This window comes from Sabethes cyaneus, chromosome 2 (genome assembly GCF_943734655.1).
Source record: "Sabethes cyaneus chromosome 2, idSabCyanKW18_F2, whole genome shotgun sequence".
Taxonomy (NCBI): Eukaryota; Metazoa; Arthropoda; class Insecta; order Diptera; family Culicidae; genus Sabethes; species Sabethes cyaneus.
Genome location: NC_071354.1, coordinates 108,189,081 through 108,477,438, shown reverse-complemented (window position 1 = coordinate 108,477,438; position 288,358 = coordinate 108,189,081). Strand labels below are relative to the sequence as shown.

General features: G+C 38.6%; 3 protein-coding genes across 5 annotated transcripts; 1 reads left to right on the top strand and 2 right to left on the bottom strand.

Moving 5' to 3' along the window:
- Window positions 1-20,226: 20,226 nt before the first annotated feature.
- Window positions 20,227-32,278, bottom strand: LOC128738195 (ionotropic receptor 25a). The gene is made up of 7 exons (XM_053833138.1): window positions 32,098-32,278; window positions 29,359-29,596; window positions 28,942-29,299; window positions 26,068-26,660; window positions 23,988-24,173; window positions 20,756-21,085; window positions 20,227-20,635 (listed from the first exon to the last, which is right to left on the bottom strand). Exons 1-7 carry the CDS (start codon window positions 32,261-32,263, stop codon window positions 20,227-20,229), a joined length of 2,280 nt encoding a protein of 759 aa, XP_053689113.1. The 5' UTR covers window positions 32,264-32,278.
- Window positions 32,279-50,659: 18,381 nt separating this feature from the next.
- LOC128738096 (WD repeat and FYVE domain-containing protein 3) lies at window positions 50,660-227,867 on the bottom strand. 3 transcript variants are annotated; one of them, XM_053832940.1, is made up of 31 exons: window positions 227,331-227,867; window positions 194,840-194,981; window positions 161,756-161,908; window positions 158,691-158,883; window positions 158,446-158,632; window positions 157,739-158,388; window positions 156,668-156,820; window positions 141,366-141,535; window positions 141,135-141,308; window positions 123,845-123,999; window positions 123,614-123,770; window positions 122,713-123,550; window positions 122,334-122,656; window positions 121,613-122,272; window positions 118,470-118,604; window positions 109,894-110,046; window positions 101,077-101,770; window positions 89,514-91,228; window positions 83,618-83,763; window positions 83,451-83,553; window positions 82,612-82,802; window positions 82,247-82,550; window positions 81,554-82,183; window positions 72,265-72,368; window positions 71,969-72,198; window positions 71,428-71,915; window positions 64,154-64,345; window positions 63,887-64,013; window positions 61,397-61,741; window positions 61,224-61,338; window positions 50,660-51,204 (listed from the first exon to the last, which is right to left on the bottom strand). In XM_053832940.1, exons 1-31 carry the CDS (start codon window positions 227,615-227,617, stop codon window positions 51,042-51,044), a joined length of 10,077 nt encoding a protein of 3,358 aa, XP_053688915.1. In that variant the 5' UTR covers window positions 227,618-227,867; the 3' UTR covers window positions 50,660-51,041. The 3 variants fall into 3 exon arrangements, with proteins under 3 accessions (XP_053688915.1, XP_053688917.1, XP_053688918.1); XM_053832942.1 differs by having other exon boundaries at window positions 61,397-61,738; XM_053832943.1 differs by lacking the exon at window positions 109,894-110,046.
- Window positions 227,868-237,885: 10,018 nt separating this feature from the next.
- LOC128733443 (phosphatidylinositol 3-kinase catalytic subunit type 3) lies at window positions 237,886-287,352 on the top strand. The gene is made up of 14 exons (XM_053827023.1): window positions 237,886-237,960; window positions 238,020-238,087; window positions 255,047-255,235; window positions 255,300-255,459; window positions 261,806-261,955; window positions 262,010-262,132; window positions 262,215-262,310; window positions 266,299-266,384; window positions 267,582-267,948; window positions 268,079-268,172; window positions 279,370-279,651; window positions 285,912-286,185; window positions 286,459-286,817; window positions 286,873-287,352. The coding sequence occupies exons 2-14, from the start codon at window positions 238,026-238,028 to the stop codon at window positions 287,316-287,318; spliced, it is 2,688 nt and encodes an 895-aa protein (XP_053682998.1). The 5' UTR covers window positions 237,886-237,960; window positions 238,020-238,025; the 3' UTR covers window positions 287,319-287,352.
- Window positions 287,353-288,358: the final 1,006 nt, after the last annotated feature.

The following is a 288,358-nucleotide window of genomic DNA, read 5'->3' as shown; positions in this document are numbered from 1 at the left end:
ATTGCCAGTTACTGCAGCTGTTTCGGTTCTATCGACGGATTGAACCACACCGAAGCCGTCATCTCGCCGTCCACGAGTTTCTACGTTGCGAAACCAGGTTCGCTTAGCCGTTTTTTGGCTCAGAATTGGGCTTCCGTCAACATAAGTCCATTCCGGCTGCACCGGAAGTACGTTTTTTCGCCGCTATCGCTATTTTTCGGCCTCTGAACGAAACCATCGCCATCGCTCGGTGTTTCGGGGTACGCCGTCGCCATCTTCAGTAGTCAGCCGACGACGCTATCGTCACGCCGCAGCGTAGCCGCCAGCCAATTCTTCGATTCGGTCAGTGAGTACTCAAACCTTTTGTATGACATGCGCATGATCATTTAAACAGTTTTGCGAAATGAAGCACACAGTGATATCACGTTAACAATCGATAGAAGCAAAGCTAGAAGATAACCGCACACGATAGGTAGAGCAGAATAGGGGAATGAAAACCAATTGAGTGGCCAGTCGATGTAACAAACCGTAGAAATATAGCACTATGCGCAACATGTATTTTTTTGGAAATTGAAAAAGTGTTTTTCCCCGTAAATAGTGCTGACTTCCCTTGCCTGAATGATTAATTAGGTCCGAAGGATTCTTCACGTTCCCGTTCGTCCAGTTACCGGTTAATTTATCTTTTTTTACTCCGAGTTAGGATTGCTCGGGAATCTCAATCCCCTCCACCCACTTACGAAGCAAATCACGATTTTGATCTAGGAGTTGTGCCCGTGATGATACACGTGAGTGGTGGTTTTGTTAACTGGCCGAACGACGGATTGTGATAGAAAACTTTTTGGCGTTCTTTTGGTTTAGCGGAAATTTCTTACAGGTTGTTTAAAAATATTTTGTTGGCCCTGTTGTCCGTACGTTGTCCAGAATCCGCCCTGAAGCCGAACTCTTGCCGGGCAAAACACGATAATCGGCCCTCTACGGAGGTGGCGCTTAAGCCGATTGTTTGAGTTCCTTCGCAGAGCGGAAAAACCGTTCGCGCGGAATCGCACGCGCCACAAGATTTCCAAGATATTTACACCAATTGATCCCCAACATAGCGTATGCCTTAGCCGTGACAGCGGAAATGTGTTCTACGAACCTTAGTTTGCTGTCAATCAGAATTCCCAAATCCTTCACAGTCGTCTTACGTTCCAAGCTAGTTGCTGCCATGAGGTAGTCAAACACAATTGGTGCACGTAACCTGGTGAATGATATTATGCAGCATTTGTTCACGTTTGCTTACATTCCGTTCAGACTGCACCAATCCATGAGCGTATTGATATCCGATTGAAGTGCGCAACAATCTGTCAGCGTCGTAATTACTCGGTAGAATTTGAGGTCGTCAGCGTATAATAATTTTGGCGACTTTAATTTCCAACATAAATCGTTAATAAATAAAACAAATAGCAATGGCCCCAGGACGCTGCCCTGAGGTACACCGAACTGAATTTGGAATGGGGTAGAGCACACACCGCAAACCTTCACTGTTGAGCTCCGATCCGTAAGATAAGACAGGATCCATTGTGTTATCCATTCGGGTAACCCTATTCTTTTGAACTTCTCAACCGCCAGAATATGTGGAACCTTGTCAAAAGCTTTGGCGAAATCGACATGCACTGCGTCGATCTGTTGTCCTTTTTCCATTTTGTCCACAAGAGTCGAAACGTAACTTAGCAAGTTTGTTGTGGTCGAGCGTTTTTTCATAAAACCATGTTGATCCGTAGCAATTATGGATTTAACAGATTGGTACAGTTCATCGTGCACCATACTTTCAAACACTTTAGGTAAACAGCTAAGAATGGAAATCCCACGATAGTTCTCCACCTCGTTAAGAGAACCAGATTTGTGAATCGGTGTGATTGAGGCAGATTTCCAAATTATGAAACAAAGTGTTTTTTGGCAAGCAACCGATTCTTACTAACACTGATTAATAGGTCAGGCGTAAATAGAGGTAAAATCGAGTTATATGAGCATTTTTCCTTAACTGTTTGAAAAATAGCAAAACCTGTTGTTTTGTCACAGCTGTAATTATGTTACATGTAACATCTGACCTTTGAGCAAAAGCAGGTCGATTAGATTTTTTCCAATCTTTCTTTGTTTCTCAGGGTCCAAGTTGATATCTTAATCAGAGCCTTCTCTAGAATCGAATGAAAGTGCGTTGCGTTTTGCAACGCTGGGAGGAAATGGGTTAACACGGTTTCGATTAACGCGGTCCCTATTAGCGTCCTTATTGGGGGGATTACTGTACATGCGATTTGTTGCTACTGCTGTTGGATTTTGCATGACGCTGTTATAGGGGTTTTCAAACTGCGGGAAAACAAAACCACTAACACTACCGCAACTTAGCAAGCTCCATAATAGGGCTTTTTCATATTAATACGGTTTTGTACTCAACACTTGAGCGCTGCGGTGTGGCCATCTTGCGAAATACGAGTTCTAGTGTTTTCGAAAATACGCTATTTTGAAAGCTGAGTTTCGGCAGTATGTATGTGATGCCTTCTTTTTCCATACCTCTCTATACTATACCTCATTGGTGTTGCCACCCGGTAGAACGATTGTGACGACTTTATCTAAAGCTAGCAGTACATTTTCTTTTTCGCTCAATTTTTCATGGAAAATGACGTCCAAAGTTACCAAAGTTATGTTTTACCTTTGTTATACTATATAACAAAGGTTTAGAAATTGGTCGAAAAACACGAAATTGATCCAAGGCCCGGAGGGCCGATAGGGTTCGACGAACCAATCGATAGGGTTCGGTACCAATCGATAGGGTTCGACGAACTGAGCAATGTCTGTGTGTGTGTGTGTGTGTGTGTGTGTGTGTGTGTGTGTGTGTGTGTGTGTGTATGTGTGTGTGTGTGTATGTGTGTGTGTGTGTATGTGTGTGTGTGTGTATGTGTGTGTGTATGTGTGTGTGTGTGTGTGTGTGTGTGTGTGTGTGTGTGTGTGTGTGTGTGTGTGTGTGTGTGTGTGTGTGTGTGTGTGTGTGTGCGTGTATGTATGTGTGTATGTGTGTTCGCTCCGAATTTTCTATCGCCTGTTACTCGGAGATGGCTGAACCGATTCGACCGCTATTACTTTTGTTTGAAAGGTATTATTGCCTAGTATATCACTATTGAATGGTTTCGTGGTCTGACTTTTCGTTTGAAAGTTATAAGCAAAAATGTGAAAACTACGTGACACGGTTTTCTCCGGAACCACGCAACCAATTTTAACGATATTAGTACCAAACGGAAGCTCTTACTATTACTAAACATTTTGCCAAGTTTTATCGAAAACAGACAAGCAGTTTAAAAGTTAGCCTTGAAAAACTTGTTTTGACTAGGTACAAATGAACGCCTGTTTCTCAGAGATGGCCAGACCGATTTACACGCTATTAGTTTCATTTGGCAGGTAATATAGCCGGATAGATCACTATTGAATGGTTTTCTGATTGGACGTTTAGTTTGAAAGTTATGAGCAATCGAATACATCACACCAAAATTAACAATTATTTATAATGATTTTAACCAAGATAATTTACCTAATTTCAATTATTTTAATATCAAACGAGAGGTTTTCACAGTACGAATATATATGCAAAATTACATAAGAATTGGTTTTACCGGTCAAAAGATATTAACCCTCGAACACTCGCGCCAACTTTTATAACACGGTTACTTACGCGCACAATAGCCCAAACCAAAGACCAAAAAATTCTGAAGGGATGAGCGTGAATAACGAGTGAAGTAATACGTCTCGCTTTTAATTGAAAATTAACCTGCATCAACCCGCTTTATTGCTTCCTATCAGTTATTGATCCATTCGTTTGATCATACAGCAGTGCTATCGTATAAAGTTTGGAAGCCGTGAAGTGTTTCGTCAAAGATTTAGCCAAATCTATTTTGGTGAATTTGCTGCAAAACAGTCGTTTGTATTCGCTATTGTGTGCCCTGCTTTGAGAGCCAGTTCATTTGCTGTCAGTCATGTCAACCCCAACAATGTTCACTCGGTCGGCTAATAGTAAACAACAGTCACTCACTGGTCTAGCTGCTAGCAAATCTAAAGCATCATCGCTTACATCGGTAACGAGTGACGGCGAAAATCGAGTTGAATCGTTGGACGATTTACTATCTCGACTGCAACCAATGTTCGATAAAACTAATGAAAACATTGAAGAAAGCAAAAGTGATCTACGAAATGAAATCTCGTCGCTTCGAGAGGATGTCCAAAAATTCAAGGCGGACTGTTCTACTGAGATGAAGCAACTTTCGAAATCGATCTTCGACGTTCGTTGTGATGTGGCTATCAATCGAGAACGAATCTTATGTGCAGAAAAAGCCAATGATCTTTTACTCTCTGGAGTGCCTTTCGTTCCATCAGAAAACGTGCAAAATATTGTTTATAAAACCGCTGTTGCCTTGGGATACGAAGATCAAAATTCTATTGCTGATTCTCTTTGGTTGTGGGGGTTTACAATGTCACGTTACTGTCTGTTTTTCACGCTTCTTTATGATGTTGGATAACCGTAATTACACAGGTGGCAGAGTTCTATCAAATTCTAGTGCTACTGCGTGTATTCCACGCGTTGTAATGAACTGTGCGTTGTTGTCAGATAAATTAAACATATGCCATTTAAATGAATCGTTTGTTTGAGAAACCCCACAAACGCCATTTTTATGAAAATTGACTTTTTAATAGTTTTCGAATCCTTGAGGATATCTACACCTTTCCTCAAAATTCCAGACAAAGTTAGTTCCACGAACCCCTTTTAATTGGGGTTGCAAATATCCGTTTGTTTTAGAAACCCCAAATATCCATGTTTCCGATAATCACCTAGAGCGGCGCTGCGATAGGTACAAAATTATCATTCAATATTTACGTGCCATGTTGTAAGCAGTATTCGCAACACAAATCAATAGTATAAAAATGTCTTTGGAATCGAAAAATTACGAGTTGGACACAGTCAAAAAGAAGAAACATAGTGTTCGGCGGATTACAGAATACAAGGCGAAAGTTATTAAAAGTATAAGAACGGCGTATAAAATCGAAAAGAAAAGGATGTTTTAACTGAAAAAGTTAGAGCTGATTGCAAATGCAGATAAGCTTGGATTAGTTGGTTGACAAGATGAACGTAAATAAACCGTACTTGTAATCTAGATACAGTAAAAACTGTAGCAATCTCATTCCAGAAATCGACAGACTAAACTATCCATGCGTTTCTCACAAAAGCAGTAACCCACCATTTACTATACAATGTTAATAATAGCACAATATATTAATAAAAGTTTTAATCTTCTAATTATCCTTTTTGTTAACTCGTTGCTTTTCCTAATGTGAGTAATCCGTCGAGCACTCCCGAGTAACTGTAAAATCAATAGTTTATCCGTTCGAAGTATTTAAGGTGCTGTTCACGTATCTCCATTTCCTTTTGGCATAACGAAATTTGAGAACAGACCCTTGTTCTCAGATTCTGTTCCATAATCATAGTACGGTTGTTATCCAAGATTTAAAATGTTTATTTTTTGGTTATAATATCTTTAATTACTACTAGTAAAGTATCAAGGTATTCTATTCGATGTGAATTCGTGTTACTCTGGTCCATTTATGCAATTCAAAAACCGCCGTAATTCCATTTACCTTTTATTTTTTATTAGGTAAATGCAAACCTTGTTAAAAATTTCGATTAAAAAAGTACAAAACTTTTTCTAAAACTTATATTATTCTACTTCAAAATTTTTAGTAAACAATATTTAGCGCCCCTCCCCTCCTCTTCTTCTTCTTCTTCTTCTTAGCGGTACGTCCTTTTTTAACATCCTCAGAGATATATGGTAACAAATTACATACTATGAGCATGAAAAGATCACAAGTTTGAATAGAAACGGTTTAAAACTACTTAAGTGCACCATCAATTTCTCGTTTGTTTGAGAAACCCCAAATATCCATCAACTTTAAAGCCTTGTAATTTCAGCTAGAATCATTATTTTGATCAAAAGATAAGTCTACATAATGTATTTTAGATACTATCATAGAACCTCATACCAAAAAATATAAGGATTGGTTCAAAATTTTGAGAAAATCAGTTTTTTGTTGTTTTCCAACAATAGTGTCGAGTGGACTTGTGGGGTTTCTCAAACAAACGATTCAAATATTCAAAGCATATGTGCGCGTCAAATGAGCAAATTTAACGAATTAAAGTTTTGTGTGACCGATAGTAAACTTGATATTATTTGCATTTCAGAGACTTGGTTAAATGACTCCATATCAGATGATTCAATTGCTATTGAAGGGTACAATCTCATTAGAAACGATCATTCATACAGTCAAGGAGGAGGAATATGTGTGTATCTAAAAAAAGACCTTAAGTATAGTACGTTAAGTCAATCAGAGTTTTATATTGGTATGGATAACCTTACCCTTACTGAATATTTGTTTATTGAAGTTTCTGCCATTAATGAGAAGTTTTTACTTGGAGTAGTTTACAACCCTCCAAGAAGTGATTGCTCCAAATTACTCTATGATAAATGGATCGCTTTAGGACTGAATTATCCACAAACGATTATTTTAGGAGATTTCAACACTGATATTAGTAAAACTAATGCTAGAGCATTAAAGCTCAACAGTGTGATTGATGTTTTAGGTCTAAATTGTGTTAGCCTTGAACCAACTCATTATTATTCCGGAGGATGTTCTCTGATCGATTTAATGCTCGCTAGCAGTAATGATTTTGTTCTGAAATTTAACCAAGTTTCAGCGCCTGGGTTTTCCAGACATGATATGATATTTGCATCCCTCAACGTTACGCGTAATTCTGGTTCGGCAGCCGGTCGCTGCTACAGAGATTATAACAGAATTGATATGGTATTACTTCAGAACGCTATAGAACCCATCGACTCGTCTTTTTTGTATAGTATGTCTGACCCTGACGTGGCACTGGACTTTTTGAATCAAATTTTGGTAGAACTCCACGACATTTCAGTTCCAATTCGAGCGTACACCCCAAAAAATAATTCGTGGTTCAATGAAATTATTTTACGCGCTATAGTCCAAAGAGATGTAGCGTATCGATTATGGAAAAATAATAAATCAGCGCAAGACTTAGCCCAATATAGAAGACTTAGGAATAGAGTTACCAACTTGATCCATATTGCTAAAAAGAATTATCTCTCTGAAAGCATGTCTTCTCCAAATAATAGCAAAGTTCTATGGAATAAACTGAAAAATATTAATGTCCATAAACGTACTCAACATAATTATCAGTTCGATCACACCTCTGACGAAATAAATGAATATTTCAGCTCTAATTTTACTCACGATAGTTCCCCTTTACCTGTATCTCCTTTTAATGAAAACGGTTTTAATTTTGCGGCTATATCTGAACACGAAATTTTTACAGCCTTGAATTCAATTCAGTCTGACTCAGTAGGTATGGATGATATTCCTCTTCGGTTTCTTAAAGTTGTTTTTCCATTCTTGGCACCTCATTTCTGTTATATTTTCAACTTATGCTTAAGCTGTTGCAAATTTCCGAAGTCATGGAAGTTTGTGAAAGTTATTCCAATTCGGAAAAAATCACGTAGCTCTAATTTGTCAAACCTGCGACCTTTCAGTATTTTAAGTGTGCTCTCCAAAGTTTTCGAAAAAATCTTGAAGCAGCAAATCATTTACTTTATCCAATCTAATAGTTTGCTAAATGATTTTCAATCTGGATTTAGATCAGGTCATAATACTACAACAGCTTTTTTAAAAATCCATGACGACATCCATAAAGTGATCGACAGAAGAGGCATGGCGCTTCTTTTGCTAATAGACTTCTCTAAGGCTTTCGATCGTGTCTCGCATAACAAACTACTCACCAAACTCTCACATCAATTTCATTTTTCCAACAAAGCCGTAAAACTTATACAATCCTACTTATCAAACAGAACTCAAGTTGTCTCTGTGGATGGTGACTTATCTCAAAGTATTGATATTGTGAGCGGAGTCCCCCAAGGATCTGTTCTTGGGCCTATATTGTTCTCAATGTATATTAACGATCTACCATCTATCCTGCATTACTGTCATATACATATGTTCGCTGATGATGTTCAGATTTACATTTACTCATCTGAGCTTGAAATAAATGAAATTACAAGTCATTTAAACGCTGATCTAGAAAAAGTGTTTGAATGGTCCCAGCGTAACTTATTACCAATTAATATTGAAAAAACTAAAGCTATGTACATTTCAAGATCGCGAATAGTTGAAGACAAGCCCGCTGTGTGGCTCGGAAACGATCGAATAGAGTTTGTTCAAAAAGCTATCAATCTGGGATTTGTTCTGACAGATGATCTCGAATGGGATCAACAAGTTAACCTAATTTGTGGTAAAGTATACGGAAGTCTACGTAAACTAAGAAGATCTTCTTGTATGCTGAGACATGATGTAAAACTCAAATTGTTTAAGTCACTGATATTACCTCATTTTATCTATGGGACTGAGTTCTTATTGAATGCATCTGCTAGAGCTAAAGATAGATTGAGGGTTGCTTTGAATAGTTGCGTAAGATACGTTTACAACTTATCACGTTTCTCAAGAGTTTCACATCTTCAAAAGCATTTGCTAGGTTGTTCATTTTACGATTTTTTGAAACTGCGTGTCTGTTTATGTTTATTCAAAATAGCTAAGTTTTCTTCGCCTATATATTTACACGAAAAACTACAGCCATGCCGTAGTTTAAGAACCAGAAATTATGTAATACCGCGACATAACACAGCTCATTATGGAAACACTATCTTTGTAAGGGGCATTGCCATCTGGAACTTGCTGCCGTCAGAAATCAAAAACAATCTTACGATATTTGGATTTCGGCGTGATTGTGTTGCCTACTTCAACGGGGAGAATCAGCAAAATGAATAATAGTAGTAGTTAAAGTAGTTTTAGGATATTGGAAGATAATCTGGGTTCAACTATATTGTAGTAATTTATAAGGAATGTGCCTTACGCTACAAATTTGTGAAATAAACTAAACTAAACTAAGCTTATAAACTAAACAAAGAAAACGTGCGCAATAGACTTTTGATTAGGAAAACTTCGTTTTAAGTTTATCAAACCTTTGGAAGAGTTTCTTAAAATTGAAAGCTCTATCGTCTGGTAGAATTTGTATTTTGATTAATCCCCCTAAAAGTGAAATAAAAAAATTATTTTCCTTCAGTTTCAATACAACACATTGATGTGTTTTGCAAACTTTTAGAGCATATTATTACAAGAAATTTTACTGAGCACAGTAAGCTTCTATCTCTTCAGTGAAGGTAGAAAAATCTTATTTATTGTATATGAATTTGCAAAATCAGTTTTTCTATTCTAACTCTTCTTGTAATTGTTGTATGACTTTTTCATGTATTACAAAGTTGTACAAATAATAAAAATACACAACTTTGCTGAATTTAGTATACCTCTATGTTTGCTTGTTTAGGAACTGTAGAACTTTAATTGTAAAAAACAGCCTGATTTTGACCCCGAATTACTCGATTACCAACTGACGGATACATCTTAAACATTTTACATTTGCTGGTAGTTTTGCTGCATACAGACATCATTTTTCCATGTGAAGAAACGAGAGAAAATTCCAGTTGGGGTCAATTGCGGTACACCTCACATGCTACTTGCTTCGTTTCTGTGATGTCGGTTTATGCTAATCTTGTATCCTAACAATTTAAAGTATTAATGCATTCAATAATTCGGACATTTTGCTCATAACAAGTTTACTGAAGAATATACGTTAGTATATACGTAATATACGATTTGTAATGGCATTCAAAAACCTACACATGTTGTACAAAATACAACAGCGTGAGTAACCGAAAGTTAATAAAAATTGATGAAATTTATTCAAGAAAACTTTATTGTTGTGAATCAAATAGAATGGCATTACAGGAAATTATGCATAGTTCAAAAACTTATAAACTAGAACTTTACTACGCAATGTATATGTTAAAGAATAATATTTCATCTTACACCTTACTTTTACTTGGACTTACCCTCATTAGTAACAACTTACTCAGCAATTTCATGAGAAAAGGAACTATCAAAATTTATAAGTGCTTCTATTTGGTTCAAATTTTGTAAACTTATTCAATTTCCAAAAATTTCATGTAAGCCAAACGTGTCGATTTCTATCTCAAATAGCAAGTAAGATCGTATAACAAAGGTTCCTTTCACCACTAGGTGGATTAAATCAGGTTTTTCCTGGAGCATTAAGTGAGCATTAAATGATGGTCGTACTTGGGTAGCTCTATCTGCACCGGAAGTGTCATTTCCGAACTTTGTCCTGCTAACTTTATCTAAAGCTAGCAGTGCATTGTTTTTTCCTATGAAACAATGGAGCATTAAATTCGTCGTTAGGAGCATTAATTAGCATTAATTGAGTATCAATTAACTGAATGGTGCTACTAATGTTCTGCTAACTTTGTACTGCCAGCTTTAGGGACATCTATTATTTAACGTAGATGATAGAATGAAGGACCATGAAAAATAGGTGTGACCGATTCTTGTCGCTTGCTCTGGTACATAACACGTGGTAAGCCGGCGAACAGCATTATTCAAACGCTAGTTGAGCTACTGCCAACATCATTCGCCAGGGCAAACGAAAGTCACGCTCGACTCGTGCACGTTTGCAGTGTGTGTGCAGTGCAGTGTGTTGGAGCTGGAGCACTCGTTTCGCTGCCGTGATGAAATATCTGGCTGCTGAAGTTCTGGAATTGGCAGGAAATATGCTGCACGCGACAACAAAACGACCAGAAGCCTCCCACGTCACTTGCAGCTGGCCACTTGGAGTGGTATTTCATTGTGATTCAGGACCATACACCAACGGCTTCGTTGATCGCATAGCTGCTGAAGCTTTCCCGCTGGTCCGTTGCAATAAGCCGTGCCTGGTTAGCAGTTATCGGTACTCTAATTTACCGAACAGAGAATTACGTGAGGTGCGTTAGTGCAAGTTTATTGCAAGCAGGAGTTATGATAATCAAACAATCGGTCCTTTTAAGGGCCACACACCGATTGAAAAGTTTGTTATATTTTCTTGCCCAGTAAAATCATAATAACACAGGCAACGAGGGAAAAGTTGAATTTTTCGCCATTGCGGACGACCAACAAATGACGGAAATCAGTTTTCTGGTCACGGGCGACATTTTCTGCGACTTCCAAAACGTCTGCAGGTTGTAAATGCTTTATCAGTGTTCTTTTGTAAGCCGCAGAAAAGATGCGAAAAATTTTCTTTTGAAAACTCGCGCGTACCGTATACCGATTATCAGAGGAAAAGTACTATTCAACGTAGAAACATATCATAAAAATTTATTTACTGTTTGGTTTAGTTACTGACTTGGTTTTGTTTTAATAAAATAGATTCAATCAATTCATGGATATAACTCCAAAATCGGTTGAGGATTGAATGTATACAATGTTTCTACTTTGATAAACGTTACGTATCTAGCTTGTATGCATGAAGAATCGTATTATTACATGTGTATCCATATCCTACTATCGCTACAAAGAAACTTACATGGTCCTACGTCACCTAAGCGGTCGTGTCTTGTGCACACCCCCTCTGATTTTTGGATTGAATCTTGTTTTTTTTTATTTTTACAACCGCCTACACGGCAGGATTTACAGCTCCCATCAACGACGGCATGATAAAGCTGCTTCTACCTTCTAGTTTCAATCGCTTGAATTTCCCGCTTTGTTGGCAATTTCTTCGGGGGCACGGATTAGATGTTTCATCGTCCAGTTCGCCCTCACTTGTACTTCCGTACTGTTTTAAATAGTTTAAAACCATTTTGAAGACTCACCAACATAAAATAATTGACAACATATGCACGTTAGCAAATATTTCCCTGGATTGTCAACTCGCCTTGTGTATATAAATGAAAAAATGGCTACTGTGTTAAAAATGTTCCCCGGAGGGAATTTGGCCACAGGTATCGTTGTCTCAATTCAACGGCATGACTCCAGCATGTATGACGGGTAATATTCACATTAACCGTTATGTGTGCGACAAAAAAAACACCTTTAGCAGGGCGACAAGGGTACCCGGGTACCCAAAATTGATATTGTTATAACATCAACAATTTTAAACCGATTTTGATGAAATAGGTGTCATTTGATTCGTTAATTTATCTAGTTTTGAATTATGTGGCCATTTGGCCTTTAAAAGATTTACGGGGCCCGAAAATCCGGAATTCCGACAGAATGTCCGCTGTGAGGTAGGGAACTGTTTGTATTGCAGGAAAATCAGTCATGCGGATATAAAAACTCTAAAAATTCATACAATGAACTATTTCATATAATGAGATGAATCAGGTTGGCCATTCCAGAGTAGGTTCCTGTGGGGTCATGGGTGGCCAGTCTAGGATTGGAGGTAAAACCTAGCAATATGGGTATCAAAGTTCTTGGAATTAGTTCGGGAGGTAATATTTTTTACATTTTGATGTATTTTGATTGGTTATTTCGAAAACGGTTTCTACGGGGTCACAGATCATACCGCAGGATTCAAGATAATGCTTAGCATTATCAGAACAGTTCAAAACGTAGAACAATCCGTTATACATTTGGAACCAGTTCCGAAATTATTAATGAGTACTAAACTGGCCATATCAGTTCAAAACATCTAAAAGATCCGCTAAACCAATCCTAATAATGGATTAGGCACCCAACTGGCCATCTGTAACCCTACAGGAACCCAATTCTGGAATGGCCAATGCGATCTAAAGTCACCAATTTATATAATAAGATGAAAAAAGGATCCATAATGTCAAGTTCAAAGCTAATAGCTTTGCTGAAAGCTGATATTCTTTCAAAACAAGCGGCTTCCCACGCTTTACCGGACGTTGCTCCGGAATTATTGATTCCCGGGAACTACATGTCATTTGATGGCCAAATGCTTTGTCTAATCAAAACTGGATAAATGTACGAATCAAATGCCACTGGTTTCATCCAAATCGGTTCAAGATAGCCAAAGTTATAAACATAGCAAATCATGGGTACCCGGGTACCCTTGTCGCCCTCCTACGTAATAAAAACATTCAAGTGCCTCTCATTGGTAATCCCCTTTATGGATATGCACCAAAAAAACCTCAATTACTTAAGATCAACGAGTTTTACGATGTCGCAAAATTTCAATGACGTATGTTTTAAATTGAATGAGTTATAACTATTTTAAAACTGAAAAGGTACCCGGGTACCCTGTTGCACACATAACGGTTAAACAGGTTACCATTACCGCGTAAAACTTCTTTGACACACAAAAGTAATAAAATTGCATTTTTCTCATTTTCATGTTCGTAGCATATTAGGCATTTTTCCATTTATGAGCAGTTGATGCATTCACATGTGCCGTTGGTGTGTTTTTATTTTTTCGTTTCGGTCACACATAGTTAGTGAATGACATTCTGCCAAATCTGTTCTCTAGTTTTGTAATGAGTATAGAATCATTACATAAGTGGCGTTAGTAAATAGGAACATTAGCCTTTGAGTATGCAACCAGTGCTCGAACCAAAAGAAATAACTATCAACTGACGATTGAGGGTTATGGGTGGAGATTCTTTCGTATACGGGACAGTCACCTATGGATGACAGAAAATTTGAAATAAGAATCGGGTTTCAAGAAACCGGAAACACAATCTAGGATAAGAAATAAAAATAAGAACATTATCAAGAATAAGAAAACTTACAGGCTAGATGAGTCTGGGTAACATCAAGGCGGGCTTCGTTGAGTTTAGTTTATTAAATATAAAGTCGTGAGTCAAGTGCTTAAATAAAATAGTAGCGAGTCATATAGATAAAGCTAAGTCGTGAGTCGGAACAATACTGGGCTTTATAAGTCAAGGCAAAAGTTCGCAGCGACCACGTGAGCAGTCCCGTGCATTGGAAATTCGTCAGGAGAAACGCGATTCGTCGGTGGACGAATCTGGTTCGATCGGTGGACTCGGCGGATCCCCTGGGTGCATCTATCGCTTTGAGGTTGCGTACCTCTATAGGTGCATTCAGAGAGCGGTTGTCATCGGTTGTGGAAAATATCTCGCCATTAAGGTGGTTGCCAGGATTACGAGTGATCTACGTGGGGAAAGACTCCAACCGCCAGTGCGATCCGCTCGACTCACGCGAAATTGCAGTCCCGATCTTGAACGTATGAAGAAGCCAACCCGTTGCTGTTGTACCACGCGATTGCTCTCGCTGCACGATTTGTGTCGCTACCATTTGCCGTGGCCCCCAGCAGAGCCGAGGTTACGCCACCATCTCGCAGTCTCGTGTCGCACACTGGCGCCCCCTGGAAAATAACCGTTCATCGGAAAACCCTGGATTAAGGGGACATCCCTGATAACACAAAATCGTAATAGAAAGTTCACATTAAATCGTTTTCATGTCAATTTCACATTGGAATTGTATAATGATTAGAGTATGTCAAATCGAAGTGAACAATAAGTTGTTTTGCAGTCGTGCGTGTCTTCATCATTGGCGTAACTAGGGGGGGCTAAGCCCCCCTAGAAGACATATAGCCCCCCCTAGAAAATTTAAGCTGGATTTTTAAATTTAAGAAAAAACTATAGTTAGATAACTTAACATACTAAAAACCTAAGAGTAATTTTTATATGCATCACAACTTAAAGTTCCTATGCATCAATGTACATTTAATCTTAATATGCCAAAAAAATAAAATGGTCGAAAAAATGCCGGGGGCTATAGCCCCCCCTAGAAGTGAGCGCTAGTTCCGCCAATGGTCTTCATATACAATTCATGACTGTGAATTATAAAGTAGTATAGACGATTGCATTATTTGATTATATCTTAATTATATATTCAGGAGTATTGAGTTGCGTGTTATAAAAACTACGCAAAATAGAATTACAAATAATTGTCGAAATTTTCGCTCGTATATCGCCTCCACTTTGGTACATATATGTTCTTATATGGCGTGAAATATAACTTTTTCGTTCAGATATGATTTCGTATATCTCAGTAGCAATCGAGATATACAAACCAAATGGTTTACTGGGATAAACCACTTAAACTTTTGAAAACTCCATTATTTTTGTACTTCAGATTTCGATTCTGCAATCTTTTCCGCTTATTTTGATAGTAATTATGTAATGATCCGACCACGGGAAGTGGCCGAAAAACGATCATACACATAAGCATTCCAGTGCGGTGTGGAACAACCTCGACGGAATAAAACACCGCTCGTGAAAAACCACGATTTTCAAACTTTATGTACCTTTTTCTCAGAAACTACACAACGTATTGGAACAAACTTTTTTTTTGTTTTGTTGGTAGGAGCTTGGCAAAGACTTCTATAACTTTTGAGGTTTGTAAACGAAATACTGTTAAAAAAAAAAGAAAAAGAAGCCAAAATTTTAATTTTTTAGCCATCTTTTCTTCTTATTTTTCGTTTTTTTTTTCAAGATGTATTTCGTTTACCAAACTCTAAATATAAAAGTTTTTTCCAAGCACAAGTTTTTCAAGGAAAATGTATGGGATGTCATGTCGGTTCTGCGGGGCTAATGGAACCAAATTTAGCCTGTGGGGTTTTTGGAGGCATGAACATCGGCACCAACTTTTCAAAAGGGCCAATCTGTAAAATGTAAACAAACCGAGTGAGGGCTTCTTTCCTTATGCTACTCCAGCAAAAAATAACCCCCACTCGGTTTGTTTACATTTTGCAGATTGGCCCTTTTGAAAAGTCGGTGCTGATATTTTATGATGGTTTGTGACCCCTCACCCCTGTGGCAGGAGGATAAGGACTCTCATAGAAATAAAATTGAAGTTTTAGCTTATGTGTCATATTTTCTGCTATGTAACAAGCGGTAAGCTGTGAAAGTAAACTAGTAAAATCTTCTTGGAGCAAGAGACAGTGAATCGACGCCGCTAACTTACATGGCTGTTGCCATTCATGTCAAAAGAGAACATACGAATGGCACATCATATTTGCAATGAACGTTCTTTGACTTTAATGTTATTTGTAACCAATGGTCCTTTTAAAGGCCACAAGCGAGTTAAAGTAAGATTATTGAAACATGTCAAGCTACGCATAATCATATTTCATACAATAATCTGTGGGCTGTCCATTCATTACTATTTCAACCTTTATGATGCACACAAGTGATTTTTAAAAGAAATCTCTATGTGTAAATGGTTGCAGGCGTTGTACTTATGAACCCCCGACCACGTATTTTCAAAGTCACCATTGCATTCAATAAAGAATTGAATGTGCATATTTCGCTCTTCTCTTTTAAACATTCACTTAAACAATATCACTCACAGATTCTTAGAAACATACGTATGCCAGAAATGCAGTTTACATTAGTCTTTGATCTAATGATCTGATAAAGTCCTACGTCACCCTCTCGCACAACCCGTAGGGCTGCATGACTTGTAGTTTTTTACATGTAGGCAGGGCTGTCATTCGCTCACACTATGCGCCCAATGTTCCAATATTATGCCTTGTCGCACAGAGCGATTCGGCAACACACCTCTTCAGCTAATATGCACACAGCGTACGAGCGAAAGCGGAGTGGGAGCGAACGACAGCACTCGGTGAAAATCGCCCAGTGAGTGACAAACAGCACTTGGTGCTGCCCTTTGCCACACTCCATACGGAATTGCGCAAAAAAATTGTTTTGTATTTACAAATTTTCTGCCCTTTTAAAAGTGAAAATACACGCTGCACTGAACAACTAATATGGTCTATGTTAAGTTAGTACGGATCAGGCACCGCAACAGTAAAAATGTTTTTCTCAATCACACCACTTCAACTGACCCAGCGCAGGGTGTACAATCCAGCCGCGCAGAGTGCGGCTCTTGGTGTGGTAAAGCACGCAGCAAATTTATCACTCTGCGTTTGCGACTGCCTTTTTTTGGTGCGCGTAAAACACGAAAGAGCGTGTTTAGCAAAAGAGACACTGAAGGGAATTTGTGGGCGAACACACGCCGCATGGCGAGTGTTGTGTTGTTTAAGAATGTGTGTCTTTTGATCTGCGCTGCGGTTTATGCCACCTCTGCATGTAGGTAATAGATCAATTGTTCATTTAAAGCAGATAAATTAAAAATTAAGCAATAACTTTTTTTACACAGGTGGTTTTGCTCAGGGGCGGTCTTGCCCCGCCTACCCTTACGCATAAACGTAAAACGTTCAAGCAATAAGAAATAACTAATGTCTGATGACTGATCCTATACCCTACATTACATCTTTTCGGTCTCTAGAGGACTCACCTGTTACTGTAGACGACACGCTGGCCTCTACGTGCGCCGGAGCGGTCACCTCACGCAACACTTCAACGTTGGAGGGACCAGCTATTTCATGCGATGGACCAACTAACGATGTATTTGCCACTGCAGGATGCACTGAATCACTACGATTCCCTTTTTTTCAAACGGTAGAGAAATGAAATGACTACTTGTCAAGCGTAGCTACCAATATCCCCCCCCTCCTTTCCTTTCCGCTCTTCCCCTCCTTCACCAAAAAATTTTCATTTCTTTCCGCTACCTCCCCTTCATCAATTGTAGAACCATCGATTCCACAAATATTAATATAATTATTTGCAAACCAAATGTAAACCATTGAGATATATACAGGTGAGGCAATGATAGTACATTGGTGTTAGTCCAATGTAGAAATTTCATCATGGTGTGGTTGGGACCGAAAAATGACCAAGCCTGGAATTAAATTCCAAAACCAAGTTCAAGTTCAAGTGAAAGATTAACAAAATTTAAATGCGAACCTCGATACAAAACTTAAAACAAATGTTATGAATGCACATTGTAAAAACACCGCTATTTAAAAAAAGTTTTATACCTATTCGTCATCTAAAAAACTATCAACCTTACCATCAGGTTGCCTTCAAATAAATTTGTTATAACTACACAACCAAATTTTAGTTCTTTTTTATTTGCCATCCAATATACCTCGCATTCTTCTATAGAAATAATCTGGTCACATCAATGAAACAATGAAATGATTTTTTTTGTATGCTTTATTGTGTGAGGCACTAGTAAAAGTTACAACACTAGTAATATATTAATACTAACCAATAATGAATCTAGCACTTATAACCTCATCGAAAACAAGTTTAATGTAAACTTTTTTAGGATGATTTTGTGTTTAGATGATTTTGTTTAGTTTTGTGATATTTTATTTTTTACTTCTAGTTACAACTCTCACCTATCTCTTACATATGTTCTGACAATTGTTAGGTTGCTGTTAGTATTGTATTCAAAACATTTTTAAATGATTTTTTTAATTCTATAGGGTAATTTGCCAATGGTCGTACAGATGTTCTATAACCAAAAAGTGGCATGATATTGTTACAGATAATGATCTAAAAATGAATAAAGCGTGTAATTTGTACGCTTTAATAGGATTTAAGCATGAGTTATCACGGTAATTTGCGCTTAGCTGAATACTAACCAATTATTGGAAGTGTCCATTAGCAAATGTCCCTGGTATCATCAACAGTGTTTACATTTTATAAATAAATTCTAAATCTCAATATCATCAACAGTGTTTACATAATAAAAACTTTAGTCAATCTTTTACCCGCAAAATCATTTTGAAGGATTATTGGAATACAAATATGTTTGTGAATAGTGAAATAATAATCGACAGTTATTTTTGAGCGCCCTAGTAAAATTTCAAACATTAGCAAAGAATAGATTTTTCTATATAATGCATAGAATTAAATAGAATTTAAATGCAAAAATCTTTTCTTTGCTCATATATATCACCAGAGTTTATAGCATTATGTTTTTTTAATGAATAAATGAATCGTCTGTTTGAGAAACCCCACATGTGCTTTTGAGACAATTGTAGACAAACAACAAAAACTTGATTTTCGCGAAATATGTTCAACCCCAACTAAAATGAGTTTGTGGAACTAACATTTTCCAGAGAAGATGTAGGAATCCCCGAGGATTCAAAACTGTCAAAAACTCATGAAAATGAACTCATATCAAATGACGTTTGTTTTGTTTCTCAAACAAACGATTCAAATGTAATGAAGTTCACCAACAGCAAAAAAAAATTGACTTTATAGCTCGAACGTTATAGAGAATACGAAAAGAAAACTGCCGAGATTCAAATCGAGGTGTGAGTTTTATGAAAATTAATATAAAATTCAAGTTCAGGACGGGATCAAATTTAACATAATACCGTGGACCCCCGTTCGTTTGACCATTTTTAATTTAACACTTTTTAATTTGAACCCCGTTGGTTTGCACGACGTGCAAATTAAAAATGGTTCAAATGTCATTCTCAACATGACATCATTTGTTCGATTCGTTTGTACTGACCTAGCGTGTTTAATCGGTTTCACATTTCGTTTTCCTAACGATTAAAAGAGAAATCCGATCGGAAAATGCAATATTCGCACTTGCAACTGTCAACTAAAACAAACCACCAAAACAATAACAAAGATCAGGGCGGCCAGTTCACACAGGTTTCAGCATATTTCGGGTTACCAGTTGTTCAAATTAAAAAGTAACCCCGTTAGTTTGCATAAGGAATCGTTCAAACGAACGGGGGTCCACTGTATAAAAATTGGGGTTCGGATCGGGTTTTGGTTTGACCGAAAAAAAATTCGGGTTCGGGTCGGGTCGGGTTCGGGCTTAGCGAAAAAAATAAATCCGGGCTCGGGTCGGGTTAGGGTTTGATTGAAAATAAAATTTCGGGTTCGGGTCGGGCTCGGGTTTGAAAAAAAATAAAAATTCGGGTTCGGGTCGGGTCCGGGTTCGACAGCAAAAAAATTTTCGGACCCGGGTCGGGTTCGGGCTTGGAAAATATGAAACCCGACCATCTCTAGCCTTACAAGTAGTAATGTCAATGAATCTGAATCTGATCGCTCCTCTGATCTTGATCACTAGAAGTGATTTTTTTTCCATCTCTGCTTACAATAGAACAGTGGAAATTGTAATATATTCTAATGTTTGAAATATCAATATCAATGAAAAATCTCAATTAGTTTTGCAAGAACATGTCACTCTCCTTGTGTGCCCTCAAGTTGTTGTCAACTCCATACATTCTCTCTAGATTCTAGGCTTCCTAAAAATAACTGTAGGTTGGCGAATATTACAAAAACTTTTCGTAGTTTTATTTACTACTTATATCCAGTCGTTTTTCTGTAAGATGTATCATCAACGGTGTTTATAGAATCAAACTTACATCATATCATAAATGCAGAAACTACATTAAAATATAAAACCAACAACTCAAAATCTAGACTTAAAGTTATTTGCGTCCAGAGTTTGAGTCCTTGTCCGCAGTGCTTGTGGCTTTTCGGCAAAGTCATCGTTTACGTGACCCATCGTTCCAAATTCATGTTTCATGTTTGCTATTCTCGTACTACTTACTCCTTGAGACTTCATTTCGTCTGTTGCTTCAACAACATCGATGATTTTCACATTCTTTCGATATTTGTAATACCAAAATTCGAAGATCAAAGTAATGCACGCCATTCCAATACCCACAAATATAACGATAAAAACTCCTCCGATATTTTGTATGGATATGCCATCCGATTGGTCATCTGGTTTTTCACATTTACTTTGTATCTCGTCGTTCTTCCACCATTGTTCTTTTAATTTTTCCAGTTGGCGCTTGTTTAGTAGCATGAGAATTCTGCAAATTGAGTATTAATGAGAAGGGTATTTTAACTTTACACAAAATATTTTGTCACTTTCTTGATAGTAAAAATATAAATAAAACATAATGTAAAAGAAAACTGAAATGACTACTTACGCATTATTGAATTGATCTTTCAAAGGTGACCCTTGTTGCACTGCGATCGCGTATGGTTTTCTTGAAAATTCTTCTCCAACCATTTGCAAGTCACAGTTGGTTAGGACTTTGTATCTAATATCAGTGGCATCGCCCAGAAAAGCAAACCCGGACGCTGACGTCGAATTTCTTATCCGTTCAACTGCTTCGTCCAGACTGTTTGGCAGTCCTGCTTCTTGCATTGCTTGCCACATTTTAGTATACTTGTCACTCACCGGGTAGTCCCAAACTGCTAATTTTGATCGTTCAACAGGAGTCAATGAATCATTTAGAGACATTTCCTTCCATATTCTGGGGAACAAATAGGATAAATTAAATTTGAAATATGATAGAATGACATTCTTGCACACATTGCTACATGCTAAAATATCTAACTGATATGGTAGCATAGCGTAAACAGTTGCACGACTTCATCATTGATGCCAATAACCTCCTTTTATAACCTCCTTAAGAATCAAGTTACAAGGTCAAGCAGCCGTATCACGCTCTGCTGGAAGCAACAAAAAAACCAATAAAGTTTTCGCTGCTGGACAGTCGCCGCCATAATTTAACAAAACCGTTCGCTCTGGCAAAAGCCAAATCAGCCCGCCAGCCTTATTAACTTGAAAATACATACTTGAATGTTTTACTGTATGCCATCCTTATCGATTTGGTTTAGCGACCATACTAAAATATCCCATAGAATATTTAATAAATTTTGCGCAATCTCCGTTGGTTTGCAGGATACGCGCATTAAATTTTATCGTGATAAGTGACTAAAATCAACCTGCCATTAAAATGTTATAATTAATTTTTGGAAACTGGTCGTCTCAACAAAATAAATATATTCAGTTAGTCAATCTCAATTTCTATCAAAATCATTTTAATTGCTTCCTGTGACTGGAAAACCGATTGGTATTAACTTTTATTCTGCAAAACACTTTAATTTGATGAACTTTTGTTTGCGAGCTAAAATAAAATATTAAAATATGGCCTATCATAAAAAAATGATTTTGGTGATGAACTCTAATATTCTTCAGAATAGCAGTAATAGATCTGTTCAGGGTCAGGGCGCTAACGTTTTAATCTATACCTATAAAAATGGATTTCTGTCTGTCTGTCTGTCGGTATGTTCCTTAAAGAATCGAAAACTACTAAACCGATCGGCGAGAAAATTTGCATGTAGGGGTTTTGGGGCCATGGAAGGTTATTGTGATAGTTAGAGACCTCTCCCCCTAAGAGGGGGGGCTTCCATACAAATAAAATATAAATAAACGGAATGGAGGTAAATGCATCAAAATGTTCCGTCATAATTTTCTCCCGCCTTCGTAACCCTCAACATTTCGAATATCTAATGAACGCACGCGAAACGAAACGTTGTAGCTCTGTCAAAGATCTGGGAGTCATACTTGACTGCAAGCTAAAGTTCGACGAGCACATTAGCATAATATCGTCAAAACCGTATGGCTTCATTCGACGAACCGCTTCGGATTTTAATGATATCTACGCTTTAAAAACGCTTTACTGCACCTTAGTTCGAAGTATTTTGGAATACGCAGCACCGGTGTGCGCAGCGTATCACACAGGGAAAATTCATAAAATTGAAAGAGTGCAACGTTGTTTCATACGTTTTGCCCTGCGTCGTTTGCCTTGGCGGGACCCTATACGCCTTCCGGCTTACGAAAATCGTTGTCAGTTGATAAAACTTAGTACGCTTGCCCAAAGAAGACGAACGTCACAGAGATTGCTTGTTTACGATCTGCTAATGGGAATAATCGATAATAGTTATCTTTTAGAAGAAATAAATCTGCACGTGCCTCGTCGAATTCTTCGGAATCGAACGTTTCTCTGGACTCCAGCTCATCGAACCCAATATGGCCAGAAAAATCCTTTACATTATTGCTGTAGATTAGTTAACAAGGTAAATCATGTGTTCGATTTTAATGTTAGCAAAACTAGATTTAAAAGCTTGATTGAATATGTAAATTAGTTTTAAGAGAAAATTAGACTGTACTGTCTTGTGCCGAAGACTATAGAACAATAAATTAAATTAAATTTCCTTTTATCTCAAGAACAAATCAAGCAAATGAAACCTAATTTGGCATGTGGGGCTTTTAGAGGGCAGAATTTTTTTCTATGGTGAATTATGACCCCCCCCCCTTAAGAGGGGGAGGGGGGCTCACATACAAATGAAATACAAATTTTCTCATAACTCGAGAACTAATCAAGCAAATGGAACCAAATTTGGCATGTGGGGATTTTCGGAGGCAAGAATTTTTCTATGATAAATTAGGGCCCCTCCCCTGTTTAGTAGGGGGCTCCCATATAAATGAGATAGTGGGAAATCCACCAGCGCCGCGGACAGCTTTCAATTCCGGACACTTCTGATTTTCATGGTTCAAATGGTGCCCCTTAGCAGCTAATATGATAAAATCAACGAAAAAGAACACAAATTAGCATGCGTGATTTTGAATGAAATCCGAAATACCGAAATATTTCCGTTATACACTGACCACTACGAATCTCGGAATATTTTGAATAAAAAAAAACTAAAAAAATTTCCCCGTCGTATGCAATTTGATATCAATTGCCTTATCATGACAAAGGGAGTTGTACAAACTTAAGGTGAAATTAGTCGTCATCGATTCTGCCAATTTCAAAAGCAGTTTTTTTGTTTGAAACAAAAATTCTGTTTATGAGAATATATTCGCTGTGTTCAGATTGGCAAGAAGAATGCAGTATTTACATTTTTATAAACAGAATCCCGCTTTTGTGCCGAAAAACTGCTTCCGAAATTGGGCTTTCCGACGAAAAGTTAATGACTGCTAGTTTCCCGTTAATTTGTCATGTTTACCAACTCCTGTATGAAGGACCAAAAACGAATTGGTCTGTTACACTTACCAATAACCCTGCTTACACCACAGCACATTACCTAAAGTTTTTTTTAAACCCTTTTAGTAGAATACGAAAGTTGAATGAAAGAAAAGTTGAAACTACTTCTACAAGTTCATCAACAGACACAAGTCGTAAGCGCATCTGTCGGAATAAAATTAAGTAATAGTGGAACTTAATTTTGAAAACGGTTTTGATTTTTCTTTCATTTAACTACTGCACATATTTAAGTGATGATAATATCGAAAAGAAATTCTCGTCGGCGAAATTGCGACATGAGTATTGAGGCAACACCTCAAAGTGAGGTAAATAGGTCACTTACTCGTAGAATCGTGCTTCTATATCCGCCATACGTTGAAAATATGTCATTGCAGATGATCCATTCAATGGTGCGTATAAAATTTTATACTGTTTTGATAAATCATCTAAAGACTCTACAGGTGTATCCAACCTAGACACTGTGAGAAAGGCTGCTAAATTGGCTGTGTAGGATGCGATAATTATGAATCTGAAAATAAAAAAAAATCCAAAATAGCTTATATATAAAATTTACATCAAAATTAGTTATAGATACTAAATGGCACCGTAGAACTACAATTCATTATTATATGTGCCGTAAACGCACCTAATTCTGCGCATGAATGCTAATTCTGCGCGCCGAAATTTTTTTTTTGCGCGCCGAAATTTTTTTTGTAAAGCATTTGATGATAAACGATAAAATTTACTTTCTTACTCTAAGAGGTTTAGGCACTGACGAACTGACATCTAAGCTAGGTGCTCAACCTGTGTGAATTGTAACGGCCGTTCGTCATTCACGTTCAAATAGGGGGACTCGGGGCATAAAGGACACCTTAACTGTTTTCAATTAATTATGTGCAAAAAGAACCAATTGAATTCAACCTGAAAAGGCCTAATACTAGATGAGGGTATAATCTAAATAGTTTCAGTGAGTTCAATATCAAAATAATATAAATATATAAAAAAAAAACGTTTTCGTTTCAGATGTTTTTTCGCTCGATATTAATAGGTACGGGGCAAAAGTGTCACTATGGCGGGGAAAATGACCACAAGTAGAGAAATGTTGAATTTTAACTTCTATCTATAGGAATTAGGTCTAGTTAATGTGTTAGACCAAAAATAATACTCATAAAGATAAATAAGATTTCAGTATGCTTGTTTTCGGCATAGTCATGATAATGTACAATTGTACAATTTTCAAACAGTTAAATTTCAAAATCATTTTAATGTCTGAAATTAAATATTTTATCGATGAATTTTCCTATGGTATATTGTAAGACACTTTAGAAACCATAAAAAATAACCATATTAAAATTCTTCGTCGCTTTAATGGAAAACTGAAGAGTGGCACTTTTGCCCCGGGTGGTCGCCATGCCCCTTGTTCCCCTAACTGCTCGATTTCGATAGTTTCGGCGATTCGATAGTCAGTGGCGCCACTAGCATTCACATTTGTCGACTAACATTTGAAAGGGGCGTATAAGCCAACTGTCAAACAGAACGAGTGAGAGTTCATTTTCCTATGCTGCTCCAGCAAAAAATAACTCTCACTCGTTCTGTTTGACAGTTGGCTTATCCGCCCCTTTCAAATGTTGGTCGACATTTGTGTTGATGGGTGTAAAAAAAGATTTCCAAGTCTTCTCAGCCGCCCAGTTAGCTTCGAGGTACGACGCTGGTCTAACAAGCCAGTCGTCTTATGTTCGAATCTCGGCTAGGCGGTGCTTGCTAGTTAGAGTCAGTAGGATTGTTGCACTGGCCCCGTAATTTTCCTGTACTGTAACAGCCGGCTGCGAAGTCTGTCGATAAAGAAGGGTAATGTCTAAAGACGGTATAAACCCATGGCTTTGCTTTGCTTTGCCAAGTCTTCTCGCACTCACAGGAAATCCCATTATGACATCAAAATACGGGTAAAACACAACCGAAAATACTGCTCTCACTCTTTTCTAGCACAAAGCCGACGTACACTCAAAAAAATCAGCACGTCAAGTTTACGTGAAAACATATTTAATTCTCATCCATCACAGTTTCCATGTAACATTCACGTGAATTGTTGGTAACTCGCACTCATACTAACCAGTTTACGTACGATCCCGGTAAATTTTATCAATTTTCCCGTTAACTAATACATGAAGTTCACGTAAGTTGCTGTACAGAAGTTTACATGATGTTTCACGTGGATGCGACATGTCGATTTTTTTGAGTGTATAAGTATCAGCAGCAACGTCAACGAGAATACGCGATTGCCAGTTTATCCATTTTAGTGCTCGAATTTTCACGCAAAACAAAAATATACACACAAAAAATAGACAAATTTACACAGAAAATCGCGATAAATTTGTTCTAGCCTGGGTGTCTGTTCTCTGTGGTTTAGGTAAACATATACTTACCCGAAAAGCCACCATGTCGCAGCTACCAATCTTCCTGAGAGATTTTTAGGAGCCTCCCCTCCTCCTTGTGGCGTTAGAGAAGTCATGCAAAACCAGAGACATTCCTTGATATTGAATTCGCGTTTTTCGTCGTCATTCTTATATTTTTCGCGATTGTTTTGGTAGCTATACGGGCTATAACGATCAAATATCCACATGAGGAAGCTGGTGAAAAAATAGGCTGCCAATATACACAACCATACATTTGTTTCTAACACTGTAAGAAACTTAAATAACGAACTAGGTGTGCTTGGTAACTGCATCATAATAGAAATTCCTACTAAATCGTAGTATGGTACAGTAAAATCTATAACTGTTTCGCGTTCGGCCATAACAGACATTGAACCTAAGCCAATGTCAGCCTGCTTGTCGATTAGTTTACGCACTATTCCATTCCATTCTCCTTTTTCATTCATATTGCCAAATTTTCCATCTTCAACTTCTCTTATCTCGTAGTCAAACTTTACAATTTTGGCGATTTCATCCAGTAAATCTATACAATACCCTTTAAATCCTTTGGGAGCTGACGAATCTCTAATAATGAACGGTTCTTGCTGAAAAAGATCATAGTTACGTTTGATGCATGAGCCTTATGTGTGCGTCAAGAAAAGAAAGCCACTTTTAGCAAGATGACTCGAGTATACATAAATTGATATAGTCATAACTTTAACAATTTTGATTTTATCTAGTTTTAGCACACTGAATTATTTGCCCTTCAAGAGTTAAACGGATTCCGCAAATTTCAAATTCCGAAGGGACGTCTGGTATGAGATGGAGAACTGGTTGTATTGCAAGAATGTCACTCACTTAGATATCAAAACTCCAGAAATGTAAAAATTCGTAAAATTGACTTTTTTCACATAATGAGAAGAAACCTGTTGGCCATTCCGGAGTAGATTTATGACGTTTCTTTTAGTTTGATATTTCGAGCTGTTTTAATTAGTTGTTTCGTCAGCGGTTCCTGCAGTATCCAGTAATAATTCATGATTCAAAAATAATTTTTGGGACCGCCATCCGAGATTGTGCCACGGAGGTGAGATTGTACCAAAAACCAAAAATGTTTATTTGTGAAAATTTATTATATCTATAGAAACTGGGGACCTAAATTCAAAATGATCATGAACATAACATATTTATTCAGGATTTAGAATGGAACACAGATAATATTAGCAAACTATTTAGCCTAAACAGGGTTTCAAAGTTCGCGATCAAAAGTACTAGGAAATAACGCTTGCAAAAAATGTCCCGCATAAACCAACCCAAGCAAGAAAACGCATCAACTTGCTATTTTGAAGGTACATAAACTAATCATTTATAATGTATTTATTATGTAAAGTTTATTATGCGTTGGATAAGTTTTGGTTATGAAAATATTTTTCGATATTCTGTACTTTTCGAGCTTCACGGGGGTGAGATTGTGCCAAGCCATAATGATTGATCCAATTTGTGGATTTCACATACACAACTAAAATACGTCAGTATACACCAGTACACTCACATTCTTTACTATTGAACACAATATTTTGACAGATTAGATTGCATAATCTAATTTAAAGCAAACAGCACCATAGGTCTGCTAAATAATTTTAACTAATTTTTAGTTTTCTCTGGAAATTTCTGATGCTTTGAATAAACACTCTAATATAAGATGAATCTATTATACCGAGTATAAACTGCCAGTTTTAAGGAGGGGAGAGGGGGAGCGGGGTGGGATGGGCCGTTCTGCGGCCGCTGGTTCTCGTACGAAGTAATAGTTACTTTTGTTAAATGAACAAATAGGTATGTCCCCTTAGGATACACGCCCTCCATATATCTCCCCCTTGTTAACCCTAGAAACGCTACTGGCGATATAAAAGCTGTCCATTGACTACGAACACATTTTTAGTTATTTCAGACCTCACCGGGTTATTTTCGTTCACACTTTTTGTATGATGCGTTGTTTTTGTCCGACCCCCTGCCCCTAATAATCCACTTAGTTCATGGACGGCCCCATATGAACTACTTTATACTGATATTTATGTGTATTGTTATTAAACATGCTAATGTTCACTGTTTAGGTATTTACCTTAACTTAGTGTCAGAGTAACCAAACTAGATAAGTTTACAAATCATATACCACCAGTCTCATCCAAATCGGTTCAAAATTGTCAATTTCAAATAATAAGTTCCCTTGGCGCCTTTCACTGCTGTTGTATAAGTTTATGTTGTATAAACGAATCTCTTAATGTTTATGCACAAAATTACCCCAGTCGTTTGAAATCTAATAGTTTTACGAAGTCACAAAGCTTCAGTAACATATCATTCAAATTGAACAAGTTAAAACAATTTTAAAACTGGAAAGGTACCCGGGTATCCTGTCGCACACATAAAAGCACAGACTAACAGACGTAACACCTCGAACAAATTTTCTAACAAAACATCGTTTCAATTACACCCCTAAAACTTTGAAAAAAAAAAACACTAGCTTCACCTGGTGCAGTCTTCGCGCTACCCAGAGCAGGTTGCTATAAATTTAGCAAAGCTATGAATTTACTTGTATATTATCTGACAACAGCGCCAGCGCAGGTTAGCGAGGTTCTCGTGCAGCGACTGTTGTTTTAGTCTTGGCTTGAGTGAAAATTTGAAATGATCGTTTTTATTGACGATGGAATGAGGCTCCAGTGTTACGTCTGATAGTCAGTTCATAAAAGTTAAAGTATATATTGTTAAAAGTTCTCCACGCTATCTTTAAATAAAAATGCTAGGTATCCAATCAGTGAGATCATTTAGCAATAATAAATTAAAATAACTCTAGAAAAATGACATCTTATTAAGCGTTCTTAAAAAGTTACTTACAACAACAGTATAAACTCTATAAACGGTATCCGCCGTCAGGTTTCTCATTTCCTCTTCACTTACAACATGTATCAGATTATCGAGACTAGCTTCCCATTTTCCTAGATTTCTGGTGCTAACTGAGGCTCCTCCACGAATGGTCACGGCACTTATATCCATATCGAACTTCATGAAGCTATGGCCATTGAACGCGGACTTTCCTTTTGGAAACTCAAATGCACCGTAAGTTGTGGGCTCTGTAACTTCTATAAATGCCGATTTCAGATCGATAGTGTGATTTGGTGTATTAGTCCCATCGTATTCATCACAAGTCAAATATTTCATATTTGGTGGCCAAGCTCCAACTTGAAGGATATTCCTAAAACCAGAAATTACCTTATTCTAAACCTGGACGAAATATTCTTGACATTATATTACTTAATGGCCAAAAACGTACGTAGCGCAAGATCGAAATAAAACACTGTAGTAATTTGCGGTTCTTGTTTCATATTATACGTTGTTCTAATAACGCCCAAGCGATCCTTACTTTTACTATCCGATACCGGTTTTAGTAACATGATGGTAGCGTTTTCAATATTGCTGGAAAGTTCTCCTTGATATTGTGTAATTGCATGCCATGCAAAATTCCTTTCGAAAAATTCTCGTTTAGCAGATTCTGCAATTTGGTAAAGCATAGGTCAATAAGTAAATAACTTCATTATCCTGCAATAGTTTGTTTATGTCTAACATCAAAGGTAAATACTTGAGAAAGAGAAAGATGGCATCTAACTTCGTTTGTGGCCACCAAATTGTCTTGTGAGAATCTACGAGGAAACACGAGCTCTAAATGATTATACAAAACAAGACCCAGGTAACCAATAAGCATTTCCAATGCAATTTAAATGCAAGCCAATAAGCATTTAAATTGCCTTAAATGCTACTTAAATGCTATTTTGGCAAAATATGCGGCTACTTTACTACAAGCCCTCTTATAGTGCTGACAATGCTTATTTGCAGCTAGTTACCGACAAGAAGAATTTAAATAGAATTGGGGATGCCAATTTACAACAGGTTATGCAGTCAAAAGTCTGCAGTATAAAATACCAGGGATGCTAAAAACGATTGATTTACTGCTTATACCACTGCTATTGGTTACCTGGTGAGTAATCATAGAACCTTGTGTTTCTGCCACACATTTGTGGACCCCTAATGAAAGTTTATGGAAGTTTATTTAGACAGTCGCAAACTTGAAATCAAATGATCAGGCAGCTGTGGATTGTTGTCACTGTGAACTAGACTCCGTGATTTTACGAAATATGGTATCCTGCGAACAGGGTTGCCACATGCACAGATTATTCTGTGTTTAACAGATATTTGAAAGAAATCACCTGTACAGAATCTGTAAGCACAGAATACAGATTTTCGCCAAATTACACAGATTAAACAGATTTTTGAGCTTTTAGATGAGAGTGAAAGAGACGGAAATAATCAGTAATATGACTCTCTATCTCTTTCACTCTCGTTATTTTGCATTGGACAGGTTTTTGCACAGATATTTATCCTTGCCGTACAGATTGTCAGATTTTTCCAACAAAAAACACAGAATTATATGTGGCATCCCTGCCTGCGAAGCTGCTAAGGACCAAGAGCCGTCGATAGAGAACAGCTACCGGAAGAGCTCTACAAACACGGCAGAAAAAGGCTAGCAATGGCTCATAAGCCTCTAACAGGCAACAACGTAAAACCGATGCGATTAAGCTACTGATTGTTTTTCAGAAGTGAGATACATTTAAAAGAAGCTTTTTTGAATTTCATGCAAAATTAATTATCTGGAGAAGCGCCAGTTCAAAAAAAAGTCTAATTTGTCTTTTTCTTTTCTAATGTCTTACGCTCTAACTAGATATTTTTTGAATTCAGATATATTACAAAATTGAAATAAAGCATGCAAATTACACATACAAAATTTTTGAGGTCAATTATTTTTTTCTAGATGTCCTTTTTCTTCAAAAGTAAAGATATTGCCTTTTCGCGCAATAATTGTTTTCGGAATTTTCCTGAATTTTTGTTTTTAATATATGATAACTTTTGAATGTGTGGTCAAAATGTTGTGATATTAATATCAAAATGTCAAGAAATCTGTTCTGAACATATTTTTCATATTGTCAATTCAAAACATATTACATGTGTGCAATTTAAAATTGATATTTTTCGGTGAATACGATAAAAACTTTCCCTTTTCTTTACGTTTCGGCTTACTGATTTCCTATTCAGCCATCTTCAGAATATCAGCCTAATTATTTCATTTTAACTATAATCGGCTTTTCGTGCGCCAACCGCAAACGAGCTGCGTCGTCAATGGTGTTTGGTGGAAAAAGAGACAAACACCATTGACGACGCAGCTCGTTTGCGGTTGGCGCACGGATTATAGTTAAAATGAAATAAGTAGGCTGATATCCTGAAGATGGCTGAATAGGAAATCAGTAAGCCGAAACGTAAAGAAAAGGGAAAGTTTTTATCGTATTCACCGAAAAATATCAATTTTAAATTGCACACATAATTGACCGGTGACTCAAAAATTCAAATAATAAACATATTACATATATGGCTCTGGAGCTCTAAAAGCGAAGGCCGTCTACAGAGGGTTAAACAGACTTGAGGCAAGAAGGGACCATTGGCGGAACTAGCGCTCATTTCTAGGGGGGCTATTGCCCCTGGCATTTTTTTTCGACCATTTCATTTGGTTGGCCTGCTCCATTTTTCTTAGGGGGAGAGGGGGGCTTAGCTCCCCCCTAGCCCCCGCTAGTTTCGCCAATGGAAGAAACTAGCGGAGAAGTAAATGGAAGAAGTACATAATCGCGTTGACGAAAGTAAAAAAGATTTCCAAGCTTGTTCGCTCTTACCCGAAATACTATTTTGAGTTGTCAAAGAAAGGGTGAAAACAAAACCAAAAATACTTCTCTCCTTCTTTTTCTCAAACCACAGAAAAATATCAGCAACACCATTAACGCTGATGACGATTAATGCTAAAGTTCAAGGTATCCTTCCATGCATTCCATCTTTCTTTATTCCTCGTTGACTAGATATTACACGTAAATCCCAAGCAACAATGTGAGTTTTATTGTACTCTTATGGCGGTTTTTATAAAAATAATTGCAATGCGTAATACTATTTACTTACCTAAAACTTTCTTTATCGAGGAGAATGATCCAAGAATGAAAAAATTATTTATATCAAGATTCCGAAGCTTCTCGATTTGTTCTGCCCGATCTCTATCATTTCCAATAGAAGTGATAACGTGTCTTGTAGGTATATTCTGTAACAAAGCTTTATACTTGTGATCCATTACAAATGACTCATCATATAAGATGGCCGCGTTGGTTATATTCATATATATAATTATAGATCTGATCACTTCAGGAATAATATCTGTTGGTGGCATAATCTTAATAATGAAAAACATTAGTATTCAGCTCTTTGTATCAGAATACAAAGTACCTGGAGAAGATAATTGCTTTTTATTGCCGGTAAAGATCGCCATTGTCTTAAATCTCCCTCTTGACCAAATGATGCTGAAACCGTCGGGATTCCAAGGGCTGCACTAATGGACTTCACTGTCTCCGACGATACTCCTGTAAGAGTTGTATCGAATATAACGTGAGGTGGTCTATTGGTGGTTAAGGCTTCCGCGTATTTCGAACAAACTGTAGAGAGAAAATAAGAAAGAAAAATGTGGAATATACTGTTGAAAGCAGACATTTGAATTATTTCTTGCAGTTTTGATAAGTTGGATGATATATCTATTTTGAACGCGTACTTTATTTCACGGCATAATCAAGTGGAAATGTCCAAAATAGAGCACGAATAAAGCCTGTTCAAAATACATAAATCCCCCTTTAGACTTACGTGATTCCAATAGACCTTTACTATCAGTGCGATTTCCTTCGACTGAGAGCAGTTCCACCGAAAGCCCAAGGCTTGGATTTTTTCTTATGTAGCTCAATGCTACATCTACAGCAACCTGGGCTAGGTCATTTCCAACTTCATTTACAAATACTGAAAATAAATAAAAAAAATGTTACTACAACATTTATATCATGCGCAGTTGTGATGTATTGGACTGATATACAGACAACCCAATAGGCATTAGGTGACAAATGACGAAAATATATTGAAAACCTCGATTTGATCCACCTAATGTTTAAATAAATCTGTTATACAGCAGTCTACAATCATGGGTCATACACAATTATGGGTCAAATTCAATTTAACTGCCGATTAATGTAAGAATTTTATACTAATTAATTGACAAAATTGTTACTCATAAGTAGCACTAATAGTTTGACTAATTACTAGGTGATATTTAAACGGAAATTAGCAGCTAGGGCTAAAATGACCCACAATTGTGTGTGACCCATGATTGTGGACTGACTGTCATGCAGGGTAACCTACCTATACAACTAACAGTGCATAATTTGGACATTTACATTAGTATAAGGGGTTCAAAATAGGTTGATTACCATATTTGGAATGCTTGATGAACACAGGTGATGAAGCGATGGGATGTAATATTTCTAAATTAAATCATTTGCGTTGTGTGAGGATTAACATAACCAATACTCCATATTTCACTAATTAAATTTTATTAGCACACCGAAATTATGAAAGATCTGGTCGAAGGCTAGATTGGAAGAGAACTGTCTAACCTTTCTGTTAGCTGATAATAGACTGTAGCGGAAGCTAGCAAAAGGTGCGATTCTATCGCAATAATTTGCGTATTTACTCCGTAAATTGTTGCGAATGGGAGCCTCAAGCAGATTGGCATCGTGAATTTCATCCTATCTAACTGGAAGAACGCTTCATGTCAAACACGGCCTATGCATCTCTTCATTGTTTATTAATATATCGGGCGTCCCGCAAGGGAGCAATTTGGGACCGCTATTGTTCGTCATTTTCTTCTTTTCAAGAAGGGAAGGGAAAAGCCCGCGGAAGTGGAACTTTGTTCGACGCTCCTTCTTCCGTAGGCACAAAACCTTCATTTTTGCACCAACAGTTTACACCAAATGATACAATTATAAGCAGTTACATAATGAGGACTTAAATTATAACACAAAGTTCCTTATTATCTATAAGTTGATGACTAACACTATACATTTTGCACGTGATTTACTTCAAAGCATGCAGAAAATTATTTTTAAGGACAGAACGGGACAAATGGAAATCAAACACATTAAAACAACGGTTGAAGACGCGAGACATACTCGAGAGAGGCTCGTTTTGGCCATAATTGGTGCGTGAAGCAGGAAGATTGAGAAAGGGGTGAGATCGTAGGGATCGCCGACGGGTATTGATGTTTAGTTGTTGGAGTATATCTGGGCTGTCAATTTGAGAGTTTAGAATATCAGAGATGAACAGAGCCCTAGCAATATCTCGTCGTATAGCTAAAGAGTCAAGCCCGATCAGATTACAGCGGTGTTCATAACTAGGAAGATTTGAAGGGTCGTTCCAAGGGAGAAGGCGTAAGGCGTATCGAACAAATTTTCGCTGGATAGACTCGATCCGTTGGATGCTGTTATGGTAGTACGGTGCCCATACAACTGCAGCGTATTCTACTATTGACCGCACTAAGGAACAATATAGTGTTTTTAAACATTGAATATTGTTAAAGCTCTTAGTAAATCTAAATAAAAAGCCTAGATTCTTCGAGGCTTTGGTAGAAATATAGGCCACATGTTCTTTAAAAGATAATTTTGAATCGAGCAGAATTCCCAAGTCTTTTACACATGTTTCCCTTTTCAAGGATGTTCCAGAGACTTTGTAATCATAGCACACAATTGATTTCTTGCGTGTAAAAGAAATGCACGAACACTTAGAGGCATTCAGTACCATTCTATTCGTTGTGCACCAGTCGGCGAAATTATCCAGCTGCGCTTGCAGAAAATCAGTGTCTGTGTTATTTCTGATAACGGCAAAGAGTTTAAAATCATCGGCATACGATGATTTCATGCATTTCAAAGCAAAATTGATATCGTTCAAGTAGAGGAGGAATATATACGGGCCTAGATGACTGCCTTGGGGCACACCAGACGTGACGGGGAATGGCGAAGAGATGATGCTACCTACTTTGACAGACATGAAACGTTCAGTGAGGTAAGACTTAAACCAACAAAGCATATTACCGCTTACTCCCAGTTGCTGAAGTTTGGCGACTGCAATCTGATGATTTATTTTATCAAAAGCTGCTGAAAAATCGGTGTAGACTGCGTCAACTTGAAGATGTTTTTGCAACGAGTGGGCTATAAAGGATGTGTAAGACACCAAATTGGTACAGGTTGATCGCTTGGGCATAAAACCGTGTTGAGTATTATCGATGTAGCCGGAAAAATTAAACGATAGGAACTCGAGAACTATAAGCTCGAAAAGCTTCCCACCTGCACAAAGCGAAGCAATCCCTCGGTAATTGGCTACGTTCTGCTTTGAACCTTTTTTGTGAATCGGAAATACGTACGACGACTTCCAGATGGTAGGGAAAACACCCGAAAGCATGGACGTATTGAAAATTTTTGCCAACGGGCTGCATAAAGTAGAGCAACATTTTTTTAAAATTATTGATGGAATGCCGTCGGGGCCAGGGTTCGATGAGCTCTTCAAGGTAGAGCAAGCATTCAGGATAATCTGGGTTGAGAAGGCAGGGTAGGATCCAATAGCTGCCTTGTCTGGAACATTTGAGATGGCACGAGAAACTTGCTGACTGCTAAGTGTCTCATGAGAGAAAACTGCGCTAAACTGAGTACGAAATAATTCGCATATGTCCGAAGCAGTGGACGCTTCCGCATCACCAAGCATCATGGTAGTGGGTAAACCTGATTCATTTCTTTGCTCGTTAACATAATGCCAGAACTTTTTGGGGTTACTACGTAGACATTGTTGCATACGGTTTTGATACGAGTGGAACAGTTTCTTGTTCAGTCGTTTATAACGAGTGTTGAGGGAAATATAACGACATTTGAATTGATAAGTACCATGTTTCGAGAATCTCCTTAGAGCCATCCGTTTAGCAGATTTATAACTTTTTAAAGTGCAGGTAGACCATGGGGGATGTGAGGGTTTGCAGAAAAGTCTCTTTGGAGTAAACTGATCGATAGCATATAGAAGAACGTTTGTGAAATTTTGGACCGCTAAGTTAGTATCCATATTCTCTAGTATTGAGCACCAGTTCACGTCTAACAAAAATTGGTTCATTTTTATAAAATCGGTCTTGCGAAAATCATACGAAAGAGGTTCGTTAGGTTCATCGAATGAGCAAGGAATACCATTGCAGAGAAATACGTGAAGCGCTGGATGGTGACGAGTTATCTTGACAAGAGTGCTGGGAGCGCGGTAAACCGAAATCCTGTCACTGCCGAATTCTGTACTAACGAAACACAGATCCAATATACGTCCATTTTCATTGAAAACACCATTTGTCTGAACCAGTCCAGCTGTGCTATACCCGTCCAAGAGCTGAGTTGCGCAGGAGTTTATTGATGAATGAGAGGGATCAGGATATAGAGCATGATGGTCATCAGCAAACGTCCAGCTAATGCCACTAAAATTGAAGTCGCCCAATACTATGATTTTGTCTTTGGTTCCCATCCGCGAAGTTATCCATGAGAGCGAACTGAGATGCTGATCAATGAGGGTAGAATCATTCACGCGATTTGGCGGGATGTATAGTGCGCAGATGTATAGTGAATATATATTCATTCCTACTGTGATCCATTGTTGCTCAACGCCTGAGCAACCAGGGGGCGAGAGTGACCGAGATTTGTATTGCGAGCGAACGGCCAAGAGGACACCGCCGCCAGATTTTTTATTGCTATTATCAGCAGTGCGATCTTGGCGAAAAACTGTATATTGTTCACCAAAAATCTGTTTGGAAAGCGTGTTGCTGTTGAGCCAAGTTTCAGTGAAAATTAACATATCATATGAGGCATCGGAAACAGCAAGCGCATAATCTGTAATACTCATGTTGATACCGCCTAAATTCTGATAGTAGAGTGTAAGGCCATTGCTTAAACTAGAGTTGTTTTCATGAACCTGAGAGCTGGTGACGGCGCCTTGACGTGCTGCTGCTTGGTTGTAATGCAGAGTTTGCTGATAAGTTGCTAATGTTACATCTGGGGGCGAATGAAGACCGCAGAGCTGTCGTTTTTTGGTTGAAAAGGACGGACTACTACCCCTTCCGGCCAGTAAAAACAATCTCCTACGGAAGCTTCCAGATCAGCCGACACTGACACTTTGAAGGATACGAATGACAGCTCGTTGAGTTGCTTGCCTTTTGGTACAAGCTTTATACATTTCACCGTAGAATTCTCGATGTTGATAGCTTCCCGTAGGTACCCGATGACATCATTCTCCGATTGTTCAACGTGAAAAGGGGTGACGTAGAATGATTTCAGATCCTCAGAAACCTGCTGGCGACGTTCGGTTCGATTGACAACTCGTAGAGGATTTACTCGTTCTCCATTATTCGTTTCCGTACCGAGAGACGTTATGTTTCTAGTAGAAGTGGATGGAACGGGCAGTGCATTGGAAGGTTTTGTCGTAGCAGCAGTTGTAACAGTTGTAGCAGCAGCAGTGGCGGTGGTGGTAATGGTTGTGGCAGGTGCGACGCTGGGAGCAGTGGAAGATAGAACGACGTTGGCGTAGGTGGCAGTAGTGGTAGTGATAGCGTCTGAAATAGTGGAGACCATCACAGTGCCTGATCGTGCAGCATCAGAATTGGTTGTTGTGCTTCTATAGGTAGGAACACTAACAGTGTCCGAGATTGGAGGTGCATCATGCTCAGCGAAAGCATTTCCGTAGTTGGAGTGGATTCTTTAACGATGTTTAACGATGCAAACTTATATACGCCGATGATTTGAAAATCTACGTGGTGATGCGTTCTATCGGGGACTACCTCCATTTGCAAATGTGTGTTTGTCAATTGGTGCCAAAAATTAAATAAAAAGAAAAAACTTATCCAATTTAATTCTACTATGTATATTTTATTCACGACAGATACGTATTTCGCCTACGACTTGCAGGCTTCCTCAGTGTCAGTTTTCGACCTTCGAAGTGGGTTGCTGCATTGTTCGCTCGGAGACGAACAATTCAGCAACCCACTTTCGCTGTTACACTGCTCGCTGGCGACATCGATTGCCCACATCTTTTATCCCAGCTTGGCTTCTGCGCATCAGGAAGAGTTTATTATATCAGAATTTTATCATACATGCTATGGTTACAATCAGCCTATCGCTTGTATTCATTTTCAGAAAATTTTAAACCTGAATTTTTTCGTTTGGCGTTTGGGTGCTTCTTTCTGAGACAGGATGTCCACGAAAATCTCCGTTTTTTTAAAATAATAACTTTTGAACGACTGATTCGATTTTTATAGGTAAAAGGTTCCTTTCACCACCAGGTGGATTAAATCAGGTTTTTTCATCGTCTTCCATTCTACCTGTTTCGAGCGAGTAGCAGCAGAAGCGAAGAAGAAGAAGATTCTATGCTATATAAGCAGTGTGCACAGTGCGCAATTCATTCAGTATTCATTCAGTATTACAGTATTTTCCACGTGTTGTAACTACTGCGTCCTTCACATCCTCTGTAGACGTTCTAGGAATTGAGCGCTTTCCAAAACAGTCATTTTACGGATAAGAATGAAGAGATAAACTGTTATCCTCAAGGTCCTGAACAGAACACTCGTTCTTCAGATGGCTGGTAGCTTTAGTGGCACCGTTCCTGTTCCAAATCCTGTTCCGTTCCGGCAAATCGCATAACTAATCCATATTAAATTTACTACATGGCATCTCATAGGAATGAGATAAAAATAAAACATATAAGACCATCGAATTGTTTGCTAACACCACTATTTCACTATTTCTTATAAAACATTCCTATTGGGAACAGTAAGACAAACAGATGAGGGTAATTTTCAAAAAAAATTTTTTTTTGTTGAATTGTAAATCAATCCATATAAATTGATTGTAAATGAGTTCTGAAGTGTAAGTTGAAGGTCAGATAACCAGGATTGGACCTTTATCTATACCTATAAAGAAGGATTTCTGTCTGTCTGTCTGTCTGTCTGTCCTGTGTTCCTTATAGAATCAAAAACTACTGAACCAATCGGCGTGAAAATTTGCATGTAGAGGTTTTTGGGGCCAGGAAAGGTTTTAGTGATGGTTAGAGACCCCTCCCCCCACTAAGAGGGGGGGCTCCCATACAAATGAAACACAAATTTCTGCATAACTCGAGAACTAATCAAGCAAATAGAACCAAATTTGGCATGTGGGTGTTTTCGGTGACAAGAATTTATTCTAGGGTAATTTGAGACCCCTCCCCTCTTTATAAGGGGAATTATAACTCCTCTCCCCTTTAAGAGGGGGGGTTTCCATACAAATTTCCTCATAACTCGAGAACTAATCAAGCAAATGGAACCAAATTTGGCATGTGAAAGTTTTCGAGGGCAAGAAAATTTTCTATGGTGAATTAGGACCCCTCCCCACTTTAAGAGGAGGGGCTCCTGTACAAATGAAATACAAATTTCCTCATAACTCGAGAACTAATCAAGCGAATTGAACCAAATTTGGCATGTGTGTTTTTGGAGACAATTTTTTTTCAATGATGAATTGGGACCCCTCCCCACTTTAAGAGGGGGGTCCTATACAAACGAAATACAAATTTCCTCAACTCGAGAACTAATCCAGCAAATGGAACCAAATTTGGCGTGTAGGTGTTTTTGGAGGCAAGAATTTTTTCTGTGATGAATTAGGACCTCTTCCCATATTAGGAGGGGGGCTCTAATACAAATGAAATACAAATTTCCCCATAACTCGAGAACTAATCAAGCAAATAGAACCAAATTCGGCATGTGGAGGTTTTTGGAGGCAAAAATATTTTCTACGGTGAATTAGGATCCTTCCACACTTCAAGAGGGGGGGCTTCTACACAAATGAAATACAAATTTGCTCATAATTCGAGAACTAATCAAGCAAATGGAACCATATTTGGCATGTGGGTGTTTTTGGAGGCAACCATTTTTCCCATTATGAATTAGGACTTCTTACCTTTTTAGGAGGGGGGGGGGGGGGGGCTCCCATTCAAACGAAATACAAATTTGCTCATAACTTTAGAACTAATCAAGCAAATGGAACCAAATTTGGCATGTGAGAGTTTTAGATGGCAGAATTTTTTTTCTGTGGTGTATTACGACCCCTTTCCCTTTTAAGAGGGTGGGCTCCCATACAAATGAAATACAAATTTCCTTATAATTTGAGTACTAATCAAGCAAATGGAACCAAATTTAGCATATAGGAGATTTTTGAGTCTTGAATTTATTTTATGATAGTTAGAGACCTCTCACCCCTGTGGTAGGGGGATATGGACTCTCATACAAATAAAACAGAAATTTTTGCAAAACTCAAAAACTAATCCAACTCGAGAAATTCGAGACTCTTCCATAAAACATTAATCAATAACAAGACCACAAAAACTATCTATAGTAACACTAGATCATTCAGAACGAGCCGGTCGCGAGTGTTGCCGGTGACCCGCCGTCGGAAGCACCGCCCACTGGGGGGCTTGCAAAACTCGAGATAGTGACAAAGATCATCCGAGATTCATGATTTATGTACAACACAGGTTAATTTGTGGCAATACGAAGTTTGTCGGGTCAGCTAGTATGAATATAAATGTAGATGTGAGAAAAATCGGAATTTTCAATAATGCACAACAATAATGTATCCTTCATGCACAAAATAAACAGTACGACCTCTAAACTATTCTTTGTAACCAAAAAATAAGGTTTAAGTTTAATTCTAATATGTATCTCAGTATTCAATACTCGTTGTCTCACTCTTCCCACCTACTGGGGAACAGTGAGCCAAAAAGACACCTTCACATTTGCGTTTGTAACTATTTTATCTTTTAACCAAACGGGCTGAAACTTTTTTTCAGACAACTAGAAGGATATACCTTTCAAACGGATTGAAGACCTCGTTGGTAACTATCAACAAAAATTTTTTTAAATTTTTGGAAAAAAGTGTCTCACTGTAGACGTCTCTCCCCTACATTAACTGAATCTAGTCTGAACAGCATTAAGCTGAAGACAGTACACAAATAAATAAATAAATAAAACGAGACAAACCTTTTTTGTGGTTTTTGAACCATACCTCCCCCTGTTTACGGCCACCCTATTACCCCTTTCAGAAATCTCCTCTTGTCGTCCAGCCACATGAACAACTGAGCAACAGAAAGAAAAATTTCACTATATTTATTCTGTACTAGCTGGTCCGACAAACTTCGCATTGCCACAAATTAACCTGTGTTGTACATAAATCATGAATCTCGGATGATCTTTGTCACAATTTCAAATTGGTTTCTGAGGAGCTCAACCTTAGATGATTCATTTTGGTAGTTACGTAAAACTATGAAAGCATGGGTAGTTTAATATACAAATTTGCAATTTTTCCTCACAGTAAAATAGAAAACAACTCCCCCATTGCTTAGCCAGAAAGCGGATAGCATTATTCGCTCCCAGTTGGCTCCGAGTTGAATGTTTCATATCCATATCCAATTATGTGGTCTTGTACAAACTTTTAATGGGGCCATAAATAATTTGTATGTGCCTCACACAGTAATTTCACACATAAATAGTATACGGAAATTTGCCTCAGTGAGATAATTTTCGGTGGTCTTATTAGACCATTGCAAATTATTTTTAAAGTTTTTGAAATTGGCTTGAAAATTGGAGAGCAAAAAATAATTTGTGGGATGCAAGTCGATTTTTTTTAATAAAATCAAATGTCTGTGGGCTCTACAGCCCAAAGAACTCAAAAAATGAATGTACGGTGTGTTAACGCGTCTAAGACTTCTGCGGGGTTGGGATTTGAACCCGGATCCTAGGCGTGAAAGGCGTTAATGCTAACCACTACGCCGGGATTGACCCCAATTACATATACAGGTCGGACTCGATTATCAGGGCGAAAAAAAAAAATTTATAATCTTAAACACGTTTTGAACGTAAGCACATTTCAAAAAACCTACTAAAAAAAATTTTCACCCGGATAATCGTGTCCGACTTGTATATGAAAAGCAAGAATAGATTTGGTTTTCACGTTTAAACTTTAGATAAAAATGCATTATTTTTGCTCGATAAAAAAATTCTCTTTCCCTCCAGTTGCCCAACACTGGGAGGACAAAAACTTTATAAAATATTTCTAATAGCCTTATTGATTAATGTTTTATGGAAGATTTAAAAATTTCCTGAGTTCGATTCGTTTTTGAGTTACGCAAAAAAATTTGTTTTATTTGTATGACAGTCCTTATCCCACTACCACAGGGGTGAGGGGTCTCAAACCATCATAAAATAAATTCTTGTCTCATAAAACCCCCACATGCCAAATTTGGTTCCATTTGGTTGATCAGTTCTCTAGTTATGAGGAAATTTGTATTTCATTTGTATGGGCGCCCCCTTTCTTAAAGGGGAGAGGGGTCATAATTCACCATAGAAAAAAATCTTCGAGATCTCGAGATAAAAGGAAACTTGTATTTTATTTGCATGGGAGCCCCCCTCTTAAAGAGGATAGGGGTAATAATTCCCCTCCTAAAGTGGGGAGGGGTGTCAATTCACCATAGAAAACATTCTTGCCTCCAAAAACACCCACATACCAAAGTTGGTTCCATTTGCTTGATTAGTTCTCTAGTTATGCAGAAATTTGTGTTTCATTTGTATAGGAGCCCCGCCTCTTAGTAGGGGGAGGGGTCTCTAACCATCATAACAACCTTATGTGGCCCCAAAAATCCCTACGTGCAACTTTTCACGGTTCAGTAGTTTTCGATTCTATAAGAAACATACAGACAGACAGAAATCCATTTTTATAGGTATAGATAATGCCTTCACAATATGGCAAAGTATTTTTACATTGCATAGAGAATTACTTTTCCAAGAAAAAGTAATTTTACTTCTGGTTTTACATAAAAAAGTAGGGTTGCTTGCTTTAAAACACTGTATCTCGGTCGGGATCGGCAAAGAACACCTCGTGGTGATGAGTGATTCTTATATGGAAAAATCTCGCAAACACGATGAAGCTGAAATATTTTAGATCAAATTGTACTCTTTGAGAGCTGAATTAAAAGGAAAGAAGAAAACTTTTACCAGATTAAATTCCACTACTAATTAATAAATTATTTAATTAACCAATTAATAAATAAATTTATTAATTATTAGTGGAATTTAATTTGGAAAAAGTTTTCTTCTTTTCTTTAATTTCAGGTTTCGTATTCTACTGCTCAGCTCATTGAGTGAAAAAGGTTAAATCAGATTTCAAACCGAGCTTGAAAATATTTGGCAGTACCGGTGTTCAAAAATAATATCTCTTTTGTATTTCTTGGGTAAATTCCTTGGAAAATGTGAAAATATTGTCTTTCTAAACCTAATATAAGCAAAAGAAAATACGGAGACGCAAGCAAAAGAAAATACGGAGGCGTAAGCAAAAGAAAATAAGTGGGTTTAACAAAAACGGGCATTTCCTTAAAAATGGTGGTGCTCCCATTAAACGAGGACAAATCCAGCCGACACCAAATTTTGAATTTTTACTTTCTGACGTAAAACGAACAATCTGGCAAATTCGGCTCAAATCCATGAAGGTCAATTCCACGGGTCTCAGACACTTCGCGTGGAATGACCCATATATATTCAAAGAACAAATCCAGGTCATCAATCTAATTTGGATTGAATATGCATTAGATTGCAAAAAAATGATCTCAGAAATGGTTCGTTCACTTTGACACAATTTTGATTCATTTGACAGTACTGTCTCAGCCAAGCAAAGTTTGACAAAGTTATATATGAAACATTTGTAGAACTGAATATTATTTATAATTTTGCTGAATAAAGTTTTGTTGTATCTTTTATAGTTACGGTGATACGATGCTAATAACTCATTAGTGACTAAGTGAGCGTTGACAGCCTAGTTCATCCAATTTGATTTATTGTTTTACTTTTTAGAAACATAATATTCGTAGACATCTCGCGAAACTTTCCAAAAGGACCTAAGTAACATTATGAGACTCTCTTTGGTTTCCATCTCTTCCGATTATCGCGGCGGCATGTTGTTATTAATGGATATCAACAACAACCCGGTGATCGGTGAAATAGAGATGTCCAAAAAATTACGATTCGATCAAATTGATGAGTTAGCCGTAAATTTCGAAATTACTGAAATCGCGTGGGATCAAATTTTGGACGCGGATAGCATGGAAGTACGCGAGAAAAATTTAATGACCGAATTTTTAAAATCAATTGACCTGTCTCATATCTCAAAAACATTTGATTCCCCAGGAGAGCGTCGTATAGATTATATGGTATTAAGGTTTTACTATCGGTAAGTATCCAGAATGGTTTGATACAGCTTTGATACGTCTGCAAAAAGCAAAAACGAAAGTGTATAACCGATACAAAAGAGACCATCTTGATTGCGACCAAAACGAATATAAGCGACTACACACGATTTTTAAACAAGAACACCGCCGATTATATACTGCGTACGTATCAAAGATTCAAAATAATATAAAAAGTGATCCGAAGAGCTTTTGGAAATTTGTCAACGGTAAAAGAAAGAGCAGGAGCAAACCGATTCGGATCAGCCATGCAGGGACAACTTCGTCGAGCCCACAAAGCGCAGCACAAATTTTTGCCAACTTTTTCAGGTCAATATACCCGGCAGAGAGTAGTAATGAGAGTTGTCCCAACCAGCAAAATCCGACGATGGAATCTATAACGTTCTCCGAAGCGGAAATCGCGCGTGGCTTGTATACACTTTATGCAACTAAGGCACCTGGGCCGGATGAAATTCCAAACAAGTTATTAAAGACCTGCTGTAGCTAATCCGTTGACCAAAATTTTCAATGCTTCTTTCGGGATTGGATAATTTCCTAACTCGTGGAAAATCTCACGGCTAAAACCAATTCATAAAAAGGGGTCCAAAATAAAAGCAGAAAATTATAGAGGAGTAGCTATATTATCCGCAATCCCGAAGCTGTTTGAAGCGCTAGTTTATAACAAGTTATATTCAGCAGTTGAAAACTGGATATCAGCAGCACAGCATGAATTCTTCAAGCGCCGGTCAGTGGTAACAAACTTGTGTGAGTTCACAACGCGTATCATAGAATGGGTGAAAATGGGGTATCAAGTTGATTGTGTGTACACAGATATGACGAAAGCCTTCGACGTTGTTGGAATCCAAGCGGTGTTGCGTGCCGCGGCACGTGCTGGCATTGGTGGCTCGTTGATAACATGGATTCATGGATACTTGACCGGAAGAAAGCAATACGTTACTGTAGATGGCGCAAACTCAGAACTTTACGATGAAACATCAGGAGTACCGCAAGGCAGTCATTTGGGACCACTTCTATTCATCCTACTGATGAAAGAACTGCCTACCGCAATTGACAATGCCCTCGTATTAATTTACACTGATGATGTGAAGCTCTTTTATCCAGTGAGAAAGCAGGAAGATTGCTTAAAGCTTCAAAGAGATGTGCAAACTTTTAGGCGTTTCTGTTCAGCATGCAAGTTACAAATCAACAACGAAAAATGTGCTACCATAACGTTTACACGCTGCTCAAATCCGTTAATATTCGACTACAGCTTGGATGGAAAAAGCATCAAACGAGTAAGCAGGATTAAGGACTTAGGAGTCAATCTAAACGCAGGGTTGACTTTCAACGATCACGTGAAAGTCACGCTGGTTTCCGAGTGTCTTGCACTATTTGCTGTAGTAAGACGATTCGCAACAGAACTGGATGACCCGTATTCAATCAAATCTATATATGTGAGGTACGACCGAAATTAGAATTCGCAATTGTGGTGTGGAGGCCAATGTACGCAACATACATGAACAAATTGGAAACGATACAGAAAAAATTCGTTAAGTTTGCCGTGAGAAATTTGGGATGGAGAGGAAATCTTCCGGAATATAAAGATATGTGCTATCTGCTGGGTATGGATACTCTGGAAAATAGGTACCAGATTTTGGACGTTAGCTTTTTTCTCAATTTGCAGAGAGGACGATACGACAGCGATTATTTGAAATCCAGGATAACTGCTAACCAGAGTACAGTAGTTCTGAGGAGACCAAGGCCAATCACTCTAGACCACCGTCGAGCTAACTACGCGCGTAATAAACCAGCCTATCGCTTTATGCAGCTAATGAACAATTTTAGAAATGTACTAAATTTAAATATGTCGACTGATACTATTAACGAAAAACTTAGGCTATTTCTGAGTGGTCAATTACATGTACACTAAAACCTTTGCATTTTATATTATTTTGTATTTGGCATCATATTTTATATTTATATCCTATATTAGATGACGGGCAAAGCCCACAAATCTTGACAATAAAATAAATAAACATAAAAGCATTTCAACCAAAGATTTCTTAACGAATAGGTAATCTCTTTTTAAAAAAGAGCACGCTTATGTTTAGTATACAATTTTTTAATGATTTTTTATAAGATTAATTTCGAAAGAAGCTTTTGATTTTCTAGTATAAAAAGTAATACATAATTTTTTAAAGATTTTATCAAATACTTACACACATTGATGTTTTGTGTTGTTTGTCCATGAACATTATTATTATACACACAGTAGAGTAAAACTAAAAACTGGAAAAATAAACGTAAACTCGGTATTCGAAACCACAAACCGCACATTGCACGACTTCTAAGCTTCGAAGATACATTCCAAATGAAAAGCTATTTTTCGATGTACTACTTGAGAAGTATGTTTTTAAAAGAGCATAACATTCATACCTTAGCAACCATACATGTACAATTCCACATACGTGTACTCATTCATCCTTTTGACTTCATAATCGAATACCACATGAAACTGGATCGCTGTTTTGGTTTATTCCACGTGCATAGGACATATTACTAAAGGATAAAATTGATTAGGGCGACAGAAATAACACTGGTCAGCACAGTTTCTCAAACCAAACTTAAGGATATGTAAGCAATTTATTATGAGCCTTACTTCGCCTCCGCTTATTTAGAAGTATTTTTAAGAACCGAAATTAAAGGGTCTATAATAAAACGAAAAAAAGACGTGTTTTTGGTGACATGTTAGAGACATTTATTTACTGTTTTTGAAACTAATAAAAAAAAACCTGTAGCAACTTTTCAGAATCAAAGTTACTTACAAGGTACAAATAATGCCAAAATTGTTCTTGAAAACCAATATATATCTATTTTTGAAATTTCAATAATATCGTAAAAGTAAAATTTCACGAACTAGTGTAATAAACAAACATTTTGTTCCTAGAAAATTGGATTGAATTTTTTGTTTTCAAATATAGACTGGTATGATAATTCACAATTACCCCGAAGCACGTTTTTTGAATAAACATGAAAGTTATTGGTCGCTTGCAAATAAATGACCTGCAAATCACTTCTTTATACAGATACTAAACACAAAAATAAATACATAGTTTATCTCTTATATGAGTGAAAATATCTGACTTTTGGAATTGCGTCCAGTTTTTCAATTTGATGTTTTGCATAAGCAACGGTGCCAGATATTACAATATTTTTTTAATAACTTTTCATAATTTTTTGGTTATTATTACTGATGGCATAGACATAGAAGACTTTGCTGACATACTTTATCCTTCCAGCATTAGAGAACGACAACTTGTTAAGCGTAGCTACCTGTTACACCCCCCCCCCCCCCTTTCCAAAAAAAAATCATTTTTTCCCCTACCGTCCCTCCATCAATTGTAAAACCATCATTGTGTTTTGGTTATTGTTAAAATTATAGTTAAAGATGAACTTTGTATTTTTTGGTTACAAAAACAATGATTATTTTGCTGATGGCAGCTGGGCGCGGGTGCTCTCTAGGAAACAGTTTCTTGCCGGCGATACGTGCCGGCAAAATAAGGAAATTTGGTTCCGATACTTTGTTAAATTCAGCGAGCTGAATCGTTTCATTGTAATTTATGTGAATCCGACTACGGTACACCATATCACGTAATTTGCAACTGTCCTGCAGTAGCACAATTGCGTCATAAGATCTTTGGATCCTACGTCTTAAATGAATCGGATTTTAGGAAACTAAAATTACGAGACATTTTGATGTTCCTTACCGAAAGCGGAATTGAGCTATAAGCTCTTATTTATCATGAGTATACCCCCCAGGGGGTGTACTTTTGATAAGTTAACTACCAAGGATTGCAGTATCCCCTCGGGGGTACAAAAATCTCTCGGTATATATATGTTTGTGTTTGTCCATATTCCTCATCCACCCCTTCCTATTCCTCCTGTTTTCCTTCCCGTCCTCATCAGGTAAATGATGACACGGGCAAGATGGGCAAAGCACAAATCTTCCACATGATTGTGAGGAACGTGCTGCTCGAGCCAAAGATGCTGATACCTGATACCTGATAAATTCGTCGAGAAAAACGTATATAAAATTTGGGAAAAGATTAATTTACAGAAAAAACATATTATATAATACCGCGTATCTCCGCTGGTATAACCTTCTTTAATCTGATTCCCGTTGATATGAATGTGTTCACATTAAAAACTGATCAAAAATTAACAAAAAATATACGTTTTCTCTTGCTCAGTAGCTTTGGCAATACAGTGGGATTTCGAATTTGGCATGGCTCGATTTTGGCATGGTTCGATTTTGGCATGCTCCGATTTTGGCAACAAAAGTAGGTATCCGTTTTTGGCATCAAAAAATATTTCACTTCCAAAAATATGCTTAAATATCTGTCAGTTTTCACATGCTTTAAATGACGAAAAAAGGATGCCCTCAATGTGTTCATGGAAAAAAGTTTGCGGTTATAGAAGGTTTCGAGCAATAGTATGTTTATTGCCGTAGGACTACGTCTTACCGCAGGTTGCCAAACACTTACTTGTACCGCACGGATAGCTCTGGGCAAATTTTTTAAACATAAAATGGTTGCAATTGTTGATTAATAATATTTAGTCAATTTCTAACGCATTTACATTCAATTTTTTCATATCGAAAAAGGATCTCGATTTTGGCACGGTTTCGATTTTGGCAACATAGGCGACACGCATTTGTTGCCAAATTCGAAATCCTACTGTATACCTCATATGCAACGTACCTCTCTCAACGTGGTCCAACTTGACAGCTTCATGCTGAAATATCTGGCAAACTGTGATTCGTGGTACAACGAAATCGAAATGTTTTCCAGTTTTTCGAATTATTTTGAGTGATCATTATTGAATTTTGAGACATTTATTTTTTGGCGGACGATAAATAATTTAGCAAGAACATAACATGTTTGCAGAGAACTGCCATACATAGGTCGTTTCATAGTTTATAGTATGAATGGTTCTTGCAAATCAAAATCTATGTGCGCTCGCAGCGATGCTATGTGGCTGCAGGAGACAGTCATCTTGTCAGCCCCTTGACTTCTCTCCAGCACCAGAAATAGACCGATCTAGATAGAATTAACAAAACGGCGAATGTTGCAAATGTAAACAAAACGGGTGAGAGGTATTTTTTGCTGGAACATCATTTAGGAATATCAACCATCACCGGTAGGTTTTTTAAGGTTGCGACATTCGCCCTTTGCCAATTCTGTCTACATTTGATGTTTTCAAAACGTTTGTTTTTGTCAAATTTTCACGGTGCACCCTTTGCGCGTATGAGACGTTGGTCTATCCCATGGGAACGGAGCCTTTAACCCGAAGATCCTCGTGGAGAATCGCGACTAACACGCTAACGGACAAACAACGTCACCTGCAGTAAAACAAGTTAGATTAAAACTTCTCAATTCGGTCGTTCGTTTATAATAGATCGAGGAAGATTTGTGTCTAGAAATAACCCACCCAACCCACCAGATGGTGGAATTTGAAGATACGTCACGCGCTTAATAAGGGGGTTGTGTAGTCTCCTTTTGTCCAGCTCCTCTATGGTTTAAAGGTACATTAGTACCTGCGAGCCACATGCCCTGGCGGGTGTTGTGGGTTTGAGGGGAGGGAGGGTTTACGTGATTTCGGACGTCCAACCACCAAAAATCAAAAACAATTCAAAAATCCACCAAATTCAGCTGTCATTCAGCCGCAGCTCGGTATGAGGATGTCAATAGAGTGGTAAGGACTGATAAAACAAATGTGTAATGTACGATAAAACGCTTATTTTTTTAATATTTGGTACTGGACATCTGCTCTAGTAGGGTTTGGAGGGTTAAGTTAGTGTGGACAAAACTGGACGATGGGGGGCAGGGTGGTTTCAAACGCCGAAAAATACCGGACATCTTTGTGAACGACGATCCTGAAGAATCGAAATAAAAAAATTGATCCAGGAAATTTTTTTCGAAGATCAACTCCCTCGCACCCACTTTTATACTCCAACTCCTACCTCCACGTGGTGCCGGCTGGGGTACGCAACCTCGGTTGTCGTACGCTAACAGAAAAGGGGGCACAGTGGCTCCCGCCCACATTAAGACGGGAGCCCCATCAGCGGGATAAGGATCTTCCGTTAACAGCCTACTGTACCGGAATACAAAAAGTTAATGAAAATGAAAGACCTAGTTTTATTGACGGAAACTTCGGTACGGTTTCAAGCTTTTGCACCCAGCTCACAACCGTATTGCAAATTCTTCAAAACTTTATAAACAATAAAATATAACTATTTATTTCAGTGTACATTAACTTGTCATAATATATTTGACATATTTGCAATTACACTCAAGTACTTTTTTACACGGTTTGTTTTTTCGATTATTAAGAATGGGCCAACTTATGAACGTTCACTTTTTACTTAATGAATTTGTGAGAGGCTCGACATTCGTCACGTATTTTGTAAATGGTGCCTAAGTTCTACGGTTCTTGAGTAGACGAAAAAACAAACCTTGTAAAAAAAGATTTCAGTGCAATGATACTTTACATTCCTAATACAGGGATCACGTAATAGTGTTCAAACACAACAGATTATTTGGTATTCTTTTATATAAATACAATATATAGATATAGATTTGTAAGAGCTACACAAAACACTAGTGATTACTTAGGTATAATCTTTTCGTCCTATTATACATATTTGTGCTAACTTACTTTACTATCTACACATCACATGTTTCCTTTAACTGGGAGTAACACACATTACAAATACGAGCTGGAATACGAATTCTCAGGTTAAATAAACCAGGCTCGACATGACAACATTTACTGCAAAACTGCTGTCCGCAGTTTTTACAATATATTTTTCGTTCCTGTCGATTGAATCTGGAAAAAATGTACATATTATTATTATGGTGTCAAAATTCAGGTTGCAACAATTTCGCGCATCATAAAACTAGTGTTGATTGGCATTAACTCAATTATGCAAAGTGTATGATTTTGTCTTTATTTCACGAAATATATGAGGGGTTACAGTCTTTTACAGAATTATCATACAAAATGGGCCGCACGGTCTCAGATTTTTATTAACTTATACATAACTACGAGCAGAGGCGAACCAGCCACAGGGTGAAAACCTCTCTAATATAGAATAAAAAAATACGAGCATATTTTATAAACTATTTAATGAAAGCAATACATTTAAAAAATGTTAGCTCTCCTATGCTTTTAGGTTACTACGATTATAAAGGGGGCATCCATAAAGTACGTCACGCATATAGGGGGGAGGGGGGGTTGACCTAATCGTGACGATTTGTGACGTAGGGGGGAGGGGGGGTATGAAGTTATGTGACGTCACATGAAAAAAAAATCAAATGGAAAATTTATTCGGGAAATTATAATTTAGCCTTCATTTGAAGATACAACTATTGAAGGCTTCTATAAAATTAACGTACTGATAGATTTTAAAACAAATAGTTAAATTTTTTGAATGAACACTTTTTTGAACATATATGTGTGAACAGGACTCATTTATTCTATGTAGTATGAACTCTCCATTAAGGCTTTACAGAATATGTAGTACACCGCTGAAGAGCTGCTTGAGTACCGTCCTGCCTAAAAGATTTTTGCAACCGCAAATAGCAGTCGCACAAACTCCTGAAGGGTTACGGGATGCTACCAGAGACCCACGGCAATGTTTTCCCTTGATATTCGTGCTAAACTCAATCGATGAACAAAAACTCATACCGAAGTTCCACGGCTGCTTTTAAGGTTTTTCGGTATAATTTATACTGCCCCTCACTCAAAAGCTCTCTGAAGGATAGGGTTTAAGCCACTTGCGGATTAAATTTCGCATCTAAGGTAGTGTTGAATGATTACACGATTGAAGAAATACACAAAATGACAAAGTCCCTCAGAAAAATTATTGCAAGGCGTGTTGCTGCAAGACGTCAGCTGGAAGTCCTGATTCTTTCAACTAGATCAGACGAATTTGAGTGGATGAATGTAAAGGGCGTAGATACGCGCTAAACATTAATCGACGGCACATCAGCGACTTCTGAGGCATATCCGATTGCAGCAATTGAAGATCATCTTCAAAATCCGTGAATCGATGACTTATAAGCTCGAAAATTTTCCTTTTTTTATTTGCTGAAATTCATTTGATAGCTTTAAATAAAAAGGTTGGAATGAATATTTAATTTTTTTGTTGTGAAGGGGGGGGGGGGATTGCCGTGACGTGACGTACTTTCTCAGGGGGGGTCACGAATGTGTGACGAAATGTGACAAGGGGGGGAGGGGGGGTTGATTTTGGTCAAAATTTGCGTGACGTACTAAATGGATGTCGCCAAAGCAGCCGACATTACATTCAATATCAATGAGCGTCGTTGTCATAAATGAAGGCGTCTTTGAAATCGTTCTATGTAGCAATGAGAAATAGGATCATGCTATCAACCATTTTTGTTTATAAAATATAACGTTCGATATTGTAATGAATCATATATAAATAATATATATGCCTGTCAAGAAAACTGCAGGTACAGTTTTTCCCCGTGTTGGGGACTTACCACCGCGACCATTATTTTGATCTATTGTGGTGTGTCCTCTTTTAATTTATGCCATGTGTATCAGTGAGCTATCAAAGTTTGATGAGCCACCTCAACTACTGTCGGCATTTATCCCAATCAGGTGATGCATTTCGTATGAAATTATCAGCTGATTAGGAGCAGCATTCCAAATATCGCAGGGCTGAGTCAGCCCCTTATCAAGATATATACGTCGTTTATGATATAGTGCAACACAGTCGCACAACAAATGTTCGGAGCTTCCAATCTCATGATTACAAAAGCGACAGTTAGCTTCATTAAGTTTACCGATGAGTTTCAGGTGGTGCTTACAAGGACAATGTCCTGTTATCAAACCGGTGTATGTGCTCAAGTCGGATTTTGAAAGGTTTAATAGTCTTTGTGATTGAAGAGCATTTGGCTCTATAAAACGTTTCGATTGCCGCAGGTACAGTTACTTCACAGTTATGGATCAACTAAGGCGTATTTCACGCTGAATTATAGAATAAAAAAAATAACTTAAATGTTACCTTAGCTTCGATAGCAAAAATATGAAGCTAATTGTATAAGCTTTCAAGATAATCTAATTGTTTGAATAATAATCGTAAAGCCACAATTTAAGCAGTTATTCTACCTTAGTCTAACCCACAATTATCGATCAGTACGATATATGGACACAGTTATGGATAAAAGTGTTACATATTATGAATCAACGGAAGCAAGTTCGAAAGATTTTTGCTGTTAATAGCAATAAATGCAATAAAGCAATATCAGTTACTTTGCTGCACTGCCCATGAATTCATAGTTGACGTAACGACCAATACCGTGATTGTTGATAAAACGCATTTTTATCGAGAGAAGCATTTAAAGCCATATAATCTTTACTGTAAACTTTTCAATCAAATAATCTGTCGATTTAGTTTATCAATCAAAAGAGGGCTGATGGATTTTTATGATTCATTTCCCGTGTATGGTGTTTAAAAAATGCATACGCCAGTTTATGCGAATAAACATACTGTTAGTTGAATGTTGTTTGACGGTCTGCTGGTTGATTATGCGGAGAGTTACGTCAGCTATGAAACCATTAGCAGAGTAGTTCAATTTTCCTAAACATCTCTAATATTTTCGAACAAACATATGTTGTTTGAGTGTTGGGCATGTATATGATATAGTTAGGAATGCACAGGACTGAAAAGCACGTTTTGACCATTTTGGCTTTTACATCAACTATGCATCCATGGGCAGTGCAGTTACAAGACATGATGTGCGCCATCCGGATCCGGGGGGATACCGGAAATCCGGAACCGGTTACCATAGAGGGGCATTTCAGCATCAGTAAAATATGTCATGTCGCATATCAAAAAACATCAGCACTTCACAAAATAGCGATTGGGAACCGTCTCAGGTCTCTCAGAGGTCCTCATATGGCCGCCTCCGGGCCGTAGGGAAATTTTGTTCTCTGATCCAAGCACGGTATGGATTTCGAAAAAAAAATTCCAGGACATAAAATGGGCCAAATGGCCTCTGAGAGACATGAAATGGTCAACAATCGCTATATTATGAAGTGCTGATGATTTTTGATATGCGACATAACATATTTTACTGATGCTGAAATATTCCTTCTAGCGCTATGCGCACAACACCAACTGCAGCCATGGAGACAATGTTGATTGCTGCCTTTACATCTTCATGTAAAGAAGGAAGTCGAACTCGGTGCACTAAGGTTGCGAAGGTGTCGTAACATACTTGAGGACCTTCGCGTACTAAGGGAGTTCAAACTATCACTCCTAGTAACGACATTCTCTGACTGGATGGAGGCACGGCCTAACATGGATGTTCCGTACAGTATAATTGATACTGATCGCAATGTATGGAGCAATAGAGGGCCTGTTCTTCCATCCGGTACCATCTGCTTTTTTACAGATGGATCAAAAATTGTATTGCCTCTCAAGTTCACCAGATGTGCATCCAAATAAGTTTGGGAATGCAGCACAACCTTAAGGCAGCTCTCCCGCCAGAACAAAGTTTCACTATTCTGGCTGCCTGAACACTGCGGAATCAAGGGCAATGAGCTAGCCGACAGCCTAGCGAGATCAGGATCTGCTCATCAGTTCATTGGTCGTGAACCGAACCGGGAACCTCCATATCCGCTATCAAAAGCGAATTACTGACCTGGGAAAAGCTAGAAATAACATCCAGTTGGTACCAAGCGCAAGGCTGTAGACAAGCTAAACAGTATATCTACCCAGACCCTGCAGTAGTTAAAAAACTACTTACCTTAAGGCGTAGTGGGACATTGTCCCACTCTTTACCATTTAAAGAGAATTGGCAAGGTCTTAATCGACATCTGCAACGATCTGCAAGACCGTTCCAAAAATCTGGAATTTGCAGACAAATCTGCAAGTCTGGTATCCCTGGAACCCAGTACCCTTCTGTCACATAAAAAAGTACAGTCGAGTAATTGTTTATTGTTGTTGTTTATTTAAAAATTTTCCATCTGACAATGATGTCTTAATGAATAAAATTGGCTAATATCTACGGTTAATTACTAATGACCTAATTCTATTCATAAAATTCCTAGCCGGTTCGTTAAACTCAAAGTGTTCTTCAACTGCCGTGAAAGCGCGAATGCATGCAGAAACCGGTTCATTGTATCCAAACAACGTTCGATGGAAATTTGGTTGCAGTAGCGTCGTATTTCGAAGAGATCTGCTTGGTATGCGAAAGTTCAAAATTGAGAGTAGTTCAGGGGCATCGATTTCACTATTAAGTAACTTGGCTATAAACAGCGCTTACTGAATTTTCCGTCGTTGTTCCAGAGTATCAAGGCCCAAAAGCCGGCATCTATCAGGATACGGTGGCAAGTTATCGGGATCACGCCAAGGCAAGTTTCTCAGCGCCAGACGTATAAACCGTTTCTGAACTCGCTCAATCCTAAGGCACCATGTGAGTTGGTAAGGATGCCATACGATAGACGCATTTTCCAAAATTGGACGAACGAGTGCACAATACAATGACTTCCAGCAATACGGGTCCAAAAAATCCCTTGCTACCTTGGCAACAAACCCCAACTGTCGGGAAGCCTTGGATATGATTGTCGAACAATGCAGATCGAATGACATTTTTGCATCTAGGAGAATTCCTAAATCAGTTACTTTAGTAACTCTTGCCAAAGTAACACCGTCGATGTGGTAGTCGAATAATATTGGCTGGACCGTACGATGAAACGTGATCACTTGGCATTTTCCAACACTGATAATCAGTTTGTTTGTGTGGCACCAATTCGCAAATACTATTAGCGTTAGTTACGTATAACTTTAAATCGTCTGCATAAACGAGCTGGAAGCTCTCGTCCAATGTGAAAGTAGCGTCATTGAAAAATAAAATGAACAGAAGTGGCCCAAGATTGCTGCCTTGTGGAACTCCGGAGCTGTTCGAGAAAGGTTGCGACACATAACCATCAGCCTTGACCCTTAGTTCGCGTTCCGTAAGGTAGGATTCTAACCAAACTGTCAGTTGCGTAGAAATACCAAGACGGGATAGTTTGTATAGCAGTATTTTGTGGTCTATTTTGTCGAAAGCTGCCTTCAAGTCTGTATAAATGACATCCACTTGCGCTTTTTCCTCCATGCTATGTATTACCTTCGTCGCAAACGTCACTAAATTTGTAGTGACAGATCGTTTGGGCATAAAACCGTGTTGAATCGTGGATATAGAATGTTTTGCGGCATTGTGCAGTTGTTTATGCACTATAATTTCAAACAATTTTGAAACGGCTGAAAGACTCGTAATCCCTCGATAATTTTCGACGTTATGGCGGTCACCACGTTTGAAAACCGGTGTCATGAACGACTGCTTCCAGACACGAGGGAATCTGGCTTGTTGGAATGAGCGGTTAAATATATCGCACAAAGGCTGAGCTAAAAAATCAACACAACGACATATTAAAATTGCGGGTAGACCGTCAGGACCGGGAGCAAACGATCGCTTTAGTTGTTTGGCAGCTAATGAGACCATGTCGGGATTTACGGTGAATATTCCAGCATTGATTAAATCAATAGGAACATCGCGAATGGCTTCATCAATTTCTATCCTTGAGGCCGCATCTGGTGCGAAAACAGATGCAAAAAGCTCAGCAAATAACTGGCATGAGTCTATGGTAGATTCTGCAATTACGTCATTTTTACGGATATTCTTTGGGATTGTAGTACTTTTCCGTTTTGAATTTACGAAACGCCAAAACCCTCGCGGATTGGATTTCAAATTTGTTTGCACACGTAATACATATGACTTGTACAAAGAAGCGTTCAAAAGTCTGTATGCATTACTAGCTTGCTTAAACCTCTGCTTATTGCTTATCGTTCGCTGACGTCGCAGTTTCCGTTGACAAGCATTCCGTACGCGTTTTAATGAATGTAAATGCGAATTACTCCATACGGGCGTAAGTGGGGGCTGGACTCGTGGGACATTCAAAACCAGCCGAATGGAGCAGTTGAATCAAACTGTCCAGTCGAGCTATCAAGTCAAGCAGTTAAATCGAGCAGTTGACTCGAGCAATCGGGTCGAGTAGCTAAGTCGAACAGTTGAACAGAGCAGTTGAGTCGAATAGTCTAGTCGAGCAGTTTAATCGTCAAAAAGTTGAATCGAGCAGTAAGGTAGAGCAGTCGAGTCGAGTAGTCAAATCAAGCAGTTGAGTCGAGCTGTCAAGTCAAGCAGTCGAATCGAACAATGCAGTTGGGCAGTTCAATCGGGCAGTCGGGTCGAGTAGTAAGTGGATCAGTTGTATCGAGCAGTCGGGTTGAGTAGTAAGTAGAGCAGTCGAATCGAAAAGTTGAGTCGAGCAGTTAAATCGAGCTGTTTAGTCAAGTAGTCAAGTCGATCTGTCCAATCGAGCCGTCGAATGGAACAGTCCGGTCGATCAGTTCAGTTGAGCAGTCTGATCGACCAGTCCAGTCGAGCAGTCTAGTCGACCAGTTGAGCAATCGAGCAGTCAACTAGTCGACCAGTGAGGTGACTAAGAATAGAACCCATTGCTACGAAAGCATGATGTCCTATCAGGGGCTTGTTTTTAGTTACTGAGAAGCCTCTTATGACGTTCTGTCAGAGACCTGGTTTTGGCCACAGACAAGCCTCTTTTATATATAGATAGAAGATAGATATGTTACAATAACTCATCCAAAATCCCAACAGCTCTTAGCTCAAAACTTCTGTGATAAAATTGTTTCACTTTATTTATCAGATTAAAAAAACAAACTAAAACAATCTGGTACCTTTTTACGTCAGATGCGCATCAGACGCATTGCCTCCCAGTTGGCTCCGAGGTATGACGCTGGCCTAATAAGCCCGTCGTCGTATGTTCGAATCTCGACTGGGAGAGGCTGTTAGAATCAATAGGATCGTAGCAACTGGCCCTGCAATTTTCCTGTACTCTAGCTGGCTGCGAGGTCTGTCATATAAATAAAACAGAAGGTAAAGTTTCGATAACGGAATGTAGCACCTAGACTTTGCTTTGCTTTGCGCATCAGAAGATCCAATGCATGTTTAAAACTGGTTTGAGCACTGGTATTGACTGATTAAATTGGCAGTGACCGTCAAATGAAGAATGTATTTTATGTATTAAATAGTATGATTGAATTGTGGTTAAAATGAATATTTATTAGCTGGGATAAATTAGCAGTAGAACCATGCAATTAGTAGGGGAATGTCACTGTGGTTGGGCCACCTTTTGTCATTCGCACATAGCTTCTGTTTCAAAAAGAATTTTAGAAATCTAAATTGCTTGTTGCAAAGGTCCTAAGAATAAGATATATTTCTAGAAAATCTTAAACTGACTGCTTGAATTAAAATTAAGTGCCTATAGCATTTACGTGAAGACAAAAAATGTTGTAATGTCATAGTCAGGCCATGTTGTACAGCTTTACATCTTTGCGAATTTTGGCGGTTATAATTGTAAAATCAATCTTATTGCAATCGCCTTTTCCGTAGTATACTACTACAATCTACAATGAAAAAAATAACAATCTAGGTTTTTATCGTATAAATTTTGCCTTATTTCATCACATTTCATGTGACTGACGTTTTCTAGCGAATATTACGCTTCTGCACAAAACTCAATAAATACGTAAGCAATTAATTCATCAAACTTTGATGATATTTGTACTAATTTGCTCTTGATATGTCTACGTAATGCAGAAAGTTTTTATCCGGCTGCGCTGCATTGTAGTTAATAGCAACCGCCTAGGCAACCATGTTTCATTTGACTGATAACCGCTTTTTAGTTGCATTGTCGTGCAACTAGCGGACGTACAACTAAAACACGGGACAACTAAAGGACGTGCAATAAGTGCACAAGTGCTGTATTGTAGCAGGCCCCTGTGTATTGTAATCCACACCATGATTGGTTTATTTACTTCCACTTGTTGATTAATGGCATTCAACACATAAATTCAGACAAAATTAGCCTCGAGCAGAGATATGACGTAGACTCTACGTCGCAGAGTGACTATATAGAGTGGCGACACGTCATCCTAACATACAATGCGGATTCTCTTTCTCTTTTTTGCACATGAGTTTGATATGCCGCCTGCTCGATTGGAATGTCACTGACAGATTATTGTCATTCCAATTTTGACACTGTCGCCCGTGTCGCCACTCTAATAGCGAATTCATAAATTAACCTGGGTTCGTGCTAACTCGAACCCGAAATTTATGAACGATACGGGCAGTTTGACAGATCGACCCGTAAACCGTAATGCTAGACAGTTTTAACCTGCGCTTCAAACTGAATGCTGTCAGTTTAACCGAAATGCAATCTCGGTTAATTTATGAACGCTTTGACAGCACTTCGATTAAAACTGAGTGCTAATCGACCTGAGCCAGGTTAATTTATGAATTCGCTATAATAGAGCATTACACGGGAGCTCCTAACCTAGGCTGACCAGACGTCCCGGATTATGCGGGACTGTCCCGGATTTGGATGGCTTGTCCCGGATTACTAAGTGTCGCGGAAAATGTCCCGCATTGATTAATTTTTCAATCGAAAAAGTTACTAAAGATGAAACATAGAAAATTATTATACATTGTATGAAAAAATCCCTGGGTTTTGGCTGAAATCGGCCTTCTCTGAAGCTTATTCATCATCGAGTCAGATACATGTAACGCGTTTCGGCACCACCCGGCCGCACGGCCCACGTGACCGAATTCTAGCCTTTATTTGATGTTTGAGGTTTTTGTTCGGATCCCCACTTGCTCGGTAACACTTGTAGCCATTCCGAGATGGATTCGCCGTACAGTACAGCGGTCGGTATTCAGTTTTTTCGCCAAAGCACAAGCCGTGATGCTGAGATCAGCCTTGACTTTCCGAATGACCCTCAACCGCAGTTGACGATCAAGAGTTCAACTCTAACGACTGGCCTGCGCCTTGCGGATACCCCTGAGAGTTTCCTTGCACCCTTCAATTACTCATATCACAGCTCTGGGATAATCCGTCAGTCCCGCCAGCTCCCGAGACAACGCTGCTGGATTCTGCAGATGCCCTGACATAATTACTTTCATTTCTCGTCCTACATGATATGAAACCATGTTACCTTAAAACTGCGAAAAAAATATACCGAGCATAACTGTCTACAAGTAACACAACGCTACCAAAAGCTGGCATTCACGGCAACTGGGAGCGCCGCTATCGCCAAAATGAAGTGCCCAATTTCTAAATGATCCCATCTTTACTACCGAACCGATTTCACAAATAAGTCATTCTATATGTCCCGCATTCATCCAAAAAAAATCTGGTCACTTTACCTAAGCACACTTTTTTGGCAGCACCTGGTGGTTTGTTTACATGGTGTTGAAGTTAGAATTGAGTTTTCTATCTTTGCCCGGCAGATAATAATAAAAATGTTTAGTTATTATTTAAGAGAAAGTTCCTTACATGCATTTTAAAGCAATTGATACAGTAAACCTTCTCGAAATTTCAAATCGAAATCGTTGGATATGACAAAAAACATGTAAACAAACCACCAAGTGGTGTCATTTCACGGCATGACTTCATCACAAAATGATCTATATGACGAACTATCATGAAAACACAATTTTTTTCGTCTAAAGTGTGACGTTCAAAATGCAAAACAAACGAATTTGAAATGAATTTGAAACAAACATGAAAACAAAACCCCTGCTGGATTGCGAGTACAATACATTACATTACTATGTTGGTAGTTGCGAAATCAAAGGAAAAGTTTATAAATTGAGACGCAGTGAAAATTCCGTTGTTAAAATGGCGAGAATTATAAATTGAGGCTACAAGTGAAATAAATAACTGAAAGTGATTATTAATGATACACATACCCAGTGTTGCATCCAACACACGTTTCGGCTCGTCCGTCTTTTAACCAACCAGCACCTGTATTGCGACCGACCTGATCAGTTACACTCCATGAAAATATTCTTCCTCTAGCATCACCTGAAATTGTCTCGAAGTTTAAATTTAGATCATTTATCTATAATTAAGATTACATTACCAACAAAAATTGTACGATGATCATTCGATATAGCCAATGAAGTTATACTTGCGGGTTCAATGTTATCTTTGCGATCATATGCTGTATGCATTGTTAGTTTTGTTCGAAATATCAATTGCCGTATCCAACGAAAGACGCTTCTAGAATTGTTAGTCTCATCTTTATGTATTCGTTGTCTATCATCTATCGATTTGAGTTTATTTAGTTGGCGATCAATTGACACTGCTTTAATGTTCGAAACAATATTCAAAGTATCCAAATTGCAATTATCCATATCCTTTGGGTTTTCATCTGTATTATGTCCAACTATGGTACTTATTGATGATGATTTCACAACAGATCCTGCTGGAAATAGACAAACATGAGATGTAGGTCATGACATAAAATAAAACAGCTTTCATTTGTCAAGACGTTTATTTTGGACTGTTACAAATGGCAGCGACAAAATTGCCAATACTGCTGATAATTGTATCAATACCGGGTATTTCTTCCCTAATTGCAGCTATAGATTGGAATGAACTGTGATGGAACTGAAGAGACATTGAATCATCCATTATTATTATTTATTATTATTATTATTTTATTATTATTTTACAAGCTTGCGAGCATGACGTCAGCGTAGACGTCAAACGGCAATTTTGTAACATTTATCATGCAGTTTCTAGATTACGTAGTTTAGTTTATTATCTTCTGCCCATAGCCGACTAATTCGAGACGACGGAAAATACGGTATTTTGACGTTAGACTACGCTATTGATTTCTATATCGGGGTGCACTTTAGAAAAGCAAAAAGGGAACATGTAACGAAAAGTGGTTATAGTTTGTATGCTTATAACTCAGTTATCCATCAATAAATTCTAGGGATATTGGTAACAATCGATCGGAAATTTTTCTAAGAATCCATTACAATACAGTTGATTACATGTTTCCCTAACAAACTTTTAAATAACTGAAAAATGTTGGGCATTGTCTAATTAAAAATCCACGCTCTGTGATTGGTCGGAATCAGTAGTGCTGATTTGCCGTAGCGATAATGATGTTTCCATATCATAAGCAGTACGGTTGTATACCACCGTGATTCAATTTACACTCATTCCAGTTTGAACTACCAATAGTTGTAGCTAATGATGAAGAAAGTTTTTTTACACTTGCATTTAATGGTTATCGTTACATTTTTCCTTTGGAGAAAAATCCGAAAATACGTTTAAAGCGTTTAATTTGCTGCTAGCTAAATGAAACTCTTAATGGAAATACAAACTCCAAGAAACGGATAAAACTGATATACAGAGCATGCGCATTTAGGAAATTTAAACTTGCCTTCTTGAATCAAATTTATATGAATCAGGGACGGAAAATCAGTGATTTTGATCAAATCTGTGAGTTATCGCCACACACACAGATCACGATCCGTACATATCATGACACAGTGAATCTTTAGCATTGACCACAAGATTTTGTTCTCTAAACAGTCTAAACAGTCGATCACAGTGTTAAATTTAACCTAACTGCGAGAAAATATGATAGGGAAATGTGGGGCAAGATGACCACCTTAAGCGGTAGGGTGTGTGTGCCAACCAAATTCATCAGAATATCGTCAATTTATCCTTAAGTCTATTATATCAAGTCTTTTTTATGAAGTTATAACGGAGAACTCTTGAGAATTAAACATTAAATAACAAAAAAGTGTATTTAAATAAAAAATGATAGTTACTTAGGGTACTGCTTTCATACGTGGGGCAAGATGGCCGTGGGTTAACTCAATAGAAATGCATTAGAACAATTCATTTTGAATGTTTTTGTTTAACTTTACCAAGCTTAAGGCTATTACAAAATATTCATACAGAATTGTTCCGAATTTAATGACAAAAAACCATTCTTTGGATTCGGATTTTGAGTTACATTCAACTAGCTTATTGCGACAACGAACTATTTATGGAAAATCAGTCATAGCATAGCATGATGGACATCGGTTTCCGAAGTACTGATGAAACCAAGAAATGCATAGAAAGCATTTCGACCAGCCTTCCACACATCCAGAGAAACTGAAGCAGAGACCACATGCAACGCAAAGTGAATCTATATCTATAAAAATGGATTTCTGTATGTCTATCTGCCCGTATGTTCCTTATAGCCTCGGAAACTACTGAACCGATCGGCATGCAGGGTTTTTTGGGGCCAGGTTAGATAGTTAGAGTGTCCTCCCCGAACCAATCAAGTAAATGGAACCAAATTTGGCATGTGGGTGTTTTCGGAGACAAGAATTTTTCTATGATGAATTGGGACCCCTCCTCTCTTTAGGGGGAGGGATCCCATACAAAAGAAATACAAATTTCCTAATAACTCGAGAACTAATCAAGTAAATGGAACCAAATTGGGTATGTGGGTGTTTTTGGAGATAAAATTTTTTTCTATGGTGAATTGAGACCCCTTCCCTTTTTAGAAGAATTATGACCCCTCCCCCTATAAGAGGGCAAACATTATAATACTCACCAATATCAAAAGCAGAACCTCCTGCCTCTTCGACTTCCTCATATAATAATGGATCTTCTGAACACAAATGAGCATCACTGCAACTTTGACGTTCACATGGTATCTGTACATGATCCAAAGACCATATCTGTAAACCACAAAGAAGTTATTGTCGGAGTTTAAAAGACTAAATGCTACCTTTTTAATTTTCTACAGAATCACTACAGAAAATTCTACAGAATTTTCTACAAGAATCTACATATACACTAAACAAAAACAAAAACTTACCCTTACTACCCCATCTGTTGAACCGGTTATTATAACATTATCTTTGTCCCATTCGTTCTTGCATGAAAATATCACGCACAATATTTGTTGCATGCGATCTGCAGATCCGATACTGGTATTAACCTTTGCTAGGCAGTCACCATTAATAGACCATACGTATAACCATGTAGCAGAGCACGTTGCAATATCACCCTGTAGAAGGGAAAAATAAACGGTAGAAATAACAATACATTTTAAAATAACTGTAATTGATAAAGTTTTGAACTAGCACACCCAATGAACACATAAAGAGATTATATATTTTTTTTGTGCGAGTTGATGGGCTGCAGCGCATTGCGAATTGGTTCTCGGCCCGACTCGCGAGTTAACCATGCAAAATAAGCCGGCCGGACTAACCTGAGTGGGTCAATTGAACGCCGTTCCTCGGACCAAGAGGACTTAAGTTGCCTGAATTAAGCTCGAGATTTATGTCGGTGAATTGTCATGTCATAGTCATCGTATTTAGTCGTCTCCTTTTTTGTTTGTGTCTAACTTCTGGCCCTTGCTTTCTTGATTTTTTATGTGCGCATTACTATTTTAACCTTTCTACCGCGCATCACTCATTTCCATCTCTTCACTCTTGTCCTATAATATTTAAAAAAAACGCGGTATTTCGAAAAATATTGAAAAACAAATTGCGGTAATTAAAAATCGCCATTTTTTCCTCTTCTGTTGGGTACTCTCACCACTGCGTCCATTATTTTGAACTATTGTGGTATGCCCCATTGTTTCTTTTGCTGTACGCTTCAGGCTTACCTGTTACTTATTGAGGAAGTGGAAGGCTGGTAGCTGGAGCGAGACAGGTGCCAGTCAGGGATGACTTGGTTTATAAACCTTATAATCCTGATCGGCGACGCAAACCAGATCTCCCTAGGCTCTAGCAGGGCCTTTTTGAGATACTGCAGTCTGCGTCCTATTAGTGCTCCACAATTGCAGAGTAAGTGTTCCGAGGTTTCGCTCTTACACAGGCGACAGATATCATCTTGCACGAAACCGAGATTCCGAAGATGATATTTACTCGGGCAAAAAATCGTCATAGAATAGACCGTGTCAATTCAAAAATCGACGACTGAAAACCAAGTTAAATCAAAGCCATCGAAGACCAAGCAGCAGCACGTCAAGGCGCCGTCACCAGCTCTCAGGTTCATGAAAACACTCTAGTTTGAGCAATGGCCTTACACTCTACTATCAGAATTTAGGCGGTATCAACATGAGTATTACAGATTATGCGCTTGCTGTTTCCGATGCCTCACATGATATGTTAATTTTCACTGAAACTTGGCTCAACAGCAACACGCTTTCCAAACAGATTTTTGGTGAACAATATACAGTTTTTCGCCAAGATCGCACTGCTGATAATAACAATAAAAAATCTGGCGGCGGTGTGCTCTTGGCCGTTCGCTCGCAATACAAATCTCGGTCACTCTCGCCCCCTGGTTGCTCAGGCGTTGAGCAACAATGGATCACAGTAGGAATGAATATGTATTCACTATACATCTGCGCACTATACATCCCGCCAAATCGCGTGAATGATTCTACCCTCATTGATCAGCACCTCAGTTCGCTCTCATGGATAACTTCGCGGATGGGAACCAAAGACAAAATCATATTATTGGGCGGCTTCAATTTTAGTGGCATTAGCTGGACGTTTGCTGATGACCATCATGCTCTATATCCTGATCCCTCTCATTCATCAATAAACTCCTGCGCAACTCAGCTCTTGGACGGGTATAGCACAGCTGGACTGGTTCAGACAAATGGTGTTTTCAATGAAAATGGACGTATATTGGATGTGTGTTTCGTTAGCACAGAATTCGGCAGTGACAGGATTTCGGTTTACCGCGCACCCAGCACTCTTGTCAAGATAACTCGTCACCATCCAGCGCTTCACGTATTTCTCTGCAATGGTATTCCTTGCTCATTCGAAGAACCTAACGAACCTCTTTCGTATGATTTCCGCAAGACCGATTTTATAAAAATGAACCAATTTTTGTTAGACGTGAACTGGTGCTCAATACTAGAGAATACGGATACTAACTTAGCGGTCCAAAATTTCACAAACGTTCTTCTATATGCTATCGATCAGTTTACTCCAAAGAGACTTTTCTGCAAACCCTCACATCCCCCATGGTCTACCTGCACTTTAAAAAGTTATAAATCTGCTAAACGGATGGCTCTAAGGAGATTCTCGAAACATGGTACTTATCAATTCAAATGTCGTTATATTTCCCTCAACACTCGTTATAAACGACTGAACAAGAAACTGTTCCACTCGTATCAAAACCGTATGCAACAATGTCTACGTAGTAACCCCAAAAAGTTCTGGCATTATGTTAACGAGCAAAGAAATGAATCAGGTTTACCCACTACCATGATGCTCGGTGATGCGGAAGCGTCCACTGCTTCGGACATATGTGAATTATTTCGTACTCAGTTTAGTGCAGTTTTCTCTCATGAGACATTTAGCAGTCAGCAAGTTTCGCGTGCCATCCGATTATCCTGAATGCTTGCTCTACCTTGAAGAGCTCATCGAATCCTGGCCCTGACGGCATTCCATCAATAATTTTAGAAAAATGTTGCTCTACTTTATGCAGCCCATTGGCAAAAATTTTCAATACGTCCATGCTTTCGGGTGATTTCCCTACCATCTGGAAGTCGTCGTACGTATTTCCGATTCACAAAAAAGGTTCAAAGCAGAACGTAGCCAATTACCGAGGGATTGCTTCGCTTTGTGCAGGTGGGAAGCTTTTCGAGCTTATAGTTCTCGAGTTCCTACCCGAGCAAGGATTGACAACAAAAGTATATCAAAATTATTACATATTCTGCTGTTGATATCAACTAGAAAACATGTTTTGTTACCAACTCAAAATGGCACTTATGATGTATCAGACTGTGCTATCATTTTGCTTTCATTTTTATTGAAAGAAAATGTGTTGGCAGATTCTATATATGATGTAAATAAACCTTCAATATTTAAATTAATCTATTTTCACTTGCATTTTTTTCTTGTAAAATGGTTGGTTCAAATTAGATATGATAGCAAAATGATGATGATATGATAGTAAAATGATAACTAATTCTGCTTTCCTATTAATAATGTGTAACAGCAAGATTAGTATTCCGTTTGATATTTTTGATAGCAAAAGTAGTATTCAATTTAATTTCACGGAGTGGAATTTTTGCAATCAATTTTGATATTTTAACCGCTAAGTCGACCAAAATGAAATCACACCGAGTATTCAAAATCCGTTAGATCAAGATATCAAATTTTGTTTTCAATTTGCTTTAAAACCCTGCTCGGGTACCGTTTAATTTTTCCGGCTACATCGATAATACTCAACACGGTTTTATGCCCAAGCGATCAACCTGTACCAATTTGGTGTCTTACACATCCTTTATAGCCCACTCGTTGCAGAAACATCTTCAAGTTGACGCAGTCTACACCGATTTTTCAGCAGCTTTTGATAAAATAAATCATCAGATTGCAGTCGCCAAACTTCAGCAACTGGGAGTAAGCGGTAATATGCTTTGTTGGTTTAAGTCTTATCTCACTGAACGTTTCATGTCTGTCAAAGTAGGTAGCATCATCTCTTCGCCATTCCCCGTCACGTCTGGTGTGCCCCAAGGCAGTCATCTAGGCCCGTATATATTCCTCCTCTACTTGAACGATATCAATTTTGCTTTGAAATGCATGAAATCATCGTATGCCGATGATTTTAAACTCTTTGCCGTTATCAGAAATAACACAGACACTGATTTTCTGCAAGCGCAGCTGGATAATTTCGCCGACTGGTGCACAACGAATAGAATGGTACTGAATGCCTCTAAGTGTTCGTGTATTTCGTGTAAAAGACTTGGGAATTCTGCTCGATTCAAAATTATCTTTTAAAGAACATGTGGCCTATGTTTCAACCAAAGCCTCGAAAAATCTAGGCTTTTTATTTAGATTTACTAAGAGCTTTAACAATATCCAATGTTTAAAAACACTATATTGTTCTTTAGTGCGGTCAATAGTAGAATACGCTGCAGTTGTATGGGCACCGTACTACCATAACAGCATCCAACGGATTGAGTCTATCCAACGAAAATTTGTTGATGATGATGATGATGATGATGATGGTCCCACCTCATACCCCTACAACGGTTTGAGCAGGACGGTTTATCTACTTAAGATATTTATAATATAACAATGTAGCCAGGTGGTAAATGCAAATAACGAGCTGGCTTCTAATACAGACATATCAAACTTTCAAACGAATATCAAAATTTCAGTAACTGTCCAAGGCTCGTCCAAAACGTTTCCAACCCGAAAATTATCTGGACTTGATTAGGAATTGAACCTAATATTTAGGAGCACAAGCTGGTCAGAGTTAGTTCTAGATAACGATCTAGAAGCACGATCCTGCAGAACTTTGGTGCTCGATATACAACTCCGCAACAAAGCGATGGTATACGAGTTCCAAAGTTCACAAGCAAAGCCTGTCCAGCTTCCGCTCCAAACCCTTTGTTCAGGACTTTAACCTGATCATTCAATTTCCAGATTGTGTATGTCTGTTCTCGCGCGCGTGGCTCAAACATGTGTAGCCTTCTCTAAACTTTTTTAATTAAGGTGAAACGGTACTGAATCCAACATGGTCGAATCGATGGCACACATATCCTCACATAGACGCCATTTTTCCGGCCATGTTGGGATTCAGTACCGTATCACCTTAATAATAATAACAATTTCAAATCCATCATCATCAGTGAACATGATAACTTACTATATCCACTAAATATACAAAAAATAAATAAATATACAATCTTCTTAAAAAATACAGAAAAATCGAATTGTGACTATAAAGTAGATTTTATGTGTGAAATACAAAGCCTTTTGAATTCCGCCATTGTTGCTGCACGTTTTATTTGTCTAGGCATCGAATTGAAATAGTTCATTTCTTTGTACAACGGAGAGTTCTGTGATCTTCCAAACAAAAAATTTGGTGTTCTTGCATCATTCGCGTTTCTAGTGTTGTACGAATGCAAATCACTTCCTCTTTCAATTCGATCACACAAATATCGAGGCAGCATCCCATTAAGAATTTTATATCGAAACACCATTGTGAAAAAATAAACTCTTTGCTTCACAGAAAGCCATTGCAATGCGTCCAGCATAATATATGAGGAAGTGTATCTATTACATCTTAAAATCAATCGCATAACTTTATTTTGCAAGCGCTGCAACTTCAATATTTGTGTATCGTTTGCGAGGAACAGGATGGATGAACAAAAATCTATATGTGGTGAAATGATTGACTTATATAAAAGAATTTTACTACTAATCGTCAATTCATTTCTTAAACGGCACAAGACACCGTACTTTTTCGCCATTTTTTTGATGACATTGTCAATGTGAGGCTTAAAGGTTAACTTGTCATTCGATACGCCTTACGCCTTCTCCCTTAGAACGACCCTTCAAATCTTCCTAGTTATGAACACCGCTGTAATCTGATCGGGCTTGACTCTTAAGCTATATGACGAGATATTGCTAGGGCTTTGTTCATCTCTGATATTCTAAACTCTCAAATTGACAGCCCAGATATACTCCAACAACTAAACATCAATACCCGTCGGCGATCCCTCCGATCTCACCCCTTTCTCAATCTTCCTGCTTCACGCACCAATTATGGCCAAAACGAGCCTCTCTCGAGTATGTCTCGCGTCTTCAACCGTTGTTTTAATGGGTTTGATTTCCATTTGTCCCGTTCTGTCCTCAAAAAAAAATTTCTGCATGCTTTGAAGTAAACCACGTGCAAAATGTATAGTGTTAGTCATCAACTTATAGATAATAAGGAACTTTGTGTTATAATTTAAGTCCTCATTATGTAACTGCTTATAATTGTATCATTTGGTGTAAACTGTTGGTGCAAAAATTAAGGTTTTGTGCCTACGGAAGAAGGAGCGTCGAACAAAGTTCCACTTCCGCGGGCTTTTCCCTTCTTGAAAAGAAATAAATAAATAAATAAATAATACGAATAAAAGTCATCGAAGAAACCGTGTCAATTCAAAAATCATAAAAAACGTGTAAAACGAGACTTGAGTGTATGCAAGCACCAGTTGTATGAAATTAACCTGGATATTCGAAAATTTTCTTGTAAAACCAGTGATTACAAAAATGAAGATTGAAAATGCACCTTTTTATAAATTTAATGTAATGGTAATGATACTAACCAACCATAATTTGTTAATTTCTATCTAAAAATATTATGAATATGCGAGATTTATGGTGGCTCGAAAACCTTTTCCACGATTACGATAAATTCCTTGAATTTATTATACCTGAACAAATTCGGGCATAACGAAACGAGTCAATATGTAGCTCCTAAGTTGATAAGCATTTCTTCCTATCCACGCTAATATGCAGAGTTATACCGCCCTACACGCTTAATGAACACATAACGAGATTATCCTGCATTTAACCTGTTAGAAACAAGAAGTATTTAACTTTATTATTATTTTTTACTCACTATTACTCTCACCAGAAAAACGCTAGTGGATAAACTGTGCAATTAAGGTACACAGACGAAAAAAAATTTATAATTATATTGAAAAACATAAATTTAAGACGTTGTCAGTGTTGTACACAGGTGCTTGTAAAGCCCTACAATATAAAATATGACAACGTAGGAAGACTCCATGGCCGCAAGGTTACAGAGTCTGCTTTGACAAGCGAATGGTCGTGTGCTTGAATCTTAATAGAATTGAAGCCATTTAATGTCAAGCGTGGGTTTATTCTAAGGGCCCTCACTACCCTTCCTTTATGGGGAGTTCTACATTATCCCTATAATACCTTTTATAGTTTATGCACTGGAAGGAAGACCCATCTAGGAGGGCTTGGTCAAACCTGATAAGACCATACTAGGCATATATAACGAGGCGAAACTGATTAGTAGGGGAGCAAGCTTCGAAGGAAGAGTTTAAATAAATGCAGTGCAAAATATAACAAACACCCCGGGTAATATCACAATAGGTATAAGTGCTGTTCGCGGTGATACAGGATATAATTGGCAATGTTGCAGACTATGCACAACAGTCTAAATATTGGTACTGAGGAAGATCGCACGTCGTGATCAAAATACGCACACTAATGGGCAAAATAAAGTGTCCACTTCATATTTTTTTGAATTTATTAATGAACAATGTTACACACCACTGGTTCTACCAATACCCCTGATGCAACAAAAATGATATCTTACCGTAAGTTCATTTATACTGACAGCTGCAACCACACCGACATGATTGGATAGTTGACGCACATATTTATACCTTGACATGTCCCAAATGATTGCTGATCGATCCTTCGAACCAGACACAATTATGTTGAAGGCTGTGCTTGCAGTTAGACAGGTGACCGCGTCCGTATGTCCATGTAAAGTATGCTTAACAAATAATTGTTTTTGCTTAAAATCTATATCACAGACAGTTAAAATGGAGTTAGTGCCAGCCATAATTATTGTTTTAGCATTTGGACAAGCACAGGCAAGGATTTCTCCAGAGTCCGGTGCAACATTTTCACAAACGAATAATGCACGATCTGAATCATATATGCCAACTCGTATTGAATGATCAGCATAACCCCAAGCTATATACCGATTGAAGTTAGGAGGCATTAGAATTTTGTTCTGTTCAACAGCTAAAATAAACTTTTCCATTTGAATTATATGTCCAACTGGGCCCTTGAGTTCTGCAAGAAAAAAGAAATGATTTTTATCACATATATTCAATGTAATTACAAACCTTTAACTGCTTGAGAACTTGATTTCAATGATTCTAAGTTGTGAAAAAATAATCTAATGTTCATCGAGCCTGAATGTCCTAATAGTGATAGCGAGTTTGATTCTAATGCTGAATGTTTCATTAAATTAACTCTTTTTGCTGGGTGGGCCTTACGGAATAGCTGTTTTGGAATTTGACCGAAATTATTTATAAATCCAATTGTAGCGTTTTTCTTAAGAGGATCATCGATGCTAGAAATAGGATTATAAATATTAAATTTTTTTGTATATTACAAAAGTAGTACATGCAAGACTTACTTGTAAATATCAACGTTTCCTTCATAGAAAAGATGATGAAACACATTTACTGATTCTACAGCTGCTTGACCCCGTTGCTTATATCCAAATATGAGATCGATCCACTGCAAGGAATATTGTGTAGTATCTAGGATTAAAACGTACAATACACCTACTGCGCATAGTCAAATATAAAACAGTCTAATTTAATCCTCTGGTTCTGATTCATTACATTGATTTTCTTTTTTTTTTAAATGACATCATGACCGCCAGAGTAAAATGTAAAAACGTTTCTGCTAAAAGGGCCGTTTCCTTCCCAGAAATATACTTTTTCTGACAGGTGAAAGAAAACTTCTATTTCTAAGCATAACCTATAGCTTTAAAAAATTATAAATCTCTGAAATTTTGACATGTTATGTTACAATCTATCAACTATCTAGAAAAACTAAAAAATCTGGATCTCTTTGGTCCTCAAACCATGATAACGCGAATATTAAAATATCTTTTATTTGATATTTGATTTTTCATAATTATTCAATTTTTATAAGTTTTGTAAAAAAAGGTCTAAGTAGGACGCTGGCATCTCTACACTCAAAATAATTTACACGTCACGACGGATTACAGGAAATTACACAATTTTCAGTTGATTGTTATTGGAAAAACACCTTGTTATTGGTTGATAACAGTTATCCGTTTTGTGGATACATTAATAGGGGTGGTAGGGACAATAAAGGCCACCTAAGCAAAACGCGTCATAAAACATGTAGCGCGTAATCAAAATTCTGATAATTGCCATAAACATACGATTTGACATGTCTTTGATAAATTAACAATGTTGTAACAATTAAAATATTGATTGACTATCAACAGCCATCAATTTTGCATGTTTAAAAAATGATACTTGTTGCTTCGATCAAAAACCATACGGGGCAATATGGGCACTGTAGTTAACGTTACCATTTTAGCCAGTTTTTACTAGAATAATATAAAAGATTATATCATAGAGAAGACAAGAGAAATGGTGACTATTTTCATTTCATTATGCGATTATTTTATGTTTTTTTTTCTATTTACCGATTTTTTTTTCAGTTGAACAACATATGGAACATGGCGGTTCAAGGGCCAGGTTGATGAAAGGCACAATTCTTGCTCTGTAACCGCTACTTTCGGGTTGATTATTGCTTACAATCACGCAAAATTACACTCGACTGTGTCATTTTAATGTTTATATTACTTTCCAGCCTTTATTGGTTATGTACAAATATATTGCCATGTATGCTCATTATGCCCCTTGCAGCTATGCTAATTAAAAATAATTATAATCATGCCATAAAACAAAAGATTATCTCAATTATACAAAGTGATTGTTCATATATGGTAATAATCACATATATGGAGTGGAGAAGTCCACAGCACGTAACAAATGGCATACAGTGGTAACCCGATTTTGTCACTCCCCGATTTTGTCACTCCCCGATTTTGTCACCCCCGATTTTGTCACGTTTTTGACCCGATTTTGTCACCCCCGATTTTGTCACGTTTTTTACCCGATTTTGTTACGCTTTTGATTTATCAAAAGCTTAGTTTGAAAATCATTTTCAAACATGTCAAATGTGTTAAAACACTGTGAAAAGAACTGTGCTGATTATCGTGGAGTTTCCACAAAAGTTGTTTCATATCTCCACAACTATAATAGCTAGAAGGTCATTTTCTTTGACAAAGTTCTTTATAATAATCTTCTCAACAATTTTGTAGAACATTGTTTTGCTCTATCTCTTACTACTTGAAAAATAAATTTTGTATCTTACTTTTAGGGGGGTTAATCAAAGAATCGTTCATACCATAAGAAAGAGCTTTTTACGCTGTGAAATTTCTCAGAACATAGTTAACCAGTATAATCAACCATTTCGGCGCAATTAAAAAACGCGTGTTTTCATACCTGTGGGCTGTGCTGTGAACAGGTGACAAATGTCCACAGAGAGGTAGAAGGTAGAGGTAGTCAACGAATTTGAATACGGTTTTTGTTGAGAAGCTTATTAAGAACATTATCAACAAGTTTATTAAATAAATTAGCGAAATTGATTGTCCAATATGCTCAAACGAACGGTGGCAGATTTTGCCCCGTATGCTCATTATGCCCCTATTACCCCTATGTGTGCGAACTACCTTGAATTCACGTAAATAGCACAGGAAAGTCGGATAGAAAATATTCATATAACTTTTCATATAATTTCGACGAGAAAAATATTTCGAGTGTATATTAATGCGCAGGATTTGTTTGTAACACAAAATTTTTTGAGCCCGTCTCGTTTCGAAACCACAACAGTGTGGGGAGCGAGCCGTAATTCTAGTTACAAAAACATGGCTTTTTGTCGTAGGCTTGGCCTAAAAGCAAAAATGGACAACAATGATTATTTTTGGGACAACTACAATACCTTAGCATATAAAAGTCCTATAAAGGTAAAGACTAGACAACTGTCAGCCAGGTCAGAGCCAGAGCAATTTGCTTCTCACAACAAACAAGTGCTTTCGTTTTCTGTTTAACCGTTTCCTCTCGCTCCGAACGATGCCTGAATACTGTTTTCTCTTACGACCATTAATCTTACGCAAAAGGAGCACAAAGACAAGCAGAGTTAATATTTTCTTCGCACACTAGAAACACGAGACTATTCGCTCCGTATCCACTCCCAAAGAGAATATGCGATAGGCAATTATATTGAGAGCATGCATTCGGTAGCGCTCCGACAGAAAAAGAAAGATGAAACCAAACTGATGCATCCGACTGAGAAAAAGCAAATCGATTCGTCTTCTGCGCTTTGCCTGTAAAACGCCAAGAATTGAGATTTTTTGCACATCACGACAGAAGCCTGGTTCCAGTTAACCTTGGCCCGGCTAACAACACATTGTGGATAATGAGGAGCCCTTCTCCCCACCTATAGGGGTTATTATGCATTGGAAGGGCTTACTTAACGATTGACTCAAGTGATCTAGTTTCTGGAAGGAGATTCTTAATCACCCTTGGTACGTGCAAGTGATGTTGCTTGCCGACCGATTCCCTTTTGGCCCTTCATACAGGAGCTGGTAAACGCAACTAATCGTACAATTTCCCTAGTTAAGATAGGTCCATTGCTATGAACAGCTGCTCTGCTAAGATAGGTGGTAGTCCCCATGTATGTATACATACAGCACGGCAGAAGTCTGTTTCTAATCGAACTGTCAAAAGTCGTTCCAATCGAAGTTTAATGTTCCTAATTAGCCTTCCCAACGAAAAGTAGTGTTACTTAATTTAAGTAACTTAAAAACTTGCAGCAGGTCTCACAGACAATGTAGCTAAAACTAAGTCTATGGTAGTGAACACTAAGAATCCCACCAACTTCACAGAAGCGTATCTAGCTTGAGCAGCTAGATGCCTTTCAATATCTTGGTAGCCAGACAACGCCCCATGGTGGTATCAAGACTGATATAGCCACACGCATCAGGAAGCCAAGAGTGCCTTTGCAGTTCTGCGAATCATACGAAACCCCGAATTTTCATTTCTAACGTTAAATCCGTATACGATACGTATCCGCATCCGTAATACGAAACATGGCGCGTCTCAGCGGATACATCGCAACGGTTCCTGCGATTCGCGATGACAGCATTGAAAAGCATTTCGTAGGCTGTTCGCACTTACTTTCCTTCTTTTCTTTCACGCAAAACCCTGAACAATATCAGCAACGCCGTCATAGCGAATATATATTCGTGCCTGGTGGCCTGACAACTGGATATCCAATGAGGAACTCCATCGTCGGTGTCATCAACGGCCGATAGCAAAAGAAATTGGTGAGCGTAGGTGGAAGTGGATCGGACACACCTTGAAAAGAGGACCGAACGAAATCTGCAGAGAAGCACTCGACTGGAATCCGACTGGAAGTCAGTGTCAGAGGCAAACCCAGAGGTATTTGGGAATCCGTAAAAGCTTATGTTTGTAGAACTCGTTTTGATTCAACTTGAGCACAATGATAAATAATACTGTGCCTTTGCACTACTCCTTTAACCCAATGTGGGGATGACGACCAACTTTACGTCCATCCCTGCAGGGCCGTTCGGGCTTTCAGCGGCCTGTGTGTATGTGTGTGTGTGTGTGTGTGTGTGTGTGTGTGTGTGTGTGTGTGTGTGTGTGTGTGTGTGTGTGTGTGTGTGTGTGTGTATGTGTATGTGTGTGTATGTATGTGTGTATGTATGTGTGTATGTATGTGTGTGTGTGTGTGTGTGTGTGTGTGTGTGTGTGTGTGTGTGTGTGTGTGTGTGTGTGTGTGTGTGTGTGTGTGTGTGTGTGTGTGTGTGGGTGTGTGTGTGGGTGTGCGATTCAATGATTTGTCAGTCCAGATTCCGAGCAATTTAACTACACTGGCATGGATGGATGACTGCTTTGGTAACTTGAATCTATCGTAAACATTTGTTGTTTTCGGATCATGGTTGCTTAGTTATGCGTAAATGTTATTCTAGAGTGGTTTTGATGTAATATTTCGTTATACGGCAAATACGATATGAACAGGAGAATATTACTTGTTGAAAAATTGTAGCAGTGTTACATCACTCACATATCTCTTTTGAAAATGCGGCGAGAAGAATTTACAAAATATATTTTGCTTTTTCGTAATTTGATCAAACCCCGTTAAGCGCCTAAATGCGATTCATGGACGAAGCAAAAATGCATAGGTAATTATATACAGTTTTAGGCACTACATTACATATACTCAAAATGGAAGATCTACAGAAAGCTATGTGCTCTACAGATGCTGTACTAATTTCATGGATTCAAGCTTCGCACTTGAGCTTCGGAAATTTTCTTGACTTCACTGGGTGGGGATGCCCTTATAAGTCTCATACTAAGTTGAAGGTTGGACTTTGCTTTGCTTGCTGATTACAGCGGGAATGGCCTCGTCGGGACTGCGTCGACTTAGTAGGGTAGCACGGGGCAAGATGCCCACCTTAAGCTCAGTATCAATATATCCGAAGAAATCAACAGCAAAGGGCTCAAAACCCTCGCTACGTTATCTTTTACAGTCTTTTCTATAACCTGTATGCATATTGGGTGCTAAAAGTTATAACGCGTATCAAATATTCACGAGCAAAAATTCATCGATTTTTGGGAATTTTTCCAACCTGCGGGGCAAGATGACCACCCTTGCGGGGCAAGATGACCATCCTTTCCAAAAGCTATTAAACCTTCATTGTATTTCACGTATAATCTAAATAATAAAGATTATGGATTCAAGCTGGTCATAAACTATTTTAAACATTATTTGAATAATTTGGAGTGTTTAGTTAACCATAAAAAAGTTGTTCATTGAATGTACATATTCCTCTGTGGTCATTATTAGACAGAAATATGTTAAACAATGTATTTTTATCGAAAACAAATAAATATGCATGTTTATTCCATTACAAATATTTGATGCAGCGATTGTTGCTGATTTAAGGTTATGGTCATGCAATTCAGGGTAGCAATCTTGGTCTATAAAGCGGTGCGCATTTTGCCCCGCAAGTAGATGTATTTTTTAAAAGCAATTTGTGGTAAATACATTATCTGCATAATTGCGGCAATATGAAGGGTAACTGGTGGTAAAATGCCCAGTCGGGGCAAAATGCGCTGCTGTAATATTTCACGAATTACTCACTTTTAAACTGTAATTAAGATGCCAATCGCTTCTATTTTACATTACAAACTTGTGTTGAGCATATAAGCTTTCTAAATAACATAAATCCTATGAAAAAACAAAAAACTTATTTGCAGGCTTATTTCTTGCAATTTTCGCAACTTTTTTCGTAAGACATTACGCCACCAACAAACAATATTACGTATCTGTAAATGGCTCTTGTTTCGAACAATGGTCTCGGTATCCAGCAGCCAACGTAAAATTGCTTAATTGAATTATTATTTATGTGATTTAAACGATTTTTTTAAACAAGTTCTAGCGGGGCAAAATGCGCCGTGAGAAGTATGAATTTACTTGCAGTGCAACCAAACGTAAATCGATCTAGTAGCCCATACACTTTTAGGCAAACGTCAAAACGTTGGTAAAAGCAAAAGGCAAAGTGTTGTTTTAATTCTGATCTGCTCCGAAAAACGCGGTTAAGATGTCGCGAAGCTACATAAGAAAACCCACCGTCGGTCTTGGCCGGAGCCTGCCACTTGCGGCATTAGTGAAAACCAGTAAAAAACAGTGAAAGACGCGTTGCCGGCAAGGTACCAAGAAAAACTCTTGTGTGATATGTTAGCATCGACCGCTCCAGCGAAGATGAACCTGGCGATTGCAAAACCGCGATCCGGAATAACAGATTTAACAAGTAGGTAGGTCCTCACGCTGTTCTGAGTCGTGCTGGGTTTGCATTAAAATAAAACAGACAGCGCATTTTGCCAATTTGTTGTGGTTCGTTTTGTACACACCTATGCGCATTTTACCCCTAACGTATCTGAAAACAAATTTTCAAATGCCTTATATAATTTCACGATTTCGACGTGTTTTATTGATTCTTATGCTTCAGGACGAGCATGTCAGGTAAAAAACTGTTCTAGTTTAAAGTTTATAGTCTAGTTTCTGGAAATGCATTCCGCATTGATGAATAATATGATATTCTTCTTAACGTGGGCATTATACCCCTAGTCCCCCAACATCTGATTCATTACTAAAATCAATGCCACGATAACTCTTTCGTTAAATGACATTTTTTTTAAATTATGATTAAAACCTTATTTTATGGCTGCGCAATCTTATAATAAATGCAGTATTTTTAATCATCGATCTATTTGTTATGTTATCAAAGAGTTCAATGATTTTATTTTTGTAATTGTTTGAATAATTGTTAGATGTAGTGTTTATTTACGCGTACTGTTACTAATTATATACCTTAATAGCGTATATAACGATTTTTGGAAGGATGGTCATCTTGCCCCGGGTGGGCATCTTGCCCCTTCCTACCCTAGCGGGCTAAACTGGGTATCGGCTTGACCAAAATGATATGAACATCTTGGTAACTGGCAGAAGGTTGCAAATTGATACTGGAGATTCTTGGTTTGGCAATAACTTGAAAAATCATATATTTTTAATAGTTGTAACGTGTATTTGAATACTATCGCAGGAATTTATATCTGTGTCAAAAACCAGATCGTTTTGTTTGCTTACCTGGTTCAAATGTATATTCACTAATTATCTATTAGATAAATCGACTACCTCAAACCTTTGTAGGGGAATGAGGTGGGCTCCATCATCATCATTTAAAAAAAAGATAATTGAGAAATTTATTTTGCATAACACTATTACTCCAAATGGTTTATACAGGGATACCTCGATATAAGTCAACCTCGTTATAAAACAACCTCGATATGCTTACCTCGATATAAGACAAATCCCTTTGACATTGCTGGTAACGATACCAGAGCTAATTTTCCGGCGCCAAGAAGATGTTCATTATTTCAAAATAACTTTAAAAATTGTATAAAACTAATAGCTCAAATAATAATAAATAGTTTAAAAAACATAAACACACAACACAGAGCAAAATTGGCGATCGTCAAAGTAAATTTTCTTGAAAAAATATAAGATAATTTCGATAAAAGACAACTTTTTGAAATTATAAATTGTCTTATATCGAGGTATTCCTGTAGTTGAATGTGAAGATATCGAGTGATGCAATACAATATAAAATACATTTTATTGTTGTGCTTCTTTATATCTCATGAAAATTGATGACAACTTCAAACATTGCAGTTATGCCCCGCCTTACTTTATAAGTTTCTAATATCCAAAATTCAAGAGTTATTGTAGATTATGAGATCCGACGAGCGGTAGGGGGTCGGACAGTAAGTTCTTCAACCCATATCACAGTGCGCAGAATCGACCAAAAATCTTTTGTTACCGCTGTTTTTAAGGCGTAAAATGTAACTTTTCTGATCCACAAATTCACGACCAATCGATGGGCGATACTTTCAACGCGCGGAAATGACGAGAAGCAGCCCATTTTACCCCATCCATCCCTATTTCCAAACGGTTTTGAAAGAATTATGTGCAAAGTCTCTCTAATTTGATATTCTATGTAAGGAAAATAGAAGAATTTTAGGCAAAAGATGTATGAACAATTTTATTTTAATCAATGAAATCTAGAAGTCTGATTTTCCCCAAATTTTAAACCCGCATTTTTTTATTGAGCGAAAAATTGGAGGTCCATCTTTTTTATTGAGCGCTTAAGATGCCTCTTTCTGAGTTAAGGTGGTCACAAAAATCGTGATGCTTTCCAATTTTACTTCATTCAAAACTTTAGAACCAATTTTAATGATTTTAGTTCCAAATAAAAGGTTTTTCAATATATATTCGACTCCGAACTGCAAAAACATTGAAACTTTGAAGAAAGAAAAAATGGAAAACACGATGATTTTTGTAGCCACCTTAACTCAGAAAGAGGCACCCTAAGCTTCAAATAAAAAAATATGGGTCTTTTCTGCCTAGGAACAAATACACCAAATTTGAACAGAATCGGAGCACTTTTGCAGTTGTTCCTTTTCTTATCAATACGTTCTCAGATTTCAGTGCAAATTGCAGGGTAAAACAAGGCAAAACATTACCTAGACGACATTTTAGTGAAAAGCTTGATCAACGACAACGGTTAATCTTCTGACTTGGTTGAAAGCACAACAGACATACCTATTTGAAAATCTCTGGTAAAAGTATCAAATCGGCATTTGACTGTAGTAAAAAATCATATATGTACCTCTTTTCTAAAATTCTTCTACTTTCTCCTTACAATAAAATCTCAAATTAGAGACAGTTTGTACACGATTCTTTCAAAACTATTAGAAAAGGGTGAATGAGGCAAAATGGGCTAATCTCGTCATTTCCGCGCGTTGAGATCATCACCAATCGATTTATTGTTATTTTTTATATAAGAAAAGTCCATTTTTACCCCTTAAAAATATCGACAACAAAAAGTTTTTTCGGTCGATTCTGCTCCCAGTGCATAGGTTGACCCATCGGAAAAATGTTTGCCATTCCAGGCTGAGAACGAAAAAGTGAAGGTTATTCCGGCGAAGGCGGTTTGAGAATTCAATAAACCAGTATTTGTTTTTGGATTGGAATATGTGCAGGAAAAAAATTCGAACGAACCGGAAAACCTCGGTTGCTTCACGAGCATTCGGCAAATACTCTGCGCTACGCTAAAACTGCCACTAAACCTGTTTAAGATCAATTTATTTAAAAACCAGGACCAAGCGTTGATTATTTGCGCAGTAGTGAATAACGGAAATGTAAATATAGGCTAATGTGTTCCTTACCAAGTGTAAATGCTGACTCACATAATCGCTTTCCAGAGCCTCCCGATGTAACCTAATAAATTCTCTTGGGTCTCCTTTTGACCAAGGTGGTAATACTACATGGTTTAGAATCTCTCCATTTTGCTTCATACCAAAATCGAAACTGTTTGCATTCAGTAAAAATTCCGGTAAATAGAAGAATTCAGGAATAAGTTCTTTTACGTCAGCCATATTGTGTTTAGATGCGGAATGCCATGCTTCTTTTATACTGTGGAACATTCGGTCTGCAAGATCAAAATGGCCACCTTGTAAACGTAAAAAATGCTGCGTAAATGGTTCCATACGAACAAGATATGAACAGACAATCATTGCAGAGCTATAATGCGTCCCATAGAAATAGGGAGGTGTTTCTCCGTGGGGATCATCCCACTCATGGTAACGTTTTTCAAACTGTTGAAGCCGATCTTTAGATTGCGCTCCCATAGGCTTGGAAAAGTCACGAAAAGATTTTGGATCGGACAAATCAAGGCGTTCTGATTCGTAATCAGCTAGAATCCATGGGAATACTGGATATTGCATCAAATCATTGTACGACCTTCCAGCTAATGTATTCAAATGCATCAAATACTGAAAATTCGATATTTCTCCACGCTGAAAATATATGTATAAACAGTATACCTAGTAGCTTATACCTCATATTCGGTTTATGCATACCACCCATCGCTGAGTCACAGATGTTTCCCCAATCAGGCTGCTTAGCAAACTTGATGATTGTTCTACGTTGGCTGTACGACTTTGGCCCGCTACTGACTGTTGAGCATTATCAGCAATTGAGGTAGCCATGGACATTATCCGCTGATAAACTTTATTTCGCACTTTCCTGGGAAAACTGAGCAAAAAGTTTCGTCCGTCGCCAGAGAATATTTCCAAGGCGATAGGCTGCAGTAGATACCTACGCTTATGGACCTCACGTATTTCCTCATAGGCAAATTTGGAGCTTTGTCTCATTTGATGAGATCTAGAAAAATAATAAAAATGTTTCCGTCACCGTCTGTAAAATACGTACCCTATAAACATACATTCTTGCGTTTCCTGGATTTGGTAAAATAGGTTCGTAACTTCCACAAGATAGTGAATCAATATCTCTAATTTCACGATTTTTTAGTAGCGTAAAACCATCAATTACGTAACAATGCTCCTTTCCAAACAATATTAAACCTTCATAGGTGTCTAGACCCTGTATCCTTGCGCATCGAAATATGTGTGATATCTGTGAATAGATTTTGTCGATCAAAAATAATAAATATAAAAAGACAAATCCAATAGGTATACTAATATGTATATAGATAACGATAATTTCAAAAAAGGAAGAAGCATTGGTTTTATCTTGCGATCCTCTTGCGCTAAAACCTAGGTAATTTTTTGTATAATTTTGTGATGAAAACCTACAACTCTCTAGTAAACTGAGTAAAGTTTATAGAGCATGAGTTTTAGCGGCTCAAAAGTGTAGGACGGCATTTGTTGGCCTGACTTTAACTGCAATTATAAATCACAACTATGACTCTGAACGAATCTTAAGCAACTAAAATATCTGCTTTGTCAATTAATTGCATACGGTCAAAACCAGCCAAATGAAATATTCTAAAACTGCTACAGAGTACCACCAGACCAAAGTGCAAACGGCCGGCGACGCGACGTGACTTTTCTTACTGCAGTTATGCTTTTTTTTCACCCAATTTAGCGAAATGTAAACGAACGTGCGTAGAAATTGCGTGCACTTTGTAGGCGCCCTAATTACCGCTGCTATCTGGCATATCTCTTCTTATTCATTACATAAAAAACCAAAGCAGTTTAAGCTATTTACTATCAATTTTTGAAGCCTAAGTCGGTATCTCCAATTGAAAGAACTAATTCCTACCTTTTCTTTTTCTTCCAACAAACGTAGTAAAGTTTGATTATCCAACGTAGACGATAGTTCATCGTCATCTTCCATATCATACCCCTGTTCGTTGTCGTGCAAGCTGTATAGAAAATATATCAATTCATTATTATATCAACAAATTAACAAAAAAGATAACAACATACCTCTTTCCTATTTTATCGCTTCTATTCAAGGGTTCTGTTCCTAATTCTTGCTCTGTTTGTAGTGATAAAACGTTGGGTACATTCTTTTTACTAAGATAGTACTTCCTGCTATCGAGACTAGTAGCCACTTTGTATTTCATTTGTCGCTGTGAAAATGACATAATTTGTAAAACCTATAGCGTAGAATAAAAATTGCTTAAGAAATTTTTCGTTGAACAAAAATGTTCTGACTAGGGTGGTCTAACCGGTAATAGCGAAACCGGCAATATCGACCAATTTTGAAAACCTTAATGACGTATTTCGCGTCAACTCGTCTATGGGGTTAGCACTCCCCTCTCAAAATCTAATGAAACAAAAAAAATCAGTTCACGCACGGGAGATATATCGCTGAGCATTTGGGCCTGTTAAAATTCTGCATTATTAAGCAGTAATTATGAAATTAATATTTGAAGAAAAAAAATGGAGACTGCGAAACTGCTTTATTTTTTTCAAATTCCGAAAAATTAATCAATACCGGTATAACCATTTTCTGCTCCAACACGGTAATACCACTTTTCATTAAAAGTATTCAATAAATTACCACCCTAATCCCGACGCATACATGTGCTTTTAGTAAAAATGATGAATTAGGAATAGTTATATTCTAAAAATTAGAAGCTTGCAATTTTTTGTTCAACGAAAAACTTCAAATATTACTGTAATCTTAGTTATCTCAACATTTTCCTAGAAAGTTTAACTAAATCGGGGAATATTTAGCAATCGCTTATTTGCTTATCAATCTTAATACCAGTATAAGAAAAACATACCAGTATGTATGAGAAAAAGTGCATGTCTTATTATTTGCTCATCATTAAACTTATCGCCCATTATCACCCGGGCCGGGACCAATTGAAAACACATAGGTTATCAGCCACCCATGATGTGTACGGTTGTCTATGCTATGTTATTATGGCCCGGGCCGGGACCAATTGAAAACACATAGGTATTAAATTTCATATGCTAGGACATACTGGGTTAATCAAGCGCGAAGTTTCCTTTTCTATAAAAAAAATGTAATGACTGACATTTTTCAACTTCGTTTAAGAAACTGATTTTTAAAATATTTTAACACTCATTTCAACAAAATTGTGAATTATTAAGAACTACCTGATTACCCGATCTTACTCGGGGCCCCTTTGCCTCTCAGTCACTTGTACATCTGTTGTTGTAACGAAAATTCTCATAGTGCAAAAAACCGAACCCTTTTTTCATTTTAATGTGTCTACTATCTTTGTCAGTTTCCCTCATGTTGTTCAAGAGCCACTTGTAAATTTGAGTTCTCGGTAATCCTTATAAATTGACAGAAAACCGTTTTTGAACCATCTCTTTGTTAATGGCCACTCTATCCTCCCTTTCAGAAAACCGGCAACTTGTATAACTGCTATCGTTCCATTTGCAAGAGAAACGCACCCCCCATTTGAACCTTTCTTTCCCTTGTAAGAGACCATCTACCTCTTTTGTCATCCCCCCTGCACTGATTCTTTTATGCCAAAATACATGTGTTTGATGAACGACGTTTAATGAAGAACAGTCCAGAAGTCCCGGAGCTATGGCGAAACATACATTCATACTCACGTTCTTCGTCCCCCTATTTGTCGATACTTTCCAAGTCAGCTCTCTCTTCTGTCACGTAGCTAATTAGGCATTGTTTTGCTTTATGAAAATCACTATAATGGAAACTAAACAAAGGTCTTTTTTACCATATATTCCTCTTCGGTGGAACTCCCTCTTTTCTCAAAGTTATTTGCACAACTGCAATCGGTTCAAATGCAAGAGAAACGCATCCCCTTTTACTTAGCCCCTTGTTAGGTCCCCCTCTTTTGGCAATCCCCCTTATGTCAAGTATGCCAAGTTTGATGAAGAACCATCCAGGCGTTTCGGAGTTGGGGCCTCTCCCCCTGTTATGACCCCCCCCTTTTTGTCAACCTCTTTAGTACTGATTCCCTTACGCCAAGGAACATGTATGCCAAGTTTGGTGAAGAACCGTCCAGGCATTTCGGAGTTATGGTCTACCCCCTCCTATCAACCCCCTAGTGCTGATTCCCTTATATCAAGAAATATGTGTGCCAAGTTTGATGGAGATCGGTCAAGGCGTTCTAGAGTTATGGTGGAACATACATACAAACTCACTTTTATATATTACTGACCCGACAAACTTCGTATTGCCCCAAATTAAACTGTGTTGTACATAAATCCTGAATCTCGGATGACCTTTATCACAATCTCGAGTTTTGCAGTTTCTGAGGATTTCATGGGTGTTTTAATATGCAAATTTCCCTCACAGTAAAATAGAAAACAACTCCCCCCATTGCTTACCCTGATAAAATAAAGCGGATAGCATTTAAATATTCACCATCATTACAAACCATTTTGCCGAATACCATTTTGCGGAACACGAATTCTCGGTTGACCATAACGCGAAATATAGAGTTTCGCAGGATACCATTTCGCGAAAAACCTTACGCGGGCTGTACCATTTCACGGAAAATCTTCTCGTAGAAAGTACCGTTTCGCAGGGGTGACCCAACTGAAGGAAAGTAACAGAGGTCAGTAGATCTATGAAAATAAATAAATCTAGTTAGAGATGATCTCTACGGGGGGCTGTCCCCCCGCTTCCGACGGCAGGTCACCGGCAACACTCGCGGCCAGTGTCTGTCTCGCCCTGAATCATCTAATGTTACTATTGATAGCGTCTGGTGGTCTAGTTATTGACTAATGTTCTATGAAAGAGTCTAAAATTTATCGAGTTCGATTAGTTTTTGAGTTACGCAAAAATTTCTGTTTTATTTGTATGAGAGTCCCATCCCCCTACCACAGGTGTGAGGGGTCTCAAACCATCATAAAAAAAATCCTGCCTCTAAAACCCCCCATATGCCAAATTTGGTTCCATTTGCTTGATTAGTTCTCTAGTTATGAGGATATTTGTATTTCATTTGTATAGGAGCCCCCCCCCCCGCTATTGAAGGAGGAAGGGTCATAATTTCCCTCTTAAAGAGGGGAGGGGTCTCAATTCACCATAGAAAAAAGATTTGCCTACAAAAACACCCATATACCCAATTTGGTTCCATTTGCTTGATTCGTTCATGTGTTATGAGGAAATTTGTATTGCATTTGTATGAGACCGCCTCCTAAAAAGGTGAGTGGTTCTAATTCATCATAGAAAAAATTCTTGTCTCCAAAAACACCCACATGCCAAATATGGTTCCATTTGATTGATTATTTCTCGAGTTACGAAGAAATTTGTAATTCATTTGTATAGGAGCCCTCGCCCCCTTCTAAAGTGGGGGTCCTAATTCACCATAGACAAAATTCTTGCCTCCAAAAACCTTCACATGCCAAATTTGGTTCCATTTGCTTGATTAGTTCTCGAGGTATGAGGAAATTTTCATTTCATTTGTATGGAAGCCCCCCCCCCCCTCTTAAAGGGAAGAGGAGTCATAATTCCCCTTCTAAAGAGGGGAGGGGTCTCAATTCACCATAGGTAAAATTCTTATCTCCAAAAACACCCATATGGCAAATTTTGTTCCATTTGCTTGATTAGTTCTCGAGTTATGCAGAAATTTGTGTTTCATTTGTATGGAAGCCCCCCTCTTAGTGGGGGCAGAGGTCACTAATCATCATAAGAAACTTCCCTGGCCCCAAAAACCCTACATGCAAATTTTCACGCCGATTGGTTAAGTAGTTTTCGATTCTATAAGGAACACCCCGACAGACAGACAGACAGAAATCCATTTTTTATAGGTATAGATAGATAGAATATTACCACAGAACAGAAGTGGAAATAGAAATCCAAACACGTACATGCTACTTTCTACAGATACTAGCGAACCTGGCGGTAGCGAGTCACTTTTTTCCAAAAAACACACGAACGCATACGAATGCACACGAAAGCACGTGAAAGCTGCTATGCGATTGGCAGCGAGCGTTCTGCTTATATTGCTGATATTTGCTTCTATGCGAAAACCTTTCCAAAGAAAAATAAAATCAAAAATGACTTTGTTACCAGTTTTGATCGCGAAATCGTTCGGATTTCCACCTCTGTTCTGTGATATTACTACAGGTAGATAGAGTGTGAGTGAGTGAGTGAGAGAGAGAGAGAGAGAGAAATTTCTGATGATTAAGGTGCTTCAACCCTTGAAGATGATTGGGACAGAATACGCACGATTGGTTTGATGGGGAATGCCAACAAGCAATGCAAAGGAAAAATGGCCTGGAAAAATTATTTGAGCATTCCCACTTGGAAAATCGTGCTGCTAAAGACCATCTAAGCCGCTGGTAAGGTAAGAAACGCTTTGCGATGCGGAGAAGCTACCGGAGGAATGTATGGAAGGAGGGGTTTGTCTTATCTACCGAAGGGTGATCAGCTCGACTGCAGTAACTATCGCGGCAAACGCCACCTATAGATACTCTACCATAACCTGTTACGCCGGCTGTCACCGATAGCACAAGGTTTCGTAGAGAATTATCGGACAGGCTTTCGTAGAGAATTATCGGTCATTGGGGCTCGCGCAACTACGCAACTAATTTTTAGCATCCGACAGATCTTGCAGAAATGTCGGGGATACAACATGCCCACGCATGACATATTCATTGACTTTTCTGGATAAACTTAGCGACTGACCAAAGCTACACTAGATCGAGTGATGTGTTGCGCGCCTCAGGGCACACTCAATTGCCTTTAGAACGCGGCGAGGGTTGACACAAGATGACGGCTCATCCTGTATGCTGTTCAACATCGCTCTTGATGGGGTGATCCAACGATCGGACATCGAAACGAGAAGCCCGATTTTTACCATACGTAGACAACTCCAAGGCTTCGCAGATAAATATGAATTTTTTGCCAGGTACTTTGCAACTTCAGAGGCAATCTAGGAAGGTGGTCCGGATGATATTTGGCGGAAGTGCAAACTGAAAGCGGAGTAGCGGAGGCTTATGAATCACGATCTACAGGCATTGCTTGGAGATTCCATTCGTATATGTTGGGGCGAAGACGATTGGCCCAAGATAGAGTTGAATGGAGACGACTGCTTGAAACAACATGAGCTACCAGGCTTTATGCTGCTGATGACGACAAAGCTAACTCGGCGGACAGAACTGGCGGTGGGAGATTCTCCTTAGGGCCTATTGTATTACCTGACCTATTATGAATATACGTGTTATTGCCATAAAACGTAATCCCCCGTTTTATTCGTTTACAACATATATATGCAGCTAATATCGATATTCAACGATTTTTTGTAAGTTATGCTTTTGTAAAAAATGGCACAAATATCAATTCAGTTTTACAACAAAATTATTGTGTACTGCTGGCATTTGGAATATGACGTTTAAGTATGTTATTTTCAGTGATCAAAATTAACGGTATTTCCGATACAAGGGCGATATTTTTCGAAACCTTTCGAACTAACACGATCCCGCTAACACAACGTAGATACGCAGTGAGTCAGGTAAAACAGTAGTACATACGTAATGTGCTCTCTAACGTTCAAGTCGTGAACACCACATAAAGTGTGACGTGTCTATCGAAAGTAAACATCTAACAATCCGTCGTGATATATTCGAACCTCGGGTCGAAGCAACCGAAATCGTCTTGTACTCTAACTGTACCTAAGTACCAAAAAACTTATCATTTTTTTCTGACGCTCGTATTTTTCAATTTTTTGGAATGATACTCTACTCCAAACCCTGCCGTAAAACGTAATCCTACATCATAAAATAAACATTCTTGTTTGGTTGATTTATTTTAAAACAAATGCACTTTTCCCCATATATGCAGGTATTATTTCTATTATATTTTCTAGGACATAGTAACTTGCATGGAACAGAATATAAATGTAATTAAAAAGTCTATATTTACACAAGCTTGATCAGAAGTCTCCATTTCCGGCCGATATGGGTAATGAGTGTAGAACAAGTCATTTTTAATCATCTTCTTACGCATTCTATATGGTCCTTCCGTTGTATCAAGCATCCATTTCGTGAAATCGTTAGACTCTTTTGCACCCCAGAGACCACGCTCTCTGAACAATTCCGACTCAGACTGTAACCATTCCTGGTATACATACCTTTGAGTGTGTTGCGCGGTCTGCAAGTGTTGGGTGGAACGCATTTCCCAGAATTCTTTAACTAAATATAAGTTGACTAAATTGAGTTGATAGATAGTTTCCATATCTGGATCAGATTTTTCTTTTGATTGATCGTCCTTTTTAACTTTTGTGCGACTAGCCAATCTAGTTAAATTACCCGTCACTTTTTGTATTTTCGATTGTATATTATTATGTAAATCCCACGGAACTTTATACAGTGCCTTCTTTTCGCCATCCAAATAACTCAACCACAGTTTTGAAGCGCCATCTAATATCTGTTCTCGTGTAATTATCATGTCAGGTGCTTTGGCATTGTTTGGTGGCATGGTTAACGTGATCTTAAACACTTCTTCTATTGCCGGTTTTTTGCACACGTACAACTCCTCCCACACACGGGACGCCGCGTTTGCAATTAAATTTATTCCTTGCTGTCGGTTAAGTGAGTCCTCATCGTTAATGCTAATAATGTTATTGATCGGGTTAACATGCCATGTCGTCGTGCGAACATTTTCCGAACAATCTTTAACGTTATAGGCTATTTTTTCGTTAGCAGTTAATTGCATCAGACAATACGCCAAACATCCAATAAATTCCAATTCGTGATTGCCAGCACCAAAAATTATAAGCCGATTTGTCGTAAGCTTGTGCAACGCTTCCATAACCATCATTTGATCTGATACACTGTCCGTACTTCGAGAAATTAGATACAAGATGCAACGATTCAAAGAATGATACAACTGGTCAAGCGACAGAGCAGTAGAGCGACGTTTTGCTTGACTTATCAATTTAATTATAAACTCAAAAACTTCATGTGGATCTCTACTGAGACTGCCCTGCCATAATTTGTCGACAATTCGAGCTGATAAGTAGAAAACATTAGGAGCAATATTTTGTACGTGACTTTGCAGCAGCGGAACAATAGGAAGTGCTGCCTGCTCTCCAACCAATATATCAGCTGCTAATAAATGATCCATTAAAGTAGTTATTATTTCCGTTATGAACGTACACCTAGCAGTAAAGGAATCGTTATCTGGTTGATCGTCTAAAATGCAGTCAATAATTGGAAGATTTTTTCCACTGCATGCTAAACTAAAGGAATCAACAGCAACAACTCTCAGAAAATCGATAACAAATTTTCGAACTGGGTGGCTTGTTAGATCTTGCTTATCCTGATTTGATGAACATTTCTGGAGCACATGATATGACAATTCTTCTGAGGTCGATGATATGCTGCTTGCTTCGGATTCTGTAGAAGTGATGGGATATGGAAATATTACTCCGATCAAAGAATGGATTACATCTGGTGACATGACAATGGCCATAAAATCTGGTAGGTTATGATACAGCGAAAATAAAACTTGTATAAGTGTAATAGGGTGACTGTTGAGCCATTCTGCGTTATCTGGAGTATGGACTATTTTTCTTATGATACTGAGCATGATGCATACAGCCTCTGGACATAAGGTCATCTTAGGTAAAATAGAACCTGAAAAAAATTAATACATATATCCTATTAGCATTAAATATTATCCATTAAGATTGTTTAGCCCCTCGCCTGTTAATATAAAAAAAATCGAATTAAAATAAAAACAAAATAGATATTATAAAATTATGCCTCCCAGTTGACTTCGAAGTATCATCGATTCGGGCGAAATTGATCAGTCGGGTGAAATTGATCACCTTGGACCAACGAGTAAAAAACTCATTATACTACGTTTATACTGATTCATAAAGCTGAATATGCACCCATCCATATAAACATTGAGTTACAGGTCAAAGTCACTTGGATTTCAGCAATATTGATCTTGTAAATGGCTTATTTTTTAAAATTTACTATTTTGATCGAATCGCAATTTTCAACATGCCCGATAAAACTCCTTGTCGTTAACACAAATTTCGTTGAAGAAGAAAGTTTGTATAGAACTAATTCGGTTCTCTAATCTGGCTGTGCTTTGATAGTTTCCATGAATAAAATAATGCGATAGAAATTGTTTAATTTGACCTTTTAGAAAATAAAACGATTGATAACATCATGAACTGAGACAACATTGATTTCTAGATCGCAATGGGTGCGAAATGGATATGCCACCTGCGAAAGTTTGTTCTTTCTATGAAGCACAATGGAGATTTATAAAAGAGTGCAAAAGATAGACAATACTTCTCACAAATTTTACAAAGGTTCCATATGGCAGTTGCATGAAAGTGCAAGGGATCGATTTGTGCTTACATAGCGAAATACAACTACACATTCAAAGAGACAGTCAAGCTCCCGTATATGAGGAGTATTGCAGCGACTGGAACCGAGCTAGGAACACGGTCTCGATCAACCGTGTGCCTTTGCTCTTATGCTGGGCTCGATCATGACAGCGGGGCTGTCATCGTACCGGATACCACGTCAGCACATATTAGATCTATTATTCAGTTGTCGTATAGAATCACTCGAGATATATTTGAACACGTTGTCATCGTTATTTTAATAAATAGTTAGTTGCATTATGGCGCGTTCATTATTGTTATTTCCCACGATAACCACGGCCACCACAGTCCACTAACGCGTCGTAACAAGGAGAATTAAATTATTTGTTTCACTAGATAGGTGAAGATTTTACACGTAAATCGTACATTTACACATATATACAGTTATGTTTAAACAAAAAAAAACGCGAATACAATGCTAAAATTTGCTTAATATCTTTTTTATCGTTCATATTTATTTAACAGACGCATCAACCATGCTAATGTAGAGCTGACTGTCTGATTTTTGTGCTAGTTACTATACGTGACATTGTTGCCTACATGCAGGATGTTATGTTGCCTATCTCGATTACACTAGATTTTATACTGCACGCTAGCTTATTACTGTCAGAGCATATGGTTTATGGTTGGTAATCTTCCCAAGCAAGCTCATTTGGTCAGAATTAAATCAGACCAGACCAAATCGCAAAGTTTAAAAGAATGAGTTAATGACAGCAAACGATCAAGAATTTTCTAAGCTACATTTTACTCTAAATGTTGCAAACAGCCAGTGTTATGAGATGATTTCGAACAACTGATAGCTACAAACCATACAGAGCAGCAAACTTTGAACGCGTTTTTGTCGAAATAAGAATTTTTCACTTGATTCGGTCTGACTTAACAGCGACCATTTGAGCCTTAATAATTCATATGTATTCATTGTCTTCGAAGCGTTGATTTTAAGCACAATCATGCTAGGCTCCGCCTCCAGTCTAGCACAGATGGCCTTCGTCGTGGCAAAGTTTCTGTCGCCTGCTTAGCCACCTGGAAAAGTCATCTGGTTAGCCAAGAAGTTTGCTACATTTATTGAGAATCAAACCTCTCTTGTTGAAATCTGATCGTCGGATCACCTTAAGAGCGATGTTGAAAATCATACAAGATAAGTTGTTCTTCAGCACCCTCGCTGCGTCTCGAAGAGACTCAGTTCTATGGACTTTAATAGGCTCTCCCAGCCGAGATTCGAACATACAACGTACCTCAATGCCGGCTGGGAGGCCATAACTTTAACCCTCAATTGATCAACCGGGTACACGATCGATCCAATATTTTTCACAGAAAGCTCATTTAGGCTACAATTTTTCTGAAAAGCTTATCATAATATCTTTCATTTGCTATCAAAATTATTAAAATCGGTTGAGTGAATCAAAAGTTATGAATTTTTTAAGAAAAGGTCTCATGACAAGGGTGTTGATTTTTGGAACCACCCTAACTCAGAAGGGAGATCCCTAAGCGTCAAATAAAAAATATTGGTCATAAATTTTCAAAAATGAACAAACATGCAAAATTTGAACAAAATTGGAGCACTTTTTGTCATGGAGTTACTAAGTGGGTACACCTGTGCCCGGTTGATCAGATTGCGTTGATGTTTTGGTTGATCAATCAAGGGTTGACTCTATTATTTCAATTTGATTTTTTGTCTGATGAGCAAAGCAAAACCGTGGGATTAAACGTCCTTTCTAAGACTTGACCCTTCTTTATCGACAGACTCCGCAACCGGCTATTAGAGTACAGGACAGTTACGGGGCTAGTGCAAGAATGCTATTGACTCTATCTAGCAGCACCGCCTAGCCGAGATTCGAACATACGACGACTGGCTTGTTAGACCAACATCGTACTTCGAAACCAACTCAATTTCAACCAAAATAGTTTTTAACTGAAAATCATTCTTCATTTCCTGAACAAGCTGCTTACGGTTAAGCTATGTCAGATTTATTCTTGTGACCCCCCCCCCCCCCCAAAGAAATTTTCTGGCTACGCCCATGGTTTTTATTCAAAGATATTTAAAAATACTCGAAAAAGTGATCAATTTCACCCGAATTCACGGTACCCGAATTTGGCACTAAAAGATTATTTGAGCCGAAATCGCAATTTTCCGACTACAGTGCCCCGTCGCAGTTCCAGTTCCAGTCTATGATATCAAAGATCATCTGCAAAACCTATACTCCCACTACTCGCATAACAGTCCCATTTATATAGGAAACTCCATATAAAATGGGACTATTATGCGAGTAGCGACAGTATAGGAGTTGGATAAGCCGTCACTTAATCTACGCCATCGCCACATTTTAAAAAGACTCGATCCTATTGACTCTAACAGCCCCTCCCAACCTCCTCGAATATTTAACGTACCTACTTCGGGTATAAATATTTGCTTGATAAAAAAAATTGTTATCTCACTCGAGATGATTCTGTCATTCTCCCATTGTAACTCTCACTAGGTACTAAGTAAGCTTAGTAGCATGTACAATGAAATTTGTGGAAAAAGTATTTAAAATATTGAAATAACGCTAAAAATATAACGATTTTGAAATGAGAGGTTTTCAAAAAACATCAATTTTTAGCCAACTTTTTAATGGTAATTTGAAACATCACACTTAGAACTTTCAGGTACACCATATAAGAAACTGAACATTATAATTTTTTATTATAATTGGAAATTGGCCAATAGCGGATTCTATTAATTTTAAGTTTATTTTTATAACAGTTTTATGAGGTTGACTCGTCAGCAGATATGCAATACTAATACATACATAAGTGATCATTTGTTTTGCCTGTTTTAAAACGACTTCCTTTTCTAATTTCTAAAACGGGCAACTGTAATGAAACAAAAAATTTTATCTACTAAAATTTCATTCAAAAATTATGAAAATATGGATAATAAACTAGTGCCTCAAGTGGCAAACGAATTGCTCAAAATCGAGTTAAGTGGAGACGACGCACAGAGGAGTATTTTGTTCAAAAAGCTGGTCAAAAAGGGAAATATCGAAACGCTTCTTTATTCATCATATTGTACGTATCTGTGTTCCTAGATATCTGGCGCATTAGTTGGGAGCCATTTTGAATTCTTTCGTTTTGTTTTCGGATTGCACCAGCTGTCGAAATATTGATGTTTTTGGAGCGTTGAAATTTCTTTTAAAAATTACCAAAATTTATTTCCATTTTTCTTGAAGTTGGAGTTAACTATCAACGTAAATCAAAATGATTCTTCAATAAGAAGATATGTGTCATGTTTTAGTCTCGAATAAAGTATTTTTATAGCTTAAACATAGTTTAAAGGAACGCTAAAAACATTTACTATTATGATAAAAAAAATTGTTTCAAAATAGATTTTGTTTATCTTCCGGGTCCGTCCGGGCTGGAAATTCGATGCCGTCTGATAGAGTAAGGTTCAGACTAACTGTCCATGGAAGTACATTTTGCGAAAATTTGCGAATTCGCGATTCATCTACTTTTTAGTCACGCTGGGTTTTTGCATTTTTTCGTATTATTTATTTTTCTTTGTCTTTTTACTAAACAGAATCCACCCAAACAGTCAACAAAATAGTATTTAAACAGTTGTTTGCAGTTGCTGGAATACATATGTGTCGTTGAAGAGAAAATTTAAGATCTTAAAAGAAAAATACACTATTCTTTTACACAAAACATCACATCGAAATGGTCAACTTGCGCTCGTAGCACCTCGTATCCAAGATCGTTTTTCCCAAGAATGCATAACACCAAATGGATCAGTAGAAATATTGCATTTTCTGCCTGAAAAGGCTAATCCGTGAGATTACAGTCTCTTCAAAAATAATTTGCAGAATTGACCAAATGAGTTAAACGACGAGTGTTGAACTGATATATTAGGCACCTAGGTGGTAATGTAAGTTTCCATAGTGGTTATCTAATTATTCAACTCTACCGGGGACCTTCCCATCTTATAAAACCGAGAATGTGAGAAACAGCAATATTAATAGAGGATAGATACTACTTTGCCCATTAGGGCCACCTAGAGGAAGGATATAAATCTTATCTCTCCTCAAATTATTAATCTTTGACTTTTCTTTTCTCATTTAGTCTTAAATAACTAGTAAACGATGTTATTTATTAAGAATGAAAGCCTGGACATTCAGTAAGCTTTAAAATACGATACCGGACTAATAAAGCAGTCAATGTATGTTCGAGTTTCAGCTGGGTGGTGCTGCTAGAGCCAGTGCAAAATACTGTGCCACCGTCAATGGTATCTGACTCATTCCCCAGTTTGTCAACAGAATTAAACAATAACGAAAAAACTGATTCTTCAGGATGGCGATTTTTGGGTACGAAGAGGGTATGGAAAGCTAACTGGGAGGAATACGACGCACGTAAATTACGTCGTTTAAATCAGCAAAAGCAGGCAATAAATGCAAGACGCAGAAGGCAGCGTAGAGCAAGAAACAATAATACACACAATGTTTCTAATAATGTGGATAACGGTAACACCAATCAGAATCACGCTTTTAACCATAACAACAATAACAGCAACAATAACAACTACAACAACAGAAGCAACAATAACTACAGATACAATAACAACAGGAGTAATAGAAACAACTACAATCGGAATAGCAGGAACAGTAACAACCGGAACAATAGAATCATCGGTAATAACAACAGGCATTACAATTATAACAACAACAACAACAACAACAACAACAACAACAACAACAACAACAACAACAACAACAACAACAACAACAATAACATCAACAACAACAACAACAACAACAACAACAACAACAACAACAGCAGCAACAACAACAACAACTACAGGACTGGTAATAACAGAAGTAACCACGAACCCAGTAATAGTAGAAACCATTACATTAACCAACGTAACTCTAATTTCACTGGCATTCAAAACCGAAACATGTGGCTGCCACCTGATAGTAAGCTTCTTGCGGCAGCGAAAGACCAGTTTTCCAGGCCGCCAGCTAACTATCATCCGTCAATACAATTCCAGAGAGGTGAAATTTTAAACCCGTATCCACCTAATGAATTACCGTCGCGCTCTTATAATCTTATGGACCCAAGGAATTCTCTACCTACAGCATGTGAGGCATGCTCCTGCCGACATTCGTGTTTTACGAACATCCGACGCACTCCCTAGAGGAAGATTTAACACCATCTGGCGTGAACTCAGTAGTACAATCAAAATCAGAAACAGAAATTGTAGTGTACTGTCAAAACCTCAACCGCATGAGAGGTTCGTCTAAGATTAGACATATTTGTAATAAAATTTTAAGTTGTTCCTTTCCAATAATTTTGGCGAATGAAACTAGTTGGGATGAAAGTGTTAGAAGTGAAGAAGTTTTTGGAAATGCTTATAATGTTTACAGAGATGACCGAAACTTTCAGGTTTCTGAAAAGAAGTCCGGTGGTGGTGTTTTAATTGCTGTCTCAACTAAACTTGATTCCGACATTATTATTACCACGAAATTCAAAGAATTTGAGTATATATGGGTAAAAGTACTGGTAGCGGGCGAAACACACGTTTTTTGCTCAGTATACTTCCCTCCAAATAACGCAACTAAATCTGCTTATGAAAATTTTTTCAAGGTTGCTGAACAAATTTTTTCCAAATTTCCCCCGGAAGTGAAAATTCATATATACGGTGATTTCAATCAACGCAATGCCGGTTTTATTCCAGACACTGAAAATGAGGACATCTTACTTCCAATTGTAGGCGAAAATGAAACGCTACAGTTTATTTTTGACAAAACTTCTAGTTTAGGACTTAATCAAATCAATCATGTGAAGAATCAGCAAAATTGCTTTTTAGATTTATTGTTAACAAACATGCATGAAGACTTTTGTGTAACCGCTTCATTGACTCCACTATGGAAAAACGAAGCATTCCATACAGCCATTGAATTTTCTATATTCGTACATGAAAATAAGAGACCCCTTGATTGGGAATATGAAGATGTCCACCAGTTTCATTTGGCAAATTATGATATCATTAAATGTTGTCTTAGCACATTAGATTGGCAAACCCTTTTCAATTGTGATGAAGGTATCGAAACCTCTGTAGAAATCTTTTACAAATTATTAAATGAAATTATAAATGAGCATGTCCCCCTAAAGAAAGTAAGGCGACATGGCTATTCAAAATATCCTATTTGGTTTAACCAACAAATAAAAAACTTGAAAAATCGCAAACAAAAAGCCCATAAAAGGTACAAGAATAATGGCAGTAGCGCAAATCTGGCCCTTTACTTAGATATTTGTAACCAACTAAATGTAGCCATTGATACAGCATACGAGCAATATAATTCCAAAACCGAAAGTGAATTAAAACGTCATCCAAAAAATTTCTTTAATTATGTAAAAACTAAATTGAAATCGAACAATTATCCGACAGAAATGTATCTCAACGAAACGGTTGCTGATAACCCAGATGAAATTTGCAATCTATTTTCAACTTTTTTTCAAGGAACTTATACTGCTTTTTCGGAAACAGATCGGGATTACAGATATTTCGATTCCCTCCCAGAATTTACTACTGATATCACTATCAAAAAAATCGAAGCACATGTTATTTTAGAAGGTTTAACTAAGTTGGATGCCTCCAAGGGTTGCGGACCCGACGGTATTCCTCCCGTGTTTTTGAAAAAGTTAGCATTAGAACTTACAGCTCCATTGTATTGGCTTTTTAACATGTCACTAGAATCCGGCAATTTCCCTAAGGCATGGAAAACCTCATACCTCATTCCAATTTTTAAAAGCGGTAAAAAATCTGATATAAGTAACTATCGAGGTATTGCTATTATTTCTTGTATTCCCAAACTTTTTGAAGCAATCATTAATGAATCGTTGTTCAATCAAGTCAAAAATAGAATATCAAATATGCAACATGGGTTTTTTAAGGGCCGCTCAACTAATACAAATCTAATTGAATTCGTTAGTTATTCGCTGAATGCAATGGACAAAGGGAGCTATGTAGAAGCATTATATACTGATTTCAGCAAAGCATTTGATCGCGTTGATATACCCATGCTATTATTTAAATTACAAAAAATAGGAGTCCAATCAGATCTGCTTAAATGGATCGAATCCTATCTGACTAATCGTCAGCAAATAGTCAAATTTGAAGGGAAAAAGTCAAACCCTCTAGAAGTAACCTCTGGAGTTCCCCAAGGTTCACATTTAGGCCCTCTTTTGTTTATTTTATTTGTGAACGATATCTCTTTCTTGCTGAGAAATGTTAGGGTATTAGTATATGCCGATGATATGAAGCTCTTTTTAGAAATAACAAACGAGGAGGACGTCAGAGTATTCCAGCTCGAAATACAGGTTTTCTATATTTGGTGTAACAAAAGTCTTCTTCAACTTAACACTCATAAATGTAGATCAATAGCCTTCAGTAGAAAAAGAAACATGCCAAACATTACAATTTCTCTAGGAAATAATTTGGTTGAAAAGTGTGAAAAAATCAGAGATTTAGGAGTTATATTAGACTCAAAACTAACATTTATTGAACATTATAACACAATTATCAACAGAGCTAACAGTATGCTAGGATTCATAAAAAGATTTAGCTACGACTTCCGTGGCCCATACACAATAAAAACACTATATCTTGCATATGTGAGGTCAATATTAGAATACTGTAGCATAGTCTGGTCACCATTTTCATTAATACACCAGGAACGAATAGAATCAGTACAAAAACAATTCGTGCTGTTTGCTTTGCGTAAACTAAATTGGACAAGCTTTCCTCTTCCCTCTTATGAAGCCCGCTGCTTGCTTATAAATATACAGACACTAAAACAGCGACGTGAGTTCGCCAAAGTGTCATTTGTAAACGATATTGTTTCACACCGTATAGATTCTATGGAAATTTTATCCAAACTCAGCTTTTATGTACCGAACCGTCAATTGCGGAACCGAAATATATTTAGCATAAGTCACTGTCGCACAAACTATGCCAAATTCGGGCCTTTAAATCAGATGATGATCGCCTATAACCAACATTGCGAAAATATTGACTTTACTATGTCTAAATTAAAATTAAAACAATACTTTAATTCTACGCGCTAGATGCAAAAAATGTAAGCAATATTATGTAATTTAAAAGTTGCACTGTTCAGTTTTCTTTGTAGACTGTGTTGTAGTGATAGAACTAATATAATGTAATAACTAATGCAAAAGGTCTACTATGATTTGACGACTAAATAAATAAATAAAAAAATAAATAAAAGTAGGGTCGTTATACTAGCCCCGTAATTGTCCTGTACTTTAACAGCTGGCTGCAAAATCTGTCAATACAGAAGAGGCAAGTCTTAAACACGTTTAAATACAAGGCTTTGCGTTGAAATTCATCGGCTTTTTCGAAGATCAGCTTTATCGAAGATTTTATGCTTCCAAATAAAGAGAATGTTGAATTTCAGCATTATATGATGTTTATTAGGTAAAACACGATTTAAAAGGTCAGAATATCACTTTTAGGTGGATAAAATCCAACATTAAATCATCTAAAGTCATATTTGTATACCTTTACGGTTTTTTACAGCCATTCAAGCTAGAAGATGTGTTGAAATACTTTTGACCAACTTTTTGATCCAAATACTCCTCTGTGCGACGGCTTGAAACAGCACGAGCCTCTCTGACCCTTTGCTGACGACGACAATGTCCCTTTAAAAGACTGATATACGATTATTTATCTCCTCTAGTAGTAAAATAATCGCATAGCTCGGGAACTGTTTCAAAAGGACGAAAGTGACAACGAGAGATTCTCTTCGGGTCTCCTCTCTTCTGCTGATCATAACGATGCAAATGCACTTTTTCACATCAGCATTGAATCGGTTGTTGGCGTCACTAGCTAGCTAAGCGTTAAGATATTTTAAAAAAACATTTATATCGCCGTAATAATTGGAAGAGAGGAAGTGTCACTTACGTCCTTTTGAGAAAGTACTCGGGATACCAGCCTCATCTGCGTTATCGCTCCAAACGATTATAGGCATTGAGCTAAACAAACTGGCCTACATTAACGAAAATATCCAGATTACATATACTTACTACTAAGAGCACTCGATACCGGTGTTCCCCACAGAAAGGTCCAGATTTTGTCCAAGTCAAGAGTTACATGTTCTGTTCCAAGAACTTTCACCGGCTGGCCCATCATAAGTGCGGTCAACAGAAAATATATTTCTGGAATATTTATATGATGCAGTAATAACCATTCTAGATAGCTGAAACCCGAACAGTGTGTATAACATGTTTTATTTTCTTCATTTTGTTTCGTTATTAGTGAAAGGATGGGGTCTTCCGAATTTTTAGTATTCGATGGTAATGCTGTCGCTTGTGATGATGACAATTTTATTATGTCTTTGCTCTGACCTATTACTTCCGTATTTCGCATATAACCAGAATTCATTGTACCTCCACGTAATCGTGTGATAATAATATCATTAGCGCAAAGTACTACAAGTATGCGCAAGGCCCAGATTACTGTTGAAGAATGTAAATGAGGCATCATAAACTGCATTAACCAATCTGTTCCGAGAACTTTCGAAATTTCATCGGTTAGGATAGTATTGACGGTGTTTCGCGTTGTGAACAGTAAACCATGCAACAAACATAAACCTCTATTTCGTAGAATAATATTTCGTAAAACAGTGTTCGTTTTATACATTTCCGGTTTGCGTAGCAAAACTGTAGTTGCGTCTATGTAATCCGTTAGATTCATATTTCTGTCACAGTCATTTCCGGGCTAGAAAATAGTAGAAATTATTAATTATGATAAAAAACTAGGCAACTATACATAGAAACAAATGATTTTCACCTTTGTTATACTATATAGGGTAGGGGCGGATATTAAGAGATTGCTTCTATTTCTTCAGCCTAAGTAGGTTTAGTTCAAGTGGAATAATTGGTGGTTTTGATGTTCTTTTAACAAAAAACAGCAGCTTACTTACATTCTTGAGAAAATAGTAATAACGTATTAAAGCTGTATATCGCCAAAATATTAGTTTAGCGAAAGAAAAGGAAAATCGGCTAATTTGGATGTAGGCTGAAAATACCCTCCCCAAGTAACAATTTGGGTTTTATTATACTCTTATGATGGCATTTGAGACCAAAATAGGTCCCGTACTCTAACAAAGGTTTAGAAATTGGTCGAAAAACGGGAAATAAAGCCAAGGCCCAGAGAACCAAGTGTCATTTACTAGTGGATAATTTTGACGAATTGAGCAATGTCAGTGTGTGTGGATGCATGTGACGCTTAACTTCAATGGTATGTTTCTTGGAGATAGCTGAATTGTTTTGCGGTCCGACTTTGCGTTTAAAAGTTATAACCAAAAATGTGAAACTACGTCACACGATTATCTCCGGAGCCAGTCAACCAATTTCAATAAGGCCATTGCAAATGATTTTCAAAGTTTTTGTCACCCACCCCCCACCCCCCTTGGAAATTGGCTTGAAAAATCGAGGGGCGAAAAAATAATTTTCAGGATACGAGTTAAATTTTTTTATAAAATCAATTGTCTGATGGCTCTATAGCCTGAAAAATTCGAAAAATGAGTGTATGACTTGAGTTAACGCTTCTAACCCGTTTTCGAAAAACGTGAAAAAAATATCGAAATTTTAGTGAAATCTCAGCAGGTTTTCGTTTCTACTCTTCTTCTTTCTAGTAATGACAAAATATAGCAGAAAAAATAGTAAGAGTGGTCGAAAATTGCTCGTAAAAATAGTATTTCCGCACACGTGTACCCAATAGACCAGCGCGTCCGCTCGTGTAACTTTTTCTGAAATGAAAAAAGTTACACGAGCGGGCGCGTCGTGTACTGAGTACACGGCGGTCAATAGCTCAAGTTTGTGAATAGATAGAAGGGAGGTTGGGATATACAACAAATTTCGGAACTCATGCGCTAGATAGCGCTAATGATGAGCAAATTAATTTTATTTAGAAATATTTCGGGACTGTGATGAGATAGAAGGTTGCTATTTATTACAAAGTTGTTAACAGTTACAGTTAATGCGTCTTAGTAACGGACAGTGAAGTTTAGAATCTGTCCTACATGGTGCGCGGGCTGAAATAACATTCATTTAGCGATATCGCGGAACTGTGACGAGATAGAAGGTTGCTGTTTTCAACAAAGTTGTTTATCTAGTCAAGATACTTTTATTGATGAAAAATAAAGTTGGAGGAACTGGGTCGGTAGATGGCGCAGATGATGAGAAAATCAAAATTTTTACAGAATATTGCGGAAATGTTATGACATAAAGCGTCGCTATTTGCTACAAAGTGGCTTGTGTAGTCAAGACGTCGTGAAGGTTAACGTTAGATAACGCGCCTCTATGTTGTCTGCCTGATTGCGTTGTCAATTTCAGCCAATCAACAGTTAGATACAACTTGGTTGCCTGACCGAAGCATTGTTTCAACTTTTATCAAAAGATGAGAAGAACATTATTGAGAGACTGGCCAAAATTCCTTTGACGGAGTATTCACACACTTACCCTTTTTCCAAATAAGAAAGTCTGTTTGAATTGAATAGATGAACTGCAGCCAGGTAGATAATTATTAGTAAAGTACAAAGCTTTATCCTGCGACTTGGTAAATTACATTTTGCTATTTTGCAATGCAAACTACACACCAGTTGACAAAGGATATACGTTTATTAGTTTTAGGAAGTTGTGCGAAACATAAAATATTTGTCAATAAAAGCACCGCCGGTATTCCAACACATCCACGTGATATCAAAACATGTAACAAATTCATCTTGATACGACAACAGATTTGGCAGTAAGCGAGGTAGACGCAAAAGTTGCATGAACTTTACAACAACAATCCGTTGTGGCTCTTGCAACAAGGACGCAAGTACAATAGCAATATGCGACAATTTTTATACGTCAAATGATGGGTTGTATGACATTTGCCCGAAAACCATCCCCCAGAATTTTTTTTGCCAGAATACAATTTGCCCGAAAACTATTCCCCAGAAAGTACCATTTCCCAGAAAAAAATTTCCCAGAATGTACCATTCCCCAGAAAGATTTTTCCCAGAATGTACCATTCGCCAGAAAACCATTTCCCAGAATAGATTATTCTTTAAAAAATTTAATAAATGGAACCATTTTTCGTATTTTGGTGAAAACCATCTTGCGGAATATATCAATCTGCAGAAGAGTCGTACGACTTTTCCTTGAAAACGATTTGCTATTTTCCAGGGTATACTATTTTCCCAAAAAACCTTTACGCGTAGTACAAAGCAAAGCCTTAGATTATAAAGTTTATAAGACTTGACCGTTCTTTATCGACAGATTCCGCAATCGGTAATTGGGGTACAGGATAATTACGGAGCTAGTGTAACGATCCTACTGTCTATATAGCAGCGTTACGCGTAGTACAACTCTCCCGAATAGACTGTTCCATCTCTTTGCCCCGTTTTCCCGATATTTTCTTTCCCGAAATTATATTTTTCCTGAAAACTTTTCTCGAATAATATCATACATTAATAAGGATATATTCTTAAGGTTAACATTGACCGTCATAAAAACAATTCAAAGTTGATCTTTTGCGTTTAAGCAGGATGTGGGATAACGAAGGAAAGAAAAAAGCATTTCTCAAGATCTACTGCTTATGGTCTATAGTTTATTATGGTATTTATTTGCATTGGTTAGCGGGACATTGGATTTCACGTGGCCATACATAAAAGAAAATCAGCCTTATTCTTGTTTTCGTTCGAATGACATTCGTTCGAAAGTAAAGCCGATTCTTATTCTTGTTTTCGTTCGAATCAATTCGAACGTTCAAACGCCCCTTCCTTTTGCTCATTCGAATATGAGAATATTCGGCAGGATAACCGAACATAAATAAAGGTCGTAAACATAAATAAAGGTAAATATATTACTTGCACTACAAATCCTTTTTTCTTTCCCTCAAATGCAAATAAGTTATGCTCATTACAAGGTGTGAGTTATTTACCGTTTTAGTAGCAATTGTTCCCTAGATGATTCAGGGCGAGACGGCCGTAGGTCGCGAGTGTTCGCCGGCGACCCGCCGTCGGAAGCGCCGGCCACTGCGGGGGGGCAGCCCAAATCCAAATCCAAATTACTACAAGCTGATTTTAGGGAAACTGTTAATAGGAAATTATTCGAAAACTAGACAGCAAGAAACATTGTTGTTTCAAGTATTTATCATACACTTGATCCATGTATCCAGCTTTTTACGAGCCATAATGGCGGACATGTTCGTAACATTTGAACGGCATTTTTGACATTTAAGTAATACATCACACGTCTTGTTTCCGCATGTTCACGGTAAAACTAAAGGAACTTGCGGAAACAATGTACTCGTCTTCGGAAGTTTCCTTCTTACTCCATATCACGTATAGAGCCTTAATCCCAAAACGGTCATTGGCTTTATAAACCATGTAGTACCAAATTGGGGCACAGGATTACAACTATCCCGCTCAACTCCATCAATGGGTATGAGCGGTACGTAAAATGTGTAAGCCAATCGGGGCCTGCCATAAAAGACGATCATTAAGACTGTCGCAGTGGCCTTTTAACCCAATGCCCTTCTGACATACAAAAAAAAAGAGTCAAGAACCAATAAAACGCTTAATTTTTTCAAATTTCTGGTAAGCTCATGCAAATACATGTATTTTGGGGTATGGTCCATTCTGGTGAAGTTTCCTGGGAGACAGAGTATAATTTTCTGGAAATTGTCCATTCTGGGGAATGGTTTTCAGGGAAATGGTTCATTCTGGCGAATGGTTTTCTGGGAAATGGTTCGTTCTGGGGAAGGGTTTTCTGGGAACTGTTTCATTCTGGCAAAAAATTTCTTGCAAATAATTTTCTGGCAAGTGGTTTTCGGGCAAATGTCATACAATCCAAATGATGACTTAGCTACAAACTACAAACACATATTAAAGAAAAAGTGAATCAAATTTTATAAATAAACAGACATGTATCGAATTCGTTTACTATATTGTTTTAATCGATTGTTCCAACATGTCCAAATGAAACTTTCATACTACAAAACAATTTTAACCTACGCAAGTAATATTATAAAAGTATCAAGTATCTCCAGGTGAGTGAATCTCAATCTATGTGGTCTCCAAAGTATGTACTTTATTCAGCCTGTCAACATTGTTGAATATTCAAAAACTCTGTTATGGGAAAATCGTCAAGAGAATACTATTTGTAAACGTTTTCTTTACTAGACCAGGTAAACAATTTTATCCTCTATTTCGATAATACAATTCAGAGATATCGCTAAAAGGAATATACTTTTTTACCAGCTGCGACGTCTAACAAAATAATTCCGAATTTTTCCGATCATTTTCAAATTCGTCTTGTCTAGACACACAGCATTGCCGAAAACAGCAACCTTCTATCTTATCATGGTCAAGAGATATCATCATAAGCTTCTAAATTGACTTTTTTTATGCATTGCCGAATGTGTCTTGTTCGAATAAATAACTTTGTAAAACATAGTAACATTCTATCTCGTCATGACTCTGAGATATTCCAAAAAAAACTCAATTTCCGAATTTCCGAATCAGTTCTGAATTATGTATCTCGTCAGATGTATCTCGTCCGGATAAACAACTTTATCGAAGACAGCAACTTCTTCACAGTCCCGAGATATTAAAAATTCTAGTAGCGAAATTTCCGAATTATTTAATTTGTTCGCCATTCGCGCCATCTAGCTAACTAGTTGTCAACTTCGTGGTTCATTTCTAGATGCATCTTGAGATGATTGTCGACAACTTTGTCGAAAACTGTAACCTTCTATCTATCTCACACCAGTCCTGAGATTAGGACTTTTTATTACAGAGATGGTTCAGGGATGGTTGCAGGGATAAGCAGGGATGGTTCGATCACTTTGACTCAATTTTGATTCATTTGAGAGTACCGCCTCAGCCGCGAAAAATTTGACAAAGTGATATACAGGTCGCACTCGATTATATAGAGACTCGATTATATTGTGTATCCAGCACTAAATTGGACTTCCGAAAAAACGGCAAACGCTTTTTCTCCTGTACCGTACATTAAACCTAGTGTCGGAAGTAGTGCGCTGTATAGCACGTCTCATTTGCTATACAGCGTACTAATTCCGACACTAGGTTTAATGTACGGTACGGAAGAAAAATCGTTTGCCGTTTTTTCGGAAGTCTAATTTAGTGCTGGCGACACAATATACAGACTCGATTATATATGGTTCGATTACATACAATTCTAGATTTGATTATATAGAGTCAAATAAAATTGAACCGATTTTGTTCAAATTCGCTTTACGTAATACTTTTTGAAAATAATTGTACCCTTAATTTTTATTTGGCCCTTTCTGAATTAGGATAGTTCTAAAATATGCGATTATTACCTACTTTCCTTTATAACTTTTGAACCGCTGGGCCGCTTTAAAGCGTTGACGCAGCAAATGAAAGGTTTTTTTTATGGGCTTTCTACAAAAATATTAAGAAAGTAAGGTAGGTTAATCGAATTTTTTGGGACCACCGTAACTCAGAAAGAGCTACCCTAGGCGCCAAAATAAAAATTACGAGTCTAATTATTTTCAAAATGGCAAAAATACAGCGAATTTGAAGAAAATCGGGTCGATTTTTTTTTCGATAGTGCTTTTCTGCGTACACAAAATTATGTATACAAAGCAATGAAAAAAAAAATTTTTTGTTGATTCGATTATATAGAGGATTCGATTATACAGGGTGTTAGGTAGCTTAGTGCAAATATTTCAGGGGGTGATAGAGGACCATATTTGACGAAAAAATCCTTCAATGCATATAAGGTACCCCGGGGCAAGTGGGAATACGGGGTAAGTGGGAACGGAGCTCATTACTCCCTTCAACCTCATTTTCTCCAACCGAACCTTTCTAGAAATGAAAGATACAACTCAAACGCATGTATTAAAATTATAGATTATTTATAACAGGCATTCCAAACATCAAAATTGGACTTTAAATTTGAGTGTTATTTTCAATTTGCGTTGTAAGTTTGACGCACCTTTCTATAAATGATATTTTGACCACAGGCTTTACGTAAAAGTACATGTTTTTCTGACAGTAGGTAAACATAATGAGTGTATTAACAAATTACACCCGGACACTAGTTGTTTAATTTAAAAAATGGGTGGAAATAAGGTCGGCACTTCAAAGCACCCGGGGCAAGTGGGACCTATTAAAAATAAAGTGTTTCAGCACAAAACTTCCTGTCTTAATGCATTTTTTAGATGAACTGTCGAACATTTTCAATTCATCTACATAATATTTATACCAGTAAAGCTTTAAAATAAAACCGAAAAGGACTAAACCGAGGGACCCCAAGAAAGAAGCCCATATGCACAGCTTGTGAGGGATCAAACAGTTTGGTCACATTTTAGTTTCACCTAAACGATGTTAATTGAATTTGGAAAGTCGAATTTGATATAATTAAGCAAATCTGCAACTGGAATTAAAACAATAAAGTGTTGTGGTTATTATAACGTAACTATCTCTTATGAGTAGCTCTACCGAATTGGGCATGGTAGAACAAACAGATCATAATCGTATTTTCGAGCTATTAAACAATGGTTAATCATAAATTACATCTCGCAAGAATTGGATACAGCGCCATATTAAACTACATTTCATTACAATAATGCTTTACAGCGTAATTGCTCACGATTTGTGCTTTATATAAATTATAAAGTCGCCTGTTGTGATCTGATTTTGTTACGCTATTTTTGAATGAACCCTTCGTACAAATATTGTTTTTAATTGCTTCTTGCAATGCTTTAACAGTGCTGTATATTAACTTACACAATTTACTATTATTTTATGCTTTTAAATCAAATTTGAATATATCGCCATAATTTTGAAAATTCTCCTCCAGATTCATGACTTGTAAATTGATAGGCCTTTTTCGTAATTAATTCTTCGAAGTGATACCACTGAAGAGTTTCTGTGCTGAAAGAATTTTGAAAAAATCATAGGTATAGAAAACACAGAGGAATAAACCCAAACTATGCATTTTTTAGGTCCCACTTGCCCCGGTGTACCTTAATCAAATCTCAATTGTAATTGTACTGAGTTATTGAACATTTTTAGTTTTCGGTTCCATTTGCTGTTTGTAACAATTGCGATTTGACCATATGCTTAGCAGAATTTTTTCGTCAAATATGGTCCTCTATCATCCCCTGAAATATTCGCACTAAGCTACCTAACACCCTGTATATAGTGAAAAAAAAATTGGCGACTGTCTATAATCGAGTCCGACCTGTATGGGATATTTGTAAAACTAGTTATTATCTACAATTTTACTGAATAAAGTTTTGCTGTATTATATGTAGTTACGGCGCTACAATGCTAATTGTTCATTTAGTTACTAAAGAGGTACTAGCATTGTAGAACCGTAAATACAAAAGATACAGCAAAACTTTATTCAGCAAAATTGTAGATAATAACTAGTTTTACAAATATCCGATACAGGTCGGACTCGATTATAGACAGTCGCCAAATTTTTTTCACTATATACAGGGTGTTAAGTAGCTTAGTGCGAATATTTCAGGGGATGATAGAGGACCATATTTGACGAAAAAATTCTGCTACGCATATGGTCAAATAAGCACGCATAAGGACGAAAAAAATTCTTCCCATGTCCCATATATTACTTTATCAAATTTTGTTCGACTGAGACGGTACTGTCAAATGAATCAAAATTGAGTCAAAGTGATCGAACCATCCTTGGTCCTGAGATATAAGTAATATTATTCGCCCTGTACTCAGTACACGAAGCGCCCGCTCGTGTAACTTTTTTTAACGCGACTGCTCTAGGGTTAAAGATTAATAATTATTTTTTATTTTGAAAATATATATTGCAACCTATACTAACCTGAGGAATATTACAAACTAAATGCTGTCCAAACAGTAGCAAATCATTCACTCGTGGTTGTGAACCAAGCAGGACTTCTAATAGATTGTATAAAACATCTCGAGAGCTTTGATCATCAATTTCATCAACAATCAACAATAATTTTGAAATGCACTAGAATCACATAAAAAAATATTAGTTGGGATACAGAATCAAGTCGCTTTTGGCACATGGGCTAAAATAGAACAGACTTTTTAAAATTATATTTAATTGATTTTAAGACAACAAGTAACATTCTGAAACGTAGTTTCAACTTCCGAGTTTGTTCTGGTGCTGCACTTATGACAGTATTCATACATGAGTGTTTTGAATTTTTATAACGGTTTTTACAATTAACAAAGGGAACTGTAGAAAAAAGTAGGTAATGAAACAAAGATGCTGATTTTTTTTGTAAAAGAAAATTACACTAAACAGAAGATGTGTTCAACCACGTGTGTTCAACTGTCGTCCCTGCCTGTGAAGCAACGTAATGGTAATCATAAAGAAAATGTATGGGACAATTTGAGGAAACAATAACAAAACTCCCACGTCCCAACAGGTCTAAGATTCTTTACGACGTTTAAACCTAAACCAAGTTGATACCCGTGCTTGGGCAGTACGCCGAGGTACAAAACCATCCCTTTTCCTCAACCGATTTTATCGTTTGAACATTTAACCTAGTCCAATTTGATATCCTGAAAATGAAACGCCATACAAAACTTACTGTTGTAGTGAGCCAAGCGAGAGGTAATGATACTCACAGATACTCATAAACATACACATGCCAGAAATGCAGTTTGCATTAGACATATTCCAGCGTGTCCCGTTACTACGAGGACCCGACTTTCATTGACATTTTGCTCCCGCTAGCAAAAAAAATACGTCTTGGTGTACAAGTGCGTGGAATGTGTCATTAGTCTTCGATCTAATCACAGACTAACAGACGAAATACTTCGAACAAATTATTTAACACGCAACATCGTTTCAAAGACATCCCTAAAACTTAGAAAAAACACTTGCATCACCTGGTGCAGTCTTCGCCCTACGCAGTAAAGGTCGCTATAAATTTAGCAATACTATAAATTTACATATCTGACAAACGAGTGGCGTTTTCGCGCAGCGACTGTTGTTTGAGTGTTGGCTTAAGAGAAAATTTGAAATGATCGTTTTTATTGGCGATGGAATGAGGCTTCAGTGTTAGGTCTGTTAAACTACGCTATAAATTTACTAGTATATCTGACAGCAGCGCCAGCGCAGGCGTTCTCGCGCAGCGACTGTTGTTTGAGTCTTGGATTAAACGAAAATTTGAAATGATCGTTTTTATTGACGATGGAATGAGGCTTCAGTGTTATGTCTGTTTGTCTGTGGCATTAATGTTACTGTCTCTCGACTTTTGGCAGAGTTGCCAGTCTTCTTGATGGAATGTTTTTGAACTTAGTCAATTTTTGAAATCTATCCAAACGACTCCAGACCAGGGCCCGGCATCTTTTCCTGTGTGGACTCATCACTGCGACCAGTATAGTTGATCTATTGTGATATCGTCCGGGTGTTTGCTGTATAACCTGCACTGCATTTCTTTTTTTTGCGATAATCGCTATTGAATGAGCGATATGCTTATTAAATTTTATGCGTGCTTGTGTGTATTGGGGTTTACCCTTCCTTCAAAGTTTGACCTACCTTACCCATCTATTCCTCACTGCCAGTACTATCCCATATTATAGCCGTCCCTGGCGAGGACTCATTCGTTCCTCTGACCAGTACATTTAACTATAGGAGGGACTTTTGCACTGTCAAGAGGCTTCAGTGGGAAAATATAGAATTCAGCATGAAGGAAGGGTAAACGAGGGGGGCCTGAGAATAAACCCATGCTAAAGTCACTTGACATCGAATGGCTTGATTCTACTAAGATTCGAACCCATGGCCACTCGCTTGTCAAAGCAGACTCGGTAGGGCCCGGCATTGTCGAAGCAAATAAATGAAACTGACTTTCTCTTACCTTCGCTTCATACATCAAAAGCGACTTGTTTCATTTGTTGAACAGAACGTTTCAAGCAAGCTTCAGTTGAAGTTGATGGCTGTTTCAATTGACGACGACTAAAAGTCAAGCACGATTTGTAGGTATTGCCTAGGTTGATTATAATATGCGTTGTACTGTAGAAAGTGCTACTCAAATTCAATTCATTAGCATTCAAAGTTGCAGGGCTTCTTCTGGATATTTAACAGAAAAGTACAAATGAAAAGATAGAACCGACAGTCGTGATGAAGTGAAGCTCGTTTCACTGACGCTGACCAAAGCCAGTTCGGAGGCGAAGCGATGCTGCTTCAGTTGAAACCGAAGCTTGATCGCTTTATTGTTGAGTGACGATATTTATTTACTATAAGTCTTCGGCCAAGGCAGTACAAACATATCTTATCTTAAATTTAAAATTTCATTCTTAAATCTAGTTTTACAAATTTTGAAATCAAACACGTGGTTCACTTCATTGAACAGCCGACAACACAAATGCAAAGGATTATTCTGGCCGTATTGAGTGCGATGAGCCGGGGTCCAGAGGAGAACTCGATTTCGGAGAATCCGACGGGGTACATTCAAGTTAATTTCTTCCAACAGGTTACTACAGTCAATTATTCCCATCAACAGGCCAAAGATTACTAGTCTCTGAGAAGTTCGTCTTCTTTCAGCAAGCGTGCATAGGTTGATAAGTCGGCAACGATTTTCGTAGGCAGGAAGACGCAAAGGGTCCTGCCATGGTAAATGACGCAAAGCAAATCGAATGAAAGAGCGTTGAATGCTTTAAATTTTTTTGATATGTCCTGTTTGGTACGGTGCCCACACTGGTGCTGCGTATTCCAAGATACTGCGAACTAATGAACATAGAGCATAGACGTCTCTGAAATCCGAAGCATTCCGTCGTACGAAACCAAGTACAGCATAAGCTTTCGATGTCACTATACTGATATGCTCGGTTGGTTCAAGCATAACACCCAGATCTTTGATAGAGTTGCAATGTTTCATTTCATTTCCGTTCATTTGATATGTGTAATGCTGGGGTTATGGAGGCGGGAGAAAGTGATTACGCTGCATTCCAGTAAACCATTTGGTTTGTATATCTCGATTGCATCTGAGATGTACGAAATCATATCTGAACGAAAAAGTTATATTTCACGCCATATAAGAACATATATGTACCAAAGTGGAGGCGATATACGTGCGAAAATTTTGACAACTATTTGTAATTCTATTTTGCGTAGTTTTTATAACACGCAACTAAATACTCCTGAATATATGGTTAAGATATAATCAAATATTGCAATTGTCTATACTGCTTTATAATTCACAGTCATGAATTGTATATGAGGACACGCACGACTGCAAAACAACTTAATGTTCACTTCGATTTGACATACTCTAATCATTATACAATTCCAATGTGAAATTGACATGAAAACGATTTAATGTAAACTTTCTATTACGATTTTGTGTTATCTGGGATTTTGATACATTTACCTCCATGCCGTTAGTAACGCACCAGTACAAAAGGTTATTCACATCTCGCTGTAGAGTATCGCGATTAAAAGAATATGCCTTGGAAAAGTCTATATATATTGCATCTATTTGTAGGCGTTTTTCCACGCGTTTTGAAATATTCGTTACGAAACTCATCAGATTTGAGACAGTCGATCCGATCTGTTTCTAACGAAACCATGTTGATACTCAGTAATTACATTACGAACAGCTGAGTATAACCAATGGGGCACGATTTTCTCGAAAACTTTTGATATGCTGTTCAGAATCGAGATTCCCCTACAGTTTTCAATGTTATTCCTGCTACCAGACTTATGAATTGGTGTAATTGAAGCATGCTTCCAAATGATAGGGAAAACTCCGCTGGTGAGAGAGCTGTTAAAAATTATTGTAAGCGGCTTCGCCAAAGTCGTAGCAGACTGCTTCAGAAATAATGGAGGCAATCCATTGGGGCCCGGTCCTTTAGAGGAATCTACCGCGGCAAGAGCGCTCGCCACTTCACCGGTCGATAATGTTATAGAAGGTAAAAACAGGTTCAGCATCTGTACGTTGCTGATCGCTTCACGTTGAGTTGTCGGAGAGTCGTTGCAGTACACGGTTTTGAAGAAATCAGCAAATAAGTTCACATAATCTTCTGCTTTGGATGATTTTTTATCATGATAAAAAAGATTTGATGGAATTCCTTTTGAATGCCTGCGACTTTGGGCGAACTTCCAGAATGAAGAAGGGTCTTCTTTTACTTTTGATACAATCCTATTTATATACTCCCTGAAACAAGCATTCCGATTTGCCTCATACTGTTGCTCGAGATGACGAAGAGATTGTTTGTTTTGGTCTGATCTATGCTTGAAAAACCGTTTGCGTGCTTTCCTTAGTCGATTGCGAGAATGGTTTATTTCCGAGTTCCACCACGGTTGATGATTGTTGGACATTTTGCGTAGTTTTTTGACAGGAACGTGCTCGTTGATCAGAAGATTAATTGTATTATAGAAGCGAAGGACTGCTTCGTCAATAGGGCAATGCTCGAGAAGATTCTGCCAGTTAATATTTGCTATGGCATCGTTAATAACATTGTAGTCGCAGCGAGAGAAATCATATTGCCATACGTCAGGAGATTTTTCACTATCGGTATTCCGAACGTCGAGTATTAAAATAAATGGAACATGGTGTACGTCAATTTTCAAAATGTGATGGCGGCTCGGTGATTTCACAGCAATATGCAATTGAAGGTGACGTTGTCGGGCCCTGCTCCAGACACATACTTTCAAAATGATAATTTTTACATCTATGCCTATGAAAATGAATTTCTATCTGTCTGTCTATATGTTCCTTATAGACTCGGAAACTACTGAACAGATCGGCGTGAAAATTTGTATGCAGGGGTTTTTGGGGCCGGGTCAGGTAAGAGGGGGGGGAGGCTTCCATACAAATGAAAGAGCATTTCATTTTTGAGTATCGCAGTGGATAACTTTCGATAAAACTCACAATATTTTACGAACATAAGGATAGGGTGATTTCTCGCGAAACTTTTCAAAAGGACCTAAGTAACAATGAGAGATTCTCTTCGGGTCTCTTCTCTTTCGCTTATCACGGCGATGCAAAGGCACTTTAAGGGGACATAAACGACTAAATTTTTTAAAATGGTCATAATTTTTTTATTTCAGATTTGAAACCTGCAGATTTTTCCAATTATTTTGATACTAATTTTGTAATGATCCGACCACGGGAAGTGGCCGAAAAACGATCGGACACATAAGCATTCCAGTGCGGTGTGGAACAACCTCAACGGAATAAAACGCCCCTCCTGTAAAACCGCGATTTTCAAACTTTATGTATAACAGGGATTTATATAATATATAATTTTTCTCTGAAACTACACAACGTATCAAAACAAACTTTTTTTGTTTTGTTGGTAGAAGCTTGGCAAAGACTTTGATAACTTTTGAGCTTTGTAGACTAAACACAGCTTTAGAAAAAAGAAAAAGAAGAAAAGAGGATGGCTGAAAAAAATAAAATTTGGCTTCTTTTTCCTTTTACTCTGGTTGTGTTTTGTTTACAAAGCTCAAAAGTTATAAAAGTCTTTGCCAAGCTTCTACCAACTAAAGGAAAAAATGTTTGTTCCGATATGTTGTGTAGTTTCTGAGAAAAAGGTACATAAAGTTTGAAAATCGTGGTTTTATAGGAGCGGCGTTTCATTCCGTTGAGGTTGTTCCACGCTGCACTGGAATGCTTATGTGTCCGATCGTTTTTCGGCCACTTCCCGTGGTCGGATCATTACAAAATTAGTATCAAAATAAGCGGAAAAGACTGCAGAATCAAAATCTGAAATTAAAAAACTTATGATTTTTTCAAAAAATTTAGTCTTTTATGTCCCCTTAATACATCAGCTTTGCATGAATCGGTTACTGGTGTCACAAGCTAACTATTCCTTAAGAATACTTTGGTTAAAATGCATTTATGTCGCCGGAATAATCAGAAGAGATGGACACCAAAGAGTCTCTCAATGTTATAAAGGTCCTTTTGAAAAGTTTTGCGAGATTTATCTATTTTTTTACGCGTACTCTATTTTGGACATTTCATTTGATTTTGCCATAAATGTTCAAAATAGAGTACGAGTAATGACTATCCAAAAATAAATCACTTTAGCAAAATAGAATTGGAAACGAACCATCAGATTCATTATATATTAAACATGAAGGAACGGTGGTGTTCTCACACCATAACGCTGTATGTTGCGAACTCTGATGGCAATTATTTTATCAGTTAGAAACCGCACTACAATTACAAAACACAGCTATTTTTATAGCTCTAGAATTCGACATAACGTTTTAAAGTTTACATTTTCCACAATATCTATATTGCAGACAAGCTTGCATGAAAATTGATCTGGCTTAGAATCTAAACATCTAAGAAAAAGACTACGAGATGGCGCTAAACAGAAAACTCCCCATAATCTATACGAACATAGGTAGTCACTATCCAACCACGTCGGATTGTAATCAGAAACCATAAACAAGAAGAATAAGAAAAAAGACAGATGGCGCTTTCACATACACTCTTAAATGAGTTAACCTGTAAATAGGTTAATTCTTATCTTATTACCGTCACAGCCACAATAAAGGATTCCTGGAAATAATTTTAAATATTTCTAATCATAGAAATAGTTTGAATTGTTTTCTTATCTGTATTAACATTTGCAAGATATCAGAGATTTATTACAAATGTTTAATAGGTCAGGCCAACTGTGAATTATTGCCGAAAAGATGATTATACGAAATGAATCTTGTGTGAATAAGTTATTCACACATAGATGAATTTCTAAATCTACAGGGAATGAAGAAACGGGGACGTCTCGTATCAACCGTCTCTGAGTATTTATAGCTTTGTTTTCGTTGGGAGTATCTTTGCTAATAAAGGCTAAGTGATACTCCGGAGCTTCAGGGATGAACTTATGGCATTTAGACCAAAAGTCCAACTGCAATAAGCCAAGGTTATAGCACCTTATTTCACTTGCTGAAAATAGACGACAATCCCTTTCTGCAAGGAATAATAGTCTAAACTATTTAGATTATTTAAAATATTAATGAAATAATCAAATAAAAAGAGGAAATTATTTACTCCCCAATCAGTGTTGAAAATTTATCCACTAGATAGATTATTTCCGGATGAAACTAATTTAACTTTTTGTAGGACATGACACGAATGATTTTGATGCTGCTTCTGGTTATTTTTTGTAACAACGACTCCACCATTTTCTAGTGAGTTTCCATTGTTGGATGATGAACAAGATAGCAGCTTTCAAATTCAGTTATTTCACCGGCGACAGTTTCTTCTTGTTTCACATTTCCTCAAACTACATTGTTCTGCATCTTGTCTTGCACGGGCTTTGGATGCTGAACATATACAGCTTTCGTTTTCTGCCCTTTTTATTCAATGCTACAATAACTACTTTTAAACCGGGAAATTCTCTCACCCAAACGCACTTTTTTCTGGATGCCTTTAGTGATACTAAATTCACCTTGTTCAAAAAACAATACATGTAAACATTTGAATATAAAATTATTTTTGGTTTACGGAAAACGAAAAAATTTGGCATGAAAAATTTCCACGTCCATTCGCGATCGCGGTTTACTTCGATCCAGTTAACCTGTAAATAGCTTAATTTAGCTAAAACTGGCTAAGTGTATGAACGAAGCGAACGAGCGAAGTGTGTCAGACTCTGGGTAGTTTTTCAACCCGAAAATAGGTAGGAGAAAATTATATGTGAGCTATAATTAGCCAGTTAGCCATTAGTTCAATTATTGGCACCATATAACCAAATTTTGTTAAATTTTCTCAATGACCCTCCCTTACCCCTCATCTTCCGCTATTTCCCCTTCACGCCTGATCTGAATCTGTTAGATCCTATCGACTCTATGTTTCATTACTTTTTTCTACCATTACCGGAGGGAACCGTTAATTGTAAAAAATCTACCGTTATAAAAACTGAATTGTAAGCCTGACCTCATTTCAAGGTCTGATAAAAATCGGGGTTGGTATACCCATGGCTTCATGGTTGACGTAACTGTCAAAAAGGAGTCATCATAGGTTGAACTCCTCAGAAACTTGCAAAACTTCAGTTCGTAACAAAGGTCGGGCGATTTACAATTTATGTATCTACCGTGAAATCACCAGTCGCCGCGCATGTTTAAGTCGTCGCGCACTAGGTGTAATTCTAATCAATCGAAACTCTTCATTATATGCATACATTTCTGTTGGCATAACAAAACGACATGCATTCATTTGAGTGTATGAATCTCAATTTGCAAATATCGATGAAAATATCATCTAGTGCGCAGTGACTTAAACATGCGCGGGGACTTGTGCTTTCACGGTACAGCACAGTATAATTTGAAGCAGAACGAAGTTTGCCAGGTTAACCAGTATAAATATAAAATTAATCAGTATAATTACTCTGCAACAAGCATTTCAATTAATGCGAAGATGAAATTTGATTAGTTAGAATGATAATAGTTACAACGCTACAACTTACCTGCATGTCTCTCATTATACGAATATTAGTTCGCTTTTCGCTCGATTCCGACGCCAGCTCGAACAAATGTTCTAATAAAGATTTTAATAGTTCGTTTGGGGCCCCTAGCCATATTTCAAAATCACATAAGAGATCCTATAAATATTAAACAAAAATTAATTTGGGCCTTTTTATTTATTCAGGGCAATTAATTCGATACGGCTCAATTCAATATGTACATACGGATAGAAAACCAAGCAAAGTGGTGTATAGACATTTGTGGTTGAATTTATTTAAAATCTCCGAAAATTTCACAATTTAGCACATGCTTAAACGCGGTTTTGTTGAAAATGGTCTATATTTTTAAGATTTGCGAATAAAATTTTGATAGAAAAAAATATCATGTTGAAGAAACCGTCAATAGATTGTAACGATTGATGCCATTTCAAAAAATTGAAAAGTTTAAAACAGTCAAAAAATGAAATAATTATCGTAGATGTAAATATTATCAAAATCAAAAAAACAATTTTATCGCCTCTTGTCGCCGCAATTTCTTACAGTGTGCCTGAAAGTGTGTTACATCAAAACATGATTTAAAAGTTTGCTATAAATTGACATTTTCTGAAAACTCTTAATTTTTAAATAGTCATAATACGACTATATTGAAGCCAGCCTTCAATATTTTCAGGACTCTCACCACAAATTTGATAATCTATGTTACTAAATTTTACTAAATATCTGGAGAAAATTTCAATGGAAAAATGGGAGAAAGAATCCCCGAGAGAAAGATATTTTTTTGCAAAAAAATATTTATATCGGGAGCATTTGACCCATTTTCGCAAAATCATCCTAAATATAAGTTCTTATAAGTTTAAAACATTTTTTTTGTAATAAATATGATCTACAATCAATTTAAAACTAAAAAAAAATTTGGTCGGAAATTGCAATTTTCCGACTAGTTATAGTGAACTGTGCAGTGTTTTTCAAGAAGTTCTCGAGTTACGAAGAAATATTTAAATAAGTAGGGGGAAGTTCTTTATGCTCGGACGCTTTAGGATTTAAAATAGAACTCCAAAACTACCGGGTTTATCACATCTATTTTCACTTTAATGTGGAGAAAAACAATATTATAAACAAAAAAATACAAAGTAACAAAATTTGCGATGAAGCGTTAATTTTGAAAGTAGATACCTGTTATTTTGTGTACAAATTAGCTCAAATCGAAAGCTGTCCTCTATGCTCGGACACGATAAACTGATCTATTAAAACCTGTATCAATAGAATAAGAAGATCCTAGAACAATTTAAAGCTCCAGCACAAATTTTGTGAGTCTAGTCCTTGCAGGTATGCTGGATAAAAGTTGAATAATGTTCTATTCTATAGCTTCCAGAGTTTTCATTTCTCCATTTCTAAATTTTGCATGCTTCTTCGAGAAAGATCAACAAATATTTTAAAATAAAAAAAATCGAGAAAAAAAAGTTTCAACTTTGAAAAAATTGCAATTGTTTATAAAAATGCACTATTTAACTATTGAAAAACAATCGAGAGGAGGTACGCTATACCAATTTTGAAAGCTTGTGGAATAGTGAGCACATCTGGTAGAAAGTCATTTTTTGACATTACAAACTATGTTTACAATCAGTATTTAAAAAATAGTTTTTTTTGGATTACAATACTTTAAAAAATCATATCTTGCGAATTCCAACCGTGACATCGAAATAAAAAAATACGTGTCGATTTTTTTGCACAAAGAACGTAAAAAAATGTACCGAAGAGAAAACAAATTTTGACTGTACATTTCCCGTGGAATAACCCATATAACTTTGTATTAGGCCGCTTTGAAAAAAATTATCAAGCACCATAAAACGAATATTCTTTTCATTTTTATTGACTATCCAATATGTTCCGCATTCATCTTGGTTACAGAAATTTATCCCAGTAAATTTTACTATCATAAAGGCTTTATGATAAAACCCAAAGCATTCATTACAAAACTATTTTGCAAATCGCAGATACGCATATCTCGATTGTTACATTTTAATGCTTCCGTGAAGTTACACTTATTGAATACCGAACTATGTTGCGGAATATGTGTGAAGTAAATATTCTGTACCGTCATCCGGGGATACTTGCAACACTTTTGAACTTTGACTTAGTATAACTTTCGAAGTATACCGTTTAGGTCCAAGTGTAAGTAGCCAAAACTTGTATAGTGGTGAGTACTTTTGATTTATGATTATGAGAAAAAATATAAACTAAATGAATCTGCAGAATGAACCGAAAATAGGGGTGTTGCAAGTTACCCAGTAAACGGGGTTACTTGCAACACTTTTCTGATTTTGCGTTTCTTATGATTTTATATCTGATTTCAAACCGCGAATGACTATTTTGAGATATTTTGAATGTATTTGTAGTAAAACAAGAGATACTGGAGGCGTTTTTTGTTTCCCTATTTCGTCTATCGCTTTTTTAAAGATATTCGGTGAAAATGCAGCATGTCGGCGAACTCCAAATTGACGTTTCAAGGCACGTGGAATTTTTCACAATTTTAATTTTTCTGGAGATGGTGGTAGACAAAATAACATCAGATGCAAACTTGCTTTTTACATACTGTCTATTACCATAATTTTCATTTTTACAAGTGCTGCAAGCTGCGCCATATTGGAAGTAACAACACGAATTCATCGTTTCTTCTCCAAGTTCAAAATATAAACAAAGCTCAAAGTTGCTATTTGTTAGCTTATATGATGCACTCATTGTGTATAGGAACCAAACAATAAATAATAATTCCATATCAATGAACTGACGCAACTTTGCACATCAATTTTTCCTACTCTGAAAGTGACATTACTTTCCAATCGTATAAAAACAAGCAAAACAATGGTGCAATGAACTAAACTTAACTAAACAATAGGTAAACATCCCTTCTTTAAAATGGCATTGGGTACAAATGGTTATGTTAACAAACAAATGCGTTAGAGCTGTCAAAAGCGCGATGTGCCAAAGTGTTGCAAGTAACCCCGGTGTTGCAAGTATCCCCGGATGACGGTATCTTAAAAAAACAGATTATTTTGTGTTTTTGCTCTTTTTTAAGATTTTGTTTGAGCTTTTTTCTAAGACGATAAGTAAAAGTTTTTCTAAATACTGTTGCAACAGATACATACCTGAAATGACATAATGTTTGGAATTGCTGATGTTTCCTGACCACTGTTGACGGTTCCCACTAAATTAAAAGTGAGATGTAATATATGCGAGTTTAAAAGATGTTTTTTCCTTTTGAAAATCATTCCCAGTGTTTGATAGTATCGCTTTCGGTCCATTTCGCTTTGTGTTGACTTGTTAGATTTCAACACACATGTTAAGGCTTTTACTCCAGCGTAGAGACTTTCCACATTCTGTGACATAGCGATAATGCCCAACAGCACGCTACAACCTCCAACAGTATATATAATCGCAGAAACTGGATTTGGACTGAAACATCTGATTCCTAAATATCCAATCATTACACCCCCCAAAGTACGCGCTGGTCCGGCTAAATGCCCTGCTGAATTGTGTAGCACTTTGATAGGAGTAGCATTGTCATGGGAGTTCATGCCCAGTTGCTTAGCAATAGCTTTACAGTCTAATCTACTGTATATTTTTCTGATCTTTGACAAGGTTAGATTGGAAACAGCTCGAGCATTTAGCCCAAACAAAACACGTTCTTCAGGTACCAACGGATTTACAGCATCGTCCAAAACCTTTTCGGTGTGTGGGGCTTGCAAAGATCCTAGGTAATGCGGTCCGAGTGCATATATTTTACTAACAATAGATTGATTGAAAACCTAAAAAATGAATTGTTAACTATTGTTAATTCAATCATTATTATTATTATTATCATCTTACGTCTTCAACTAGGTGGCATACACCTTGTTTCCAGCAAAGTCTTGAATATCTTCTCAATGCTGGCGGAGTTCCAATGTATGCATATACTGATGATGTTGGAGAAGTATTGCTTAGAAAATTAGTACCTGGTGCTGGGGTTATATATTGTATTTTTTGTGTATGCATATGATGCCCGTCAATAAAAAGTGAAAAACTACTGTTCTTTGCAGCTAATTTATTAATTACCACTACCAAATGATGCCATTGCCCTTCTATTAACAAATCCGGACACCAGACGCGCGCAGTAAATTCTTCTGAATAATCAGGTTCCTGTTCTACATTGCCTAGAATACAACAATCAATTAATGATAAATATTATTTATAGCTTCAAACAACTTACTTTGCTCCAACAGAAAAGGTTGTGTTGAGGCTATTATTGCTTTGTCTTTTGATGATAAGAGTATTGTAAAACAAACATAGTTTTCCTCTCTTGGTTTATTGACTGCTCGAACTATTGTCAATAGTCGCACACAGTGTGGATCAACTCTTGAATCCCCAAACTTCTCCACACAAAACCATGTTGAATAGCTTAAACCGTTCATTGGAGGAAAGTTTCTATCACCGGTTCCAATGCCTCCAATTGCCTGCCCATCAGTTTCTGTGCTATTTGCTAAAAGCGCCTGTGGTGCTAGACTTGGTAAAAATATACACCCAAATCCTTCAGAACTCATATCGATCTCAACAAATGGTGGTAACGTGTACGAACCGTGTGCTCGAAAATCTCTAGGAGTTGTCATAGACACTAGCGTTTTGATACGAGTTAATGGGATTGAAATTGGTGTTGAACTTCCAACACCCAGAGCCTCAGTACAAAATCCAAGACGTAAAAATTCTCTAAATTCTTTCGGCTGTAGTGCTTGTACTGCTAGACGCTCAAATATATATTGTAATGGCAAATGAAGAGAATGTTGTTCTACCAATAAAGCAGCTTTGCAAAATTTTAGCAAACTGCCCGCCATTCCAGCTTCACACATTATTTGTTGATTGCGCTCACTTCGAACTAAGCTTTTCAATATTTCTGCAAGGTAATAGCGAAGATCAAGACCTTTTTGGGCGTGCTCCGAATGTTCAACTGAAGGAAGAAGTAGTAACATACACAGCACAATACCTGGATGCACAATAATAGGTTCTGTGCATAGAGAAGTTAAATTTAATGTAGATTTTATTGTCTTATTACCCTGTGAAGATGAAAGGGATATCAGAAAAAGACTATAGTATATGATATGCGAATTATAACATACATCATTAGATTTATCCGATATAGTAACATTCTTATGGATGTCTATTTCTGCAATATTTGTCACACTATTATTTTCGAAGCTGTCTAAGGCTATATTGTACATTACACGAAATATTATACACACGAACGATAATGATTTTGGCTCTGGAATGCTATGGCTAGAAATAGAAGAAACAACGCAATATAATCACATCTTGCTTTTGAAATGATAAATATTAATTTATATGATTACCTTAAAGTGGAAATATCCTGTGCAAAAAGACGACTATAGCAATCAATCGTGACAGTATCAGAGCTGACCGGCAATACATCGCACTCTTTGAGAATTGTAGTAGAACTGAAGCATCCTAATGCTCTTATTGCATCATAGAAAACATTGTAGCATAGCTAAAATTATTTCGAAAAAGAAGTCGTCAGATTAACATTTTCCGCAAAACAAAATTACCAAAGGTATTGTTTCTTAACAACTGAATTGGAGTAATTTTACGAATTTCGAAAGTTAGGATCAGTTTAGTGATAGTTAGTCAGTGGTCTTTCAAATAATAGTGTCTGTTGATTCTAATTTCGGTGCATTATTTTCACTAATATTATTTAGCTGAAGAGTCAATTTTTTTCTTATACCCTTTGAACTCAATTTCATTCAATTCCCAGTACACATTTGTGTTGTATAATTGCTTATTAAGTGCTCGTTTCCTGAACTTTGGCTGTATAATGGTTGAATAATCTAGTATTCAAATAAAATATTTGTTAGGTTGTTAACAAGAAGATGGCACCTTGAGTAAGAGCTATTTGGGAAGACATAACCAACTAAAAATTTTGAAAAAATCGTTTTTTCAGATTTTGAATCTATAACACTTCTTTGTTTATTTTGATATTAATTTTATAATGATCCGACCACAAGAAGCGAAAGCGACCATACACATAAGCATTCCAGTGCCGCACGATACAAACTCCACGCAATAAACGTCGCTCCTGTAAAAACGCGATTTTCAAACTTTTTGTAGGTGCCTTTTTCTCGGAAACTTACCAACGTATTGGAACCAACTGTTTCTTGTTTTGAACTTTTCAGCTTTATACACAAAACATACCTAAAGAGAACAAAAAGAAATCACAATTTTTATTTTTTGACAATCTTTCTTCTTCTTTTTTGTTGTACTCAAGCCTGGTTTCGTCTACAAAGCTCAAAAGTTATAAAAGCTTCTTCAAATAGCTGCCAAGAATAAACTCGAAAGTTTCTTATTTAAACAACACAATGATTAAAGTGCGTGTATGACAAAAGTACATCTATTTGGGTTTTGATATTTTTCTCTTTGTGTGGATGAATTTCCTAACCGTTCTAGCAGTTCTGCTCATTGTGATGAAGCGAAATGCTATACATTGCGCACAATGAGTGAGCAAATAAACAGCCTAAATACCACCAACACTGAACTGGAATAACACAAACGAAATCGGATCGAAAATAACTACAGACGGTATAGTATAACTAATTGGCGGAACCAAAACGAATACAGCCGAAATTGAATAATAATAATACCTTATAATTGAATTAAGAAAATATGAGATACCAGTTTCATGAAATTTCTATTCGTCAGTCTTTGTACATACTACAGGGATACTTCGATATAACACAACCTCGTCATAAAATAACCTCGATATAACGGGTGACAACTAAAATTTTGGATTTTTTTCGCGGTCCCTATACTCAACAACAAACGAGCTCAGAGAGAAATGAGAGTATATAGGGTAACCAACGTATTTTGGACCCCATCAGCAGCTGTACATAATTTGGACACTTACAGCAAAATCAAATGCAAGTGTCCAAATTATGTACAGCTGCTGATGGGGTCCAAAATAGGTTGGTTACCCTATGTGTTAGCTCTCTCTCTTCTCTTTTTGTCAATATTTTTTGTTTTTTTTTATGCTTGCCTTGTTTTGCTCAAAATAACGTCAAAACAAGAAGCATTTCGAGAGCTCGTTGTACACTTCTACGAGCTGCCACAGAAATCTCGGCAAAAATTATACGGTACAACATTTAAAAAGCGAATATGTCGCGGCTTCGACTGTTTACCATATCCTAAGATGTCTAACAACTATTCGCAAGCAAGGTAGTGGAAGACCAGCCAAAATTATGGACGCAGAAGGACATCGTTCTCTTTCTCATTTCTTCAACAACAAGCCCTCTGGTTTGGCTATCAACTAAGATGCACCAGACGAATGTTTGAAGAAAATTTTGATCCCGTTTCTACAAAAACATCATGCAGACAGACCATACGTGATTTGGCCGGATAGAGCATCATCGCATTACGCCAAAAAAACGCAATCGTTCCTGAATACCCATTCGATTACATTTTTACCCAAAAACCATGACCCGAAAAATCTGTCTCAGTGCGCCCAATCGAAGATGTCTTCGGGATTTTGAGTTCCTTGGTGTTCAAAAATAACTGGAGAGCCACGAATTGCAAACAGTTGATTGGTAGAATCAAGGGATGTATTCGCAAAATTGACATGACGGCCGTACAACGCTCCTGTTCGGACATCAAGCGGAAGCTTCGCCGAACAGCCGATTACGGACCGTTTTCAAATGTACACTAATTTTTTTTCAACAATGGATAGTGTATCTTTAATTTCGGTAAATTGGTTCTGCTTCATGTATCTTTGTCTTTTTATGACAGCTTGAGAAAAAAATTCCAAAATTTTAGTTGTCACCCGTTAATACAATTTTTACCTCGACAAGACAAATTCCTTTGACATAGCTGGTAACAACACCAAAGCTAATTTTTCATTCCAAAATAAAATCGGTGCCATGAAGATATTCATTATTTCAAAATAACCCTAAAAATTGTAAAAAACTAATAGCTCAAACAATAATAAATAGTTCAAAAACGTAAATTGTCTTATATCGAGGTATCCCTTGTATACCGTCTTTAGAACCTTATCGATACTGCAGTAATTCTACTTGCATACAATGGGAAATCCTTGACATGATGATGGCTGTCCCCCATACATACAGACATATACACACTGAAATGGTTACCATATTAGGTGCTATTAATCTAAAGTAGTAAACCATCGTTAACTGTAGAACTGAAGATACATTTTAAGCGTCAGTAATGGTTGTAGCAGAAATGCTTAACCTTCTTTTATTAGACTGATTATAGTCATTTTAAGAGTTTGGCTCATTCGTGACTTCTGCGGAGTTGGAATTTCAACCCGGGTCCTCGGCGTAAGAGTCGTGAATGCTAACCACTACACGAGGACTGACCCCAAATGCTTATTCTGTTTAAATAGGTTCCATGCTAAAAGTAGTGACGATGCTAGATTTCGTTGCTTCATATGCAGGCGGATTTTAATCCTTTATTTCAGTTTTGTTGATAGTTTTCCAGGGATACTCCTTTGTTATGTTTATGGTGTAAAAAAGCTCAAAAATAACATTTTAAAGTGCTTCATCAATCTGAAACGGTTAACAATATGCTTCAATATTGTTTCAAAATCAAATTTTTTTGACCAAACTCGTGTTTTAGTCTTTTGACCTTGAAATGCGGTCAGGCATATATTAATATTTTTTTGAAACGATGGTTCTACAACACTTAACAAGTTGTCTGTTGTCTACGCTTAACACGTTGGACAAAAGGTAGGAGTCACAAAGACAACTTGTTAAGCGTAGCTACCTATTACCCCCCCCCCCCCCCTTCCTTTCTACTCTTTCCCCTCCATTCCCAAAAAATCCTTCTTCATTACTTTCCCTTACCGTCCCTTCATCAATTGTAGAACCATCGTTTAAAACAATACAAATTTTTTTGTTCAATCGTAGGACTAGTTGGAATCAGTATCGCACTATGTGGTAACCCATCAAATTGGCGACCTCAAGCTGATAATACAAGCTGAAGGTGGGATGGTCCGTATGCCCACTGAGCGTGTTCCAGCAGCCGGAGGCTTGCTTCCGGTGCTTTGAGCGAGGGCACAAGTCCTGGAGCTGTAAGGGGCCTGACAGAAGCCACCTGTGTAGAAGATGTGGCGGTGCGGGCCATATAGCGAGGGACTGTTCGGCGCCGCCCAAGTGCCTGATATGTACAGGCCAACGGGACGCTAAGCACACAACAGGAGGCTCAAAGTGCCCGGCAGGCGCGCCTGCGACTAAAACACGGGCGTAGTGCAGGTAACGCAACTAAACTTGAACCACTGCCATGCGGCCCAGCAGCTGTTATACCAAGCAGTTACTGAGTCGTTGACGGACATTGCCATCATCTCGGACCCATACCGCATCCCTGCCGGAAACGGTAAATGGGTCTCGAATAGGTCCGGGTTGGCGGCTATATGGACGACAAGCAGGTTCCCGGTTCAAGAGATTGTGTCAACTGCAGACGAGGGATTTGCGGTTGCCAAAGTGGGTGGAGTGTTCTACTGCAGCTGTTATGCTCCGCCGAGTTGGTCGATCGAGCAGTTTACGCGGATGGTAGACCAAGTATCAGTTGCGCTGACTGGTCTAAGGCCGGTGGTTGTGGCGGGCGACTTTAACGCTTGGGCGGTTGAGTGGGAAAGTCGTCGCACGAACCATAGGGGTCGGATTCTGCTTGAGGCTCTGGCAAAGCTCAACGTAGACCTGGCCAACGTCGGCACCACAAGTACCTTCAGCAGGAATGGTGCAGAGTCTATTATCGACGTGACATTCGGCAGCCCTGGTCTGATAGGAGACTGGAGGGTAGACAATGGCTACACTCACAGTGACCATCAGGCGGTTCGCTATGGTGTTGGTTAGATAACGAGGCGGCAGGCGGCGGGTAGAGCCAACACTCCAACCACCCGTGAGTGGAAGACATCATACTTCGATCCTGAAGTATTTGTGGAAGCGATCCGAAGAGAGTGCGGTGATCGCGATATGCCCGATCCGAACGCTGATCATTTGGTTGAGGTGCTGTCGCGAGCGTGTGACGCCACCATGCCTAGGAAAAGCCGACCTAGGTATGGTAGGTCACCGGTTTACTGGTGGACAGAAGAAATTGCGGAACTCCGCGGAGCCTGCTTTCGTGCAAGGAGAATTATGCAAAGAGCTCGTTCGGACGAGGGCAGAGCAGAATGTCGAGTAGCACTAGTTGCTGCACGCGCAGCGCTTAAGAGTGGGATAATAGCTAGCAAGCGAGCCTGCTTTGAAAGGTTATGTGCCAGTGCCAATGCGAACCCGTGGGGTGATGCCTACAGGATCGTTATGGCAAAGGCCAAGGGCGTGATGGCATCCGCAGAGAGATCGCCAGAGATGCTGGAGCGGATCATTGAGGGCCTCTTTCCGCGCCACGAGCCAAGGCCCTGGCCTCAGGCCGCTGAGTCGACCCACGGCCGACGTTCCAGTATCTCAGACCATAGCGTAGGATGGTCGGTCTCCGGGCCGAACATCCAAAGTAACGTGGGCGACGGTGGTTTAGAGGTCGGGGAGGAAGTAACGGTTACGAACGAGGAACTCATTGAGATCGCTAAATCCCTAAAGGTGAGCAAGGCACCGGGACCAGACGGAATCCCGAATATGGCCCTTAAAGCGGCTATTCTGGAGGCTCCCGAATTATTCGGGGCAGTAATGAGTAGATGCCTGGAAGCTGGCAACTTCCCGGACAGATGGAAACGACAGAATCTGGTCCTATTGCCGAAGCCGGGAAAACCTCCGGGTATCCCCTCGTCATATAGGCCGATCTGTCTGCTCGATACTGCCGGCAAGGTGCTGGAAAGGGTTATCCTTAACAGACTCGTACAGTACACTGACGGTACAAACGGTCTGTCAAGGAACCAATTCGGCTTCCGAAAAGGCAAATCTACGGTGGATGCCATCTTGTCTGTCACTAAGACAGCCGAGGTGGCAATCCAACCCAAGAGGACAGGTATTCGTTATTGCGCAGTTGTCACGCTCGACGTGAGAATTGCGTTTAATAGCGCTAGCTGGAACTCCATAGCCAACTCGCTTCGGAACGTCCAAGTGCCGGTGTCGCTGTACAGGATCCTGGAAAATTATTTCCAGAATCGTGTGCTATGCTACAACACGGAGGAGGGTCAGAAGTGCGTTCCAATCACCGCAGGGGTTCCGCAAGGTTCCATACTGGGCCCGGTGTTGTGGAACGTCATGTATGACAACACCTCGAAGCTAAAGTTCCCGGTAGGGGTGGTGATTGTCGGCTTTGCGGATGACATCACCCTGGAAGTCTATGGTGAATCTATCAGAGAGGTTGAGTTGACGGCTGCCCACTCTATAAGCATTGTTGAAGATTGGATGCGATCCAGGAAACTGGAGCTAGCGCATCATAAAACGGAGGTTATCGTGGTGAACAACCGCAAGTCGGTACAGCAAGCAAAGATCAGCGTCCGGGACTGCACTATTCCGTCAACGCGGTCCTTAAAACTTCTGGGAGTCATGGTCGACGACAAGCTCAAGTTCGGGAGCCACGTCGACTATGCCTGCAAGAAGGCTTCCACAGCTATTTCGGCATTATCTCGTATGATGTCTAATAGCCCTGCGGTATATGGCAGCAAACGAAGGCTATTAGCCAACGTGGTCCAGTCTATACTTAGGTATGGCGGACCGGTGTGGTCATCGGCGTTAGGTACCAAAAGCTATCTAGCCAAGCTGGAAAGCACCTATCGTCTTATGTGCTTGAGAGTGGCGAGTGCGTATCGCACAGTTTCACATGACGCAATCTGCGTCCTAGCAGGTATGATGCCTATTGGCATTATCATCAGCGAAGACGTAGAGTGCTTCAACCAACGAGGAACTAGAGGCATACGGAGTACCACAAGATCGACCTCGATGACCACATGGCAGCGGGCATGGTCTAATTCCACAAAAGGTCGGTGGACACACCGACTTATCCCGGAACTATCTGGGTGGGTCAACAGGCGCCACGGCGAAGTCAACTTCCACCTGACACAGATTCTGTCAGGGCATGGTTGCTTCAGACAGTATCTGCATAAGTTTGGGCATGCGGAGTCCCCCGCGTGTCCCGAATGCGTGGATGTTGAGGAAACGGCAGAACATGCTTTCTTCATATGCCCTCGTTTCGCGGGCGCGAGAAGCAGCATGATGGCAGTGAGCGGACAGGACACTACCCCGGATAACTTAGTCCAAAAGATGTGTTCCAGCTCGGACATCTGGGGAGCGGTCAATGCGGCTGCTACCCAGATTGTACTCGAGCTACAAAACCACTGGAGAGCCGATCAACGGCGAATAAACAGCCTAACTACCATAGTCCAGTAGTTATCTAAGCGAGTGCATTAAGCACAATAGCCCCTCCCTGAAGTAATACGAAGTAATAAGTGAGTAATAAGGTGGTAATAAGGTGGTGCAAGGGGGTTTGAGGCTGGAGACTCGAGTAGGGTTTTAGTGGGTCGGGATCCTCACGCCCCATTAGGGGGGTCGGGATACCTAAACCCCACTCCCTGAGGTATCTTCTCAGGTGTCTGATAGTACCGTATCTTCTAAGGCGCTCAGCAGATTTCCCAACTCGTAAAAAAAAAACAAAAAAAAAAAAAGCTGATAATACAACTAAGTCCCGGGAAAAACCAGAAACTCCCCCCTGGTTGTAAACAGACAGGGAGAGAGGGACACCCAGACCTTAGACTTCTGGTCTACAAGGTGTTTGAGTGGTCCATTATGGCCGATGCCAGTAAGGCCTCAACTTTGGTAAACTGGCGGCTATGTTATTGGACACGATTCGGACACGATATACAACATGACTTAGGGCTGGCATTTACGATGAGCTCCCCTATAGTAGAGTCGCGTGGTAGCGACTTAAAACAGCGAGGTCGCAAACGATGTATGTGTCTCCACCCCGTAAACCTTGGCAGGCTTTCAAGTACGTTCTAAATCCATCAACCGGCGACCACCGGACGGGAGTAGGTTCAGATGCATTTTCCTGATTTACGCCGATCTGGCTCTGAGATGCAGTTGCCCATAAGGGTATCGCCAGAGTGCAAGCGACATGCGACGCGACGCGAAACGCTTGCTGTAGTTATACGCGCAGCCTTTTGTCGCCCGAAGCAGGACTGTGCATTTAGCAAAATGAGAGCTAACTCGCGTCGCGTCGCTGTCACGTTTACTCTGTACGGGGCCTAAGACGCTGCACAGTAGTCCAAAAGGGCGAAAATTGGTCCTTTTTTCCTTGTGTCTTTTGTTTTCATTTTATCATTTATGGTCTTTAGCACTTTTGTTCGTATGAATATCCTCCGTAATCTAAAACTGTCAAAAGTTAGTCATCGCTTACTATAATGAAAATAAAAAAAAAACTTTTTTGTATTAGGAAATATCTAGACATAGTTTCTTTCTATGAAGCATTTTCTTTGGAAATTCTTTAAAAATAAGTTTTTCATATTTAGCATATGTTGGTTGCATTTTACAAGAGTATAAGCTTATTTAAGCTTTATTTTTTCTTAACTTCACGAGCCAAAAGCGATAACTTTGTAAGGACAGATCCTAGAGATTTGCAATCTTCTGCAAACACGTGTATTTTGAATCCTTCAATAATCGCCTAGAACCATATATTCCTGTATGCTATGCAACCAACATAAGCTAAGTATGTAACATAAGCTGTATGCAACCAACATAAGCTAAGTATGAAAAACTATTTTTTGAAGAATTTCCAAGGAAAATGCGCTATAGCTCTGCACTCGATAAAGATAGAAATTTTATTTCTTCAGCAAAGTTGCTTGTTTTTACAATATTTACAACTTTGCCGAAGAAACCATGTCTATATTTCCTAACACAAAAAAGTTATTTTTTTTATTTCATTATAGTAAGCAATGACTAACTTTTGACAGTTTTAGATTAAGGGGGATATTTATACGAATAAAAATGCTGAAGACCATAAATCAGCGGTTCCCAACCTTTTTTTTGTATGAAAATGTATCCCACGCAAAAAATCAATTCATATGACTTTATGTGTCACATTTTGTTGAAAAACATTGACCAGAATAGGTTATCAGGAATTCCTTGTTTAAAACAGTAATTAAATGTCGTCATCGTCACCGTCCGTATAGAGACGAGGTGGCTCGTGATATTTCAAGCAGTCATCTTCAGTCGACTCCATTCTAGGTCATTCGTTACCGTTACTTATGACTCTATCTCTGGTGACCATTCAGAGATTGCCTAGTCTCGCCGTCGCAAGTCGCTTCCGATTTGGTCAAGCTATTTTACACGTTGGGTCCCTCTGTTGCTAGTGCCGGTGGGGTTGTTGAAGAGAGCTTTTTTCTTCGCGCTGTCGTCATCAATCGACGCATTTAATTTTAGTGCAATCCTTTTGAACTCCGCTTACAGTCTGGCATAGATTGCCACCGTTACCTTGCCTCAACCTTCGCTGCATCACGGAGGAACTCGAGAGTGCCCCAAGATGCGCAAGAAACACATCACTCAACCTAATGTAGCTCTGATCAATCGCGATAGTTTATGCGGAAAACCATGTTTGTGTATTTGCCATAGCAGGTTTCGATACGCCGTATCGTATGCTGCTTTGAAGTCAATAAAAATGTGACATCTCGTTGTACTCCTGACATTTCTGGAAGTTCTGTCTGTCACTATTCAAATGTTTGACCTACTTTTATGATAAACTCCGTAAAAGCCCAACTAGGAGCTATTTTTAATATTTATGATTAATGTCCCCGCTATTTCTCTGCTTCTTCGCACGAAAGAGCGTACTGTTTTTTACTAAAACTGTTTTCATCTGCTTAAATTCTTCATCGAGTGGGCTATCATAAGAGAACTCAATCAGTGTCGTTCGCTCCTATTTTCAAGGTATGCCCGATCTACTTCCGTCGATGCTCCCGAATTCCTGTTTATATTTGGTGCTGGTGACATCAGCGATGGAGGCTCAGATTAGAGTGTCAAACATTTCGAAAACGCACAAAGGCACCACCGATCCATGCGTTTGTAGTCTTGGTAAACTTCCCCCTCCTCAACTGGTTTTTATTTATTTATTTATTTATTTATTTGCGTACTGTTTTCAGCTTAATGCTGTTCATACTAGATTCAGTTAATGTATATAACACTAGCTGACCCGACAAACTTCGTATTGCCACAAATTAACCTGTGTTGTACATAAATCATGAATCTCGGATGATCTTTGTCACTTCTCGAGTTTTGCAAGCCCCCCAGTGGGCGGCGCTTCCGACGGCGGGTCACCGGCAACACTCGCGACCGGCTCGTCCTGAATGATCTAGTGTTACTATAGATAGTTTTTGTGGTCTTGTTGTTGATTAATGTTTTATGGAAGAGTCTCGAATTTCTCGAGTTGGATTAGTTTTTGAGTTTCGCAAAAATTTCCGTTTTATTTGTATGAGAGTCCATATCCCCCTACCACAGGGGTGAGAGGTCTCTAACTATCATAAAATAAATTCAAGACTCAAAAATCTCCTACATGCTAAATTTGGTTCCATTTGCTTGATTAGTACTCAAATTATAAGGAAATTTGTATTTCATTTGTATGGGAGCCCACCCTCTTAAAAGGGAAAGGGGTCGTAATACACCACAGAAAAAAAATTCTGCCATCTAAAACTCTCACATGCCAAATTTGGTTCCATTTGCTTGATTAGTTCTAAAGTTATGAGCAAATTTGTATTTCGTTTGAATGGGAGCCCCCCCCCCTCCTAAAAAGGTAAGAAGTCCTAATTCATAATGGGAAAAATGGTTGCCTCCAAATACACCCACATGCCAAATATGGTTCCATTTGCTTGATTAGTTCTCGAATTATGAGGAAATTTGTATTTCATTTGTGTAGAAGCCCCCCCTCTTGAAGTGTGGAAGGATCCTAATTCACCGTAGAAAATATTTTTGCCTCCAAAAACCTCCACATGCTGGTTCTATTTGCTTGATTAGTTCTCGAGTTATGGGGAAATTTGTATTTCGTTTGTATTGGAGCCCCCCCTCCTAATGTGGGAAGTGGTCCTAATTCATCACAGAAAAAATTCTTGCCTCCAAAAACACCTACACGCCAAATTTGGTTCCATTTGCTGGATTAGTTCTCGAGTTATGAGGAAATTTGTATTTTGTTTGTATAGGACCCCCCCCTCTCCTAAAGTGGGGAGGGGTCCCAATTCATCATTGAAATAAAAATTGTCTCCAAAAACACACACACATGCCAAATTTGGTTCAATTCGCTTGATTAGTTCTTGAGTTATGAGGAAATTTGTATTTCATTTGTACAGGAGCCCCTCCTCTTAAAGTGGGGAGGGGTCCTAATTCACCATAGAAAATTTTCTTGCTCTCGAAAACCTTCACATGCCAAATTTGGTTGCATTTGCTTGATTAGTTCTCGAGTTATGAGGAAGTTTGTATGGAAGTCCCCCCTCTTAAAGGGGAGAGGAGTTATAATTCCTCTTATAAAGAGGGGAGGGGTGTCAATTCACCATAGAATAAATTCTTGTCACCAAAAAAAAACACCCACATGCCAAATGTTGTTCTATTTGCTTGATTAGTTCTCGAGTTAGGAGGAAATTTGTATTTCATTTGTACAGGAGCCCCCCCTCTCAGAGTGGGGAGGGGTCCTAATTCACCGTAGAAAATTTTCTTGCCCTCGAAAACCTTCACATGCCAAAGTTGGTTCCATTTGCTTGATTAGTTCTCGAGTTATGAGGAAATTTGTCTGGAAGCCCCTCCTCTTAAAGGGGAGAGGAGTTACAATTCCCCTTATAAAGAGGGAGGGGTCTCAATTTACCATAGAATAAATTCTTGTCACCGAAAACACCCACATGCCAAATTTGGTTCTATTTGCTTGATTAGTTCTCGAGTTATGAGGAAATTTGTATTTCATTTGTATAGGAGCCCCCCCCCCCTCCTAAAGTGGGGAGAGGTTCTTATTCATCATAGAAAACATTCTTGCCCCTAAAAACACCTACATGCCAAATTTGGTTTCATTTGCTGGATTAGCTCTCGAGTTATAAGGAAATTTGTATTTCGTTTGTATAGGAGCTCCCCCCCTCTTAAAGTGGGGAGGGGTCCCAATTCATCATAGAAAAAAATTTTGTCTTCAAAACCACATACATGCCAAATTTGGTTCCATTTGCTTGATTAGTTCTCGAGTTATGAGGAAATTTGTATGGAAACCCCCCCTCTTAAAGGGGAGAGGAGTTATAATTCCCCTTATAAAGAGGGGAGGGGTCTCAAATTACCCTAGAATAAATTCTTGTCACCGAAAACACCCACATGCCAAATTTGGTTCTATTTGCTTGATTAGTTCTCGAGTTATGCAGAAATTTGTGTTTCATTTGTATGGGAGCCCCCCCTCTTAGTGGGGGGAGGGGTCTCTAACCATCACTAAAACCTTTCCTGGCCCCAAAAACCTCTACATGCAAATTTTCACGCCGATTGGTTCAGTAGTTTTTGATTCTATAAGGAACACAGGACAGACAGACAGACAGACAGACAGACAGACAGACAGACAGACAGACAGACAGACAGACAGACAGACAGACAGAAATCCTTCTTTATAGGTATAGATTATTTTTAAAATTAATTCTACTTAAATTAAAGTCAAATAAATGACACACTTCATTAAAAAGCCTGCAACAAAAGTTTATCGGATTATTTTGGCCGTATGTAGCACGATACGTGGGTGTCCATAGCAGTGAGGGATTTCGTAATCGACGTTGAGGTGCGTGAATGTTGACTTGCTCCAGTAATGAACTACTGACAATTGTTCCCATCAGAAGACCGCGAATAAATAGTCCTTGCAACAGTCTTCGTCGTGCAGCTAAAGTGCTTAGATTGATCAGCTGACATCAATTTTCGTATTCAGGTAGGTGTACTGAATCCAGCCATGGAAGACGTCGAAGTGCGAACCTTATGAAAGCACGTTAAATACTCTTAATTTCCTGTCTTATCTTACGGATCGGAGCTCAACAGTGAAGGTTTGCGGTGTCTGCTCTACCCCATTCCAAATTCAGTCCGGTGTACCTCAGGGCAGCGTCCTGGGGCCATTGCTATTTGTTTTATTTATTAACGATTTATGTTGGAAATTAAAGTCGCCAAAATTATTATACGCTGACGACCTCAAATTCTACCGAGTAATTACGACGCTGACAGATTGTTGCGCACTTCAATCGGATATCAACACGCTCATGGATTGGTGCAGTCTGAACGGAATGGAAGCAAACGTGAACAAATGCTGCATAATATCATTCACCAGGTTACGTGCACCAATTGTGTTTGACTACCTCATGGCAGCAACTAGCTTGGAACGTAAGACGACTGTGAAGGATTTGGGAATTCTGATTGACAGCAAACTAAGGTTCGTAGAACACATTTCCGCTGTCACGGCTAAGGCATACGCTATGTTGGGGTTCCTGAAAAGAAATACAAAGTTTTTTGCTGATATCTACAGTTTGAAGACCCTGTATTGCTCGCTCGTGCGCAGTGTTCTAGAGTACGGAGTGCAAGTGTGGGCACCGTACCATGTAGTCCACATCAACCGAATCGAACGTGTGCAAAGGCAATTTATTCGATACGCTCTTCGGAATATTGGCTGGAGGGATAGGATAAATCTACCACCGTATGAAAGTCGCTGCATGCTAATCGGCCTACAAACGTTGTCAAGTCGGCGAGTATTCCTACAACGAATGTTAATCTTCGACGTCCTAGCAGGCAACATCGACTGTGCGGATATACTGAGCAAACTACGCTTCAATGTGCCTTCCCGAGTGATTCGCCAAAGTGAGTTTTTTCGACAATTGCATCATCGGACTAATTATGGAATGAATAACCCGCTGGAAGTTTGCTGTAGTCGTTTTAATGATATTTATTACTTGTTCGATTTTGGATTGTCAAAACATGTACTTAGGCTAAGAATCTGTAATATTTAATTAGTTAGATAAGTTTTATGTCTGTGCGATGTTCTTTATGTCGAAGATTAATAAATTAAATTAAATTAAATCCGACGATAATGCTCAGTGGCGTATGGTGCCCAGACTTGAACTGCGTACTCTAGAACACTTCGAACCAAGGAGCAGTACAGCGTGGTTGTACAGCTACTGTGAAATGGGAAGGATTGTGTCGATTTAGCAACGTTGACTATGAGACATGCTGCCTTGGAGCTATCGGAGCAGTCAAGCTTGTTTTTTATATCAGATCGCAGTTGGGACAGTATATCGTCGGCCAAGTCAGAGTCCTATTATTGCTGCTCAAAGGGTTTCAGGGTAATCCATAATTCGACTAACTATCAATGGTTACAGTTAAGAATGTACTCCAGGTGCTTACAAGATTTACTTTTTGAAATTAATAAGCGGGCCCTGGAAGTCCTGGAATCTTTTGATTCCAACATTTGATTTTGTCCAACATAATCCCAGTTGGCCTCGAGGTAAGACGCTGGTCTAATAAGCCAGTCGTCGTATGTTCGAATCTCGGCTGGGAGAGGCTGTTAGAGTCAATAGGATCGTAGCACTGTCCTATATTCTAACAGCTGGTTGCGAAGTCTGCCGTATAAAAACAGAAGGTCAAATTTCGATAACGGAATTAGCACCCAGGCTTTGGCTTAACATAATACGGAGCGTCAGAATGATCCACGCATGATTGGTCAGCACGGAATCTCACTAGCTGCCGAGTAGCGTTAATTTTCTTCTGGACCCAATTAAGATCTTGCAGAGTATTTTAAAAGTGGTTCAAAGCAACATGCCGGTGTATCAGTAAGATGCCCTGCGTACACTCTGATCAGTTGATGCACATTTGTACCGATAATACCATCGTGCTTTGCTGGACTTCATACTAATTATTGCTGCATCAATTTTAGCTAACGACGGCACCTCAGAGTTTACGCGAATTTTTCTCCAGTTCCACATCGTTGATGGGCTGCTATCTTAGTCACTCTGGCTGCCGCTCTCTCAATGCCGACTTTCGAATGTCTCCGCTCGTCGGTCATCCTCAATATTTCATCTGAAATTCTGTCGGTGCATGCAACAATAACTACAAACTAATTCGTATCTTACTTGCACTGGTTTGACATCTCTCATCTCACATATCAAATCAAATTGTCCGCCATTACTTTCGCAAACCCTCTAAATCTTTTGGCGAACCCCTGGCGGTCCGCGAACCCCCATTTGGGAACCGCTGCCATAAATGATAAAATGAAAGCAAAGGACACTAGGAAAAAAGTTCCGCTTTTCGCCCTTTTGGACCACTGTGCGCTGCCCCAGCCCTCGCATCGTTCTCCCTGTTCCATAAACCACCATGGGATCATTAAGGCGACTACTTCAAATGGGTTTGGATAGCGGCTTTAAGGGGGGCCCTTCAGAATCAAAAGAAATTTACAGCAAGTGCAGATACGATGGAAAACCCGTTTGCGGCAGAAGGCATCCAGCGTTCTCCACCAAGGGTAGAGAAGGATGCAACTAGAAGCGCTAGTGTGGGTGGCAGCGGTATGCCTGCCACACCAGACATAGCAATGAACGGCCCAGCGCTAAACAGAGCGATGGAAAAGAAAGGGGGCGCACTGCCTAAAGTGGTAGCAGCGTCACGGCAGCTCGAAATAATCAACGAGTTCACGTCAGGTCGCGGCAATTTCGCCAAGGACCTGAAGCTAATGCTTCGGAGAACCTTGTGTGCAGCGACCAAAACGCACAGCGATCTCGTGGCGCGTGCAGGAAAGGTGAAGAAGGTGACCGTGCACAGACGGATGCCTGCCCGTTGACGGGGTGTCGCAATGTGGCCCAGGAGGTCACGGAGAGCGCTACCAACTGCGGTAAGACATCTGCCAAGCGTCTGAGACAGTCCCCTGGGAATGACACCCCTGATGGACCAAAGAAACGCCTGATCGGTAAAAGTCCTCCTGCTAACGACTTGGCGGAGCCAACCGATCAACCAGCGGGAAGCACCAAGACGGGAGGCCCGTGAATCGAGGTCAAGGAATAAAACAAGAGAAAGCTGCACCTAAACCGACAGGAAAGCGAGCAAAGAAAAGTGACGCTCTTATCCTGAAAACCGACGGGTCAAAATACTCGAAGATTCTGAAGACCATGAGAGGAAATACCCTACTCAGGGATCTGGGTGCGGAGGTGCGGAGCATCCACCGCCCACGCACGGGCGATATGATCCTTAAGTTAAAGAAGAACGCCACCAAGAAGAGTTCGGCATACAAGGCGATAGCGGAAGGAGTACTCGGGGTCGGTATGCCCTTATGCCGGTCTGCGTCTTAGAGGGTATGATGCCTATTGCCATCATCACCAGCGAGCACGTAGAGTGCTTCAACCAACGTGAAACTAGAGGCATACGGAGTACCACAAGATGGCAAAATGTTCAGATTCGTCGAGCCTAATCCCCCTTTGGCAACCGGGGTAGATGAAATTTCGCGACTTTGTTTTCTAGTGTGAAAAATCGGTTAAACAAAAAAAGAACTGATTTGCTAAAACCATTGTTACCTTCACTACGCGTCTGGAGTCTAGATAAATTTTTATTCAACAGCATGCTTGCATCTGTCCATTGCATACTGCATGCTAACGTTACAATCGGATACATGGAAACTACATATATTAATTTGCAGGTTTGTCCAACGATAACGATTTGAAATAAAACTTAATCACTATGATTGCATCTCCATTTTATCCTATGGTTTTGACCCCATTTTATCCGTACGAAAAAGATCAGGTTTGACTTTGATATTGGCAAAAATACAAGAAATACGAAAAACAGGCTTGGCATACACTTTACGCTTCGATTTTGCTCTTTTGATTACTGCATCTCAGCCAAGCAAAATTTGAAAAAGGTATATATGGGGCGTTTGTAGAATTTGTTATTATCTACAATATTGCTGAAGTAAGCATTACTGTGGATTTTGTATCTATGGCGCTATAAGGCTGCTACTCTCTTGGTAGCAAAAAGAGCGCCAACGGCAGTGCTGCGCTATAGCGCCGCAAATACTGAAAATAAAACTTCACTTTCTTCGGCAATATTATAGATAATTACTAGCTCTACAAATGCCCCATACATCACTTTTTCAAATTATGCTTGACTGAGGAGCAGTAATCAAAAGAGCCAAATCAAAGCGAAAAGTGTATGCCAAGCCTGACGAAAAATCGTTGTACACTGAAGTCGCTGTTTACGCGGTTTTTTACGCGACTATTTTTACGCGAATTTCGGAATTTACGCGGTTTTTTTACACGAACTTCGGAATTTACGCGGGTTTTTACGCGAATTGAGTAATTTACGCGGTTTTTACGCGATTTTCGGAATTTACGCGGTTTTCTACGCGAATTTCGGAATTTACGCGGTTTTTTACACGATTTTCGGAATTTACGCGGTTTTTTACGCGAATTTCGGAATTTACGCGGTTTTTTACGCGAATTTCGGAATTCACGCGGTTTTTTACGCGGTTTTGATTTACGCAGGACGTATCCTTCGCGTAAAAAGCGACTTGAATGTATTTATTAAAAATATGAGTGGAACCTTCAATGTATGTGACGTATCGTCTATTTTCGTTGGCGTCCGGAAAAAAACGGTAAAACTGCTGTACGCGTTCGTCTTACTCACAGTTCCCAATGCATCTGAAAAGACAAACAGACTAAAACTTACATACCTCATGTAGAAAAAACTTCGCGTTGGCAGGTTCAAACCGCATTGCTGTAGTGAGAGCTTGACATGTGAAACCAAGTAAATATAGATATTGCTGTGTTACAGTAATATCGACGGGATGAGAAAATTTTCCTTTTAAATCACCTAGCGTATTGATTAAATATGAAAACCCGTTTACCTAAAAAAAAATATAAGTCAATGTATTACCGTTCTTAAGTTTATACTATAAACTCACTTTCCGAAATATGGTTCTAGTGCGATGACTGTCGCGAAGACAAGATATTAATAATTTTAGAATATGAATTTTCAATCGTATTTGTTCTAACGATGCATTTTGCATTGTTGTTATCAAGCGTAACATTTCATCGTCTCCTCCAGCATTAAGCATCATTTCCCTGATAATTTCTGCAAAAAATATGTTTATTGAAAAAGTGTAAACATCTATTGCAGTCCGGCATCAGAGAACAGTACAATCAGCAAATCATTCATATTTCTCCTATCTTGTGGAGCCACATGGCTCCGTAATTATCCTGTACCCTAATTACCGATTGCGGCATCTGTCGATAAAGAACGGTCAAGTCTTATGAAGTTTATAATCCAAGGCTTTGCTTTGTACTACACGTAAAGGTTTTTTAGGAAAATAGTATACTCTGGAAAATGGAAAGTCGTTTTCGGGGAAAAGTCGTAAGACTCTTCTGCAGATTGATACATTCCGCAAGATAGTTTTCACCAACATGCGAAAAATGGTTCCATTTATTAATTTTTTTGGAGAATAATCTATTCTGGGAAATTGGGCGTGAGCGTTCTTTTTGCTACCAACGGGGTAGCAGCCACATAGCGCCGTAAATACAAAAGATAGAACTATACTTTCTTCAACAATAATATAGATAATATTTAGCTCTACAATCGCCCTTTACAATACTTTTTCGAATTCTGTTTAGTTGAGGGGCTATAGTCAAATGAGCATCTACTGAGCAAAAAACCGAGAATGAAGCCTGGTTATGCACTTCTAACTGTTCTACAACTGGAAAACAACTACGTCGAAGATGTGATACAAACAGAGTTTAATTCAGGGTTGGTGATCCGCGAGAAAACTGTGAGTGGCATTCAACTTTTTCTCGGTATATGAAACGACATCGTCTATCAATGTATTGCTATATTCATCGTACGATGCTGCTCCGTGTGTGAGCACAATCGGCAATCCTGTGAGTTAATTCTCTCTGTATTGTATCCTAAACGTATACGCGCCATGGGGAATACGATTCACTCTCTCGTGATTCGCTCTGTGTGTAAATATCACGGAAAAGGATCGCCAGGCGATAATTTTCGCAGATGAGAAAGGATTGCGATCATTGGATGATTATCGTTCTTTTTTCGCTTGGAAAAAAAATGTAAGATTTTTCGGTTATGGATATTTTTGTTGCAATTGTGTTGGCGAATGGAGGATATAGTGATGTCTGATATTGTTTTAATATAAATACAAGGCAGCAATTTGCTGTTCATTAAAATGTTTGCAAAAAATATGGCTGAATTAAACAGATGTTCAGCAAGGTTTGAAATTTAAGAACGAGGTAGCGCGTGGAAAGCAAAGATTTGAATGGCCCTGCACGTTTATAAAACCGCTTTGCGTACTCAGTTGCGTTGATACACTGTTATTCTGGTTATCTATATCACCACCTCTGTGGATTTGGGGCCATTATATAGTGGGATTTCACATTTGGCATAGTTCAATTTTGGCGTGCCTCGATTTTAGTACACTCAAATCTCGTTTTACGTCCACTATTGGGGGGGCGTAAATCAAATCGGTCGTAAAAAAAGTGGACGTTAATTCAAATTTCGGACGTAAAACGAGAGGACGTTAATTCAAATTTTGGACGTAAAACGAGAGGACGTTAATTCAAGTTTTGGACGTAAAAAAAGTGGACGAATTGACATAATTGGTTCCAACATGGAATAACTCGTGATCCTGACCGTATAGCACGTTGGTGTCTTCGACAAAGTTGTTTAGCAGATCAAGGGCTTTTCGTCGGATTGTATGGATTATAGAATTGTCTCACTACGTGGCGCTAGTGTATATGTAGTACTCTTATGCAGGCCATATCTTGCGCTGCTGACTATCTAGAATGTTGCGGTCTTCGGGAAGTTTACTCAAATGACTGACACCTTCAAGATGGTATGGAAAATAATGCAGAATTCGCTCATTACGTGGCGCTAGCGTATATGTAGCATTCTTATACAAGCTGTATCTTGCGCTGCTGACTGTTTAGAAAGTTGCGGTCTTCGGGAAGGTTACTCAAATGACTGCCACCTTCAAGATAGTATGGAAAATAGCGCAGAATTGACTCACTACGTGGCGCTAGCGTATATGTAGCATTTTTATACAAGCTCTATCTGGCGTTGCTGACTATTTAGAAAGTTACGGTCTTCGGGAAGGTTTCTCAAATGACTGCCGCCTTCAATATGGTATGGAAAATAGCGCAGAATTGACTTACTACGTAGCGCTAGCGTATATGTAGCATTCTTATACAAGCTCTATCTGGCGTTGCTGACTATTTAGAAAGTTACGGTCTTCGGGAAGGTTACTCAAATGACTGCCGCCTTCAAGATGGTATGGAAAATAGCGCAGAATTGACTTACTACGTAGCGCTAGCGTATATGTAGCATTCTTATACAAGCTCTATCTGGCGTTGCTGACTATTTAGAAAGTTACGGTCTTCGGGAAGGTTTCTCAAATGACTGCCGCCTTCAATATGGTATGGAAAATAGCGCAGAATTGACTTACTACGTAGCGCTAGCGTATATGTAGCATTCTTATACAAGCTATGCCTTGCTCTGCTGGCTATCTAGAAAGTTACGGTCTTCAGGAAGTTTCGGAAAAATTTCTGTTTTATTTGTATGAGAGTCCTTATCCTCGTACCACAGGGGTAAGGGGTCTCAAAGCATCGTAAAATAAATTTATGTCTCCAAAAACACCCACAAGCCAAATTTGGTTCCATTTGCTTGATAAGTTCTCGAGTTATGAGGATACTTATATTTCATTTGTATGGGATCCCCCTTCTTAAAGAAGGCAAAGGCCTAAATTCACTATAGAAAAAAATCTTGCCTCCAAAACCCCTTACATGCCAAATTTGGTTCCTTTTGCTTGATTAGTTCTAGAGTTATGAGTAAATTTGAATTTCATTTGTATGGGAGCCCCCCCTCCAAAAGAGGGAAGGGGTCTCAATTTATAATAGAAAAAATTCTTGGCTTCTGAAACCTTTATATGCCAAATTTGGTTCCATTTGCTTGATTAGTTCTCGAGTTTTGAGGAAATTTGTGTTGCATTTGTATAGGAGCTCCCCCTCTTACGCCCTTCTTAAAATTGCTCTTTCATCCACCCTTAAAATTGCTGGTCATTTCATCTATCCAACGACATATAAATTGTTCAGTTTCGTTCAGTAGTTTAGTAGTTATTCGCATTTGAAATCTTTCATTCAAACGTTACACTTCTATTTTCGTTTTCACAAAGTGGTACCCAGTTCCAGTATAGTAAACAAAGACGTAGTCCTACGTCAAAATATTTTAAATGTTTGAGCAGTCAATGAAAACCTTGAGCTTTAACTCCATATTTGGTACCAAAATAATAAAAATCAATTCAGTGGTTCAAAAGTGATAAATTATTAAAGAAGGAAAGCTTGGCAAAAGTTGGGATTTGGGACCACTCTTTCTCAAAACGGGGCTCCCTAAGTGCCAATTGAAAAAATACGGGTGTAAATTTTGTAGAATTTTTATGGACGGTTGACCAAGCGGGAAAGCGAGGGATAAAAAATACACAATCATCCAACATAATTCAACTGTTAGTTGACGCTTTACAATTTATTCCATATAACTTGGACTGACATTTAAATATAAAGAATGACAAAACCATTTATTTGGTAGTAAAATCATTAAAATCGATTTGGTTGTCCCAAAGTTATTTGAAAATTGATTTTTAGGAGAGGGCCTCAGAAAAAGCCAACCTAAACGCCAAACGAAAAAAATACAAATCTAAAATTGTTTTAAAAACCAAAAAGGTTTACTAAATTTGAACATGATTAAAGCACTTCTGAGTTTTGATAGATCCTTTTTACAATAAATTGCTGAGTATGTATAGGTAAGTTGTATTTAGTTACGTCCTTTTAAAGTTTTAAAGGGTAGATTGCTCATATAAAGTAAATAAAAATCATCAATTACACTTCCGCAATGAACATAAATCGCAGCCTGTATTGTAATTGTTTTGTGAAATGTGAAATATGAGAAGTTTCGAGCCGGATTAAGTTGCCGTCGAGGGAATGACTACTTTACGACCTAAACCGAATCACATCATCCGTGATCTCAAATCACACTAGAAATATTCAAAATTTTACAATTGTTATCTCTTCCTCTTTTGCATCCGCCAACGCGGTTCGATACAAATCCACCTGCAAAGTCAAATCACACGTTAAGATAGCAATTTCAAACCTAGTAAAATATTTTAAAATGAAGTCTATTATGTTAAAAGACGTAGTCCTACGTCAAAATTATCAAGCTCATTTTTATGTAATAACGGCCATCTTAGTGTTTACACAGCTGTGCTAGTGGTATACGGCTTCTATTTGCCAATAGCAATTCAAAATTATGCGTAGGTACCCGCCGCTCGTTGATTCCTGTGTTTGCTGCTTGCGATAAAATTTTCTTCCGATCGCTGTACTGCATTATCGCCAAGTGATTCGATCGGAAGTTCAAGACTCATCACTCACTCGTATCGGGAAACGATAATTATCGCCGATCCGTTCACTCGGAGAGAATCAAATATGACACACGCAAGCAGCGATACACACACAAAGGTTTATCGGCGATAGAGGTTCACGTGTTGTTCTTTCGCCTTATACTTTTGCGTCTTTGGTTCTCTTTTCGCAAGAAGATACAAGCATGTCGTGATCTGCATGTATTGAATCGGCAAATGAATGGGGAGTGAGTGAGTTTTGATACGATTCGAACCAACCTTGGTTTAATTTAAAAATAATTTCACCTTACGGACTAGGGTACGGAAGAATATTCATGTATTATGGTAAAACTCTAACGGGTGACAACTAAAATTTTGGAATTTTTTCTCAAGCTGTCGAAAAAAGACAAAGATACATGAAGAAGATCTGATCTACCGAAATCAAAGATACATTAACCATTGTTGAAAAAAAAAGTGTACATTTGAAAACGGTCCGTAATCGGCTGTTCGGCGAAGCTTTCGTTTGACGTCGAAACGGGAGCGTTGTACGGCCGTCGTGTCAACTTTGCGAATGCATCTCTTGATTCTACAATCAACTGTTTACAATTCGTGGTTCTCCAGTTATTTTTGTAACATCAAGTAACTCAAAATCCCGAAGACGTCTGCAATTGGGCACACTGAAGCAGATTTTTCGGGTCGTGGTTTTTGGGTCAAAATGGGACCGAATGGGTATTCAGGAACGATTGTGTTTTTTTGGCGTAATGCGATGAATGATGCTCTATCCGGCCAAAACACGTATTGTCCATCTGCATGATGTTTTTGTAGAAGCGGGATCAGATTTTTCTTCAAACATTCGTCTGGTGCATCTTAATTGATAGCCAAACCAGAGCTTATTGCTGAAGAAACGAGAAATCGATGTCCTTTTGCGTCCATAATTTTCACTGGTCTTCCACTACCTTGCTTGCGAATAGTTGTTGGGCATCTTAAGATACGGTAAACAGTCGAAGCCGCAACATATTCGCTTTTTAAATGTTGTATCGTATACTTTTAGCCGAGATTTCTGTGGCTGTTCGTAGAAGTGTACAACGCGGTCTCGAAATGCTTCTTGTTTCGACGTCATTTTAAGCAAAACAAGGCAAGCATAAACAAAACAAAACGAGGAGAGAGAGAGAGAGAGAGAGAGAGAGAGAGAGAGAGAGAAAGAGAGAGAGAGAGAGCTAACACATACATACACTCATTTCTCTCTGAGCTCGTTTGTTGTGGAGTATAGGGGCCTCAAAAAAATTCCAAAATTTTAGCTGTCACCCATTATTTATTCGAGACATATTTTTCACGCCGATTGGTTGAATAACATTCACTGAATATCGGAGTGCATTTTGGTGTTAATAAAACGCTTTTAAATTTGGGTTATAGTTGCGGTAAATGATGAGGTTGCTGTGGCTATTTTAGGCCTGCGACACTATTGTGCTGTCTGTATGGTTTGAATTTCCAGTATGCAGAACGCACCTGTATGGTAAACCATAACAATATTTTTTTTTTGAAGCGATAATTCTACAATTGATGAAGGGACGGTAAGGGAAAGTAATGAACAAGGATTTTTTGAGAATGGAGTGGAAGAGTGGAAACGAAGGGGGGGGATAATAGGTAGCTACACTTAACAAGTTGTCGTTGTGACACCTATCTTTTGTCCAATGCTGGAAGCTGCATGGGTCGAACCAAGCTATAATCAGAGATTATAACCGGATTTGAACCCGCAACACCTGCCAGAGCGTGTGGCTCGCTGGTACCCGTGTGCCTTTGAACCATAGAGGCGCTGGACAAAAGAAGTCTACACAACCCCCCTTATTAACCGTAGCGACATGGGTTGGGCTATTTTTAGACACAAATTGTGCCTCTTCCTCCACCTACTGTAGAAACCACCGACCGAGAAGTTTTAATCTAACTTGTTTTTATTTCAGGACGACGACACTATGCAGGCCCTTAGACAGACAGCGGCAACTTGTTAAGCGTAGCTCCAACAACCCCCCTCACCTTTCCACTCTTTCCCCACCATTCAAAATTTCTTCATTACCTCTCCCCTACCGTCCCTTCATCAATTGTAGAACCACCGTTTCAAAAAAAAAGATATTTATATATGCTTGACCGCATTGCAAGGTCAAGACTAAAAACACGAAGTTTGGTCTATTTGCTTAAGTGTTTAAGTGATGCAGCTTATGAAGCACCTCCTGCTATATATAGCAAGGTCTTTGGCCAATACGAGTGTTATTACTGCACACGGATACCAGAAGAAAAAATTAAATTAATTATTGGAAGCTTATGGAAACTCAAGGGACGCAACTCTGTTTCATTCGAAGAACTGCTGGTGAGATTGTTCTATTTTTGCTCATATGTACCACTTTTCATAAATAAACTAGAATCGGGAAGAGGGAGGGACCTTCAGAGCACTTGTTTGAAGCGGTGTGCCTAGGGAGAGTGAAACAGTCAACTTTCTAGGGTTAATCTTGGCCCGATTAACACATCGTGGATAATGAGCGGGCTCTGCTCCCCACCTGCTCGAGTTATTCTGCATTAAGACGGTTTACTCAACGATTGACTCAGGCGCCTTAGCCCTTGGAAGGAGATTCTATAAATCCGTGGTATGTGTAAGTGATGTTGCTTATCGACCAATTACCTTTTTGACCCTTCATACAAGAGTTGGGAAGCATGACCAATCGTTGAATATGTACAACTCTTTTTGACATGATAGATTAATTGCTATGAACGGATGTTCTGATAAGGCTGGTGGTTGTACAATATAATTATATTCATCACCCCATTGTCATTTGCTTCAGATAAATTAATAATCTATAATGAATTTTTGTACTCAACTCGTTCTGGCATCCCGGATCGCTGTTACAGTTGTGTGTTTTTGTGTCAATATTAAATTTAATTTTTAGTTTGTTTACGCGATGTCAGCTTCGTTTTTACGGATATTCGACTACCTTCGCTTGCTCGTCAAGATAAAATAGTGTTTACTGTGCAATACCGACAAACTGTTGTGCTTTCGAGAAAAAATGAGTGAAGTATAATCATTCCAAGAGTGTCCATCAATTTTTTAATCGTGGAATGCAAAAAATGCACAAAGCAAGTAGTGGAATCGGAACGTATTTTTTGCCGCGGATTCTGCGGTTCTGCGTTTCACTTGGTCTGTGCGAACGTCGATCTTCCCGTACTGGATGTTCTAGGCGAATAGGAGAGAAATGTATTCTGGACGTGCAATGCGTGCGTCGATCTTTTTCCAGTAAAAAATTTGAAGGCTTCAGTGGTCGCGATGAGCTTTATCGTGAGCAGGTGCCGGACGCCATGCAATCTGTGCGGGCGGATATATCTGTGCTAGCAGCAAAGGTGGATAACAACCTGCAACAATCTCGACCAAATGCTCTTACTCCCACAATCTGGCCCAATCTAGAAACTGCACATGCCAACACTCCTAAGCGGAGACGAATGGACGGAGACGACAAACCAGTCGGGCTAATGAGTGTTCGTGGGACAAAAGCAGCCTGTGGTTCGGTTAGAACGGTTCCGTTAAAAGACGATCTTTTCTGGATTTATCTTTCCGCCTTTCATCCAAGCACTTCGGAAGACGACATTAAAGCTTTGGTTGGCGAATGCCTAACCATGGAAACCGAAGCAAGACTGATAACATTAGTCCCGAAAGGAAAGGACCTGGCGTTGCTAAAATTTGTCTCCTTCAAAGTTGGTCTGGATGACGATTACAAAAAGGCTGCCCTATCAAGCGAAACCTGGTCCGAAAATGTCTATTTCCGAAAATTTGAAGATTACTGCTCTAAAAACGTGATGAAGGTTATTGGGTTGAATCGGAAGCTGAATGATGCATCTCCAGCACAAACTTAAGCCAAGCCCATCCTCTGCTTTCTGATGCCATCTCGTCACAAGTACCTTCACATGTAACGCCACAAGCTGCAAATTTGCCTCGCCATTTGAATTATCTCGGTCCTGGAGTTGGAAGTCAGAAATTGTACGAGGATCGATCATCAGGACGCATGATAGCCACCAGTACTAGCGGAGCCCCCAAACTTCTCGACACAGTCCAGCCTCTTCCACAAACGACCAGCAGCCGTCCCGATCCTGTGTTCGAAGCGGGGGAGGGAGTCTCCCAAAAGCATCTCTCAGCAAGTATATTTGCGTTACCGGAAAAATCAGAGGGGTTGTGTATAAGACACGACCGCAAATACAGGTGACGCAGGACTACGTAAGTCTCTTTGTAGTGATAGTAGCATGTATTCATGCTTGTAATCATTCGATTCTTCATGTATACATGCTACATGCGTTGTATGTAACATTTATCAAAGTAGTAACATTGCATACGTTCAATTCTCAAAAGATTGTGCATTTGAAAACAATTTAACAAAATCAAGAACACAAACTATTGCTTTCCTGCTACCTTACTGAAATTAAAGATTGTTTTTATTACCCATGGTTCCCCACGTTGAAGGGATTTTACCAATTCAATCCTATTTTATCAACAGCACATCTGTAGTTAAACACTTCTAATGAAACGGCAAGCATGCGTATTCATACAGAGTCGTATTACACCCGAACACTACAGCTGTAGCACATTTTTCCAACACAGATATCAAATTCGCCATGTTTAATCGTCTCGCAGTAAAGAATTTGCGATCTGTTGGGACAACGAACTTGTGTCATTTTTTCTGGCACACTTCCCTAACACAGACATCAAATTGGACTAGGTTTAATCGCACTCGTAAGAAATCTGTTGGCACGAGGGGGCTTTGTCACTCTTTCTGGCGTACTTCCCAAGCAAGGACATTAAAATGGTCTAGGTTTAACCGCGGTGTTAAGAAATCTTGTTGAAATGAGGAAACTTGGTCACTTGTTTTGGCTTACTTCCCAAGCACAGATATCAAATTGGTATAGGTTTAGATCATCGCAAAGAGTCTTCCAATCAATCACGAAGCGAGAATTCTAGTAAAACATAGGTTCATTATTTTCAATTTTTCAATAGTTCAACATCAAGAACAACATACTTTTCTTCATTTGGGTCAATTTTTAGAAGATTTTCCGATCGATTGGTGTAAGAATATTGAAAATCGATCGGAAAACCGCTGAGCTATTAGCGCTCAAAACCTTTCATTTTTCGTGACGCTCGCATTTTTCGATTGTTTGGAATGACACCCTATCTCAAAACTTGCCGTAAGACGTAGTCCTACGTCAAAAGTGTGCCTGATTCTCGAAACGCTTTCAGTCAACCTTCCCCACCATCTTTACTACCTGGCGGAGCACTGTCAACACCATCTAACCCAAGTAACAAAGTGAGTTTTATTGTACTCTTATGGTGGTCTTGAAGACCAATTTTGGTCTTAAATACCATCATAAGAGTATAATAAAACCCAAATTGTTACCTGGGAAGGGTATGGTCGAGCCATCGCTGCCTGCCTTTGTCGGTCAGCCTGCAGCAGATAAGCCCACTGATCGTCTCCTATCGTTTTACTATCAGAACGTGAGGGGGCTGCGCACTAAAATATCGCAGTTGCGACTGGTGCTTAGTAGTTGCGATTACGATGTACTCGTTTTCACGGAAACATGGCTCCACGCGCATATAGACAATAATGAAATATCGACCGACTACACACACCAAACTCAACTCTTGACCTATATTTTGCGCACGCAAGGGCAATGCAGCACATTGTTGATCATTCTTCTGATGCTGACTTTGTCATATCATTAGGAGATTTCAACCTTCCAAATTTGCGCTGGCGGGTTGACGATGAGACTAACGGCTTAATTCCCTGTAACATGCCGACGGAACACGAACGGAACCTCGTTGAGACGCTGTTAGCTTCAGACCTGCAACAGATGAACAGCTTCGATAACAGCAACGATAGAATTCTCGACTTAGCTTTCGCCATTCTTCCTGAACAACTAGACGTGGTCTCGCCTCCCATACCTTTGATGCCAGTCGACAATCATCATCCACCGATTATTTCATTACTTGACAAGCCAGCCTGCATGAAGAATATGATGATTGTTCGGTTTTTCTTCAATTACGTCAGTGATGGCCAAAGTGCGGCCCGCGGGCCGCATGTGGCCCTTTCAAATAATTCGTGCGGCCCGCGGATTGATTTCAAAGATGGTGGACTTAGGAGAAATTTTTTTGATGACATAGGAGTCCCTCAATTTAATTGTTATGCCTCGTGCATGTTGTGAATCTGCATGTTTTCCGATTTAAATCTTATGGTGATTCCTAAAAAATGGTTTTTGTTACCGCCTATTTTACATATTGTTATGCACAGGAATGGCCAGAGATTATTGCGGCCCGCGGCATTCATGGGTGATCTGGTTTGGCCCGCACCATGCCTATGCCTGGGCACCACTGAATTACGTAGTCGTGCTAACGTAAGAACTAGAATAAATCTTAAATACCTTTGGACACTTCACTTTTTGTTCTTACTTCAATTACGTTTTGTTTGTTTTTCTTCAATTACGTAGTCGTACTAACGTAAGAACTAGAATGAATCTCAAATACCTTTGGACACTTTACTTTTTGTTCTTACAATAAGTATAAAATTACCTTCGTGCCGACCGGTTTCGGGTACCCATCTACGGGGCTGAGTCCAACTAATTATGTTGATGAGAGCAGCTACAGATTTAACTTTGGCAAGCCGAAGAGCGGCGATACTATTGGAGCATCATCCTCGTGCATCAGTGGCCGCTCAGTTGTGAGGATGTGTAATGACTCCCACGCATTCAAATGTGATGATTTCCGTACATTTTTTAAAAGTTTAGCACTATTCCAGTTTATCACATGTTCACTGCTAATGGCATGCATTGCCACACTGGAGTCATTAATACGTTTATTTTCGGTTGCTGCTACATGTTCTTTCACGCGGACTTTAATTTTTCGACAAGTTTGGCCAATATATATCGCCGGGCAATCTTGACACTCGATTTGATAAATTCCCGATTTTTCTTCGGCGGAGATTTTATCTTTCGCGTTACAAAGTAAATCCCGTGGTGTATTATTGCTTTTGTACACTACGTGATACCCATATCGTTTAAGGCGTTGCTTAATCGGATTGGTGGCTTTCGGGTAGAATGGCATGCTGATTCGTTGCACATCATCTTTCTGCGGCTGTAACGTAGTGACATTTTTCCTGTGTCTCTTGCGCTCATGCAGACTAATTATTTTATCGACAAAATTATTATCGAAACCGTTGATTCTAGCAGCTTCGCATATTTTATCCCTTTCCGTTACAAAGCCTTCTTTCTCCATCGGTATGCTGACAAATCATGTGATTTTAATTCTTTGAATGACGCGTTCTTCAATATCAACTGGCTCTGGCAATACGTACTGAATAAAGAGAACTTAGACGAATCGTTACGCATATTTTACACCAAGCTCAATGAGACAAGCTGCGACCTAGTTCTAAGAAGGTTAAGAGCAGCACGATTCAACTTCAACAAGCCATGGTGGACTTCAGAGCTACGCAATCGCCGCAATACTCTGAGCAAAACTCGCAAGCGCTTTTTCCTTACAAAATCTAATGACGATCGCGAATCGCTCCGAAGAGCTGAAGCTACCTACTGGGAACGCGTAAAATCAACCTACGACAGCTATATCTCGAGAATCAATTTTATCGTTAAACAGAATCTAGCACGCTTTCGGGACTTCGTTGGGAAATTCAAATCGAATAACTGCATTCCGAACAATATGAATCTCTATGAAACTGAAGCTCGCACCAACAGTGAAGCAGCTAATCTCTGCGGATTTCTTTGAAAGTGTATATAGCAGAGTCGCATCGGTGCAGAATAGCAACTGCTTCGATCACAACCCATCGCACGATTTCAATCTCTCCGTTATACAGTTCTTCACGCAAGAGGTTCGTACTGCTCTCGAGTCCGTCGTCGTAAGCAAAGGATCAGGCACTGACAATATCCCTCCGACGCTTATAAAAAACTGTGCTGTTAGTCTTGCGTTACCGATTTCACTAATTTTCAATCGCTCACTGCGAGAGATTATTTCCGTCTGCCTGGAAGTCAGCTTACATCGCACAGTGGCGCTCCTCCATACAAAGCTTGGCCAAAAGTCAAAAGTTACTTCAAATCGACTGAATATAACATCTTTAGCTAATTTCGGGTCGTTGATTTCAAATTTGGGATCAGAAATCAAAAAAACTGATCGCTCATTAGGGTGGTTCACAAAATTTAAAAAAAATAGTTTCGTTTTTTTACTTGTTTCATTGTGGTTTTTGGTTTTGAGATGGCAAATTTTGTATTTGCCGATGAAAGCATTAAAAACTTGTATCATAATGCATTAGGGTGGTTCACAAGCCATAAAAAAATTATTACAAAAAAAAACTTGCGATATCCACTAAGCTCGTTCAAACTATAGAATTAGCTCTTCGGAATCGTAAGGTATCTTCACTATATAAAAATAAATTCAGATCGGTTCAGTAATTCAACAGTTATGAATTTTTAAAGAAAGAAAATTGGTCAAAAATGATGATTTTTGGCATCACCCTAACTCAGAAAAAGACACCCTAAGCGCCAAGTAAAAAGTCAGGGGTCTAAAATTTTCCGAAAAGAAACAACTACACAAAATTTGAACAAACACGAGCATTTTTAATTGGGACTTTCGTGGAATTCTCCTATGGAAGAGAAAATCATTCCTTCATGTAAGAAGAAGAAATCACTTCTAATATACCCGCCAAAAAGTCGATATTACTTCCTTAGCGCAGCAAAGCGCAGAAAGCCACCTAGATTTCCAAAAGGTAGAGAAAATTTCCTATAAGATGCATTTAACGTGATCGTTTTCTAACGTTTCCCGTCATACTTTCTTGATCGCTGAATATTGGTGTTGAGTTTCCCATACATTTTGTATGGAAGAACAAAATATCATTCTTCAACATGTTCAACTTCAGACATTTGTCAAAAATTCATTTTAACTTCAAACTGGTTAGAATTTTCAGGTTAACCTCCTAAAGTATTCCAGAAAATGATAAAAATATAATAATGGAAAAAGCTTGAAATTGGATTTTTGACTTTTGGCCAGCTTTGCGCCATAGTGCATCGTCCCGATCCATAAATCTGGAAATCGAAAGTGTGTCACCAACTACCGGGGAGTTTCTATACTCAGTTGCCTCTGTAAAGTGTTAGAGAAGATGATACACAGTGTGTTGTTTACTGCAGTTTCACCAATCATTTCCGACATCCAGCATGGATTCATGAAACATCGTTCAACGACTACTAACTTAATGTGTTATGTGCCCACGTTGACTCGCGAAGATGAGGCAAGAAAGCAGGTCAGCGCAGTGTACCTAGACTTTGCAAAAGCATTTGACACTGTTCTGCACAATATAATCATAGCAAAGTTAGCGCATATTTGATTCCCGGTGTGTTTCGTGGAACGGCTGTCCTCTTACCTGACGGATCGCTCAGAATATGTGTTGGTGAATTCTATACAATCAGATACCTTACAAATTCCTTCCGGTGTGCCACAAGATAGTGTTCTTAGTCTGTTGATCTTCAATTTGTTTGTTAATGATTTGTAACTGCTGATTTCCTCTTCTCAATTATCCTTTGCTGACGATCTGAAAATCTTTCGCGTCGTATCATCCAACAACGATTACGAGGTTCTACAAATGAATTTAGAAGCTGCGTTAATCTGGAGCGGTAACAACGGAATGCACGTCAATAGCAAAAAAATAAAACAATATCTTTCACTCGCAGTAACAATCCAGTGCACCACCGATATTCGCTAGGACCTGACATCCTCGTTAGGGTGCAGTCGATCTGCGATCTGGGTGTGACTATCGACTCTAAAGTGAGATTCAGTGAACATATAGGAACCATCACCGCGAAGGCGTTTTTTGCACTTGGGCTCATTCGTCGCCATGCCTTCAACTTTACCGATGTATACGCGCTCAAAACGCTATATTGCTCGTTAGTACGAAGCATTCTTGAGTACGCTTGTCTAATCTGGTGTCCGTATCAGCTGTTATATCTTCTCTCATAGAACAAGTGCAGAAAAGTTTTTGCGATTCGCTTTGCGCAATCTTCCGTGGAACGATCCAGAAAATCTTCCCAACTATTTAGACCGGTGCCAGTTGATCAAGTTGGAACCTCTGTCAGTCCGGCATAGTTATCAGCAGAGAATGTTTGTCTTCGACATAATCAAAGGAACCACCTATTGTTCTGCATTATTGGAGCAGATTTCTTTTAACGCACCTGACCGACATCTCCGGGGTATGTCAATACACCATCGCACGTGGTATGGCCACTATGACCCGTGGGATTCTTGCCTCCGCGTATTCAACAAAGTTGGTGATTACTTCGACTTTAAGTCGACGAGAACAGTTTTCTCGAATAGAATAAGATCAAACTAAACTGAATTTAAGATATTCAGTCTGTACGACGTTAATCGAAGGCGGTGCAACAATAAATTATATGATTTTTGTACTAGTTTTCTCAACAAGTTCGTAACAAGCCTGCGATTAAAAGCGACTTGCGCGAACAAAATTTAGAAAAACTACAAACACTTACTGTTTATGACTATTATGTGAAAAGAAGCAGTCTTATAATATTGATACATTTTGATGCGTTATACAACATCTGATAACAACTTTTGCAATTTTTATTTTTGTGAGTTTAAAACGATCGACAACGTATCACGTAAGTAAGCAACAGTTATTTGGAGACATGTCGCTTAACGCACCAACGTGAACCTTTTTAACATCCAACCCCTCTAAAACGCCAATTTCGATCTCTGATTACGGGTCTAATTTCATGCTTACTTAAAACTGCTGTTCGACTATTCTCAAAATGAAGCATATCATGAATACACTTTGAGCCTCCACTATCTCGGAATACGGTTGCATTATTATTATTTCCGCTCAATAATAAGACAAACGCTTCTAGGATCATTTCTCCTAAAACTCTGTAGTGATCTGAAAAATAAAAGATCTATTAAACTGAATGAATCAATTAAAGTGTCAACGAGGATGTTAGGAGAATATTCCAAATAATTTTATACTACGGGTATTTCGATTACTATTTGTAATGTTCATTAATATGGATCTCTATATGGATAATCTCTAGAAAAGTAGTGGCGCTGCTGGTGGGCCCATTGTATTCAGGGTAAATTATACAAGAGATACTCTGTAACTAGACGCGAATTGTCACGAATTCTACTTGAATATTAACGGTGCTACGGTGCTGATAATCATCTAAAAGTAGATCCATTTTTTCAATTTGATTATAGTCACTGTAACAGCTTGAGCTTCTGCGGGGTTGGGATTTGCACCAGAGTCTTCAGTGTAAGAGGCGTGAAAGCTAAACAAAACACCGGTAACTTTTTTCGAAACATGTAGTGGATGATATCTGTCAAAATTCGGAATTAAATAAAAAACAAGTTCAACGTTATTTGTCCAACATATATAAACCACCGAAACAGTGACATGACATCCCAAACATTTTGCTTAAGAAGCTTGAATCCAAAAATTAAAAAAAAAATGAATCAAACGATGAATAGTATTGAATAGTAATATAAGCGGAACAGCGAACTTCTTACGATCTTCATGCATGTTATCATTAAAATAAGCTGCGTTTTGCATAAATCTGTCTTATAAGCCGTGGCACGCTTGTATAAGCTTGCTTGCGAGATTTTACGAAATACCAATGTCATGTCAGTTTGCCATTGGACCTGTAAAAATCCAGTGAGGTGCCCGCGCCACTACTTATTTAAGGAAAAGTCTTCAATGTAGACAGGTTTTACTACGTACAGAAAATTACAAGTAATAATCGACATTCGCGTAACAGCAATGAACGTAATATTTGTTGTAAACCATGCAAAATATTGTACATACCTTGGGATCCATCTTCTGTTGTGCTAGAGCTATCCGTTTCTAAAATTATTTTGTACTTCTTTAGACAATTGACAAATACTTCCAATATTCCTACTTCTCGATACACATCGCAGAATAAACTATTATGCTTTAATAAGTTAAGAAAAGTTTTCATGCACAATATGCTGCATTCCACTGAATGATTCGATTTCAACAGCAACGATAACGAAATTAGTTCTTTGCATGGTACAAAGTTTAACTGAAACACAATGAATTCCAGTAAACTGAAAAATCGTTCCCGTACAGGAGGCGTTTTTTTATGAATAATTTCTGAGAATTGACATAACGTATTTTGCGACTCCAAAATAAAATAATTTGCGTTGTCGGAATGATAAACGCTGGATATTGCTTCCAATATAATGCAACAAAGAGATGTATCTTCCGACTTCTGGAATACTGTTTGTAGAACTTGAAAAGCATGCAAATTTCGCACACATGTTCCACGTGCTGATATTTGTGGCATTTTGAAACCGTGCATTTGAAACAGTAAATTATTATTCAATGGAACTTTCAGCTCGTTATATCCGCATACGCAAAGAGATGTTGTGATCAAAACAAGATTTCTAATCGCAGCTTCAGTATCCGGAGACTTCTCTTCTTCTTGATCAAATCTGAAAATATTGTGAAACTAAAATACTTTCTATAGTGCATAGCGAGTTAATATTCACTTTAGTAAAAAATCAACGAGGAATAAATAGCCTTGGCAAGCCTTGAAATCGTCTAGTAAAGTTTGAGACACTTCGCTCGAATCTTTCAAAAAACAAAACACCGAGACCACCATTTCTACCACTTCTAAGGGTTGCAACTGTGAAGATCGTTGCATGTTATCTACGCACAAAGAAACACAACCTTTTTCTGAAATCAAGAAAATTATTGAATCATTTCAAAAACTGAAAAATTATTTAGACCATACCATGAAGATAACGCACAACAAAAGTTGTCAAGCCATGTCGCGAGAGAGTCATCAATATTTCTGCTGCCGATTTCCTCCAAATCACGTTGTATGAAGGGCAGTGAGATGTTACTGCCGAAAAGAGTAATGGCAAATCATCCATACGAGCCAATTCTTCTGCCGGATACGGATGTGAGCAAAGACGTACTAGTACCTAAAAAATAAGACGTAAGATAGAAATATGATTCAATATTGTCAATCTTTCGTATATCATCAATTTCAACTTTTTTGACGAATACAAATTTGACTAAAAGACGGAATTGTATTTTAGTATTGTAAAAATTTCGTATTGTATCGAAATATTATGTGTCGGTCGTTATTTCCACTACCTCGTATTATCAATTGGTGTAGAAAAATCGCTGTCAATAAAACAAGCTTTTCACAATAAAATAAGCCTATATATGTATATTTGCTTATTTGTGTATATGGTAATTAGCAGCATATATGAACAATTGCACTGAATAATAGCGCCGGTTTGTTATTTTATTGTACTACTAGCTGACCCGACAAACTTCGGATTTGCCACAAATTAAACTGTGTTGTGCATAAATCGTGAATCTCGGATGATCTTTGTCACAATCGCGAGTTTTGCAAGTTTCTGAGGAGTTCAACCTTAGATGCTTCATTACGCAGTTACGGAACTATGAAAGCATGGGTAGTTTAATATACAAAATTGCAATTTTTCCGCACAGTAAAGTAGAAAACAACTCCCCTATTGCTTAACCAGATAAAATAAAGCGGATAGCAATATTCTTCGTGATTGTATAACATTTCGCCAAATACCATTTCGTGAAAAATCTTACGCGGAATGTACCATTTCACGGAAGACTTTTACGTGGAAAGTACCATTTCGCAGGGGTGATCCTCTCCTTACTCGCTGTCGTTCGTTCGGACGCAACTAAAGGAAACTAAAGGAGGCCCAGGAAAACAAATAAACAACCCACTACCACAGGGGGGAGGAGTTTCATTTGTATGGGAGCCCCACCCCCTCTTAAAGAGAAAGGGGTCGAAATTCATCATAGAAAAAATTGTTCACTCCAAAAAACCCCTCATGCCAAATTTGGTTCCATTTCCTTGATAAGTTTTCGAAATATGAGGTAATTTGTATTTCATTTGTATGGGAGCCCCCCTCTTAAAGAGGGGAAGGGTAATTTATCATAGAAAAAAATCTTGCATCCAAAAACACCCACTAGCCAAATTTGGTTTCATTTGTTTGGTTAGTTCTCGAGACATGAGGAAACTTGTGTTTAATTTGTATGGGAGCCCTCCCCCCGCCTCTTAAAGAGGGTAGGTGTCGTAATTCTTAAAAAAAATTCTTGCCACCAAAAACCCCCACATGCCAAATTTGGTTCCATTTGCTTGATTAGTTCTTGAGATAAGAGGAAATTTGTATTTCATTTGTATGGGCGTCTCCCTCCCTCTTAAAGGGGTGAGGGGTAATAATTCCCCTCCTAAAGAGGGTAGGGGTCTCAATTCACCAAAGAAAAAATTCTAGCCTCCAAAAACACCTACATGCCAAATTTAGTTCCGATTGCTTGATTAGTTCTCAAGTTATGAGGGAATTTGTAGTTCATTTGTATGGGAGACCCCCTCCTAAACAGAGGAGGGGTTCTAATTCATCAAAAAGCAATTCTTGCCTCCAAAACCTCCACATGCCTAATTTGGTTCCAATTGCTTGATTAGTTCTCGAGATAAGAGGAAATTTGTATTTCCTGCATGTAATGCAGGTAATTGTATATTAAAGTTTTCATTAATATTCGAGGTTTCTTCGCGAAAACCAGCCTCACGTAGTTCTACGCCAACTACGCGGTCATGTCTGAAACACAACCTTTATGATTTGATTTTTACTATTATTTATGATCAAAGCTTTATGAAAACGTCGAATGTGGCCCAATTTTATTGTAATTGTAACAGTTGAACAAAGATAAAAGAAGAGGAAAGTTTCATCATCCGCTTGTCGATCTTTTGAGTACAAAAATTTTATGAATATTAAGCTAATGATAATAATGATCATTAACGCAAGCAGGACTGGTAGGGGGATTGTCGTCAAACTACATAAATGCAATACATTTCAGATCCATTTGGTACGAGTTGATAATAGTTTTATACTTTAACAGCTTATCATGACGTGATCGGAATTAGATACACCTGTGATCGGAATTAGAACCCCCCCCTATAATTGATGATCGGAATTAGGTGCACTGATACATCATACTTTGATGCATTTTTTTTTAACTTTCGGTAAACAATATAGGTATTTTAGAATTTTTTCATGAAACATAATTAAAAATACTTGCTAAAGACACATACCGTGCAAATAAATATCAAAGCTATATTTTTCAGAAGGGACTCAAAGATGAATCATGCCTTAGGTGATCGGAATTAGGTGCTTTCACGGTACGATGAATGCGTCAAAATATAAATTTAAATATATGAATAACACTTCCATCTTCAAGTACTCTTATAGTTCAAGGAATACATTTTTGTGTTATCGATAAATTCCAATTTTATTTATCATCATTAGGGGCATCCTCATTGGCTGAACCAGGAGACCTAGGCGGGGTTAAGTCCCCATTAAGAGAAATTTAGCAGTTTTTTTTAAATTTAAGAGAAAACTATAGTTAGATAACTTTAGATAATAAAAACTTGAGAGTGCTTTTTATTTGCATCATATTATATCATATCATTTGCATATTATGTCGACGAAATAAAATAGTCGAAAAAATGCCAAAAGCTGTAGCCCCTCCTAGAAATGAGCGCTAGTTCCGCCAATGGGCATCCTTAGGTACTTTTTCTTTTCTTTTTGTCTCGGAAACAAATTGTGTATTAAAGTTTAACATCAGTTAACAGAATTGATTTCAACTTCTGCATTCTCTGGAACAGGCAGAGTAATTCTAAACCAAAAATATTATCGAATTAGATATGCGTTTTTGTTTTGCGACCATGTACATTTAATGTTTGGTAAAATAAAATATTTGAATAAAATTGGCAATGATGACATATCAAATTAAAATAAGCATACTCACCTGAACAAATAATTTTTGAAGCATAGAACGTTTCTTTTTACTGGTGAACTTACTGTTAATACTGTTCGCATCATCTTCCTCTAACGCAGGCAAATCAAAGAATAAGTATAGACACTTCACTAGAGTCGACGGTATGGAAGATTGTGTCATTACCTGCAACAACAAATATGCAATTTAATTTGATATTTCTATTTTATTGGTTGACCCAGCAAACTTCGTGTTGCCACAAATGTACATGTACATAAATTGTAAATCTCGGATAACGTTTGTCACGATCTCGAGTTTTGGAAGATTCTGAGGAGTTCAACCTTCGATGATTCATTTTGGCAGTTACGTAACCCATGAAACCATGGGTAGTTTATTGCACAAACATTCAATTTTTCGTCACAGTCAAGTAGAAAACAACTCCCCCTATTGCAACCCAGATAAAATAAAGCTGATAGCATTTAAATTTGTCCGCCACGATTGTACAGTCAGTCCACAATCATGGGTCACACACAATTGAGCCGTTCCGAATTATAGTGGTCCATTGACCATTTTTGTCAAAAATGAGATTTTTGCATAAATTGCATCTTTTTGGATAGATGTACTATATAAACACTAAAAATTACAAAATAATAGGTTTCCAACCTGCTTTTTTCATGTTGAATTTTTAGTCCGGAACAGAATGACGATTCTGTTCCTCATTATAGTCTATGAGCATGGGACTTACTTGTGACAGAGATTAAAATAAAACTCCCATAATTTGGGCATTAGGTGAAAGTAGTTAATAAGCGTAAGTCGACTATTGTTTTTTTTTTTTTGTTCCGATTGGGCTCCCCCTCCCTATATGGGAGCCCCCCCTTATCAGCAAAAGTCTTGTTTTCGTCAAACCCGCTAATTTTCTTTTGCTTATATCTCCGGAAATATTAAGTCTAAAAAGATACTATTTTCACATTTTCAAAGAAAATTCGAATTCGGTTCAAAGGAATTCGAAAAAAGTGGTGCACTGGTGCTAAAAAATACCAGGTCTGCCAATATTTTTTCATTCGATTTGAAAATTAAAGTTCTATTTTTCTCTCAATGAATACATTTTAATCTCAAAAGTTCCGACTCCATCGTATTCCACAGTTTTTTTTTACATTAGAATCACCTATCGTCACGCAATATTCCTTGCCGATCCAGAGACGTTTTGAAGCAAGCGGCGTCCAATTTCTTATGTAAAACCAAATGCAAAATATTTTTTTCATGAAGCAGTGAGTCTCTATGCGCTGTTGTGAAAGCATGTATACAGTATGTAGTAACATTTTCCTGAGCAGTGTTGCCAGCTTTTTAGTTTAAATTTTGTAATTTGGCAACAATCTCAATTTTTTTTTATTTTTATATAAAAAATCTGGAAAATGCGATGAAATTGGAACTTTTAAGATCAAATTGTATTCATTGGAAGAAAAATAGAAATTTAGTTTTTAAATCGAATCGAAAAATATTTGACACCATTGATATTAAAAAAATACTATTTTTTAAATTCATTGGGCAATTTACTTTGAAATGTGAGAATAGTGCCTTTCTAGACTTGATGTTTTCGGAGATATAAGCAAAAGAAAATAAGTGGATTTGACGAAAACAGCCAAAGTAACAATTTGGGTTTTATAACACTCTTATGATGGTTTTTATGACCAATTTTGGTCTTAAAACCGCAATAAGAGTGCAATAAAACTAACATTGGTACTTGGGACGGCTTTTGCTTATAAAAAGGGGCATCAAATCTAGAATTATCTAGATGCAAAATTGCTTTGTATTAAAAGTTGGACTTTTTCTAAATGTCAACTCCCATGACCCAATGTTCCCAATAGTTGTTCTCGAAGCGTAGAATAGTGTTGTAAGAATCTTGCTACATTGGCCGCAGAGAAAGCAGAAAAAGTATTGTTTCAATAATAGTGATGCACAGACTAAAAATATGCGCTGTGCGTGTCAACTCCACTAGCCCAGCACGGACTTTTACGTCACTTTCCATGCAAAATAAACAAATTTAGCACAAAAGTTGCGCATCCGATCAATATCGAAGAATCCAATAAATATTGAAATATTTATAATGATCAATTAGGTGGTGCGACCTTCCGAAAAACGATCAAATCTATTCAACAGTTGTTGAGAAACGTGGTCTGGTAAAGAGCGGATCAGTCGCACATTCATGAAATTCTAAATTTCGAAACTCTGTGAAGTTTGTACGCAACAGATTCGTTGCACCTGAGTCAAGATAACGTGCCATCTTTCATTTCATTTGTGCATTGGTGATGGAATTGAATAAAAATGTGCCAGCTACTTGAAATAAATGTTATCCTTGCGCAGCCATAGCTTTTTCGGTATATTTTCTTCGCGTGTTAAAAATCCCTGACTTCAAATGAAATTCCCTGGCATTCCCTGACTTTTCCAGGTTGAAACGAATTTTCCTGACATTTCCAGGTTTTCCCTGATTTTCCAGGTAATCGACACCCTGGTCACAATAGTTTGCTATAACGCAAAAATGAGTTATTTTTGAGGCATAGTGTCTTTGAAGAAGTTCAATAATAAAATATAGCGCAACTTTCTGCACTATTAGGGTGATCGTGAATTCACCTACGAACTTTTGTTTTTTTAAATAATTGCAAAAAAAAATTGGTTCTTCAAAAAGTTGCAGAGCATACTAAAATAAGCAATTTTGCTGAATATAGTAATTATCTATCTCTTACCGGTTGCGATATATAATGATTATAAAATTTTGATTATTAAATGATTATTATGATTATTAAATTTTAATATTAGCAGTGAAACGTTCAAGTGTCGTTTACGTAATCGTAGTTCATTCTAATTTGTTAGTTAGTAGTTTTTTTATCTCATGTAGACCTTGTTGTCAGATGATCCGAAGAATAAATAAAAAATAAATAAAAATAAAGTTTTTGTCCTTCCGGTGTTGGGCCACTGAAGGGGGGGGGGGACGAAAAAAAACAAAGAGATTTTTTTAATCGACCAAAAAAATAGATTTAGACATTTTTACTTTAAGTTTAAACGTGAAAATCAAATCTATTCTTGCTTTTAACATATGCGTTATTATCTTCCATGCAAAAATCTACGAATAAAGACAAAAACGAAAGAAAAACTTTTTGGCCTATTTTCGGAAATTCCGTTGTTCGAATTTCCATTTCTGTTTCGTGCTAGAATCATTAACTTAAATCGTACACTAATTTTTCGAGTTTTTCAGGCTGTAGAAGCTACAGACAATTGATTTTATGAAAAAATGGTATCATATCCTACAAATTATATTTTTGACCCCCGATTTTTCAAGCCAATTTCCAAGGGGGGGGGATGGTGACAAAAACTTTTAAAACTATTTGCAATGACCAAACTTATTAATTTTTTTTTCTCTCTTTATTATCGAGGCAACTTATTAAATATGCGTCCTAGCAACAAACAGTCTTCAGAGAAAATGTGTATTTTAGCATACTGAATTACTTTGTAGAGCACTCGAAAGCAGTAAAAAAATCGTGTGCAAAGTTATTGAGCATAATTGATTTTTAAGCGCACCTATTTAACACATCATTGTATTTCACAACCGGTACGAGACAAATAGTTAATGTATCCAGCAAAGTTGCTTATTTTAGTATGTTCTGCAACTTCTTGAAAAAAAATTTTTTTTTTTTAAATTATTTAAAAAAACAAAAGTTTGTATCACCCTGATAAGTGAATTCACTGTCGCCCTAATAGTGCAGAAAGATGCGCTATATTTTAATATTAAACTTCTCCGAAGACACCACCCTTGAAAATTACACATTTTTACCCAATTGCTAATGTTCGCGTTTTTTCAAAATTTGACCACTCAGGGGTGAGGGTCTCAAACCATCATAAAATAAATTCATGCCTCCAAAATCCCCTACATGCCAAATTTGGTTAATTAGTTCTCGAGTTATGAGGAAATTTATATTTCATTTGTATGGGATCCCTTCTTCTTAAAGAAGGAAATTTGCATTTCATTTGTACGGGAGCCCCCTCTCTTCGAAGGCGGAGGGGTCTCAGTACACCATGGAAAAAATTCTTGCCTCCCAAAACACGCCTCCCAAACATTCTCGAGGCACAGTCAGTCCACAGTCACGAGTCACACACAATTGAGCCGTTCCGAATTATAGTGATCTCTACGGGGGGCTTATGCCCCCCCCTCTCGGTGGTCGGCACTTCCGGCGGCAGGTCGCCGGCAACACTCGCGGCCTGTGGCCGTCTCGCGCTGAATTATCTAATGTAACTACTGATAGTTTTTGGTGGTCTTGTTATTGATTAATGTTTTATGAAAGAGTCTAAAATTTCTCGAGTTCCATTAGTTTTTGAGTTATGCAAAAATTTCTGTTTTATTTGTATGAGAGTCCTTATCCCCCTACCATAGGAGTGAGGGGTCTCAAACCAACATAAAAAAAAATTCTGCCTCCAAAACCCTCCACATACCAAATTTGGTTCCATTTGCTTAATTAGTTCTGGAGTTATAAGGAAACTTGTATTTCATTTGCATGGGACCCCCTCCCCCTCCTAAAAAGGTGAGGGATCCTAATTCATCATAGAAAAAATGCAAGCCTCCAAAAACACCCACATGCCAAATTTGGTTCCGTTTGATTAATTAGTTCTCGAGTTATGAGGGGACTGCACTATTTCGTCAACGCGGTCCCTAAAACTTCTGGGAGTCATGGTCGACGACAAGCTCAAGTTCGGGAGCCACGTCGACTATGCGTGCCAGAAGGCTTCCACAGCTATTTCGGCATTGTCTCGTATGATGTCTAATAGCTCTGCGGTATATGGCAGCAAGCGAAGGCTATTAGCCAACGTGGTCCAGTCCATACACAGGTATGGCGGACCGTGGTCATCGGCGGTAGGTGCCATCATCCGGGGCGAGATTGTGCCAAAAAAACATATTTTGGTTCTTTAGCTCAGTATACACACAATTTAGGAACTAAGTTGATTTCAAACCTGTTAATATATACTAAATTGCTCAATTAACAACTACCGTAGAGATGGTTTAGTTACAATAAAACATAATTTTACTGGAAGTGCATGAACTTTGGCACAATCTCACCCCTTCTTGGGGGTGACATTGTGCCAAAAACATAAAGTTAAGCTAAAACCCTAAACAGTGAACATTAGCATGTTTACAAACAATATACATAAATATCAGTATAAAGTAGTTCATATGAGGCCGTCCATGAACTGAGTGGACTATTAGGGGCAGGGGGTCGACCAAAAACAACGCATCATACAAAAAGTATGAACGAAAATAACCCGGAGAGTTCTGAAATAACTAAAAATGAGTTCGCAGTGAATGGACAGCCTTTATATAGCCAGTAGCGTTTCTAGGGTTAACAAGGGGGAGATATATGAAGGGGTGTATCCTAAGGGGGCATACCTTTGATCATTTAACAAAATTAACCATTACTTCGTTCGAGAACCCGCGGCCGCAGAACATGTGGCCTATCCCACCCCCCTCCCCCTCCTTAAAACTAGCAGTTTATACACGGTATAATATATTCGTCTTATATTAGAGTGTTTATTCAAAGTATCTGAAATTTCCAGAGAAAAAGTAAAAATTAGTATAAATTATTTAGCAGACCTATGATGCTGTTTGCTCCAGAATGGATGATGCAATCTAATCTATCAAAATATTGTGCTCAATAGTAAGGAATGTGAGTGCACTGGTGTATACTGACGTATTTTTGTTGTGTATGTGAAATCCACAAATTGGATCGATCATTATGGCTTGGCACAATCTCACCCCCGTGAAGCTCGAAAAGTACAAAGTTTCGAAAAATATAATTTTCGTAATCAAAACTTATCCAACGCATAATAACCTTTCACTACATTGTAAATGATTAGTTTATATACCTTCAAGATAGCAAGTTGATGCGATTTCTTGTTTGGGTTGGTTTATGCGGGACATTTTTTACAAGCATTATTTCCGCGTATTTTTGATCGCGAACTTTGAAACCCTGTTTAGGCTAAATAGTTTGCTAATATTATCTGTGTTTCATTCTAAGTTATGAATAAATATGTTATGTTCATGGTCATTTTGAATTTAGGTCACCAGTTTCTATAGATATAATAAATTTTCACAAATAAACATTTTTGGTTTTTGGCACAATCTCACCCCCGTGGCATAATCTCACCCCGGATGGCGGAACCAAAAGCTATCTAGCCAAGCTGGAAAACACCTATCGTCTCATGTGCTTAAGAGTGGCGAGTGCGTATCGCACAGTTTCACATCACGCAATCTGCGTCTTAGCGGGTATGATGCCTATTGGCATCATCATCATCATCATACGGAGTACCACAAGATCGGCCCCGATGACCACATGGCAGCGGGCATGGTCTAATTCCACAAAAGGTCGGTGGACACATCGACTTATCCCGGAACTATTCGGATGGGCCAACAGACGCCACGGCGAAGTCAACTTCCAACTCACACAGATTCTGTCAGGGCATGGTTGTTTCAGACAGTATCTGCACAAGTTTGGGTATGCGGAGTCCCCCGCGTGTCAAGCACAATAGCCCCTCCCTGAAGTAATACCGATAAGGTGGTGCCAGGGGGGATGGAGGCTGGAGACTCGAGTAGGGTTTTAGTGGGTTCGGATCCTCACGCCCCAGTAGGGGGGTCGGGATACCAAACCCCACTCCCTGAGTTGTCTTCTCAGGTGTCTGATCGTACCGTATCTTTTAAGGTGCTCAGCAGATTTCCTTACTCGTAAAAAAAAGAATGCCCATGTGCTACATTCCGTTTTCGAAACTTGACCTTCTGTTTTTATTCGACAGATTTCGAATAATTGTTAATTGCGGGGCTTGTGCTACGATCTTATTGATTCTAACAGCCACTCCCAGCTAAGATTCTAACATACGAGGACTGGCTTGTTTGATCAGCGTCGTACCTCGGTGGCATCCGGGAGGGCTGCTCAAAACTGCTATTATCGGTTCGAAATGACAAAAACGATTCACTAAATAAATTCACTAAACAGGAAAAGATAAGAAAAAGAAATGTCAATGTTATCGTTTAGTTTTACTACCTCATTAGATTGATTTAACCAATTTTAATGGGGTCTAAGGTTCAGCACGGGTCATCCATAGACCTACGAGTGCCGATTCCGAAATGGTAAATTCGATTTAGAATGACTGATTTTCTTTGACATATGAAAAAAGGGTCTACATTTCCAATTTCAAGACTTTGGGTAACCACATGGCTAAAAAAAAGCAAAGCCATGGGTTTATACCGTCTTTAGACATTACCCTTCTTTATCGACAGACTTCGCAGCCGGCTGTTACAGTACAGGAAAATTACGGGGCCAGTGCAACGATCCTATTGACTCTAACTAGCAAGCCCCGCCTAGCCGAGATTCGAACATACGACGACTAGCTTGCTAGACCAGCATCGTACCTCGAAGCTAACTGGGCACATGGCTAATATCTTTTTTACACAAGCGGTTCCTCACCTTACTTCGGTCACTAGTCCGTAATTTTCAATTACCGTGAGCTCTTGTCGTTTTGTGGCCAAGTATTTTAGTATATAAGAGCTGGATAAAAGTACGCGTCAAATGCCACCAGTTCCATTCAAATTGGATATAAATTGGCGGAGTTATGGTAATATAATATTACGGGACTGTTAGGCGGGTGACCACATGACTTTAGTATTTTTCTCATAAGGCTTGTTCGCGACAAAATTTGGACACCCCTAAACACACACAGCTTCGGAAATACATTAACAATGAGTGAAATATTTTGCAAAGTGGTAGACGTATGTCTGTTCTTTCTGAAAATATAACACTTGTTTATATTACAAGCGCTCAGAGCAAAATGGCGTCGACAGAAGAGCAGGTGCGAAAAGCAACTGTGTGCGGTCGCAATGAAAATCCGGATCTCTCGTTAAGAAAACTTGCCAAAAAGCTTGGACTTTCTCCAAGCACTGTTCACAGTGTTTTAAAATCGTTCGATACTCGCTTGACAACAGCTAGGAAGAAGGGAAGTGGAATAAAAACGGATCTGAGGAACCACCACAAGGATGCGAACGTAAAACAAATATTACGGAGGAGACCAGATCTTTCTGTACGTACCATTGCTCGTAAAATAAAAATGTCGCCAACATTCGTGCTCACTTCTAAGCAACGACAAGGCATGAAGTCTTTGAAGGTGAGGACTGTGCCAAACCCTAATGATAAGCAAAATACGACGGCCAAAATACGCGCTCGTAAGCTTTATCGCGAATATTTAACGAAGTTTCCATACGTTATAATGGACGATGAAACGTATGTATGTCCTAGAAGACTTTAACCCATTTTCTCCCAGCGTTGCGAAAACGCAACACACTTTCATTCGTTTCTAGAGAAGGCCCGGTTGAAGATATTAACTTGGACCCAGAGAAACAAAGAAAGATTGGAAAAAAATCTAATCGACCTGTTTTTGCTCAAAGGCCAGATGTTACATGTCACATAATTACAGCTGTGACAAAACAACAGGTTTTGCTATTTTTCAGACAGTTAAGGAAAAATGCTCACAAAACTCGATTTTACCTCTATTAACGCCTGACATTAGTAAGAATCGGTTGCTTGCCAAAAAAAAACTTTGTTTCATAATTTTGATTATTTTTGTAATTTTCAGATAGGTTTGAAGCTTAGGAAGTAACGATATTCAAAATTTGCAACGGGAATGCTTGTTTTCGTTCGTTCGCTGCGGTGTTTCATTTGATGTCGTTGCTTTTTAGTAAACAAATGAATATAAATCTTATCTTTCGCTTATTTAATATATCCCAAAAACATTATAAAAGTTTACATAACATAGAATTCGCTGCTTCACTGATGGCAGATGGAGGAGCCGTTGTGATAAGAGTGTAATAAAATTGTTAAAGTACCTTTGCCTCCGGAATATCTGGAGGAATTGAGTGATGGCAACGACAGTTTCATGGACCCAAATTTAATATTACAACCTTTCCGGAACGTGTTGGTAGGCATTCAATCATCTGCGATGACATGCATTTAGCATTCAAACTGCATACTATGCGTCTAGTGCCAAGATGGTCTCCAACCCAAATGTTTCGATATCTATCTATCATAAAACATAACATGTAATACTCTATAGAATTTTCCTGAAAGTTTCAACTTTCTATCCCTGCTGGGAAAAGTGTGGGGCTTAATGGGTTAAACAGTTTCCTGATATGTCTTTTTACACTGCCATGAAACGGAATGGCGTTGCAGGGCATTTTAGGACAAAGAAGAAACCCAAGTTCCCCAAAAAATATTTAGTATGGCAGGCCATATGCAGCTGTGGTCGAGCAAGCAAAAGTTACATCACTACGGGAGCGGTTAACAAGGAAATATATCGTGAAGAATGCCTGCAGAGACGATTGTTACCGTTCCTACACAGCCAGGATGTACCCTCGCTATTTTGGCCTGATTTGGCATCCTGTCACTACACCAAAGATGTTTACGAATGGTATGATGCTAATGGAGTCCATCTTGTACCGAAGGAGCCGAATCCCCCATCGAGCGGTATTGGGCTTTGGTGAAGAGAGAGCTGTTCAGCACAAACAACAAGCAACAACTATAGATCAATTTCGAAAATCTTGGACAAACGCAGCTAAATTGGTTGCCAACAAGTCTGCACTGACCCTCATGGCAAGGGTAAACTTCAAAGTTCGCCAATTTTTCATGCAGACCAAATAAGTAATGTTAATTTGTTTGATAATTATTAACGATACACACATAAATGATATAAACTTGTTTCATGGATTAAACTTCTAGCAAATTTGTTTTATTGTAAAATTAAGGTGTCCAGATTTTGTCGCGAACAAGCCTTACTTTGTAAAAATAAACAGGTCAATTTCAATATGTTTTTAAAAAGTACACTAAAAATAAAGACTAATTATTCACTTAGCTCAAAAACGATAAAAATCGATATTGGTGAATGAATGGGTTAAAACCACTCAAAAAAATCGATATGGGACCCATATGCAAATATAGACAGTAAACGTCGTAAAGAATTTTCGACCGGGGGGGGAAGGGGAAGGGGAGTTTCCGTCCCTTTTTTTTTCAAAAAACACGTTAAAATTTTGATGACGTCTTTTCCAACCAATTAGGATGCCAGGATTTCTAGTTATAATTTTACAATTTTTTACTAGTGTACACTTACGAATTAATAGCGTTCTTCATTTGAGCCAACGCGTAGAAGTTGTTCCGATCGATTGGTGCAAATGCAAAAATATTGAGAATCGATCGAAAAACCGTTAAAACATTAATATTCAAAACGTGACCACTATTCGAAATAGATTTTTTGGAATGGCACCCTATCTAGCCAAACCTTTACCGTAAGACGTAGTCCTACGTCAAAAGGGTGTACAAAGTTTTACGCAGTTCATTAACCTATTTCCTCCCAGCGTTGCGAAAATGCATCGCACCCTTCTCTCGATTCTAGAGAAGGCTAGGATTGAGATATAAGCTTAGACCCTAAAAACCAGAGCATGATTGGGAAAAGATCTAATCGACCTGTTTTCGCTCATAGCTTAGATGTTACATAGGGTACGGGAAGGTATTTTCAGCCCATTGCTTAATAGGCTAGCTGAACACTAGCCAGTATCCTGAACAATATTCAGGAATTGCGTTGCAACTATATTTATTCGAGACAAGATTTTTATACCAATTGATAGAATAACATTTACTGAATATCGGAGTGCATTTAGGTCGTAATGATACGCCACTGATTTTGTGTTATAGTATTGAGAAATGATGAAGTTGCTGCGGATATTTTGGGCCACTTGTTTTTTAAAGATCTGGCAGGAAGAAAAGGCATGCATGGTACAAAACGTATCAGTTATAAAGCAATCCCATAAATAACTCAATGCGTGGTAAGGCGCGCGCGGCCCTCGGATGGCAAAGGCGAAACCGGTGAAAGCGGTAACGTCAATTACTATTTATATTCATTTCACTATTTCATATATTCACTTAAGCAATGCCACTCACAGATTCTCATAAACATACATATCCAGAAGCGCAGTTTACATTAGTCTTTAATCTAATGATCTGATATAGTCCTACGTCACCCTTTCGTACAACCCTTAGGGCTGTACCTTTTAGTTTTTTCTTAGTTGAACGAAAACAAAACTTTTCTGAAAGTATCAGCTTTTTATCTCTGCTGGACAAAGTCTGGGGCTTAATGGGTTAACATGTAATCATGTCATCATATAAGCTAAATAATAGCAACTTTGAGGTTTGTTTATGTTTTGAACCTGGAGAAGAAATCTCGCCTTGTTTTGACGTAGGACTACGTCTTTCATGAAGGTAGCTGGTATAGGGGGTCATTCCAAAAAAATCAAAAATGCGAGCGTCTTCTCGTCCCAACAAAATTTCTTACGAGCGCGATTAAACGTATTAAACTTATTTGTTGGAAAAGTGTGCTACAGCTGTAGCATTCGGTTATAATATAATTCTGTATGGATGCACATGTTAGCGTTTCATTGGAAGTGCAGTGAAAAGATGTGCTGCTGAATGGGATCGAATTGGTACAATCCCTTAATCGTGAGGAAACGACTGGTAATAAAAACAATCTTTGATTCCTGTAAGAAAAAATACAAGGTATACAGCCCTAAGGGTAGTATGAAAGGGTGACGTAGAACTATATCAGATCATTAAACTATTGTAAATTGCATTTCTGGCATATATATATATATATATATATATATATATATACACGTTACACCACAACTACCCGACCAAAGCGCACCCGAAGTCAAGACGTCAGCGAAAACCCAGCCGGGACCCATAGCAACACACCGAGGAACCAAACCATCAACGCAACCATCGATCAACAACCGATGACGACTGCAAGACCCGATCGAACCACGCGGACAAAGGTTGAATCAGAATCGAACCACCCGAGGAAACGACGCATCAGCAGATTCAGTAGATATAAGCCTTATAGAATTAATTTTCAATTCAGTCTTGTGTGTAGTTAGGAACGATCAAGTGTTAAAAGTATAGTGAATAAATTTTTTTATGCTAACGTGAAACTTTATAGCATAATTGGCGCAGTCTTAAGGCCAAGTGGTTAAACGAAGTGAACAGTGTTAACAGAGCGAACATCTAGTATCACAGTCACCAAGTTTACAACGGAGGAAAACCCCTACGTCTACAGCAGACACCAGATAATTCAGCAAGAGCAACCCCTGAGCGGATATCAAGGACTTGCGGTTATCAGGAGGATTAATCCCGCCATTTGGAATCTACCCCTTCCGACACTATCTACCCAGGCTCCAGGAGATGAAAATAACAATCTACCCGTAAGTAATCCACGACTTTTAATCAAAACTTAACACAAAACCATACTGATTCAGAGGTGCGAGCCCCCACCAGCGGTAAGCAGACACCTGAAATATCACAAAAAAAAAAAAACTAACCACTAATCGCGAAAGCGCAGTGTAAGTGAATATCGTACTCGTACTCAAGCATGGCTGAACTTAAACCAGACCTTTCGGATACGGAACTGGACGATGTTCAACCAGTTCCGATTCCACAAATTACAGTTGAAGGTTTGCTCCAGCACATTAAGAGTCTAACCAACAACCAAAAGAACTAATCGGTCAAATTAGACACTTGAAAGCAAAAGCTGAAGATCCCTTCTTACAATTTAGGACCCCAGACCCCATTAAAAATTTAGCAACATTTGCGGGTAATAAAAAAGAGACCCACGCTTGGCTAGAGGACGCCGAAAATACTCTTGATCTTTTTAAAAGCTATCAAGACGAACCGGTGTATAGTCAACTGGTCAGGGCAGTGAAAAATAAAATTACGGGAGAAGCAAAAGAAATTTTGATTGCTGCTGGTAACCCGAACGGTTGGGCAGAAATCAAGGAAGTAATTTTAAACTCCTACGGAGACAGACGCGATCTAACGTCGCATATTCAATCCTTGTTCTATATTACCCAAGGAAATAAGACGTTAACTGAATATTATAACAAAATCAAAACCATCGATACTGCTATCAAATCAACAGCAGCAATGATGGAGGACTACGTTAACTCAACAAAAGCAATAAATAGCCTAGTGAGCTTAATAACGCTCACCAGATTTATAGACGGACTGACGGATGATTTACCAATGCATGTCAGAAGCTACAGGCCAAAAAGCCTGGAGGAGGCTTATGCCATCACAACCCAATACGCGAATGCTGCATACAGACAAAAATTTAATAAAAGACCGCCATCCGACCATATCAACAAAAACGTTAGACAAACAAATTCTAACTTTAATAATCCAAATGTACCTCTCGTTAATATTTCAAAACCGCCTACAAATTTTAATAACAATAGTAACCAATTCATCGCAAAACCGTCCACCTCAAATTTCAATAATAACGGTAACCCACATACAAAATCTTATGGGTCCGGAAAATTTAAAACAAGAGCCGCCCCACCGGACGACGACGTTTCGATGAGAACGGCAAGGTCTCATACAGAGGTTAACAACCATGAAACCGAACGCAAAAACTGCGAGGACGAATTTGACACCTCACAACAACAAGACGAAAACGTGCTTAATTCGGACGACGACGATTACTTTGTCGACGAGGAATTAAATTTTCACGTGGAAGAAGCACCACAAAGAAAAAAAGAAAAAATGACAACAATTTCGTTCCGTACATAACTATCCAAACTTCAAAAGGTGAAATGAAATTTTTGATCGACACAGGAGCGAACAAAAATTACATATCTCCAGCACACGTAAATATTGAAAACTGTAAGATAGAGCCAACATCAAAAGTGACCAATATAAAAGGCACACACACCATAGATAAATCGGCATCATTTGACCCATTTCAAATTAACAAAAAATTAAAATTTTTCATTTTCGAATTTCATAAATTTTTTGATGGACTCATTGGATACGAGTCACTACGAGACCTAAATGCGAAAATCGATGCTAGCAAAAACATTCTGAAAATCGGTAGAAAGACCTTCCATATGAAAAAGAGATTCCCCGAAAAACATAAAATAAACTTAACAGAACAAAAATTTCAATTTGTAAAAATCAGAACAAAAAATGATGGAGATTTTCTCGTAAAAGAAGAAAAACCTTTCGACAATTTTTCAATATTACCAGGCCTCTACAGAAGCACAAACAAAGTAGTTTTTATAGCAGTGCAAAATCACTCAGAAACATCGATCGAAATTAACGCAAACGAACTCAAACTTTCTAATGACTTAGATAAAGAAATTGAAAATGACCCGTTCGACCTGATGGATTTACCAAAAACGGTCGACCCTGCAAAATACACATTTAGAGACGATCACATGAATGATGAAGAGAAGCATGCCCTCAAGAAAGTGATCAACAACTATAGAGACGTTCTTTACGTGGAGACAGATAAACTGTCGTTCACCCACAAAATAAAGCACAACGTCAGAACGGTCGACAATGTGCCAGTACGCTCCAAATCGTACAAATATCCTTACGTATACGAAAGTGAGGTACAGGACCAAATAAAGAAAATGCTTGCGGACGGAATAATCAAGGAATCTATATCACCATACACCTCTCCTGTATGGGTAGTCCCAAAGAAACCTGATGCGTCTGGCAAAAAGAAATTTCGTTTAGTCATTGATTATAGAAAACTTAATGAAAAAACAATCAATGATAAATATCCCATACCAGAAATCACGGATATTCTGGATAAATTAGGTAAAGCAAAATACTTCTCAACGATCGATTTGGTTTCTGGCTTCCACCAAATTCAGTTGGCAAAGAAAGATACAGAAAAAACCGCTTTTTCGGTAAACGGTGGCAAATACGAATTCACTCGTATGCCATTCGGATTAAAGAACGCTCCAGCGACGTTTCAAAGAGTCATGGACTGCATTCTTCTTCGCTCGGCTTCCCGGGTTGCGATAGGATAATATATGATGAATTACATCCCCGAAACTTCGAAGTCGTAGCACTGCAGGAACTTTGCTGGACAGGACAGAAGGTATGGAAAAGCGGGCATCGAGCGGCTACTTTCTACCAGAGCTGTGGCACCACCAACGAGCTGGGAACCGGCTTTATAGTACTGGGAAAGATGCGCCAGCGTGTGATTGGTTGGCAACCGATCAACGCAAGGATGTGCAAGTTGAGGATTAAGGGCCGTTTCTTCAATTACAGTATCATCAATGTGCATTGCCCACACGAAGGGAGACCCGATGACGAGAAGGAGGCGTTCTACGCGCAGCTGGAGCAGGTGTATGATGGCTGTCCGCGACGGGACGTGAAAATCGTCATCGGTGACATGAACGCGCAGGTAGGACGGGAAGCTATATATAGACCGGTAATCGGGCCAAACAGCCTGCATGCCGCAACGAACGACAACGGCCAACGATGCGTAAATTTTGCAGCTTCCCGCGGAATGGTAGTCCGAAGTACCTTCTTCCCCCGCAAAGATATCCACAAGGCCACCTGGAGATCACCAGACCAACGAATAGAAAACCAAATTGACCATATTCTAATCGACGGTAAATTCTTCTCTGATGTTATAAACGTTCGCACCTACCGCAGTGCGAATATAGATTCGGATCATTTCCTAGTTGCAGTTTGCATGCGCTCAAAACTCTCGACGGTGCATAACACGCGTCGAAGTCGTACGCCGCGACCCAACATCGAGCAGCTACGAGTCACCGGAGTTGCCCAGGAATACGCGCGGCAGCTGGAAGCAGCGCTACCAACGGAAGAGCAACTTGGCGCAGCAACTCTTGAAGATGGTTGGAAAGGCATTAAGACCGCCATCGGTAGCACTGCACTAGCGGCACTAGGTACAATGAATCCGAACCGAAGAAACGATTGGTTCGACGGCGAATGCGAGCAATTAGTGCAGGAGAAGAATGCAGCACGTGCGAGGATGCTGCAATACCGTACGAGGGCGAATGTGGATCGATATAAACAAGCACGGAACAGGCAAAACTCAGTCTTCCGGAGGAAAAAGCGCCAACAGGAAGATCGGGATCGCGAGGCGATGGAAGAACTGTACCGTGCTAACGATAAACGGAGGTTCTACGAGAAGTTAAACCGCTCGCGCAAAGGCCATGTGCCGCAGGCCGATATGTGTCGAGACTCAGACGGTAATCTTCTCACGAACGAACGTGAGGTGATCGAGAGGTGGAAGCAGTATTATGACGAGCACCTTAACAGCGATGTAGCTGAACATGGAGGTGACGATATGGCAATAGATCTTGGAGCACGTGCAGAAGACGACAGAATACCAGCCCCTGACCTCCAGGAGGTAGCAGAAGAGATCGGTCGGCTGAAGAACAATAAAGCGGCTGGGGCTGATCAGCTACCCGGCGAGCTGCTGAAATACGGTGGTGACGCACTGGCTAGAGCGCTGCACTGGGTCATTGTCAAGATTTGGGAGGATGAGCTACTACCGGAGGAGTGGACGGAAGGCATCGTGTGTCCGATCTACAAAAAGGGCGACAAGTTGGATTGTTGCAATTACCGCGCAATCACGCTGTTGAACGCCGCCTACAAGGTACTCTCCCAACTTTTATGTCGTCGACTATCATCATTTGCAAAGGAGTTCGTGGGGCAATATCAAGCGGGATTCATGGGTGCCCGTGCCACCACGGACCAGATTTTCGCGCTTCGGCAAGTGTTGCAGAAATGTCGCGAATACAACGTGCCCACGCATCATTTATTCATCGACTTCAAATCGGCGTACGACACGATCGATCGAGATCAGCTATGGCAGATTATGCACTACTACGGATTTCCGGATAAACTAACGCGATTGGTCAAGGCGACGATGGATCGAGTAATGTGTGTTGTTCGAGTATCAGGGGCAGTCTCGAGTCCCTTTGGATCTCGAAGAGGGTTACGGCAAGGTGATGGGCTTTCATGTTTGCTGTTTAACATCGCTTTGGAGGGTGTGATAAGAAGAGCGGGTATAGACACGAGTGGCACGATATTCACGAAGTCCGTCCAGCTTCTTGGTTTCGCTGACGACGTTGACATCATTACACGTACCTTTGAGAGGATGGCGGAAACGTACATCGGACTGAAAGCTGAAGCCAAACGGATAGGACTTGTCATTAATGTATCGAAAACAAAATACATGAAAGGAAGAGGTTCTAAAGAAGTGAATGCTGACCTCCCTCCCCGAATTCATTTAGACGGTGATGAAATCGAGGTGGTAGAAGAGTTCGTGTATCTGGGCTCACTGGTTACCGCAGACAACGACACCAGCAGAGAAATACAAAGACGCATTATGGCAGGAAATCGTGCCTACTTTGGACTCCGTAGGACGCTGCGATCGAACAAAATTCGCCACCGCACGAAGTTAACAATCTACAAGACGCTGATTAGACCGGTAGTCCTTTACGGCCATGAGACATGGACTATGCTCGTGGAGGACCAACGCGCCCTTAGTGTTTTCGAACGGAAGGTGTTGCGCACCATCTACGGCGGAGTGCAGATGGAAGACGGAACGTGGAGGAGGCGAATGAACCATGAATTGCATCAGCTGCTTAGGGAACCACCCATCGCTGCCACTGCAAAAATCGGTCGCCTGCGATGGGCTGGGCATGTCGTGAGGATGTCGGACGACTGCCCGGTTAAAAAAGTTCTCAATAACGATCCGACTGGAACGAGACGGCGGGGCGCGCAGCGAGCAAGATGGATCGATCAAGTGGAAGGCGACCTGCGGACCCTACGTAGACTACGTGGCTGGCGAATTGCGGCCATGGACCGAGTAAAATGGAGACGACTTCTTCGTACAGCAGAGGAAACCACGGCCTGGAGCTGATTAACAGGAACAGGACTGCATTCTAAGAGACTTAATCGGAGTATGCTGCTTCGTCTACATGGACGATATAATTGTCTTCTCCAGCTCCCTTCAAGAACACGCAAAAAATCTATCTCAAGTGCTTGAAAAATTAAAGGATGCGAGATTAAAAATTCAGCTTGACAAATGCGAGTTTTTTAGAAAAGAAACTCAGTTTTTAGGTCATACAGTCTCTGAAGACGGAGTACGACCAAATAGCGACAAAATAGAAGCTATTAAACAATGGCCACTACCTTCAAGTGAAAAAGAAATAAGGCAATTTTTAGGAATGCTCGGTTACTACAGGCGATTTATCAAGGATTTCGCAAAAATCGTTAAACCACTAACAGCACTCCTCAGGAAAGAAACTGAATTTGAAATTACACCCGAAATAAAAAGGTGTTTTGAAAAATGTAAAGAACTTTTAATGCTTGACCCGGTATTAGTTTACCCAGATTTCAATAAAGAATTTTTACTGACAACAGACGCAAGCGACTATGCCATAGGCGCTGTGTTGTCACAAGGACCGATAGGGCGGGACAGACCTATCGCATATGCTTCAAGGACATTAAACCAAACAGAAGAGCGCTACTCAACGACAGAGAAAGAATTCCTGGCAAATGTATGGGCAGTGAATCACTTCAGACATTATCTTTATGGAAGGAAGTTCAAAATGTTCACAGACCATCAACCACTAACTTTCTCATTTAGTAACGCAAACCATAGAATTATTAGAGGAAAATTGGCTTTAGAAGAGTTTGATTATGAACTTATCTATAAACCAGGCAAACAAAACGTAGTCGCCGACGCATTGTCACGCGTAAATTTGAAAAACCATTTAAACATGCATTCGCAATCATCGCTATCTTTAAACGTTGAGCCGTCTGAGCGAGCAGCAGAAGATTCGGATGATGAAAGCGACGTAATGACGGTACACTCGGCAGACACAAGCGACGATTATTTTATCAGATATACCGAAAGGCCAATCAATGTTTTCAGAACGCAAGTTTTATTTAAGATTGGTAATATAGAGTTATCAGCGTACGAGCAAGTCTTTCCAAAATTCCATAGACACACAATTGTCAGAAAAGAATACACCGAAGAAAACGTGGTAGAAATATTAAAACGAACCCTCAACCCGAAGGGTGTAAATTGCTTAAAAGTCCCCGTGTCACTAGCGCAATTGGTCCAAGAAACTTACAAAAAACACTTCTCAAGTAATAATATATACAAAGTTTTCATTTCAGAAACCTTACTGGATGACATAAGAATGGAAGAAGAGCAGGATGAAACCATAAGAAAGATACACCACTATGGGCATCGTGGCATAAAGGAAAATAAGAACCAAATAATGCAAACCCATTTTTTCCCACAACTCGACCGAAAACTCAAAATTTTTATCAATTCATGTGATATTTGCAAAAAAGCTAAATATGACAGAAAACCGCCGAAACTAATAAGAAAGAGTATATTTGGATAAAAACCTTTCGATCGAGTTCATATAGACATTTTCTTTTTAAAAGGGCAAAAATGGCTCACTATAGTCGACTCCTTTTCCAAATTCGCAAACATCATCCCATTAACCACTAGAACTATCATTGACATAAAAACCGCGATTACCGAGCACATTCGACAGTTCGGAAGACCAAAGACTATAGTATGTGACCAAGAGCCATCTTTTAGGTCTATAGACTTCGTAGGATTCCTTAACGATCTCGGAATCGAAATACACTTCGCGAGTGGATCGAACTCGAACGGTATAGTGGAACGGTTCCACTCGACACTAATAGAAATTTTCCGCACGAATAAGGCGAAGTTTAACAATCTGACGATAAACGAACAAATAAACATCGTAATAGACATCTACAACAATAGCTTCCATTCAGCCATCAAAAACCAACCACGAAACTTAATATTCAATAACTCAGGAACAACAAATATGGAAGAGATATCGGAAACAGCAAAAAAAATTACAGTCAGCGGTAAAAATCGAACTAAATAGGCGAAAAAACGAATACGAACAACAGCACGAAACTAACGAAAAACCCACAAATCTTTTCCCTGGCGACATTAAGTATATTAAAAACTCACAACGCCTAACAAAAGATAAAGACCCATTTAAAACTACAACCGTTAAAACCAACAATGAACTAACATTTGAAGATGTCAACGACATCAAAATACATAAAAACAGAATAAAAAACTAACCAATAAACCAATCATTTAATTCTCGTTACAGTTTACCATTCATCGCCTTAATAAACAGTACCAAATTTAAAGATGTATCCCATAATAATGGCATAATAGCCATAAAGCTAAAACAAGTCAGGATAAGGTTTGAGAGGATTATACATAAAATTAACATCCAATCTATTGAGAATAACATAGACTATATCGAAAGAACAGCTGAAAACCTGAAAATCATTGACCATTTACGTAACACACTAGATTTCAAAATCCAATATGCTAGAGGAAAATTGATGAGTTTGTATTCCCCCAGAACCAGAAGAGCACTAGTCAATGCATTAGGATCAGTGATAAAATTGTTAGCAGGCAACCCAGACAATGACGATCTAGAAATCATAAATCAGAGTTTAGGTACCCTAGCAAAACAGGAAAATTCAGTCTCGAAATCTCTATCAAGACAAATAATCATCAATGAAAAAATACAAAACAAAATCAATAATATTACGGATATTCTCAAAAAGATTAACAAACACATCGTAGAGCAAAGGAACAGTTCGTTAACTGTTAGGGACGATTTGGAATACATCAACCTGATCATAAACCTTGACTTAATAATCCAAATTCTTAGTAATATAGAAGAACAAATAGAATTTGCCAAATTTAGCGTTTTAAACAGGAATTTATTCTCATTTGAAGAGAAAAAATATATTTTTAACAGACTAAATGCACAGAAACTAAAATTAGATTACTTAGACCAAATATTTCAGTATAGCTCAGGAAGCGTAATTGTAGGCCGAGGCGAAATTCTAATATTGGTGAAAATACCCATTCTGGACGACAACGAGTTCGATCTGATCAACATTCAACCGCTCAACATAAATAACACACGAATCCACACAAACATAAAGCTGGTGGCAAAGCATGGAGACTCCATTTACAAACAGACTGAACATTGCGACATATGTGAAAAGACAACTCTTCTCGAGGACGAATGCATCTATAACCTCTTAAATCACCGCACACCAAAATGCGACATAAAACCCGTAAGACAAACTACTCGTGTAGAAGAAATCAAGAAAGGAATCATACTTATTGACACAAACGAAAAAGTACTGATTTCCGATTCATGCAACAGCTCTAGATTGATCAACACTCCGACAATCATAGAAGCAAACAATTGCACAATAAAAGTGATGAACATTACATACAATAGCCAAGTCTCTCTGGAAAATAACGAAGAATACCTCCTTCCAGTGTTTGGAAGCAAGATGATACAACTAAACTACACGGAAGAACAAAACGAGTTCTCTCACCTCAAATTGGAAAATTTGAACAGCCTCCAGGACGTAAAACTGGATTTGCATCGTTCTAAAAGAAGAACAACCATTGGAGGAGGAATCCTCCTCATACTAATCATTATCTGCTCTCATTACTATTTATATTATCAACAGAAAAATCAAATCAAAGGAAGAATCCCGACCAAAGCGCACCCGAAGTCAAGACGTCAGCGAAAACCCAGCCGGGACCCATAGCAACACACCGAGGAACCAAACCATCAACGCAACCATCGATCAACAACCGATGACGACTGCAAGACCCGATCGAACCACGCGGACAAAGGTTGAATCAGAATCGAACCACCCGAGGAAACGACGGATCAGCAGATTCAGTAGATATAAGCCTTATAGAATTAATTTTCAATTCAGTCTTGTGTGTAGTTAGGAACGATTCCGTGTTAAAAGTATAGTGAATAAATTTTTTTATGCTAACGTGAAACTTTATAGCATAATTTATATATATCTATACCTATAAAGAAGGATTTCTGTCTGTCTGTCCTGTGTTCCTTATAGAATCAAAAACTACTGAACCAATCGGCGTGAAAATTTGCATGCAGAGGTTTTTGGGACCAGGAAAGGTTTTAGTGATGGTTAGAGACCCCTCCCCCCACTAAGAGGGGGGGCTCCCATACAAATGAAACACAAATTTCTGCATAACTCGAGAACTAATCAAGCAAATAGAACCAAATTTGGCATGTGGGTGTTTTCGGTGACAAGAATTTATTCTAGGGTAATTTGAGACCCCTCCCCTCTTTATAAGGGGAATTATAACTCCTCTCCCCTTTAAGAGGGGGGGTTTCCATACAAATTTCCTCATAACTCGAGAACTAATCAAGCAAATGGAACCAAATTTGGCATGTGAAGGTTTTCGAGGGCAAGAAAATTTTCTATGTTGAATTAGGACCCCTCCTCACTTTAAGAGGGGGGGCTCCTGTACAAATGAAATACCAATTTCCTCATAACCCGAGAACTAATCAAGCAAATGGAACCAAATTTGGCATGTGTATGTTTTTGAAGACAAAATTTTTTCTATGATGAATTGGGACCCCTCCCCACTTTAAGAGGGGGGGGGGGCTCCTATACAAACGAAATACAAATTTCCTTATAACTCGAGAGCTAATCCAGCAAATGGAACCAAATTTGGCATGTAGGTGTTTTTGGAGGCAAGAATGTTTTCTATGATGAATAAGAACCTCTCCCCACTTTAGGAGGGGGGGCTCCTATACAAATCAAATACAAATTTCCTCATAACTCGAGAACTAATCAAGCAAATAGAACCAAATTTGGCATGTGGGTGTTTTCGGTGACAAGAATTTATTCTATGGTAAATTGAGACCCCTCCCTCTTTATAAGGGGAATTGTAACTCCTCTCCCCTTTAAGAGGGGGGGCTTCCATACAAATTTCCTCATAACTCGAGAACTAATCAAGCAAATGGAACCAACTTTGGCATGTGAAGGTTTTCGAGGGCAAAAAAATTTTCTACGGTGAATTAGGACCCCTCCCCACTCTAAGAGGGGGGGCTCCTGTACAAATGAAATACAAATTTCCTCCTAACTCGAGAACTAATCCAGCAAATAGAACAACATTTGGCATGTGGGTGTTTTTTTTGGTGACAAGAATTTATTCTATGGTGAATTGAGACCCCTCCCCTCTTTATAAGAGGAATTATAACTCCTCTCCCCTTTAAGAGGGGGGACTTCCATACAAATTTCCTCATAACTCGAGAACTAATCAAGCAAATGGAACCAAATTTGGCATGTAGGAGATTTTTGAGTCTTGAATTTATTTTATGATAGTTAGAGACCTCTCACCCCTGTGGTAGGGGGATATGGACTCTCATACAAATAAAACAGAAATTTTTGCGAAACTTAAAAACTAATCCAACTCGAGAAATTCGAGACTCTTCCATAAAACATTAATCAATAACAAGACCACAAAAACTATCTATAGTAACACTAGATCATTCAGGACGAGCCGGTCGCGAGTGTTGCCGGTGACCCGCCGTCGCCCACTGGTAGGCTTGCAAAACTCGAGAAGTGACAAAGATCATCCGAGATTCATGATTTATGTACAACACAGGTTAATTTGTGGCAATACGAAGTTTGTCGGGTCAGCTAGTATATATATATATATATATATATATATATATATATATATATATATATATATATATATATATATATATATATATATATATATATATATATATATATATATATATATATATATATATATTGTTGTTTAGGTGGTGAATGTTTAAAAAAGAGCAAAATATTCACATTCAATTCTTCATTGAATGCAATGGTGACTTTCAAGTACAACGGCTGCAACCTTTGAAACATAGATTTCTTTTAAAATCACTTGTGTGCATCATGAAGATAATTGAAATAGAATGACCAGCCCATAGATTATTATATTAAATATGATTATGCGTAGCCTGCAAAACAAAGCAAAGCCTAGATGCTACATTCCGTTATTGAAACTTGACCTTCTGTTTTTATACGACAGACTTCGCAGCCAGTTGTTAGAGTACAGGACAATTGCAGGGCCAGTAGCTACGGTCCTATTAACTATAGCAGCCTCTCCCAGCCAAGATTCGAACATACGACTGGCTTGTTAGCGAGCGTCGTCTTTCGAAGCCAACTGGGAGGCGTAGCTTGACATGTTTCAATAATCTTACTTTAACTCGCTTGTGGCCAAAGGGCCATTGATTACAATACAAATAGCAATAAAGCCAAAGCACATTCATCGCAAATATGACGTGCCATTCGAATGTCCTTCTCTTTTGACATGAATGGCAACAGGCACGTAAGTTAGCGGGGTCGATTCACTGTCTTTTGCTCCGAGAAGGTTTACTAGTTTACTTTCACAGCTTACCGCTTGTTACATAGCAAGCTTGGCACATTCGCAAAAATTTCTATTTTATAAGCATGGGAGTCCTCCTACCACAGGAGTGAAGGGTCTCAAACCATCATAAAATAAATTCATGCCTCCAAAAACCCCCGCATGTCAAATTTCGTTCCATTTGCTTGATTAGTTCTCGAGTTATGAGGAAATTTATATTTAATTTGTATGGGATCCCCCCTTGTTAAAGAAAGCAAAGGTCCTAATTCACCATAGAAAAAAATCCTGCCTCCAAAACCCCCCACATGCCAAATTTTGTTGCCATTTGCTTGATTAGCTTTTGAGTTATGAGGAAATTTGTGTTTCATTTGTATAGGAGCCCCCCCCTCTTACGACCTCCTTAAAATTGCTCTCTGACCCCCCACAAAATTGCTGGTCATTTATCTATCCAACGACATATAAATTGTTCAGTTTTGTTTAGCAGTTTAGTAGTTATTAGCATTTGAAATCTTTCATTCAAACGTTACACTTCAAACGTTTTCACAAAGTGCTACCCAGTCCCAGTATAGTAAACAAAGACATAGTCCTACGTCAAAACGGAAAGCAATTAATAATAATAGTTTGTGTTCTTGATTTTGTTTCCAACTGCATATAGAAATAACTCTGAAATCTATTAAGGCTTGAACTTATACATTAGTACTACTTTAATAAATGTTGCATACAACGCATGTAGCATGCATACATGAATAATCCTATTAGGGGCCATCCAGATACCACGTGGACAGAAAAATGCCAATTTTCACCCCCTCCGTGGACAAGCGTGGACATTCGCTCAACCCCCACCCCCCTCCCCTGTTTATCCACGTGGACATTTTTTTTTCTTATGTCCAATTTAACAAAACAGAAATGCATTGTTCTAAATTTTGTTTTCAACTTGATTTGTGCAGTATTTATCAAAGAAGCCTACGTGAAAGGAAGCGCCAGTCTAAAGGCCGCGACACAATGCATACGGCTTTTTAATCGTTGCGGAAATTTGAGTTTTTTCATGGATTTTCCGTCAACTTTCCGCAGCGTATTAAAATCCGCATGCAAGGTGTTAGGACCTTAATTCTTGTGATCTTGTCTACTGGAAATTATTATCGACTGCAAGAAAGCTGATAGCTTGACTTTCGCTAGACGATTCTTCTCTGTCCAGAGTATCTTTGTCTAGAGTATCTTTATTCAGAACATCTCAGATTGACCGTCTACTTCAACGCAACACAAGACCTTTCCGACGCAATGTGACTCGCAAAATTTTCTGAAGGCGAATCCTTTTGGAAATAGGTTGTCCATGGAAGCCCTTTTTTTTCATTTGGTGCAAGCGCGACCTAAGTGATAAATGAGTCATGTGACTGGTGAATATTCGTGGATTCTTCCGTTACCTTTATCATTTCCCAAAGAAGGCAAGAGTTATAAAAAATAACATATTTTGTTTATTATTGCATTACATCAAACGCAGGCTTAATCTTTTCAACAAGATTTATGCCAGATACGTGTTCTCTTAATGCTTGGTTCATGTGTTTACGTGAACATATGCCTCATCACAATATAAAACTTTATTTGAACTTAAAAACAATCACTGATCAATGGCTAATGCTAATGTGGATAATTAATTCTATATTGCTGTTTCTAATTTCTATTGCATAAAAAAACTTGTCCACGTGAACATTTTGCGTACCCCCTCCCCCCCTTCCGTGGACAAGCGAGGACATTTTCATACCCCCACCCCCCTCTAAGCTGTCCACGTGGTATATGGATGGCCCCTTACTACATGCATGAATACATGCGGGTATGAAATGGGCAAGGCAAATGAGGAGCGTCCAATATAGCTCTAGCCATCCCAAGCTCCTACCTAGCGCCTCAACGTGGCCATACCTGGTAATGCTCTATTGAGTAGCCAAGCTAGAATGTGCGATGCTGGGTGGTTGCCGGCTGCCTGATCCCAAAACCGCGGTTTTGAACAGACGACGGAGCCAAACAGTCTTGCTAATAGGTAAGCCTAATATAAGTTATTTTAAATTTTTTTTTTCGTTTTAGCTTATGAAGCATCTCCTGCTACCTATATAGTAAAAACTTTAACCAAAACGACTTTTAATACTGCACATGGATACCAGAATGAAAAAGTATAAGGGTCCATGCCTAATGGCACGGGCGCAGGCTTGAAGTAGGACTACGAATGTAGCGCAATTCGTCTCCCAATGCTAAAGCCGGTAATTTTTGTATGAATTTCATATATAGATGCTCAACTTGCGCATTAAAGAATTGTGTTCTTACATGTGAGAAATTCATAATTTCAACTCTTCAGCTAATTTATATGGTGGACCTGAAAGGTCCGTTCATTAATCTCTAATTCTCAAATTTCTGACTCGTAGTGTCCATTGTCAACTTTCGTCCTTCAGATGGGCTTAGTGATGTCCGTTAATCGTTCGATTAATTCAACTAATCGAATAACACAAGGAATATTCGAATAATTTTTAATCGAATAATGCCAGCACGAGTAGTTGAATTAATCGAATAGTTCAATCAGTACGTATAATCCCCGAATAATGCTCGGTAATCGTTCATAATCGTTCGATTAATCGAATTATGCAAAGAAATATGCGAATATTTCTAATCGAAGACCACTAGACCTTTCCAGTTATGTGTGTATTGGTGCTTGAAAATGAGGCAAACAACAACAGTAAACAAAAGAGATGCATTCCTTTGTCACCAAGGTACAGAATGAGTTTCGTCTTCCGCTGGCTTAAATACCAGCAAATTTTCAAAATATGTGCTTGAATTTGGAACAGGATGAAAAATTTGACCGAAATATGTGCTCTGCAGTGTGGCAAACGGAGAAACACAACTAGTAATCGCTATTTTTCGGTTTGTTCCTCCAGCATCAGCTGTTCCCCAAAATGAGGTAAACATCATGTATATACACGCGTATTTCGTGTTCGCTAGTGTGGGTGCTTGAGCTGTCAGAAAGCTCTCTAGCACGAATAGTTGAATTAATCGATTAGTGCAGACAAGGCTCACCGATTAATCGGTAATCGAATAATTGAAAATTTCGGACATCACTATTCCCACCAATTTAAACCCTTTGCTTCCGCGACCAAACTTTGGGTTTTCTAGCATATTTAATATTCTATTATAGCAGCTTATTGTCAATTGCAAGTAAAATTGTACCATCCAAAGTGCGATATCGCTCATAAAGTGCTATTTTGCATTAAATCGTTTCGATCTTCGGCGCACTTTTTCGTTATCTACCAAGCAATAAGTACGCCGAAGAGACCGAAACGAATTAAGCTAAAATAGTACTTTTATGAGCGATTGCGCACTTATTGATTGGACAATTTTCCTTGTAATTGACAATAATAGATCGATGTTTCGAATCCAACACGGTCGGCGTAATTTCCACTCCACACCAAACAATAATCGGCTGCTGCCGAGTTTTACCACCTTTGCCGCGTCCGGATCCGGACAGGGAGATAAAGTCGTAACTCTCATTATTATTTGTAACCCAAACAACACGAAAATGATACCGTTCGCAAAATCAATTCAACTGCTTCATATACTTATTCAGTAGTTCTTAAAAGAACTGATTGTTTTCTACCAGCTGTTAATAATACAAATCGAAGAAATTTATTGCTTGGCAGCAGCTTTTTTCGGACCGCATCCTCCGTTAGAACTGCTTTTGGCTTTGGAGTTTTCGAAGCCTTTGCTATGGTCTTTATTGACTTAGTAATCTTGCTTTTCGCTAGCAAGTTTGGTAGGCGAACGAACCGGAAGCGCCAGTTCTTTGTTTGGACCAGCTTTCTCTTGTTGAAAACTAACTTCAAAGCCTTTTTCACGAATGTGTCCAACTTTGAAACGTCACAATTGTAGCTGGCGGCGATATACTTCTAGACGGCTTGCAACGAAGATCCGTTGACTCTTCGGTTTATTGGCGTCTCGCTTAGTGATGTCTTCGTTGCCTTATTCCGGGGAAGTAGCAACAGCTGAAGCTCAACGATTTTCGAGCGGATTCTATAGAGCGTAAATTAAATACAATCAAACTTTGATTCAAAGGGAATTTAATCCACAGCTCTTCTCCTATATATTTCTGTCATCTTGAATGTTGAATGTTTGAAACAACACCTCCTAGGGCAATGGTGACAATGGTTACCGGACAGAGCATTTTCCATTGATTCAAGCTCTTCCGCTCCCGCAACCAAATATTCTAATATAGCTGATAATAGATCGATGCTCCGGTACCAACACGTTCAGCGCACTCTACACCAAACAATGATCCGCTACTGCTGCTGCCGCTGCGCTGCGTTTTACCAGTTTGCCGAGTCCAGTGAGGGAAATCGCAACTCTCTGCTGTCTGTTCTGCTTCTGCACCGTACCAATGCCAATGCAAAAATGATGCCGTTCGCCGACTTACTTCTGATTATATACCAGAGCAAATGGCAGCAAGTTGTAACAAAGGCGGATCAACGTAGGGCAGAGAATCATAGACACGAAAGAAAGGCGGTACAACGAAACCGTACTCCGTACATTGTTTGAACACAGGGATGGCACGGCAACGAGCATGGCAGACGTGCACTCACAGTTGTGTTTGTCTTAATACAGTTTAAACATGTAATTTTTGACGGGCTCATACTTCGAACGCTCATACTAAACTGCCAACATCACTTTAAAATGTGAGAAAAATCAATTTAACTGCTTCGTATACTTTTTATTCAGTAGTTCTTAAAAGAACTGATTGTTTTCTACCAGATATTAGTAATGCAAATCAAGGAAATTTACATCTAGGCAACAGTTTTTTTCGGGCACCTTCTCCGCTGGAACGATTTCCTTTGACTGGGGCTTTCGGTGCTTTTGCTACGGTTTTCATTGGCTTAGTAGATTTTTGTTCGGGACACCCGCATATTTACTCCAGCAGTACAGCTTTAATCGGAGCCGCCTTTGCAGCAGTTAGCAAAGATATTGTTTTCGTCCGTATTATCAACCTTGAACAAATCGGAAGCGCCTGTTCTTTTTGTTTGGACCAGCTTTTCGACAGCTAATTTCAAAACCTTTTTCACAAATGTATCCAACCTTGGAACGTCACAATTGTGGTTAGCGGCGATTTACTTCTAACGGCTTGCAGCGAGGATCCATTGATTTTCCTGGGTATTGATAGCAGCAAAAACCATATCGTTCGCTGGCGGGCGAGTCGGTTACTTCTTCGGTTTGTTGACGTCTTGCTTGGTGAATTTGAATGTCTTCGATGCCTTATTCCGAGCAAGCAGCACCCACTGAAGCTCAACAATTTTCCAGCGGATTCTATAGAGCGTAAATTAAATACAATCAAAACCCATAGCTCATCTCGTATATATTCTGTCATCTGTGCTAGGGAAGCATTGGCGTGGGAAGGCAAAAACATGAAAATAATGAAATAATGAATATAGTCTAATATTTTCTCAATTATTAAACGTCTGTTTGGGAAACATGGAATCTATTGTATTGTTATGGATTTTTTGAAAAATTTCCAATCGATTGATACCAATATCTCTAGAATCTGTTGACGGATGACTGAGTTATAAGCGTGCAAACCATAACCACTTTTCGTTACATGTTCCCTTCTCGTTTTTCTAAAGTGCACCCCAATATAGAAATCAAAGAAGTAGTCCTACTTCAAAAAATAAATTAATTATTAAAAGCACTTATTGAACCTCAAAAGGCTACTCTATTCCATACGAAGGACTACTGGTGAGATTGTTCTATTTTTGCCTATATATACCACATTTCATCCTAATATCATAAAGGTGGAAGGCTGGATGATGGAGTGGATTGCCAATCTGAATTCTTAAGGTCTGAAGCAAATATAGCACTTTTCAATTCAAAACAAACAAATCATCACGTGGGTTACAGTTGGTACAGCGAAATTGAGTATTACATGGAAGGATCCTAATGCTGGAAGGCGACTCTTATAACCCCGGAATGCGCACAAGTACCTCTACTTGTGGGCCCGCCAAATCCCTTTTGGCCCTTCTGTAACAACATTAGTGTGAAATTCATTTGATAATCAAATTTGGATCTACTGTAATTCTACCTACATACATTGGTAAGTCCTTGAAATGTTGGTGGCTTTCCCCTACTACTACTACTACTACTACTACTACTACTACTACTACTACTACTACTACTACTACTACTACTACTACTACTACTACTACTACTACTACTACTACTACTACTACTACTACTACTACTACTACTACTACTACTACTACTACTACTACTACTACTACTACTACTACTACTACTACTACTACTACTACTACTACTACTACTACTACTACTACTACTACTACTACTACTACTACTACTACTACTACTACTACTACTACTACTACTACTACTACTACTACTACTACTACTACTACTACTACTACTACTACTACTACTACTACTACTACTACTACTACTACTACTACTACTACTACTACTACTACTACTACTACTACTACTACTACTACTACTACTACTACTACTACTACTACTACTACTACTACTACTACTACTACTACTACTACTACTACTACTACTACTACTACTACTACTACTACTACTACTACTACTACTACTACTACTACTACTACTACTACTACTACTACTACTACTACTACTACTACTACTACTACTACTACTACTACTACTACTACTACTACTACTACTACTACTACTACTACTACTACTACTACTACTACTACTACTACTACTACTACTACTACTACTACTACTACTACTACTACTACTACTACTACTACTACTACTACTACTACTACTACTACTACTACTACTACTACTACTACTACTACTACTACTACTACTACTACTACTACTACTACTACTACTACTACTACTACTACTACTACTACTACTACTACTACTACTACTACTACTACTACTACTACTACTACTACTACTACTACTACTACTACTACTACTACTACTACTACTACTACTACTACTACTACTACTACTACTACTACTACTACTACTACTACTACTACTACTACTACTACTACTACTACTACTACTACTACTACTACTACTACTACTACTACTACTACTACTACTACTACTACTACTACTACTACTACTACTACTACTACTACTACTACTACTACTACTACTACTACTACTACTACTACTACTACTACTACTACTACTACTACTACTACTACTACTACTACTACTACTACTACTACTACTACTACTACTACTACTACTACTACTACTACTACTACTACTACTACTACTACTACTACTACTACTACTACTACTACTACTACTACTACTACTACTACTACTACTACTACTACTACTACTACTACTACTACTACTACTACTACTACTACTACTACTACTACTACTACTACTACTACTACTACTACTACTACTACTACTACTACTACTACTACTACTACTACTACTACTACTACTACTACTACTACTACTACTACTACTACTACTACTACTACTACTACTACTACTACTACTACTACTACTACTACTACTACTACTACTACTACTACTACTACTACTACTACTACTACTACTACTACTACTACTACTACTACTACTACTACTACTACTACTACTACTACTACTACTACTACTACTACTACTACTACTACTACTACTACTACTACTACTACTACTACTACTACTACTACTACTACTACTACTACTACTACTACTACTACTACTACTACTACTACTACTACTACTACTACTACTACTACTACTACTACTACTACTACTACTACTACTACTACTACTACTACTACTACTACTACTACTACTACTACTACTACTACTACTACTACTACTACTACTACTACTACTACTACTACTACTACTACTACTACATACATGTTATAACAGTACATGCATGGATACATGCTGCTGTCACTTCAAAGAGACTTACGTAGGTCGAAATAACCTATGCGCACCTTGTACACAACCGCTCTGACTTTTTAATAGGTCCTAACTGCAAATGATTCAATGCAAATCATTTATATCTCTTCTTTTATGTTCACGGCCACATAAAAACATTTTCCAATTTTTATTTACGGGTCGCTGGGTTATAACGCCAGTTCTTACGGAAAACATGCATTTCAGTGTTTATTTCGTGGTGATAAGCGTAAGAGGAGAAACACGAAGAGAAACTCTTATTTGCAGTTAGGACCTATTCAAAAATCATGCCAGAAATAATAAATTCGTGCTGTTATTTCCAATATGGCGAGACACGCAGCACTGTAAAATAACTAAAAAGGTTTCCAATAATTTTATTTCCCCTTTTTTATCCTACTCGGCTCACAAAGAAAATATGCAACCAATTTCTTCTAAATCAACTTATATATAAGCGATGGTATAGGATTGATGCTTAGAGCAAGACTTGAGGCGGTATTTACATTCATTTAAAAATAATTAAATTTTCTCGCCTTGCACCAACCTCAATCTGTCTTCCCTACTTGTAAGCGACAAGTTTATCTTCTCGCCTTGCACCAACCTCAATCTGTCTTCCCTACTTGTAAGCGACAAGTTTATCTTTTGCCTAGAAGAACTCTACCGGTGGTGTAATTGGATAACGCACTCGACGCGAGATTGAGAGTTGTAGGTTCAAGTCCCACCTGGACGGTCAATTAATTTTTTAAAAGTTTGCATATAATTTTTCCCAGTTCTGCCAATGTTCGTTCTTCACAAAAAAACACATTTACTCCCTCATTTGAAGTACAAAATAATTTGACCTGTATAAGTCGATAACAAAAAGATAAAATTTGTAGGATTACGTGCTATCATTAATCATTCGGTTATTATCAAGAACTATTTAGCACTACAAAAACGTACCTGCACGAGTGATTTTGGCCCATTCGCCATTATATTGATTGCTGTTAGTAACATCCATCCAGTACTGGTTTCCTCCGTTTCATTTATTTCCAAAAATTCAACAATTTTCTTTGAGGCCGCTTCTGTACTTTGATTCGATCCACTAAAAGAAATGCTCCATTTTAATCAACCAATAATAATATACAAGTAACAATAATAAAAGCATTTGTGATATTTGTTTTCTTCTTTTTGTCTGAATGTACTATTTTAACATAACTCATTTCCCAGAACCGTAGGTTAAATGTAGACAGAAATTCATCTGGACTTAGCATAAGTTGGTGGAAAAAGGTCGCGGAATCATGTTGTTGTAAAATTATTATTTTCAAAGAGTTGCTGCTTTAGGAGCACATCTTATACTTCCTTCTAATTTTCACGATCAGAATATTACAAAATAGCTGCTACGTCACCCAGGTGGCCTCGACTACAACACTGGTCTACCAAGCTAGTCGTCGTATGTTCGAATTTCGACTGGCAAAGGCTGTTAGTCTTTGCCAACGGGATCGTATCATACCACTATTATATATATACTAGCTGACCCGACAAACTTCGTATTGCCACAAATTATCCTGTGTTGTACATAAATCATGAATCTCGGATGATCTCGGATGCCTCCGACGGCGGGTCACCGGCAACACTCGCGACCGGCTCGTCCTGAATGATCTAGTGTTACTATAGATAGTTTTTGTGGTCTTGTTATTGATTAATGTTTTATGGAAGAGTCTCGAATTTCTCGAGTTGGATTAGTTTTTGAGTTTCGCAAAAATTTCTGTTTTATTTGTATGAGAGTCCATATCCCCCTACCACAGGGGTGAGAGGTCTCTAACTATCATAAAATAAATTCAAGACTCAAAAATCTCCTACATGCTAAATTTGGTTCCATTTGCTAGATTAGTACTCAAATTATAAGGAAATTTGTATTTCATTTGTATGGGAGCCCACCCTCTTAAAAGGGAAAGGGGTCGTAATACACCACAGAAAAAAAATTCTACCATCTAAAACTCTCACATGCCAAATTTCGTTCCATTTGCTTGATTAGTTCTAAAGTTATGAGCAAATTTGTATTTCGTTTGAATGGGAGCCCCTCCCCCCTCCTAAAAAGGTAAGAAGTCCTAATTCATCATGGGAAAAATGGTTGCCTCCAAAAACACCCACATGCCAAATATGGTTCCATTTGCTTGATTAGTTCTCGAATTATGAGGGAATTTGTATTTCATTTGTGTAGAAGCCCCCCCTCTTGAAGTGTGGAAGGATCCTAATTCACCGTAGAAAATATTTTTGCCTACAAAAACCTCCACATGCCGAATTTGGTTCTATTTGCTTGATTAGTTCTCGAGTTACGGGGAAATTTGTAATTCATTTGTATTGGAGCCCCCCTCCTAATGTGGGAAGAGGTCCTAATTCATCACAGAAAAAATTCTTGCCTCCAAAAACACCTACACGCCAAATTTGGTTCCATTTGCTGGATTCGTTCTCGAGTTATGAGGAAATTTGTATTTCGTTTGTATAGGACCCCCCTCCTAAAGTGAGGAGGGGTTCCAATTCATCATTGAAAAAAAAATTGTCTCCAAAAACACATACATGCCAAATTTGGTTCAATTCGCTTGATTAGTTCTCGAGTTATGAGGAAATTTGTATTTCATTTGTACAGGAGCCCCTCCTCTTAAAGTGGGGAGGGGTCCTAATTCACCATAGAAAATTTTCTTGCTCTCGAAAACCTTCACATGCCAAATTTGGTTCCATTTGCTTGATTAGTTCTCGAGTTATGAGGAAATTTGTATGGAAGCCCCCCCCCCCCTCTTAAAGGGGAGAGGAGTTATAATTCCTCTTATAAAGAGGGGAGGGGTCTCAATTCACCATAGAATAAATTCTTGTCACCAAAAAAAACACCCACATGCCAAATGTTCTATTTGCTTGATTAGTTCTCGAGTTAGGAGGAAATTTGTATTTCATTTGTACAGGAGCCCCTCCTCTTAGAGTGGGGAGAAGTCCAAATTCACCGTAGAAAATTTTCTTGCCCTCGAAAACCTTCATATGCCAAATTTGGTTCCATTTGCTTGATTAGTTCTCGAGTTATGAGGAAATTTGTATGGAAGCCCCCCCTCTTAAAGGGGAGAGGAGTTACAATTCCCCTTATAAAGAGGGAGGGGTCTCAATTTACCATAGAACAAATTCTTGTCACCGAAAACACCCACATGCCAAATTTGGTTCTATTTGCTTGATTATTTCTCGAGTTATGAGGAAATATGTATTTCATTTGTATAGGAGCCCCCCTCCTAAAGTGGGGAGAGGTTCTTATTCATCGTAGAAAAAATTCTTGCCTCCAAAAACACCTACATGCCAAATTTGGTTCCATTTGCTGGATTAGCTCTCGAGTTATAAGGAAATTTGTATTTCGTTTGTATAGAAGCCCCCCCCCTTTTAAAGTGGGGACGGGTCCCAATTCATCATAGAAAAAAATTTTGTCTCCAAAAACACACACATGCCAAATTTGGTTCCATTTGCTTGATTAGTTCTCGAGTTATGAGGAAATTGGTATATCATTTGTACAGGAGCCCCCCCTCTTAAAGTGAGGAGGGGTCCTAATTCAACATAGAAAATTTTCTTGCCCTCGAAAACCTTCACATGCCAAATTTGGTTCCATTTGCTTGATTAGTTCTCGAGTTATGAGGAAATTTGTATGGAAACCCCCCTCTTAAAGGGGAGAGGAGTTATAATTCCCCTTATAAAGAGGGGAGGGGTCTCAAATTACCCTAGAATAAATTCTTGTCACAGAAAACACCCACATGCCAAATTTGGTTCTATTTGCTTGATTAGTTCTCGAGTTATGCAGAAATTTGTGTTTCATTTGTATGGGAGCCCCCCCTCTTAGCGGGGGGAGGGGTCTCTAACCATCACTAAAACTTTTCCTGACCCCAAAAACCTCTACATGCAAATTTTCACGCCGATTGGTTCAGTAGTTTTTGATTCTATAAGGAACACAGGACAGACAGACAGAAATCCTTTTTTATAGGTATAGATATTTTCCCACTAATTTCTCGCTCAGTAGTTGATTCCAATAGACGGGAAGAATTTTGTATATAAAAATTTCTTTATAAGATTTCTGTCTGTCTGTCTGTCTGTCTGTCGGGATGTTCCTTATAGAATCAATAACTACTGAACCAATCTGCGTTTTAGTGATGGTTAGAGACCCCTCCTCCACTAAGAGGGGGGGGGGGCTCCCATACAAATGAAACACAAATTTCTGCATAACTCGAGAACTAATCAAGCAAATAGAACAAAATTTGGCATGTGGGTGTCTTTGGAAGAATTTATTCTATGGTAAATTGGGACCCCTCCCCTCTTTAGAAGGAGAATTATGACTCCTCTCCCCTTTAAGAGGGGGGGCTTCCATACAAATTAAATACAAATTTCCTCATAACTCGAGAACTAATCAAACAAATCAAATGGAACCAAATTTGGCATGTGAAGGTTTTCGAGGGCAAGAATATTTTCTATGGTGAATAAGGACCCCTCCCCACTTTAAGAGGGGGGGGGGCTCCTGTACCAATGATACACAAATTTCCTCATAACTCGAGAACTAATGGAGCAAATGGAACCAAATTTGGCATGTGGGTGTTTTTGAAGGCATGAATTTTTTCTATGATGAATTGGGACCCCTCCCCGCTTTGGGAGGGGTATCCTATACAAATGAAATACAAATTTCCTTATAACTCTACAACTAATCAAGCAAATGGAATAAAATTTGGCATGTGGGTGTTTTCGAGGGCGAGGATATTTTCTATGGTGAATTAGGATCCCTTCCCACTTTAAAAGGGGGGGGGGCTCCTATACAAACGAAATACAAATTTCCTCATAACTCGGGAACTAATCAAGCAAATGGAACCAAATTTGGCACGTGGGAGTTTTTGGAGACAAATTTTTTTTTTACGATGAATTGGGACCCCTCCCCGCTTTAGGAGGGGGGCTCCTATGCAAATGAGATACAAATTTCCTTATAACTCGACAACTAATCAAGCAAATGGAACCAAATTTGGCATGTGAAATTTTTCAATGGCAAGAATATTTTCTATGGTGAATTGAGACCCCTCCCCATTTTGAGAGGGGGGGCTCCTATACAAACGAAATTCAAATTTTCCTCATAACTCGAGAACTAATCAAACAAATGGAACCAATTTTGGCATGTGGATGTTTTTGGAGACAAAAATTTTTTCTATGACGAATTGGGACCCTTCCCCACTTTAGGAGGGGGGGCTCCTATACAAATGAAATACAAATTTCCTCATAACTCGAGAACTAATCAAGCAAATGGAACAAAATTTGGCACGTGAAAGTTTTCGAGGGCAAGAATATTTTCTATGGTGAATTGAGACCCCTCCCCACTTTAAGAGGGGGGCTCCTATACAAACGAAATACAAATTTCTTTATAACTTGAGAACTAATCAAGCAAATGGAACCAAATTTGGCATGTGGGTGTTTTTGGAGGCAAGAATTTTTTCTATGATGAATTAGGACCCCTCCCCACTTTAGAAGGGGGGGGCTCCTATACAAATGAAATACAAATTTCCTCATAATTCGAGAACTAATCAAGCAAATGGAACCATGTTTGGCATGTGGGTGTTTTTGGAGGCAACCATTTTTCTATGATGAATTAGGACCCCTTACCTTTTTAGGAGGGGGGGCCTCCCAGACAAACGAAATACAAATTTCCTCATAACTCTAGAACTAACAAGCAAATGGAACCAAATTTAGCATGTGGGAGAATATTTTCTATGGTGAATTAGGACTCCTCCTCTCTTTATGAGGGGAATAATGACCCCTCCCCCTTTTAAGAGGGGTGGCTTCCATACAAACGAAATTCAAATTTCGTCATAACTCGAGAACTAATTAAGGAAATGGAACCAAATTTGACATGTGGGTGTTTTTGGAGACAAGAATTTTTTCTATGGTGAATTGGAACCTCTCCCTATTTTAGGAGGGGGGGGGGGTCCTATACAAATGAAATACAAATTTCTTCATAACTCGAGAATTAATTAATCAAATAGAACCATATTTGGCGTGTGGGTGTTTTTGAAGGCATGAATTTTTTCTATGTTGAATTAGGATCCCCTACCTTTTTAGGAGGGGGGGGGGCTCCCATGCAAATGAAATACAAATTTCCTCATAACTCGAGAAGTAATCAAGCAAATGGAACCAAATTTGGCATGTGGGGGGTTTTGGTGGCAGGAATTTTTTTAATGATGGTTTGAGACCCGTCATCCCTGTGGTAGGGGAATAAGGACTCTCATACATACAATAAAACAGAAATTTTTGCGTAACTCAAAAACTAATCGAACTCGAGAAATTTTAGACTCTTTCATAAAACATTAATCAATAACAAGACCACCAAAAACTATCGATAGCAACATTAGACAATTCAGCGCGAGACGGCCACTGGCCGCGAGTGTTGCCGGCAACCTGCCGTCGAAAGCACTGGCCACTGCGGGGAGCAGCCCCCCGTAGAGATCACCTCTATCTAGGTTTATTTATTTTCCTAGATCTACTGACCCCTATTACTTTCCTTCAGTTGGGTCACCCCTGCGAAATGGTACTTTCTACGAAAAGATTTTTCGTGAAATGGTACATCCCGCGTAAGGTTTTTCGCAAAATGGTATTCTGCGAAACTCTATATTCCGCGTTATGGTCAACTGAGAATTTTCTGTTTATTTTTTTCTATTGGCAGGCAACCATGTTGTGTGCGCCAAGCTGTTTATTTTTCTGTTTATTTTCTGTGGAGTAGGGAAAAGCCCTCGGAAGTGATACTCTATATCGTTGTATCTTCTCCCGTGGGCACAAAACCTCTCATCTTTTAATTATACAACAGATAACATGACATCCTACAGTACAACATTGCTTATATACTATCCTATGCGCTAATTCACAAATAATACCTAATTTATACACACTGATTAAATACTTATGAGGCAGATATAACAAGACGAAATTTCTTCTTTAACGTAGCACGAGAGACATTGAAATCGAATTCTTCATTACAAACGTTAACCCTAGAGCGGTCGCGTTAAAAAAAGTTACGTAAGCGGTCGCGTCGTGTACTGAGTACACGGCGAATAATTCTACCCATATCTCAGGACTGGCATGAGATAGAAGGTTGCGGTTTTCGACAAAGTTGTTTATCTATTTAACGCATCTGGAAACGAACAATAAAGTTTGAGAACTGATTCGCTAGATGGCGCAAATGGTGACCAAAATAAATGATTCTAGAATCTCGATACTGAAATCTCTAATATCTCGGGACTGAGAAGAGATAGAATGTTGCTGCCTTTGGCAAAGTTGTTTATCTGAATGAGATCAATCTGACTGCGAACAACAAAATTCGAAACTGATACGATAGATGGCGCTTATAATAAGCATATTGAATTTTTTTGGAATATCTCAGAGTCGTGACGAGATAGAATGTTACTGTGTTCTACAAAGTTATTTGTTCGAACTAGACACATTTGGTAATGCATAACAAAGTTTGAAACTGTCTCACTAGGTGGCGCACGTGGTCAAATTATAATCTTATGATGATATCTCATGACCATGATACGATAGACGGTTGCGGTTTTTGACAAAGTTATGTGTCTAGACAAGACGAATTTGAAAATGATCGGTTAAATTCGGAACTGTCCCGTTAGATGTCACAGTTGGTAAAATCATATTTCTTTTTGCGATATCTCAGCTTATGTCGAATAAACGGTAAAATGGCTTATCTGGTCTGGAAAAGAACACCAAAATGTTTGCAAATATTATTCTCTTGGCGATTTTCCCATAACAGAGTTTGTGAATCATCGACATCGTTGACAAACTGAATAATGCACATATCTCACCTAGAGATACATGACTCTTATTCAACTTACCCATGCATACAAACAACAATACAAAACGAGCATTTGTTTGTGTTATTTCGTGCTATGATAATGAAAATGAAAAATGTACATTAGATTCCTAACAATCCGATAATATTCTTGTTACAGTCACTTATATCATACAGGAAATAACACACACGTAATACAAGGAAAGAGTAAAGTATTCGAGCCCAATGAAAAAAGCAAGTTGTATACAAATGAGTATCAAGAGAGTGTCCTTCAGTCGTATTATTGCGTTAGCAAAACAAATAGTTTTGGTTTTATCATCACGCACACGTTAATAATTGCAAACATCAACGTTGCCATTAAGCCTACCCGCCAAGTTAGCTCCGGGGTACGACGCTGGCCAAACAAGCCAGTCGTCGTATGTTCGAGTCTCGACTGGGTGGTGTCGCTACAGAGTTAATAGGATCTTTGCACTAGCCCCGTGATTTTACTGTACTCTAATAACCGGCAGCGAAGTCTATCGATAAAGAAGGGTCAAGTTCTGAAGGACGTTTATACCAATGGTTTTGCTTTGCTGATAAATCTAGATTTTACCAGATTTTTTATTGCATACCAGACAAAGTTCAAAAGCTTCCAGATATTTGGTAATGTGCCAGATTTTTGCCAGATTTCTGTTTCGCCGTTCTGCAAAAAAGTCATCACTCCTAATTTCAGAGAACATTTTGTATCTGTGTTGAACAAAACTGGCAAGACGTTTCCCGAAAAAGTCCTCCCCATCGGTCAAATTAATCGCCAGATTTTGGATAGACATTTATTTGTGTGCCAGGTTTTCGAATAAACCTATTAGCAACCCTGGGAAGAATAGGGACTCAAACACTCTCTAAAATATTTTTAAACAATGTGATGGAAAAGCAGCACGGGTTTTCAGGAATCTTTCCTGGTGATCTTTCTGGCTAGACGATGTAGACGACGAAATTGCTGCGTCAAAAGAATTTTGATCCGTCTGTGCTCTTCATCTTGTCTTTTGATAAAAGTTGAAGCAACATCATGGTTCCGCAATATTCCGAAAAGAATTTGATTTTCTCATCATCTCCACCTACTACTGACTTAATTCCTAATTATATTTACCATCATCGGAAGTATCTCGACCTGATAAACAACTTTGTCGAAAACATCAGCCTTCTATCTCGTCATGGGTCGGAAATATCGCCAAATGAATTGAATTTCAACGTATACTCCATCTAGTGGACTAGTTCTAAACTTCAGTGTTCGATACCAAATGCGTCTTGACTTAACAAATAACTTTGTAGTATATAGGTCCTTCTAGGACCTTCTAGGTCATTACGGTTCTAAAACATTCCTAAATGAATTTAATTTCTTCATTATTAGCGCCATCTAGCGAATCAGCTCCGAACTTTGTTGTATGTCACCGGATATGTCTTAACTAGATAAGCAACTTTGTCGAAAGTCGCAACCTTCTATCTTTTCACAAACTTGAGCTATTGCCCGCCGTGTACTCAGTACACGACGCGACCGCTTGTGTAACTTTTTTCATTTCAAAAAAGTTACGTTAGTGGTCGCGCTGGTGTACTGAGTACACGCGCGCGGACACACTATTTTTACAAGCAATTTTCGACCACTTTTTTATTACTTTTTGCTACATTTTGGTATCATTAGAAAGAGGAAGAGTAGATCTTCGAATACAACCAAAACCTGGTATGATTTGATTAAAATTTCGATTACTTTTTCGCGTTTTTCGAAAACGCGTGTACTCAGTACACTAGCGCGACCGCTCTAGGGTTAAACACGCGACATACACTTACTAACGGTTCATTGTGGCCGTAGTTTGTGCGAGAGCCAGGGATGAACAGGAGATTATTACGACGTAAATTTCGAGGCCTCACATTGAAATTGAGACGGTTAAGCAGATCAGGGCAGTCAATATCCGAGCGAATTAGATCGGCAACAAAGGTAGCCTTAGCAACATCGCGACGAACGCTTAGCAGGTCAAGTCCAGCTAGCTGACATCTACTTTCATAAGAAGGTAAATTATTAGGATCATTCCATGGAAAGAAGCGAAGGGCAAACCGCAAGAATTTGTGTTGAATTGCTTCAATTTTCTGAATGCCATTTTGGTAATATGGTGCCCAGATAATAGATCCATATTCCAAAACTGAGCGAACCAGAGAACAGTAGACCGATTTAAGACAATGGACGTTTTTGAATAATTTAGTTACATGAAACATGAAACCTAGAGCGCGCCCAGCCTTTGCAGAAATGTAAGCGATGTGTTCTTTGAAGGTAAGCTTAGTATCCAATAAGATGTCTAAATCTTTGACTACAGTTACTCTATTCAATATTTGACCAGACACTTTATAATCGTATGATAGAAGAGAGCGTTTTCGAGAAAATGAGATCACAGAGCATTTCGAAGCATTCAAAACCATTCGGTGTTCCGTAAAATGGAATTCGGCGAAATGGTTTGTAATGATGCCGAATATTTAAATGCTATCCGCTTTATTTTATCAGGCCAAGCAATGGGGGGAGTTGTTTTCGACTTTACTGTGAGGAAAATTCGTATATTGCGAAACTCAAGATTGTGACAAAGGTCATCCGAGATTCACGATTTATGTACAACACAGTTTAATTTGTGGCAATACGAAGTTTGTCGGGTCAGCTAGTCTGTATATACAAATGACTAAGGTCCGCCAGTGATGATGAACTCTGAACGGATGTCGTACGCTTCTATAAAGGTTGTATAGATTTCCTTTTACCCCACCCCCTATGGTTTAAAGGTCATGCAATACCGGCGAATTATTGAACCTAACTAAAGGAAAAATTAGGTTTAAGTCCGATTATAATTGACCCCATTATAACCTGCTTCAACCCGCGGATCCCTTAGCTTTGTAAAAGGAAACGAACTACAAACCTAGTGATAGTGATTTTTTTTTGTTTTTTAGTACTTAGTCACACAAAAATGGCGACGTGCCGGGGGTCGTTTTACTTTAAATAGGAGTAAGGATATATCTCAGGCAGATTTCGAATTCTAGGGACAATATCAAGGTAGCCTGTCTATCACCTCCTCGATATCTCTATCTTAGTCTATAGGGATTAACAGTACCCCTATTAAAATGAACCCCTCGATATTGCACCTGGCAGCAATTTTACGAATCCTACGCAAATTCGTTTTTTGATAATAATTATCCTGCACTTACTAAATACATTGAAGATATGCATGTCAAGCAAGGAGGGGTGCGGTGGGAAGGCAATAACGAAAAACTGATGGTTCAAATTGCTAAATTGCAAACATGTGTGGTAAACGTAGAAAAAACCACGCTAATAATTTTCGCGTGGGACTCTAAATAGGTAGAAACTCCGCAATACTGAACCCCAAACAACAATGGCCGTCCTATAGATTTTCTATGAAGTAATTTCCCGCCCAGTGTTTTTGACGTTTTAGATTCAGTCACAGAAAAATAGCTACGTGCCAGGGGTCGGGCAGTTCGTATTTTCATATTTCATATTCATAAATGCACCTTCTTCGCTATACTACTCTGGTTGCAACGCTGTGAGGATTGATTTTGAAAATTCCCAGAGGTTGACCAAAATTTCCAGAGCATTCCAGGATTTTCCAGAATAAACAAAAATGCCTGAGGACTCCCGGTTTTCCAGGTAGTATACGCCAATGAAACAAACCAGCATTTTCACTCTCTCTTCCATTCACAGAAACGAACAAAGCATCAGCTAATTCGTAAGAGAAGCCTAGGTGCTACATTCCGTTTCCGAAACCCGAAGTCGTTTTTTTGGAAAGTAAGAAAATGTTTGGTGTGGGGTATAAAATGTGGAAGGCAATTAAGAAGTGTCCAACATAGCTTTAGTCATCCTTAGTTCCTACTTAACACCTCCACGTGGTCATACTCGGTAATGCTCCAATATGAGTAGCTAAGTTAGGGAGTGCGGTACCGAGGTAGGTGAATTCAGAGGATATAAAATTCTTAAAGTTTTAGTTTAAATTCGTTATATATTATTATATGTGTATATATATCCTTCATATATGATGCCCGCCCAGTTAGAACCAGGTACGACGCTGGCCTAACAAGCCAGTCGTCGCATATTTGAATCTCGACTGGGTGATCCTGCTTATAGAGTCAATACGATTTGTATTGCCCCGTGATTTCAACTTGCCTTAACAAGTTGTATAACAATCGAACAAAAAATAGCAGAGATAGAACCAAAAGAAGAACGAAGAAGAAAGAACCACCTTAGATCAACCTTTTATGAAAAAACCCGATTTAATCCACCTAGTGGTGAAAGAACCTTTGTTATACGGTCTTCATCTACGTTAACGTTGCGTAGTGCGTTTGTTTGCATAATTTTTTGGGAAATTGAAAAAGTTCTCAAAATTTGAACAAAATAGAAGCACTTATAAATTGTAATAGATCCTTTTTTCATGAAATTGCTGAGTAAGTATAAGAAAATAGTTACTAATTTGAGTAAATGCAAGTAAAAGTAAGTTGTAAGAGGAAATATTATTATTTAACATATACATTGCGTAGTAAAGGTCTAGTTTATAGGTTTTGAACTATGCATAATTTCCTGTAATGCCATTCTATTTGATTCAATAAAGTTTTCATCAACTTGTATTAACCTTCGGTTACTCACGCTATTGTATTTTGTACAACACGTGTAGGTTTTAGAATGCCTTATTGTTTTAAAGTTACAAATCGATGTTTAACCAACGTATATTCTTCAATAAACTTGTTATGAGCAAAATGACATAATTATTCAATGCATTAATACTTTAAACTGTTGGCAAAATAGATCAGCAAAAACTGACATCACAGAAACCAAGTAATCAGTACGTGAGGTGTACCGCAATCGGCCCCAACTGGAATTTTCTCTCGTTTCTCCATATGGAAAAATGGTATCTGTATGCAACAAAATGTAAAATGCAAATGTAAAATGTTTTAAATGTAACAGTTCCTAAACAAGCAAACATAGAGGTATACTATATTCAGCAAAGTTGTGTATTTTTACTATTTGTACAACATGAAAAATTCATACAACAATTACAAAACGAGCTAAAATGGAAAAACTGGTTTTACAAATTCAAATAAAATAAATAAGATTTTTTTTTCTCTTCGCTGAAGAGATAGAAGGTTACTGTCTTCAGCAAAGTTTGTTGTAATAATATGCTCTTAAACTTTACAGAAAACATCAATGTGTTATAATGAAACTGAAGAAAAATATTTTTTTTATTTCACTTTTAGGGGGATTAATCAAAATTTAAATTCTACCAGAGGAGAGCTTGCAATTTCAAGAAACTCTTCTAAAGGTGCGATAAACCTAAAACCAGGTTTTCCTAGTCAAAACTCTAACGCGCAAGTTTTTTTGGTTTTGGGCTATTGTCTCCCGTGAGCAACCGTGTTACAAAAGTTGGTGCGAGTGTTCAAGGGTTAATATCTTTTGACCAGCAAAACCAATTCTTTAGAAAATTTTGCAGATATATTTGCAGCAATAAAACCTCTAATTTAATGCCAAACTAATTTAAACTAGATAAATTATCTAAGATGAAATCGTCGAAAATAATTGTAAATTTTAATGTGTTGTATACGATTGCTCATAACTTTTGAATTATACGTCCAATCAAAAAACAAATCAATAGTGATCTATTAGGCTATATTACCTTTCAAATGAGAATAATAGCGCATAAATCGGTTCAGCCAACTCTGAGAAACAGGCGATCATTTGTACCTAGTCAAAACAGGTTTTTACAGGCTAACTTTTAAACTGCTTGTCTCTTTTCAATAAAACTTAAGTAAAAAGTTCAGTAATAGCAAGAGCTTTCGTTTGGTACTAAGATCGTTAAAATTGGTTGCGTAGTTCCGGAGAAACGCGTGTCACGTAGTTTTCACATTATTGCTTATAACTTTTAAACGAAACGTCGGACCGCAAAGCAATTCAATAGTGATATACTAGGCAATAATACCTTTCAAACAAAAGTAAAAGCGGTCAGATCGGTTCAGCCACCTTCGAGAAACAGGCGATAGAAAATGAGCTGCACACACACACACACATACACACACAGACATTGTCCAGTTCGTCGAGCTCTATCGATTGGTATATGTGATTCAGCCCTCCGGGCCTCGGATCAATTTCGTGTTTTTCGACCAATTTCTAAACCTTTGTTATATAGTATAACAAAAGTAAAACCTGATTTAATGAAAGGAACCTTTGTTATACGGTCTTACTTGCTATTTGAGATAGAAATCGACACGTTTGGTTTACATGAAATTTTTGGAAATTGAATAAGTTTACAAAATTTGAACCAAATAGAAGCACTTATAAATTTTGATAGTTCCTTTTCTCATGAAATTGCTGTGTAAGTTGTTACTAATGAGGGTAAGTGCAAGTAAAAGCAAGTTGTAAGATGAAATATTCTTCTTTAGCATATACATTGCGTAGTAAAGGTCTAGTTTATAGGTTTTTGAACTATGCATAATTTCCTGTATTGCCATTCTATTTGATTCACAACAATAAAGTTTTCTCGAATAAATTTTATCAATTTTTATTAACCTTCGGTTACTCACGTTGTTGTATTTTGTACACCATGTGTAGGTTTTTGAATGCCATATTGTTATAAAGTTACAAATCGTATATTACGTATATACTAACTTATATTCTTCAATCAACTTGTTATGAGCAAAATGTCAGAATTATTCAATGCATTAATACTTTAAATTGTTAGGAAAATAGATAAGCATAACCCGACGTCACAGAAACGAAGCAAGTAGCATGTGAGGTATACCGCAATTGGTCCCAACTGGAATTTTCTCTCGTTTCTTCATATGGAAACCTGATTTAATCCACCTAGTGGTGAAAGGAACCTTTGTTATACGGTCCTTACTTGCAATTTGAGATAGAAATCGACACGTTTGGTTTACATGAAATTTTTGGAAATTGAATAAGTTTACAAAATTTGAATCAAATAGAAGCACTTATAAATTTTGATAGTTTCTTTTCTCATGAAATTGCTGAGTAAGTTGTTTCTAATGAGGGTAAGTGCAAGTAAAAGTAAGTTATAAGATGAAATATTATTCTTTAACATATACATTGCGTAGTAAAGGTCTAGTTAATAGGTTTTCGAACTATGCATAATTTCCTGTAACGCCATTCTATTTGATTCACAACAATAAAGTTTTCTTGAATGAATTTCATCAATTTTTATGAACCTTCGGTTACTCACGTTGTTGTATTTTGTACACCATATGTAGGTTTTTGAATGCCATATTGTTATATAGTTACAAATCGTATATTACGTAAATGTAAAATGTTTAAAATTTATCCGTCTGTTGGTAGTCGAGTAATTCGAGGTCAAAATCAGGGTATTTTTAATAATCAAAGTTCTACAGTTCGTAAACAAGGAAACATAGAGGTATACTATGTTCAGCAAAGTTGTGTATTTTTATTATTTATACAACTTTGTAATACATGAAAAAGTCATACAACAATTACAAAAAGAGCTAAAATAGAAAAACTGATTTTTCAAATTCATATCCAATAAATAAGATCTCTTCGTTGAAGAGATAGAAGGTTACTGTCTTCAGCAAAATTTCTTGTAATAATATGCTCTAAAACTTTGCAGAACACATCAATGTGTTATATTGAAACTGAAGGAAAATAATTTTTTTATTTCACTTTTAGGGGGATTAATCAAATTTCAAATTCTACCAGACGATAGAGCTTTCAATTTCAAGAACCTCTTCCAAAGGTTCGATAAACTTAAAACCAAGTTTTCCTAGTCAAAACTCTAGTGCACACGTTTTCTTTGGTTAGGGGCTATTGTGCGCGCGAGTAACTGTGTTGCAAAAGTTGGCGCGAGCGTTCGAGGATTAATATCTTTTTACCGGTAAAACCAATTCTTATGGAATTTTGCATATATATTCGTAGTGTAAAAACCTCTCGTTTGATATTAAAATAATTGAAATTAGGTTATTTTTCTTGGTTAAAATCATTATAAATTGTTGTTAATTTTGGTGTGGTGTATTGAATTACTCATAACTTTCAAATTAAACATTCAATCAAAAAACCATTCAATAGTGATCTATCCGGCTATTTTACCTGCCAAATGAAACTAATACCACGTAAATCGGTTTGGCCATCTCTGAGAAACAGGCGATCATTTGAACCTCGTTAAAACTGGTTTTTTAAACATAACTTTTAAACCACTTGTTTGTTTTCAATAAAAATTGGCGTGAAATTTAGCAATAGTAAAAGCTTTTATTTGGTACTAAGATCGATGAAATCGGTTATGTGGTTTCGGAGAAAATCGTGTCACGTAATTTTCACATTTTTGCTTATAACTTTTAAACTAAAAGTCAAACCACGAAACCATTTAATAGTGATATACTAAGTAAAAATACCTTTCAAATAAAAGTTATAGCAGACGAATCGGTTCAGCCATCTCCGAGAAATAGGCGATTGAAAATTGAAGCGCACACACATACACACACACACACACACACACACACACACACACACACACACACACACACACACACACACACACACACACACACACACACACACACACACACACACACACACACACACACACACAAACACAAACACACACACACACATACATTGCTCATTCGTCGAACCTGATCGATTGGTATATGTGACACGGCCCTCCGGGCCTTGGATCAACTTCGTGTTTTTCGACCAATTCCTAAACCTTTGTTATATAGTATAACAAAGGTAAAAATATATTAGCAAATTTTGAAACCATTTTCCCGGAGATATTCTAGATCGCAATGGGATTATTTTTTCACGTCGTAACAGATGAAATAAAACGCAATCTGTTGCTGCCATTTCATTTTGGGTCAGTAAAAATGAATGCTTTATACAAAGTGACACATATGTACTCGAACAAAAACATAGTCATATATTTTTGTAAATAAAGGCTGAATTTAGAATTTAGACTTTTAGAAGTTGTTCACCCATAGATACAGAACGCAACGAACAATCATTACTCTATTGAATCGCCTTTTGCCTAGATAACATGCTTTTTAAATTCGTTACATGCGGCACGCACTACTTTCATCGGAATATCATCCCATATCTTGTTGATAACTAACTCCAAATTCTCCAAATTATATTTATAATCCTTGAGCTTTTGCTGCATGTACGTCATTTACAAAAATCCAATGGGTTCAAATCAGGAGCACTTGGAGGCCATTCCTTTTTCAATATGAAATCCGTCGGATTGGCTTTGCACCACGTTTTCACAAGATTTGCAGTGGTGCTGGAGTTCCATCCTGTTGAAAGTCGTAATCTTCTTCACCATATATTCCCCGAACGTTAGGTATCAAATTTTGTTCTAATACCATTTCCAGATAGTATTTTGCATTAACTTTCACACCCTTGTAAATAAATACAGGAGGAAGTTTCCCTTTCTTTGAAATGAAACAGAGGTCGTAGCATTTAGTAAGCCAAATTGAAAGGGGGGCTCCGTAGCCGCAAGGTTACCGAGTCTGCTTTGACAAGCGAGTGGTCGTGGGTTCGAATCTTAGTAGAATCAAGCCATTCTCGATGTCAAGTGACTTTAGCATGGGTTTATTCTCAGGCCCCTCCATTTACCCTTCCTTCGTGCTGAATTCTATATTTACCCTCTGAAGCCTCTTAACAGTGCAAATGTCCCTCCTATAGTTAAGTGTACTGGTCAGAGGTACGAATGAGTCCTCGCCAGGGACGGCTATAATATGGGATAGTGCTGGCAGCGAGGAATAAGTGGGTAAAGTAGATTAAGCTTTGAAGGAAGGGTAAACCCCAAGACACGCAAACACGCATAAAATTTAATAAGCATATCGCTCACTCAATAGCGATTATAGCAAAAAGAAATGCAGTGCAGGTCATACAGCAAACACCCGGGCGATATTACAATAGATCAACTATACTGGTCGCAGTAATGAGTCCACACATGGAAAAAAAAGCCAAATTGAAACGCAGAGAAAGCGTAAAACTAAAGAGCATCATCATATTTTATGTTTATTCAAGGTTAAACAGAGGCAATGTATAATTACCTTTGTCACTTTTGAATAAATAAATAAAATCCCAAACAGTTTCGAGTTCTTTGGCGAGTGCACAGTGGTCCGGCTTCGAAAAAGTGCGGACATTAGTAATTGGGCAAAAAATGCGTAATTCTTGAGTCATAGTGTCTTTGGAGAAGTTTAATAATAAAATATAGCGCATCTTTCTCCAGAGTGATCGTGAATTCACCTGTATTAGGGTGATATGAACTTTTGTTTTGACGTAGGACTACGTCTTTTTTTACTATACTGGGACTGGGTAGCACTTTGTAAAAACGAAAATAGAAGTGTAACGTTTGAATGAAAGATTCCAAATGCTACTGAACTACTGAATGAAACTGAACAATTTATATGTCGTTGGATAGATAAAATGACCAAATTTGACATGTGGGAGTTTCAGAAGGCAAGAATTTTTTCTATGGTGAATTGAGCTCTATGGTGAATTGTGAGAAAAAACACAGAGATTTTTTTAAGCGAAAAAAAATTGCGTTTTTATCATTTTTGCTTAAACTTTAAACGTTCCACTTTAAAGAATCTGTGAATGCCATTGTTTAAGAGAAAAGCGAAATACCATAAAGATTTAATTCTTCATTGAATGCAATGGTGGCATAGAAAATACGTGAACGGGGGTTCATAAGTACAACGCCTGCAACGATTGAAATATAGATTTCTTTTATAAATCAGTTGTGTGCATCATAAAGGTTGAAATAGTAATGAATGACCAGCCCACAGATTATTGTATTAAATATGATCATGCGCAGCTTGACATGTTTCAATAATCTTACTTTAACTCCCTTGTGGCCTTTAAAAAGGTTATTGGTTACAAATAACATTAAAGCCAAAGCACGTTCATCGCAAATATGATGTGTCATTCGAATATCCTTCTCTTTTGACATGAATGGCAACAGGCACGTAAGTTAGCGGCGTCGATTCACTGTCTTTTGCTCCAAGAAGGTTTTACTAGTTTACTTTCACACCTTACCGCTTGTTACATAGCAGAAAATATGGCACATACGCAAAAATTTCTGTTTTATTTGTATGAGGGTCCTTACCCTCCTACCACAGGTTTGGTTCCATTTGCTTGATTAGTTCTAGAGTTATGAGGAAATTTGTATTTCATTTGTATGGGAGCCCCCCTCTTAGAAGGAGAAGGGGTTTCAGTACACCAAAGAAAAAAATACTGCCTCTGAAACCCCCACATGCCAAATTTGGTTCCACTTGCTTATTTAGTTCTTGAGGTATGAGGAATTTTGTGTTTCATTTGTATAGGAGCCCCTTCTCTTAAGCCCTCTTTAAAATTGCTCTCTTACCCCCTTCATAAAATTGCTGGTCATTTTATCTATCCAACGACAAATAAATTGTTCAGTTTCGTTCAGTAGTTTAGTAGTTATTAGCATTTGAAATCTTTCATTCAAACGTTACACTTCTATTTTCGTTTTCACAAAGTACTACCCAATCCCAGTATAGTAAACAAAGACGTAGTCCTACGTCAAAACAAAAGTTCGTATCACTCTAATAGGTGAATTCACGATCACCCTAATAGTTCAGAAAGATGCGCTATATTTTATTATTAAACTTCTCCGAAGACACCACCCTTGACAAACTACGCATTTTTTACCCAATTGCTGCACTTTTTCGAAACTGGATCACTGTGGAGTGTCATTCTGGAACCTAAAATGTATTTAAAACAATAATTACAAAGTCACTATTCGATTTGCTTATGCATCGCAGTTACATAGGTTAACCTGTGTTATAAGGCCGAATTGCATGTATTTATTGCAATGTGTAGATTATAGGACGGGGCATAAGTACGACGTTTTGAAGTTGTCATTAATTTTCATGAGATATAAGGAAGTACAACAGTAAAATATATTTTATGTAGCGACCCTGCCCGCTACTCTCCCATATACTAATCCTGTCTGTATCCGAAGGACGAAATCCTGGATCGAATCAGGCCATAATCAATCACATTTTCCTACATTCGCATATCACGCAATCGAGTCGAGTTGAACCGAAAGTAGAACGGTCAACAAACCAGCAAATATTATTAAAACAGCAATTCTAAGAACGCAAGTCGTGTGCGTTCCGGAAAACAGAAATTAAACATAAGCCATCAAAGTGCCGATTTTGCACACCTTCGCGGCTGATGAACTATAAACATGCTGTTGTGCAATCGCAACCAAGTCGCTAGCCTCTTGGGCATCTAAGAGTTACATTGCACAGCGTGAAAGCTAAGCCGAGGGACTTCTCACCTTGCATAAATTATTTATCAGGGTTCTCTTTCGTCACAAATTCGAGCGACCAGATGAACACCTGAGTGAAAGTGAAGGGCGATGACACTCAGACGCGGCGCAACAATTGATCAAATATTAGAGTAGGGTGACATGTCACAGTGAAAAATGAAGAACAGGAGAGGGTTTTCCCCTCATTAGACTTAAGTAACAAAACCGATGTATCGGAAAATATACGGGGCTCTTTAATTATGTAATGTAACACCTTCTGCCTTGCAGACCACTCCTGTGTGGCCAAGTAAGAGTGTGAAGCGTCGCCGAACTGAGGGTTCCGTTCACTGCACAATCTGATCGCGGTGAAAACAACATCGATCTAAGTGATCTGTCAGTACCATCCATCGCTACCGTCGCAGCACAGAAACGCTTTTGGTTGTATTTGTCGGGGTTGAATCCAATCCACAACTGACCGACAACGATATACAAAAAATTGTTTCTCGCTGCCTAAATACAGCTGAGCCTGCTGTTGTTTTTCGCCTCGTAAAAAACGGAACAGATACGTCCGGCTTTTCGTACGTTTCCTATAAAATTGGACTGGACCCGGAACTAAAAGATGTTGCCCTGGATCCTGCTACTTGGCCCACTGGAGTGCTGTTTCGTGAATTTGTGGATTTGCCAAAAAACTAACGACTGGATCTAACCCGGGACGCACCGAAATAGGCATTTTGGAAGCCCCTAATCCACTCATCACAGTCGCGCCACTGCAGCCTGCGCTCATCAGCCGTCCCGGTCCTGTGTTTGAGAATGGAGAAGGGGTCTTCCAGCTTGCCAATGTAGGCAAGTATTCTATCCATATTAATTCCGAGCAATCGGTACCTGACGAATGTTCCTTTTATGTACAAAACGTCCGTGGCTTAAGAACAAAAATTGACGAGATCTTCCTATCGACTACTGACTGCAACTACGACGTGCTATTCTTCACCGAGACTGGACTTGACGACCGCATCAACTCACTACAGTTATTTGGCACATCATTCAACGTGTTCCGCTGCGACCGTAATCCAAGCAATAGCAATAAGTCTGCTTTCGGTGGTGTTTTAATTGCTGTCGCACAACGTCACTCAAGTTCATTCGTGCGTACTGTTAATGGTAATCGCTTGGAGCAGGTATGTGTAAGTGCTTCTATCTATGGCAAAAAGCTATTGCTCTGTTGCATATACATACCACCAGATAGAGCTAAAAGTGTCGATATGAGTTGTGAGTTGTGTGACATCAGCGCAGAGCGTGGTAACATTGTTGTTTGTGGCGATTTCAATCAGCCACACATCGTCTGGGAGCAAGCCGCTGATGAGAATCGAAACATCTCAACTTCCCGGCTACCATGTGCCAGTGTGGCTTTGTTGGATGGAATAAATTTTTTAAACCTCTCTCAAGTGAACACGCAGCGAAACCATCTCGGGCGCACACTGGACCTAGTGTTCTGTTCTTCAGATTGCTTGCTTACGGTTGATAGCTGTACCACCCCGCTGCTTCCCGTCGATCCGCACCATCCACCGCTTGTACTGTCGTTGCCTGTTTACAATAGCAATGCCGTTGTAGTTACCACCGCTACTGGAGATGAATTGAGTGAATTGAATTATAGGAAGATTGATTTCGCTGCTTTGTCTGAGCACTTGTCGCGTATTGACTGGGACACTTTATTCGAATGCGGTGATATCAATGAAATGGCTACGCATTTTTGCAGTGCAATTAATCAATGGTTGATTACAAACTTACCACGTGTGAAGCGGCCAACTATCCCCGCATGGTGTACCCCTTAGGGATGTGCGATATTTTATCGATACCGGAGGTATCGATATTTTCATTCGATATATCGAGTATTCGGCATCGATATTTTACCATGCGATATTATCGGATATCGATACCTTTTTATCCGATATTATTGGTATCGAAAGCTACAAAAAGGCCAGCTCTTTACGCATAACTTTTTGCCAAATTATCGAACTCGCGTTTCCCAGTTCTCAAGTTTCCAAACAGGCATGTCTAAAAGCTGAACCACACTGCATGCCGCATTTGAAAAATGCTACAAAGTTTATTTGAGCAGGTACGCTGCTGCCGTGCCTGATGAAATGAACTGCACGCTCAAAAAAAGCAACTGCAACCCGTTTCGGTGTTGTCTTTCAGACGCCAGTTTTTAACACTTCGGTAACACTCGGGATTGCGTGTGCTAGCTTCGTAAAAGATCCTCGAATATATACTGGATGTGTGTCTTTTTGCTAGCGTTAGGTTTTCGTATTCCCTTATCTATTTCATTTACTCACACGGCCAACTGAAATAAATATGAAGCACCTCCATGTGTGTTTTTGCAAACTTGAGAATACTCTTCTACGGTGGATGCCGATATCAACGGACTGTTAGGCTAATTGTTTCCTAAAGCCACCACCGAACATCGTATCGCTGCAAGCGCAGATTGATTTGCAAGAACCATTTATACTGTGAACTACGTATGGTAGCTTGTTTTAAACCGATCATGCTCGTGATCAATTATTTATTCTCTGCCTAAAAATGCGTATCTCAAAATCCAACCATGCCTTGTGTCACTCAAAACATTTCAGAAAATTGAAAAACTTTTTTATTACTTAACATCAGTTTATTAGACGTTTCCGGATAAATAGGGCTTTAGCAAAATCAACTGAAAGGAGAGCTGTCAACTTGGACCCCAGGGCCAAACATTTCGGCTTCACTCAAATTGTACGCAGATGACAGTTGGCGCGTTGGCCGGTATCAGTTACTCGGAAATGTGTTAACCGGGTGCATTGAAAACTAATGCTAAAATTATTGCAAATTCAACACCACCGATAAATTGCTAGCCATACTTCGTGTTTGTTTGCATGTATGAAAAAGAGATGAACTTGGTTGCGTCGTTTTAGGAAATGGTAACGACCGTATAAGCTACGTTCGGTGTTTTGTCAATGTCTGATTCTAATTTCTAATTTTATTTCTTGAGACGTGGATTTTCTTTAATAGTTTCCCCCCTAGAATAACACAATGTGAATAAATAATGTGAGAAGGTAAACTTATGCGAATCTAAATTACATCTAACACTTTTCTGATTATAGGAGATAATGCTGCCTTGTTGAAATATAACAAACTATGCACATCACCGGGTTTTTTAAAACAAAATCATGCCAGGATATTTTGTTGCATTTTAGACCAATCTATTGAAAAATTGTTTGAAACAGATCAGTTCTAGTAGTCCTAGTTAAAAAGCGTCCGCCTGACCAATGAATCTGCTGCGAAGATTGTCGAGTGGAACGTATACGGTATCTTGGAAGTGCGGAGATGCCGGCGACATAAACGAGGCAGGTTGTCGCATCACAAGCCCGTGACATATCGTATCTGAAAACTTTCTGACTATTTCGGGTTTCGATATCGGTGAATATCGAAGTATCGATATTTTGGTTGCGATATACTCACTACTCAGTATCGGATCGGTCCGACATATTGCGATACCAGATATCGATACTTTGGTTTTCGATTCCCATCCCTCCCTCGTCTCCGACGTCTGAAGCGTGAGCGTAACAGGGCTCAACGTGCTCATCGCCGGAGTAGAACAATCTTGACTCAACATAATTTTAAGCATGCTAGTGACAAATACCGTCACCTGAATGACATGTTGTACAAGTCATACGTGTTACGTGTGCAATGCGACCTTCGAAAGCAACCGCAAAGATTTTGGAACTTTGTCAACTCCAAAAGAAAGTGCTCTTCTGTCCCAACAAACGTATACCTTGATGATAATGAATCAAGCTCAATCTCAAACTGTTGTGAGCTGTTTGCGAAGTTTTTTGCTTTCGTTTTCGCGGATAATACCGCCTCTGATGGTGATGCTGATGTAGAGGCAGCGCATGTACCGGTTAATTTGGCGGATTTGAGCTTATTTACTATTACTACCGAAATGGTATTAACTGCCACCAAAAAACTCAAGCGTTCTTTCTCTGCGGGACCTGATGGCATCCCAGCCGTAGTTTTGAGCCGTTGTATAGAAGTGTTGGCTGAGCCGTTATGCGCAATATTTAATAAATCTTTCGAACAAAGTAAATTTCCCGATATTTGGAAGCAATCGTTTATGTTTCCAGTATATAAATCGGGCGATCGCCGTGATATAAGGAACTACCGCGGGATTACTAGTCTCTCCGCGGCATCAAAATTGTTTGAGATAATTGTGAGCGGTGTAATACTGTCCCGAACTAAAAACTATATATCCACTGTTCAACACGGCTTTATGCCTGGTCGATCTGTCTGTACTAATCTGTTAGAGTTTACCTCGACGTGTATTTTGCAAATGAAAGAGAAAAAACAGGTTGATGTCATCTATACCGACCTGAAAGCGGTTTTCGATCGGATTGACCATGTAATACTTTTGCGAAAGCTCCAACGACTTGGTGCATCCCAGAAAATGATTGATTGGCTTCACTCGTATCTTAGCGATAGAGTACTATGTGTGAAACTAGGATCCAGTACTTCGTCAGTATTTAGCAACAAATCTGGAGTTCCTCAAGGTAGCAACTTGGGTCCTTTGCTTTTCTCATTGTTCTTCAATGATGTTGCGATTCTGCTAGAACACGGCTGCAAGTTAGTTTACGCCGATGACCTGAAATTATTTGCTACGATAGATAGTGAAGATGACTGCCGCCGTTTGCAACATTTGCTCAATCTATTTACTGAATGGTGCAGACTTAATTGGCTTATCATCAGCATTTCAAAGTGTGAAGTTATGAGTTTTTACCGGATTAAAAATCCAATTTGCTTCGGTTATACTATCGACATTGAACTTCGCAGAGTGGATCAAGTTAGCGACCTGGGTGTCTTGCTGGACACTAAATTGACATTCAATCTACACTGTGAATCAGTCATTTCCAAGGCGACCCGACAACTTGGATTTATTGCTAAGATTGGACGGAACTTTAGAGATGTTTACTGCCTGAAATCATTATATTGCGCTTTGGTTCGTCCGCTACTTGAGAGCTGTAATTTGGTTTGGTCCCCCAGTCATCTTACTTGGAACCTACGGATCGAACGTGTGCAACGTAGGTTTATTCGGCTGGCTCTACGACATCTCCCATGGCGGCATGCTGATAACCTGCCACCTTGCCCGAATAGATGTCGTCTACTTGACCTCGATACACTCGAACGCAGGCGTAAAATGCATCAGGCTATATTCGTGGCTAAACTTATCAACGGCGAAATTGATTCTCCAAAATTGCTATCTATGCTTAACTTTCGGGCATCGCAACGGACATTACGCTCAACTGGCTTGCTGCAAATACCGTTTCATCGAACCGCGTTTGGAGCTAATGAACCGATTACGGAATGCATTAGGTTGTTCTCAAAAGTCGAAGAACTATTTGACTTCGGTATGCCTTCGCACTTATTCGCGCAAAAGATAAGATCGAATTTACTGTAATCTGTAATCAATTTTATTCATGTAGACAATTTATAGTCAGATGAAGTACTCAAATAAATAACAAATTACGACCACCGGCCGGCGAACTACTGCCGCACCGTTATATTAGGTGGTCTAGTACATAGTTTAGTTTTCATTCTCCCAATTCTATCATTTCTGACGCTTTGTGGATGGGTAGTTCATTTTACTTAAAGTGGCTTTTCCCAGCCACAATATTTCATTTAGACTATTATTACAGATCAGAAGTAAAAGTCCGACCGATTCGGCGATCAAAACTGGTAACAGAGTCTTTTTTGCTTTTATTTTTCTTTTCGCATAGAAGCAAATAACAGCAATCTAACACTCGCTGCCTATCGCATAGCAGCTTTCACATGCTTTCGTGTGCATTCACATGCGATCGTGTGTGTTCGTGGAAAAAAGTGGCTCGCCACCGCCAGGTTCGCTAATATCTGTAGAAAGTAGCATGTACGTGTTTGGATTTTAACTTCCACTTCTGTTCTGTGTCATTATGGTCGGTTGGAATAATGACAAATAAATAATGTAGCTAATTAAATAAAAACGAAGTTTATTCGTGAGCTATTCGAATGCTAATAAATAATATAATAAATTTTACAATGATTATCATCCTTATATAAACTTCTACTCTAAGCTATGCCTACTATATCTCCTACAGTTCGGCAATCCTGACAAATTACATCGCCCTCGATGTACATCATTCCTGTGTTTTCATAATTTAATGGTCTTCGAGCATCGGGATGTAGAAAAATAAGCGAAAATTTTCTAGTAGATCCATCAATTTTTCTTCTGAAGCTAATTCGTCCTGCCATATACTAGAAGCACCAGAACTCACAATCCTACTTGTGAAACCAAATCCAACTGCTCCAACAACTGTTAATTCCACTCGAATACTCCAGCTGTTGCTCCAACTGCATCTACGCCGGACGCAGCTTTGACCAGCCCGTCGCTAATAAAAGCAGCAATCCCGTTCGCGGGAGGAGGCATCCAGCGTTCTCTACCAAGGGTGGAGAAGGATGCAACTAGAAGCGAACTAGAACTAGAGGCAAGGGCAGCAGTATGCCTGCCACGCCGGACACAGCAATTAACGGCCCAGCGCTAATCAGGGCGATGGGAAAGAATAGGGACGCACTACCTAAAGTGGTAGCAGCGTCACAGAACCTCGATATAATCATCGAGTTCACGTGAGGTCGCAACACTTTCTCCAAGGATCTGAGGCAGAGTTTGCTCATGCTTCGGAGAACCTTGTGTGAGCGACCAAAATGCACAACGACCTTGTGGCGTATCTACATTATTGTCGAAGAAAGTATAGTTTTATCGTTTGTATTTACGGCGCTATGCGATTGCTACTCCGTTGGTAGCCAAATGAGCGCTGTTTTTGCTACCAACGGGGTAGCAGCCCCATAGCACCGAAAATACAAAAGATAGAACTATCTATACTTTCTTCAACAATAATGTAGTTGATAGGCCGTATGAATAAGAGTTAGAACAAATACTCCCATACGATTTAAACGGAAAAAGCTAAGTAAACTGATCCGACAGATCTTGCAGAAATGTCGGGAGTACAACGTGCCCACGCATCACATCTTTATTGATTTCAAAGCAGCATACGATACAGTCGATCGAGACAAGCAATGGCAGATAATGCACGAATACGGTTTTCCGGACAAACTGACGCGACTGATCAGAGCTACATTGGATCGAGTGATGTGTTTCGTACGCATCTCTGGGACACTCTCGAGTCCCTTCGAGACGCGACGAGGGTTGAGACAAGGTGACGGTCTATCCTGCATGCTGTTCAACATCGCTCTTGAGGGGGTGATCCGACGAGCGGGTATCGAAACGAAAGGCACGATTTTTACCAAGAGTAGCCAACTTCTAGGCTTTGCAGATGACTTCGATATCATTGCCAGGAACTTTGCGACGGCGGAGGCAATCTACGCCAGACTGAAAGCGGAGTCTAGGAGAATTGGGCTAAAAATAAATGCGCCGAAGACCAAATACATGAAAGGAAGAGGCTCAAAGGAAACAAACGCGCGCCTCCCACGGACGGTAACCGTTGACGGCGACGAACTAGAAGTGGTAGAGGAGTTCGTGTATTTGGGATCGCTGGTGACGGGTCCCTATTCTTTCAGCGGCGCATTCAAGCGGGAAATCGGGCCTACTTTGCCCTTCGTAAAACGCTACGATCAGGAAGCATACGCCGCCGCACGAAGCTAACAATGTACAAAACCATTATTAGACCGGTAGTTCTTTATGGACTTGAAGCCGTGACGCTGCTTACGGAGGACATACGCGCCCTTGCCGTTTTCGAGCGGAAAGTGCTGCGGACGATATTTGGCGGAGTACAAATTGAAAGCGGAGAGTGGCGGAGGCGTATGAATCACGAGCTACAGGCACTGCTTGGGGAGTCTCCCATCGTACATCTAGCGAAAGTTAGCAGGCTACGGTGGGCCGGACACGTCGTAAGGATGCCGGACGACAGTGCGACGAAAATAGTCCTCTTCAACAACCCCACCGGCACCAGGAACAGGGGGGCCCAACGTGCACGATGGATCGACCAGGTCAAAAGCGATTTGCGACTTCTGAGACGACTAGGAAATTGGCGACGAGTGGCCCAAGACCGAGTTGAATGTAGACGAGTGCTTGAAACAGCACGAGCCACCCCGGCTCTATGCTGCAGAAGAAGAAGAAGGCCCAAGGTCGAGTTGAATAGAGACGATTGAAACAGTACGAGCCATCCCGGTTCTAGGATGCTGACGAAAACGACGACACATTGTGTCACTTCCGTCTATCGTACGCAACTAACAACCATTAACTTTAATACAACTGATTTTTCTAACAGGACGACGTAACTGTATCAGTAAGCATCAATAACTGCGAAACCTTACTGATACTTAGTGATATTATTGCTTACTGTTAACTATCAGTAATTAATGATAGTTTTCCCATCCCTACAATTCTGTCCATGAGAGAGCGTGCCCTGGAAAATGTTTCGTTCGGCATTAGAGCATTTCTGACTACTGCTCAGTATCTGATGAGTAGTCATGACTTTCTCTAATCTTGCTTTTAGAATTCGGGAGAAGATTTTGCAGTCGACGTTCAATAATGAAATCGGACGGTAGTCAAGTGTAGAACGTGAACGGTGTGAACGGAGTCACCCAGGTTACTGTGAGAATCGCAAATTGTCACCTCACCTAAAAAATTTAGGTGAGGTAACTGTGAGAATAGGGCCCTTATACTTTTGTCGTTGAAAATGATTAAAAGCCGGCGAAAGACTTCCTTACAGCTGATCTGCGAAAATTGCTCGACCGTTCAGTTTGGAAGTTGATGGAGTTGATGAATGGCAAGGATGCACAAGGAGGCGAAACGGAAGTTAACCTAGAAGCGGCCATTGAAGATAGTAATGTCCCAGCACCTGATCTTCGAACGAGAAACCAGGTTGCTGAAGACGTACAAAGCTGCTGATAACGACCGCTCATCGGAGAGCTTTATAAAAATGGTATAGAAACGTTGGCGACGGCTCTACAGTGGGTAATTTCCAAGATCTGGGAGAAGAAACTACCGAGAGAATGGATGGAAGGAGCGGTTTGTTCCAAAAGGGTGATCGGCTCGACTGCTGCAACTATCGCGGTATAATGCTGGTAAGCACCGCCTACAAGGCGCCTACTCTCCCGTATCCTGTTATGGTGGCTGTCACCGATAGCATAAGGCTTCGTAGGGAATTACCAGGCGGGCTCACGCCACTGCGGACCGGATTTTCACCATCCGTCAGATCTTGCAGAAATGTTGGGAGTACAACGTGCCCACGCATCACATCATTATTGATTTTAAAGCAGCATTCGATTCAGTCGATCGAGACAAGCTATGGCAGATAATAGACCGCATGAATTGCAGGTTTTGCTTTACTACTCCTATAAGATTTACACGGGAAAAGCAAAGCAAATTGTTTTATTTATACGAACACGGTTTTCCGAATAAACTGACGCAACTGTTCAGAGCTACATGTGATTGAGTGATGTACTTCGTGCACATTTCGGGAAAACTCTGGAGTACCCTTGAGATGCGGCGAGGGTTAAGACAAGATGACGATTTATCCTGTATGCTGTTCAACATCGCTCTTGAGGGGGTGATTCGGCGACAGGGCATCGAAGCGAGAGGCTCGATTGGTAGGCGGCGAAAGTTGGTAGGAAACGGTGGACCGGACGCGTCGTAAGGATAATGTACGACAGTGCGACGAAAACCTTTCTCTCCAACAACCCTGTCGGCACCAGGAACAGGGGACTCAAAGTGCAAGATTGAAATTGCAAGATAAATTGCAAATATTAAACCGTGACAATATCGAGAAGCTGATCGCATACATTTTTTCGATTTCACAAGTAGTGAGCAATAAGAGCAGCATCTCCAACGATGTTGAAAAATAGATTAATGAAATCTCAGAGGCATAAAACAAGGACGGCAACGTCCGTGGAAATGAGTCCTGCAAGACAGGTTAATGAACAGAACGTTTCAAGCAAAGTTCAGCTGAAGTTAGTGACTGTTTCAATGACGACGACTGACAGTCAGGCACGATTGTCAATGTTGAGCAGGTTTATTATAATATGCGTCAAATTGCAGGAAATGTTACTCAAATTACTTAATTCAATTGCATTCAAAGTTGCTGGCCTGCTACTGAATATTTGATAGAAAAATACGAATGACACTAAGAGGTCGTCATGATGAAGTGAAAACCGTTTCCTTAACGTCGATTGAAGTCAGTTTTGAAACGAATCGGCGCTGTTTCAGTTGAAACTGGCGCTTCATTACTTCATTGTTGAGTGACGATTTACGATTGTAAGGGACGATGCCGGGCCCAAATCTTGTTTCCTAAATTCATAATCTGAGAGCATCGAATAATTTGGCGGCTTTTAAATATCAAATTGTTTCTAAAAAATTGAAACACGACGTTTGGCTCATGCAATGAAACATTTTTACAACAAAGACGCTCTACTGTGCCTTAAACGTACGGGCTCAAGAGCTATAATTTCATTTTTCTTAATTTCAGGTTTCGTATTCTACACGGAGAAAAATGCGGCTAGTTTAAAACAACCATAAATTTGGTCGAAGCCCAAACTAAATTTTTGATTACGTTAACATCGAAATTTGTTTAAATTAAATTCACTAATCTAGTTGAAAGAAACGACTTTTCCACATTATTTCAACTTTATTAACTCGCATTGTTTCAAATTAAGTATCAACTAAAAGTTTACTTTTTTCAACCATAATCTTGTTTATTTCAACCAAAATTTAGGTTGCAAAATGCAGTTAATGTTACCTGAGTTCAAATTGAGGTGTTAGTTCAAATCAACCTAAAGCGTTGGCATAAATAAACTAAATTTATAGTTCCGCAAATTCCAACCTTCAAAATAGTTCAAAACAAACTTGTTCTTAGTTTGCGTTTATAAACGTGGCTAGTTTAAAACAACCAAAAATTCAGTTGGAGCCAAACTAAAGTTTAGATTACGTAAACATCGAAATTTGTTTGCATTAAATCCAGAAATCTAGTTGAAAGTAACGACTTATATACATTATTTCAACTTGAGTAACTCGCATTGCTTCAAATTAAATGTCAGTTGATCCAAACTAAAAGTTTATTTATTTTCTACCATAAACATGTTTATTCCAAAATTTAAATTGCGATGATGTCATTATATTTGCCGTGTAGGTCGTCGCGTCGCTCGCTTTTTCGCGGTCTGTTCGTAGTCACAAGAGGAAAACTGAAACAATAAACCTCTTGGAAATTTGGTTTGTCCTGGGTCGTGTATGAATACTCGGAGGTAGGTTCCGAAATATGTAACATTTATTAAAGATTTATTCATTCCATTTTCTCACGTTTTTTTACATGATTTGCCATGCAGATAGATGTATATTCCGTCATGGAACGATATATCAATCGCGTCTTCATCACTACTCCCCGCTGGAATCCTGGTGTTCCTGCGACTTTATCCTATATGCCGTCACCGATAGAAAATTCCAGCGCTCCCTATAGTCCGCATCCGGACTGGAGCTTCTACACCACTCCCCACAATCGGATTCTGGGAATCCGGACTGTAGCAAGTTGGTTTCATTGTACCGAATTTACGTCGATAAATGCGATCGGCTGTGGGTTTTGCTTTCTGGACGCCGGAGTTATCGACCTACTAACAATTCTGCAGCAAATTTGTACTCTCAAAGTGCTTGACCTTCGACCTCCACACCGACAAAGTGCTGTTGACGTACGTTCTGCTACCGGATCAAGTCAGGCAGGACTCGTTGGATATGAATCTGATGTTGGACATCCAGGATGGTCAGTGTAACGATGCCTTTGCCTACGTGGCCGACGTGTCGCGTTTCGGCATCATCGTTTTTAGTTTGTGTGAGTTCAAAAGCCAGAGTATTAGTAACTATTCATACAATTTCAAAATCCCTTCACCAGCGATTGAATTATTTGGACGTGAACTTCCATTGATCGGATGGAATATTTGGTATTTCCCTTTCGCCAGTTCATCGTGATGGTTATCGTATGTTTTTTTATCATCCGATGTCTAATTTTACGGCGTTCCCAGCGCCGTATTAGAAAAAGAAACAATCTGGCAAGACTTGGCCTGGTAAAACCTTTAAACTGATCGGAAGCCGAGACAAGGGTGGTCATTCGTCTACTTCCGAGGTGGCAAAAACGACGTTCAGTTAATCTCTTTGGTCCAGCAGAGCGGCGTTAATTGATGGGATCTGGCGAAATCGTAACAATCTGGCTGTTGAGAAGAACCCGTACAAACTGACCTACCCGAATGATTTCAAAATGGACCGGAAGCCGAAGCAGTTGATCTGGGTCATTTATTTTCATGAAATTGTCTCGTCTTCTGTAAATACACTTATAAGATATTGCTGATGCAGTTGAACACCGTAGTAATCGACCTGCGATATTCGGTTTTATTCTTGTTCTGTGTGTCGCAATTAAGTCGGAAGCGGTGAGCTGTAATCGCACAGTGATGCGTTTTATAGCACACAACTTGCGACGTACAGAACAGCAATAAAACCGAATGCCGTTGGTAGACTGTCGGTTTTGAACTGCAACAGCAATGCGTATGTACGTTTAAAACCGCAAAAATTGTTTTAAAAAATTTCTTGGTTGTTGCAAACAACATTTTTGGTTACATTTAACGTTCATTTCAGGTTTACTTAAAAAAAAATATTAGTTTGTTTCAAACGTTTCAATGTTTGACTTAAAAGATTGAATCAGTTTGTTTTAAACTAAAATCTGTTTAGATCAAACTTTAAAGTTTGGTTGATATTACCTAAAAGACTAACCTGGATATTTGAAAAATTTCTTGTAAAGCCAGTAATTACGAAAATTAAGATATCAGAAATACCTGTTTAACAAATTTGTTATAATGCCAATGGTGCTCATATACAACCATAATTTAATTTATGTCGAAAAATACTATGCACATGCGAGATTTACGGCTCGAAAACTACGTGACAACTTGAACTTATTACCTATACCTGAAAATAAAAATCAGGGATAACGAAACGAGCCAATACTGTCCCTAAGTTGATAAGCCTTTCCTCCTATCAACGCTAATATGCAGAGATATAGCGCCCTACACGCTTAATACAGTTTTACTTAATAATTTCGACAAAGTCGAACCATGACTATGATATATACCGTTTGGGTGTAATATCGAGGCGAACTACTGACGAGTTTGGTTATCTGCACAACAATTGCATAAACTACTTTAAGCAAATTGTTGATAATTCAATCCTATATTACAATGTACGTACCGTGTTTCAATTTCTGCTACCATTAGCTTTGATAAATACTGACAATACTGCACAACATTAGGGAATTCGTTACATAGCTCGTCAGGACATGATTCGAACGTTTTGCAGAACAACGGTAGCATATTGTACAACCGTGATTCCTTCTCCTTATCACTGAGTAAATCCTTGAGTTGTAAGAATTCAGAGAAAACTTTTTGCAAATGCATAATACCAAGCGATGTCGCATCGTTGCTGGATTCGCGAAGATTATTTCTGCAATCTAGCATTTCGAATTGATGAGCACTCATTGCATTTGTTCCTAATCAGCTCAAATATCTCAAACGTAAACAAACACTTTGTAGTTTAGTTAGAATCGAATTGTATTCACCACATCCTGTATAAATAAAAGTTAGACACATGCAGTTACACTTTTTGTTGTATTATTTTTGAAGTATTTCAACTATTTTGTACAGCAAAAACAATGATACACAGATATCAGCAGCGTTTTCTATTATTGATTTTTACATAGATTTTTCATTACAATCGATCTACACCATCTACACCTATTCGCGAGTACGAAAATTAAGGAGATTTTTAAGCCTGTTCGCACTTACACGAAATCTCATCCCGAAATGTCAAAACTTGCACGAAAACCATGAAAACGCAATCATCAGCAAAAATGGCAAAATATTTCCTTCTCTTTTTCTCACGCACAGAAAACAAAGAATACAAACGCACTACACTGAGGCGACCAGGGGCTTGCGCAAAGTAAACTGATATATACCAGGTATATGACAATGCGAGCTGTCATATACACTTTGCACTAACACATCTACACTAGTTCTGAGATTTCGAGCATTTTGTATGGAAAATTAGTTAATTTTTAAAAAAAATCGTTGGATACGCAAGATTTGTCTATTTTTTTTCTCACAGTTTTTATGTTTATGCTTAGAACATTATTTCTAGTATGTATTTTCATGAATACAATGAAATTCAACATTCCAAATTGCAAGCGGAAATTTTTTCGTCAAAACGGTATCAAGCTGTCTCAAAGAAATGTCGTTATATCGCTTTCCTACAAGTAGTAAAACAAAAAAGATTTTTTTTTAAACGCTCGGACATGATTGTTCAATAAGCAGCATGAGCAACATTGTTATCCGCCCGCGATATTTTTCGTCAGATTTCTGGTAAGCTTTTAAAGTGTTAATTATCTTCTAAGACCGTTTTGTAGCAATCTAAGATTACTTTTTATGGTTTTCTACGTAGTGTTGAGACGGGTAAATTTATGATAAAAAGGTATCATCTTGGAACAGTGACTTCAACTTAAGGATTTTCAAGCAGTAGCACAAGCATCTATTCGAATAAAACTATTTTTTAAAAGAAGACATCAAAGGCAGATATTCAAGAGCATCATGCAAGAAAATGTTGGATGGAACGTGTTTTAATTTAAGCAACCGTATACCGTATTGATCGTGAAGTATTAGAAACATTAATTCATTTTTCAATTGCACATCGAAATAGTTAGTCACCCATGTTCTCAAATTTTTTACGCATAATAAAGAAGGCTACAAGTGCAAAATACTTAAAAATATATTCCTTACATTTCATTGTAAATGTTCAAATATTTCTCTGGAATAATATAGCTGCATTCATTAATTACAATTAATTTAGTTTTAATTTTCATGCAAGTTCCACCATATTTCAGAACTATTTCTTCTTCTTTCTACACACACTAATGCAACCCTCGATGGTCACATACCTGGTATATATCAATTTACTTTGGGGCTTGCGATGGGTGCCATGTTTTTGTTGCCAACATCTCAGCACATCTCGACAAGGTACACTCAAAATATTCTGCACATAACTAATGGTAAATTTCCATATGAAATCCCAGATGACTATCATGTGCCGCATATAAGCACAATTTGCCTAGAAATACACATAAAAATTATACGGATATAAATAGTATGTGCAATTATACACATAAAAGATATGCGCATATGAATAGTATGTGCAAAAATTTCGCGTACCCATAAATTATAACTGTTTGGCATGTAAAGTTCATTGACTGGGCACATTGCAAAAATCTATGTGTGGGACACATAGAAACTATACGAAAAGTTTTCTCAGTGTAGGCAGCAAATTTACCTGTCAGACGGGCGCTTTTCTTGCAATAGATCATTTTGCGATGACGTCATTTTGCCGTCAAATGACACCACTTGGTGGTTTGTTTACATGTTTTTGTCACATCCAGCAGTTTCGATTTGAAATTTTGTGAAGGATTACTGCATCAATTTCTGTAAAATGCATGTAAGGCACTTTCTCTTCAATAAAAACTATAAATTTCTATCATTATCTGCCGGAAAAGGATAGAAAACTCAATTCAAAATTTAACACCACGTAAACAAACCACCAAGTGCTGTCAAAAAAGTGTGGTTAGGAGCTCCCGTGTAATGATCTATAGCGCCCTTCGTTAAGTCGACTGTCAAACACCGTTCGTTAAATAGGGAAAGCACCCAAAGCACCCCGCTGGAGGCGTCTGGCAGGGATGCCAGATATACAGACAAATCTGTATTATACAGACCTTTCGTTTTTTGATACAGACATGTTTTTGACTACAGATTTTATACAGACATGCGATAAAAATTTCGCAAAATATAGTTTTACTTTTGTCAAGGTAAAAGTATACTTCGATTTTAACTCGCACTGAAACCTCAAAACAATATCTCGTAAGCGACTATCAATCCTCATAAGGAGAAAGACTTTCGTCACTGAACAAGCGCAGTGCCGATATTGTATCCGACCATCAGCTTGTTATCGCTGAAATAGGTACTCAACGACTGGAGGAGAAAGCTGGGTGTCGTTTCGATGTCTGCCGATTGGAAATCCCAAGGCGAAAAGGGTTTTTATCTAACAACTTGAATTCCGAGCCTAGGAACTGCTACCTGGTGGAACTGTCCAAGAGTAATGGACCAGCCTCAAAAATGCCCTCATTACGACCAGTGATGAAACCGTCGGCAAAGTGCGCAGCGGGCGGAGAAAGTGGATTTCGGATGAAACTCCGAGAAAGATCGATGAGTAGAGAAAGGCAAAAGCTGACATAGGCAAGGGCGAACCAAAGCGACTAAGACGGCTGTCCGCTAACGATATGCCGAACTGGAGAGGGCTGTTAAACGAGTTTGTATGTGGGGCAAGAGAGCCTGGACTGTCCCGAGCCGACGAAAGAGTTCGTCGTATTAACCGCGTCAACTCGAAGGCGTCATTACTGGATGAAATTGAAGCAGCCATAAAATGCTATAGAGCGTCAGAAATAAAGGCGACCTAACCGAATGCGGGCGTGGCATCACATTGCTCTGTATTACTCTCAAAGTGCTCTGTTAGGTAATCCTCTACCGGATCCAGGAGAAGATCAACGATACTCTCTGGCGGCAGCAAGCTGGATTCCGCACCAGCCGATCATGTATAAACCATATCAAAACGCTCCGCATTATGTTGGAGCAAATTCGCGAATTCCAAGACTCTTCTTCTAGTGTTCGTTGGCTTCGAAAAAGCGTTTGGTCAACTCAACCACGAACACATCTGGGGCGCACTTAGGCGTAGAGGAGTTCCAGATAAGCTGGTCCATCTCATCGAGGCTTAGTGCAAGGTTTAGCACACGTCTTATCCGACCCTATAAGGGTTCCCAGTAAACCATTTGGTTTGTATATCTCGATTGCAACTGAGGTATACGAAATCATATCTGAACGAAAAAGTTATATTTCACGCCATATAAGACCATATAGGGTAAGGGCACTATAATTCGACCTATGAAACCAACGCAAGGCTAACAAAATGCAATATATTGTCCAAATAGCGCCATTTTTACGAAAATATGATAGAATAGTACAAAAGGATGTATATTTCCCAGGTAACCAATAAGCATTAAAATAAGCAGTAAATCAGTCGTTTATTAGCATCCCTGGCGTTTTATACTGCAGGTTGTTGTTTATCAGCTTTTTGACTGCATAACTGTTGTAAATTGGCATCCACAATTCTTTTTAAATTCTTCTTGTTGGTAACTAGCTGCAAATAAGCATTGTCAGCACTATAAGAGGGCTAGCAGTAAAGTAGCCGCATATTTTGCCAAAATAGCATTTAAGTAGCATTTAAGGCAACTTAAATGCTTATTGGCTTGCTTTTAAATTGCATTGGAAATGCTTATTGGTTACCTGGGTTAAATAACATTTTAAAGGAAATAAGTGTACGATGCATATTTTTCACTCATTTTATCGTTTCAATTCAATATTCCATCGGGCTAATTTTCGACCCCTCGTTTTAGTTTTCGACCCTTGCGTGTTCTAATATTCGACCCAAGTACAAACTAAAGTATTTTCAAAGTCGAGGGTTGTTTAAATTGATGAATTTAATGCAAGAAAATAACTGCAACATTTCTGTAATATCTTTTTGGTATTATTTTTTTTAAACTAAACCGTAAACCTTTTTTGTAGACTATTTCAGTTACCCTTCTCCTTTGAATGAATAGAAGGAAAATGTTTGAAATGCAATCCCGGAAAACGCCTGAAATCATACAATTACTTTCGGGTCTGGTTACTTTCCACTTCCATGACTTTTGAACGAGGTCGAAAAATGAAACAAGCGTCTTTGAAAGCATTGAGCAGGCTGTTTCGACCGGTCGAAAACTAGATCACAAACAGTTTCGCGTTTCAATTTTCGTACTTTTTTAAACGTCTTTAATTACATTATAAAAAACAAATATGCACTGTAACAAAAGAAAATTGGACAGATATATTGCCTTTTCTTTGTATAATAACATATTGCATGAATTCAGTGTCCTAATATACACAATATATGGAAATTTTGATTTCGTGCCTGTTTTCACTAGACGAAAAGAAAACAATCGAACTCCAGTCCCAGCTTAAAAAATTTGATTATTTGGACGTACAGACGCCAATTTTGATGGGGTATTGCAAAATTTCTAGCAAAATAACAACCTTGACAATATCCTAAATAATAGCTTTTCTCTACCTTTTTCTTAGGAATCTTTTTGATGAATGTTTCAGCAGTGGTGCGAAAACTAGCACAGGGTCGAAAACTAGATCCCTTACCCTATGTACCAAAGTGGAGGCGATATACGTGCGAAAATTTTGACAACTATTTGTAATTCTATTTTGCGCAGTTTTTATAACACGCAACTAAATACTCCTGAATATATGATATAGATATAATGAAATATTGCAATTGTCTATCCTGCTTTATAATTCACAGTCATGAATTGTATATGAAGACACGCACGACTGCAAAACAACTTATTGTTCACTTCGATTTGACATACTCTAATCATTATACAATTCCAATGTGAAATTGACATGAAAACGATTTAATGTGGACTTTCTATTACGATTTTGTGTTATCTGGGTTACTGCTAGCGTGAGATATGGCTGCATTTTATCATCGCTTCTGTTTCTCATTGTTGGAGCAATTGGGTATTTTAATTTTTCCAAAAAAGTGGATTTTTTCACCTTATTTGATAGCTCGTCGTTTTCTGCATCTAACAGTTCTTTTTTTATTTCATCTAGGTCAATATTTAATGAAAAAATTAATAAAAATCAAAAATAGAATGATTTGCTGTTTGACAGATATCAACCAAGCTGATTGATTGAAATGATGTCAGAAATTCTCTCCCTCCCTTCTATCTTTCTGATAGAGCTTTTCATTTTGACCGAGCTTTTGACAGCTCCCGTATGAAACCTGTATCATCCGATGAATATAGTTTATCTATTCACTGTGTTGTCTGAGGTGAGCTGAGAAGAAAAGTGGGTTACTTTTCAGCTATCGTCTTATCCCAAAAAAAAATTTTAAATTAAAAAAATGCTATTTTTATTACATTCACTCGTCAAATTTGAAAAAGTCTTCATGTGACGATACAGTGACATCATATGTTACCATAATATGTGAAAATTTATATACCGCTAAAATACCCAATTGACAATAGATCAAATCGAGAATTGCCTTGGAATCCTCTAACGATGGAGCAACTAAATGACCTCGTCCTAGCCGACGACCTCGCACAACGCCGAAACGATATGCGGAGCAAGTTAGAGGTTTTCTACTCTACGAGAGTTCTCAGGCAGCAGGTCTCACAGTCAATGTTGCTAAAACTACCGTGGACCCCCGTTCGTTTGACCATTTTTAATCTGAACACTTTTTAATTTGAACCCCGTTGGTTTGCACGACGTGCAAATTAAAAATGGTTCAAACGTCATTCTCAACATGACATCATTTGTTTATGCAGACAATGCACATAAACACGATTTGTTTGTACTGACCTAGCGTGTTTAATCGGTTTCACATGTCGTTTTCCTAACGATTAAGATAGAAATCCGATCAGAAAATGTAATATTCGCACTTGCAACTGCCAACTAAAACAAACCACCAAAACAATAACAAAGAGCAGGGCGGCCAGTTCACACAGGTTTCAGCATATTTCGGGTTACCAGTTGTTCAAATTAAAAAGTAACCCCGTTAGTTTGCATGAGGAATCGTTCAAACGAACGGGTGTCCACTGTAAGTCTATGGTATTGAACACTGACAATCCCGTTAACTTCGCAGCAGCGGGACAAATTGAGCGGGCGGAAGCCTCAATATCTAGCCAGACAACGTCCGTTGGTGGTACCAAGACTGATATAGCAATACGGATCAGGAAGGCCAGAGTACACGCATAGCGATCACCAAGCTATACGGTACACGATTGAACGACGGATGGCATGGTCACGCTGGTTAAGGTCGCCTGGGAGGAGGTGGAAAGTAAAGGCCTTCGATAAAGACCTGTTCATTGAAGCACTCAGCGCAGAGAGCAACCGCTCAAACCTGAGTGCCCGTGAGCTGACCAACATCCTAATACAGGCATGTGATACCACTATACACAGGACGGGACAGCCAACGAACCGTCGTCGCTCGGTATACTGGTGGAGCGACACCATTGTTCAGCTCCGCTCCAGATACCACAGAGAATGCAAGCGCAGTGGGCCCGGACCGATGCAGATGCTGAAGCTGGGGGGGTCGAACTTAGAGCGGCCAGGCTGGCGCTCAACAAGGAGGTTAGGTGTAGCAAGAAATCCTGTTTTCAGGAGCTTTGCCGCGATGCGGACACAAACCGCTGGGGTGACGGGTGCATCCGCTCCGCAGGAAACTTGCCCCCAAAAGCTGAAAGTCATCGTGGAAGGGCTCTTTCCGCAACACGATCCAGTTTAGTGGCCTCCGACCCCATACAGTCAATCGAATGATGTCCTCATTCCGGTCACGAATGAGGAACTCATCGTAATTGCCAGGGGTTTAAAAACGAAGAAAGCGCCCGGTCCTGACGGGATTGCAAACGAGGCACTCAAAACGGCGATCCAAGCATATCCCGATATGTTTAGTGAGACGCTTCAAAACTGCCTAGAGGTATGCGAATTTCCAGACAAATGGAAAGTCCAAAGATTGGTACTGCTGCCGAAGCCGGGGAAACCAGCGGGTGATCACTCGTCGTACAAGCCAATTAGCCTATTGGACACGTTAGGCAAATAGCTAGAATGGGTAACCCTAAACAGGTTGACGCCTGTGGCGGAGAGCGATGTCGGGCTGGCAATCTCGCAGTTTGGCTTCCGTAAGGGGAAGTCCACTGTAGACGCCAGACGCCAGACGGGGAAGTCCGTGGTAGAGAGGGCCGAGAAGCCTATGAGACGGAAAAGACGAGGCGACAGGCATTGTGCCATAGTCACAATCGATGTCAAAAACGTCTTTAACAGCGCTAGCTAGGGTGCAACCGCGCTAGCGCTGCATAGGATGAGGGTACCGGATCATCTATGCAGGTGGTTAAAGTTACTTCGAGAACCGGATGTCCAAACAGTGTTCGGAGAGTTTCTAGAAGAGATGGAAATGCTGGCATCAGACGCTATAAGCATAATAGAGGGCTAGATGGCTAGCGTCAATCTACGATTGGCCGGGAGGGGTTCAGGAAACGGGTAGCAGGAGAGTTTTTAGTACGTAGGCGCATGTTGGCACCTTGTAAATCTTATTCGGCACCGTGGAGGTGCTGCTGTGATTTTCTCCCTGCATAAACAATATAAGAAAGAGGTGCTTTTGCAGCAGAGAAGCAGAGAACCGCTCGATTGGAATCCGCAAGGACAGCGTAAAAGTGGCAGACTCATGTGCTCATGGCGACGTAGCATAGTCAACGGCATCCAGGCTGTAGACGAGAACCTGTGCTGGCGATAGGTTAAAGCCATGGCGGGTAATCGTCGTCTGATTTCATCTCTTTGCTCTGCCGGACCGGCGGACAAGGACACATAAATAAGTAAGTTCTATTTAGTAAATGTTTCAATGAAGTTCTCTTGCGTTTCAAAATTCTTAGAGTTGGTTTTCTCAAACAAATCTGCAACTTTTCCAAAATCTGATTTTATGCAAAAGAGCCGCATTAAAGCAAAACAACCTAATCTAATGGATTGACAGATATTGCGCAGCGGGTGGTGGGTTTTCAATGGACCACAGACTTATACAGACTTTTACAAATTATTATACAGACCTGTCAAAAAAATATCTGGCATCCCTGGTCTGAGGCAAATTTTCCAAGTAGCTGGCAGGCAGCCATGTTTTCGATGCCAAGATGTTAGCGTTAGCGTAAACGAGAAGTCATATATTCGCCACTCTTCACACAAGTTAGCGCTTCAGCTGTCAGTGGGGCCCACGACTCCTGAGCCCGCCTGATGTTAGTTCTCGTCAACGCAAAGCAAACGAGATAAAGGTGCCAGTTAGCTGAAATTTTCACTCTTTATGTGTGAAACTATTCGCAATGACGGCACCGCACGACCTCTTTTCCACTTACAGAACGGGCAGCTACTGTGTTACCTGACTCATAGCGAATTCATAAATTAACCTGGCTCAGGTCGATTAGCACTCAGCTTTAATCGAAGTGCTGCCAAAGCGTTCATAAATTAACCGAGATTGCATCTCGGTTAAACTGACAGCATTCAGTTTGAAGCGCAGGTTAAAACTGTCTAGCATTACGGTTTACGGGTCGATCTGTCAAACTGTCCGTATCGTTCATAAATTTCGGGTTCGAGTTAGCACGAACACAGGTTAACTTATGAATTCGCTATCACTGCGAATATGCGTTGTATTCGCGGGATCGTGTTGGTTCGAAAGGTTTCGAAAAATATCGCCCTTGTATCGAAAATATTGTTGATTTTGATCACTAAAAATAACGTACTTAAACGTTATATTGCAAGTGCTAGTAGTACACAATAATTGTATTGTGAAACTGAATTGTTATTTATGCAACTTTTTACTAGTTAAATGCAATAACAAAAGCACAACTTATAAAAAATCGTTTGTTATCGATATTAGCTGCATATGCGTTATAAACGAATAAAACGCATGGTGACGTTTTATTTCAATAACACGCATATTCGCAGTGAGTCAGGTAAAACAGTAGAGTGACTATATACAGAGTGGCGACAATGTCAAAATTGGAATGATAATTATCTGTCAGTGTCATTCCAATCGAGCAGACGACCTATCCAACGCGTATGCAGGAAAGAGAAAGAAAAACCTTGGAAAAACCGCATTGCATACATTTGGGATGACTTGTCGCCACTCTGTATATAGTCACTCTAGTCCGGGGCTCAAAATTTGACAGCGGGCCCAAATCAGACTGCTGGCAGTTGAGTGAAACGCAGTGCTGACATGCTATCTCATTTTCGCACACACGAGATGTTGACGGCGAAAACATGGTTGACTGCCGATGGGGTGGTTAAAACTAACCATGCTCCTGAGCAGGGTTATTTTCGTTACTGTCAAATTTTAACCAAAAAGTTAAAAATTTCGCGAAATGGTTCACAGCCTAAATAAAAATCTCACCATGTTTCATCATTACCGTAAAAAATTACGAAAACATATAAATAACATATAACATATAACCACAGAGAACAGACTACCAGGTAATCGCCAAAAAGTGTGTAAAAGGTTTTTATGTAATCTGCGTGTAATCCTTCAATAGAGCACCCCTCGAGCAGTAAGTGGCAAACTAAATCTTGATGTCGCTGCCATCGCTGCTATCTAACTCCAGCACAAAGAAATATTGATAAAGGTACATGGATATTTTTTGATGCGTTTGGCAAACTATTTCTGGAGGGCGCTACCGACAGATTTTACACACAAAAAATCGATTATTTCCTTCGAGCCTGTTAATCTGTTCTCTGTGATATAACATAAGACACTGGAACTCAAACTAAAAGAATGTAAGTATGGTTATAGTTTTATAAAAAGTTATTCGTCACTACGCTTCATGTTTTTCGTTTCAGTTAATATTAATATCTATTAATTTAATTTAATAAATATAAATAAATTTAATAAATATTAAAAATAAATTTTGTTTCAGATGGCGACTCTCTATAAGCTCTCTAAACTTGAGGATTCAACAACGAATGTCATTTTTTTTATTATCTCTCTGCTTGCAAAAGAACAACAAGAACAACAGTACCAGTACGTCAAATAACAAAAACAAACCGAAACCATAAGCATAAGCTTTTTGTTTAGTTCTACTACCTACTGCTATTAATATACGATTAATGATAAATATCAAATGATTTCTTAGAGCTCAAATTATTTCTTGGTAAGTTGTCTTCAAACGCAAACACCTTCATAGTACCTAAGCATTTTTTACTTTTTAAGTTTTCAATGGATTCGGATTTTCGTTTCGTTCATAGCTGTGAAGCGCTGCATAAAATACAGATTAAAATGTGAGTAATTTAGCAAAGCTAAACGCAATCTTATAAAACGTTTCGTATGTACAGTCAACCAAAAAAGTATTCGGACAGCAGCGCATAAATTTTTCTTTTAGTAATTTTGCGCAGTATTTTGCAAAGAATGGTAACACATATTTTTTAAAACAATGTTTAACTAAAGCATATTTAGATGCACATCAAAAATTCGGGGAAAAGCTTTCCATTTTGAAGATAGAGTACATATAATTTGAATTTGAATTTGCTGCAGTATTATCCACTCAAACACGCAAGAAGTTAGTGCAATCTGTGATCATCCCATTTTTTACATACGGTGACGTCATTTACTACGCAGGATTATCTGCCGACCAAAAAATGCGGCTTCATCGCTGTTTTAAAGCTGCAGTGCGTTTCGTCTTTAACCTTCGTTCAAGAGAATCGACTGCGACAGTTCGGGATACTATACTAGGACGTGACATTCTGATAAACTACAACCATCGTATGTGTTGCTTTATGAGACACGCTCATATCGGAACATTACCCGGATATTTCCTTCAGCATCTACAACGTAGTCAACACGAAAGAACCCGCGGCTTCATCATCCCAAGACACACAACTTCTGGGCGCAGAAGTGTGCTGATCTCTGGAGCGCTGATGTGGAACAGACTTCCCGTGACGACAAAGCAGCAACCAACTATATGGGCGTTCAAGAGAACTCTCCCGAATAACCAGTGACTGTATCCGCTATCTAAACTATATATAGCTCTATATTTAAAAACTTACTATCATTTGTGCACAGCTCATTGTTACTAACTTAACTTAATTGCTTACTTATTGGATTTCCATTGTAATGTTTCTCTTTATAAATCCTTGACCCTGAACAAAGTTCTAAACTACGTGGTTAACGTATCTCCAATAAATTACAATTACAATTACAATTGCCTATTACAATTACAATATCCCTCTGTGAATTGCTGACCATTTTTTTGCAAGAACTCGGTTTAAGTAATTTTGATAAGAAATCAAATGATTTCTCATTATAGAAATGAAGTTATCTAAAAATATGTTCAAAAGGGTTCAAATCTAGACAGAATGCTGATGTTTCGATAGCGCTAGAACAACTGTTGTACCTTGTTGGGATGCATGGAAAGCTCCGAGGTAGCAAAGATATATATTTTTGGATAGAACTAAGTGTAAGCTCAATTATCTGAACAATTTTAGGTGAAATTAAAGCAAAATTGTAATTGTGTGGTACATGTATATTGTACCGGGATGTTGAATCTAAACATACTGTCGATAATTGTAAGCGGTAGGCACCATTCAATTGTCCTAGCGCTATCGAAACATCAGCATTCAGTCTAGATTTGAACCCTTTTGAACATCTTTTTAGATAATTTCATTTCTATAATGAGAAATCATTTGATTTCTTATCAAAATGACTTAAATCGAGTTCTTGCAAAAAATGGTCAGCAATTCACAGAGGGATATTTGAAAAATTGTTAATTTTATTCCAAACAGATTAAAACAGGTCATCAAGAATGTAAATGGTGCTACAAGGTGGCGGTTGAGCGAGAAAGGACATTTATTTCAACTAATAGGTAACTGTCCGAATACTTTTTTGGCTGCATTTTTAGGCAATTCAAATTATATGTACCCTATCTTCAAAACGGAAAGCTTTTCCCCGAATTTTTGTTGTGCATCTAAATATGCTTTAGTTAAACATTGTTTTAAAAAATATGTGTTACCATTCTTTGCAAAAATACTGCGCAAAATTACTAAAAGAAAAATTTATGCGCTGCTGTCCGAATACTTTTTTGGTTGACTGTAAATGTAAACATCAGTTTCAATGGACGGAAATAGAAGAATGATGTATTAACATCACCTACCTACATATTATGTACATATGTACATTAGATGAAGTGGTACGTGAAAAAATGAAGGCCACAGAACACTAAAATTTCAAACACAATAGGCCGTATGAATAAAACAGTTTGCTTGGCTTTTCCCGTGTAAATCTTATGGGAGAGTGCTCTAACTCTTTTTTATTCATACGGCCTTATGTATCCTTTTGAATATCACGGGTTTACTGTCAAATTTTCGGAACGTATTAAAAAAAAACCTGATTTAATTCACCTAGTGGTGAAAGGAACCTTTGTTATACGGTCTTACTCGCTATTTGAGATACAAATCGACCCGTCTTCGGAACATAATAGGTAGACATATTGCTTAATGTTGCATAGTGCGTTGGTTTACATAAAATTTTTGGAAATTGAATAAGTTCCCAAAATTTAAACAAAACAGAAGCACTTATAAATTTTGATAGATCCTTTTTTCATGAAATTGTTGAGTAAGTTATTACTAATGTGAGTAAGTGCAAGTAAAGGGGGGCTCCGTAGCCGCCAGTTTACTGAGTCTGCTTTGACAAGCCGAGTGGTCGTGGGTTCGAAGCTTAGTATAATTAAAGCCATTTGATGTCAAATGACTTTAGCATGGGTCTATTCTCAGGCCCCTCATTTACCCTTCCTTCATCATGAATTTTTATATATTTACCCACTGAAGCATCTTGACAGTGCAAAAGTCCCTAGTTAAGTGTACTGGTCAGAGCAACGAAGGAGTCCTCTCCAGGGACGGCTATAATATGGGATAGTGCTGGCAGCGAAGAATAAGTGAGTAAAGTAGATCAAGCTTTGAAGGAATGGTAAAATTTAATAAGCATATCGATCACTCAACAGCAATTATAGCAAAAAGAAATGCAGTGCAGGTCATACAGCAAACACCTGGGCGATATTACAATAGACCAACTATACCACTGGTCGCAGTAATGAGTCTACACATGGAAAAAAAGTGCAAGTAAAAAAAAGTTGTAAGAGGAAATATAGAGCTTGCTAATTTGCGGTTGTGTTGGTGATTTGTTTTCCCCCAGTTTGAAAAACGTCATGGAAAAACCAACAGCATCAGCAACAAATCGCGTATACGTATACGCGGCATAGTGTGCGTACGGTAGCTGTCAGCAATCTCAATTATTCTCTAGCATATAGAGCTTTCTGACAGCTCAAGCACCCACACTAGCGAACACAGAATAGGCGACATCCATTTAGTACGTCACGCAAATTTTGACCAAAATCAACCCCCCCTCCCCCCCTTGTCACATTTCGTCACACATTCGTTACCCCCCCTGAGAAAGTACGTCACGTCACGACAATCCCCCCCCCCTTCACAACAAAAAAATTAAATATTCATTCCACCCTTTTTATTTAAAGCTATCAAATGAATTTCAGCAAATAAAAAATGGAAAATTTTCGAGCTTATAAGTCATCGATTCGCGGATTTTGAAGATGATCTTCAATTGCTGCAATCGGATACGCTTCAGAAGTCGCTGATGTGTCGTCGATTAATGTTTCGCGCATATCCACGCCCTTTACATTCATCCATTCAAAGTCGTCTGATCTAGTTGAAAGAATCAGGGCTTCCTGCTGACGTCTTGCAGCAACACGCCTTAGAAGAACTTTCCTGACGGATTTTTTTGTATTTCTTCAATCGTGTAGTCATTCAACACTACCTTAGATCTAAAATTTAAAAAGAAGAAAACTTAGACATAGTAGAATTAAATTGGATAAGTTTTCTTCTTTTTTAATTTTAGGTTTCGTATTCTACTAAGACGCTCCAAAAACTTCAGACTACCTTAGATGCGAAATTTAATCCGCAAGTGGCTTAAACTCTATCCTTCAGAGAGCTTTTGAGTGAGGGGCAGTATAAATTATACCGAAAAACTTTAAAAGCAGCCGTGGAACTTCCGTATGAGTTTTTGTTCATCGATTGAGTTCAGCACGAATATCAAGGGAAAACATTGTCATGGGTCTCTGGTAGCATCCCGTAACCCTTCAGGAGTTTGTGCGACTGCTATTTGCGGTTGCAAAGATCTTTTAGGCAGGACGGTACTCAAGCAGCTCTTCAGCGGTGTACTGCATATTCTGTAAAGCCTTAATGGAGAGTTCATACTACATAGAATAAATAAGTCCTGTTCACATATATATGTTAAAAAAAGTGTTCATTCAAAAAATTTAACTATTTGTTTTAAAATCCATCAGTAAGTTAATTTTATAGAAGCCTTCAATAGTTGTATTTTACAATGAAGGCTAAATTATAATTTCCCGAATAAATTTTCCATTTGATTTTTTTCATGTGACGTCACATAACTTCATACCCCCCCTCCCCCCTACGTCACAAATCGTCACGATTAGATCAACCCCCCCCTCCCCCCTATAAGCGTGACGTACTTTATGGATGCCCCCATACGCGTGTATATACATGATGTTTACCTCATTTTGGGGAACAGCTGATGCTGGAGGAACAAACCGAAAAATCTCGATTACTAGTTGTGTTTCTCGATTTGCCACACTGCAGAGCACATATTTTGGTCAAATTTTCCATCCTGTTCCAAATTCTAGCTCATATTTGGAAAATTTGCTGGTATTTAAGCCAGCGGAAGACGAAATTCATTCTGTACCTTGGTGACAAAGGAAAGCATCTCTTTTGTTTACTGTTGTTATTTGCTTCATTTTCAAGCACCAATACACACATAACTGGAAAGCTCTATACACAGCATATAGTAAATCTCAAGTTTATAGGTTTTTGGACTATGCATAATTTCTTGTAATGTTATTCTATTTGATTCACATCAATAAAGTGGTATTCTTCTATAAATTTCATCAATTATTATTAATCTTCGGTTACTTACGCTGTTGTATTTTATACAACACGTGTAGATTTTTGAATGCCGTATTGTAACAAAGTTAGAAATCGTCGTTTAACTAACGTATATTCTTCAATAAACTTGTTTTGAGCAAAACGTCAGAATTATTCAATGCAGTAATACTTTATATTGTTAGGAAAATAGATCAGCATAAACCGACATCATAGAAACGAAGCAAGTAGCATGTGAGGTGTACCGCAGTTGACTCCAACTGGAATTTTCTCTCGTTTCTTCATATGGAAAAATGGTGTCTGTATGCAGCAAAACTATCAGCAAATTTAAAATGTTTAAAATTCGGGGACAAAATTAGAGTATTTTTTTTATAATCAAAGTTGTACAGTTCTTAAACAAGCAAACATAGAGGTACAGTTGGATTTCGAATTTGGCAACAAATGCGTATCGCCTATGTTGCCAAAATCGGAACCGTGCCAGAATCGAGACCCTTTTTTGATATAAAAAAATCAACAATTGCAACCTTTTTATGATTAGAAAATCCGCCAAGAGCTATCCGTGCGGTGCAAGTAAGTTTTTGGCGACCTGCGGTAAGACGTAGTCCTACGGCAATAAAAATATTGTTCGAAACCGCAAACTTTTTTTCATGAACACACTTAGGGCAATATTCTTTCGTCAGCTAAAGTATGTATGCGGAAACTGACTGATATTTAAGCATATTTTTGGAAGTAAAATGTTTTGTGTTGCCAAAAACGGATACTTTTGTTGCCAAAATCGAGGCATGCCAAAATCGAAATGCCACTCTATACTATATTCAGCATAGTTGTGTATTTTTACTATTTGTACAACTTTGTAATACATGAAAAAGTCATACAACAATTACAAAAAGAACTAAAATAAAAAAACTGATTTTACAAATTCAGATATATGCTCTAAAACTTTGCCGAACACATCAATGTGTTATATTGAAACTAAAGAAATATAATTTTTTATTTCACTTATAGGGGGATTAATCAAAATTTAAATTCTACCAGACGATAGAGCATTCAATTTCAACAAACTCTCCCATAGGTTTGATAAACTTAAAACCAAGTTTTCCTAATATAAACTCTAGTACGCACGTTTTTTTGGTTTTGGGATATTGTGCGCGCGAGTAACCGTCTTGCAAAAGTTGGCGCGAGTGTTCGAGGGTTAATATCTTTTGAGCGGCAGAACCAATTCTTCTGAAATTTTGCAGATATACTTGCAGCATCAAAACCTCTAATTTGATGCTAAAATAATTTAAACTAGATAAATTATCTTAGATGAAATCGTTATAAATTATTGTAAATTTTAATGTGTAGTATACTTTCTTTTTTCTCATAACTTTCAAATTAAACATCCAATCAAAAAACAAATCAATAGTGATCTATTAGGCTATATTACCTTTCAAATGAGACTAATAACGCATAAATTGGTTTGGCCATCTCTGTGAAACAGGCGAAGATTATTACCTTGTCAAAACAGGTTTTTTAACCATAAGTTTTAAACTGCTTGTTTGTTTTCAATGAAACTACTTGAAACATTTAGCGTTAACAGGAGCTTTCATTTGATACTAAGATTGTTGAAATCGGTCATGTGGTTCTGGAGAAAATCGTGTCACGTAATTTTTACATTTTTGCTTATACCTTTTAAATGAAATGTCGGACCACGAAACAATTAAACAGTGATATACTAGGCAGTAATACCTTTCAAACAAAAGTAATAGCGTTCGAATCGGTTCAGCCATCTCCAAGAAATAGGCAAACACACACACACCGGCATTGCTCAGTTTGTCCAACCCTATCGATTGATATATGTAACTCGGGCCTCGAATCAATTTCGTGTTTTTCGACCAATTTCTAAACCTTTGTTACATAGTATAACAAAGGTAATACACTCAAGTCGCTTTTTACGCGAAGGATACGTCCCGCGTAAATCAAAACCGCGTAAATTCCGAAATTCGCGTAAAAAACTGCGTAAATTCCGAAATTCGCGTTAAAAAAAACCGCGTAAATTCCAAAATTCGCGTAAAAAAACAAAATTTCGCGTAAAAAACTGGATTTCAACACTACACGAAAAAATAGACGTTTTGAGCTCATCCGCGTAAATTCCGAAAATCGCGTAAAAAACCGCGTAAATTCCGAAATTTGCGTAAAAAAACCGCGTAAATTCCGAAATTTGCGTAAAAATAGTCGCGGAAAAAACCGCACCAAAAAAACTGCGTAAAAAGCGACTTCAGTGTATGCATAGTATAACAAAGGTAAAAAGATAATTTGTGTTATAGGCTCAAATCTCCAGGTATTGATATTCATAGCTACAATTATTGGAAATAGGTATTTATATTGAATTCTTGAGGAGGATACGACTATATTCTAATAAAGTTAGTATACTACCTGAAATTCTCAGGAAACCTATAGGCAGCAGCGAGATGTAGGGGAACCCGGGGAAAGACACTTAAGCTCAGCTAAAGTTGTTGCTACGAAAACCTTGATTTTTCTCTGCCCAGCGGTTACTAAATAGATCTTTTTAGACATGTTATTCTATACTTTCGATTCGAAATATTCAAATTTGCAGTGAGAAAATTTGGTAAGAAAAAACAACTTTGAAGCCCCAAGCCCGAGTGATTGAGTTTTGTTCAGGGGTTCAGAGCGAAAAGTGTTTGTACCGCTCTGTTAGACATGTTATTCTATACTTTCGATTCGAAATATTCAAATTTGCAGTGAGAAAATTTGGTAAGAAAAAACAACTTTGAAGCCCCAAGCCCGAGTGATTGAGTTTTGTTCAGGGGTTCAGAGCGAAAAGTGTTTGTACCGCTCGCGGTACAGCATGTACTATGCCAGCCCACTCTAGAAAGCACTGTTTTTATCGAATGGCTGAGGAATGTTGCGTTTGGCTAACTGGAGTGCCAAAATGCGAAAACTCTAACGGGTCACTTCGTGTAAGCATTATTCAATAATGTGCACACTTAAAAAAAAGTGCCGAAGTCGGCAAAAATTTGCCGAGATTTGGACAGCCGAGCGTTCGGTAAAATTTTTTATGATGCCAAACGTTAGTAAAGATCCGTAAACGTCGATTTGCAAAACTAAAATTTTTACCGAACGCTCGGCTGTCCAAATCTCGGCAAATTTTGCCGAGTTTTTTAAGTGTGTGGATTAACTCTTCCTCTTGATTATAGCTGAATGCGTGGGCTCATTCCGTTTACATTCTTTTATCGCTCAGACGATGTGAGATGTATAAAAAATTGTTTGAGGATGCCATAGGTTTGTGTTTGGCCAACACGCTCGGCTGTGTGTGAGTGGCACGAACCAAGCTGGCAAAAGAAGATGTTGGGCTTGGCGATCGACCTGTGTGACTGGCCTCTTTTCTTTTCCCACCCAACTAATGCGTATGCGTATAAGGGCCTTAGACCATATTATGGTCAACAACAATGAAGACAATTTAGTTTGACGGTTGTTTTTATTACTATATCGTAAAATTAAGCGGTACCCATTTTGCACCTGGAAATTGTGCTCATTTCATACTGGTGATCACGAAACTCGGGGAATGTTTCACTTTTGGCAACAAGCCTGAAAAATGTGTGTGTGTGTGTTTTTTTTTCGTGAGGAAACGCTCGATGTCTGGCTCACTAGTGATGATTCACATCACGTGGCACTCTAACCCATTAAAAACCTAACACAATAAAAAACTACCACCAGGTGTTACCTCGGGGGGAGTCTGTGTCATCGCACTACTCCGTACACCTGTCAAGACGTGCATCGATCCAGAGATGGCGACCAACATGACTTCCATTCTTTCACGGTCACCCTCGCAGTTTTTTTGACACACCGCGTGCTACGCTGTCAGTACACCTGTCGAGACGTGTACCGTTGCAGAGATGGCGCCGTCCCGACTTCCATCCCCTCACGGACACCCTCGCAGGGCTTCTCAAGCTCAGTACTGCAGTCTTGCACACCGCTCTGCTTCCGCTTCCAGTACGTCTAGTTGGCGTTGCTTGTTCGCTGATATTCCCTCCACAATCGTTGCAGCTGCACCATACCATTCCAAATGTTCTCCTCCCGACACATTTCGCCTACAATTTTCTCCACGGTCAGGGATGGCATCTCTCTCCGCACAGCGGCAAATTTTGGGTATTCACATACCACATGCTCCGGTATTTATTCTGCTTGTTCGCATTCTACACAGACAGGTGTCGTTGCGTGTCCGAACCAATGCAGGTACTGCCTGAAGCAACCGTGCCCTGATAGAAACTGCGTTAGGTAAAAATTAACTTTCCCATGTTTTGTTTAGGCAGGTCGACAGCACCGGCATGAGCCTGTGCGTCCATCTACCGTTCCACGCCGCATCCCATTCCTCTTGCCATTTAGCCAAGGACTCTACTCTAGCTAGCTTGCGAACACCTCTAGTTTCCCTTCTCGTGTAGCACTCCCTATCCTCCTCGAGAGTGATGCTGACAGGAATCATCCCGGCAATGACGCATACTGCCTCGAATGATATCGTTCTGTATGACTCACTTGGCCATGAGCCGGAATGTGCTGTTCAGCTTCGCTACGTTTCGTTTATTTTTTAACGCTGGAATCCATGCCGGACCTCCGTATCAGAGGATCGATAAGGCAACATTAGCCAGAATATGACGCTTATTACTGCTAGGTCCGTAGCTGTTTGGCATAATTCTAGCCACTGCGTTGATGGCCCTAGCTGCTTTGCCATAAGCATAGTCCACGTGGCTGTTAAAGTTCTGCCGATCGTCGATCATCACCCCTAGATGCTTCACTGTTCGCTTCGAGAGTTTGGCATACTCTCCTACTGTGATTTCCGCTCGCTGCACCGCTTTGCAGTTACTGACCAGCAGCACTTCCGTTTTGTGATGTGTTATCTGCAGCTTCACTCCCTGCATCCAATTTTCTATCATTCCGATCGTCTCGGTGGCCAGCATTCCAACCTCCTCCAGTGTCTGTAGCGCTACCGACAGTACTATGTCGTCCGTAAAACCAACGATCATTTCCCATTTAGGTAGCTTCAGCGTTAGCACACCATTATACATTCCGTTCCAGAGGGTCGGTCCGAGGATGGAACCTTAAAGAACTCTCGCCGTAATGTCCACTGATCTTGGTCCCTTGGCAGTCTCGTAGATTAACACTCTGTTTTGACAAGCGCCCCGTACTCAAGGATACTGCGTACAACCGCACAGTAGAGAGATTTCAAGCAATAAGAGTCGGTAAACTGCTGCGTATTTCTTTTTATGAAGCCCAGAATAGCGTACGCTTTAGCAGTGCAGCAGTGTCGAGAAGAATGCCCAAATCTTTAACAGAATCGACTCGGGTGATACTGGCTGAATCCATTTTGTATTTCCCCAAATAATTTCCTTGCATTTCCGAAACCCTTAGACCGTCTGCGTTCTCCGTAAATTTCGTCAGCCTATTGAGGATAATCCTTTCTAAAAGATTCCCGAGTGTATCCAACAGACAGATCGGTCTGTACGATGCTGGATCATCAGGGGGCTTTCTGGGTTTTGGTAGTAAGACTAACCTCTGAGCCCTCCACATGTCCGAAAAGCGACCTTAGACATTTCTATAGCGTCGTCCTGAATACGTCCGGGAATGCCTGAATCGCGGCCTTTAGAGCTACATTGGGAATTCCATCGGGGCCTGGCGCTTTCTTTACCTTTAGTCCTTTTGCCACTACTACGTTCCTCGTTGGAGACGTACATCCTCTCGGCATCCTCGACGTCTAAGTGTGGTGTAGGTGGCCACAGAGTTGATCTGTGTCTCGGAAAAAGTCTCTCTACGATGACCTTCAACTTTTCTGGGGATAGCTCAATTGTTATCTTTGGTGCTTTGACTTTCGCAATCACAAATCCGCCATCACATACCTGTACGCTGTACCCCAAGAGTTAGCATTGGCGTCACGGCCCAGTTCTGTGAGGCAGTTCGCTTTGCTTACTTTTATCACTCTTTTTAGTGCGGCGCTTGCTGTTTGGAACACCAACCTACGCTCTTCTCGATCTAACGCACTTCTCGCTTTCTGTACTCGTCATCTGGCTCTGAGCCAACTACTGCGGAGAATGCTGAGTTACTCATTCCACCAGTATACTGGTCGACGTTGGTTCCTGGGTTCCAGGTTTCTTGGCATGGTCGCGTCGTATGCCCTTACCAACATGTTTGTAAGCCCTTCTGCACTGTTGGAACACTATCAAAACAGCCATCAGCAGTGTAGCGGAGAGCTCCATCGGACATGTGGCCCGGAATCAGCGGAATGATTGGTTTGACAATGAATGTAGGAGGGTGATGGATGAGGAGAACGCTGCGCTGGCGGCCAAGATGCGTCAGAACGTGGAAAGACACAAACAGAAGAAGATGCAGCGAAATTAAACCTTTCGGGAGAAAAAGTGCTACCTGGAACAGCAGGAATATGCAGAGTTGGAGCGGCTGCATCGTTCTCAGGAAACGCGAAAGTTCTACCAGAAACTGAACGGATTTAGAATTTGGGATACGGCACAGCTACCGGAGGAGTGGAAAGATGGGGTTATCTGCCCGATCTATAAAAAGGGCGACAAGTTGGACTGTGAGAACTATCGAGCTATCACCGTTCTCAATGCCGCCTATAAAGTGCTGTCCCAAATCATTTTCCGCCGACTATCACCAATTGCGAAAAGATTTGTGGGAACTTATCAAGCCGGCTTCGTCGAAGGTCGGTCTACAACAGATCAAATATTTACACTGCTGCAAATCCTCCAAAATGGCCGTGAATACAGAGTTCCCACGCATCATGTATTCGTAGACTTCAAAGCCGCATATGATACCATCGACCGGAAAGAGCTATGGAAAATCATGGACGAGACCAGCTTCCCCAGGAAGGTTATCAAACTGGTTAAATCTACGATGGATGGTACACAGTGCTGTGTTCGGATTTCGGGTGGATTGTCAAGTTCATTCGAATTACACAGAGGGCTTCGTCAAGGTGATGGTCTTTCATGGCTGCTGTTCAACATAGCGCTACAAGGTGTTATGATTCGAGCGGATATCATTACGCGGGGCACGATTGTTTTTGGATACCCTTTCTAATACACTTGTCCATTCATAATATCTGTGGTCACGAAAGGTGGGCTCCGCTTTCCGCATGAGCATACTGCTTGTATAATCAAGAATTTTTTGGCTAACTTCGACTTCTTCTGGTTTCGAAGGTTCTCTGGGACATCGAATTTATCCTGGGCAGTGATCCTGGCTCCCCGGAATTTTGTTTGACGTTTGACGCTTTTACGTAGGTTTCATCGACCATAAGCAGTAGTGTGGTTTCGTCAGTTTTTGATCATCTAACCTCCGGGCGCGCCTTCTCGCGACCATATTCTGTTGGGACCTTCTAAACCTTGAACGTACGTAATCCAGCTCGAGCTTTGGCTTTCTACACGAAAGTTTTAATCAGATTCAGTTTTTGACGTAGGACTACATCTTACGGCAAGGTTGGAATAGGGTGTCATTCATTCCAAAAAATCCAAAAATCCAAGCGTCACGAAAATATGAAACATTTTGATAACTAATAGCTCTTCCTATTATGAATGGATTCTAAAATAACTTGGGAGCCATATCAGCGGAATTAATACGCGGCGGACTTTTACGAGGTAGAGTGTAACACAAGACTTGGACTGCTCTTACTTGAGTCTAAGCCAGACAGGGGCCTGTAGGGGTTGTCTAAGAACTTGTTATCAGTAGGCGAGAGCCTGAAAGGGGTCGCACTGATAAAGCAAATCTCAGTGTTGAAATGACTTGTTTTATTGGGCAAAACGTTTTATACTTTTATACTAGTTTTAACTCTCAAAATAATCGTTACTATGAATCGATATTTTACTGATCCTAACATGGTCTTAAGGCTAAAAAGATATAGACCACTGGGACTGTATATGAAATCATTCTATGTTTAGTGTATTCGATATTAAAGCCATCCTCAATGAACGTAATTGCGATCCATGCTGGTCGCGACGCGAACGCTGGTTGACACTGAGCATCAAAAGTGCAATTCAGCACTATGTGTACTTGCGAATGAATGCATTGTACGGCTAGTACAGTACAGGAGTAGTACAGGATTTTCATGATTTATATACCGGTCGACTCATAATAGATGTAGCAATTATGTGATTTCTATTATAACTTCCTTTTTTATTTACTAATTGGAGAAAGTTAACAAAAAGTTTCGAGGTCAAATATCCCCATACATTTTCTTTGTGATCGCCTTGTGTCACAGGCAGGGACGACAGCTAAATGCATCATCTATTTACTGTGATTTCGATCACTTTATTTTCAGAAAACAAGTGACGAAGTCCTCTCGTCCCAACAGGTCGAAGATGCTTTACGAGTACGACGTTTAAACCTATACCAATATGATATCTGTGCTTGGGAATTACGGCAGAGGGAAAAATCTCCCCTCTTCTTTAACCAATGTTATCGTTTGAACATTTAAACTAGTCTAATTTGATGTCCTGAAAGTAAATAGTTTTGTTAAAGTACCTAACAAAATTATTAAATTATCTCGTGTTTGACCCATCCTTTTTTAAAATTCGAACGCATAACAAAATGGCAGACATTGAAACATAAAAGTAAGGTTTTTAGTCGAAAAAAATGACTTTAAACATTTCTAACAAATACAAAAATGGCAATATCGAAAAAAGGATAGGTTAAACACTAGATAATTTTGTTGGCTTTGAAACAAAAAAAGGATCATGAGAATTGCTTGACTTGTTCTTGAGATATTTATGGTACCGACTTTTAAAACCTGGTTTCGAGAAAAACGGTGTTGAAATATTTTTTCGCTGTGTAATCGCTCTAGACATGCGCGCTTCAAATAGTTGTAACTTTGTCAATTTTTGGAATTCATCTAAACGGTTTCATACACATATGGTCAAAGTGTCAAAATCGGGTTTTAAAAATTGAATAGGTACTATGCCCCCTTAATTCAAAAATCGACGTAAAAACCGCGTTAATTCAAAACCACTAAAAACCGCTCGAATTTAAAAATCGCTGAAAAAACTCGCGTTAATTCGAAAGATGATGTAACAAAAACCGCGTTAATTCAAAAATCGTAAAAATAAACCATGTAAAAAAAGACTTGAGTGTATATTGATATACTACAAGTATTTGTTCGGAGCTGGGGTCTTACACGGAAACAGGGCTAAAGGGATATTTGTGCATGTGACAACGCAGCAATTCTCAAAGCGAGGATAGTTTTAAACGCTCTTATCCGAGCATAGTTTTAAACGTTTCATTTACTGCTTTGCGTTAGTAAGTTGCCTGCAACTTTTTACATACATTTAGCAGCATTACATTTAGATTGATTTCTTTCGAAAATGATGGACAATACAAGGCAGGAAGGATACATAGTGATGTCAAAGGCAGTCAGGTACAAAACATTTTGTACATTTTGTTTTGTACAACTTTAGCTTATATAGTAGCTTTCAATCATGGCAATGAATAAAACGGTTTAAAAAATTATCGACTTCCAAAAATTTGGATTCCTCAACCTGCAGCCATTTCAACATAGCAATTTTTTGATGTCATCAAAATACATATATAGGTTTGTAAATATTGTTTGATGTAGAAGTAAGATTTGAGAAGCTATAAACATTCAGTTAAAAATAATCGAATTTTCTCAACCTGCAGTTAGTCTCAACTAACCCTATATATGCTGCATGTAGCATGTATGCATGAAGAATCGTATTATTACCTGCATGGATACATACTACTATCACTACACTAAGATTTATGTACAATGAGGCAAATTTCCGTATACGCTTTATGTGTGAAACTACATAAATTTTTGCAATTTGATCTGACAAATAACATTTATGTGTGAGGCACATACATATCATTTGTATCGTCATGAATAACATTTATGGCCCCATAAAAGTATGTACAAGAGCACATAATTTTCGACTATAGGATATGAAACATAATTATTATAGCAGTTCACACATAAATATAATTTCTAAGTCATATACCTTTTATAGGCTGCCTCATAATAAATAAGAAAATTCTTTTGACATTTATATTTAAGCAAATAAATATATCGTTTTAAGTAACATGAAAAGTCTGTGTTCAGGTCCTATAATCGTTAGGTTTTAAATTTTATAAGCGTAGTCCTGCGTCACATATGCCTCGAGTAGTCCTGCGTCACCTCCCAGTTGGCCTCGAGGTAAGACGCTGGTCTAGAAGTCAGGATTCATAACTTTTTAACGATGGCACGATGTGATAGATTCTTATTTTCGACATACTTGTGCAGAAATTTTTCGCAAAAGAGCTGTTCTTTCGGCGCCATTTTTCAGATCATTGCGCACCTGATGAAAAAACTCACATAGCATAAACAATGCACTTTGAGCTTTCTCCATGCAAAAATCCAATTAATTTTACCCAGCGGTTCCAAAGTTAGGGCAATTTGAGTGTGTGGCCGTGGACATCATAAAGTATTTGTTCTGTTCTACAAAGCTTTACATGAAACTAAAAAGCTAAAACAGCGAGACAACCTGCTTTGCCGATTTGAAAACTTTTAATTGCGCAAAAACACCAAGACACCAAGCTTTGCTGGCATACCATCATACAATCAATTTCATTTTATCTCGATCTTTTTAAAAAATGTGAAATAACAAATAGAACATTTAATTTAGACTGAGTGTCAGTTGAAGTAAATAAATAAATAATAAATTATAATAAATTCTGTAATGCACAATTTACAGCTTTGCTCCCTGCATTTATTTTTGGATCATATCGATTGATGTTATCTGCAAAACCCACAATCTGTGTGTGTATGTTGTAAGCTGCTGCACGTTGTGTTCGCGGACTGCAGAACCACTTTACCTAAAAAAATAGCAAGAAACAAAAAGATTAGTGTTTCAATATTAGTATTTAGAAGAATGGGGTTAAATAAAAAGCAAAGAAGGGATAAAATAAAATTTAGGAATGAGGAAATACAGAAATAGAAATTTAACAGCTACTTACCTGAAAGCATGCCACTGATGTCGTCGTCTGAAGTCCACTAATAATTAATCAAAACAAACCGCTACCAACAAAATCGAAGATGGCCAATGAACGTCACATGTGACAGCATTGACGGAGAAGACAGCATTCGCTACCCGTCCTGCTTCATGCGAAATCGAATGGTAACCGTAGAGGGCAATAGTAGATAGAGATCACTAGTACTAACACTTCCATTTCAAACAAAAACCGAAATTATATGATTTCATTTTGAAATTGTTATACAAGATAATAAAAAGGCAAGAACAAAAAAAATTGAAAGGTTATATAAGCGATTCCACAAGCGTCGTTTAAAATAATTCTATTCAAAGCCTGAATATTGTACAGTGCGTTAAACAACTTGTAAAGCCGAGTACTAATGTTTGAAATTCAAATTGGAAGGAGAGTGAAGTGAAACAAAGGTGGAGTTAGTAGTACTATTCGAAGGTTAGCAGAAAAGATTGCTACAATGTGATACTGGCCAATCAGTTGAAAAATTGTGATATTGATCGAAATGTTTGAATTTCACTAATGTAGATCGACCCGCCTGGAGTTTTGTCGTGGCTGATCGTCCCGTTTCCCGCTTTGTTGGTGTTGGATCTACGATTGTTGGTTGGCCTACTGTTTCCTGGGTTCAATTAAGCTGATTGGACCTAGACGTGCTGTTGCTGTCGATCTGTTGACCTGGAGTTTCCTGGTGTTGTCTGGCCTGGTTTGTAGCTGATGGTTGGTGAGTCAAACTTGACCCAATAAAGAAGTTTGTGTACACGTGTTATGAAGAAGTTTGTAAATTGGAGTGGTGTAACGTAGCAGAAGAATTGAACAAACAGGATTGACGAATTTGATTAAAGGACGCCTTTTATTCTTTCTTTGTTCATAGCTATTTGAAGAATCCCCCATTCCTATAAGTGTTTCTGCAAATTCGATTAAAATTCTCTGCGCACCGAATCCTTGAGATTCAAAGGGGGAGTCTCATTCTCGCAACCTTATAATGTGTATGTGTATATGCATGTGTGCGTGTGAATATGCAGGTGTGTATGAGTGTGAAAAAGTAACTACAACTATATGCTACCTCTCTGCAATCATCTTTCTTTCGGGCTACAGAAGGTGTTAGCTTTGCTGACTTTCCAAAGATTAATATTATCCAAATATTATTCTGAGCATAAAAACTGCTTATGAAACCAAAAAAGTTTTCTAAGTTGTAAGTTTTGGAGTACAATGTTTAAATACAAATTACCAATATTATTTAATTCACAGAGGCACATTAGAAGGTGAATGCCCAGCCTATTCTTACGAACAACTTCTAGAGCAACCACTGTTGAAGTTTTCCGGTCTTAATGCGGAGAAATATCCTCCTTTGAAAGTCGGCGTTCAAGTATATGATGATGGTAAGCCTTTAGGCCTACACGTCACAACTTCCTATAAAAGTTTTTCTAATAGATGGAGGTATTATTTTCCAAATTCCAGCCTAATTCGATATAACATATTTGTAACCAATTTCTGTTTTCAGCTGGAATGAATGGCTTACATTACCGTTATTATTCAGCGATTTATCCCGTAATTCCGTGCTGGCTATAACTATTTATGATTGTGCTGGTTACCAAGGAGAGGAAATTATTATTGGAGGAACCTCGATTTCGTTATTTGGGAAAGCTGGAATTTTTCGACAGGTGCGTACTAGCACAGAAAACCCATGGAAAAACTGTCAAATTGCCGCAACATAGTAAAATCCGTATGCATTGTGTCTGGGCCTTAAGATCAGATGAATTGAGTTTGAAAAGTTTTTTTTATTCAATACTCTGTGTACATCATTTTTAGCACCTGAAAATTTACTAAAATGGCCGTAAACCATGCTGCACGTCATCCGGATCCGGGGGCACAATATGAATCCGGAACCGGTTTCCATAGAGGGATATTTCAGCCTCATAGCATATGTCATGCCGCATATAAAAAACCCGATTTAATCCACCTAGTGGTGAAAGGAACCTTTGTTATACGGTCTTACTTGCTATTTGAGATAGAAATCGACACGTCTTCGAAACATAATTCATCTATTGGTTATCGTTGCGTAGTGCGTTGGTTTACATAAAATTTTCGAAAATTGGATAAGTTTACAAAATTTGAACAAAATAGGAACACTTTTTAATTTTGATAGATCCTTTTTTCATGAAATTGCCGAGTAAGGATAAGTAAGATGTTATTAATCTGAGTAAGTACAAATAAAAGTAAGTTGTAAGTGGAAATCTTATCCTTTAGCATATACATTGTCTAGTAAAGGTCTAGTTTATAGGATTTTGAACTATGCATAGTTTCCTGTAATGCCATTCTATTTGAATCACATCAATAGAGTTTTCATGAATAATTTTCATCAATTTTTATTAACTCACGCTGTAGTATTTTATACAATACGTGTAGGTTTTTCAACGCCATATTGTTATAAAGTTACCGTTGTTTAACGTATATTCTTCAACAAACTTATTATGAGCAAAATATCATAATTATTCAATGCATTAATAATTTAAATTGGTGGGAAAATTTATGCAGCAAAACTATTAGCAAATGTAAAATGTTTAAAATGTATCCGTCTGCTGGTAGTCGAGTAATTCGGAGTCAAAATTAGGGTATTTTTTAGAATCAAAGTTCTACAGATCCTAAACAAGCAAACATAGAGGTATACTATTTCCAGCAAGGTTGTGTATTTTTAATATTTGTACAATTTTGTAGTACATGAAAAAGTCATACAACAATTACAAAAAGAGCAAAAATAGAAAAACTGATTTTACAAATTCATATACAATAAATAAGATATTTCTATCTTCGCTGCAGAGATAGAAGGTTACTGTCTTTAGCAAAATTTCTTGTAATAATATGCTTTATAACTTTGTAGAACACATCAATGTGTTATATTGACACTGAAGAAAAATAATTTTTTTATTTCACTTTTAGGGGGATTAATCAAAATTTAAATTCCACCAGACGATAGAGCTTTCAATTTCAAGAAACTCTTACAAAGGTTCGATAAACCTAAAACCAAGTTTTCCCAGTCAAAACTCTAGTGCACACGTTTTCTATGGTTTGGGGCTATTTTGCGCGCGAGTGACTGTGTTGCAAAAGTTGGCGCGAGTGTTCGAGGGTTAATATCTTTTAACCGGTAAAACCAATTCTTATGCAATTTTGCATATATATTCTTAGTGTCAAAACCTCTCGTTTGATATTAAAATAATTGAAATTAGGTAAATTATCTTGGTTAAAATCATTATAAATTATTGTTAATTTTGGTGTGGTGTATACGGTTGCTCATAACTTTCAAATTAAACGTCCAATCAAAAAACCATTCAATAGTGATCTATTAGGATATATTATCTTCCAAATGAGACTAATAGCGCATAAATCGGTTTGGCCATCTCTAAGAAACAGGCGATAATTATTACCTTGTCAAAACAGGTTTTTTAAGCATAACTTTTAAACTACTTGTTTGTTTTCAATTAAAAATTCCTGAACAATTTAGCTTTAATAAGGGCTTTCATTTGATACTAAGATCGTTGAAATCGGTCATGTAGTTCCGAAGAAACCCGTGTCACGTATTTTTCACATTTTTGCTTATAACTTTTAAACGAAACGTCGTATCACGAAACAACTCAATAGTGATCTACTAGACAATAACACCTTTCAAACAAAAGTAATAGCGAACCATTCGGTTCAGCCATCTCTGAGAAACAGGCGATAGAAAAAATCATTACATACATACACACACACACACACACACACACACACACACACACACACACACACACACACACACACACAGACATTGCTCAAATCGTCGAACCCTATCGATTGGTATATGTGACTTGGCCCTCCGGGCCTCGGATCAATTTCGTGTTTTTGGACCAATTTTTAAACCTTTGTTATAGTATAACAAAGGTAAATTATAGTATAACAAAGGTAAAAACATCAGCACTCAACAAAATAGCGATTGGCGACCATCTCATGTCTCTTATCCATATGACCGCTTCCGAGTCCCAGAAGATTTTCTTCTCTTTCTTCTCGGACGGTACGTATTTCAACGGAAGTTGTTCAGGACATGAAATCAGCTATATTGAAAGATAAAAAAGTCACGGCCATTTTAGTAAATTTTCGGGTGTTAAACATGATGTAGACCTTAGCCTAAGGGGTTACTCCAGGTTTTTTTTTCATAGTGCCATAGTTTTCATGACCAGGGATGGTTCGATCACTTTGACTCAATTTTGATTCATTTGGCAGTACCGTCTCAGTCGAGTAAAATTTGACTAAGATATATATGAGATATTTATAGAACAAGTTATCTATAATTTTGCTGAATAAAGTTTTGATGTATCTTTTGTAGTTACGGCGCTACAATGCTAGTAACTCTTTAGTGACTAAATAAAAGTTTATTTAGTTAATATAGAGGTACTAGCATTGTATCACCGTAAATACAAAAGATACAGCAAAACTTTATTAAGCAAAAATGTAGATAATATTAGTTCTACAAATGTCCCATATATCTTCTTCTTCTTCTTCAGCAGCATAGAGCCGGGGTGGCTCGTGCTGTTTCAAGCACTCGTCTCCATTCAACTCGGTCTTGGGCCACTCGTCGCCAATTTCCTAGTCGTCTCAGAAGTCGCAAATCGCTCTCGACCTGGTCGAGCCATCGTGCACGTTGGGCCCCCCTGTTCCTGGTGCCGGTGGGGTTGTTGAAGAGGACTATTTTCGTCGCACAGTCGGCCGGCATCCTTACGACGTGTCCGGCCCACCGTAGCCTGCTAACTTTCGCTAGATGTACGATGAGAGTCTCCCCAAGCAGTGCATGTAGCTCGTGATTCATACGCCTCCGCCAATCTCCGCTTTCAGTTTGCACTCCGCCAAATATCGTCCGCAGCACTTTCCGCTCAAACACGGCAAGGGCGCGTATGTCCTCCGTAAGCAGCGTCACGGCTTCAAGTCCATAAAGAACTACCGGTCTAATAATGGTTTTGTACATTGTTAGCTTCGTGCGGCGGCGTATGCTTCCTGATCGTAGCGTTTTACGAAGGGCAAAGTAGGCCCGATTTCCCGCTTGGATGCGCCGCTGGATCTCCTTACTAGTGTTGTTGTCCGCGGTCACCAGCGATCCCAAATACACGAACTCTTCTACCACTTCTAGTTCGTCGCCGTCAACGGTTACCGTCCGTGGGAGGCGCACATTTGTTTCCTTTGAGCCTCTTCCTTTCATGTATTTGGTCTTCGACGCATTTATTTTTAGCCCAATTCTCCTAGACTCCGCTTTCAGTCTGGCGTAGATTGCCTCCGCCGTCGCAAAGTTCCTGGCAATGATATCGAAGTCATCTGCAAAGCCTAGAAGTTGGCTACTCTTGGTAAAAATCGTGCCTCTCGTTTCGATGCCCGCTCGTCGGATCACCCCCTCAAGAGCGATGTTAAACAGCATGCAGGATAGACCGTCACCTTGTCTCAACCCTCGTCGCGTCTCGAAGGGACTCGAGAGTGTCCCAGAGATGCGTACAAAACACATCACTCGATCCAATGTAGCTCTGATCAGTCGCGTCAGTTTGTCCGGAAAACCGTATTCGTGCATTATCTGCCATAGCTTGTCTCGATCGACTGTATCGTATGCTGCTTTGAGATCAATAAAGATGTGATGCGTGGGCACGTTGTACTCCCGACATTTCTGCAAGATCTGTCGGATAGTAAAAATTTGGTCCGTAGTTGCGCGAGCCCCCATGAAACCCGCCTGATAATTCCCTACGAAACCTTGTGCTATCGGTGACAGCCGGCGTAACAGGATCTGGGAGAGTACCTTGTAGGCGGCATTTATCAGCGTAATACCGCGATAGTTGCAGCAGTCTAGCCGATCACCCTTTTTGTAGATGGGACAAACCACTCCTTCCATCCATTCCTCCGGTAGCTTTTCCTCCTCCCAAATCCTCGAAATAACCCAGTGTAGAGCCTTTGCTAGCGTTTCTCCGCCATGTTTATAAAGCTCTGCCGGTAGGCGGTCCTTCCCAGCGGCTTTATTGGTCTTCAGCAACCTGATTTCTCGTTTGACTTCTTTGAGATCAGGTGCTAGGACATCACTATCTTCCATGGGCGCTCCTAGGTTAATTTCCGTTCCGCCTCCTTCTGCGACTTCGCCATTGAGGTGTTCATCGAAGAACTGCTTCCACCTGTCGACCACCTCGCGCTCGTTTGTAATTAGATTCCCTCCCTCGTCCCTACACATGTCAGGTTTCGGTGTGTAGCCCTTCCGAGTTTGGTTTACCTTCTCATAAAACTTGCGCGTGTCATTAGCTCGGAATAGTTGCTCCAATTCTTCACGATCCCTGTCCTCCTTTTGGCGCTTTTTTCTCCTCAGGATCGTGGTCAACTTGTTCCTAGCTCGTCGGTACTTGGCCAGGTTCTCTCTAGTGGCAATACTTAGATAATTTTTCCAAGCATTTTTTTTTCTCCTCCACCGCTTGTTGGCATTCCCCATCAAACCAATCATTTTGTGTACTCCGAGGCTCAATACCTACAATACCAGCGTATTCTGCCCCAACCGTCTTCGAGGTTTGAAGCACCTAACTCCTCGGAAGAAGGCAGTGCCTCATTCAGTACTCGCGCGTAGTTCTCGGCAGCTTGTGGGTTATCTAGCTGCCTGACGTTCAGCCGAGGAGGGCGGCTTTGACGTGTCCGGTATACGGTGGACAGCTTTGAGCGCACATGTACTGCTACTAGGTAATGGTCAGAATCGATATCCGCACCCCGACGGGAGCGTACGTTCGTGATGTTAGAGAAGAACCGGCCCTCTATGAGAACGTGGTCAATTTGGTTCATTGTACGTTGGTCAGGTGATTTCCAGGTGGCTTTGTGGATATCCTTGCGCGGGAAAAAGGTGCTTCGGATCACCAGGCCTCGGGAAGCTGCGAAGTTTATACATCGTTGGCCGTTATCGTTTGTGTCGGTGTCCAGGCTATGGGGTCCTACCACCGGTCTATACATTTCTTCCCTACCGACCTGGGCGTTCATATCCCCGATGACGATCTTGATGTCCCGTGACGAGCAGCTGTCGTACGTTGCCTCCAGCCTCGCGTAGAACGCTTCTTTCTCATCGTCGGGTCTACCTTCGTGCGGGCAGTGCACGTTAATGATGCTATAATTGAAGAAACGACCCTTTATCCTCAATACACACATTCTCTCGTTGATCGCCTTCCAATCTATCACGCGGTCCTGCAATCCGCCCAGCACTACAAAGCCCGTTCCCAGTTCGTTGGTAGCGCCACCGCTCTGGTAAAACTGGGCCTTTCCGCCACGTATCTTCCATACCTTCTCTCCTTTGCGACAGATTTTCTGCAGAGCTACGATGCCGAGTTTGCGGGGTTCCAGCTGTTCAATCAGCACCCGCTCGCAACCTGCGAAATTTAGCGATCTGCAGTTCCAAGTCCCGAGTCTCCATTCGTCGTCCTTATTCCGTCGCCTAGGTCGATGCCGAATATTCCGCTCCGAATATGCTTGAATGTTGTTAGTTTGTGTTGTTTAGGTGTGTAGCCGTACTGGGGCAACACTACCGAGTCTCGTGATGGGGCTGCCATCTTATAGTGCCGAGACTCACTACCTCCTTCCCGGTTAGTATACGACCTTAGTTTCCACCGGGGTTGGTTACCCGATCTCCGCTAAGGTTGCTCGTATTCCGGCTGGTACCACGAGGAGGTCGGGATCGGAGTTGCTGGATAAGAGGCTAACGACCACTATGGGGTCTATATTCCGCATTATCCGGCCGTTTACCAACCCATATATCACATTGCCAAATTTTGCTCGCCTGAGACGGTACTGTCAAATAAATCAAAATTGAGTCAAAGTGATCGAACCATCCTTGATCATGACTTCTAATTTCTGGCAAATAATTTCTGTTTAAAATACTTCGACGCATACTAAAACTATTAACACGTATCGTTCTTACAAACATAAAAAATATACTAAAACCTTGTGTTTTTCAAAAAAAATGCATCCTATATTTTTCAGGGTCTATATGATTTAAAAATTTGGCCAGGATTGCGAGGTGATGGTCGTATTTTATCAAAAACACCAGGTAAATGCAACGATTTACACAATAATCAAATGCAACGACTATCAAAACTAGCAAAACAACACCGAAATGGACAAATTGAGAAAGTAAGTTGCGAAATAAACTATCCTGTAGTTTGTTACACTTGTTTTGTATTTTAGATAGACTGGTTAGATAGATTAACTTTCAGAGAAGTTGAACTGATTAATGAAAGAGAAAAACGTAATTCGAATTTCTTGTATTTGATGGTTGAATTTCCAGAACTGACAATTGAGGGCAAAATCGTAAGCACATTGATTATCGTTTATAATTTTAGTATGCTGATAATGATATATGAATTTACTCATTAAATTGTTGATTCTCCAGTGTTCCGTTGTTTACTATGAACCAGATGGTGATATAAAATATCTGTATATTTCTAAACCAAAGCTAGTTACAGTACCGGACACCGAAACACTTCAGGTAACTAACAATATAAACAAGATAAATGGCAAATATGAAATTATTGCGACACATTAAATTCACTATCAATTTCCTTTTATTAGTTGGATCAATTATCAATTATCAATTATCAGCTGTTTGGTAAAATGTCGAAAGGTCGAATGTGCAAATAAAAGATTCTATTTGCGTCAACCCAATTTTTCTTAATGATTAATTATCCAATAACGCCAGCGACCGTTTCATGCAAAAAAGATGCATTCAAGTGCATTTTCAACAGCGAGATAATCGTTAGAGATGAAGAGAATCTTTCACTCGACCTTTTGACATGTTACTCGTGAAATGAGATATTTCGCTTCGATTTTCGATATTTCCCCCTTTTTGAAAGGATCATCTACTTTAAATATATCTTTTCCGGTGTGAACCTGTCCTGGGATTTGTTAAAAGCTAGTTTTGACGTATATTTCGTTATCCATCACACAGTAGCACACAGTTTTAGATACGTTACAATCAGTCATTTCGAACTTGCTCATCAACGTTTCAATGTAGCTAGTCAAACGAATGCTATAGTACCCCTCAGCGCGCAACACCTCTAGTCCCAGGAACTGCCGCACCTGTCCTAGGCTGGTAGCTTCAAACGGATCGCATAAAGCGACGTAAACTGTTCGAATCACGCTCGCGTCCTTACAGTCGACATGTAGATCATCTACGTAGACCAGCAGGATAATCGCTTTCTCGCCGTCGTGACACAAGTACAGACACGCGTCGGTTTGGCATTGCTTGAAGTTTAATCGAGTCAGTACTTCATACATAGCCTTGTTCTAACAGCAGGCACCTTGTTTGAACCCATAGATGCTTCTTTTGATCCGGCAAACCCAATTCTCCATGTTTGCAGCTTCATACCCTGGAGGTTGGCGCATGTAGACCTATTCCTCCAAAGTTCCGTTAAGGTACGCGGTCTTTGTTTCGAAGTGGTGCAAAATCATCTGCCGTTTGCCAACAACTGCCAGCACTGCACGGAGCATTGCAAGTCGTGTTACCGGAGCAAAAACGTCCACGTAGTGGACACTTCGAACCCACTATCTGCTTGCCTGTCGACAATGACGTCAGCTCCCATGTTTCGTTCGCCGAGTTGGACTGTATTTCGGCGTCCATGGCTTGCTTTCATTCTGCACGCTGTAATTGTTGCTCCTCCTCGACGTTTTCTTCCTCGCCTTCCTGCTCTCCCTCCTCCGGTTGAGCTTCCGGATCATATTCGCGAAAAATCTCTCCGCCTATCGCACTGTCGAAACTGAAGCTACTGTCGTTCTCCGGATCTTCCTCTTCCGGTTCCAGAGGTTTGCACGGTTATTTCAATCTACTGTTCCAGCTGCTTTAGAACTGCATCCTTCTGCTGCTGTTCCGAACTATCGCCATGCTCAAGAAATCTGGCGTCTCGGCTTATAGTTACCCGATTTGTAGTTTGATCGAGAAACGGGTAGCCCTTATGATCTTCGCTATACCCGACAAAACGCATCTTCACTGCTTTCTGGTCCAACTTCGACCGCTTCGAATCTGGTATGTTGACGTATGCTTCACAGCCGCAGATCCGGAAGTTCCCGATGTCTGGCTTACGTCCCGTCCACTACTCGAATGGTGTTCCTCGAACCACTCGAGAAGGCAACCGGTTCTGAAGGTACGCTGCCGTCATTATTGCCTCGCCCCAGTACAACTTGGTCATATCCGTATCCGCCATATCCGCCAGCATATAAATCGCCATCTTCTGCAGCGATCTATTTTTCCGCTCGGCGATCCCGTTCTGTTGGGGCGAGTACGGGGTGGTGTACTGTGCTCTCATCACTTCGCTTTCGTAGAATTCGTGCTGTTCCCGGATTACATATTCACCGCCTCCGGCAGAACGAATAAGGAGCGGCTTCCCGCCGAAAACGTTCTCCACCTACCGGACATACTCTTATCTTTTAAGCAGCTTCGCTCTTCTTTCGCAGCAGAAATACCACCGCATAACGACTGTAGTCGTCAATGAGAGTCATTATGTAGCGGTTACCGGAAGGAGTGACTGTCCCCATCAGACTGCATAAGTCGGTATGGATTAACTCTAGTGGACATGAGATGGTTCACTCCGGTTTGGCTAGGAACATCTCCCTAACGAACTTGCCCTTCAGGCAACACCCACAAATGATTCTATTACCGCAATTGTTAAACTTGAATCCACTTAAGACTTTTTCTTCTCCATAATGCGCAAGACATCGGGGTCGCGGTGGCCGATCATTCTGTGCCACAGGTGCTGGCAATTCCCGTGACTGCTTCCGTTCTTTCTGGCACCATGTTCCATCCAGAGTCGGTACAGATTGTCGAATTTATCACCCACGAAGACTGTTTCACCAGCTTGGTTCTTCACTTCGCTGTTTCTGACTAATGCTGACTAACCGACAGCAGCCCGCCATCAAGTTCCGGAACGTATAGTACGTACCGCAGTGTAATCTCGACTCGTTCACCTACTTCGTCAACACTGAATACGACGCCAAAACCCGCACCGCTAACAGTGGTCTTCACATCTGCGAGTGTTACGCTCGAAGTCGCACACGCCTCCAGCGCCGCAAAAAACGACCGACAGTGCACCTCCTGCCATGAGGCAAACCGCACTCCCAGCACCATGCACCTGTTTGTTCTTCGCACTTTTGTCCATCGAGCTCCGGTCTTAGGTTTCACGGTGTTTGTTCGTGTCAATCTTTGCAGACCATCACTTCTTACAGTCCTTTTGAAAATGTCCCGGTTGTATGCAGAAGAAGCACACTTTTTCCTTCTGTTCACCTCTTGCGTCCATTTTCATCGCTTTCAGATCTCGCGAAACACAGTCACCACGCTCTTTCCGCTGATTATATTCGTCCAGCAACCTAGCTTTTACTGACACAACAGTCCAGTCTACCTTAGCCCGAGTTTGCAAGGTTCTGAACCAGTGACCGGTACGACGGTGGAACACTGCGAAAAATAATCGCAATCTGTTGATCGGCGGCTGCTAACTGCTAACTAAATCGAACAATTTCTTTATAGAGTCCAGATGATCTTTCATACTGTTATTTTCGCACCACACAGCAAACCCATATAATGCACGATGGTGGACATCACCGTTGCTTTTTCATGTCTTTGCTCCTTCAAAAGTTCCGGCGCCGCGTCGTTCACCGCCTCCCACAGCTCCACAAGTCGTTCTTTTCCAATAAGCACTCCATCGCTGTTTCGATGACGCCCAGTTTTGTTGGTTCAACTTTGGGAAAGACCGCCTCACATCGTCCATCATTTTGTATCGGATTCAACCACGTGCAAAAAAACTTCACGAAACTTCACCATCCAATTAGATTCCTCTTCGAAAGTTTGCTTTTTCACTTTTTCACTAGCTGGGCTACATAACCTGTGGTGGAATCACGACCAACAAGGAAGCGAAACGATTTAGTAAAAAACGGAAAAAGGAACTTTGAAATAAAATAAAACACGTCGGACTTTTAGCTATAGGAGCAATTTAGTTTTATTGTCTGCTCTATGCAAGTGAAAGAATACGAATGAAGTAAAAAATCAACTGTGTCATCCGCTCGCCGATATCTCGTTCTCGGTCGCGTTAGCGATGGTGTTAACATCGGTGGAGAGTACACGCTGAAAGCATATTAGGCGGTAGGTGGTTATTGAATACTCCCACAGAAGCAAGTCATACTGTATCCAGTAGAAAACAAGCTATGGCCAGTTGTAATAACTGTTGCAATAATTTTGTGTTCGCTCTTTACTACAAAAAACTAACAATGTAAACATTCGAAATGATTTTTTATTGATACTAACTTTTCCGTGTGCCCAACTTGAATGTTATATTTTAAAATCAAATTTTTATTCTCATTACTACATATTAAGCCTGTCTATTTCATATATGTCATGTTTGCATTAAATTAAACCAACAAAAAAGAAAAACTTGATCAACATTTTCTAGCTTAAGTGGATTTTAAAATTAAAAGAGATATTCTACATTTAGGAAAATTTGGTGGAACGTAAACACCATCGCTTATCTCGATCGGCAAGATCTGGTCTATCGGATCGTGATGCGAAACCAACTGCAAGGTACTTGAGTAATTAATACCATTTATCAGTAACTATGTTCATATATAGAGTCGAGCAAAGAGTGGTTCCAGAAGAGCCAGTGGGACTTAACGAAACGAGCAATGTAAACAAATATTAGTAAACATTAGTGTGATATAAAGCTTTTCTTTGCCCATATTGGGTAAGTTATTACTTCCGATAAGTTGTTCTAATCGGCATATCGAATAAATTAACCTTTTTTGGTTTCTAGTTTTGATTATAAAACAAGATTTAATAGCTGTAGACCAATTCCTCTTTGCGCGACTCAACATTAACATAAACTTTGCTATTTATGATTGGAGTGAGGAGTGGCAAAAGTGCGATTAAGGCAAAAGGAGCGTTTCAGTGATTTATCAGTAATCGCGTAGTTTGCTGGTATGAATGGGTAACTACTTTAACATCTGTAATTCTACCATAAACATGTGTTGTTTAATTTTTTTGCCCCCAGATTTTTCAAGCCAATTTCAAAGGGGGTGGGAACTTTAAATAATAATTTGTAATGGCCTAATTGAAGATATTATGGTTTCGTTAGCCAATACTGCGCCAATTTCATGGATTCAAACTTCGAACTGGAAAACGATCTTTTGCGCCGTTAGTGGGGAAAAATTGCGATTTGAAATCTGATCAAAAAGGAAAAAATATTTATTTTGCATAATATTGTCAGTTTCCCACCTTATCGAACGCCGCGATTAATTAAACCGTCGCGATCCGAAATCGTCGCCAGATTCGTCACGAGTGCAAATTTCATTTATTTTATTAAGTAAATCAACAGCTTATATACTAGTCAAACGAAATATATACGTTTAGCTCACTCACAGTCAAGCGTTTTTTGCCCGCGACGATTTCAAGCTGCCGAAAAATTGTGCAGCGCGTTTTGTTACCAATGAAACTGACAATATACGTTTAGCTCACTCAGGTACGCATTTTTTGCCTGCGACGATTTCAAGCTGCCAAAAAATTGTGCAGCGCGTTTTGTTAGCAATGAAAATGACAATACTAGTACTCCAGATGATAATAGTTGAATGTGGAGGTACTTGCTGCACCAATATTAAATATATTTTCATTATATTTTATGAATATTGAAAGAAACTTTAAACGTCGCACTTATGCCCTGCCTTGCTGTACATATTTGGTTATGCATAATTTTTTAAAATGTATTGTTCTTTATTTCTCTACCAGTGTTCGTGACATGCTGAATTATATAGTTTACCGCTATTCCTCTACATCATCGTTAAGTAGCGAAGAACAGGATCTTATTTGGAAGTACCGTTTCTATTTAAGTACTCAAAAAAAGGCGCTAACCAAATTTTTGAAATGCGTTAATTGGGAAATTGGGACAGAAGTGCGACAAGCTTTGACTCTCCTAGCCAAATGGGCGCCGATGGATGTGGAAGACGCTCTAGAGTTACTAAATGCTTCGTTTAATCATCAGACTGTTAGACGTTATGCAATTTCTCGCCTCGACCAAGCTCCAGATGAAGATTTACTGCTCTATTTACTTCAGCTTGTTCAGGCATTAAAATATGAACATTTTGGTGAAATATTCGTAAGTATTTTTATCTTATCCTTGTATTAAAACATAATAAATGAAATTAGTTTGACTTTGAAATAGTTGCTAGGCAATATTAAAAGTATGCTTTATATGTGGTGTTTATTGTATTTTATTATTATACTAGAAATCGTACAGCAAGCTGGTGTCAGATAAAAATATTAAGTCAATGGTGGATAATCCAATTCAAAGCAACATAGAAAATTTCAACGATCCAGAAGGTAAGATTTATTTTAGACTAATCTCAAGTTTTTAGTCTTGACCTTGAAATGAGGTCATACATATATATTAATATTTTTTGAAACGATGGTTCTACAATTGATGAAGGGACGGTAGGGGAAAGAAATGAACATTTTTTGGTGAAGGTGGGGAAAGAGCGGAAAGGAAAGGAGGGTGGGGTGGATATTGGTAGCTACGCTTGACAAGTAGTCATTTTGACTCCTACCTTTTGTCCAATGCTGGAAGGTGCATGAGACGAACCAAGCTATAATCTGAGATTATAACCGGATTCGAACCCTCCTTTCCTTTCCGCTCTTTCCCCACCTTCACCAAAAAATGTTCATTTCTTTCCCCTACCGTCCCTTCATCAATTGTAGAACCATCGTTTCAAAAAAGATTTATTTTATTATGAATATCATATTTAATGAATGCACGCACAAAGTTATGATCTCCCTAACTTCAGTTAACCCATTTCCTCCCAGCGTTGCGAAAACGCAACGCACTTTCATTCGTTTCTAGAGAAGACCCGGTTGAAGGTATCAACTTGTACCCTGAGAAACAAAGAAAGATTGGAAAAAAATCTAATCGACCTGTTTTTGCTCAAAGGTCAGATGTTACATGTAACATAATTACAGCTGTGACAAAACAACAGGTTTTGCTATTTTTCAGGCAGTTGAGGAAAAATGCTCATAAAACTCGATTTTACCTCTATTAACGCCTGACCTATCAATCAGTGTTATTAAGAATCGGTTGCTTGCCAAAAAAAACTTTGTGTCATAATTTTGATTATTTTTGTAATTTTCAGATAGGTTTGAAGCTTTGCGTTGCGAAAACGCAACACTAGGAAGTAACGATATTCAAAATTTGCAACGGGAATGCTTGTTTTCGTTCGTTCGCTGCGGTGTTTCATTTGATGTCGTTGCTTTTTAGTAAACAAATGACTCTTATCTTTCGTTATTTAAAATATCCCGGAAACATTATAAAGTTTACATAACATAGAATTCGCTGCTTCAAACACTGATGGCAGATGGAGAAGCCGTTGTGATAAGAGCGTAATAAAATTGTTAAAGTACCTTTGCCTCCGGAATATCTGGAGGAATTGAGTAATGGCAACGACAGTTTCATGGACCCAAATGTAATGTTACAACGTTTCCGGAACGTGTTGGTAGGCATTTAATCATCTGCGATGACATGCATTTAGCATTCAAACTGCATACTATGCGTCTAGTGCAAAGATGGTCTCCAACCCAAATGTTTTGATATCTATCATAAAACATAACATGTAATACTCTCAGCCGTTCATTTAATCTTTATTAATACTCAAAATCACAAAAAAAATTCCAAATTTGATTTAACGGTAAATATGCATAATAATGCAGGTGTGCAAAAACGGTATACCCTTAATGCCCAGCGTTGCGGGACACAGGGTCAAAATTAAAAATACATGTCAGTGGTTTTTTCTTAGTTGACCTAAAAGAGAATTTTCCTGAAAGTTTCAACTTTCTATCCCTGCTGGGAAAAGTCTGGGGCTTAATGGGTTAATGGGATACCTTGCTTGTAATACTTCCCAGTTGACCTCGAGGAAAGACATTTGTCTAGCATGCCAGGTGTATGTTCGAATCATGACTGGGAGAGACTGTTAGACTCAATAGGATCGTAATACTACCATTGAAATCGTCCTGTACACTAATAAAAAAACCGAAACGAAATCCAACAAACAAAAAATTAAATTCCGAATTAGAGACCTTGCTTTCACAAAAGCTCTTTAAGCACTGCGAGCACTCTCTTTCCACATATATTTTAGCATTAAAGTAAATAATCTACATTAAACTGCTGGCACAATTATATAGTTTTGATTGTCAATTGAGCCGAATTTGCAAAAGCCCCCCTGTAAAGGAAGGCAACGTTATAGCACGCTGTTCCAATCGGACAAGATGGCTTCCACGCACGGTATAATGTTAAAAAGATTCTAATAATATCGAATCGATAAGAGAATATAGTAACCCAGCTCGCGTACAGAGGGAAGTAACTTTTGACGTAGGACTACGTCTTTGTTTACAATAGTGGGACTGGGTAGCACTTTGTGAAAATGAAAATAGAAATGTAACGTTTGAATGAAAGATTTCAAATGCTAAAGCTACTAAACTACTGAACGAAACTGAACAATTAATATGTCGTTGGATAGATAAAATATCCAGCAATTTTATAGAGGGGGTAGAGGAGCAATTTTATGAAGGTCATTAGAGGGGGGGGGGGAGGTGCTCCTATACAAATGAAACACAAATTTCCTCGAAACTCGAGAACTAATCAAGCAAATGCAACCAAATTTGGCATGTGGGGGTTTCTGAAGGTAAGAATTTTTTCTATGGTATACTGAGACCACATTCGAATGGCACGACATATTTGCGATGAACGTGCTTTGGCTTTAATGTTATTTGTAACCAATGGCCCTTTTAGGCCACAAGCGAGTTAAAGTAAGATTATTGATACATGTCAAGCTACGCATAATCATATTTAATGCAATAATCTGTGGGCTGGACATTCATTACTATTTCAACCTTTATGCACACAAGTGATTTTTAAAAGAAATCTCTGTGTCTCAATGGTTGCAGGCGTTGTTCTTATGAACCCCCGCCCACGTATTTCCAAAGCCACCATTGCATTCAATGAAGAATTGAATCTGAATATTTCGCTCTTCTCTTTTAAACATTCACTTCAACAATGGCACCCACAGATTTTTATAAATATACATATGCGATAAATGCAGTTTACGTTAGTCTTTGATCTAATGATTTGATATAGTCCTACGTCACACTTTCGTACAACCCTTCAGGCTGTATACATTGTAGTTTTTTAAAAGTAAATTTCAATTTCATAGAGGGTCCAAAACGGCTAGTGAAGCATATTTCAATTTTGGGGCTGCTATGCTGGTTTAAGTGTTGAATGGCAGTATTGCTGAATCTACGAAATTTCATTCCATTATTAAAGCCTTAGTTTTGACATTTTTAACAAGTATGGGTCTATTACAAGGTTAACAAGCCGTCTTTTTTGCCAATAGTGCAATAGTGGACTGTTCTGTTTTTGGAAAATGTACAAAATATAGATATTTGCAACATTAGCTGATATTTGTATAAGCTAGGGGGCATAGTACTTTTTCAATTCTCAAAAATCGGAATATTTTTATTGTTTATATCGAAAGATTAACATTTTGAGCATGTGTGTTTGAAGCCATTTCGATTTTTCTCAAAACCAGGTTTACAAAGGCGGTACCATAAATATCTCAAGAACGGCTCAAGCAAATCACTTGCTTCTTTTTTGTTTTAAAGCTTATAAAATTATCTAGTCTTTAACCCATCCTTTTTTCGATATTGTAATTTATGTATTTTTTAGAAACGTTTGGAGTCAATTTTTCGACTGAAAAACAGTTTTCTATGTTTGAATGTCCGCCATTTTGTTATGCGTTCGAATTTAAAAAAAAAGGATGGGTCAAAGACAAGATAATTTATTGTTGTTGCAGTTAAAAACCGTAATAATCGACGTGCGACATTCGGTTTTATTCTTGTTCTGTGTATCGCAAGTACGTCGCACGTGGTGCGCTGTGTTCGCACATTGATGCACTATGCAACAACAATAATGTGCTTTAATGTCGTTTTGGAATTTTTCATAAGGCCCCGCTAATCCAAAAAGCAAAGCCTGGGTGCTAATCCCGTTATCGATATTTGATCTCCTTTTTTTTACGACAGACTTCGCAACCAGCTGTTAGAATACAGGACTGTGCGGGGTCAGTGCAACGATCCTATTGACTCTAACAGCCTCTCCCAGCCGAGATTCGAACATACGACGACTGGATTAATAACCAGCGTCTTACCTCGAGGCCAACTGGGAGGCAATCCATGGTACCGCAATTCATGTTTTTTTCGAATGATCATGTTGAAAGAGCCATAGGGGAGGGGGGAAGAGGTTCCCATATGTAAACAAAATTGTAAATCCATACCTATAAAAATGGATTTCTGTCTGTCCGTATGTTCCTTATAGAATCGAAAACTACTGAACCGATCGGTGTGGAAATTTGCATGAAGGAGTTTTTGGGGCCGGGGAGGTTCTTATGATGGTTAGAGGCCCCCTCGCCCACTAAGAGAGGGGGCTCCCATACACATCTGAATGGATTTCTGTCTGTCTGCCCATTAGAGATGGTCGGGTATCAAAATTTGAATACCCGAACCCGACCCGTACCCGATCAAGAAAAGAATTAAAAACCCGTACCCGACCCGAACCCGCAAGTTTATTATTTTTGATGCCCGAACCCGACCGCAACCCGACGGGTACGGGACGGGCCCGGGTACCCGACCATCTTTAGTGTTAAATGTGGTCAATAGAGTTACCCGACCCGACCCGTACCCGGTTTCAAAAACAAAAATTAAGTACCCGTACCCGACCCGAACCCGCAAATTATTTTTTTTCCATACCCGAACCCGACCCGAACCCGGCGGGTACGGGTACGGGTGCGGGTTTCGGGCAAATTTTCCGCTACCCGACCATCTCTACTGCCCATATGTTCCTTATAGAACCGAAAACTACTGAACCGAGGGAAAACCTGGAAATGTCAGGGAATTTCATTTGAAGTCAGGGATTTTTGACATGGGAAGAAAATATACCAGGAAAGTTAAGGGGGCATAGTACTTTTTACACCATATTGTTTGCCTAATTTCAAATATTTTATTCTCGATAACGCGAAAAGCGAATCGATTCGGTTTTTTTGCATTCCAAACATTGCACTTTATACTAATATTTACAATTTTGTTTGCATACGTGAACCTCTTCCCCTCTCCCCTACGGCTCCTTGAACATGATCGTTCGAAAAAAACATGATTTGCGGACCATGGATTGGCGCTGGGGGTCTTATCCGAATTGAAAAATTCCAAAACGACATGAAAGTATATTAAATTATCTCGTGTTTGACCCATCCTTTTTTTAAAATTCGAACGCATAACAAAATGGCGGTCATTCAAACATAAAAGTAAGGTTTTTAGTCGAAAAAATTGACTTTAAACATTTCTAAAAAATACAAAAAGAGTAATATCAAAAAAAGGATACAACCCTTTGGCAACCAGATAAACCAACAGAATATTTCATTTTTTCCGAAAAGACATCTTGCAATTTTTATTTAGCTTGATTCTTTAATTTCGATGTGCGTTAATTAAGTTCGAATTAATTTTAATTTTGCACATAAAATTTGCATAAAAAGATGAATTTGAATTAAAAAGATGAATTTTTGAATTCATTAGGAAATGATAATTCAAGAGTAAACAACCAATTAAGCCAAATAAACACTTTGATAAGCGAAATTAAGGAGATGTTTTGCGTCTGGAATTTTTCGAAATACACTTGGAAAAGTCAAGGAATTTTATTTTCGCTACTCTGGAAGGGGGGGGGGGGGCTTCCATACAAATCTATACCTATAAAAATGGATTGCTGTCTGTCTGCCGTATATTCCTTATAGAATCGAAAACTACTGAACCGATCGGTGTGAAAATTTGCATGTAGGGGTTTTTGGTGGCCGGTGAAGGTTGTTATGATGGCTATATAGACCTCTCCCCCCACTAAGAGTGTAAGGGGGGGGGGCTCCCATAGAAATGAAATACCAATTTCTGTATAACTCGAGATCTAATCCAGCAAATGGAACAAACTTTGGTAGTGGGTGTTCTAGGAGACAAGAGTTTTTTCTATGGTGAATTGAGACCCCTCCCCTCTTTAGGAGGGGAATTATGACACCTCCCTCCTTCAAAAGAGGGGGCTCCCATAAAAATAAAATACAAATTTCCTCATAACTCGAGAACTAATCAAGCAAATGGAACCAAATTTGCCATGTGAAGGTTTTTGGAGGCAAGAATTTTTTCTATGGTGAACTAGGACCCCTCCCAACTTTAGGAGGGGACTCCTATACAAATGAAATACAAATTTCCTCATAACTTGAGAACTAATCAATCAAATGGAACCAAATTTGGCATGTGGGGGTTTTGGGAGGCAAATTCTTTTTCTATGGTGCATTAAGACCTCTCCCCTCTTTATGAGAATTATGATCCCTCCCCCCTATAAGAGGGGACGATCCCATACAAATGAAATGCAAATTTCCCCATTTCTAGAGAACTAATCAACCAAATGGAACCAAATTTGGCATGTGGGGGGTTTGGAGGTAGGAATTTTTTTATGGTGGTTTTAGACCCATCACCCCTGTGGTAGGGGGTAAGGACTCTCATACAAATAAAATCAAAGGGGTTGTGTACAAGACACGACCGCATATATAGGTGACGCAGGACTACGTAAGTCTCTTTGTAGTGATAGTAGCCTGTATTCATGCTTGTAATCATTCGATTCTTCATGTATACAAGCTATATGCAACATATATACATGCTACATGCGTTGTATGTAACATTTATCAAAGTAGTAACATTGCATACGTTCAGTTCTCAAAAGCATGTGCATTTGAAAACAATTTAACAAAATCAAGAACACAAACTATTACTTTCCTGCTACCTTACTGAAATTAAAGATTGTTTTAATTATCCATGGTTTCCACGTTGAAAGGATTTTACCAATTCAATCCTATTTTATCAACAGCACATCTTTTCACTACACTTCTAATGAGACGGCAAGCATGCGTATTCATACAGAGCCGTATAATAACCGAACACTACAGCTGTAGCAAATTTTTCCAACACAGATATCAAATTCGCCGAGGTTTAATCGTCTCGCAGTAAAGAATTTGCGATCTGTTGGGACAACGAACTTGTGTCATTTTTTCTGGCACACTTTCCTAACACAGACATTAGATTGGACTAGGTTTATTCGCGTTCATAAGAAATCTGTTGGCACGAGGGGCTTTGTCACTCTTTCTGGCGTACTTCCCAAGCAAGGACATCAAAATGGTCTAGGTTGAACCGCGGTGTTAAGAAATCTTGTTGAAATGAGGAAACTTCGTCACTTGTTTTGGCTTACTTCCCAAGCACAGATATCAAATTGGAATAGGTTTAGATCATCGTAAAGAATCTTCTAGCCAATCATGAAGCGAGAATTCTGGTAAAACATAGGTTCATTATTTTCAATTTTTCAATAGTTCAACATCAAGAATCCATACTTTTCTTCATTTGGGTCAATTCTTAGAAGATTTTCCGACCGATTGGCGTAAGAATATTGAAAATCGATCGAAAAACCGCTGAGCTATTAGCGCTCAAAACCTTTCATTTTTCGTGACGCTCGCATTTTTCGACTTTTTGGAATGACACCCTACCTCAAAACTTGCCGTAAGACGTAGTCCTACGTCAAAACAGAAATTTTTGCGTAACTTTAAAACTAATCGAACTCGAGAAATTTTAAACTCTTCCGTAAAACATTAGTCAATAACAATACCACCAAAAACTATCAATAGTAACACTAGATGATTCACGCCGAGACGGTCGCAGGCCGTGAGTGTTACCTGGAACCCGCCGTCGGAAGCGACGCCCACTGCGGGGGTAACCCCCCCGCAGAGATCCCCTCTATCTAGGTTTATTTATTTTCCTAGGTCTACTGACCTCTATTACTTTCCTTCAGCTGGGTCCGAACGAACGACAGCGAGTAAGGAGAGAATAACCCCTGCGAAATGGTACTTTCTACGAAAACATTTTCCGTGAAATGGTACATCCCGCCAGGAATGGCACGATCACTTTGACTCAATTCACATTCATTTGACAGTGCCGTCTCAGCCAAGCGAAAGTTGACAAAGTTTTATATGGGACATTTGTAGAATTAGTTATTATCTACAGTTTTGCTGAATAAAGTTTTGCTGTATCTTTTGTAGTTACGGCGCTACAATGCTAGTAACTCATTAATGACTAAATCAGTGGTGCCCAGGCATAGGCATGGTCCAAATCTGATCGCCCATGAATGCCGCGGGCCACAATAATCTCTGGTCATTCCTGTGCATAACAAAATGTAAAATAGGCGACAACAAAAACCGTTTTCTCGGAATTACCATAAAATTTAAACCGGAAAGCATTCAGATTCACAACATGCACGAGGCATAACGATTAAACTGAGGAACTCCTAGTCCTATGTCATCAAAAAAATTTCTCCCAAGTCCACCATGTTTCAAATCAGTCCGCGGACCGCACGAATCATGTAAAAGGGCCACAAGCGGCCCGCGGGCCGCAGTTTGGCCATCACTGGACTAAATGAACGTTCACTTAGTCACTAAAGAGGTACTAGCATTGTAGCACCGTTAATACAAAAGATACAGTAGTACTTTATTCAAAAAAGTTGAAGATAATAACTAGTTCTTCAATCGTCCCATATGTAACTTTTTCAAATTCTGCATGACTGAGACGGTACTGTCAAATGAATGTGAATTGAGTCAAAGTGATTGTGCCATCCCTACATCCCGCGTAAGGTTTTTCGCGAAATGGTATTCCGCGAAATATTATATAATCTTGGCAAATATTTAAATGCTATCCACTTTATTTTATCTAGCTAAGCAGTGGGTGGAATTGTTTTCTACGTTACTGTGAGGAAAATTTGTATATTAAACCACCCATGAACTCATCAAAAACTTGCGAAACTCGAGATTGTGACCAAGGACATCCGACATTCACGATTTATGTACAACACAGTTTAATTTATGGCAATACGAAGTTTGTCGGGTTAGCTAGTATTAGTATAAAATGATATGTTTAGAATGCAAAAAAAAACTGAATCGATTCGCCTTTCGCGTTATCGTGAAAAAGATAATTGAAATAAGGCCAAAAATATAGTGTAAAAAGTAGTATGCCCCCTTAATCGAGTGTTAGTATTGCCCGTTCCAAATAATCCATAAAAGAAGACGACTGAAGCACTCAACGGTAGTTAAACCGTTATCGAATATGAGCTTGGTTTGGCTATCCCCAGCCAGATCTGAATTTGAAGGTAATTTTAAAGATAACTCATCGCAGGTTATTTCGTCTGAGGGGGTATAGGGTAGAAGTACCAAATATAGTAGTAGCACCCATTATGGTAATACGGAAGAGCTTATTGATATTTTAGCGCGGAAAGCATGCTTTTCTTGATTCTCAAATATGTTTTGAAAGTAGAACTAACTCTCCTGAGCCGATTTCATGAATTACTTTTAGGCTAAATAATTTTCTTTTATAAAAAATATAGTTTGAAAATTATGTACCACAATTAGACTCGTTTCTTATCATTTCGTTAACAAACCCCTTACTCTAAATTAAGAAATTCTCGAGGTATAAATCACATTTTCCGAGGAATAAATGAATTGGGACGTTAATCACAACCTTCTTAACGTTGTAAATTCAAAATATAATACAATTTTATTGAAAAAAGATTGTTTTCCTGTATTATCATGATTGGTACAACTACACAAGGGAGCACCAATCATCATAGTATGCCATGCCCTATCATCGTAGCATGCAAAAGCTCCACTTCTCATCACTGTCACTTTTGGTAATAGTGCATTTTTAACAGGTGTAATTTACAGTTTGTTTGCTTTTATTAACTTTAGATGTTATATAAATCAGGTATGTACAAAAATTACATGTAACGAATTACATAGACTTAATTACAACATTTGGTTCGCGTTCTATGGTGCGGCAGCAGCGACAGCAGATTTCTCACAAGCATCATTTCGATGAGTTTTCGTTGCATCAAGGCGATAGATTCCAGGATGACGGTTTTCGCAAGTTGTAAAAGGTTCGGGAGTCCAATCATTGAATCAATCGGAAACCCGGCCAGGTAAATGCACTTGATGGCAACTAGTTTCATTTGGGATCGGTAAGAATTACGAATAAACGTAATGTGAACTACGAGTGAGGAATTACGTGAAACAAACGATGATCGCATGTTGGACTCGTACTTCTGATTCTTAATCAAGATTCACATCAGGATCAGCCTTCCGATCCCAAAAAGTTTTATTGTTAATCTGAGAAGTACCCAAATATAATAAATATGGTACTCATTTTCAGGTCGCAGTACAAAACACAAACACAAATTGGAGTACCAAGTTGCAACCCGTTCTTTCAACTGGAGAACGTCACGACGAAATTCGTAAGAAGAGCAGCAGTGGGAAATATGAGCTATGGAACGCCAAGATGCGAAGCTGGTACGGACGAGGTAAAACATATTCTAGGAGCCTGAACATAACAAAAAGAAATCTATTTTGAATGATAAACTTGATTGATTGATAAATAAAATAAAATCTGTTATGTTGCAATATAATCTCTTGGTGTTGTTCCTAATTTCCTTTACGTAACTCGTAATTACTCGTAGCATTAGTTTTAGTTTTTCATACATATCCCATCCTTAAACGATAACATGAGGTTTTGAAGTACCTTATGTCTGTCTTATAAACTGATTTTTCCATTTATAGTCTTTTAAACAATTATTAAATTAAATTATTCAATTAAACAATGCTTCCGAGAGATTTCCTCGAGCAGCTAACAGGTGCTCTTCTCTCAGGGCGCTATGCAATTTACGGACGGACGGAATTATTTTCACCTATAAAATTAAAATAAACGTAGTAATATATATTTTTACACTTATTTTGAACACATTTCAAATTACTAATGGATTTTTACAAATTAATCTTGTTCCCGTTCCCGTTTGCTACCATGATTGGTACACTTATGATGAAATACCAGGAACACTACTACTATGATTGGTACATTGCAGCAATAGTTTGAAATGAGTTTATTGACAGTTTCAAACTAAAAATTATTAAAACTGAAGCCTGATTTCTTTTCTACTGATCCCAAACTGCTAGAATACTTATAAATATTCTACAATTTGATAAATAATTAGATATTTATACGTAAGTTTATGTAAATGGATGACATATCTCCACCATATTTGGTACTTCTACCCTAACTACATACTGGCAATTTTTGTTCGCGATTTCAAAAGCATGCAACTTTTTATGGAATTAACCCAACAAACATTTATTCTGTATAATTGCTTATTATAATAAAATGTTTGTTGGAAAGTCAAGAAACGGGGTTTTGCTGGAAATATATGAGTTATATTTTTGCAAACAACTTACTACTGTTTATTCGAATTGCATTGACTGCACGTATCATTAACGTAAAAAGCGACCTCACTGTAACTAAAAGCAAATAAATCATCACTTCTAAAAATAATCAAAAGCTGTACTTCTTAATGCCTCATATATTTCAGATAGCCTGTCGCTGTACCAGATAGATAAACATGATGAACTGCCAACCAGTGAAACGAGCAACATAGTTACTTCCAATGAAGTTTTCAACGAGGATACTACAAGCCCCCACAATTTAGCAACGTTTTTGATCCAAAGAGCATGTAAAAATTCCACGTTGGCTAATTACCTTTATTGGTATTTATCAATAGAATGCGAAGAAGAATCAATCCGAAAACAGGATGAACGAGTTCGTGAAATGTATGTGACAGTTTTGAAAATATTTCTTCGTAAGCTTTCGACTGGTGAGTATGAGTATGCTAACGAGGCTCAGAATGGGAATATATCGATTTGCTTAACTCCTATCTACACATTATTTACGCAATTTCCTTTTATTGAATTACTTATATCCGCGAAATGGATTTTAACTGTAATATTCAAGTTGTTCGATTATTTTGTCACTCCATGCGTGAATATCTTACTTTATAGCATTAAAATAACTTTAAAATGCTGTTTGAGTTAGATATACAATACTGTTGTTAATTTTGAAATGGTGTTGGTATTTTTCGATTATTTCCCTCCCAGTTGGCATCGAGGTATGATGCTGGCCTGATAAGCCAGTCGTCGTATATTCGAATCTCGGCTAGGAGAGGCTATTATTAAAGTCAATAGGATCGTCGCAACTTGCCCTGCAATAGGACACCATACAAACTGTTGCTTTTCAAGAGATGGCGCTTTTCTAGTGGTAGTATAATCAAAATTTCTCACTTATCTATGTTTACCTACCTTAATTTTCATGACTTCTGCCAAATTTTGATAAAAAAACAAACTTCTCCTATACCTCTCCATAGCATCTTACTACCATTCACGCGGGAGCCCGGAACAGTTATTTGATACCGTACGAGAACCAGGGGCTGAATATGTTTGCGACATTTCAATTCGAAAAAATTAAATTTCGCAACATTAACGCAATAAATAAAAACAATTTTTACCAACTATTTATTGGTTCAGGTGTCAACCCTTATATTGCGATTAGCGATAAATACAAAAGAAACTGAGATGCATGAGAGAGTAATGTTGCTGCGTTGAGTAAATTTATTGTCGCGCAAAACTGGGCTGTTTCCGAAATGTACAATATGCGTTACAAAGTAACGACATCTGTTGTATTCAACAGGGTCACATTGATAGTTTCAAGTATACTCTAACGCATGGCGCATGATGAAATACTAGCACCAACTTCTGATATTTATTATCAGAAACTAGAGGCGGTGTCCTATTGTCCAGTACTCTAACAGCTGGCTGCGCTGTCGTATAAAAACAGAAAGTCAAGCTTCGATAACGGAATGTAGCATCTAGGCTTTGTTTTTCTTTTTTTTGTATTTTTCGAGTTTGAAGCTAACCCTGACCAAAATCATTCTATCAATATCCATCAATATTCTAATATACACCCACTAGTATGCCACGCGTTAGTTCAACTTAAACTCGGTAGATGCATTACTGTTACTGTCTCTCGACTTTTGGCAAAGTTGCCAGTCTTCTTGATGGAGTGTTTTTGCACTGACGAAGCTCGCAAACCGGAGACTAAATACATAAATAGCAGAATGCCCAGTAAACCATTTAGTTTCTATATCTCGATTGCAACTGAGGTATACGAAATCATATCTGAACGAAAAAGTTATATTTCACGCCATATAAGAACATATATGTACCAAAGTGGAGGCGATATACGTGCGAAATTTTTGACAACTATTTGTAATTCTATTTTGCGCAGTTTTCATAACACGCAACTAAATATTCCTGAATATATGATATAGATATAATCAAATATTGCAATTGTCTATCCTCCTTTATAATTCACAGTCATGAATTGTATATGAAGACATGCACGACTGCAAAACAACTTATTGTTCACTTCGATTTGACATACTCTAATCATTATACAATTCCAATGTGAAATTGACATAAAAACGATTTAATGTGAACTTTCTATTACGATTTTGTGTTATCTGGGTGTATGTATGTATGTATGTATGTATGGGGGGTAATTCACCATCAGTTCAAGGTCCTGCCAATATATGTGGGTAGACTTACGGTAGATCCAAATTTGATTATCAAATGAATTTCACATTAATGCTGTTGAGAAGGGCCAAAAGGGGTTGGCGGACCCACAAGCAGAGAAACTTGTTGCGCATTTCGGGATTATAAGAATACCTTCCAGTATTAAGATCTTTCCATGTAATAATCAATTTCGCTGCACCAGCTTCAACCCACGTGATGGTTTGTTAGTACGAAGAGCGCAACATAAATATTGTTTCAGACCTTCAGGGGTTTCCTCCTTGTGATTTCGGTTGACTCCTCACTCCGCCCTCCAGTCTTCCACTCATATGAAGCCGCTGTGTCACTAAATACATAAATAGCAGAAATGAAAAAAAAACATTTTCTTTTGACGATAGAAATTTTTAGGGTTTAACGAAAGAATCAAATTACGGCGTATTCAACAATCCAATATAATGCTGCATTAAATGTTAAATTGCATTATCACCATGGGTGGGATCAGTCTCGGCGTAGTGGTTAGCATTCACGCCGAGGAGCGAGGACCCGAGCTCAAATCCCAACCCCGCGGAAGTCACGAATGACCCAAGCTGGTTAAAGTGACTATAATCAAACAAAAAAAATATTACCATGGGTCACAACACGTATCGTTCTTGCAAACATAAAAAATATTTACCTTTTACCGACCGGTTTCGGGCAAAATAACGGTTTGGTCAAGAAAGTCAAGGTTTTGCACAGTAATAGTCCGACTAGCAAAGAATATGTAAAAAATAAACAAACAGTAAATATGCATTAAGGAAGGGGGCATAGTACTTTTTCAATTTAAAAAAATCGAAATTTTTTTTATTGATTATATCGAAAGATTCACATTTTGACCATATGTGTTTTAAGTCATTTCGATGAATTCCAAAAATTGACAAATTTACAACTATTTGTAGCGCGCATGTCTGGAGCGATTACACAGCGAATAAAAACCTCATCATCGTTTTTCTCGAAACCAGGTACCGACTTTCAAAGGTACCGTAAATATCTCAAGAACGGCTCAAGCAATTTTCATGATTCTTTTTTTGTTTGAAAGCCAACAAAATTATCTAGTGTTTGACCCATCCTTTTTTCGATATTGCAATTTTTGTATTTTTTAGAAATGTTTGAAGTCAATTTTTTCGACTAAAAACCTTACCTTTATGTTTGAATGTCCGCCATTTTGTTATGCGTCCGAATTTAAAAGGAAGGATGGGTCAAACACGAGATAATTTAATATACTTTCATGTCGTTTTGGAATTTTTCAATTCGGATAAGCCCCCTAGCGCCAATCCATGGTACCGCAAATCATGTTTTTTTTCGAATAATCATATTCATGGAGCCGTAAAGGAAAGGGGAAGAGGTTCACATATGCAAACAAAATTGTCAATATTAGTATAAAGTGCTATGTTTAGAATACAAAAAACCCGAATCGATTCGCTTTTCGCGTCATCGAGAAAAAAATATTTGAAATAAGGCAAAAAATATTGTGTAAAAAGTACTATGCCCCCTTAAATTCTTTATATTGTGTCCAGTTTTTGTGAGACGCTCGGGGTTCCTAGATTGACGCATGAATTTTGCAACGTGCCTTATTTGACGCAAAATGTTTCTTATTTGACGCACTTGAAAAATTGATATAATTTAATAAAAACGACGCTGTATTTATTATTTTAGATAACTGCGCATTATTTTAAATAGTTACACAAAGTTTTCTTTATTTGTGTAGATGTATTTCACCCCAGTTTTTGTGAAAACGACGGGAGAATTGCGACAGCCGATATGTGTATATTGCAACCACAACCAGGTTATTTAAAAATTTGTCATAATTTTTGTTTAACATTGAAAATTCTGAAAATAACTTTTAAAACAGCTAGGAAAGTGTCAAGATTCAGGGTGTCACAGGAAAAACTAAATTAGCCGCTTGCCGGAAACTGCAGACTGCAGTAACTGCTGGATTGGATCAGCCAGACAAGCAAAAAAAGTATTCTAATTTACCTTTAATCCTAAACCAATATTTTTGATCACCCTACCCGTTTGGGGAACTTGATTTTATTCATTAGTAAAACAAGTCATTTACAGTTTATAGGACCTCATCTCCAACCCTAAAACCATATGTTTGCCCTGAGAAAGTGTTTGCTGCAGCTTCTTCCTACGAACTGTGACCTCTGTAACACCTAATGAGACGGTAAACTGTTAAACCAATACCTTTCTTGGTGACTTACGACCTTTTTAGTGTCGGAATAGATGACATACTTTTTATATTTCACTCTGTAAATAATAAGGAACACCAAGAGCCTAATTTGACGCAAAACATTTTATCCAGAAATAACTTAAGTAGTTTTTAGAGTTCGAATAACGTGTATAATATATTAATAATACTTAACTTTTAATAGTTTTCGAAGATATTATAACAAAAAAGCACTTTTACCTAAAAAGATTGTTGAGTGTTTCCTTAGCGTGTGTGCTAAGGTAGGAAAAAAATGGCGCATTCGACAAACACCCTTTCTGTTTATTTTTTATTTACAAATATGACCAATCAAAAACTTTTTATGGCACGAATGCGTTTCATAAGTGTTAACAAAGGGTCAAAGGTACATATTAATAGTCAAGATAAGTTATTATCGAAAATTTCTGAAAAGTGCATCAACTTTGGAGTGCGTCAAATTTGGTGCGTCCGGTAAATATTTTTTAGTTTGTATTAGAGAGCCTTAGTTTGTATGATATGCGATATGGCGTTGAACCGTTGTTGAACAACTTGTTAACCGCGTAATAGGTGAACAAATGATATTTTTATTTCGAGCTGTCAAAACACGTTGAAAACTAAAATCATCAGAAGCAAATTTGAAATTTTTTTTAAAAATACGCGCTTTGGAATCAATCAAATGTTATGATTGGGTTAGAAAATAACATATATACTTACTATAATTTTTATTTGCCTGCATTTTATTTAAAACTATTAAAATTTTATTACATAATAAATACTAAACAATAAGTACATTGATTCAGCATGGCTTGGATGAAATATTGTTATAATTTTGCTTAAAACCATTAAAATTACCTTAAACAATTAAGTAGAACACTTTCATGAATATATCTGAATCCAAATTTTTCCGTCCCGCACTTATAAACATAACCATACACACTTAAACTAAATGCGGATCTCAATTTACTTGTCCTAAGTACACATTTCATTTGCAACCGCCAGTGCGCAAGCTAGTAAATAAGATTTCTAACCCGTTGCAGAAAATTTAATGTTCGCAATATTCATTGTACTGAGATTTAAATAAAAAATGTTTTGATTTGTATATCCGTCCAGCGAAAAATTGTAACTGATCATCATTTTCCTAGTTCAGACAGCCAAATGTAGGAGTCGCATGGGCTTCATTAGTTTGCGTCTATTCGCCTATAGACCCTTAAAAATGTCGAAACTAAGGTTGTGTACAATGTTAATAGTGCCGTCAGTTCGTATTTAATACGTTAGTATTAAAATTTAAGTACAAGCTTAAAAAATTGCACTATTAATAAAAGTTTTTGACGTAGGACTACGTCTTTGTTTACTATACTGGAAGTGGGCAGCACTTTGTGAAAATGAAAATAGAAGTGTAACGTTTGAATGAAAGATTTCAAATGCTAGTAACTACTAAACTACTGAACGAAACTGAACAATTTATATGTCATTGGATAGATAAAGTAATAAGGAGGGCGTAAGAGGGGGGGGGGCTCCTATATTTGTATAGAAACACAAATTTCCTCAAAACTCGAGAACTGATCAAGCAAATGGAACCAAATTTGGAATGTGGAGGTTTCAGAAGGCAGGATTTCTTTCTATGGTAAATTGAGACCTCTTTAGGAGGGGGGGGGGGGTCTCCCATACAAATAATATTTAAATTTCCTCACAACTCAAGTACTAATCAAGCAAATGGAATCAAATTTGGCATGTGGGGGTTCAGAAGGTAGGATTTTTTTCTGCGGTGTACTGAGACCTCTTCCCCTTTTAAGAGGGGGGGCTCTTATATAAATGAAATACAAATTTCCTCATAACTCTAGGACTAATCAAGCAAATGGAACCAAATTTGGCATGTGGGGGCTTTAGAAGGCAAGAATTTTTTTATGGTCAATTGAGACCTTTTTCAGGAGGGGGGACTCCCATACAAAAAATAAACAAATTTCTCCATAACTCGAGAACTAATCAAACAAAAGGAACCAAAATTGGCATGTTGGGGGTTTTTGGAGCCAGGAATTTTCATATCGTATTTGCGATGAACGTGCTTTGGCTTTAATGTTATTTGTAACCAATGGTTCTTTTAAAGGCCACAAGCGAGTTGAAGCAAGATTATTGAAACATATCAAGCTACGCATAATCATATTCAATACAATAATCTGTGGGCTGGTCATTCATTACCATTCGTACAACTCTGTATACCTTGTAGTTTTTTTTTATAAATACTTGTCCTATATGCTAATGCTAACGTATTGCTCTTTTATTTCGCAGGAAATGCAGAACTGAAAGTTATTTATCATAACTTAAATGAACAGCAAAAATTTATTGATAACTTAGTAAAACTCATAAAAAATGTTGCTAAAGAAGCTGGCAACCGAAAAAAGAAAACAGAAAAATTCCAGCAACTGTTATCCGATACAGATACTTTGAAAATGAACTTCACCAAGTTTGATCCGCTGCCATTTCCATTAGATCCGGATGTACGCATTCATGGCATAATCGCGGAAAAAGTAACATTATTCAAAAGCGCATTAATGCCGTCAAAGTAAGTGTGCATTGCATATTTAGTTTTGGTTTTAGTTGACGTTAGCAATTGCGATGTAACTCCACAGTTTAAATTTGGAGAAAACGAAATATACAAACACGACAATGCATTTTTTGCGAATAAAGTAGAGTTTTGAATACAACAGCTTTTGAATGGTATGTTCTGACGATTCTTTTTTAAACTGTGGAGTAACATTTTATTAGTACCATTAAAATTCTTCCATAAACAAAGACCAATTTATTTCTTCTAAAATCTTATTGCATATCTTTTCAGGCTGACTTTTTTGACAACAGACTCAACAGAATATGTTGCAATATTTAAACATGGTGATGATCTAAGACAAGATCAACTTATATTGCAAATGATTACGTTGATGGATAAACTGTTACGAAAAGAAAATTTAGATTTGAAACTGACCCCTTATCGTGTTTTGGCCACAAGTTCGAAGCATGGATTTATGCAATATATAGATTCAATAACGGTGGCTGAAGTTCTGAACGCGGAGGGAAATATTCTCAACTTTTTCCGTAAACACCATCCCTGTGAGGCAGGTCCTTACGGTATTAATGCGGATGTTATGGATACATATATCAAGAGCTGCGCTGGATATTGTGTGATAACGTATTTACTAGGTATTATCGAAAGAAATTGCAATCAGTCTAGTGTAATGATTAAAGTTTTTCGCAGGTGTAGGAGATCGCCATTTAGATAACCTTCTATTAACCGATTCCGGTAAACTATTTCATATAGATTTTGGTTACATTCTTGGCAGAGATCCTAAGCCAATGCCTCCACCAATGAAACTCAGTAAAGAGATGGTGGAAGCCATGGGAGGCTTATACTCTGAGCATTATCAGGAATTCAGAAAACTTTGTTATACTGCTTTTCTACATTTGCGACGCCACGCGAACGTTATGCTCAACTTATTCGGACTAATGGTAGACGCCTCGATCCCAGATATAGCTTTAGAACCAGATAAAGCTGTTAAGAAAGTAGAAGATAATTTACGATTAGATCTCTCGGATGAGGAAGCTGTACAACATTTGCAAAACCTGTTAGATGTATCTATAACAGCTGTTATGCCAGCCTTAGTTGAACAAATACACAAATTAGCTCAATACTGGAGAAAGTAATAACACGATAGCTGTGCAATAAAAGTATATTGCTTCTTCGTTTAATTTCAATATCTTTTACATCATACATGTTCGAATGCAACTTCTATTAGACAGGAAGCTATGAATTTAAAATAAAAATCTAAAAGCGAAAAATTGGGCAAATGTTGAACGTTTATAACTTTTAAATTTTCTGACGGAATATGGAAACTAAACTCCAATCTCCAAAGAAATACAGTAATGGCCCGATTTTGTCAACGTTGTAACGAATTTTGGATAGATAAAATTGAGAATTTTGTTCATTTCTGGAAAATGATTCTAAGCTCAAAATTAGAATTTCCGTATCATTGTAATATCGAGTCTGGAACGAATGATACTACTGTAGTTTTTGAACAAAGAGCGAACAGTACAAATAACAACGCCTAAAATTAACTAAACTAACTTGATTAATTTATCTGCTTTGCTGACGACGTGGATGCTGTCGGCAGAAAATTTGAGACGGGGGAAGATCAGCAGTCTGGTCTAGTAAGACTAAAACGCGAAGCAGAGAAGATTGGGTTGAAGATAAACAGCTATCGTCGGACTTTGGAGTATAAAATGTTAGAATCGTAGGAAAATCGTTAGTTGATGAAATTTAGCTTATTTTTGACACAGTTTTATTAATTTTTAAATATTAAAAAAGGATCTCGATTTTGGCAACCTAGGTGACACGCATTATCCTACTGTACTCCTGTTTTTCAATACATTGGCCGTTAATCTGCATGTCTGTACATAATGCATTTGGTTATTTGTCGTTCACAATTTTTACTCTATTCCAAAAACAATACAAATATGATGTGATGGTATCTTCATGCTCACGTATTTCACTTTAAACTAAAAATTTATGCGTGTCGTGATTAATGATTCACCATCATTATAATTAGGGGACATCCATAAAGTACGTCACGCTTATAGGGGGGAGGGGGGGGGGGTTGACCTAATCGTGACGATTTGTGACGTAGGGGGGAGGGGGGGGTATGAAGTTATGTGACGTCACATGAAAAAATATCAAATTGAAAATT

What these genes read in the sequence shown, in the direction of transcription:
- LOC128738195 (XM_053833138.1), bottom strand. Translation starts at nt 32,263, where the DNA reads ATGGATCACAAGTATAAAGCTTTGTTACAGAATATACCTACAAGACAC. An exon ending in CGTACGTTTTTGGCCATTAA is followed by an intron (nt 29,300 to 29,358) that starts GTAATATAATGT and finishes TTCTGGTTTTAG; the next exon opens with GAATATCCTTCAAGTTGGAG. An exon ending in GCGACATGGTGGCTTTTCGG is followed by an intron (nt 24,174 to 26,067) that starts GTAAGTATATGT and finishes TTTTATTTTCAG; the next exon opens with ATTCATAATTATCGCATCCT.
- LOC128738096 (XM_053832940.1), bottom strand. Translation starts at nt 227,617, where the DNA reads ATGAGTGCTCATCAATTCGAAATGCTAGATTGCAGAAATAATCTTCGC. An exon ending in TATCGGATAAATCTAATGAT is followed by an intron (nt 123,551 to 123,613) that starts GTATGTTATAAT and finishes TCATCTTCACAG; the next exon opens with GGTAATAAGACAATAAAATC. An exon ending in AGCGATAAAATAGGAAAGAG is followed by an intron (nt 83,554 to 83,617) that starts GTATGTTGTTAT and finishes TTTTCTATACAG; the next exon opens with CTTGCACGACAACGAACAGG.
- LOC128733443 (XM_053827023.1), top strand. Translation starts at nt 238,026, where the DNA reads ATGGATTCGGATTTTCGTTTCGTTCATAGCTGTGAAGCGCTGCATAAA. An exon ending in CGGACACCGAAACACTTCAG is followed by an intron (nt 262,311 to 266,298) that starts GTAACTAACAAT and finishes TTCTACATTTAG; the next exon opens with GAAAATTTGGTGGAACGTAA. An exon ending in AACATTTTGGTGAAATATTC is followed by an intron (nt 267,949 to 268,078) that starts GTAAGTATTTTT and finishes TTATTATACTAG; the next exon opens with AAATCGTACAGCAAGCTGGT.